Source organism: Tiliqua scincoides, chromosome 3 (genome assembly GCF_035046505.1).
Source record: "Tiliqua scincoides isolate rTilSci1 chromosome 3, rTilSci1.hap2, whole genome shotgun sequence".
NCBI lineage: Eukaryota > Metazoa > Chordata > Lepidosauria > Squamata > Scincidae > Tiliqua > Tiliqua scincoides.
Genome location: NC_089823.1, coordinates 139305870 through 139594227, shown reverse-complemented (window position 1 = coordinate 139594227; position 288358 = coordinate 139305870). Strand labels below are relative to the sequence as shown.

Sequence of the window (288358 nt, the reverse complement as noted above, 5' to 3'; positions counted from 1 at the left end):
CATCACAGACATGAAACAGCAAGCAGTGGAGGGAGCCCTCATCCCCCAGCTCACGTGAGTCACAGAGCTGAGAGCAGTTGCATCGGGCCAGTGCGGGCTCCAACAAATCTCCAGAGAGCCAGAGGCTCATTGGAGACTGGCGGCTCCCTGAGGGCCACATTGAGAGGCCTCGAGGGCCGCAAGTGGCCCCAGGGACGGGGTTTGGGCACCCCTGAGCTAGACAACTACAGGTGGAATCAGAAGATAAGTGTAACTGGCCCTACCCCTGTACCATTAGGTGCATGATGCATACACACTACTCCAGCAGTTCCAAACATTTTTTGACTTGTGTATCCCTTGGCAGCCCATAAATTGTACCCCTCGTATTAGCAAAATGTTTTGTAATTAATATATAATTGCTCTGATTTCAAATTTATATGTTTAACTACTGATCCATATCTGATAATACACGAATTGATGACCAGAAACTAGCAGTTAGTTGGGGCTTTCTCTTCCCCTTCACCTAACTGCATTTTTGCAACTGAAATGAACCACTACCACTCCATGATGATGTATAGGGAAATGGCACATCAAGACATATGTGCTCACAACCCCCTAACTGCACTGGGTGGAACCACTAGGATGCAACATGTGAACAGGCCCAATCTCTATTTTCTCACTGTACTCCAGTTGTTAAAGTGTAGCAAATATGTATTTAATACACAGGCATTTACATCCAGTTTAGACCTACTTGGCCATCACGATACTGTCTACAATATGGAAACAATCCAGTCAAAACGGAGCGCTTATATGGTCGCTTATTTCACTTGGAGAGATGAAAGTGTGTACTTAGTTCTCCCACTGAAATCAGTACGGTTTAAAAGTGCGAAGAACATAACAAATATTCAAATGCATGACACCTACACGTGAGCCTAATTCTTCTGAATAGTTTTGAAGAACATATTTTTCCCTTGGATAGAGTTTAGTCACGGGCTTGCTAACTGTTATACAAGTCCTGGAATTATTTTACTCTACCAACGATTAATATTTTTTTAAAGACAGCTTCTTAGCCACTTCTCTATAAAATACTCAGAGTAACATATGATGAAACAAAGAATTAAGCCAGCATGTCTACTAAAAACAATATAACATTAAAAAGCTGTAGCAGTTTAGAATCAGCAGCAATAAAATATCCATTTATAATTGCACTCAACTACTCAGCAATACCATTTTATGAAGGCTTCCTAAATAAAAATGCTTTAACTTGCCTGCAAAAAATGTACCAGTTCAAAGTCTGCTGTTCATGGGGGGGATCAGGTTCAGCAGGGTGAGCAACACCAATTGCAAAGCCTTCAGAGACCTAACTTTGATAGAGCAAGTCCCCAAAAGCTGATCTGAATGGGCCAGAGGCAAGGTCACCATCAGTGGTTGGCATAGTTAAGTATTTGCAAAAGGTCCGGAGCCCACTACTGATCCCTAAAGTGACTTTTGTGCTCATAGCCTTCAGCTACTGGTGCCAGAGAGAATCTCTCAGGGCCCCCTCATGTAGGAGGATGCTCATGGAGGTCGGTTTGCTCAGGGTATATTTGAGAAAAATATCCCTGTAATATATGCATGGCTAGACCATACAAGTCTTTAAAGGATGTGGCCTTTTCACACATTACTTTTTTAGATTTTAAGAACACTTTAGATTTTAAGCACAATTTTAAGTACACACTTGATGACCATGAAGAACATGCACTTTGGCAAATGGAGGTTTGAGAACCCCCTACATCACACAGATGCATCCATCATAGAACTGGGACTGACTTCAGCTCCCCGCTGAGTATGGGCTGAGTTTGTTGTTATGTTATCATGTGGAATGGCCTATGAAACTGGCTGACAAACAATATCTCTAGGGCCTCACTATAACACCCCCTTCCTCTCACTATGGTTATATGTGGATCTTTCAGTGACAAAAATAAGAATTGGGATCACAGCTCTTTAGTGGTTCTCTCTCTTAATAAGCACCTCTTGTGCTAATAATCTTGCCTCCCCATTGCCTTATTTATTTTAGTCATTTTTATAAATGCATGCCAACTATAAACAGCACATGCAGAAACTTCTTGCATCAAGAAGTTAAACTCTGCCTTAATCATTCGTTAGTCATCCATTCAAGTCCACAGGTGGAAAATGTAAACTACAAGAGCAAACTGCATTACTGGGGCGGAAGGGGACCCATCTCCTATAGTTTAGTTTTTTGTTTTAAAAGGAAGAAGAAGCCCTACAGGTGAGAAGGGGTAGGACTTGATCCAACAAATCCTGCATCCTCTGCTCCCTTTACATTTTAGGGAGATCACTTTACATTTGTTGACTTTGGTCTTCAGCATAGCACATGGATGGCATTATGTATAAGCAAATAAACTCATTCATGTCACTCTTAAATATAGCAAACATTTAATCACTCAGATAGATCAAATAAATCAAAAAGTATAAAACGTCAACACGCACAAGGGAAGTCTGAACTCAGATGCTGAGTAGAAAACATTGGAGAGAACTGGGGGGAAGTATGTTCAAATTTGCCCCCTTCCTCATGGAGCCACAACTTATCAAAAGCATTTAAGAAGAGTCTTCAGTAGGGATGGAGAACACCAGGCCTGAAAGTTCAAACCTAGCAGGATTTTAAAGGCAAACGTTCAGGCGTAAGGTGTGATGTACCTTTCAGTTTACATATTACAGACTGTGATCATGTAGAACTCTTGAGTTGTTCCTATCCATTTTGAAGGGGGGGAATCAAAAGAACTTTCTAATGTATTGTGCAATTTTACAATTATGACATCAGACCCCCCTCCCCCACTCATCCACCAATCCCCAGCACCTATATTTCAAGTGCAAGACTCGAGAATGTACATTCAATTCAAAAAAGTGTCTTTCACTTTTGACCTATGTTTACCTTTTTTACCCTGTCAGGGTTCTTCTAACATATGACTAGCAGGCAGGTGTTAAAACTAAAACAATGGCAGCTTTTCCCAGCACAGAAATAGAAATCTATTCCTGCTGCCTTTCCTACTTACAGGGTAGCTTTGAAAGGCACAGGAGCTCTGTCAAGCAAAAAACATTGTTGATCCCTAAAACACATTGGCAACATTCATAAGTGACAAAATCCAAACTAAGAACATGGAGTGTTTGCTGTAATGGTTTTCCATGTGTGAAAACCAAAGAATGGAGCACTATTATTATTTTATTAATTTGTACCCCGCCTTTTTGCCCAACGGGCACACAAGGCGGCTAACAAACAATTTAAAAATACAACATGAAAAACAGTTAAAAACAATTTACAATGATTAAAAAGCTAAAAACAAAAACTATGCAATTAACATCCAAACCCAATGCATGTTTACATAGCAGCGAGTCCTACAGAGTTTAATAATAATAATAATAATAATAATAATAATAATAATAATAATAATAATAATAATATAGGTGTTTATATACTGCCTTTCTTGGTCATCAGATTTCTCCTCAGACTTTAATTCAAAGTGGTTTACATAGGCAGGCTGTTCTAAACCCCCATAGGGATTTTTACAATTGAAGAAAGGTTCTATCTTTCAAGAACAACAACATTTCAGATGGATCCTTCTGATCTGGTATCACATTCTGGCCCAATAGGGCTTTCTCTCATTGAAACTGCATATGACTGCAGGCCAATAGAGTTTGATGGAGTCCTTATTCCTATTCCTATTCCTCATTCAGAAAGTAGGAAAATAAAAGGGAATTTACATTTGTGCACATGCACACATAAATGTACATTTTCAAATAAAATAGTAAATAAAATTAGTTTCCATGGGATAAATGTGTTTGCAGTTTTGGGATTACCGGTAATTTGTGCTTCTATCCAATTTGAATGAGGATGCTTTAAAAATTCCATTTAAATATGACAAATACCGCTCAGAATTTTAAAATATAGCATCATTTTCACAACTAAACATACCTGTGGTCCAAAATCACAACAGTGCTGGGGAAAAAAATTATAAAGAGTGCTGCCCTTGTTTCGGTCTTTACTCCCTTATTGCCTTTCCACTGTTAAAAGTTCAAGCTTTTCTGAGGGGGAACAGGTGGAAAGACAGAATGTGTACATAGTGTAGCTGTGTGTAGAGTCAGACTAAGAGAGGGGAAATCTAGCCTTAATTCCCCTCTCAGTCATGAACCTTGCTGGGATTGCAATCCCAGAAGTAAGCCCCACTGAACTCAATGGGACTTACTCCCAGGAAAGCATGCACAGGACTGCAACCTAGGTGACCTTGAGCCTGTCACCTTGTCTCACTCCAATACCTCACAGGGTTGTTGTGAGGATAAAACAGGACTGTCAGGAATAAGGTACACTACCCTGAGCCACTTTGAAGTGAGGTGGGATAAATATAAAATGAACAATAAGAAGCCATTCAAGCAGGCATGATCAGTTTCACACACTGTAAATATGAAGAAAAAAAAACCCAACCCTTTTTAAAGCTATTTCTGCCTAATGTTACATATATGCAGGGATCAAATGTGTACACCTTCGGCTGGGCAGAAGTGGGTTAATGTTCACACTTGATCTGTTTTATGCCCGATATTCATTAAAACTCCTGAAAATGCACAGTATTGCCCTTTCTAGTGAGCAGTGACCAAAGGTGCATCCATTTGCTGGAACTCTTAAAATGAGCAGTCCCATTTTTAACCCATTTTTGCCTGGCCCACAGGTGTACACATTTGGTCCCTGTTGTGTATATGCAATGCTGGGCAGAAATTAGGTAATGAGCAAGGAAGCTGGCAAAGAGGCTTGTCTAAGTCCATCAGCACCCTCAGAATGGACCCAAAAGCTGCTTTTTTGAACCATTGCCATTAACTGATTATTTAAAGTCACTGTGGACAGGTTTAAAATGATTAATAGTTGCCGCCCTCCCTCCAGCTAAGTGAAATCTTACAGGAGCCAAAGGCTCCCCCCTCTGGATCAGCCAGTAACATCTCTCCACAAAGGTACTTCTTTTGTTTTCTCTTGAGTTCTTTTTAATGATTTAAATGGGTTCCTCTCCCCAAGAGAGCAGGAACAAGTTTCCTCGCAAAAACACCAACTCTGATTTATTCACGTCAACATCAGAACGGCTTTGGCAAACAGGGCCAGATGGAGAGGAGGAAGATAATGGCTTTTTTCTGTTTGCCTTCGAAACCAAACAGCTGCGGGAAGCATCATCTGTGTGGCGAGCCAATAACTTTTCATCTTGTAGCCTTTTTTCCATTTATCAACCTGAAGCCAATTTAATTTGATGGTGGGGGAAGAGGGAAAGGATAGATAAAGGGGGGGGGGAATGGTATTTTTGCACCTTCCAAAAAAAAAAAAAAGGCCAAAAACATGTTACAATTTCCATTTTGCATCCAATGTGTTTGAAATGAGGGTTTGTACATCAGGTAGGATGTGAGATTAAGAAGGGGAAAAAAGTTAAGGTAGACCCAAAACAAAACAGGAAAAAATACAGAAGTTTTAAGGATTGGGAATGGTGGCCCTTAAGGAGAGAGCACACAATCCAAGCTGTTTGAAGTGATCCTAGGCACACTTACTCAGGGGTAAGTGGCACCAAACTCAGCCCTACCTACCTGCGCTCAATGGGTGAAAGCAGGGAATTCAAAAGGCTGGGAATTCAAAAACCTCCCAGGGGCTGAAGGTTCAGGCACAGGTGGTGGACTGGGCTGTATCACCTCCTGATCTCCACAGTATGAACACAGCAGGTGCTTAACTCATTTCTGCCCAGCCCACAGGTGTACACATTTGATTCCCTGTTGCGTATATGCAGCGTTGGGCAGAAATTTAACCTCCCCCACCCCCCAGCTATGGATGGGACGAGCAGCCCATGGCTACAATCCTATGCACACTTTCCTGGGAGTAAACTCCATTGGCTATAATGGGACTTACTTCTGAGTAGTCATGCATAGGATTGGACTGTTAGTTCCCTGTGCAGGGCTGAAATCTTATGCACACTTTCCTGGGAGTAAGCTCCACTGTCTATAACGGGACTTACTTCTGAGTAGACAGGCATAGGATTGGGCTCTATGCCGCTTCCCTTGGATGCTGCATTCCACCAGTGGGCCCCGGATTCCGCCTTCCACTCCCATCTCCGACTGGATCGGGCCCTCAACCCCACCCCAGGAAGAGCCACTTACCTTCCCAGAAGAAGACGAGGCTCAGAGCGCATCTGGCCAGCGGCATCTTCCCCCTTCTCAGTAATCCCACTGGGCTCCCCAACTTCTGCAGCGGCGCGTCTTAGACGAGGCGTTGACTTCAGACGTGCAACACGCGAGTTTGGTTCCGCGAACAGGGATCCTGCACGGCTTCGCTTCTGGGTGGGGATGCAGCGATTCCTCAGTCGGGGCGACCCATCCCTCGGAAGGGGGTCCTCGATCCGCCTCGAGGTCAATGTCAACAACCACTCACTCGGGGCCTTCCTCCCGCCTACCCCCGGGTCGTGGGAAGGGGTGCACGCGTGGAATCCTCGCAGTTCTGGCCTCCCCTCCACAGAGAGCGGGGAAGAGCCACGAAAGCGTCCGGGGCAGGCTGCGAGGGGGCAGAAGTGAAGCCCACCTGTCGAGGGCGATGAGCTATGGGGGGGGCCCCCGGGTCCCCAGCCCCCTCCTGCCAGCCGACCTCCCGGGATCGCCTCGCGTCCACCTGCGGCCAGCCCCCTGAGCCACAGCCCCCTGCGCTATGGGGCTTCTTGGGAAGAGCCGTCGGGGCTGAAAGCGAGCAGGGGGGGGGGCAAAGAGGGCAAGAGCCGCTGCAACTCGCAGTGCAGCCTCGAGGATGCGCTTCCCTGGGCGCACTTGTGGGGGGGGGGGAAGGATGCTGCTGCTCTCCCGGGACGAGGCTGCCCTCCAGCAAGGGGACGGGAGGCGCTGGCTGGTCCTCCCGAGCCAGCTCCGAGAGCCTCGGCTTTTATGCTGCTGCTGCTGCCTGGGGTGGTCCGCTTGGTCCAGCGGCGAACTTGCCTCGCTCCTTGTGGCGGAGCTGCCGTCCGCCTAATGAGGCTGCCGGCAGCAGCGGGCAGCGAGGAGTGCCCCTCGCGGTGGAGCTGCTGCTGGGCTCACGCCGTCCAGGCAGCGAATGGACGCGCCGCTCTGCTCAACTTAATGAATCAGCGGCAGCGGGGTGGGGAGGGGTGCGAAAGGGAGCAGAAGGGGAAGGGCGCCTTCTTGCAGACCCAGCAGCCTCCCAGGCACGAGCAGAGCTGCAAGGAAAGGGGGGGGGCTCTCTGAAGAAGACCAGGCTGGAAGGGAACAGTAGACTTGCCACAGGTGGTGGTGGTCCGGGGGGGCGGGGCGGGAATATATACTGCTATATACTTACAAGTATATAGACTTATAGACTGTAGCGCCCCCCCCCCATCTGACTGGGCAAAGAGGCACCTGTGTGCAGACATTCAGAAAATAAACAAACTTTTGTCAAGCAGTGCTCCTTCTGCAGGGTGAGCTGATGTCCTCTTTTTCCAGGACCTGTCCTCTTTTTTAGCCTGGTGTCCTGGAAAAGAACTTAAGTGTCCTCCTTTTCTCTGTGAGCGGGCAGCACAGAGTATTCTTGGAATGAATAAATTCTATGTAATCTAGTTTTACATTTTGTAATAAGTAATACAGTGTTTAAATTAACCACACATGAAATCCATATACAAATGTTTTTAGCTTTTATTTTATCATGTCCTACATTTTTCGGTGGCTTGTTCTCTTGCTCACCCTGGTTATGACATCTGCACCGTTTAGCAGAGAGAAAGCAATTGTCTCTCATCACCCCCTTGCCCTATCTTTTCAAGTTGTTGCTGGTGCTTCTTCTGCATCTTTTTAGCTGGGGGAAAGAGAGCCATTGGGCCTACAATCCTATCCGCACTTTCCCCGGGAGTAAACCCCATTGAACACAATGGAACTCACTACTGAAGGCCCAATCCTATCCAATTTTCCAGTGCCAGTGCTGCTGTGCCAATGGGGTGTACACTGCTTCCTGTGATGGGAAGGCAGTCCCAGAGGCCTCCTCAAGGTATGGGAACATTTGTTCCCTTACCTTGGGGCTGCACTGAGGTGGCACCGGTGCTGGAAAGTAGGATAGGATTGGGCCCTGAGGTGGCATGCACAGTATCAGTTGCTAGATTTTTCTCTGCAAACAGTTATGGACTTTTTTTGGTTGAAAAGTGATATAGAAATAGTCTCAAAGAATAACAACATTTTTATTCCTAATAACAATATTACTAATATACTACAGAGCAGCAGTGCAAGTGGCCAAAATCCAAACCACAACTAGTCTAAGATTAATCAGTTCATTTTAATTCTGCACCAGCCACTTAGTTCCATAGGATAAATATAGAATAAATGTATAGGATAAATATAGAATATATAGGATAAATATAGCAGACGCTTTTCAGCTACAAAAAGTTGAATGACGGGAGCGAACAGGAAAAGGACAACAATAGTATTGGCTGGTGTGTAAAGAAGTCATCAAAAAGTCTGGGGCAGCAGAGGGGGGAGGTAAAAGGTGGCGGCGGCAGCAGCAATCCACCCCCTCTAACTGCAGTGTAACTCAAATGTACTAATTTCAGAATAGTAACTTGCCCCACCCCGAATACATTAAACATGTTGAATAATTAATCACTGGGAAAGCAGAGTTTTTGCCTGGTGGTTCGAAGGATGCGTAAGGGTAGTCAATCTACCTGGCAGGCACCCAAAGTAGCCCAGAACATATGCATCCTGTTTATTAGTATAACATCACTTTTGAACCACAAATGAGAAGAGGGGAAAAAACTCTTAACAACCTATTAGCCTTCCCAGCAAGCCATCAATACCAGCTAAAAGCCCCAGCAAAAGCAAATGTTCCACAGAATAGAAGCTCTTTAGTCCCTCTGCCACTTCTCTTGTACAATTCAACAAGTTTACCAACACCACGTCATGCATTCACAGTCTCCCAGGTGTAATGTTTTTTGGGGGGAAAAATTGGATTAGCATTGTACACTGTGGAACCTGTCCTTAGCTTGAGGACTGCAACTCAGGGACATTCTATAGTAGAACACAATCCTATGCATATTTATTCAGGAGGTAGTCACATTGTGCTCAATTCTGCTTACTCTCAGGTAAGTGTGTACAGTCGTACCTCGGCATCTGCGGGGCTTCCTTTCCCAAAATAATCAAATCATAATCAAATCCAATTGGTCTTGGCACCCAGTCCTTGGAATGTGCCTAGAGGGTATTCTGAAGGCTGGGAGGTTGGGCATGGCTTCCCTGGCCCTAAGAATGCCTTCTGGGGGCCAAAAATTGTCCCTTCCAATTTTTGGAAGAAAACTAGAAGTGACCATGTTTGGCCCTCAGAAGGCATTCTGAGGGCCAGGGAGGCTATGTGCAGCCTCCCCAACCCTGAGAACACCTCCTGAATGCGACTAGAGCTCTGCTCCGGTCACATTTGGAGGGTTCAGGTTAGGCCAGGTCAGGGCTCAAAGTGGGTCAGGTGACCCATGCTGAGTCAGATCAGTGGATGAAAAATCTGTGGATGATCAGGCGCCACCTGTTTAGGATTGCAGCCTCAGGGCCCAATCCTATCCAGTTTTTCAGTGCTGGTGCATTTGTGCCAGTGGGGTGTGTGCTGCATCCTATTGTGGAGGGGCAGTCACTGGGGCCTTCTCAAGGTATGGGAACATTTCTATCCTTACCACAGGGCTGCAGTGTAGCTATGCTGGAGCTGGAAAGTTGGAGAGGATTGGGCCTTCAGTCTCACTGCCAAGCACACACTTAGCAGGCACAAACAACTGCTTTTGCCTCCCTGGTGAGTGCCAATTGATACACATACTAGCACACTTTTTTGTCACATTCACACTCAGTACATTTCTAAGTTAATATATGAAGCATCCCCCAAAAACATAATGGGTGAAGAGGCTCTGACTATTCAGGACAAGATTTATTTTTCAGTCTTCCTCACTAACATCATTGTAAAAGGCATGACATTTCAATTACAGTTATTCATAACATGAAGGCCATGAGGCATCAAAAGTTGAACCAGAGCACCCGGGCCACCCAAAGACATTGTTGTACCTGAGGTAGAACCGGTGACATCACGCGGGGGGGTGCGGGCCGCACCGGGTGACGCACACGGGGGGGTGACACGCACTGGTTGCAGTGGTTAGGAGTAATCCCATCATATTATATACCGTCAGATGTGGAATTTCAAGCGGAATGCAATGCAAAAAAACAGAGTGAAATATCTCCTTTCTATCAAAAGCTATAGCCAAAAAACCAGAGTACAAAAAATGCATGGATCCCTATGGAAAGTAAAACTGAACTGTATCACGCGTTTACTCGCGAGTAGATGAACTTGCCTTAGGCCGTCGGAAAGTGCAGGCTGAGAGGAATCCAATGACACCAGAACGGTCCTGATCCAATGAATGCAGCCCCCAAAAACACCTGAGAAGGAAGTCCCTCCCTCCAAGCAGATGAATGTATTGAGCCCTATGGAAAGCGAAACTAAGCCTCACGGTCGCATTTACTTGCGAGTAAGCAACCATGCCTTGGCTGGTGTGGAAGATCAGGTGAAGAAGAGTGCAAGGCTACCAGAATGGTCCTGATCCTATGCACCTGCAGCTAAACAAGTGCTTCAGAAGGCAGCCTCCCCCCACTAAAAAGGATCCAAACAGAGGCTTCAGCTGATAAGGTGAACCTTTTTGAGACTTGTAAAGTCAGGTGGATCCTGACAGTGATCTGGTTTAAACAGAAGTTCTTAAATTGAACTGGGCACTGAGTAGGGCTGAAAACCTTACTGATTTTGCAGGGAGGGTGTTATTGCAGGCAGGCTATAGAGGAAATTCACTTGGAGGACCAGGGCTGGCTTCTGCATATTAAATTATTTGTTTTACTTTAATTATTTCTACTTATTTATTTTAATTTGCCTGATAATGTCACTTCCACCATGACATCACTTCTGGTGGGTCTTGAACAGATTGTCATTCTAAAAAGTGGGTCCCAGTGCTAAAAGTTTGAGAATTGCTGCAGTAAGGTGTTAGTAAGTTGACACCCAGGGGGGTGTATGTGACACCACTAGTGACCAAAATCACTAAAATCAAAATTTGGAAGAATACCGTCATGTTATGTATCAATCAATGCATAATTTCATGCAGAATGTGTTCTATCTTTGTTCTATCAAAAGGTATGTCCAAAAAACCAGTGGGGGCGGAGTGATGGTACATCACCACGCCCACCACCTGGGGTGTTGCCCCACCCACTGCATGGGGGGTGATGTGCTGACATCCCGCACCAGGTGACGCGAACCCTAGTGACGCCACTGGGTAGAACCAGGTTTTGACTGTAAAAATACCAAGTCAGCAGGGCAGAACCAGAGGCAGATTTTAATCAGCTTGGTGGGCATGTTACAGGTAGGCCTGGTGGGTCCTGGGGGATCTGTGAAGAGTCTCGAAGAGCAGGCTAGAAAACATTTCAGTTTCATTTCTCTGTCTCCTGTACTATGTCACCATTTGGCTCAGTTTGTTGCAATGACATTTGCTTTGCTTTGGATAGTTCAGATTCAGTTCAGTGGGGTTTGGAGAGAAGTTCCCAGTTTGCTGTGCTTCAAGGGTCATATCTATTTCTTTCCCCCTCTGCCCTTTGTGTAACCTGTTCCAGTAAATTGATATATTGGGAAGTCAATCTCAATCCCATGTTGGTGGCTTACTTTCAAGGCAGTGTGCATGGGATTTGGAAAGCCCCAAAGGCCATTTCGCCTTGTAAGGAAATTTCTGCACAGCATTCAACAGGGAGAAGCAAGCAGAAGGTGGTTTCAGAATGTGTTTCTGCTTTTTAAATGTTTTAGCTAACACTAGACTGGTTGCTTGTCCACAAGGCATTATTAGTTGCTATTACACTGATGTCCTTGAGAAACTCTTAAGAGCAACCACCAAAACCACTCAGTGCGATGAAAGACTAAATGAAGGTCCACAACTCTTCTAATACTTGTATCTGCAACTCGATAGCCCAGAAATGCCCAAAACCTGCCAGGAGAAGTAAATTAAACAATTACAGACTCCAGGGAGCCAAAGCTGCCATCCACAGGAGGAGGGCTTTATCTCTGTATTAATTAACACCCTGAAATTTGCCTCCTTTCAAGGAGCTGGAAGGTGGATCATTCTGTCCACAGATAGCAGGGTTATCCACAGATCAGGGTTAAACCAGGTTGAACACTGGCAAAGGGCCCACACCTATTAGAGGGCCCACTGCTAAACTATCATTACCAGTGGCAGCATTAGTGGCCAAATGCACTATCAGGGGGCATGTGGGAGCACCATAGGGGACCGAGTGCAGGGCTTTGCCCTAGAGCCCCTGGCAGTCCAGCACTGGTAAAGACAAAGAGACAGAGTTAAAAATCAGGAAGACCCTGATTTGAATCATTCATCTGTTATGAACTCACAAAGACATTTTAGGCAAGCCACTCTTCCACAAACCCCCCTTCCCCGCAGTATGGGAACACTAATATGATACTAGGGTATTTGCATCCTGGATGACTACATCCTGGTCCACTGTGTCCCAGTCATTGGCATCCCCAGACATTCACATCCGGGCTTTTTCTGCAACCCAGTATTTTCATTTCACTGTAACTGGAAAGAAGTAAGCTCCATGTTATATTTCCTAAGCCTCTTATCCCAGCCATAACCCCAGTGGAGTCACTAGGGGCGTGCGGGCCACACCAGGTGACGTGCCCAGGGTGTGTTTTGCCAGATTCCAAGGCCACCCTCTGCCTGGAGAATTATGCCCATTTTCAGCTAATCAGCTCCCCTTCTTTCCCCAAGAATGACCCTAGTTCTGCCCTGCAGCACTGCTGGACCCCACCACCAGGGTAGCTCATCTATTCCACCTGCAAAGGTCCTCCTTCCTCCCCTCTCCTGCCAGCAGCTCCTCCCACCACTACAGAAGCACATTGGTCTTCTGCAGGTCTTGGGCATGGCAGGTTGAACATTGGCAAAGGGTCCACACCTATTAGAGGGCTCACTGCTGAACTATCAGTACCAGTGGCAGTATTAGTGGCCAATCTCAGTGTCTTCAGCAGCCTGTTCTAGCAGTCTCCAAAGTCCATTCACTAATCAGTCCAGCCACATTTCCAGTAGTCCATTAGCCATCAGTTCCTCAGTCCATGTCTCCAGTCTCCCTTTCCTCCTTCTGCTACCCACACCCAACTCTCCTTTCATCAAGTGCTTTTAGGCCTGAGGGCCCTATTGCCTTCAAGTGGCTGCAGCTGTGCAGCACACCCGCTGCCGAATGCCCAGGCCTTACCCTTAAAGTTGGTGTAAAGTTGGTGTAAAGTTACCGTTACACTGCTGACACCACATCCTACCTCTTCGCCAGATCTTCCACGATTCCAATACAGGATGGTGACATCACTAGTGACCAAAATCACTAAAATTGCAGTTTATAGGAATAATACCATCATGTTATATACCATTTGATGCATAATTTATAGCAGAATGCAGTAAAAAAAACCAGAGTAAAATATCTCCATTCTATCAAAAGTTATGGCCAAAAATCCAGAAAACAAAAATGCAACTATCTTATGTAACAAAAAAGTACATTTCCTTAATTCAAAATGGACCAATGAGACTGATTGTTAGAAGAGTCAGTGAGATGTTATTATGACACAGAATGGAACCAATAAAGTGTTCATAAGGTGACACCCTGGGGGGGGGGTGACACCACTAGTGACCAAAATCACTAAAATGACACTTTGTAGTAGGAATAATACTATCAATGCATAATTTACAGCAGAATGCAATGAAACAAACTGTGCTGAAATACCTGTGTTCTATCAAAAGGTATAGCCAAAAAACCAGCAGGTTGGGGCAATAGTACGTCACCATGCCCACCACCCAGGTGTTGCCCCACCCACTGCATGGGAGGAAGTCCGTCATTGAGGTGACACACTGGCTTCCCGCACCAGGTGATTAAACCCTAGTGACGCCACCGTATAACCCTAACCCTACCTTTGTGTTTCAAAACTACATGCATTGGGCTGCAAAAAGAAGGGACGCAGATGTCCAACACCAGGATGTATTTGACTAGGATACAATTGTCATCCCAGTCAATTGTGGGCCTGTGACTTACTAAGTATCCCAGTCAATTGTGGGCCTGTGACTTACTAAGTTTACAGGGCTGCTCAGGATTACAAGATGGTACATGATGGTACTGTACAAGAAAGTGCTGTTCAGATGCTAAGAATTTGTCTTAGTTCTTACTCATTCACACTGTAAAAGCCTTCCTTTTCAGGTCTAAGAATCAGGAGTGCCTCCAGGTTTAATTCAGGAAAAAAAAGAGTGCCTCAGCTGTCAGAAGCTTGAGAGACACATCTCTGGGAAGCCTACTGTTGCTGCAAAATCAGCCTGATGACGATGTTCACATTACTGTTACCATTTGTCAGCATCTTCCACTGCCCTTGAGTCACAAGCTCATCAAGTATGAGCCTTCCCCATCACGCTTTTCTTGGAAACCCTTGCAGGAGGCTGCACTGGAATGCACTGTACCCTTTGCCAAGATGAGCAAAAGATCAGGTGATGCTGCTGCCTGAGTCAGCGATGAGAAAACATAGAAAGGTCCGTCCTCATAACCAGGCAGCTCTCCCTTGTTCCAATAAAACCAAGCTCCCAGGGTTGTCCATTATCAACAACTAGAGAGTCACTATCTTCCATGCCTTGGTTCATCTCTATAGATTGCTGGCGTGCCTTTCTGGGTCTATGCCTCAAAGGGTTCATTTCTCAGTTTCAGTTTCATTTTTCCATCTCCTGTATTGTTTAGCTATCAGTTCACTTGTCTTGGGGCATTGCCTGCTTTGTGCTTGGAAGGAATATACAGATGGATATGTGGAAGGAGGCTGGATAAGCCTTCCTCCAGGGAAAGGAGGGTGGGGTTGCTGTGGTTGCTCCTAACCATGCGTTACCCTTGCAAAGACATATCTGAAGTCCTGTGTGAGGAAAAGGAGCTAGAAGGGAGGCAAACTGGAGTACATCCATGGACAGGGGAGGGGGAGTTAATTGCCTCTTCCCCACCTCTGATCAAAATTATCCCCTCCCAAAGCTGGTTGTTATTTTAGAATACAACCATAGTGGCTTTCTCATCCATGTGTGCATGTAGTATGTGGTTTGCCCCAACTAAAGTCCAACATTCTGTCCATTCTACCATGTTGCCTCTGTGAGTAAATTCTATGGCAAGAAGGAGAAACATCAGATGGAGCCCTGGTTGAGATCCCACACCCATAAGAAGGCCCACACAGCTGGGTTGACCTCAGCCCTCAGTGTTGGTGCCATGAAAGGCTCAGTGCAGGGCTTTGCTCTAGAAGAGCCTCTAGCAACCCAACACTCGGTGAAGGCAACTTTGTCTTTAAATATCTCAATACTAGTGCCACTGGCTTTCTCAGCTAAGTGGAGCATTCTTTGCTCAGGGTTTATGAGTCCTTATTGTACTTGAACACATTATGCTGCTGGGATTCACATTATGACACATTAAGGAGGCAAACAGGGAGTACGGCAAAATCTAATAATGAATTGAATATCCATGAATTCAGTTTTTACTTCTACAATGAATGTCACTGCTAACATCATTGGTCCCACCTGCCATTATTTAACAATGCAAAACCCTAGGGTTGCCAATATTCCAGGACCAGCCTTGAGTCTGCAGGAATCCACATTGATCTCTAGGTGACTACTGAAAGCAACAATACATCATGTGCGGGGGGGGGGGGGGGCTGGGACTATCCTAGCTACTTGAGGTTGAGCAGTTCTCCAGATCCAGCAGTTTCTGCAGTTGGTCAATTCTTAGCCAATTTTATGATGCAACAATTGCCTTCCTTCATCTAAGAAAAGGCCACCCTTCTCCAGTATTCTGTATCCAACACTGGCTTACTAGATGCTTCTGAAAATTCTCTGGACCAAAAGCCCCCAGTAAGGGAAAAACATCCTTCTCTCATTTTCATTAACTTGAAAAGTCTTTCGAAGGATGCTGCCAAAGTAGTAACATAGACTCTAAGCAGGCAATAATTTTGCAGCTCTTTGGCTGCAATCCAATCCACACTTTCCTAGGAGTAAGCCGCATTGAACACAATGGGACCTACTTCTGAGTAGGCACACCCAGGCTTGTGGTGTTAGAAACTGAACCAAGATAAAATGGGTGTGTTTACCTGTAGGTACAGAGCTACATCTAGAAGCAAACTTGGAAGTTCTCTGAGTTGAATTCTGCTTGTGAGTGAAGTTGCGAACATAGTAGTTGGCAACCTTCAGGCTCGAAAGACTATGGTATTGCGCTCTGAATGGTGGTTCTGGAGCAGCGTCTAGTGTGGCTGAAAAGGCCGATTTGGGAGTGACAATCCCTTCCACACTGGGAGCAAGTGCAGTCTGTCCCTGGTCTGTCTCCCTGGCTATGGGCCTTCCTTCGTTGCCTCTTAGCCTCAGACTGTTGGCCAAGTGTGTCTCCAAACTGGAAGAGGCCATGCTGCACAGCCTGCCTCCAAGCGGGCCGCTCAGAGGCCAGGGTTTCCCACCTGTTGAGGTCCACTCCTAAGGCCTTCAGATCCCTCTTGCAGATATCCTTGTGGAGCAGCTGTGGTCTACCTGTAGGGTGCTTTCCTTGCACAATTTCTCCATAGAGGAGATCCTTTGGGATCCGGCCATCATCCATTCTCACGACATGACCGAGCCAACGCAGGCGTCTCTGTTTCAGCAGTGCATACATGCTAGGGATTCCAGCTCGTTCCAGGACTGTGTTGTTGCCAACAATCCATTCTTTTAGTGGCCTGACCAGTAAAGTCGATCGGAAATGCTGGCCTGACACTTTTGGTCGTGGCCCCACCCCTGCACTCACCAGGGTCTGCTCAGCCCCACCTTCAGGGTCTGTTCATGACCACCTTTGCATATGACTAGAGCAGAGGTGGGCAAACCCTGTCCCAGGGGCCATTTGTGGCCCTCAGGTTCCCCCAATCCGGCCTGCAGGGAACCCCTAGTCTCAATTTTGAAATGTAAATTAATTCTTTTTTTTCCTGGCCCCCAACACAGTGTCAGAAAGATGATGTGGCCCTCCTGCCAAAATGTTTGCCCACCCCTGGACTAGAGGTAATTTAGCATCCACAAGGTTACTGCAGCCTCTCCCTCAGCCCATCAAGGAGACATCATTTTTACAGAATTTGACCATCCTGGAAAAAGTAACTTAAAGCACAAGCCTATGCCTGTCTACTCAAAAGTAAGTCCCGATGTGTGCAATGGGGTTACTCCCAGAAAAGCATGCATAGGATTGCAGCCTTAATATGGTGTAAATGCCTTTTTTTTTTTTTACTGTAGATGCAAGCCTTACATATAAATCTATATGACTTCATTTGCCTTGCAGCTAACCCTATGCAAAGAATGGACTTCTCATCTGCAACCCCATGCAGCCACTCAGTGTATCCCAAGATGCTTCTACATAGTTGAAATAAATCAAGTATTTTTCAACTTCCTTCTTTTTTTCTTTTTTTTAAAAACGAGGATAATTTCCATTAATAGAAAATATGAGTCCATCCTGCTTACCTAAACAGCAGAAGCATTAAACTTTGGAAGCATAAAATATAAATGATCTATATTGAGCAATGAGGTCACTGCTGAATCATACTGCTAATCAAACTGAGGTCATAGCACCAAAGTACAATAAGGCCTATTTGGTTCCTGGAGGTAGGGATCCAGTCCAAACCCTGCACTGTTCTCCATATATAAAAGATGTGTCCATTGGGTCAGTCCCACCCAAAACAGAACAGCTCACCAGTCTGGAGAAGACAGAAAACTGGTGGAGGATGAAGCACATGGGAAGGAAACTTAACCCATTTTTACCCAGCCCAGAGGTGTACACATTTGGTCCCTGTTGCATATATGCAATATTGGGCAGAAATGGCTTAAGGTACCAAGTTACCTGACCTGCCTGTTGTATTGGGGTGAATTGTAGAAACAGGGGATGCAGTGACAATGCAAACTGGAAAGTAAGATGCCATTTGTTCAAGGGCCCCCACTTCAGAAAAGAAAGTGTGACTGAACTGTAGCATGGAGTGGTGAATGTACACGCATGCCAAAATCATGCATACAGATTCCCCCAAGGAATGGCACCTCTTGTTTCCTTTTCAAAAAGCAGTCCCAACTACAGTATGTGTGAATTTGAGCTTAGATGAGGGAGCAAGTACAGTATATTCAAAATACCACTTTATAGCAATAATATCATAACATAACAACAATCATAGTAACAATAAGCATTACATAGTATTTTTGAATCTCCAAAGTGATGGGGAGCCATTCAGTTTTTTCATTTGGTTTGTAAACTGCTTTGTGAACTTTTTTAGTTGAAAGCAGTATATAAATACTCTTAACACAATAAAAACCACTACCACTACCCCGATGTATTCTGTGTTGGGTAATAAGGTCTAAGCAAGTGAGTATATAAATAGAGCCACACAAACACGCATTCACTGGAATTGGTGCTCAGCTGTACAACATGTGAGAACCATAGGTGTCACTGAGTGTGTGTCCCCAACCCTCACCACTAAATAACCCCAGACTTTCCAGTCAGACTGGAGCTTCCAGATAGCTTTCATTTCCTCCCTTGTCTAGTCCACCAACATATGTAGATTTTCTCCATCAGATTTCAAGGCCCAGGGGAAAAAAAATCCTTTCTGAAACAAAAACTTTCCTCCTTGTTTATATTAGGGGTACCAAAACCTTTAAAAAAAAAAGAAAAAGAAAAAAGACACAACAATGCATATACATCAGCATTTGATAAATGTAAACTGGTAAATCTGTGTATTTGTAACACTTATTCTCACACAAGCTCACCCCTCATTATTCATTGCTAAAATTTTCTCTCCACCTGCTGTATATTATATTCACTTATTCGGCAATAGGTTCTATACAGCAGTGTTTCTCAAACTGTGGGTCTGGACCCACTGGGTCATGAGCCAATTTCAGGTGGGTCCCCATTCATTTCACTATTTTATTTTTAATATATTAGACTTGATGCTGCCATGGTATGTGACTGCATTTGGGGAAACGTGACAGACTTGTACTTTGAACAGGCTACTACGTATATGCTTTTAACAATGATAGTAAATTGGACTTACTCTTGGTTAGTGTAGGTAGGATTGCAGCTTAAGATTGTTAAAAATTTCCCTGCTTGATGATGTCATTCCTGGTCATGACATCACTTCTGGTGGGTTCTGACAGATTCTCATTCTAAAAAGTTGGTCCTGGCACTAAACGTTTGTGAACCACTGCTATACAGTACTGGTTTCTGACAAAGGGATTGTTAGTAAATTGGCCATAGCAGTTTTCTTTTTTATTTAAAAAAAAAAAAGTAGAATATTGAATCCCACAATGGGCTTTAGGTATACCATTCCAAAGGAGTCTGAATGCTGAGTGCCTTGATCAGAGGTCCCCAAACTCGGCATTGTGACACCCTGGAGCACTGTGGTGTATTTCTGGGGTATTGTGGGACACACTGGCCAAGTTTGTCAGCAGTGCGAGTGTGACGTGACCTGAAAGACTACTACGTGGAGGTTCAGGGGGGTGGGCGAGGTTCTCTGCAGAGCTGGAGAAGGGCCCATCTGCCCTCCCTGGACCATTTTATATGATTTTTGAGGCCTTTTTTTGCCCAGCATGACCTAGAAGTAAGTGGTGCTGACATTATCACATCAGCTTCTTGTCATGTCATTGTCACTTACTTCCAGATCCAGATCTCGATGCGGGCATCCCAAGTTTGGGTGGTGCTGATCTTGATAAACCAAGGAAATTATTCACAACACAAAACACAGAGGTTTGGGCTGGATTGATACCTTGGTAAGCGAACTCAAGGTCTCCTAATAAATGCTGAAATGAATGGTGAAAAATGCTTTCTCTTCCATACAGATTCATTTATTTGCTTGTTTTTGCATGATGGGAATCTTACACATGGCCTGAAAGCTGGAAATTAACTGAGCAGGAAAGATATAAATTAATGAATCTCTATACGACGAATGCAGAAAAGACAACGCATAGGCAAAACAAGCCTCAAATCAATGTTTTGAGTAGAAACATTATACTTCCAATTGATCCTGGTCTTCAATCATTTGTGTTTTTTTTCAAATATGAGCCCATAAACAAATCAATATGGGTGTTATCTAAAACAAACAAACAAAAAATAACACTGCGCAAAGTGTTTAAAAAAAACTCAAAAAACCTTAAAAAGCCCTTTATCAATGTCAGCTTAGTTCAGGAGCGAGCATAACTTCCTGGAATAATTTTAGCATCTTCTAATTTTGCTTTTCACTTGATGTCAGAATCATGAACAGGAGCCAAAACTATTTATCTGAAAGTGCTCTACACCTCATTTCAGAGCTAGATGCCACAAGAGCCAGTGCCTTTTGACAAATCAACTGGACAAAGCTAAAGCCCAAATTTAGCAGAAAGAATCAGAGGGCACAGTTAGCAAACAGATAGTTCTGGTTTTACAGAAAACTGTAGCTGCTGTCAACCACACCCGCAACATCCATGAAGGTACAGCATATACATGGATGAAACTTTTTTTTTTCCCAAGTCATGGACACTGTACATGCAGGCTGACAACATCCTGAAATGCTTTGTTTCAAAATATGTTGATTATTAACTGTCATTCTGTGCAACTCTTTTCAGTCTTCCAACCTTTGTGAACATGCACATGTACATTAGGCCAGTAACACTGAAACACTGGTGGTGTTTCATGCAGAGCACAACAGTGAAAAGGGTTTTTAAAAACAAACAAACAAACAACCCCACTAAAAATCAATGTAGTGAAGAAATTAAATACAGGCACAAACTGGACTTTTACTATGCATGTGTGGGATCTACATGAATGAATACTTTGAGAAACTGGTTTGAAGCTTGGTGCAGCTGCCTGCCAGAGCTTGGCAAAGTGCAAGAAGTTGGTGGTCTGGGCGACAACTGCACTATGAAGGGAAACATCTGGAGAAATGGAGGTTCTATGAGATTTTTCTCAGGGAAGAATTCTTGTAAAAACTCCACTGGAAAATGGAGTTTATGTTCAGGCTGCCTATGTAAACCCCCTAGAGTCTATGAGAAAGGCGGTATATACTGTAAGGAAGCAGAGAGGAGAACAAATCTGGAAGGCATGAATCTGAGGGCACATAATATGGGAAGGAATAATGACGAGGAAATAGTCAACAAATCTAGAGAGAATCTAGGAAACAAATGAATCTTAATTTCACTATGCAAACTGCTTTGTGAACCACTTCTGTTGAAAACTGGTATATAAATATCCCTCATCATCATCATCATCATCATCAATATTTTCAGTACAAGCGGAGCAGAAGATTTGGTATATTGGTTGCATAAGAAACTCCCTGCTAAGACAAACTATGGACCAGGGTTATTTCCAATAACAGCCACCGCAGCCAGTCAGATTACACAGGCAAACACAAGTTTTGCTTCCTTGAACGTTACACCAATTCCTGGGTATATTTGGGGTGCTGATTCCAAAAATGGCATTTGTTTTGCCCTATCACGTCTAGTTTTGGAGACACGGCATAGCCTCTTTAGTGAATGGTTCAAGCAGCTTCCTCATGAGGAAGCCTACACCATGGGCTCCTCATGAGGAAGCTGCTTGAACCATTCACTAATGAGGCTATACTATATCTCCAAAACTAGACGTGATAGGGCAAAACGGATGCCATTTTTGGAATCGGCACCCCAAATTCATATCAAACCACCATAAAGTTTGAGAAAAACTTTTCTGACCCTCAATTTTGTAGGCCTGTTGAATTATTTGTCTGGAAGCTCATTGTATAGCATAAATGTGATAGCTTTCCCCCATTTCTTATCAGAATTAGCTGGGGTTCAGGGGTGTGCTTCCTCTGAAAGTGGAGCTGAAGCGTTACCTCCAGTTTGCCTGTGGGGATTAGTTCCTTGGAGCCACCTAAGCCCCTTGACTTTATCACTCTTGGGTATCAAGTAGGCATCACAGTCCAATGAGGGGACTCAAAGCCAAGTTCTTTGTTTAACAATCATTTGGAGACAAAGGAGAAGGTAAATAACATTCAACGTCAATGGAACAGACATGGCTGGTGCCTTGAAATGACTCAGCGGCCCTTCAGGATGTTAGGGTGCTATCCTAGCCAACTTTCCATCACCCAAGTAAGGGCAATGCAGCTTTTAGGTAAGGGAGCAAACATTCCTTAACCTTGAGGAGACCACCATGACTACCCTCCCACCTCAAGATGCAGCACACAGCCCATTGGCACAGCTGTGTCAGTGCAGGAAAGTTGGTTAGGATTTGGGCCTTAGGCCAATACAGGAGCCTCCCTTGGGAACAGGATGGTCAATTGCTGATGAAATCAGGGATTTTTCACCACACCAGCCTATTTCGGATTTTAAATTCTATTTAGCAACATGGCATAAGCTGCTAATATTTATTCCCCATCATAAACTCTTTACAGCAGGAAAAAAAAGAGCCATGCAAGTCTGGCAGTTCATCAAGAGGATGAATGCATAAAACTTGGAAAAGGCAAACAGACTGAGGAACTTTACTCTTGTGGGCAAGTATGGTAAAGAAAGAGTTGAATTCTTCACAAAATATTTGTTACCAGATAGCAAAAATTCCTTTAGTACACAAGAAGCATTGCCTCCCCCCCCCCAACATGGTTGAGAAACAAATTTTCCTGTCCCTTTGAATGTATATTATTTTGATTCAGCAGCATATCCACGTTTCACAGGAATGCAGGTGACCTTGAATATGGTGATGTATAATACTTTTTGCCACTAGTTCCACCCGCAGCCATACACTAACTCAGCAATTTTCAGCCTTTTTCATCTCATGGCACACTGACAATTCTAAAACTGTCAAGGCACACCATCAGGTTGATTTTTTAATTGACAAGGCACACTGCACTGCCGGTGTGGGGGGGGGAGCTCACATCCCTCAATGGCCCTACTAATAAATTACCCTCCCCCAAATTCCCACAGCACACCTGTGAACCATTTGCGACCCACCCCTGTGCCATGGCACAGTGGTTGAAAATTGCTGTCCCAATTCCTTCACCCATACCCGCAAGCATCAGCTCTTTCACCGCATGTATCCAGTCTGCCACGCAGCTTCCTGTGTGAGCACACCACAAATCACCCCAGCTTCACCCAGGCCTCATTCTCCTCCATCTGCTTCTTCCCTTTCCCCCACTCATTCCAGGGGATGTTAAATGCTTCTAGATCTGGCATTTACTTTAAAATGGCCACTCATGTCACTTACTTTTTATGGAGCATCTGCATTGTCATCAGCAAACCAGTGTTCTGTTGTATTTTCCCTGGGGCATCTTCCATTGCTTTCGGGAGTTCAGGAAATAAAACTTGTGCATACTTGTGAGCATGCATGCGTGTGCGGGCAGACAAAATGCTATTAAGGCTTTCTTCAGGGCTCCAGTGTCTTTAAAATGGAACACTTCCTCTTTGCAGATTCAGCTTCTCTATTCAGCAGGGCAGGGGGATCAATGCTGAGTAGCCTCTCATTTGTCCATTCAGTAGCCTCTGAATTGCTCTTAATGCCCTTTTTTTCCTCCTCCCTTAGCCCCAAAGCAGAGGCTTTAACTGCTTATTTCCTCTTTCCCCACTTCCTTTCAAGGTGGCTAACAGCAGATTAAAAGAATACAACAAAACACAACAAAAATAATTTATTTATTTAAGTTGATATAAAGAAAAGCTAAGCACTGAATAAATAACATCTAAATGGAACAGAAATGTTTTCCATCCCCATAGGAACAGTGGAAGTGACAGAGACAGCGCTGCAACCAGGGGCAAAGAGTTCCATAGTCTGGGTGCCACTGCAGAGGAGGCCATCTCAGTGACCTCTAATAATGGTCAGACATGCAAGAAGGTCCTCTTAGCCAATCTCAGGGAGTGAGCAGTTTCACATCAAGGGAGGCAGTTCTTTATAGTACTCTGGTCGCAAAGCGTTGAGGGCTTGGAAGTCAAAACCATTTCCTTGAATTGCACCCAGAATCAGACCAGCAACCAATAACTGACAAAGCAGAGGCATGATGTGTATCATGCTTTCTACTGGCCAACCATCATGCAGCAGCATTCTACACTAGCTGGAATTTCCAGATGTTTTTCAAGGTCAGCCCTGCATAGAGAGTGTTACAATAATTCAAACATCATACAACCAGTGCATGGTCAACCACAGGCAGGTGAGACTGCCTCATGAAGAGATGCAGCTGCTGCACTGACCTAAACTGGGCAAAAGCATTCTGAACTACAGCCAAGACCCAGGCATCAAAGTGTAAGACTGGGTCCAGAAGCACTCCCAAACCGTGAACCTTCAAGGGGAAAACAACCCCATCCAGACCATAATCTGGGCCACAGTTCTCCTAACAAATACTATTCTGCTATTTAAAAAGAGCAAAGAAATCATGAGAGAAAATAACTAGAAGATTCCTCAAAACCCCAATCAAAGGAAAACAAACTGACACTAGGGTAATTCAGAGACAAAATTCAAGGGGGAAATTAGAGGCTATTTTGCATTAACTCTCCATCAGTGATTAACAGGGAAGCTGAACCTGCAAAGATTATGGCTTTCAATTAGCACTAGAAAGGACCTTGCTGAATGAACTTACTTCTGAATAAACATTATGGAAGGATGTTCACTGTGGGGAAGAAAACTGCTGGACAATAAAGTGCTGTATTATGCACCTAGTGGAACCACTATTTTAATTCCACTTCTAGGTAATTATGGCAAAGCAGTGCCGTAGCAGCACTAGAGAACTCTACGGTGGAAGTGCTTCAATTCTCTCCTCCCAGGGCCCAACCTATCCAATTTTGCAGTGCCGGAGCAACTGTGCCAAAGGGGCTTGCACTGCATCCTGTGGTGGAAAGGCACTCACAGAAACCTCCTCAAGGTATTGGAACATTTGTTCCCTTTCCTTGGCTTGGGGCTGCATTGCGGCTGCACTGGCGCTAGAAAGGTGGATAGGATTGGACCCCCAGCCTCTTTGTGTATTTGACACATGGGCTGAAGTTACTCCCACCAACCAAGGCTTCTAAAAATCAGAATGGGGAATGCTTAACATCTGGGCCAATCTTCCCATTCCTCCCCTTGATTACGATGCCCAAATAAAACTGCCAGGATTTACAGCACATAATGGAAGTAAGACTATCCCTAGAAAAATGAATCCAAGCTGCTACATCAGCTCCCACTGTACCAACATCTCAGTGATAAAAGTAGATATTTGGAAACGTCAATGGCTACTTTTGATCATTCAAATATCAGAGAGTAACAACTTTTGTGACTGACACACATAACCCTTTCTGTTGTTAAATTTGGTCCAGCCATGAGGCAACCTGTTGCAGCTTGCATCAGCAGCAGATGGAGGGATGAGGGGCAATTGATGCAGGGTGCTCTTCACCCTGCGTCTGCTGTCACCTTCCTCCAGCCTGTGGTGGATGTGAGCCACATTGATCATCTTTAAACTCATGCGGAAAGCATATCATCCAACTCCTTAGGGTGCTCCTTGAATTGTTTTTGCAAATGTAGAAGTACATGTTTTATTGACAGGGTTTTATTTAGAAGGACCCAGGGTTTTATTTAGAAGTTCGGGATTTATTTACAGGGACCCACATGAATGGAGGCGCAGTCCCTCTAAATAAAACTGAAGTCCTACACTTCCGAGTTTGCAAAAACCACTTGTAGTGCACAGCAAGAGTTTTTGTTTTTTTTCCCCCCCAGCTTGCCGTAGCAGAGACAGTGTTGTTGATGGCACTGGGCAGCATTCCAGGACACACCACCCCTGCTCATCACATTTTTCTAGAGGACTTTGGGAGTTCTGTTTTAAAACAAATGGATCTGTCACATCACATCTAATCAGGCCACTCAGAATTCATGGCAGTCTGTGCTACTGAAAGATGTACTACTAATTTAGAAGGAGAAGAAGACAGAGGCTGTGGGTTGCAGGACTAGCCACTGGGGCCTCAGCGCCTTGACCCTAATAAAAACTTTAGTTCCTTCCTATGCATGTCTACTCAGAAGTAAGTCCCATTATGGAACCTATTCTCAGGTAAATAGATATTGGATTGCAACCTAAGTGAGATTGTAATGTTACTACTGAGTTTGATTCAATACTGTATTTTAAGCACGCCTACAATATTGTAGTGTTGCTGAACCTGAAGTTTTGCGTCTGGCCACCAGCTGAATGAGAGGTCACCTAGGAACCTTCTTTTTACCAACTTGTGGTCCATATGCTGATGAAAAGGCAAAATACAAATTAGGGTGCCCTAATCCCTTACTTTGCCTCTGTGAGTGACACCCAACTGCAGGATGCAGCACACGTCCCATTGGCACCGCTATGCTAGCGATGGAAAGCACTGACATAAAGGGTTAGGATTGCACCCTTAATTAACTAACCAACTTTTGAATGAAGCAAACTCAGTGAAATAGCTTTGGGAATCTAAATAGGAAAAGAGTTTTAGCATTATTATATTGAGGTATTTGTTGGTCACCCCCTCCCCAAAAGATCATTTCCTGTACTACACAAAGGGCTATGATATTGATTAGCAAACCTCACCACATTTTGACAAAACTGTGTTGTCACCCAGTAATTCATTTTGTGATAAATAATACTTTGCTGGCGAAAGGTTAGAGAACAGTAATAGAAAGGAGAGAGTTCAGCCTTTTGGAGGAAACTTGAAAAAATGAAAGGAAAAGTATTGTTACCAAAGGACAGTCATTCATGAGAGAACAATTTGTCTATTGTTCAAATACCTTTATTGGTTAGCACAGGGATGTCAAACTCACTTCATACAGCTGGCCAAACAGCATTCAAGGTGCCTCCTCAGGGCTGGAAGTGACATCATGAAGCAGACAGTGATATTTATTTATTTATACAGGTATTTATATACTGCCTTTCTTGGTCGTCAGATTTCTCCTCAGACTTTAATCCAAGGCGGTTTACATAGGCAGGCTGTAGGGATTTTTACCATTGAATAGTTCTAGTCTTTCATAGAACTCCTCGTTCCAGCTGGATTCCTTCCCGGTCTGGCCTCTCTCTGGCCCTTTGCCTCCCACGCTCCACTTGACGGCAACTCCTCTCTGCCACTGAGGGTCAGCTCATCAGTATATCAGCATGTCGTCAGTTCTCGGGTACTTCTGGCTGTTTCGAACTGGCAGCCTCAGATCTTCAGGCATACAGGGCGGCAGCTCTACCAACTGAGCCAGACCTCCTGCCTGATATCGTTAAGTAGATGATGGCCAGAAATAAACATTTTGTTCTCACAGAGAAACTCATTAGCTGAAAATGACAAAAGAGAAAATGTGCAAATGTTGTTCCTATTTTCAAGATACGAGAGAGCCCAATTATAACAGGGGCCAGATAAACTGCTTCCAGGGGCCGCATTCTGCCCATGGGCCTTATGTTTGACATAAGGGGAGGTGACTCTCAGGACCCCCCCCCCCAAAAAAGAAGCCAATCACAAGACTCAAGGTCTTTCCAGAGACTGCTAATCTTTAAATACACTTTGATCTGTGTTGTGCTCTTTGAATGCAAAATAAAAATGAACAGTTGAAGCGAGATCAGGAGTTGTTCTTCCAGGAGAGCAGATCATGCAAGTTACCTTTCAGAAAAAAACAGCCGAGAAGTCTGCTGTCTGTTTGTACATAGGGGAATGCATGGGGTTGGAAGGTAACATCAACTGTGTTTTACCACCAGATCCGCCTTGGTGGTATCAGCTGTTCAATGTGACCTCCTGAATATCCTTAACATTTAATATCCTTTACTGAAGGAGACTGACAAACCATAATAAAAATCAGCCATGTTAAATTGTCAGTGCCAGCTGTCCATTACTTTATCTGCAAGAACAAAATGGTACTGAACTACAGCACCAACACTGGTCTTCTAGAAGACAAAGTAGGGGGAAAATCTGGTCTTTCTCTGCAGATTTTCTGAACTGTGGTTTACAGTGGCATACAAAGGTCATTTGGCACTCAGGGTCCATAAGTTTTTAGCACCCTTCCCATGACAAAATTATTTTCAGTAATACTTATGATATGCAATGAATAGTAATAATAATGTACAGAGAAGAAGCGCAGACAGTGAACATTTTCTATTAACTTATATATAATAGGTTTCACATATGTAGTGAACATGAGAGATCATAACCAAAAACAAAACAGGGAAGGAATGCCCATCAAGATAATATAAGTGGGCTTGTGGTCTATCATACATACAAAAGCCGTTTTGTTGTAATATAGAAGAAAGCCAAAACATACGTACATTTATGAAGAATACATTTGGTTTTTTGGAATGCTTGCAACATGCTATTTATTCCCAGTGGTAATGTCAGTGCAATCCACTTTTTGTTACATAAGAGCCCAATCCTGTGGTCGGTGGCATGGCTCCGTGCCACCAACCACAGTCGCAAACGTGCCATAAGTCACGTTCGCAGGGCTCACCGCCAGGCTCCCACTGGTGCTAGACCAGCGCTGGCCAGTGCTGGGCTAGCACGGGGCGATCACCCAGGTTCCACAGCTCGGCGGTCTCCCAGACCGCCAAACTGCAGAATGGCAGGCGGGGGTGGGGATGGGGGCATGGAGGAAGCATTCAGGGCAGGGGGGAGACCGGCAGGGGCGGGAAGGAGGCATGCCGAGGAACAGGTGGGAGGCGTGCCGGGGGGCAGGTGGAAGCAGGATCCGCAGAGCTGAGCTCTGCAGGATCCAGGGCACTTGTGAAGGGCTGCGCGCCCTACACGAGCGCCTTTACTTTACTGCTGACTTTTTGGTCAGCGATAAAGTGAGTAACCCCATTGTGGGGCTGCTTACCTTACTTGGGCAAAGTGGACGAAAGTCCCCTTCTCCCGAGGAGCTTCTGCGGTAGCACAGGAGGCGCAGGATTCGGTGGCAGCCCTTTTCAGTGCCGCCAAGCCTGGGCGCTCTGAGCAGTTCAGGATTGGGCTGTATGGCAGTTGTGTTTTCCTTGTCTGGTTTTTTGGCTATAGCATTTGATAGCATAGAGATATTTCAACACAGTTTGTTTCGATGCATTTTGCATGAAATCACACATTGAATGATATATAAAATAATGGTATTATACAAAAATACCAAGATTTTAAAAATTTGGAGGCTGCCTCTGTCACCCCCCTGCAACTTGGCACGCGGGGCCCATGCTCCCCATCCCCCCATTTGTATGCCACTGGTGGTTTACCTATCATGTCTAATGTTTTCTTTTTGTTTTCTTTTTTAATGTTCTGTTATTATTTTCAATTAGCAGTGATACGTTGGGAATATTTCCAGAGACGTTTATTAAGAGCTAGACTGAAGGCGCAATCCTAACTATATGTTAGGCCAGTGCAAGTCCTTTGCGCATGCCCAGGAGGGCCACAAATGTGCCGCAAAGCATGTTTGCACCTCCTCGAGATTCAACTGGGCTGGTGCAGGGACACGTGCCGGCCCACGGAGGCTACACCCAACCTCTGCACTGAGAGGGTTGCGTCAGCCGACCTCGGCTGATGCAGGGGGCGGAGGGAGGTAGGAGGGTGGCATTCCAGGGCAGGTGGGCGGGGAGCAGGAGGCTGAGCTGGGATCTGGCAATTATGCTGGATCCCAACCCGTTCCCTGAGCAGCGGGAAGCTGCTCGAAGCTGCTCTGTTCTTCTCAGACTTGGTGGCACAAGTCCAAGGAGACCCATTGGGGTGGTGTTGGCTTACCCAGGGGTAAGCAGAAGAGTTTCCCCTTGCCTCCGGCTGAGCCACTTCTGACCCCATTCATCTGCTGGATACAGCATAAGCCTCCTGGCCTGCCTGATCTAGCACAAGATAGGACTGCGCTACACATTTGTGTTTTTAAGTAGCCTTTGAAGAAATATTATCTTTTATAGAGAGCTCCTTAAAAGCAGTCAGTACATGTTATTTTTTTAAAAATGTATTACTTATTCATGCTTTTACAATGAATTCTCATTTAATATTAAAAATTAGAAGGATCACAAAATGCATCTGCATTGCTTTAGGTTTATAGTTGAACATTGTAGACTGGCAGCCCAATCCTACCTAACTACCTGTTCAGCGATGCAGAGGCACCAGCACAGCTACCGCTGTATCCTGCGGGGGAGTTTTGGCCACTGAAGGCCTCCTCGGAGTAAGGGAACATTCGTTTCCTTCTACCAAGGGTAAGCTCCAGCAGCCACTACAGTTCAACCCGAATCTGTGCCAACTCAATTGCTGGTGCAAGTTCGATTTGATCTGTGCATATGGTTCAGGCCCGGTATGTCAGGATTTGAACCACATCCTGACACTGGATGTGCCGAACCCGAACCCGACCCCCTCTGGGTCTGATCCACCCTCCTCCCTGCTCCCGTCACTGCTCCATTCCGCCCACCCCTGTCCTGTTCAACCCCCTTCTTGCTTCCCACCAACCCCCTACATGGGCTTACCTGTTCTGAAGGGTGGCCAGCATTCCGTCACTGGACATGGGAAGTCTTTGGCCTTCTCATCAGTGCTCCAGCAGCATGTGCCACTGGAGTATGCTGTACAGCTGCTTCTCAGTAGTCAGCGCTGGCTAAATGCGCATTCCATCAGTGTGCGGAGCCCATAGGATTGGGCTGTGAATACTTAGGCCATCGTTTCATTGTCCTTTTGTTCATGATGCACAAAAGCAGACTGTGGTGCTGTCTTTTGAACCCTGAAGCTATTAACAGGCGTTTGCTCATTTTGATCCCAGACTTTGGCCTATGCTATACTAGCTGCAGTATACAGCATCAAGGAATTTCCTTACTTTGCTTTCATGAGACCAAATTTGTCTTAAATATATATCCAGGAGGCATTTCCAGAGGGAGCTCTTAGATTCTAATAATTTACATTCATGAACTTTTACTGTGGCTCCTTAAAATATCAGTCATACTGACTTGTTAATTGCAGTGTCTCTTGAATCTTTGGTGCAGAACCCATAAACAAAACAATTTTCCATTGTGCTGGTACAGCTGATGATTGGTTCAAAATGCCTATTCATCACCTGATTTTTCAGTACTTTATTCAACACTTAACGATGTACAGCTGCTGATTATGTAGAAAACATTGGATTGGAGAGGAAGCAAATGTTCTGTATTCTGTTTGATGGCTTGTTCACACATGCAAGAGTAGCAACCATCCAGCGATGAACCCGTATAGGTGGATCAGTGCTCAGAGGAAATCGGACTCCAAAAACTTTATACGGTCAGGTAGTTATAAAAAGAAATGATCATATTGTGGTTCCCAGAGCTTACAATCATGCAAAAATTTACAGCCCAATCCCATGCATGTCTACTCAGAAGCAAGTCCCATTATAGTCAATGGGGCTTACTCCCAGGAAAGTGTGCGTAGGATTGGGCTGTTAATCACTCTGATGCAGCAAAGGAGATCATCGCTGTTCACAAGAACTCAGTGGTCTGAAAGGAAGAGTTATTGCATGGGTGCATTGGTGAGTGGGTGAACACACCAACACATTTATGGATTAATATGGGGCTGCTGATGGATTTTTGTGAGCATCTAAGAATGTATATTTGTATGGTGTCATATAAAGAAAACTCTGAAAATCATTTGGGACCATATCTATGCATCATGAAGACGCATTTTCTAGATAAAAGTGTACACACACACACACCCCTTCTAAAAGCCATTTGAAAGTAATATTCGTTACTTCTCCAACACCCATCCTCAATGCACATGTGCATTTTTAAAGGGTTTCCATAGTACTCAGGACTCTCTGCTCTTTAATGTCTCTATCCCCCCCCCCCATCATCTGTGTTTGTAGAAAGAACAGAATAGCAGTGGTTGGTGACCACACATAGGGTAGCAAGCCTCACAACTGGACGACAATACCCTACACAAGCTCATTAGTCCCATATTACTCCTATAGTATTACAGTTCAGTCCTAGGCACTGTTTCGCTGCCGCCTCTCCTATTTTATTGCTCAAGTTCTATTCATACCCTTCCAATTCCAAGAGGCATTTTGCTGCATGAAAATGACACTGCCTCTCACCTCTCCTAGAGCTCCCAGGTGAGCAAATTTCTTTTCTGAACTTTGACACCTGAATTTTTCCATTACTTAAAATAAACCAATCTGAAGCCTGTTTTCTTCTGGGAATTTGGATAACCTGGTGCTGATTATTATTTTTCCAGTAGTCCTAGTACAACCGCTTGAAGAAATATATTGTTGTCACCAGATGATAAATTAAAGCCAGCTAACAAAATATGATTCTTTAGGGGATTTCTTTTCCCATGTCATGCTACAGCAGACAACATTCTACCCGACTCCTAGGTGTGGTTTGTCAGTTTTTTCTTCATTCCCACCCTGACTTCTTGGGGATGGGGAGGAGACTATAAGGTGCAAGTGCTGATGTACAAGGTTTCCGATTCACAGATGAAATTAAAACCGGGTTAAACAACAAGATTAAATGTTAACACAATCTGTTCCTGTGGTATCAGCCACATGCACCATGAAAGAGGAACAACGGCCTTTGCTGTTCAGAAGACTGTTCTATTTACTCTAGTCTTATGGCCAGAGAACATGCTACAGTCAGTACTGCAATGGAATAAAAAATGTTACCCCGTGGCAAGTGATCTCTATGCAGCCTGTACAGTCTGCAAATACTGTGATCCCCCACTTCAATTTGTAGATCATCCAGTTTCTGCTCAATATTCCCAGCCGAAACTAGAGCTGGAAATTCACAATGGTGAGGGTGAGTCATGTGGTGTCTACAAATACTATACACTGCACTGGGAGGTGGTTGTTTTGGATAGCGTTCTCATGACAAATATAGAACATGCTATATCTTTCAGACATAGAGCCAAATGTTGAAACTGCTGGATCAGGCCAAAGCCCCATCAAGACCAACATTCTGGTTCCCAACAGTGGCCACCCTCTGGGAACTGCACAAGGAGATGATGAAAGCATCTCTCTCTCTTCCCCCCCCCCCATTGCTCACCTGCAACAGGCATATAGAGGCACACCACCTCTGAACCTGGAGGCAGCACATAGCCATTGTGGCTAGTAGTCATTGATATGACCTCTGTGACTTCAGCCAATTTCCCGTGAAAGCTATCCAACCTAGTGACCTTCACTATCTCTAGTGGCACCAAATCCATACATTAGTTATGCACTGTGTAAAGAGGTACTTCTTTTGGACTGTCCTGAATCTCCTGACAATCTGTGTCACTGGATGACCTTGAGTTCTAGAGTTGTGAACTAGTGACTTCTTTTTCTTCACACTATGCATAATTTTATAGTTCTCAATCATGTCCCTCCTCAGTCATCTTTTTCCCCTAAACTCAGAAACCCCAAACACTGTAACCTTTCCTTGTGAGGAAAAGGATTCAGGCTCCTGATTATTTTGGTTGCTGTTTCCTATACCTTTTCCAGCCCCACAACATCTTCTCTAAAACACAGCAAGCAGAACTGTACCAAGTATTAAACATGTGGTTGCACCATAGATTTATAAACACAGTATTAGCAGTTAACAAGAATTGACTGTACATATGCTCCAACATCCATCTAGACCTCCAGAATGGAACAAGTATGTATGTGTGAAACTGCATTCTTTCCATACACATTTGGTGGAAACAGAAGTTCAGCTTTCAGTTGATTACTTTGTGAAATGTGATAGGCCAAAGCTTGCAAACTAATTATCATTAATATCCTCGATGTCCTAGAATAGGAAGTTCATAAAGGAAAGATAACATCCCATGGAATAAAAATTAATGTGGACACTATAGGAATTAGTATAAAAATATGAGGACTTACAAGGAAGACACCGGTAACAACCCACAGAGGGTTAAATCATCTCTTGAAGCTGATTTAATTCTGCACCACATTTTTCAAGATCTTAATCAATAAAAGATTAGGAAATATGAGCCTGACTTTCCTTAAAAGAATCTACAGTTATGCTAAAAGGCACCTTTTAAACATATGGTGCTCTGAGCATTAAAAACAAAGAGAGAGAGAGTGAGAGAGAGAGAATCCTGGTCTGTAACCAGGTCAGATTTCATTCTTGATACACTGATAGAAAAAGTTAGTCTGTATACAGTATATAACTGTGGGTTTCCACAAAAAGATCAAATATTTTTAAAGTATTTTTAACAGCGGCTCACCACAGCCATTTCTGCAGCCGTGACCACATCAGTAAGGTATACTGTAATTTCTGGCTATCTGTAAGTCACATCAAATAAGAACATATGAATTGTCTTGCTGAAACAGACCAAGTGATAATCTAGTCCAGTATCCAGTCTTCCACAGCAGCCAGTTAAATGCCTCTGGGAACTCATAAACAGAGCCTGAAAGATATGGAAAGCTTCCCCTGTTGCCTGTCCTCAGCATCGGATACCCAGAGGTTCAGTGCATCTATTACCTGGAGGTTTCTTTGAGCTATTATGGCCAATAGCTGTTGATGGACATCCTCTATAAATAGAAAGTCCAGAGGACAACCCTTCCCTCAAGACAAAAATGCAGGACCATGCAAAACCCCTTGAGTTTCTCCAGCAACATAATGTCATGATGTTATCAAGGTAATAACATTACTGTGCATGTTTTTCAACGTACCTTAGTTCAGCATCTTTTAGTCTTACTTGTTGTCCATAGTAGACAACAGGCATATACTGTAATCAATTTCTAGTTTTCAGATCATGAACTAAGTGTTAATATTTGTATTTCTATCTTAGTTTTGAAAACAGTTGCATCATAGATGAATATTTTGCCATAACACTTGGTGTAGCATAGTGGTTAGAAGAATGAACCGAGCTGGAAGTTCCTGGTTCAGATCTTACCCCAGCCACAGATTTGCTTGGCACCCTCAAATAAGCTGCTATATGGAAGTCAGAGGCAGGAACAGCAGGTGCAGTCTTGACCACCCCCTCCATGTACAGTATTCATTTCTGCACTCATTGACAATCTGCACAAGGATTTGCTCGACCCCCTCTCATGGCAGTTATGTCAGTTGCTCAGCCCCCTCTCATGTCAGTTAGGTGGGGGATTTTCCATTGCCTATTTCCCTTCCTCTGGAAGCTTTTATATGAAAACAAACCTTGTATTTTGATAACACAGTAGATGGAGGGAATGAAAAGTCCTCTCATCATAAAGCAAGCAGTAGCCAGGCCAAAAAATCAATTCGGCAGTGAGGATTTTTATTATTCAATCATGTAAGCAATTAAAACCATTGATTGATGGCAGGGCAACACTGCTAGAGGTCTCTTAGTCATATGCCCCAGCAGAATGGTCATCACCCAAGCCACCTCTGTATGGAACAGCAAAGATGACTTTTGGTTCAGTGGCACCATTTCCCTGACACAGACATTGCAGGTAACTGCAGCTCTCACCAAAACAAGGGACCAGATAACCTGAGAATCTCTTTTACTGGTTTCTTGTAGTATGAAAATATCACTTCTGAGGAAAAATAACTCATTCCATACAAAAGAAAAGTAAAATACAATTTTGGGTATGTTATCTGGATACCCTCCTCAGTTTAATGGATCTTGATTTACCAGACTTCAGAAATAACAGGTGCCTGCTTCTTTAAAAATTAACCATATATGTTTTGCACACGTACAGATGCATTGCCATAAATGCTACAGTTATCCCAATCAATATGTCAAATTGCATATACTATTGGTAAGTTATCTCTTTTTTTCCTTTTGATAAACTGTTCCCTGAAATGTTTAGTAATACAACCATGGAGTGCACAGGCATGTCTTTCCCCTCTTTTAACTAAAAGCAAAAGTGTGCATTGTGCAGGGAGTTTCATTATTTTTAGCATCTGTCTGTTTTATTCCACTGCACCAGTCAATATGGTAATACTGTAGATAGCCAATCAGAACTGGAGCTGAAACAAGGACATTCCAGTGAACGGGAGCTGGAGGACAATGACCACAGAGAATGAGTTTTTTAGACCTTTTTTAAACCTGAGTTTAAGCCAAGACATATAAATAATCATTGCAGCTTTCTTGTTCTACTTCTTCCTGGCAAAGCACTTAGACATGCCAAGTCTTAAAATGACGACATCTTCCTCTCCAGCGCCTTGACTTGAAGTAATTAAAGCCATAATAGGCCTCTCCTTGCACCGTTTGCTTTTCAGGCAAGAAAAGATTTTCAATGGAGATGGGGATAAGCATATGTGATGGGGGAGGGGCTAAGAGAAGAATCTTCAATGGACTTTAGTACATCACTGTTTTATTGTCTCTTTATTATAAAAGGAATGGCAGATTTCCATGCTTACAAAGTAGGGCTATATTTCCAAATACACTTCCCTAGGAGTAAGCCCCATTCAATTCTGTGGGACTTATTTTCCATAAGGTTTTGGAAAATCAAAGGACCTGGAATCAAACAAGGCAACTTGGGGTATTTTTTAAAAATATTGTATTATTATTTTATTGTATAAGTGGATATACTGTGCCTACCCAGGGAGCCCCCCCAGTATGCAGAAACCACTACTTTATTTTTTGTGTGATCCTGTTTCACCTCCAAACTGACCACATGAGGGCCCAGTCCTATCCAACTTTGCAACACTGGGGCAGCCACAGTGCAGTCCTGAGGTAAGGGAACAAATGTTCCCATACCTTGAGGAGTCCTCCAATACTTCCTCCCCAACACAGGAAACAGTGTATACCCTATAGGCACAGCAACACCAGCATTGGAAAATTGGATAGGATTGGGCCCTGAGTTGGCTACACCAGTGGTTTTCACACATTTAGCACCAGGACCCACTTTTTAGAATGAGAATTTGTCAGGACCCACCAGAAGTGATGTCATTAATAGAAGTGACATCATCAAGCAGGAAAATTTTTTTACTATCCTAGGCTGCAATCCTATCCACACTTACCCAGTAGTAAGTCCCATTTACTATCATTGGTAAAAATAATATACATAATAGCTTGTTAAAAGTACAGGTCTGCAACATTTCCCCAAATGCAGTCACATACCACAGTAGCATCAAGTCTAATATAGTAAAAATAAAACATTGAAATGAATGGGGACCCACCTGAAATTGGCTCACAACCCATCTAGTGGGTTCCAACCCACAGTTTGAAAAACACTGCTCTACACAATTCTTCTGTAACCTTGGGGTATATGCAGGTCACTAGGATTTCCATTCATAGATGAGGAGGGGCGGAGAGACACATGATATTAAAGAGACAGGGGAAATCAGGACATTGGAAATGAGCAGATAGAGGGAGGGTCTTCTGCTCAACACAGGTCTCTGGTGAATGAGAAGGTCCACCTGCAGGCCATCAAGGAGTGATAACAGGGAAGAAGCATGGAAAGCAGGGGAATGCAGAAAACAAGAAGAGTTTGGTAGCTGATGAAGGTGGAAGGTAACTATTTTGGCTCCGTGGGTACAAAAGAGAAAGAAGCAATGTTGGGAAAACCCAGCGTGGCTTGACTTGAGTCAAGTCACTGAGTCACCACCCCCCACGACTCAACTCAAACAAGAGTCATAATGGGGGCACATTCCAAGTTGCTGTGACACCCTTTAGCGACTCTAACAGACTTGAGTCCAGTCGCCCCCCCCCCTTTAAAAAGTGGAAGAAACAATGCTGCTGCTGGGGAGTGTGTATGTATGTGGGAGGTCTCTTTGAACACTCCCCTGCTGTCCCACTCCATCTGTAGAGGGCAGGAGGGGTAACAGGGACTGTGGAAGAGCCGGACAGAAGCAGAGAGAGGGAGGAAGGTCATGAGCAGCAGCTGCTAGGTTTACTAGGATGACCCAATCCTTGCAGCTCTACTCAGAAGTAGACCCTCCTCAGCTGCTCATTCAATGAGGGTCCCCCTCCCAAGTAATAACAGAGTCATGCCTGCAAAGTGTGATTGCTCCCCTGTCCTCTCTCCCTGGGCTGAGTCGCCCCTTTAAAAAGCCAGCCATGGGGAAAACGGGACTACTGCTGGGCTATGTGTCTGTCTGGGAGTTCTCTTTACTCACTCCCCTGCTGCCCCCTTCCATCTGTAACAGGGTGGGAGGGACTGAGTGAGAGCCGGGACAGCAGTGGCAAGAGGGAGGAGGGTCACAGGCAGCAGCTGGGAGGCTTACCAGGATCCTTGGCAACCCTACTCACAAGTAGTTCCACTGCAGCCGTTCATTCAAGAAGGGTTGCTCCTCCTCCTGCCCTCCCTCAGCCAATGGATTGCCCATCTTTTCTCCAATGATCATCATCAGAGACAGGAAAAGAGAGCCCAGTCCCACCTTCTCCCATTCACTGCAAGAGGAAAGCATTAACCCTTTCCTGCCTCCGGACTGGACCTCCTTGCTGCTTACCATCAGAATGCTGGCCCCACGAGGTTTTCCATGTGACAAAAACTGCGAGCAGGCACCCCCCACACACATAGGCAGACTCAAGTCAGCATGCATGGGGATGAGTTCTGAGTCACGGACCCTGACTCAAGTCTTTTTCAGAGTCTGCCATACGTGCGATTCATGAGTTGCCAAGTCAATAAAAATCATGCATTTTTGCAACTTGAGTCCGAGTCACTGACTTGAGTTCCCCACACTGGAAAGAAGGAATTGCCATACTTTTGATTGTGAATGAACCTCTGGTGAGAAGCCCCCCAAAAGGAAGTCTAGGAGACATCTAGCCTAGAAGAGCTGCTGTGATAAGAGGGAACTCCAGCTGAAGGAGATGAATAAACCAGTCAAGAAAAATGCCTCCTAGTGTACTGTTCTCAAGCAAAAATGCAGCCTGTTAGTTGGATCAGCAATTACTGCACTGTGATATGACTATATTGGATTTTCATCACATTTCCCCAGGACCCAGTGACCTCTGGTTACCTGAACAACTGCTGGCTAGGATTTCAAGCAGCCACCCCACCCTCCCTGTTACGAAGTGCACATGAATTAACCAGCTTGATTTTCCTTATTATGTTCTGTAAAAGCTTACAGCTTCGAGACTGAGCTTTGTGGCACCACTTTATCTGTAGAATGTGGCTATGCACTTTGTATTATTTCAACTATGTGTATGTTATTGAAATTAAAGTTTGTAGCTTCTGTGTTAAAAGGAGGATATTAAAACTCAGAAACGCTGCCTCTTCAACATTTAGTTTGTTCAGTTTTTCTGACATTTGTGTAACTTGGGGAAAAAAGAGAAAGAGAAAAGACAACCTGCAGAAGCAGCATGATGTTTGCACAGAATATTATATGGTCTGAAATCTACTCCACACCCCCATGGTGCCTTTAGTTAAGGGAACCTTAGTAGTGTCAGTATATCATATCACATAATACCACCTTTGTGGGATTTGATCCAGTGTGTCAACATGACATTATCTGTAAAAGTCAAGGGAACTTCTTGGCACAAATAAAATCTGTGCCCCTGCTGCAGCATTCTATCTGGTACAAACAGGATTCTAAGGTTCTTTAGGGCCAAACTACATCTTACATTAAGTCCATCATTAAGAGAGAACTTACCACAGGTGCACCTTTGTTGTAAAAGGAAAAAAAAAAAAAGTGTGGTGGAATCCAGGACTGTGTTGTGTAATCAGGGAGGGTGAACTAAGTGATTTGCAGCACATGGGGGTGGGAGGGATGGAATTTTCACTGCGAGAATGGTACAAGGGAGAGGGGTTAAGCCCTCCACCATGATCCACAGTCCTAATACAAATTCCTGCCTCCCTGACTGCTTTTTTTTTTTTTTTTTTACAACAAAGAGACACTTCCAGTTTTCCTTCTGAGTTAAGTATGTCTCAAAATTACAGGTTTCAATTTAAAATGCTGTTTGGTCCTTAGCCAAACACAAGATCATTTGAAAGATTAGCCATATCCCTAATCCAAATTGTAATTTCAGAAACAGTGGGAGGCGGTCAAAAATGTCAAACGTGCATGTTAAAACTTTAGATTTCTGCATTCTCACTATGAGTTTTATATTTTGATCATCTTTCACATACTATCCTTCAGGAAATGCACATTTTGCTCAGACGACTAAGGCACATTTCATCCACACGTTGACATCCACATAAAGCCTGAGTGACTTGTGCTACGTAAGAAAGAGAGAACTAGCTGGAGATACAAGAGGCACACACCAAGGGCCCCCACCCCAGTGTGTGTGAGGCTGACTGTGCCAGTCTCTCCATGTACAAGCAGTTGTGCCTTTGTGCAGGGATGGACTGTCTCCGTTCGCCTGGATATTGCCTGCAGATAACACTAGTAAAAGAAATGACTGCAAAAAAGTCATTTTCAAAATCTTTTTGATTTTTCAAAATAACTCAAAGGTTTCATGAAATGGCTAACATTTCCAGGCATTCCACAAAATTGTTGACATTATGGAGACACGGCATTTGTCAAGTGCCCTGTACATGGACCGTGTTATATAAATATATAAGTAATGTGCTATTCTACTGTATCAGCTGTTTCACCTGAGATGAAAGGAGCTTGTTCTAGAATCAAGCATCATCAGAACAATCACAGAATGCTCTTTGAAACAAGTAGGGGCAGTTGGTTTCAGTGAATCCATAAGAAGGTGGCTACAAAAGTGCCTCCTGTTCTTGGGTGAGAATGGAGGTGTATAAGGCCCAATCCGATCCAATTTTTCAGTGCTGTTGCTGCTGTGCTATGGGGTATGCACTGCTTCCTGTGTTGGGAAGACAGTCTTGGAGGCCTCCTCAAGGTATGGGAACATTTGTTCCCTTTCTTTGGGGCTGCCTTGAGGTTGCACCAGTGCTAGACAGTTGGATAGGACTGGGCCCTAAGCCTTTAATTTTTTAGAAGTTTTACTCTAAAGGCAATTTTTAAATTATTGTGACCATAGGAGTTTAGAGGACATGCTATAATGGTCTTCTGGAGCAGGATGAAACAGAAGACCCAGAATCCCTGTGTGAGTTGTGGTGTGACTTTCAGGTGTATGCTATTAGCCCATTGTGACCGTCATGTTGTGTAACGTTGCATTGTGAATTTTAGGCACTTTGTACAAATTCCTGAGGGGAATGTCTTATTATCTGTTGGACCAGCAATGAGTCTCAAGCCATGTTAAAAACCAACAGATTTATTGTGGCATAAGATTTCATGGCATAAGCCCACCTCTTCAGATTACAGAGACAAATGACCTTTAAATGCAAGAAATCTAGTAGATCTGTGACACTTTGCATTTGGAATGGATTAACAGAGTATCCAAAGAAAGGGAGGATCTTGTAAAGGCAAGAATTGTCAAAGTGTTAAGTTTTTTTCAAATGATATGTCTGATTTTAACAATAACCAGAACCAGACTTTTTCTTTGTGCATTGTCCTCTGAATTAATAGTCCTAAGTGCTATAATGTTTAGATTTGTATCTTCGGAGGTTTTGAAGATTCACATTGGATTTTATGAATTGCCTACAATTTTTGGACAAATAGAGCATGTGATGACTATGGTTGGGGCAATTCCCATGATTGTGCTTTCTTCAACTACTGGGATCATGGGAATTACAGTCAACTATATTCAGAATTGCTTAGTTTAGACTTTGCATTGGCTATGTGTTTGGGACTGGTGGTTGGTGGTTGGCAACCTTCAGTCTCTAAAGACTATGGTATAAGCCAGGGGTGCCCAAACCCTGGCCCTGGGGCCACATGCAGCATTTGAGGTTTCCCAATGCGGCCCTCAGGGAGCCTACAGTCTCTAATGAACCTCTGGCCCTCCGGAGATTTGTTGGAGCCCGCACTGGCCCGACGCAACTGCTCTCAGCGTGAGGGCAACTGTTTGACCTCTCGCGTGAGCTGTGTGATGAGAGCTCCCTCCCCTGCTTGCTGTTTCATGTCTGTGATGCAGCAGAGGCAGCAAAGGACAGGCCAGCCTTGCTTTGTGCAAGGCCTTTTATAGGCCTTGAGCTATTGCCAGACCTTCATTCATTCATATAAGTTCATCTTTAATATATTCATTTATGTAAACTTATGCAAATTTATTCAAATTTTAAATGTAAATTAATTCTTTTTTTCCCCGGCCCCCGACACAGTGTCAGGGAGATGATGTGGCCCTCCAGCCAAAAACTTTGGACACCCCTGGTATAAGCCTACAGCACCCAGTATTCCCAGGAGATCTCCCATCCAAGTACTAACCAGGCCTGACCCTGCTTAGCTTCCGAGATCAGATGAGATCGGGCATGTGCAGGGTAACAGTTGCTAACAGAAAACATTCATCCTTCTATGTGACCAGATCCTTATTTTTATAGTGCATATCATTAGGGCCCAACCCTATCCTTCCCCTCCCCTGCCAATGCAGTGATGCCAAAATGGTTACAGCTGCGTCCTGTAGCTGTGTGGGGGGGGGGCAGTTGCAGATATCTCCTCTGGGTAAGGGAACACTTATCCAGGTGTGTTGGCAACCTTCAGTCTCGAAAGACTATGGTATCGCACTCTGAATGGTGGTTCTGGAACAGCGTCTAGTGTGGCTGAAAAGGCTGATTCGGGAGTGACAATCCCTTCCACACCGGGAGCAAGTGCAGTCTGTCCCTGGTCTGTCTCCCTGGCTATGGGCCTTCCTTCTTTGCCTCTTTGCCTCAGTCTGTTGGCAAAGTGTCTCTTCAAACTGGGAAAGGCCATGCTGCACAGCCTGCCTCCAAGCGGGCCGCTCAGAGGCCAGGGTTTCCCACCTGTTGAGGTCCACTCCTAAGGCCTTCAGATCCCTCTTGCAGATGTCCTTGTATCGCAGCTGTGGTCTACCTGTAGGGCGCTTTCCTTGCACGAGTTCTCCATAGAGGAGATCCTTTGGGATCCGGCCATCATCCATTCTCACAACATGACCGAGCCAACGCACGCGTCTCTGTTTCAGCAGTGCATACATGCTGGGGATTCCAGCTCATTCCAGGACTGTGTTGTTTGGAACTTTGTCCTGCCAGGTGATGCCGAGGATGCATCGGAGGCAGCGCATGTGGAAAGCATTCAGTTTCCTCTCCTGTTGTGAGTGAAGAGTCCATGTGTAAGCCTTCATGATGTGAAGGTGTCTACTCAGACCTGTGCTAGTGAAATAGCTGGTGCAGGTCCACTTGGACACAGGCTACAGCATCGGCTCCAGGAAGAGGGCTAGGATTGCGTGTCCATCACTGCTGCCAAATCCGCCCCCCTTCTCCTAGCCAATCCACCCTGCATCACTCGGCATCACACAGCTGGAGAGATTTTTGTCTGAAACCCATTGCCAGTCAGTGTTTACAATACTGCGATAGATGGACAAATGGTCTCGATCAGTGTAAAGCAACTTCCTAACAGTTCCAAAATAGGAATAGTCCTGTTTAAAAAGCATGTCTTTACCTCTAGCCCCATAGGTAGAGGTGACCTTAAACATTTTTATTTTTTCCCCAGGGAGGATAAGTGCAAGGATAAGTCCAAGGAGGATAAACTGTAAAATGTTTTTATTTCAAGGGTGCATTTTTATAAATTATAATCACTTTAAAAGTGTACTAGGTTGGTGATATAGGTGGTATAACGTCAGCAGATGCAGCCACGATCATTCCCCACACACTTCCCCAGTCTAGCTCATTATTTATTATTTTGTAGATTTTCCAGTGTATTGTTTTGCAGATTTGGGGGTGGTTTTTTAATTTACAAAGATGAGAAGTGCGGAAAGCGGTGTTATATGCTTTTATTTTGTTACTACTGAAAAATCACACCTCTACTCATAGGTTATAAGTCAGTCAGGATCCCAGTAATTAATCAAAATGTTAGTTGATTAATGTCTCAGTTTTAATGAGATTCAAGCTAGGGCAAGTTGCCTCGATGCACACCCCTGTGGTTCTGACTTGCTTTAGACCCAAATCCTAACCCACTTTCCAGCACTGGCATAGCTGTACCAATGGAATGTGTGCTGCATCCTGCAGTTGGGGGGCCCTCATGGAGGCCTTCTCAAAGTAAGGGAATGTTTGTCCCCTTACTTTGGAGCTGCATTGCCCTTCTGTCAGTGTGGAAAGTGGGTTAGGATTGTGCCCTTAGTCTTTCAGTCTCCTGGCAGCTCGGATTGCCCTCTATCTGAATGAAGCAAAGCAGGTATAAAGCTATCAATTACACAAAGAGACAGCAGTTTATAGAGGACAAGATATATTCTGACAATACAAAAATGTTCCAAGAGTGATATTTTCACTGGGGGAAAAACCATAGCAGAAAGAATACGTTTTTCTTGAAGGGCCATCAGTTTAGTAGCATCCATTATCTTCCTACTGTGTAAAAACTGGTGAACTAAGACAGACTTAGATGATATAAGATAATAGATGTTAGAGAATGTATAGCAAGTTCATTCTTTGAAATTCCATTTGTGCATAATGTTTTTACATGGCTCTCAGCCCAAGTCCAGTGATTGTACCAGTTTGTCACTGGGGTTGATGGGTGTATACTAGAGCTTAACATTTCCCAAATGTAAATGGAAGTGCACTTATATGTGGCCCAAGTGGGGGCATTATTCCCAGAGCAGGGTGTAGCAGTGAGACCTAAGCTCATGCATCTCTCCCCACTGTACATCTAAAATATAATGGGTAGGAGGAACCCAGTCAATGGATGTCCAGTAAAGTCACCTAGAAAAAAAATACAGCTTTCTAAAGGTGGTACAAGAGGCTTATCAAAACCATGTATGGTGTGGAGAACGTGGATTTCTCCATCTCACCAAAGTGAAGAAGCCCGAGGTCATTCAATGAAGCAGATTGTCAAGAATTTCAGGGCAGACAAAATGAAATACTTTGTCGCAGAGTCACATGATTAATGTATGGAGTTGGTTGTCCCAGCAGTGGTGATGGCCACCAGCCTGGATGCCACTGAAAAGGAATGAGACAAGACGAATACTGGATGCTAGTTTTGATAAGCATGTGCCGTCTCCAGGTTTGGCAGCACTGTGCCACTTAGAGGCACCAGTAAGAGATGGCTGTTGGTCCTTATGTCTTGTTTGTAGATTTCCCAGAGGCCTATACTAGGCAGCTGGGGAAAACGGGAGGCTGGACTAGATGCTTTGGATCAGACTGAGGAGAGCTGTTCTCATGGTAGCCAGTGCACTTAAAGTAGCACTTGAGCAGTGTGATTAAACTCTGGACCACAGGTTGGATCTGGTGCACCATGATGATAATATCTCAGGCATGGTGCAGCGGTGATGAAGCCTTACTATTCCCTGCCAGAGCCTCTTTTTTCACGCCCAATCTTTGTGGCAACTTGTGCTGGGCAAATGTTTCTACTCCACATTGCCTGAGAAGACACTGTGCCCCGATTTCCAGGAGTTGATGTCTGATGTGAGTTGCTGAAGAGATTGGGCCTGAAACATGGAGCATGGAATAGTAAGGCTTCACCACCTCTGTGCTGTGCCCAAGATTATTAGCGTGGTGCTGGAGATTCCTGGATTAGAACATCACACCGGACTGGTTGCTGAGTTCTGAGCCAACTGCATTTCTACATGTTATTCAAACTTCCATGACATGCATTACAGTTAATCCACATAACAAAGGCATGAATGCTGTGAAGTACTGTAGACCAGAGTGACTGGGGGTTTACATGGGACTCCACAGATCTGCATGGCAGCAGAGTGGGACTCTCAGGCCATTCTGCAACACCTCCTTCAGGGGGCTATGAGACACTTAACATAGCCATTATTTGATTTAGTGCACCAAGAAGGGGCAGCGGTCGGGCAATTTAACCCCTGGTAGTGGGGCAGTGGTGGTTATAGTTAGCATGGGGTGAGCAAATGTTCACTCCAGCATAGCATCTTTTCTAAAGGCTGTTTGCTGGAATTTCTTTTTAGATTACATGCAAAAAAAAATTTAGATTGCAAGTCCTTTCGGAACAGGGAACCATTTAGTTATTTTGCTCTGTAAACCACTTTGTGAACCTTTTTTTTTTTTAAACTGAAAAGTGGTGTATACATATTCTTAATAATAATTAACTATTTTGCAACAAACTCAGGGCCCAATCCTAGTCTTTGCATGCCGACTCACCGCCAGTGTGCACTGTCACAAACATGCTGTAAGGCATGTTTGTAGGCCCTAGCACCAGTGCTCCACCGCTTGGTGGTCACACGGACCGCTGAGCAGCAGAGAGGTAGGTGGGGGCGTGGGGGGAGGTAGGGAGGAGGTGTTCCAGTGCAGGGGAAGAGGGTGGAGAGGAGGCAGAGGGAGAGGGTGGGGAGGAAGTTGCTGGGGGAGGGAGCGGGGCAGGAGGGATGTGGGACTGGTGGAGCTTTGCTCCACCAGTTCCAGACCCTCTGTGTCGGGCTGGCTGCCTGACACAGAAGCTCTGAATTCTACGCTGACCTTCGGGTTGGCATATAATCTAGTAGCCCCATTGCAGGGCTACTCAGTTAACCCGGGTGAAGGGGATGAAAGTCCCCTTCTCCCAAGGAGGAGGCTGCCTGGAGAGTGCAGGATGCAGCAGCGGCCATTTTCAGCTCAGGACTGGGCTGTCTGTTAGGCTAATCCATGTACTTACCATCTACAGTTGCTCAACAAGATCATACGGAGACATGGAGCAGTCGACATCCACGCTCGACCGTGTTCATTTTTCTCTGCAAGCTGCATCCGGTTTATACTGATCGGCCAAATGCAGTGACCTTTTTAAAATTCATGGTTAACATTTGGACTTTTGTGAATAAGAATAAGAGACATACTCACATGCTTCCCTTCCGAAAAGCACTTTTGGTTTAACACACAATCTATTCTGTTTCAACAAATATACACAATTTGATGAGAATCTGCTCTTGACTCATTCCTTCAGGATGCATCTTAGATTCTTTAAGAATTTCACAAGATAGCGCATATATTTTTATGCGCCACTAGTGGGATGGTTGGGGGTTTTTTGGACATTAATATAGACCAAAATACTCAACTCATGGCCCAATCCTATCCCACTTTCCATGCGCTTCATCCTGCATTGGGGGGGGTAGTCACAGAGGCCTCCTCAAGGTAAGAAAATGTCTGTTCCCTTACCACAGGGCTACGTTGTGGCTGCATCAGCACTGGAAAGTTGGATAGGATTGGCTCTCAATCCCTTCCCCTGAGGTAAGCCCTTGTGGGCCCTTTGGGTCAACTTGGGCCAGCCCTATTGCTGGTACAAGTCCCTGTTAAGCTGTGAAGGCAGATCAAGCCCAGGAAGGGGGTCAGGTAGTGACAAAGCACCAAACCTGCCCAATCCACCCTTTTCCCTGCCCCCATCACCACCCTGTTCTGCCCACCCCTGCCTCCCTCTGACCCCATATGAAGTGGTGTGTGTGTGTGGTCCATCTCCTTGTGAACCCAGCCACTCACTATTTCTGGTGGTGGCCAGGCGATGCTCTCCAGCTGCATAGTGTGGTTGGTCTGTGGAACTCCTTGCCACAGGATGTGGCATTGGCGTCTGGCCTGGACGCCTTTAAAAGGGGATTGGACAAGTTTCTGGAGGAAAAATCCATTACGGGTTACAAGCCATGATGTGCATGTGCAACCTCCTGATTTTAGAAATGGGCTATGTCAGAATGCCAGACGCAAGGGAGGGCACCACCATGCAGACCTCTTGTTATCTGGTGTGCTCCCTGGGGCATTTGGTGGGCCGCTGTGAGATACAGGAAGCTGGACTAGATGGGCCTATGGCCTGATCCAGTGGGGCTGTTCTTATGTTCTTATAGTGTGCCTTTAGGATTGGACCCGTAATGCACCCCAGAAAGCAAGGTCAAAAATTCCACACAAAAAGTCACATGTACAAGTTGTACATGCATCGGGCTGAATGCATGATGGTTGGGACATGGGACCTGATACCACGAAACCGATCTTCCCTCTCCATCTTCAGTGTAACCCAGTGGTTCCCCAACCTGGTCTACATGTACTCCCAAGGGTACTTCAGGTGCACTTGAAAAAGAACTGATAAATAGCAGAAAAGGGCAGGTCTGTATTAGAATGCTTTGCAGGGCTGGCATTAGAATACTTTGTGGGGCTAATATGAGGCGTACAATTTATGGAAACGGGCTGCCAAGGGGTACACAAGTGAAAAAAATGTTGGGAACCACTGGTGTAACCTATTCATTTTCTAAACAGGGCTATAGTCTCTGTATTTTGTTCCAGTGGCTTTTCACCCCATGGATATGTTACCATAGTTTTCTCAGGACTTGCTATTCCTTTTACATTATAAAGAAATGAAATGCTGATGGGAAGCAGTCTGTGATAACTATGGACAGACATTATGTGTACCCCGCTAGAGCGTGTGTGCATGCGTGTGTCGTTTCTTTTCCCCCCTTCCTTTCTGAGATATACAAATAAAGGAGATGACAGAACTTAAAGTATTTTGTGGTGGGTGTTGGTAGCTGGAATGGAAATAGTTTCAGATGCATCACATTTAGCATAGTGGCTTTCAACTTTCTGCCTTAAGGGAATCCTTCCCACATCAACTCATAAGTAGATTTGAGGAATGGGTTGATGCTCCACTTCCCCAGGGCCAATCTTGAGCTTCAAATTGCAGCTGCAATGGCTGCATTTCATAGAAAAGCTCTCCCCACACAAGGATTGATAGAACTACAGATCATATTTAACATTCCAACATTAGTAACTAATCTGAAGCTGTGAAATCTGGCTGATCATTTCATTCCTATCTCTATGATGTCTCCCTCTGAACAGTACTTATCTGGAATCAAATCTGTGAAAGGGGAACAGGACCTTCTCCTCTCTAAACTGTGAACTGTTTAAAAACAGTTCAGTTAAAAACCCTAATGTGCACACAGAATAAAATGATCAACCAGTCCACTTTGCAAATAGGGAAAACTGAAGCATAGCATTTTCTCTCAGGAAGTTCATGTTAATATATCGTCCAGGATAGATCTGATGCACTATTATATGGTTGTGTAACCAAATTCACAGCAAGTTGTCCAAGAGGATGGAAAATTTCAGCTGGCCTCCACAGCACATCTGGGGAGGAGCAAACTCCAACAGATGCGTCTGAAAGTTTATAGGGAACAGAGTTGTTTTCCAATTTATGGCACTACTCATAGTCAGATAAGAAACCTCCCTCTGATCTTTGAGTCAAGCAAACACACCGTTTAGACAAGCCTACATTAGTGTTTCTCAAGATTCTGAATACTTTTTTTAAAAAGTCATATTGTTGAAAAGCTCTGCTTTGGTGAATCTAATCCATTGCATTTAATGTATTTTAAACTTTATTTCAACAAAATTGTACAAGGAAAATGCCAATTTGTGGCAATCACTGGCTGGCGCATTGTTTAGGCATAGACATTTTTAAGGAAAAGAAATTTTTTTTTTGTATTGTATTGGCAACCTTCAGTCTCGAAAGACTATGGTATCGCGCTCTGAAAGGTGGTTCTGGCACAGCGTCTAGTGTGGCTGAAAAGGCCAATCCGGGAGTGACAATCCCTTCCACACCGGGAGCAAGTGCAGTCTGTCCCTGGTCTGTCTCCCTGGCTATGGGCCTTCCTTCTTTGCCTCTTAGCCTCAGACTGTTGGCAAAGTGTCTCTTCAAACTGGGAAAGGCCATGCTGCACAGCCTGCCTCCAAGCGGGCCGCTCAGAGGCCAGGGTTTCCCACTTGTTGAGGTCCATCCCTAAGGCCTTCAGATCCCTCTTGCAGATGTCCTTGTATCGCAGCTGTGGTCTACCTGTAGGGCGCTTTCCTTGCACGAGTTCTCCATAGAGGAGATCCTTTGGGATCCGGCCATCATCCATTCTCACGACATGACCAAGCCAACGCAGGCGTCTCTGTTTCAGCAGTGAATACATGCTAGGGATCGACACTCATTCTCTCGATGCCGAGCTAAACAGGCGCATCGGTAAAGCAGCTACCACGTTTTCCAGACTCACAAAGAGAGTCTGGTCCAACAAGAAGCTGACGGAACATACCAAGATCCAGGTCTACAGAGCTTGCGTCCTGAGTACACTTCTGTACTGCAGCGAGTCAAGGAAAAGAAATAGTAAATCAGAAAAAAAATGTTTCTGTTAATTGGAAGCAAGTTCATGTCTGATAGCTGACACAGATATAACAATAATAATTTTAAAAATTCTGCAGGAAGTGGAGATGCCATTTGAATTTTAATAACAGTTTTCATTCCTTGTTCCTTGATTGATTAGTCTGCCTCAAATTCAAAGCCACAAGGTCACTTTTGTCAATGAGTTGTCTGGCCAGCAAAGTGCAGAAGCCAAAGGACTCAATAGCCATTCATGCGCCAACAACTTCAAAAACCAGACCACTGCTAAAAGCTAATAGAAGAGCAGGCGGAATAAGTTATAAGTGCCAGGATTTGAAGGATTTTCAAGCAGCAAGGCTGTCAAGCAGCAATGCTGTTTGGCTTTTGATTGCCCCTTTCCTGCAATTACAGTAGAAAGCTGGAATTCAGATTCAAATGCTGAATCAATCTTGCATGCAAATACTCCCAGTGCAGGTCATAGAATCCAGTCACATAAGGTGAAGAACGTGTAACCTAGTCTTCAAGTAGTGGGTTGGAACCCACAAGTGGATCCCAGCTTAACTACGTGGGTCGCATGAGGGGCATCACAGCTAGAGAGAGAGAGAGAGAGAGAGAGAGAGAGAGAGAGAGAGAGAGAGAGAGAGAGAGAGAGAGAAACCAGGATGACAGAAAGAGAAAGACTGATAGCCCAATCCTACTGAAGGTCTGCGCTGCATTTAGAATGCAGCGGAGTCCCTCAAAATGCAGTGGAGACGTTCAAAATGCTGCCTGTGAATATCACAGAGAGCTTTAAAATGGCTGTGGGATGCTTCCAAATGCCAGAAGATAACTATCAACCATAACTATCTGCTGGGACTCTGACGCATCCCTTGGCAACACTAAAGCTCTCCACCTAATACATGGGCATCATTTTGAAGGTCTCTGCTGCATTCTGAGGGTCTCCGCTGCTGGCAGATAAGCTACCCCTGCCCCTAACCCAATGATACCACAGGATCAATGACTCCCTATTTGCAGATTCGGTATCTGCTGGGGTTTCCAGGAACCTAACCCCAGCAGATAATGAGAACTGACTGTTTAAGCAAATGCATGTCTTTCTCACAAAATGCCATTAACTTTTATTACTGATTGTCTGCCTCAATACAACATTAAAATAAGACAAAAGAGCATATAAAACAAGTTTGTAAACAAGTGTTCATATTAAAGGGATAGCTGTTGAGAGAAAGGTTAACTTGATGGTGCATATTTTGGTTTAACATGTAATAAAAGAGCATTGCCCAGTAGCCTTAGTTAGTTAGACTTTATTGTGAGCTCATGAGATTCATTACTTCCCCTAGCTCAGTTTAAATACGGATTGATGACAACATTAAAATTAAATTAATCCCACAGAGTGCCATAACCTTGACCTATGCAAGTCACTTGATAAGACCCTGTGGATTGTTGAAGCACTGACTGAAGGATAGTATGATTTGGTCTTACAGATGCTATGGGTGAATGCAGTGCTCTTGTTGCTAGCAATATTAACTGAGGAGCAGCGTATGAACGTGGCAAAAGGTGTATGGTAGGAAGAACTGTAGCAGGTTAACAGCTGAATCTTATCCTCTGCCAGTCCATAGCATGCAGCTGTGCCAATGAAGCACTGCATGCTATGGTGAGATGGCGGCAGCGATCAGATGACCAGTGAAAAAGATAAGTAAAAATCTATTTTACTTACCTCCCAGTAGGCCTGCTAATTGCCAATGAGTCTCCCTAAACTCGTGTTAGCTATTTGCTAGCATAAGTCCAAAGAGAAGGGTAGGTCTGGCTGGAAAAGGGGAATAACATCCAGTGTGCACAACTGCCACTGAAATCTTCCCTCTCCTGCTCTCAAACTGCCCCCTGGTTCTGCCCATTTGCTGCCCCAAACTGACCCCTCCACCACCTTACCTGCTGGACTGGTGGATCATCTGGGTCAGTGGTTCTCACACTTTTAGCACTGGGACCCACTTTTTAGAATGACAATCTGTCAGGACCCACCGGAAGTAATGTCATGACTGGAAGTGACATTATCAAGCAGGAAAACTTTTAACAAGCGTAGGCTGCAATCCTACCCACACTTACCCAGGAGTAAGTCCCATTTACTATCATTGTTAAAAGCATATACTGTTCAAAGTACAGATCTATAACATTTCCCCAAATGCAGTCTCATACCATGGCAGCATCAAGTCTAATATATTAAAAATAAAATATTGAAATGAATGGGGACCCACCTGAAATTGGCTTGTGACCCACCTAGTGGGTCCCGATCCACAGTTTGAGAAACACTAATCTGGGCAGTTTTGGCATGTGCATGTAGCCTCCAGTTGTGGTTCTGTTGCATGCAACAACAGCATGATTGCATCATCACTAGGTCACTTATGAAAACGGACCATGAGATCTGATGTCGGATCAGGCCATTAGTTATTGATCAATTGTTAGTGATGAAAAAAGTAGCTAATTTCCATGGGAAATAAATAGATATGAGCAGCAATGGTTATAGGAAACACATGGTCAAGAAAAATTTATTAACTTCTGTCCTAGCCAGAAAAATGGGCTGCTGCTATAGAACACAGAATAAAAATACCCACCTGGAATGCCAGATGCATTGGTTCCAGATCTTCTAGGGCCACTAACAGTGCAATCTTATGCATGTCTACATAAATAAATCCCACTGTGTTCAATGGGGCTTAATCCCAGGAAAGTATGATAGGATGGCAACTGTATTCTATTATAATTTCTACATACATGTGGGATACTACTAGGATGTATCAACATTTAGTATTCAAACCTAGTGTAACAACAGCATAGGGATAAAATCTTCACTGATGGGAAAAGGAGAGAGAGAGATGATGTTACGCAGGTCTTACGTTAATCTTAAGTAGGAAGGCGTAATCTTCAGTTTACATATAATTTGAGAACTGAAGAATGTGTAACTATATATCCTTTCTTCAAAGTGTATCCATAGGGGGAAGACATCTTGAATTAACCATTTAAATTTCATTTGCATTTATTTTGTGTTCTTGAACAAATACATTTGCCAAATGCTTGATTAAAGCAAAAATACAACATGAACTTTTGAGATCATCCAAGCTTTTTTGTTTGTTTGTAATATAAAAATTGCACATTATATTATCTCGCACACACAAAAAAGGACAATAAATCAAACTTCAGAATTAGATGGGTTTTATTCAGTGACAAAATCATTTTCTATGGGCATAGTCTGATTCCTGTCATTAACAAGAGTCCAGATTTGATAGACCTTGTTTGTCACATGGATCTTCCCTTCCCGAAGAGATTTCTAAGATACTACTTTATTATACTACTTTATTATTAACATTGTACTCCAAGTATGACACTTCCAGAAGAGACTACTGGTAGACTATCCTGCTTTTGCCAGTAATATCCTATTCACAGTCCAATATTTTGTGTTCATTCTTGACAGATCCTGTTAAATACCCCCAAGACACAATTTGAGGGTTCAAAAGTATATAACATTTAACAACTATTTTAAAACAAGTCAGGATTTCCTTTCATATTCCGTGACATATAAACACCCCCATATCTATCGCAGTATGATAGAACATATCAACAGCAACAGAACATATCAACAACAATATAATATCACAAGAAAAAGTCAGATACCTTACCTTACATCTGTATTACAATTTAAGGCCGAAAACCTATGCACACTTTATTGGGAATAAGCCCCATTGAAAACAATAGAATTTATGTCTGAGTATGCACATATAAGTTTATACCACAAGAAAATTTTCAATTGAGCTAGTATCCACAATACGTTTAATAGAAGCTGTACTGAGAGCTATCTGTTGTTTATTGTAATATTGATATTGAACTCTCCCATTTTTTCCTGACCCTAGGAGTCTAAGCCATCTATTTCCATTAATATTTTATAGAGCTTGGACAGAAGCTTTTATGGTTTTTAGAAATTAATATATTTTCAAAAGATGTCAAGGGCCTACAGACATCATACATCTTAGAAGCCTCCTGAATATAATGTCTAAGCTGACGGTATTGAAAGAATGGAAGCTGTTCAATAGGGAATTTTGAATCAACTGCACAACCGGCAAAACTGTTGTCTTGTATAAAGTTTATATACCTAGTACAACCATTCTTAAATGGCTAAAATGCATGGCTGGTTGTCTCAAAATCTAGACAGTATGAGGAAAACCAGGACAGGCCTGGAGCAAAATCTTGAGTGCCACCCACGAAAGAACACTGAAACCTCAAGAGGGTATCCTGAGAGAAAACTCCCCGAGGTGCAACTGCTGAAACTCCGTTCCCTGCTACACCAGCTAAGAGCAGGAAAGGAAGGGTAAAAGGAAAATGCTGCTGTGTTCAGTTTGGCAGGAGCCGAGTGAAGACCCTCCTTCTAGCCAGGTAGGGCTAGAGGTTGGAGGGGTGCTCATCTGCAAATGACACTGTATGGCTAGCAAGCGAAAGAACTTCCCGACAACAGAGACTGAACACAGGAGAAGCCCTTAAACCATGGGGTTAGGACAATTAAAGCGTAACACGATAATATTTTGTCATACAGGAAAGAGACATTCTCCCCCTGCTCCAGCTAACATGCTGCCATGAATTATTGCCTGAAACACCCAAGTTTTGATACAATGTTTTGACCATGATGCAAGTTGACATATCTTCTGAGATTCACAAAATATTCAAAACCAGTTCCAATGTTACATTTTATATCTATGGAATAACTCCTGAACCAATTCCAATGGGTGTGTTCAAGTGAAACTGTTTTGGCAGAACATTTCGTTCCCAAATTTGATATTTCATACCCCAAAAGCCGAGGCTGGATTTCTCAGCAGTTTAGGGCAAAACTAGATGTTATAAGAGAAAAGAATCTGCCCCCTCTTTTTTCCCTCTTTTCCTTATGATGTCTAAAACAAACACAATGTGATGGGATGTCACTGCAATTTGCACCTCCCTGCTCCCACACAACAGAATGGGGGACACACACATAGCACAATGACCACACGTTGTATAACAGGAAAAGGAGAAGAGAAAGGAGTGGCAGCTTCTCTATATCTCTTCGAACGTCTAGTGTGGTCCTCAAATTTAAGAACAACTCTTGTCAATAACCATGATCCTCATCCCAAGGCGGGGGGAGTCGTATCCAACCGCTGTCATATTTTAAGGAAGATCTTCTTCTTGTAGAGGAGATAAGCGATAAATACCCAGAGTGAGGTGCCAAACAGATCCTGAAAGAGGGGTTCAGTATGGGAGGTAAGAAACTTCATTTCCCAAGTGAAAGGAAAGTAACTCCCCAGGAGTGAGGCTCCAACATAGACGAAGATTGAATTCATCCCTGTATATTCATGATAAAATAAAAAAACCATTCAAATTGTATCCGCATGAAATGACATGTGTATCTTCATGTAACGTGCTCTGCATTGAAAATTATGGGGCTACCAATTTTAAGAATAGTTTGTGAGGATGCCACATGCTTCCATGGAAATTAATCCTCATACTGCTGGCCATACCATGCCAGTACAAACGCCATGCTAGTGCTTTTTCTTGTTGTCCTAGCTCAGATTTAAATTCCTTGTAGTTTATCAGTTTTCCATCTTCTCATCAGCCTTGAGCTCTTGTAGCATTCAAAATTCAAGCCATGTTTGCATGTTGTAGGAAAAATTGCCAAGAGTTCTGTGGCACCTTAATATCATTTTAATGTTAGTTTTTAAGATGCCACAGGACAATTTGGGTGATTGTAGTTTAAACATTTTTTAACAATGAGTCTGGTAGATTTAGCTTCTCCTGCTCAGGTGCTATAACTATAGGCTACCATTGTCAGCTCTCTTTCCTGGCATGCTGAAGCATGGAGCCTGATTCAGGACACTAGAACAAATGAGGGGGGCAGACAGTCACCTGGCAATCTAGTCTGGGATGCTGGCAGAGATAAAGCACCAAAGGGCACATTATGTCGGAAAGTTCAGGTAGGGAGCTTTGCTTGAGGCTTGTTTCAAAAGTCAAAGATAGCTGTATTTAAGGAAAATACATCTTTGTTAGAGAGGATGGAATTGGATGCTCCAACTCGTCTGTCTAGCTACATAGCTAGGAAGAAAGGAGAGAGAGTGTAGAAGGAAGCAAAGCCTGAGAACTGCACTCTGGGGAACCAACAAGTATGTATGACCTGAAGATAGAAAAGAAAGAGATTAAACACTTTGTCCTCTTACCACTACCTAGAGTTACTGCCCCCTGTGAGTATAGGTGCAATGGTACCGCACTGCTGCGTAATCGAACATCAGAGGAATAGCAATGACCTGATTCTTGCTGAGGTGATAAACCTGTGTCTGAATGGTGCTCCTGCCGGTGGGAGGTCACTGGATTGAATGCTGTGCCATTCAAAAAGACTTCCTGCACACAGAAAATTGGCAAGCCAGAAGGAAGAGTAGGCTAGTACTTGTCTCTCTTTATTTTAGTTTTCTATGTGAAGGGATTTTTTGAATGGAGGAGCTTTCTGACATATGAGGCCTAACCTGCTGTCTCAGTTGGGAAGGTGCTGATATAGGTTTGCCGCCTCAGTGAAAACGAGGCCACTGAGGCCTTCTGCCCATTTCTCATTCCTCGCCACAGGGGCCAACCGTGCGTTTGTGAAATGGGACTACCTTGGTCTCCTCCACCTCCAAGCAGGGGCAGCTTGAAATAAAATTTTATGTGTTTTAAAATTTCTAAGCTGCTTTCATGATCCAGTGGAGTCAAAAGTGTGGGGGAGGGGGCCTGAAGCCTAACGAATGACAATTCTAGCAACTTACACTAGCACTGTTCTGAAAATGCACCCCCAGCGTCTCTGCCAAAGATAAAACAGGGACAAAACAGATAGTGTTTTATGAGAGAGATTAAAAAATAAATGTTGGCCTTAATAATCAGAGGCAGTTGGAGCTGGTGCTTTTGTGGGGGCATGAATCAAAAGGAAAATGATTAAGAGACCCTGAATCTTACTTATAGTCAGTTTCATACTAGTCAATGTAGAGTTAAGCAGCATTATGGGGACTGATGAGAGCAAAAGTCTAGCCTCTCGAAGACCTGAATTATGACCTATTATAGACATAAGCCATTTGGTGCTGCAGCTTCATAAATTACAAGGCTGTATTCCTGAACAAACACATAATTAAGTAGAGATTGTCAAGTGGCTCCAGAGGAAGTCTTAAGATTGAGCAAAATACAGAATGATTTATGTCTAGCTTCTACCAGGTACAGTCACTCAAAGTAGCATCAACTGTTAATGTCAATAAGCACTTAAATGAATCACAAGGCAGTTTTTTCATGTGTTCTGACTGATGTTATGCAATTCTTAGACCAGGAATTGAAGGTCTATGTATCTGGTATCATGATTATTAGTTAATTTATTCATCACTTTTTTGCTCTTCTATGAAATCCATAGAAAGCAACTTGCAACAAGCTATAAAAATCAAATAACTAAAAAGAAACCCAAATAAGAACAACCTATAAAATAGTTTAACTCTCAAAAACCATTAAAATACATAACAGTGACAATCAAAATTATACACATACACACACAAGGGTAAAAAAAAAACACAGCAAAATCAGTAATCAGGAGAGGCTCCTGAAAATAGGAAAATATTTTCACCTGCAGGTGAAAGTAAGGAAGGTAGAAAAGAAGGAAGCTTGGGTAAACTCAAGTTAGGCAATTCCAAAGAGTGGGGAGTGGCACTATTACAGAAATGGCTGCTCCAGCTATTCTCAGTTTAGTAAAAGAAGGAATAGAAAGCCAGGTCCAATCCCTTAAGTCAGGGGCTCCAGCTGAAAGAGGATAAAAATCTAACAAGTAACTAAATAAACTACACAGACCTACAAAACTGAGGGTCAGAAAAGTTTTTCCCAAACTTTATGGTGGTTTGATATGAATTTGGGGTGCCGATTCCAAAAATGGCATCCGTTTTGCCCTATCACGTCTAGTTTTGGAGATATAGTATAGCCTCATTAGTGAATGGTTCAAGCAGCTTCCTCATGAGGAAACCATGGTGTAGGCCTCCTCATGAGGAAGCTGCCTGAACCATTCACTAAAGAGGCTATGCTGTGTCTCCAAAACGAGACATGATAGGGCAAAACGGATGCCATTTTTGGAATCGACACCCCAAATATACCCAGGAATTGGTGTAATGTTTAAGGAAGCAAAACGTGCGTTGGCCTGTGCTATTGAAGAAACTGTTATCAGAATCAATTGAATGCCTTTGGATTTTGTCTCTTTACAAATTCCAACTGAACTAAAACAGGATAACTTTTCCTTCGTGGTCGAGACCTGCAATTGTAGGTCCTGTAAGTGTTGTGAGGCGGTCATGATTGCCAACACTATTTTTGTTGGGTACAGATCACACATTGGGAACGCGTGTGCACATACCCCTACAAAGGCAACTAACAGCTCGATCCAATGCTTCCTAGTGCCCAAGGCTGCAGCAGTGCTGAAATGGCTACCATGGTGCAGGGAAGCAGCACCGGGGCTACTTGATGGGGTCTCCTTGAATCTGCGCCCACTATATCTATGCCCATGTCAGGTCACCCAGGCTGGGAGGGTGGTCAGCAGCAATGCCTGCTGCTATCTCTGTCCCCCTCCCACCCCTTTCTCTGTACCGAAAGATAGTTCTCTGTACTTGTACTTACCTCCTGCAGGCTGTTAAACTGTGCCCCCCCACTGCATGCAGTACAGCCTTCATTGGTGCAGCTGTATACTATAAAGTGATGAGGGATAGTACTGGGCAGTCTGTTGGATGCAGCAAGAGGTGGGGCTAGTAGAGACAAACCCATCCCTTGAATGTTCAGATTTACAAAGATGTTTTCATAAGGCTGCTATCAGAAACTTATTTTGCATTACTATTCCAATTAGGAAAACAATGAAATGCAGCTCTGTTACCTTACCTGGAAAAATGAAAGGCTGGCCTCCCCACCAGTTTTTCACATCAACAACATAAAACATGAGTCCCAGCAACAGGAACGAGAAGCAGCTCAGTGTGGTAACAAAGGACAAAGACCTAGCAATCACAGAAAAAAACCAAGGAGAGATGAGCCGGCTGTGTGGTGCTAGCTTGACATTTTAAAATCTGTTGGCCATAGTGGGCAACGAACTGTGGAAGAGACATGGGGGGAAAAAAGAAGATCACAGTTTCATTTTGGGGTTTTAATTGTTCTTTATTTGTAAGCTGACTGGTGGACTATTTTGATTGAAGGGCAACCTAGAAATTTATTCTTTTATCATCTCTGGTCAAACAGTTCTGCACATTTCCCAGCACTACAAAAACCACTTTGAACAGAGATTACAGTAGGACAGATAAATGCTACGGGCAATACTGGCTTTTTCATATCATTTTCAACTCTTTGATGGTGCAGCCACTCTACAAACTTATAGTTTAATGGTCACAGTTTCTCCAAAACAATCCTAGAAACAGCGGCTTGGTGAGGACACTGAGAATTCTCTGGTAGGGATCGTTGACCCCTCTCACCCCAGTCCCCCAAATTCCCTGAGGAAGGAGAATAATGGTGAGAACAAGTTTAAGTCTGTAGTATAGACATATGTATAAAGAAAAACTATGATTACCACCCAACGGAGACTTAAGGCGCAATTCTAAGGGGCCTTTGCACCACCAGAATGAGTGGTGCATACAACCGATACAACTGTTCCCTTGCCCCAAAGAGGCCTCAAAATGCTGAAACTCCCATGGGAGACAACAAAAGCCGCATCAGTGCCACTGCATTGCCATGCAGGGTCTTACATAGGATTGAGCTGCTCAGGCACCAGATGTCCAAAATCCTCCATATATTTCCAGCTCATGTCTGTTTCTGCACCCACTTCATTAGAAACATTTAGCGGTGCTTCATCCTCTGGCTGCAAACGTCTTCAAACACAACCAGTGACTGCAGCACGTTCACTTCAGAGCAGCCATTTGCTTGCTACAACAAGTTGCTGTTCTACTCAGCTCTGAAGTCCATTGTTCTATTTGGGGCTTTATGTGCCCTTCCTGAGATCCAGCTTGCAAAGCGGCCTATTTGCATACAGCCAAGGTTGTAAGTAGCTATTGATTTTTCACTTTCCCTTTAAAACTGTCAAGTGCTTCATCCACTCCAATAAGCACCATAAAAAGAGCTGGAGATAATGGGTAGACACATTTGAACCCCTGTAGGTGTTCAAAACTAGTTAACTCTCCATTAAGAGTTGTTGCATTTTCTCAGGCTTTCTGGAAAACATGTAAGAGCTTCTGTGTCTTCAATTCCCCTGTGCATATTTAAAAGGCAAAGAAAAACCCTAGGCACTCGTGAGCTCAGATATCAAGTCACACCAAGACATAGGTTTTAAGATAAAAATCATCATGCAGATTTTCATGAGAGGATAATAATTGTACCATAATTTTCAGTCTGACCTTCTGGAAGAGAGAATGCTTGACACTTCTGCGATTAAGGCTCACCATCTAGAGTGGAAGCAACAGTGTGTATGCCACCATCTTTTGTTCCTGGCAATGAATCAATGTCTGTCTACATCACTATTTCCCAAACTGTGGGTTAGGACCCACCAGTGGGTTCATGAGCCAATTTTTGGTCGGTCATGAAAAGTTTTTGAAATAATAAAAAAAAAACTTTGCAAGCGCCTTTGTCCAATTTGCAGAAGAAAACTGTTAGCTGGTATGAGGTAATCTTCATACCCCCAAATTAAAATGTCACATTTTCCAATTTTCTCTAGTAATTGGCTTAGATCACATGTGAACCCAGTTTCAGACTTTTGTCTGGCCTGGTAGTCCCTAATTGCACATCTTGCTCTCCAGTTCAGCCTACTGGAATGACTGACAGCCTGGAATGACTGTAAAGGTTTGGGGCAACAGTCCTTGAACTCCATTGCTAGGGAGAGTCAAGCAAATGTCTGCCTCACATACTATATGTAAGGTCTCTAGCAGCCTCAGGAGCACAGGGCCCAAATTATTATTAATTAATAAAAGTGTTTCTTTCTAGTTCTTTCTCTCTCTCTCTCTCTCTCTCTCTTTTTTTTTTTTTTGGTCAAGTGGGACATGTGAGTGTCATTTTTCAAAGTGGGTCCCAGTGCTAAAAAGTTTGGGAAGCACTAGTCTACATGGTTAGGATGGATTCTTTATATATCATACTAGTGATACCCCCCTCCAACAATAAGAACTAATGCTCCATCCTGCCCTGCAACCAAGTGGATATACATTACATACATTGCTAGGAATGGCATAAGAATGTCTACAGGGCAGAGCAAGCAGACTGCTGTCAGCCACATGTGAAAAAAATCAGTAGATGAGAGCAGAACTCTGTGTCAGTAAAACCCAATGACTGCTTTTCCCTTTGGGAAGGTATCTGCAGCAGAGAAATGGCTGGTGAGAAAAGGTTAGTATGCCTATATACCTATATAACCCTATATACCACTGTATCATCCCCAAATTCCCAAAACTGTGTTTCCCCTAAGAGCAATAGTTGTCAGGCTTTGTTACATGTGTTTGTGGGTCATGTGGGATTGATTAGGGTCACAGAGTAGGTCATATCGCACATGCTCATTGCATGCGGTGTGTAGCAGCATCAAATGATGATTTGCCTATTCCCACAGCTAGACCTCACACAAACACTGCCATTGGAGCCAGTTCTCACTTTCAGTGGTGAATAACCAAAAAGTGATGGGAGATCAAGGGATGCTCCAGATACATAAATCAGCTTCACATAACACTGGCAGATGCAAAGCTGGGGAGAGGAGAGGTACGCCCAACAGTACGTTGGCACCAGACTGCTAGAGCCTACCAGGGTGAACATGTGAACTGCGTAATGTCTGTGGCAGAATATAGCATCTTCTATCTTATTCTTGGTACAGTGCCAGTGCTATGCAGATTTCACTGTGACTTACATGAATCAAACTTATAAGGTGGATTTGAAAGCACTTACCAGAGATTTTTATTGATGGGAATGAAGCCTTCATTTTGTGTACATTTGGACAGGATGGCAGAGATAATCCCCTTAAAAAGAAGAAAAATCAGAGAACAGTTCAATAACAGGCGATAAGGAAGGACATATCTAACTGAGGAATCACAGAAAAGGGGGGAGAGGAAGGAGAAGGGGGAGGAACAGATCTTGTGCCAAGTTCTAAGTGTTTCCATTGATTAACTAATCAAAAAATTCATTGCAAAACAAGAAGAGGAACCCAGCAGTATAGGAGTGTTTGATTTGAAAATGTGCCTTTTTTCCTAAAAAAAAACAAAAAACTTTATGAGATTTACCAAAACAAAGTCTTTTTCTAGAAATTGTACTGGCTTGAGCCCATGTACCACAGTGATACAAGACAGGTTAAACTCATTAGCAGCATCATTTCATACAATTTAGCACAGGGGTGTCAAACTCATTTCATACAGAGGGCCAAACAGCATTCATGATGCCTGCTGAGGGCCGGAAGTGATGTCATCAGGCAGGAAGTGATGTCATTAAACAGATCATAACCAAAAATAAGAAACTTTTGTCACTTACGAAATCATTAGCTTCAAATGACAGAAGAGAAAATACACAAATCTTGATCATATTTCAAGAGCTAAGACAGCACAATTTTCATGTGGTCTGCCCTCTCAGCAGTAACATCTCAGCACTGATCAGCAGCTGAGAGCCTGAGGGCCGGATAAAAAGTGTCCTTGGGCCACATCTGGCCTCCGGGCCTGATGTTTGACACCCCTGATTTAACAGAAGAGATTGGTCAAGACTATTTACAACTGACAGGCCTGATGCAGTGCAACCCTACTACCACTCAGTGTAATTATGAGTGAGTTGGTTGTGCACCAATCGCATGACTGTGCTGGGTTCTTATTGTAAAACTAGGCTGTGGTGGTCAGCAGTTGCTGGCCTCTGGCCCAACTCTGATTTTAGATAAGATTTTTTTTTTGTTAGCTGCATCAAACATTTTATGGAAAGACAAAGATAAATGCAGTAAATAGTAATTCTTCCCCCTGCTCGGTTACACCCCCACCTGCATCACTACCAATGCCCAAATCAAATAAGGCTGGGTAATAGCTGTGACTATGGGACTTGGCAGCCAACAATGGTGGGGAACTGAAACACCTTCTGCCATCACTCCTTTCTCAAAGAGCGCTCAGGCAAAACTAGTTGCTAAGCACAGCTTCACTATTGCAGCTCAGGGTATATTATTTTTTATTATTATTATTTGTCTTCCTCTCAAATGTATTGCAGAGACATTATCCAAATTTTCAGAATGCTCCTGGGTTCTTTCCTATGTTACGGATTTCCCCTGTGATTCGGGAGGTTTGGAATTTTGCCCTGAAAAAGAGGTTCTAGGAATCCTCAGACAATCCCTTGCTGGAAGTGGTTCAAATGAGTTGCTAGCCAGATTTTCTTGCCCTGGGTTGAACCAGAGTATCAAAAACACTTTTTAAAATAGAGCCATGATTCATATCAAGCACTGTTGGGCCCCTTTTATGAGAAATGGAAAGATGGAGAGCTACAGCCCCAAGAGTCCCCAGAGCCCTTTATCCAGTGCAAGATGGGAAGGAAGGAAGGGAAGCTAAACACAAGGTCCCAACAGTAGCACCACTGCCTTGCTGCCTTTGTGGCCCGGTCACCATCTTTTCAACACCACTCTTGTCGGAGTGAGCGCTAGGACTGGCAAGGCCTGAACTTTCCTTTGGGTACTTCCAAATAAATCTTGGCTGAGGAATCAAATAAATCTGTGACTGAAGGAAACAGTTAATGCCGCACTTTGTCATGTACCTTCTGCAGTGTTAAAACGCTAAATTAATTAAATAAATCAGTTGATGAAATCACCCTATAAATGTGACAGCACATCGTAATTCAATGCAGATGTGTGAGCAGCGAGTCAAATAGGGGGGGGGAAACGTTATTTGCTGCTACAGCTCTATTTGCATTGAGATGAGAGGGCGTGCGTCTACCCCATAGTCTCTGGTTTGGTGGTTGCTCCTTGCCCCTCATACCAAGGGGAGCAATTGGAAAGAGAGGGAAATATAGGAACTTCCCGCTCCACTAGCCAAGTTTCCACTACTTGAAAAGCAAGTTTCCAGTTGAAACTGCAGTGAGAATACCAGAGCACACATTGTGGTACATGAAGCCATGTACTGTGGCCTGCCAGGTGCTGAGTAACTGCCCTGCTTTTCCTCAAATCATACATTTTAATGCATAAGTAAATGGCTATGGTCTTGGGAAACCTATTCAGGCTGAAGCATGATGATTTGCTCTGTTTCTGTTTAACTTTGGTCGTCAGTAAATGCTCCATCAAGCCGATGTTTTCTAATCATAGCCTATTAGTAGATCATCCCTATGCTCAGCGAACAGCCTAATGAAGACAGTGCCAAACATTTAATCAGAGGTTCATGGAAAATTCAGCACTTTTGAAAGCTGTATCAACAGACTTAAATTGACATAGATTTGTGGTTAAATCAGCTTTGAGAAAGCTTAACAAATGCTTCAGGTTTCACGTTCTATGGAAGAATGAAAGAGTTTTAAAAATCAAGCAGTGTATGTGTGTGTGCACATAAAAGAAGAGAAATGGCTCTAATTGCTTGCACACAACTGTTTTTTTACAACCTTTCAGCCAATATAGAGCAACTGAAAATGCCAGTTGGGAAAAGCTCTACTTTCATGATGGAACTTGTGCTCTATCAGCACAGGCCTGGGCCACTGGCACAGCAGTCATCGCAACAGTGTGTGCAAGGTCTGGGGCTGCCAGCACAATCACCTGACAGCCCCCAGAGTGTACCAGCAACCCCCAGAGCTCCTGCCAGAGCAGTAAATCAGTGGAGGGTGTGTTTGGGGGAGGGAGGATCAGGGTGGGTACTGGGACCAGCCAGAGATGTCAACGGTGGATATCGATGGCCATGCCAATTTCCTATGCCCCTGGTTCGGCTCAACATGCCCACTTAGACCCACTCAGATTTAGGTCCAGTTCTGAGTAGGCCCATTGTGGGCAAGGCAGCAGCAGAGTAGGCAAGTAAAAAATACAAATTAAACTATACCACAATGCAGTTAAAAACAGCAGCTATAGGATGCAAACACACGGTCACATTAAGGGATGCTGATCAGTACATAACACAGCCATTAGTAGCCATAACCCCCGGGGGCTGGGGGATAAGAATAGGCCCTCAGTTTGGCTGTACTTGTCGTAAGAGGCGACTAAACAGCCACAGGATAGATGGGACTCATTAGCCTGGGAAGGCAGCTCATGGGAGAGAAGGAAAACTCTGATCCCAAACCTCCACTGCCTTGTGGCTACATCCAGTTATGGAAAAGGCTTCAGGAGTCAACCTTGAGGCAAAATCCGGAGCTGGAGTCCCTCAGGCAGTTCATGGCTGAACACAGTCATGTTCTGGCCACTCCTGCAACGCCGCTGGAACCAACCGTATTGGCCTCTGCCTTTCCATTGGACCATTTCAGTTACGTAGAGAGGGGGGATTTGCTGCATGGGAAACAGTCTGTCCTCCATATCTACTTTACCCAGGCTTCGCGCACTGGTGAGGACATTCTGTTCCAGAACCACTTTTCAGAGCGTGATACCATAGTCTTCCAAGACTGAATAATAATAATAATAATAATAATAATAATAATAATAATAATAATAATAATAATAATAATAATAATAAACTTTATTTATATCCCGCCCTTCTCCCTAAAGGGTCCCAGGGACCCAGGGACTGAAGGATGCCAACAAGATAGTAGCCATGCAGCCATATGCTCATATAATGTCATAGGTTGGACAAAAGTGGCTTAATTTAGAGTGTGTGCAATTCTGTAACACATGCTGTTAGATGTAGAAGAGAAGAACATGTTACACAATGAAATATGTGAAGCTACTATCCCCTATTACCATGGAGACTGCAGCACAGGAAGCCCCACTTTAATGACTGAACTTTCACACACTCTGCCCAGCCTTTATGGACCACCTGAGTGACTGATAATCATAGCCTACTGTTGAAAGAAGAGTGAATAACAGGGTAAAGCTGAGGGAAGAACCTGTTGATGCACCTCAGCTTCATGTACGTCACCGATGAGATGTGTGGCATTACAAGCCATGTACATAACAACGATCAGCTGAAAGCTTTGACAGGTAAAAAAAACCCAACACATATTACAAAATACAACACAGATAAACACTTTCATCACATGGGGACGTTATGGATTTGTACCCATACAAACACAATTGAAACAACTTGCAGCATCTATGCACACAGCATCTATTTATCTATTCATCATCTAATTTAAAAAAAATCTAACTTAATTTCCTGACTGTAAACAGCAAGATAGCCAGGCAAGCCTCCTAGACAATATGAGTTCCTCAACAGAATGTCATTAGAAAACCTAATGTTTTTAGACAGTACAAATATTGGGACATCAGCTGTTTGTTTCACCTTTACTTCTCTCAAATGTCTTCTACTGATCTAATCTGTATTCCCCGAAACCAGGGAACTCTCCTCCAACCATTTGTTTGCTCAGAACCACAAACCCACATGCTACTGTATCTTTTCCCCTGTGGGGAGAAAAGTGAATTGGTGAGGGTGATTCTGAGCAGACAAACAGAAGAAAAGGATTAAACATCTCCGCTTCTTGTTGTTCCTCCAGTTCTGATCATAGTATCCATTGCTGCTTTTCTGTTTGAAAAAAAAAAACAGTGGAAACACATGTCTGATATGTACTGCCCAATTTGACCATCAGTTTCCAGTTATCATCTTTAATAAATGTTAACAGTAGCACTTTATCTAAACTTAGCGCTTATAGCTACCTTCCCAGCAACATTTTGACATAGGTCACTATTATTTGACAGACAGATGGAGACATTTTGCTCTGTGAGTTCATGTATGTGATGCAGTTGGCTCATGAAAACCCATGCCACAAATCTGTTAGTGTTTAAGGTGCAACACAACATTTTTTTCTTGTTTCTGCTGCAGCAAGCCAACACGGCCTACCATTCTGGAACTTTTCTTTTATAGTCCAATTCTGTTTGGGCGTTCTCTGTTGGCATCCTTCAGTCTCGGAAGACTATGGAATCGCACTCTGAATGGTGGTTCTGGAACAGTGTGTCCTCTCCAGTGCGCGAAGCCTGGGTAGAGTAGATATGGACTGTTTGGGCCTTATGCCATCAGAATGAGTATTCTGGTGGTTTAAGGTCCTTTACAGCTGCTGCAAAATGTGACACACCATTCAGCATGGCCTGACTGCTGCCACAAGTGGTAGCATGTCTGTGTGCCAGCAGCCTGAAGATGCTTGCTGGCTCTAGTCAGGGCAGGGGGCACAAGGGAGGCAGCAGGGCAGAATGGGTTGGGGAGGGGGAGGAACAGGGCAGAGATGGGGCAGGATGGATTGAGACTAGGAAAGGGGCAGTATTGGCAGCAGCAGTGCTGCTGATATCCTATCCCCCTTCCCGACCTCAATCCCCCCAACCTGGGTCCATGCAGACTTGTGCCAGCTTGTAACTGCTATACTGGTCTAGCATAAGGAAATGTCTCTTCCTGCCTTGGGCCTCAGGAATATGACAGGTAGCAAATAATGGTCTGAAGAGGAAAAAAAAGAGAGATCTATTTTCATGTACACTCAGTCGCTTGCAGTGGCAGGCAATGGTAACATTTCTTAACATTACATGCAGCTATCCATCACTGCAGTGGGGGGGGGAACCCATAGTAGGATCATATTTACAGCAAAAGTCACAGCTGTCCCTCACAAAATGAAATTAGGTTTGATTTTGTGTCATGACAATGTTCATTAGTGCCCTCTAGTCTGGAAAGGCAAGATCAGCTAGTTGATGACAGATCCATAATTCATTGCAAAAGCATCATCCGACTGACCACGTGAGGAACTGCAAGCTTTTCTCTGGTCTTGCAAATAATATAAAGTAGATCCACCACCTGTGAAATAGAATTTCACTTGTGCACAGTACAGGCTGAGAGCCCAGTCCTATCCAACTTTCCAGGGGCTCATGCAGCCATTCCAATAGGGCGTGTGCTACATCCTGCAGCGAGTGATTTAACCACCAACTCACAGTGCACACGTGCTGCAGTGCATGTGTGTGGTGTGCTGCTGCATCTATTTTTGTGCGATGCACTGTGCATTTGCACAATATAAAATATGGTTATGTTTCCATGTGAGAGTGAGTTTATGTATAACATGTGCCTCATATGTTGCAGCACATCTGCATGGTGTTGCAATTACGGGCACACTTGGCATTTATATTTTGGGAAGCTGGCTCTACAAGGGCAGCCTCAGTCTGCGAATAGATGCAAATTGGCATGCTTGTTAAATGAGTGGCAGCTTTGACATTTAATAATTTTCTTCATCAGATCAATGGCAAGACAGACTCTGGGTCTATGTGTGGGGCAGGAAAAGAAAAAAGCAGTAATTTTAAACGCAGCCAATGAAAAGAGGCTTGAGAGGCTGGGGCTAACAAACAAGAAGTAGTCTTGCGTATTACTGTAGCTTTTGGAACACACACTGTTTCACCACTAGTTCTGCTTGCCTGTATGCCTACTTGCTCTCTCCTACTCAGAACATACAGAGGACCCTTCTAATTTGCAGGCTTGGCACCTGTGGATTTGATTCAACATGGTTCTGAGCCCATGATGAAGGTTCTCAGAAGACCTCACAGATACAACCAGAAGTGCCTTTCAGAAGCATCTGGAAGGCCTTCTGAGGCATGTGAAGGTCACATGTGGCTTCCCTGTGTCCCAAAGGCCTCCCGGAGGCTACTAAAAGGCACTTCTGGTCAGAAAACCAAACCCCCACCCCCTCCCCACTGATTCCACTATCCATGGAATTTGGTTTCCATGGGGGGTTCTGGAACGGATCCCCCTGTGGATACTGAAGGCCCAATGTACATTTTTAGTTACGGAAAGACCTGAAGTCTCCTCTACACTATGCTCACAAGGAAACTAACCAACCATTCTAACCAACTTTCTTGTGTGGATGCAGCCCTGAACATTTGTCCCCTTATTCTGAGGAACAAATGTTCCCTTACCTTGAAGAGGCCTACATGACTTCCCACCCCCAACACAGGATGCAGCATGCGCCCCATTAGCACAGTTGCATTGGCACGGGAAAGTTAGTTAGAATTGGGCTGTAAAAGGCAGTCACTTGAATGACCTACTACTTGGGGAACAGTGAAACAATACATGTTGAGGAAGTGGTAAACCAAAGCTGCTTCCTAACCCTGAGGTTGCAGTCAAGCAAGGTCGAGGGATAGTTTAGCAGGAAGGCTGCTTTAAAAAGTGCATTGCTAACTGCCCCTGACAGGCTACAGTTGGGTTTCCTACATTGTATGTGGTGCGTGGATCAATGACTTGGAAATATTTTTGCTCACTACAGTCAATTGGGCCTTCAAGGCTTGTTGTATCATGGTCGAACAAACACATAATTTCCATCTTGTCACCTACAATGGTCTTTTCCTATGTCCAAACATTTTCTTTTGACAGGCTCACAGCGAGGGAGAGAGAGAGAGAGCATGAAGTGGTAGAATGTAATAACCACCTGTTCTACCAAGATCAAAATGTGATTTAAAAATTTTTTTTAAAGTTAACCCAGCATTTCTAGTGAATAGAACTTGGGGTTGCAAAGTTAGAATAGCTGCCTGAGACTGTCAAGACCCTCTTTTACCAAACGGACCAAAGGTTTGACTCATATTCATACATTTCCCTCCTACTGCCACAGCAAAATGAATAATGAAACAAATCCACTGCGGGCCCTGGTGGCATGTCATTATCTGCCATTGAAACACACATTAATGCTGATACCAAATTATGAGGCAAACACTGGCCACTTTCTTTGTGTGCACTGAAATCCCTTGTAAAATTAGCAGATTGCCTTCCAAGAACCTGAGGCCTGCACTGAGCGGAAAAGAGGCAAATGTTTTATTCAGAGTTGAGGCTGTTCGACAGAGGGGTCACTGTTTGTAGTGTGTTACAAACAATCTGCTTTTGCCTCTGATGCTTGGGAGGTTTTTGTATTGTTTCAAGCACAAACCACATATGATGGTGTATGTGTAGCTGCCATTGTCCTATCTCTCCTCCTGCATCTTTTCCCCAGTAACTTTCAGTCTATGAAGATCTGTCATGTGATACATTCCCCTGCTCCATGCATCTGACAGCCAATGAAGTGGAATCTGGGTTGGAAACAATTTGTACGTTATCACATCACTAATCTTTGAACTGTGGTTGTGAACTTTTTGTTGGAAAGTTGTATGTAACTATTCTTCTTCATCATCAACAACTTTAAACAGTCCTTGAGTGACGTTGATTAAAGGCAGTGATATATATGCACATTGTGCTGAAACGGGGGGGGGGGAGTAACAAATTTCAAATTTGCATGTTGAAACTTTTGATTTCTACATTTGCAGTATGAGTTTTATATTCTGAGCATCTTTCTCATACCATCTTCGAGGAAATGCGCATTTTGCTGAGATGACTAGGGCATATTTCATCCACACACTGACATCCACATAGAGCTCAATAACAGCCCAATCCTATGCATGTCTACTCAGAAGTAAGTCCCATTAGAATCAATGGGGCTTACTCCCAGGAAAGTGTGGATAGGATTGGGCTGTAAAGCCTGAGTGACTTGTGCTGGGTAAGAGAGAGAGGACTAGCTGGAGATACAAGAGGCACACACCAAGGGCCCCCATCCAAGTGTGTGTTTGATCAACAGTGCCAGTCTCTCCATGAACAAACAGTTGTGCCTTTGTGCAGGGATGGACTGTCTCCGCTTGCATGGATATTGCCTGCAGGTAACATTAGTAAAAGAAATGACTGCAAAAAAGTCATTTTTCAAAATCTTTTTGATTTTTCAAAATAACTAGAAGGTTTCATGAAATGGCTAACATTTCCAGCCATTCCACAAAATTGTTGACATTATGGAGACATGGTGTTTGTCAAGTGCCCTGTACTTGGACAGTGTTATATAAATATATAAGTAATGTGCTATTCTACTGTATCAGCTGTTTCACCTGAGATGAAAGGAGATTGTTCTAGAATCAAGTGTCATCAGGGCAACCACAAAATGCTCTTTGAAACAAATAGGGACGGTTGCTTCCAGTGAATCTATAAGAAGGTAGCTTCAGAAGTGCCTCCTGCTTTTGAGTAAGAATGGAAGTGTATAAGTCTTTAATTTTTTAAAAAATTTACTCCAAAAGCAAGTTTTAAATTATTCTGAGCATGGGAATTTTGAGAACGAGCTACAATGGTCTTCTGAAGGAGCGGGATGAAACAATGTTAACAGAAGGTGATCCAGAATCCCTGTGTGAGTTGAAGTGTGACTTTCAGGTGTATGTGATTAGCCATGTTGTGTAATGTTGTGTTGTGAGTTTCAGGCACTTTGGACAAATTCCAGAGGGGAAGGTTTTATTATCTATTGCAGCAAACCCAGCAATGAGTCTTGTGGGATGTTAAAAACCAATGCATTTATTATGGCATAAACTTTCATGGTCTTGACTTGAGCCCATTTCCTCAAATTACAGAGAAAAAATAACAAACAGCAAGACCTAAAAGGCAGGTGCTCATGCATGTGGGCCACAGGATCAGGGCTGGGAAGTGGGGCTAGGACTGGGAAGCTGCCACTGCCACCAAACCCAACCCCTCTCTGGAGCCAATCCACCTGTCCCATAGGAAAGGGGCAGTTGGCATTTGGACCACCCTTTCCGTAGGGAGGCCTCAGATTAGTCATAGGGAGGGAGTTCCAATTACCCTCCTCCACAGCTTGGGGAGGAGAATTGCCTCCCTGGGCCTGTCTGGCACTCAAGTGATTGCGAACCATGAATGGATGGTATGCATTGCACTGATACTCTTCCTCCAGGAGTCACTTACATCTGGCTCCCAGGTGACATCTCATTCAGACAGCTTACAGCACCAGACCTAATTAGCTTCAAAAGTCATGTCAGCCTTCAGACCATTCTTTGAGCCAACTCCTGGTAGCCCAGTAGTTAAACCCTAACTGCAATTCATGAAATATAGAGATCATTATTCCAAATAAACAGAAATTGTTTTGGTGAAGAATCAGACAGAATGAGCATCCAATAGAAAAATGAAAACGCAATATAGGAAGAAATCCCTCTACTTCTTGTTCAGCCTTTACCACATGTCTTATCGAGAACATTTCCCCCCTCTTGTTAGCTCATTTGCTGTCACTATTAATCAGCCATTGGCCTTTTATGTTGAGGCAAACAAGACTGCATTGAGAACAATGCAAACTGATTAATTTTTCTTTCTTTCTTTTTTTTGTAAATGAACATTCTATTGATTTTCTTAATTTGATGCATCAATCATTTAAGTCCTCATTCAAGTAAGTGACCAGGGAGATACTTCCCGCCTCCCATCACAGAGCCAGGATTTCAAGATTGGGGGATCTTTAAGATTGGCATAATCAGTCTTGACAGACTTGAATTGCAATCTCGTTCAGAAGAACAGCAGGGTCTGACATGGAAGCAAGGCAAAGATCTTGTTCTCTCTGCTTCAGCAACAAAGATGAATGTATCAGTGGGCAGGTATAACTGATAGATTATGGCTAAGTTTGTGTTTGGTACATGCTGAATATTGCGAATTACACTCATGGGCTCCAATGAAGATACTTAAGGGCAGATCACAGAATAGTGCAGAGCAGCCCAAAGAGAATCTAATGTGCATGTCATCGATGGCAATATGCAACTGAAAGATTTAATATAAATTTGTTGCATCAGACCAAAGATTCATGAACTAGTCCAGCACTTTTTTGAGCAACAGGCAACCAGAGGCCTACGTAAGGTAAGCTCATAAGGACAATATGAAGTGATGCCCTTTTCTACACTCAACAAAAAATGACTAGATGTCCATCAAGGACATGACAGTTCTACCAAGTATGGTGGCCCTGTTGAGCCATCCTAACAGCACAATTCACAGCAGCCACTTAGATAGCCCACACACGTAACCTATGAAGACGCCGGTTCATACAAATGGTGTATGATGCAGTGAGAGCACGTTATGGGTATGACTTTGGCAGCAACTCTGTGCCCCCAAGGTGCTCATGTATGGATCACCACCAAATGTGAGGTTCTGTGAATGGCAACTCTGCATTGAGTCTGAGGGCCCAATCTATCCAACTTTCCAGCACAGATGCAGCCGCAATGTAGCCCTAAGGTAAGGGAACACCCTTTCTCTTATCTTGAGGAGGCCTCTGTGACAGCTCCCCCCACCCCAGGATACAGCTTACGCCCTGTTGGCACAGCTCCACCAGCGCCGGAAAGTTGGATAGGACTGGGCCGTCAGCCTGTGCTAATTGAAGTGTTAACAACCGCTATAAGATTTGCCCTTGACTAACAAGCATTGACCATTCGGATTGGCTAATCATCGAAATGAAAGGCAAAGGACTAACAGACCTAAAACACTCTCCTTTTTTTGTTTTTAAATGGTTGCAAAAAGAGATCACTTGCTTATGGCAGGTGGCTGTCATAGGAACGTTTCCATGTTTCACGGTCAATGATGTTAAACATTTGGCATGACTACAGCTCCTGAGTGGGACACAGAGAAACTTGTCTATGTCTTGGCAAACCATCTTTTTGGATCTGAAGCAGACTAATAAAAATTATGTGCATAACTTATAAGGTGAATGGAGAGAAAGGGACGGGAAGAGGAGATTTTTAGCAGTCTAGCTAAGTGCTTTAATGAAATATGGTGAGAACTCATATAATTTTTGAAATAAAATGCGCAATGGGCCCCAAGCCAGGTGAAAACAAAAATAGAAAGGGAAGGAACAGTAGCAGCACAGTCTGTTCTCTACCCTTGTTGGGTCAGTGTCTCAAGTCTGGCCTTCAAACATGGGAAGAAAGAAGACTCTTGCTTTCTCAAAAAAAAAAATAAAAAAAATGTCTTAATACATTAGCACCTAGAAGAAAAAAAATGTTTATACAGAAAGGAAAGATATTCTTTAAAAGAACCACAGCATGATGGTCCCGATTTAGCTCTGCACATACAGAATCATTCTAGCTGGTCTCCTGCTATGGTTGAGTAGTTAGAAAGCAGCTTTGTGGACTAGTCAGTGTGGGCTCTAGATCTCCACTTCTTCTTTTGTCTGCCACATGCTGATGGTTATGGCAAGCCCCTTTGCTGGGCTCAAACCCAGAGCCTGGTTCCCAGCCTGCATTGCTGTGCAGTGAGCTACCAGCCTTGCCTGAGTGCTGTTGAGCTTCCTTTGTGACTCGAGCCAATCCCTCCTCTGGTCAAAAGAGTTCTTTCCAGCTGCTGAACTCTCCTACAAGGGTTCAAACCCATGCCCTAGAGAGACTGGTATGTTTACTTCCCATGGCTCCCATCTTCCAAGAGAGCTAACTTCCATCCCTTGCTCTGCTGTAGCGTTTGTGTGAGCCGCATCAGGGACTTGAACTCTGGGTTCTGGAATTTCTAGCAGTTCTCTGCTTTTGCCTTCTTGCTGTCTTTATCACCGTAGCTTCTGTTAGGGTGGGGGCGTTGTGGCATCCTTGTTTTCTGTGTGTGTGTTGGGAGGGCATGCTATTGGAGCATCTTCCCATGCTTGGCAATAGTGACTATTGCTGTGTTACTCATGCAGGCCTTTTAATAAGAACCTGGTTTCCATCCCCTATTCTTGATCATGCCACGTCATATCAATATTTCTTTCCCCACTTTCTTCTTTCTTCAATTTTAGGTATTTCTTCTCTGTCTCTGTTCATGCTGCCCCTGGAAACTGCAGGTATTCCCTTGAACAGACTGATTTCACATTTTGAAAGCCATGCAGACCTTGGCAGTACTGTGTAGTTCTGTTTTTCAGACTGCATTTGATATACAGTAATTAATATTGATTCAGCTGAAGTCAGCAAGTGGAATGATAATAAACAGGCTAATAAGAAAAATTCGATTTTTGATTAATGGAGCAAGATAGGAAAACAATGGTAACTGTATTTTGAACCTTGCTTTTCTGTCAGAGGCTAATTTTTGACTTTTTACAAAAAGTGAAGACTAGGTGATTGATCGGGTGGTGGTGATTTTTCCCCCCCACTTAAGGGAACATTAAACAGTGAGATTTCCCACCTGCAGTCTGAAGTAATACAATCCATTCTACCAGATCAGACGTTTACCACCTTATTAGACCAGGCCTCACTGGAACACTTCATCTAGTAGTCCCTCTCCTTTCCTATTGTGGTTTGAGGTTGATTCCCCACCACAAAGGGGGAACAAGGAGTCAGGCAGGGTCTGTGTGCACTCGACTATTTCTGATAGATATTTTATAACAAAAGCAGGTGCTTTGAACTGCTAGGGATAGTGTGCAGCACACACTCCTAGCCCCTGAACATTTCCCCCTCAAATTATCCACAGTTTGCAAGCAACTAGTGCAATTAAAAATAATGAGGGCTTGGCAGCACTGCTAATTCTATTATCTTCAAAGCATCAGGCTTCAACAACTTACCAGCAAAATAGCCCAAATGAGAAATCTCTTCAAAATGCTCAGTGGATGCTGGCGATATATTAGGATAATCTTCCCCGCCTGAAAATTATAAAAACAGAAAGAAAATACAATCAGGAAGCCTGTGATTATTCCCTGTAAGCGAATATGATTTCCTTGTACTCAGAGCAGCAGACTAACTAAGTGTTGTGGTGGCAAAGGACTGGTTGATCACACACTGTCCTTTGACACAAGCAAAAATGGAAAAAGCCATTAGGGACAAGGAGCCATATTTGCATTTGCTGTTTTAACCACTTTAACTTCTTTTTGTTGAAAAATGCAATACATTAAATACATAAATAATAGCAATTGTAATAACACTGAATTACCAGGGACGGTGCAAAGCCCACCTCAGGTAAAAAAAAAAGGGGGGGAACAGAGATATCTAACAATATGCAAGCAACCTGTGCTTGTTAGGCAGCTGAAATTTTTGGATTGGCCTTCTGCCCTTGCGTGGTCCACACAGCAGTACTTCTGCCTTGCAGGCTTTTCAGCCCTCAGTTCCAGCAACTGATCTCACGGATCCTCTCAAGAATTGCAAAATCTCTCACCGCAACATATCTAATGGATCTAGTCTAGCTTTCTTTTTCAAAAGCAGCCATCCACATTGCTCTGGAAGCTCACAAAACACTTGCATCCAACATTTGGAAACTGCTAGAATATGGGTTAAACATGGCCTGCAGGACTCTACAGGGCAGTATACAGTATTGTTCACTTGCCTGAGACCCCTTAGCTATCCTCTGCGGTACTTGTAAGAAGTGTGTCCCTTGTGCAACTTCCTTCCTCTCTTCTCTCACATGTTCCTTCTCTCTCTTTCTGACCATCGAAGGAACAACATCCAGACTCCTGAACTCTGTTCTTGAATGAAAGGCAGCCATTGCTGAAGGCAACCAACCCCTTTATTTCTGTCAGGTCTATGTTCTGGATAAGGCAGAAACACAGCCAACAAGGTGGTTCAGGAACAGGTGCAGATTGCTGGAGTCAGCAGGATCAGCAAACACCTGTGACTGCGGCTTAGCCTACACTGATTGGCCACTCCAACTACTTAATGTTTGGTCTGTTGAGCTTCCAGTGCAGCAGTAGGAGTGTAGTAGGAGACTACTGAACTGCTGCCAGTAACTTGGGAGGCTGGATGTGAGTATATACATGTTGTTACTGACCATGGAATGAACTTTGACTGTGTATCTTGGAAAACTGATTTGGATTTGTTGCTTATGGACTGACTGCTCATCGTGCTGACAAGGACTGTTTACTGATTACTCTACCTGTGATAACCCTTGCTCTGAAATATAACCACTGCATTCAAAGAACTCTGCTGGTGTATGCTGTTTTGTGTGCCTGCTCATCCAAGGTTCCATACAACTCTTTACCAGACAAAGGGTTGCAGCTCTATCAATTTCCACACAAAGAGAACAGTTATAGGATGCTCAATATGTTACAGAAACCTGTGAAAGTACTAGGGCAGTGTTTCAGAAACTGTGGGTTATGATCCACTGATGAGTCATGACCTAATTTCTGGTGGGTCCTGAAGCATTGAGCAGAGCCTTCAATGTAAACAGAGGTGATGGCAAGATTAGTTAACTAATTGCGTTTAGGCAAAATGAGGAGGCTGGCAGGCTTTCCCCATATCCAATGCCGGGTTGGGGCTGCCTGGGGCTCAGTCCAGGGCAAGGGGAAAGCAGTCCCCTTACCACTGGTAATGTCGTAGCAGCACAAGTGCCAGATCCTGGCCCCACCTCCATTCATTCACGGCCTGCCCACTGCCCACCCTCCCCCACCCTGGAATGCCTGCCCTCCCCAAGTCCCTTTGACTTTCTCCTTTGACTTTCTCCTTGCGCCAGCCTACTCCAGTTTCAGGATTGTGCCCTCAGGCCCTGAAGCTATTCAAACATCAGATAGCTGCTAATTACCTGGCAAACAGCTCAGCTCCTGTAGTTTGCAAGATAGCTTCTAACTGCCCTGCAAAAGTACTGAACAGGTATTTTGCAAACTGCAGGAGCTAAGGTCTTGAAGAGCAACTAGCAGCTATCTTGCAAACAGCAGATAGCAGTTTATTTGCATTTTAAAAATTAAAAAGTGCACCTAATATAAATACACAAATATGGAGATGTAAAAAGAAGGGACACAAATATTCAATACCAGAACACGTTTGACTGGGAATCAGTTGTCCAGGAGGCAATGGTCCTATCACTACCTCTGATACCTCAGAAGATGCATGCATAGGTGAAACTGTAAGAAAAGGATTTATTTTTGGAAACCTTCCCTTCCTCTGATCCTGTGTGTGTTTATTAACAGCAAACTGTCTGGGTGGTTGAACTTACCAGAGGAACTGAGTTCTTCTTCTGCTTGCTAGAACCTTGGAACCCCCTTTTTCAACAAGTGCTTTACTGCTTCTGAACATGGAGGTTCCATCTGTCAATTGTGACAAATAGATCGGTTCTCTACGACAATGAGTCCAGATGACAGCCACTAGCTGGCCAGATCCTTCTTCCCCCACATTCAGTTAATCAGGCTCTCATTCAGAAGCTAGTGGAGGGATCAGTTTCTTAGCGTAACTGATTGTACAACACGACTTATGTTGGGGTTTTGGTTACCTACCAACTCAAGTAGTAGGGATACATCCCATGCAGAGGGCTGCAATGCAGACCAAGAATGAGAAAAATTATATAGCCTTCCCCTTGTCAGAAAGGAAACAGTTCAGATACTTATTAACTCCTGAATGAAAGTGGAAGGGGAAATATTCTCTCGAATATCCTCTTAGCATAATCTCTTCCCAAGATCCAATCCCCCAACCAAGCAGGGTCTCCATATACATTTCAAAATTGCTCTATCATCACGTAAGATTATGAGAGATTTTGTTAGCTGAACTGAGACCCGACACTGTGATAACAGCATAGATAGTGAGAACTCTGTGAAGGACAATATTTTCAATGAAATCATATTCTCTGGCAGAAAGTGTCTATGGCAACTTTCCACTATGCTCCTTGAGTAGGAAGCCATTCAGAAAGATAAGCAGAACTCTTTGCCAGATATCCTGAAAGGATTCCAAGTAAGACCATTAAAGCAAACAGAATATCTTAAGCAACAAAGACATCAATATCCATTCTTCTCTAAAGGCAAATTTGCTTCATCCTAGTACTGTAATTAATAGTATAAAAGACTAGATCCTGCACAGGTATTGATGAAGACAGCCTTTGTCTTCAGATTAATTTCTACTAAGGCCAGAGATACAGGAGGCAAGCCCTATATATCTTCAAAAGCCAGGCTAACCAGTTCCAAATAATGCACATGAAGTATCAAAAATGAATGAAGGGATTGGAGAACCCGTTTGATTTTGATCTTGTTTCTCATATGTTCAACTGAACTATGTCATTAATGCAGTTAGGGCTGGTTCACTCATGCATGTTCAACCCTTTGATGCATCAAGTGGGAATTAGCATGTGTGAATTAGCCATCACAGATGGTTGAAAATGGCTGCTTTAGTACCAGGAATCACTTTTTAGAATCTGTCAGGACCCACCAGAAGTGATGTCATGACTGGAAGTCATCACATCATCAAGCAGGAAAATTTTTAACAATCCTAGACTGCAATCCTTTCCACACTTATCCAGAAATAAGTCCCATTTACTATCATTGTTAAAAGCATATAGAGTAGCCTGTTCAAAGTACAGATCTGTAACATTTCCCCAATACAGTCACATGCCATTGTAGCATCAAGTCTAATATAAAAATAAAATATTGAAATTAATGGGGACCCACCTGAAATTGGCTCGCCACCCACCTAGTGAGTCCGGACCCACAGTCTGAGAAACACTGCTCTAGCACATGACCCTTCTGATGTTACATGTGTTTTTAGCCAGTTTCCAGATAATTCCATACATGTGTTTTAAAACTTAAGTAGGGAAAAATAACATTAAAAGTGATCCTGATATGGTTTCTCAAGATGGGCTTTGGGCTTCAACAAAAGAAGGTTGGGGCTAAAGTATTAAGATAATGGAAAAGTTGAAGGAAATCTGGATTGGTTACATGCATAATCTTTGTCACCTGAACTGCCATTTTGGCTTAAAAGTCAAGCTCTTTTCCTCTTGAACTTACATTTCAGGAGTTTTATTTGTCAGCATTTTAAACATATTCCAACTATCTAATCTGGTATGGTATTTTTAAAATGTATAAAGGGTTAAATTAGCAAATGCAATTTTAAGCACGAGCAGTACAGATTCATGGAAATTATGTGGACATACTAACAAGAAAGTACTATACAGCAGTTTACCTTTATGCAAGGATTAAATTGCCCAGCAACAGCAGTACAGTTCTATTTTATAATATATAAGTAAAATTGTTCTAGGTAAAATAAGTGTTCTAGGACTGGAGAGGTTTGAATTTAAATTCAGACAGCCATGAACCTCACCAGGTGACTCGGGGTCAGTCACACTCCTTCAGCCTAGCCTACCTCACAGGGTGGTTGTGAAGACAAAAGGGGGGGGAGGAACATGTATACTGCCTGCAACTGTGTGAAGGAAGGGAAGGATAAAATGTTATAGATAACTGCCATTGTACACACCTATAAAAGTGTATTTTTGAACCACTTTACTTCCCACCAAGTCCCATGAAAACTAATGGTTCTCCAGAATCAGGGCTAAATATTTCATCTATAGTTTTTATTTAACGTGTTAATATACCATTACTAGCACCTGACACTTTTTCATGCTCTTCATAGCTCTGGAAAAAGAAGCTTGCAAGAGTCCTTAATGAGAAAAAGAATGGTATTGACTGTCTCAAACCCATCAATACAACATTATAGGAAATAAGAAAAAGAATTCTGGTCTTTTTTTGGCACACGCTAATATCTTGTCTTTGTATTTGGGCTGGAAGTAGTCTTCAGTCTAAAAAAATGTGAGTAATGTGACTGTCACAGTGATTAATAACTGAATTTGTGTTGCAAAACCCTTGTTCTCCCTTCATTTTTTTATTACCCTTTCTCAAACAATGAGGAGGACTCTGTGGAGAACAAACGCAAAATGTCAGGGCTTTTAAATATGGTTGGAAAAAATTTAAATAATAAAAAATCACTGCTACAGCAAACTCAGTGTATTATTCAAAAAGGAAAGGTTGCGTTAGAAAAAGGAGAGGGGTTTCTACAAAGCCCTGGTCCATCTGCCCTCTGAGCATCCACAGTTTAACAGTCACGTCACCTAGGAATTCATTAGGTGGCAAACCACTGTCTCACCACCTCAGCCTGTCCCCTCCATTTAAAAAAATATGAAAATAACAATATGCCTTCATTTGTTATTTAATAAATGCTAAAATAATGCACAGGAAACACTTTGTGCAATAAGAAAAAATGCAGTAGCATTAGCAGCAGCAACCGTTGAACACTTGTACCAAAACACAACAGCAGGACTGAATCCAGCAAAAGATTATGAGCCTCAGACAGAAATATATAATACAGCACTGTCTCTCAAACTGTGGGTTGGGACCCACTAGGTGGGTCCCCGTTCATTTCAATACTTTATTTTTAATATATTAGACTTAATGCTACCAAGGCATGTGACTGCATTTGTCACAGATCTGTACTGCTATGAAGATGCTTTTAACAATGATAGTAAATGGGACTTACTCCTGGGTAAGTGGGGGTAGAATTGCAACCTAGGATTGTTAAAAATTTTCCTGCTTGATGATGTCACTTCTGGTCATGATATCACTTCCGATGGGTCCTGACACATTCTCATTCTAAAAAGTGGGTCCCGGTGCTGAAGGAGTGAGAAACACTATAATACAGTATTGTTTCATTCCTGCTCAACATTTGATGGCACTTCATCCCTCTCAGTTTGTTCTTTCCCCGAATGGCACAGGTGCCATCCCAAGCAGAAGAGAGCGAATGCAGAAGACTAAAAACAGGAAAGAGGCTGAAAGTTTGACAAGTTTTTCTGCAAAGAAAAAAAAAAGGACAAAACATCAAAATAAGATGCTTTCTTGTTGACCTCAGCATTGTCATCTCAACATGCAGGACAAAGTGAAGTCACTGCTTGAAAGAAGGCAAGTTGATACTCTGCCTCCTGACTGAATCTGTGCACAAAGAAACATAAGTCTGAGAGGGGACAAAGAAGAGCTTGCATCTTCCTTAGCAATGGTTTGCATTCGTGCAGGAAACTGTAGATTGTTAGGAATGAGTCACATGTGTACAAATGGGACATCTCTTTAAAATCTGAATGTACAAAATGTGTGTGTGTGTGTGTGTGTGTGTGTGTGTTCCAATGGGTGAACTTTTGTCATGTTAGACCAGCGCTGCTCAAACCCAGGCCCGGGGGCCACTTCCGGCCCCCAGGGGGGCCCCCATCTCCAATGGGCACGCAGCCCACTGAAGACTCATCGGGGCCTGCGCTGACTCAATCCACGAGATCCGGGTCTGGCTTTTCCTCACTGCCTTGAGCTTCGCATCTGCAAAGCTCAGTCGACAGCGAAGGAAAGACCAGCCCAGTGCATGCGCAAGGCGTTGCCATGTGGGGAGAGGGAGAGTGCACCGGAGAGATCACCCACGCGAACGAGAGCCCATGCACTCCACCGCTGCCGCCAACACCACCACCCAGCGGCAGGTGATTGAGCGTTCCGGCACCGCCACAACCAAAACCTCAGAACAGTAGCACCTTGAAGATGCCTCCCTCTCTCTCTCTCTGTGTTAAAGTGCTTATGATCTGATTTGAATTCATTCATTCATGTTCCATCTCTAATATATTCATTTGCATCTTTTTAGATTGTGAGCCCTTTTGGGACAGGGAGCCATTTAGTTATTTGATTTTTCTCTGTAAACCGCTTTGTGAACTTTTAGTTGAAAAGCGGTATATAAATACTGTTAATAATAATAATAATAATAATAATAATAATAATAATAATAATAATAATAATAATAATAATAATAATAATAATAATAATTTTTTTTTTTCTGACCCTCAACATAGTGTCAGAGAGATGATGTGGCCCTCCTGCCGAAAAGTTTGTGCACCCTCATGCTTTGTTCCCCCCTGCTTCCCCCTACTATACCTGTGCAGGCAGCACAGGTGATAGTGTTGGCTCCTGTTGGACTTGTGCTCACCAATCCTTGCAAAGGTCAACCTTTAAAAAAAAAAAGAAGTCTTTGCTATTTGGGGAGGCCCTGTGGACTGCTAATAAAGCATCAACCGGAAAGTAAAGCAGCCGTGAGTCATTCCTAACAGGCTTGTTAATATGGTGGTGCTGATGGACAATTTTCAGCCACTTGTCCTTCTAAGAAATGTCAGGCTACACCTGGTAGGTGATGCCCCTGACATTCAGAGGACTTCAAAGTGATATGAGTAATTGTCTCCAGTGGGAATGAACACTTATCTGCCACATAAGACTGAAGCACACAGCAAGTAAACAAGGTCCCGAACGCTTGCAACAAAAAAAGGCAATCTAACGGGCAGGTCAAACCCTATGACAACAGCCAGCTCATGCTTTCCACTATACTATACCCACCCACAGAAAAAGAATAATGGTATGATGCAGAACTATACACATAAACCAATGACTTCACAGGAACCATTTGTGCAATATCACCCACCACTTTTTTAGAAGAAGAAGTTAGGAAGTTAAGAAGAATAGGAAGGCACTATTGTGGTGGGTTGTACGCAAGCACATGTGAAAGCATGCTAGCATGGAAAAGCCTAAGACTTGCTCCCACGCCTCACTTTACATTGATACATGCCTCATTGTACACGCCTCATAAGACATTGATACCAGGACTACATGTGAGGTAGCTGTAATTTTTATCATAATGTGGATCACTTATTTTCTGCATTTCATACATTGCCATCTGAGAGTTGATAACACAATATTGTACATTAGCAGAGCAAGGGAACAAGAGCAGACCACCAGTGGCATGGAAAAGGAAGTTGTGGGGTGTTTCAGCAAGCACACAGCAAGAACTCAAGATTGTAGAGGGACATTAAGGCTTCAATTTCTGTTCTTAACATGTTATATTCCAAATAAATACAGTACTGCGAAAGTTTATGTCTGTTGGCTTTTCATAACATACATATGTAGAAATGAATTGATCTCTACACACTTTTCTGTACTATTCACCACTATGCATGAAAGATGTAAAATCCATCTGTTGACCCAAACATGCCTACAGAAGATCATACTGGTTTCAGTGAAACTTGCATTTCTGTAAGGGCCCAATCCTAAACTTGCCAGTGCCAGCAATACACATGTACTGCTGGCTCTGGGTGTCACAAACAAGCCATAAAGCACGTTTGCAGCACCTGGTGAGGAGGGAGCATCAGCATTGGGTCTCAGCACGAGACCATGGAGGAACTGCCGACAGTATCACTACCGGGCAATGATGAGGCTTCTCAGGGTGGGGGAGAGGGCGGAACTGGAAGGGGGAGATCAGTTTTGGGAGGAGGGGCAGAGATGGTGGCAGTGTCTACCCTATCCCCCCTTTCTGGATGGGCAGCCTGACAGGCCTCATCGAGTCTGGGCCTGCTCAATAGCGGACACAGATCCAAGGAAACTGGGGCTGCAGCCATTTTGGTGCTACTGTAGCCTACAGCAGCTGTTTTCAAACTCGCCAGGAGTTTGGAAACTGCTGTAAGTCCTTGTGGGGGCAGGGGGGAGGCAGTGGGGGAAGGCAGCGGCGCGATCCCCAGGATTGCACTACCCAGGGGGCTGCAGGGGCTTGGGTGCACTTGCCAGAGCCTCCTGCAACCTCCTGGGGGTGTGGGGAGCCCTGCGTAACCGTCCGCAGGGCTCCCCAATGCTTCAAAAGTTAAAGTGAAGCTATCGCGCTCCACTTCTGGTTTAGCGGAAGTGGAGCACGATCGCTCCACTTTCACTTCTAAAAGCATCGGGGAGCCCTGTGGACACTTGCGCAGGGCTCCCCTCACCCCCGGGGAGGCTGCAGGAGGCTCTGGTAAGTACAGCTAAGCCACTGCAGCCCCATGAGTGGCGTGATCCTGGGGACTGCGACGCTGCCTCCTCCCTGCCTCCTTGTTATCCCCCTCCCTTAAGAGAGCAGAGGCCAGGGCCCACATGCTGGGGTGTTGCGATGCCCCAGTTTGAAAAGCCCTAGTTTATAGTGTCGGGGCAGATTGTATGGGGCTGCCCATGTACTTAGGATTATAGTCTTGAGATTCTCAGGACCATTTCACACATATGTGTTCATCACTCATTTACTGTAGTATCAAGTACTGACTTCTTGCATCTCTCAATGAGCCTTTGCAAATAAATTAGTCCAGTTAGAATGTTCATAACAGCTGATGTCAACAACATTTTTATGAGGAGACAGTTCACACATTCAGCTGAAAGGCCATCCAGTGATGATGCACTGAACATCAAGCACCAAACATGCATATGTGAGTCGGCCCTGTGAAGTACCACTGACTGTTCACAAGTCCCTCCTAGGCTGCATGCAGCTCAAGGGCTACATGTCAATCATCTCTGATCTCAAGGTTTTACTTTCCAAACAGTGCCAGCCCAGTATGTTTTTGTGCTTGAAAACAAAAAAACAAACAAACCCAAATGTTATTTTCAAATACACTAATGGACATTCATTGGAATGTTCTTGTGCAGTACCCTGATTGATATGAAATGGGTGGTACCAGTAAACATCCTAGGTCTGCAGCTCATGGGCACAACAGTTTGTTTCCACTCGCTGCTCTCAATAGTGCCTAAAAATCTTTCCGCTAAGGCAGCTGGCACACACTGCCCCTTGGCAGGGTCATAACCATTATTAATTTGTTGCTTAAGCTCAATATAGTCAAGAAATGACTGTGTGAATGCGTAATTAAAATGCTCGTCATCGATCAGTTAAATTTTAAACCATGAACACCTGTTGGCGATCCAGTCTAAGAGCCTGTTAATGACTGCTTTCACAACTTCTTCTGTGCAAACCAACATATGTCCAAAGTTTTAAGTCACATCTACCAGTACGGGTGAAAATGGGAGCCTCTACGCATTCTTCTTGCCTGGATCAAACAGAAAGGTGACCGAAGCCATGTGGGAATGTGCCGTAAAATGTGGTTGAGTCCTGAATTAAGTTTGCAAAGTCCTAGACATATGCACTTCTTTGTCACCCTTTTCCCAGAAAGAGCCAGCAAGCACAAGTTTCAAATCAGTTATGGGAAAAGCACCCCTGGAGAGTTAAAGTCTGCGTTCCATTTCTAATAACTGGTCCCAAGTGTGGCTTTGTCAAAATTCATGGATCTGTCAGAACTGAACTCAAAGTCATGAAAACAGGTGGCTTTGTAAGAGCTCTAGTATTTTTGTTTTCTGTCTGAGCCACCAATGTGACATTTTCACCCAAATCCTAATCCACTTTCCAGCACTGGCATAGCTGTGCCAATGGAATGTGTGCTGCATCCTGCAGTTCAGTGGCAATCATGGAGGCCTTCTCAAAGTAAGGAAATGTTTGTTTTCTTACCTAGGAGCTGCACTGCCTTTACATTGGTGCCGGAAAGTGAATTAGGATTGTGCCCTTAGTCACTTTTGAACTCCAATCAGATAAATGAAGGTAGGTACATAAAAGGAAAAAATCCTCACTGCAAGCAGCACTGCCAGAGATGGCCTTCAATGGATGGGAACCTGGATGGTTGGGACCCAGTCTGGATGAGAGGATACAACCCCACTGTGACTCAACCACTTCTCTGCATTTGACTAGTTTTGGAGAGAAGGAAAGAACCATGTGGTGGCTTATCTGCAGAAGCTGCGCTAGTGAAGGGTTTGAATAGTAACTGGTTCCTTGGTGTCAAGGGCAAGCTACAAGGTTGGCCTTGCCATGAAGCAATCTGTAATAGTTGCATGGAGCAGCACCCTTTGAGGGGTGGACAACAGATGAGCCCTCAGACCATCTGTCTGCAGCCCTCTTCAAGCTACCACTCCAGTGGGCACACTGATCCTCTCCCAACTGTCGTCCTCTTCCAGCAATTTGGAAGGGGACTGCAGCAGTGGTAGCCTCTTTCTCCTTTCAGCACTGCTGGAAGGAGAAGGGGGGAAGCTGCTGTGGTTCCAGATCACCCCTCTCTACCTATTTGGTACTTGTAAAGCAATTAGACTGGGACAGGCAACTGAGAGTTCACCTGCCCCTTCCTTTTCCTTATGAATACTGCAACAAGCAAGCTCCCTGCTGCATGCTACTTTGGTTCCCAGCATCCACTGCTCCTGTTCATCTCAAAGAGAGGCTGCACACGGTTCCTATTGTAAATAAAAGAAAAGGGGAACAGGGGGAACTGCCCTGTTCCCTCATCCATGGGATGTGTGCATGTGCACATAGAGGCAGCATCTGGAGGGATTCAGGCAGCAAGGGAGTATGCACCACTCCTGAAAATTTCACAATGCCTTATTTGCCCAACAAGCAGGTTGTTGCCGCACCACAGGTGCTGTACAAATAGTACAAAGAAAGATTAGCATTAAACACATCCCTTTAGACTGTGATGTAATTCTCACTGAGATAGCAAACTTGTATCTTGGTTGTATCACGTCAGACTGTATGCGGCAATTCACATGATTGAATGCTCCTCCATTAAAAAAAAATCCCTCCATAGGAAAAAAACTAGCATGTTGGGGTATAAGTTCTCCTCCCCAGCTCTATTCATCCAGATCAATCTAGTTAATTCAGGTGTTCCACATCATGGGTAGAGGGTCTCTTTGGCTCCAGAATTTATTAGTGCAAATAAACACTGCACATGTGGGTTAGAGGCAGGTTTAGAGACCATGGTGGCTTGGGGATGGGGCTTACTGGCACATTATCCCCCCACCTGACTGTTCATGATATTAATGTCTGACATACTTTTTTTCTACATTCTGGACTTTTTTTAAAAAAAAAATGTGCATTCAGTCATGTGAACCTCTACCTTTTAGTCTGAAGTAGCTAAGAACTTCCAATGCTGGGAGCTCAACACATACAGTACTCAACAATCTTCTTTGTTCCATGCAGATTCTACCCCATCTGGAAAGCATTCTGGTTGCTTTCCCATACACCAAGTATTGCCTACACACTTGGAGTGCTTTGAGTCTCTCTCTTTGTAATGATCCCAGAATCTTCTCCAGGGGTTCCCTGAAATACTGGTGGTCCTTAAGAAGTCCCAGTCCCATTTGCATCATGCATTGTTATTAACTAAATAGCTTCTGCTACATTTTATCCTAAGAGGCACAGTATACATAATAAATCTTGGCGGAAGAAAGTTAGCAAGTTGAAAATCCAGATTGCACATATTCATCAGAGATAGGTGAATTCAAGAGGTAAAAAATTCAAGAGGTAAAAAAAGAGCAGAAAACACAATTTCTGATGAAATACTGAAAAGCAAAATGCTAAGGACATAAAAATAGAATAGCATACAGTATTTATCATAAAAACATATCAACAAATAATGGGAGTTTCTTCTTTCCTAATTAACATGTCACCTTCCTAACATTTTCAAAGCATTAATTAATTGTTCAGATAGATATTGATTGACAATTGAAAGTTAGTCAAAGCTACCTGGGGGTGAAAAGTGGTGGAGGCATGAACATTTTGCTGCCCAAGTGCCACTCTCAAACAGATCCAAAGTAGTGAGTGACTCTCTTGGCCATCAGAACCAAAAATAAGAAAAATAGTAGGGGATGAAGGTGTGTGTATGTGTGGGGTGTGTGTATGAGCATGGTGTGCAAAAGACAACAAAAGAAAAACAGGAGAGCAGCAACACCTGGGTATGATCCCAGGAGGATTGGGATCAGATCTGGAAATAGGCCAGGAAACTGGTGTTAGCTGTGAGTGCTAGTGGACTGTTAAGCGATTGGTACCATTTAGGCATGCTCAAATGCTCTATCAGAAAGTGATGTTCTATTAGAAAGTGTTTTTGTTTTTTAAAACTTATCCTTGGCAGTGCCAGCCCTCCAGAGCATCCAGGGAGCTTGTAGACCCCTCTGCAGGACTCCCACCCCTCAAAACTCCTGTAAGTAGTGAAAAATGGCCATTTATGCTTTTGCAACTAAAACTGGGAGCAGCTGTTTTTCACTATTTAAAGCAGTTTGGAGGTGCAGGGAGCACCCCGGCGTTGCCACTGGTAAGTTAAAAAAAAAAACCTTTTGTCCCCAGCAGCAGTGCGATCATGTTGCTGCCTTCACCATTGCCCTGCCCCTTAAGGGGGCAGATACAGGGCTTCCCTGGCTTGGACATCACAACGCCCCATTTTGGGACCTTCTGATATAAGGGTAAAGGAACACTCTGCCTCTTATAGAGGCTTAGTTCTTAGTTCTTGCAATCTGCTACATACTGCACTGCTTCCTCCTTCTAGATCCTTGCTACCGACTCATGCTGTTGCTCAACATCTTTTCATCCCAGGTTGGCCCCACTTAGTATCTTGCTTGGAATAGCTCGTGGCCCATGCTCCCCCAGGACAGCACAATAAAATCTACCTTATTTGCCCTAGAGTAATTTGAACAACAGTAAAATACTTTTAATAATTACAATTATCAAAGCAAGGCGTATTGAAGCAATTTCCAAGCAATGCCATTGGCATTACTTGGAAATAGGCTGCTGACTAACATTAATGTTCTTTTCTCACTGGAAACCATGTTCTTTAGGACATATCTGAGAAGATCTGATCTTCTGAATACAACCATGTGAACATTTAGTCTCACAGCTGTCTAAATGTCCTTTCACAAAATTATACGCCTATCTTTAAGACAGAATGCAGAAAGGCATTTGAAAGAGGGGTACAGTTACTTTCAAAGGTGCCTGCCAGATTTTTCCCTTCTCCTTCATCAGATATACTTCTTTTGCAAAAGGACAGTTAACAGCTGATGTAATTTCCTGCCAGTGAGAATTCAGAATGAATACAATTAAAGTCACTGCAAGTAACATAGCTTATCATCCCCACTTCCCAATCCAGCACGGCTTTATCTCAATTTAGGAAATGTAGTTTTTTTCATTGTGCAAAAGGATAAAACGACTGATGTTGTTAGCCACTAACTTCCAACAAATACAAAATAAAAAAGATAGCATTGATTTGCTGCACATTAGTTTTAAAATGATTTCAGTATATGAAATCAAGATAAACTAAGACAAAAGACACACTGAAAACCTACTGCCTCACAATTATTTCAGTCTGCACCTAGTAAATTCTCCCATTATACACCCACGGCAGGGCCTTTGGCTGCTAATGTTTCTTCATACATTATTTCAGAAATATACACAAAGGTTATATTGCTTAGATCACAATCCTATACACGTTTACTATACAAGTAGTAAGCACAATTACCATACATGAAGTAAGTCCAACTATGTTCAATAGTCTCAGGTAAGTGTTGCTCCCAACATTTAACTGAAGGGCTACAAACAAAGTGGATTCAAAGGCTATTTATAAATAAATAAATACTGTTAATAATTATAATATTTCCTTACCATAAATATTGTGCCGAAGTTTTATTTTCAATTACTGGGGGGGAGGGACACCCTGCAAACAATTCCAGTGCTCCAATTTCCCAAAAAAGTTATCTTTGCCCTCTTGGGGCATAAAATGCAGTGACCCTAACACTGAAAACATTTCAGAAAAGAAGTTTCAGCTCTCTACTTTTCATAGGAAAAAAAAAATCAGAAAAATTGGTTGGAGTATTTTCAGCACCCCCCCCTTCTTACCAGAGTTGAGTTTATGTGACTCAGCTTCAATATTTAGCTTAATCACTGCTCGCCATTTTGTTTTTTTAATTCACTTCACTCTGCCAGAGATGTGAGTCACCACTGAAATTTATAATTAAAATGATCTAATGAACAAATTGATACCATTCCTATGGGGCTGGCCCATCAATGAGGTGAGCTGAAAACATCACTTCAGGCAGCGTGCTAGCAGAGGGTTCCCCATTCCCTATGCCCACCCATACCCTCCTGCACCCTACTATCTATATGGAATCTGGCTCTCTCTGCTTCTTCCATACAAACACATGAGAGGATGATGAAGACAGCTTATTTCCCTCCTTCCTCCACCACTTCCTCTACTGGCTGATGGAAGGAATGTTGGAAATTCAGCATTCCTTCCACAGCTACTATAGGAAACAGTGATGGCAGCAGACATGGCAGTGCTAGATTCGGAGAAGGGAGGTAAGTGAAATGAATGGGTGAGGTAGCATGCCTTCCTCCTCAGAATCCTCACAATGATCTATCCTGCTGCCACTTCCTCTAGTGACTGGCAAAGAAAATGGTGGGAGTAGTGCAACAATCTGAGGAAGGAGGTAAACTCTCCTAAGCTCCTCTTTGAGCTTGCAAAGATCTGGCCACTAGACAGGTAGGTGAGGAGACCTGCCTAGCATGTGCCATCAATTGTGCAAGCTTGGGGATGTATGCACTTATGCACACTGGGAGTACAGAGTGGCAGAATTGAGAAGGAGGAGGCAGAATTGGGGAGAATTTGAGTGGCAGCTCAACACAAGCCACCCCTGCACTCCCATGTTGGTTTCTTTAATGGACCTACAAATTTACATTTACAGAATGTGTATAGTAAGTGCATTTGCACCTGGCCTCTTGCTGTAATACTGAAATTCTGTACATTGAAGAGCAGGCTTTTAGGACAAAACTTCAATCTGACTGCAGCTAATGGGCATTTTGCTTTAATGTTACCAGGAAAAAAATTATTCCAGTCCTAGCAATTGGCAAGGCTGAAGTGGCGATGAGGCTGGATTCTGTTAATCAGCAGTTTTCACTCAACAGCTAGTAGCAAGTGTGAGAAAAAGGCTCCCTTCCCAAACTGTTTTCCATATACATAAATAACAATCCCAATTTTATGCTTAGGGAGTGTGAGTGAGAGTTTTTGCCTGCTGGGCTACAGAAAAACTATAGACCATCTAACTAATATTGGCAGCTCAAATGCCACTTGATTGCAGCTGATGGTGGTATGTTTTCAAGCAGAACTCCCTATAGGAACAGAGTTATGAACAAAATTAATCTGAACTGCAAGCTTCAGTTCAGTTATTCAGAATCTCAGCATGGATTTTCTGGAAAAACAAGTTTAAGGATTTCAGATTTAGGAACAAATTTGGGATTTTAAAGATCTTAAGAGCAGACTTTTTTTTAAAGCAGATTTATCAAGCTAATACAGTGTATTGGCATTTATTTGCTAACTTCGAATGGCCTTACATACACATGGTGTAACAATGCAATAAATCTATTTGGCTTCCTTGTCAGTCAGTAAAATACATTCATTTTTAAATCATAATGTTACTTCTGAGGTTTGCTAATCTAATATCCAGCAGAATGCAGGTCACAGGTAGACTATCTGGGCTAGAACTATGAGCAGGGCGATCCATCCATTAGGGCGAAGTGATGCAGGTTTTATTCGCATTAGGTTACAGTTGGTCAAGAGGGTGGCAGATTTGGGTTGCCCTTGACCCCATCTTACCACAACCTCCCTCCAGTCCACCACAGATACAACCCATATTGACCCACTTTTTGCCCGCTAAAAGCAAGCAGAGAGGATCACCTGCTTCCTCACCTTATAGTTTCTTCAAACATGGACATGCAGGACTTCCAGTTTGATTTACAGGGATCACACGAACAAAGGAGCATTCATGTGGTCCCTTTAAATCAAACATGGAAGTCTTGCATTTCGGTAACTGAAGAAACCACACAAGGAATGCAGAAATGGTTGCTTTTTAAAAAATTGTGCAGAGGTGTTAGATCCAAGGCATTATCAGGGGTGTGTTCTGAGTTGTGCCATCACTGACCATTAGTTTGGACTGAGTACCAGTAGTTTGGATTCGTAATTTGTGTCAAGTTCTGGACAAGGTCCAAAAACAGCGAGAGAAGTGAAACACAGTCAATATTGTCTCCGAAACATGCAAAGCCCACCAGTCATGTGCAGATACTGCCATCACAACAAGGGATGTTAAGAGAGCCCCAGTGTTACAACTGCAACCTCTCACAAAGATAGCTTGTTGCTGGAATAGTTACTAAGCAAATCTGCGCCGACAAGATCGAATAGTATCAGGAAACGGTCTTGGTCCTAAGTTTGCTGTCATAATAGGGCAGCAGGGCAGGATCACCAACAATGCAGAAGAAGAGAATTTAAGAAATTAAACTGAAGTTAATTTTTATTGTACTAGTTTCTGCAAGGGGATATCATTTCAATTTTTTAAAAAGGCTATTCTCAATCGAGGCGAAGGAAATTTGGTAAAGGAGAGCAAAACAATATCCTAAATTGGAATACTTATTATGCCCCTTTTCACAATTACATTTATAATATTAACACTGCCATTAGAATGCCCCTAGCAAATATCAAATATGTAAGCATTACTAACTATACTCCAGTTAATTGCCATGGCTGCATAAGTAAAATGTCATAGGAAGCCAAGCCCGTCAGCATCAGCTGAGTGCCATCCATCACTGAGTTTTCAACAAATCCACCATCTTTCACAGGCGCAGAAACTGCTGTACTACTGGGATTTCAGACATCAAGAAGAATGCATTCTTAACGGTTCAGATATGAGAGCCAGCAATCTAAGTGCATACCAAACAAACACGGTCTAATTTTTTCCAGGAAAAAAAAAAATAAGAAAACAGCATTATCCTAAAATGGTACACTTCATCATCCCTAAACAGTATAATTGCACCCCAAAAGTACAAAATAAGCAAAGCCCTTACATTAGTAACACAAAGTCAATTTGGTCACAACTACCCAGATACAGTGAGAAGGCATATGCATGCAGAAGCAGGTTTCTGTGCACACAGCCTTCCTAGCTAGATGAAGGGAAACAGGTGCTATGCTCAAGGTTTCTCCACTGATATAGCCCAGCAGTATCCATCCCACTTGGATACATATCCAAAGCTATTATACAAAAGGGCACAACTCTTTCTCAGCCATTCTATGAGGGAGAAGCTGGATTTCAAATTCACAGGATTTCTTAGAAGAATCTGACAGTATAACTTGTTTACAGAATCAGTTCTAGTAGGAGAGCAACCCCGGAACCTACTTTAGCTACTGACTGATTTGCAAATTCAAGGGGCAAATCACAGGTTTATGAAAGCTGAGAGTTTTTCCACCCTAGCAGTGAACAAATAATGCCAAGTTTGTGATCGCCAGTGCATAAAGTTGACTGCTTCATTTTCTAAAAATGCCATGATCTAAAGAATGACCCACGGGTATATAGCAGGAATATCCTGGAATTCTTTGTCATCTCAGGAGAACAATCAGCCTGATATGAAAAGAATGCATAAAAGTTGTCTAGTTTCCCTGAATGGATATATGTGCACAGGTAAAAAAAAAAAACCTGTGCACATATATACATTCAGGGAAACTTTGCAGAAGAAATTCTGTGTTTTGGAAATATTAATTAGAACACTGCAGTAATATGGGGAATATATGCAGTTAGCTGCATAAACATTTCTGGAAAAGGTTAGGCGTTTCCAGACCTTTCTACCCTTCCTCCTTTTCAAAGTGCTGTATTTAACTATATGTTATCCAATTCCCATTGTTATGGGATTAGGTTTAACAACAAACATTTAGCGAACATTCAGCCCAATCTAGTGCCTTTGTTGCTTAAACAGACATTCCCTGCCAGACACTAGCTGGCTGCACAGGCTACTGGAGATAGACTGCCTCTTCTTTGCATTAAGGGCCTCTTTGTTGCATAAACAGACACTGCTGCAGGTTATGGGAGTCCTGACTGCCTCATTAAGAGCCTCTTTGTTGTGCTTTAACCACCTTCATATATGCGGTCTGTTGTTAAGTGGAAGGTTGTTAAGCAGCGGGCGCCTGTATTTACAACAAGGAGCTTCCACGGGGAGGGTGTTTTGGACCCAACCACATGGAATCCATGCACACACCACATGGATCATAACTGTTATCCACACAAAAGATGGAGAATCTCGTCCTTTGTACAGCCAGTGCAATCCACACCAATGAATCTACACTGCCAGAGCGGACACTCCTATATATCACATTTATAAAGATTTTGAGTGTATTTTCCCCTTCCTGAACTTATGGAGGCTTGTTGTGACAATCATTAAAAAGCTTCTCTCTAAAAGCAATAATTGGTTAAGACCAAAGTCTCAAGACCCTGCTGGATTAAAAAAAAAAACATTCTCGGCAAATTATACAGCAAACATCTGCAGGGAATTCAAGCCTGTACCATGATGTCAGGCAGCAGCTGTCCTGAAGGAGGACTCTGCTGAAAGGGCCCTGACAGCAAATGAGAAACATTGGAGGGGAAACAAGTCTCTCAGACTTGTTGTATAATCCTCTCCCTGTCTCTCCCAGCTGACAGACCCAACACCTCATACAAGTCCAAGAATTCACTGTGGTTGTAAAATTAGTGAGCAAGAGTCCCATAAAGTTGTAATGAGCTGAGCATTTCCAAATTCGACTGGTAACGTGCCTCTAACCGAGGGAGCCATAAAAGATTCCTTAAAAAGCAACATCTCCTTATATTAACAAAACACCCCATTTCCTTAAATATTTTGGGCAAAACAGGTTGTACTTTTTACTGGGGTTCTCCACGTTCTCATGACGTGCGGCATCTGCTAAATAAATTAATGTTTTCAGAAATGCTGGAAAGTAGACAAGAAAATATGCAGGATTCCTTTCTCTGCCATGAAAAAAATAACCCTTCTATTGACACATTTTGGGTTTGTTATACACAAAATGGCTGGACTGCCTTATTCTCACAAATTCAATATTAATAGTAATTAAGCAATATTAAGAAGGAGAAAGGCATGTCACTGTGGATATTGCTATCAAAGCTAAAAATTCCACACAGGCTATTTTGGATGCAACTTTTTTCTGCTACAGAAATTGAATATGTTACCACGAGTGCAAAAATGTACAGGGGTTCTGCAGGAAAGTTTCATAAGTGTGATACTAAATCCCTATAAGCTTCTACTTGCAGATCTATCCTTCAAAGTCTTCCTTACTGAGTCTAAAGAATAGTTGGGAGACACCTTAAAATATTTGGATACTAAATAGGTCTGGATTTGGCTAGTACAAGAATAGGAGGCTGCTGAGAAACTCCATGAAAGCTTAGAAGAAAGACGATCTGAATAATCAGTTTCTTAAAAATCCATTTTGCAAACTTCAGAAGTGTACTTCTTCTGGGGTGGAAAACTTACATCACGGTTGGCCCCCAAATAAATTTTATCACTGTGCCTGATAATATGATCTTCTAGAACTGTGAAGTTATTGTTCCCTTTCCAGACTGAGAGCCCAATCCTATTCCTCACTATGTTCTGCCATGCAGCCACACTGATGGAACGCACACTGCAATTGGAGAAGGCACACAACCAGACAGCCTGGAAGAGGAACGTAAATAGAGGGCTATTTGGAAAGTAACCTCCATTTGGCTTTTAAGAAAACAAGAATGAGGGAAAAGAATTTAAGACTGCTCAAAAGTTACATACCATGCCAGCACTTCACTTCCACATTATCTTCACCTAAATTGAGGCCACTATTGTATCCTGGGACAAGCTTTTGACTCCCCTCCTCAAGAAAGTTGCTGCTGCCTGAACAAGTCATACGTTATCATGGAGAAGAATCATGCCTTTTGTTTACAAAATGCAAGCTGGCTCTTGATGAGGGGAGACAAAAGTTTGTCCCAGGATACAAAAATTGCCTCAATTCAGGTAGAGATTACATAGAAGTGAAGTGCTGGCATGGTATGTAACTTTTGAGCAGCATTTAATTGTTTTCCTTCATTCTTGTTTTTTAAAAGCCAAGAGGAGGTTACTTTCCAAATGGCCCTCGTATTTTGGACTTACTCATAGGCCTCCTATCCATTAATGGGTCTCCCCAGACCTATGCCACCTATTTTACTGGCTTAAATTGAGGAGAGGCAGGTGCATGCCAGGCTGAAAAAAAACAGGAATAGCATCCTGGTGAACACTATTGCCTCTGGGGTCAAACCTCCTCCAGCCCCCAAACTGCTTCTGCTGTCACCTTACCTGCTGTGGAGCAGGCTGGGTCAGTGCGTGACAGGCGCACAGAGTTTTTGGCCATTTCCAGTGGTGGCTCCAATGTGCACAGCAGTGTCACAACAGTTGAGATGCGATTAGAGAACTTACAGAAGTGAATCTGATTCACTGCCAAAAGTCCTCTATAGGATTGGGCTGTAAACCAACCCAACTTTTTACATCTGACTAATACAGAAGTCTCTTTAGCCTCTGTGGTACGGTTCAAATGTAGTATTGACATGGGTTACATACCCAGGGAATGAAGTTGTGGAAACAGAGTGAAACATTTCCTCCGGGTCAAAGAACACATAACAGGCTCTCTCTCTTCCCCCCCCCCTCTCTCACACACACACTTTCCCCAAGGGGTTGCAAGGTTTTGTGTGTCCTTTTTATTTTTTAATCCAAATCAGCTTCTGGAAGCAGCAATCAGAATCAGAATTAACGCATGGAGAGGGGGGACTTATTTCTTTCCCTGCAGGTTATTTTTCTTATCAAAACATAATCTGAGCTTTATTGCCCTTTGGGAGAAAAGAAAAAGTACATGCATCTTATCCCCTGCAGAGCAAAAAGGGGTTCAGATAATTTTGATAAGATGAATAGCTGATTGGGAATGAAACAACACCCTCTACTAGCTTAAACTTCCAATCCAGATTGCAGCTTCCTGCATCTGCTTTTGGTGGTTAAAAAAAAAAAAAAACACATCCAAGAGAAAGCATTAAGATGATTGAACATCATGTGCAGTTTGATCCTGACATGCAACGTTGCCCCCCCCAGCAACTGCCCATCTTCCACAATTCCAGAACTAGCTCAAGTCCAGTGAGAGCACTACCCCTTCTCACCTATTACTTCTTTCTCACCTATGCATAGACGGATACAGAGGAAACCTTCCAAGTGTCAGAGACTCAGGGTCTGAACCAGGAATATCCTGGCCTGAGCATTTCTGTGAGTTACTTAAGCCCTGATCTGTTTCCCATGCAGATGCTGGACTGGTTAGGTCATTTGGGCTTGCAGGACCTCTAAATGAGCAACGTGGCCCACAAGGGCCAAAAGAGGAATAAGATCTTAATATCTCCAGGTTCAGACTAAGCCACCCCCATGCTTAATTTGTGCAGGCTCAGGGGAGCATGAGGTTGCAGGTGTTGGTGAAGCTAGTTCCCTGAAAGGTTCTGGCTTTGCGTGTGCTAACTCTGGGGTCTCCTGATCTGGGGGACTTTGTCTCTGGCTTGGACATATGCCGGCTAGTGGACTCAGGCCCAGACTCCAGGGTGAGTCTGAGGCCTGGGACAGGGATGAGTCTTCTGACCCAACAGATAGATACTTTATTTACGGTCATCCGACCAGCTCGTCACACAGCTCGTCTGTGTTGTTTGTGACCCAATAGCTTCCTCCTCCCAAGGCTCAGAACCTAGGACAATTATTAAGGTTATAAAGCCTTTTCAGGCACAGATAAGGAAGAGGAGTGTGCAAATTTGGCTCTTGTGACTGGCAGGTACTGTGACGCCTCTGGATTGGTCAGGCCCAGTCTGGTCCTCTTCCCTTGCCTGGTCAACAAATGCCTTCTTCCTGCTGCACTTTGAAGATCAATTTCTGCCAGCTCCATTAACAACTGATTTCAGGCACTCTGGGTTGGAAACGCACCCTCCAATTCCACAAACAGTCCTGATCCACGGAGCCACAGCTAGGATGAAGAATGGCAGCTTGCCTCTCCTATCTGCTAACTCAAGGGCATCAAACTTGTTTCATATAGTGGGCCAAATAGCATTCATGATGCCTGCTGAGAGCAGGAAGTGATGTCATTAACCAGGTCATGACCAAAAATAAGCACTTTTCCCAGCTTAGGCACTCATTAGCAGCAAATGACAGAAGAGAAAATACGTAAATCTTGATCAAGATATGGAGAGCCCAATTATCACATGGGCTGCCCTTTCAGCAGTGACACCTCAGCACAGCTCAGCAGCTGTGAACTGCTGGGAGAGTCTGAATAGAGCTTCTGTGGGCCGGATGCGGCCTGCGGGCCTTATGTTTGACATTCCTGTGCTAACTAGTCTGCAAGACAACTCCTGTTGGTACAAGAATAAACACTTGTTATCTACCTCTCTTGTAGCATCAAGCTAGCTATTTTGGCAGATCTAGAGAATTCTGGAAACTCCAGGTGGTCCAAACACTTACTCACTAACTCAGCCAAGGGAGGCACTCATCCTATGCTCTGTTCCATCTGACAACCCAATTCTTCCATAGCTGCCATCTTCCATGGCTGCCATTGTGTATGAGGAAGAAAATATGGCCTTCCAAATCCAACAGAACCTCTGCAGACAGTATATGAACCACAAAACAATTAACACAAGTATGTAGCAGGAGGTCACAACTGGCATTTTGTGTGCATGTTGCCATTACCTGAAGTCCAAAGAAAGACATCACAATGGAGTTGAGTGTACCCAAGACACCTTCAGGGTCAAAAGGCTGAGTGGTTTTGTACAGCTCCTGGCAATAAAGAACACAATACTTAAATAATTTTAAAAAATTATCAAGGCATGGCACACATTCAAGTTGCCTCAGGGCGCAATCCTAACTTGCACTGGAAACAGACAGGCCAGTGGGCCTGTGCTGTATACAGTGCAAGTTTGGGGCCAAAAACAGCACAGCCCAAGGCAAGGGGAAACCTTTCCCCTTACCCCATGTAGCGCTGCAGTAGCATCATGGGTCTACTCAGATCTGTGCCACCTGATGAGATGTCGAAGATCTGAGCAGCCTGGAGCTGCACTGTGCTGCCCAGGAATGGAGTCAAGATCTGACATAACTGTTGGATTCTGGCCCCGCATCCGGCTCCCCACCAGCCCACCCCGGAAACACCCACCCTCCCACCCCAAAACACCTCCCTCCTGTCAGCTTCCCTTACCCTTTAATCTTTTAAAAACCTTGGAAGAAGAAGGTAGTGCATGGATTTGAAAGCTACAATGATCTCTCCTTTTTTTGTTTTTTCAAACTGAACAGGGAGTAATTATGCTTTTTTCCCCAACTTCAGGCATTGCAATCCATCCTGCCTCTCCCCCACCACCATCACCACTGATATTTACCTTCCTGGAAGGTGAAAAAAATTACATCACCATCACTACTTTCCTCAAGTTTTCAAGATTAGATAAATTACAAACAAGCACTACTCTATTTAAAAAAAATTCATATGCCAATTGTATAAATGTGTTACACATCTGTGAGTTTTGAACCTGTAAACTTGTATGCTTTACAGCATCTGTTTGTCCAAAACAGCTTCAACCAAACAGTCACAAGGATGATGGGTGATAAAGATGGGGATTGGTTGAACTGTGGTCACTGTCACAGTGGGCATTGCTCAGAGCCTCAACTGGGGCAGACTGCTTATAGTTATAAGACCTAAGCTGGATACAAAGTACCTTTTGCCACAAGGTGGCTGCTCAAAAACACTTGGCAGAATGACAGCAGCCATATGGGAAGCTTATTACCTGTAACATCTAGCCACATGGTAAGGGGAATATTAGCACACACAGCACTATTCAGTCTTCATGATAAATTGTCTCTCCCCACTGCTGAAAACTAAAAATGATCAGCTCCTAGGGATGCTGTGAATATTTATAATTCATAGATTTCAGCACCAATATTGCATATCTATTTTTTGCAGAAGGTTTGATTTGGCTCAAGGACAGCCAGTTGCTGACTTTTACCATTGAGGAAATGGTAGGCTTACAGCCCAATCCTGAACTGCCCGGTGCACTGGTCTGCCACGGTGCCAAAATGGCTGCCATGGCATCCTCAGTGCACTGGGCAGCGACCGCCGGCTCCTCAGGGGAAGAGGACATTCATCCCCTTCTCTTGCATAAGCAAAATAGGTCCGCAATGGGACTACTTGACTTTACAGTGGTTATTTTGCTGGTGCAGAGTAACAGAGTCCTGTATTGGGCCAAGAGGCGCGACGCAGGGCTCCAGATCCAGTGGAACTGAGTTCCACCAGCCCTGCTCCCTCCCTCCCCCTGCCCTGGAATGCCTTCCCCTGCCTTCCCCCATGTACCTCTCCGCTGCCCGGTACTCCCACTCTGGGTGGCAGTCACCTGTCCTCTGTCTGGTGCTGGCTAAGCATGGGCTTGTATTGAGCCAGTGCCCATGTTGGCTGAGTGGTACATTTCACGGGCATGCCTTATGGTACGTTTGTGACACTGCATGTGATGCTGAGCCAGCGTGCACAGGTCAGGATTGGCCCTTAGTTGCTTACTGATGTATATAGTTTTTCTTAGTTGGTCTACAGAGAGAAATGTGACTATAAAGACTTTGTTACAAGGTAATGAAGCACCAACAAAATGTCAGATACGTAAAGGTCACAGAGCTATGGGAAGCTCTTGCAGACATTGTGTTGGTCTTGGATGTCTAAAGTGTCAGGTTAGGCAAGAATCCCTGCCTAGCACTGAATTCTCTTTGTACTCAGTAGGACTAGTGACCATCTCAGCTGGCATCCTCCTCAGTCTTGCCTGCTTGTTCTGGCAAAACAGGCAGAAGGAGAGCATGACCTTTGACTCATCCTGGTCATGGTTTTTAGTCTAGAATCAAGATAAAGGACAATGGAAAAATCAGGCACCAACAACTCATTCAAAGTCAAGTTGTAATTGCTGAAGATGTTTCTGGTGAGGGAGAAATGCTGATGAAAGGCCCAATCCTATTTGCTGTGCTGGCATCCATCATATACTAAGCCCAGCCAGCAAACTCAGGAATGGAGAGGAGTCCAAGCCATGTCCCATTGGCATAGTCAGCCCAGAACAATGCTGATGTCACATGCCGTTGCCAATCGCAGTGTTGGTGCCACCACAGCCCAGCAAAGCCATGCAGACACTGCCATGGCTGAACAGTGTATGCTTGGCCATTGCCCTAGAGACTGAGAAATATCTGCCAGGGCGCGAGTCCCTTGGGACACAATGCAGCATGACACTGAGCATGCCACAGAGGACCAAATTTACACCAGAATACATGGCTGAGGAGACCAGGGAAACTGCATTGCCATCAAGGCCCATGGCCACCATGTCCATAGCTGGGTAGCTAGAGCAGTGCCCACAGATGCCTCTGCCCACTAGACACCACCCACAAGATACATCATCTGCATGCTGCAGCTCAGCCTGCCAATGATTCCAGGATAGTCACACGCAGCATTAACACCTTAGCACATGCTATGCCACAAGCTAGTACCCTGCCAAATCACCTGTAACAAGCGTTGCCACCACCATGCCATGGTGAGGCTGCACATGGGATTTATGGAAGGGGGAATCCCACCCTACTCAAAGATAACCAAGACACTGCAGCTCAGTGATCAAGCACATCCTTGGCATGTACTGGACCAGTATCACAGCAGTAGTTAACTATCAGCACAACCCAATCCAGCACAATCCAGCAAGTGACTTGTGCCGACCCAAGGCATAGTCAGGATTGCGCCCTATGTCTGCTAGGATGTTGAAAGAGGCTAGGATGTTGAAAGAGGCGCCTCAGGGGGGACATGACTGAGACATACAAAATTATGCAGGGGATGGACAGAGTGGATAGAGAGATGCTCTTTACACTCTCACATAACACCAGAACCAGGGGACATCCACTAAAATTGAGTGTTGGGAGAGTCAGGACAGAGAAAAGAAAATATTTCTTTACTCAGCATGTGGTTGGTCTGTGGAACTCCTTGCCACAGGATGTGGTGATGGCGTCTGGCCTGGACGCCTTTAAAAGGGGATTGGACAAGTTTCTGGAGGAAAAATCCATTACAGGTTACAAGCCATGATGTGCATGTACAACCTCCTGATTTTAGAAATGGGTTATGTCAGAATGCCAGATGCAAGGGAGGGCACCAGGATGAGGTCTCTTGTTATCTGGTGTGGTCCCTGGGGCATTTGGTGGGCCGCTGTGAGATACAGGAAGCTGGACTAGATGGGCCTATGGCCTGATCCAGTTGGGCTGTTCTTATGTTCTTATGAAAGAGCTGCTCTCAGTCAGGAACAGCAGCACCTAACCTGACTCAGGTTGCAATCCTAACCACACTTTCCTGAGAGTAAGCCCCATTGAACAAAATAGGACTTACTTCTGAGTAGACCTGGTTAGGCTTGTGCCCTCAGTGGATCACTGATCTGATTCAGTAGTGTGTAAAGCCATCCAGAGTGAAATTTAGCCCCTCTCACTTGCAAATACAAGGTAGAGAAAGAGCAGCAACTGTAGCTGTGGGATTTTCTCAGTACACCATTTGTCTTAGGAGTGGTCTCTTGGTTCTTGGCTGACTCCACCATAACCAGGGCCGGAGAAAATCACCAGACTCAACGTCCTTTTGCTAGCTACTCTTCTTTCTCAACTGTCCCTTCTCTCCAATGTTCTGCTCTTGACAATGGCACCCTTGCAACAAGGCCTTATAAGTTCTAGAAGCCAACTGTCATACAGAATGCCTTCTCTTTGGCAGATGGCATGGCAGACTCACCACAGCCACTTTGAGGGAGACTTTTGAAGTGCCCTCTGAGAAAAGAAGCTGCTGATCAGGATCTACAGTGGGAGAAGACATTTTGCTGTCAGATTTTATTTTTGGTTTGTAGTCAAGGCATCCCATGATCAGAATCTACAAGCCACCTTGTCAGAAATGTTTATTTTGCTATCTAAGTCGATGCTGATCCACTGGTAGCCTGCCCACACCTACTTCCCACAGCAATTTTAGCTGGCACCAAATTTTTATCATGTCACAGGAAAACGTTTTCCCATAGTTTCACTTTTCATGAAATAGAACTTTTCAGATGTATGAGATGCATGCCACAATATAAAGTTACATAAAATCATCGTTTTTGGCTTTTGCGTGTCCCAAAGAAACGCGTATAATTTTATGCTTGAGCACATGTGTTCTGTAACTGCAAAGCCCTGACTGCAAAATGATGCCAACTTGATCATAGAACCCAGCCACTTGTGAATAGCTAATTTTTGCAGAAAAATACACTTCCAGGCCACCGACCAGAGACAAGAGGGGTCTCCAAGTTGACCATCCCTCATTCTAGACATTCAAGAACTTGAAAATTATCTTTAAAAGGAGGATAGTTTCCAGAGACTAGGAATGAATGTTCTGTCACAGTACCTCAAGATGTGAGGTGTTAAAAGGTCCTGAAGCATCTGGATCCAGCCAACGTCAGAGGCAAAAAGAGGGACCACCTGCCCATTCCATTTGCTTGCTTTTAATACACTGTCTTAAAAGGTAAGTCCCAACGAGTGGTGAATTGCTTTTGAACTTAACTCTGAAAATCCTGGTTTTTGACTTTAACTCATGCTGAATTTCTTCCATCCTCCAGGAAATAAATGTTAATAGGATGGTGATGCCACAATAAATATTCCCTTCGTTTGGCTGCACCTGGCTAATGTCTGAGGAAGGAGGGGAATCACTGTGCTGGGCTGCTAGACAAGTGGTGCTATCATATAAAAGCCAAAGGCAAAACAAGCCCACCACTTACAAAGATTTCACTGAGCCAGTCCCTGAGATAATTGATTACCTTACATGTAGGGTAGTGGTAGATGTGGTCTTCTCCAAACAGCCACTTATCAATGTATCCTGCTGCACCGCCTGTGCAGTTAGGGTATTTTCCATCATCTCCTATCCCCCCAGGGCCCAGGTAACCTCTGTGGAGAAAACGCACAATATTAATTGCAGCTGTCAGATTTCCAAGCACTGGAACTGATTTCTTTTTTTTCTTTTCTTTTTTGTCACAAGACCAGACTGATATTGAATGATTTGGAAAATGAATTAGTGAGTTTATTTGCAACTCCTGAATAGCATTTGCTAGATATGCACCATTAAGTGCAATGATCTCTCCAATCCCTGAAGGCCCCCAAAGCTCTACTAATTCCAGCCACCACCATTTTGGTTGTCTCACTAATCTCCTTCCAGAATGAAATACAATTTTAAACATGCATTAGAATAAGAGAAACTGAAAACACGCTTCTCTAATTGAGAAGTACCATCTGTCACAAAATATCTACAAAATGCATCTTGGCTAATTCAAATGTTTGATGTGCCTCTGCTTTTTCTGTCTCTGACAAACACTGAAAGATAGTATCATGTTCAGAATATAAAATCAGATCTATGGTGTCAATATTTACTGCACAGACGCATCTCCAATAAAACTTTTTTCCATAAGCCAAATTCATAGCCTTTTCTCATTAAAAGGATATGCTCAAAATGAATCCTTCAAATTAACACACCTCTTTTAATCAAACACCTTTTTTAAACAACTATTAACTGGTTGGCAGGGCTACAGTTGTATTACACAGTTGTTGTAGGTAGGAACAGGAGTTTAACAACTTTATTAGCAACAACTGAAAATCATAAAGTAATGAATAAGCTTTTTAAATTCATAAAATGTTAAACACAAAAAAAAGGACAAAGAGAAGACCATATGGCTGGGCATTATATCAGCCTCACTCTACAGCCTGCAGTGGTCATTAAGACTGAAGAACAGAGGCATTTTCAAGGTTTAGTTGGGTTAGACCAACTAAAGTGATTTTCAACCTGTGTGCCATGGCACATTGGTTTGCTGTGAATGGTCCGCAGGTGTGCTGTGGGAATTTGGGGGAATGTTATTTAATAGTAGGGCTACTGGGGGATGTTAGCCCCCCCGCCAGCAGTATGGTGTTCCTTGTCAATTGTAAAAAAACTTATGGTGTGCCTTGACCATTTTAGCAGCTTCTCGGTGTGTCCTGAGATGAAAAAATGTTGAAAATCACTGGGTTAGATGGTGTCAGATGTAAAAGGTGTCAGGTTTGCACTCTGGGACAAAGAAGCAATTGGTAATCTTCTTTGAACAGATTAACAGCAGCAGTTATTTGAATCTGCGTCTGATGCTAATTGGAACGCACACTTCTTTTAGAGACAGAGGGTAGAAGATTTTTAAAAAGGCCATGATAGTTCATATATTAGCAAAATCTGCATTTTTTGTTCAAAAGGCACAAAATGTGCAGTCATCAAGAGAACTGACTATTTCTCAAGCCTTGCCACAGTAAACAACCAACATGGCTTCCCAGACATTTCACAAATCCATTTATAGTTGACAGTTTAATTCCTGTGACATATAAGTATGCTTGGATTGTTACAGAAGGCTTAATTCTCATCTGACATAGCTCATCTTAGATATGTTGAATGACATCAGTTCACTTTCATCCGTTTTACTTTTGCCTCCACCATCTAACTCACTTCTATTGCCAAAATTAGATAAAAAGTTCCTTGGGAAAGAGACCCTGTCTTTTTCTTGTGTAACACTGCTAAGTGCCATGTGTGCTAATGGCAGTATGTAAATTTAATAATGTGAAAATTCCTGAAGACAGCAAGGTACTGGTGTACTGTACTCCTGGAGGCACATCTGATCAAGAGGCAAGGTGCCATGTTCTCCACTAGCTGCAACCCCTGCACAACTCATGAGGGAAGCCTCACATAGAAAGCATCCTATTAAGATAGCCTCAAGAACACAAAGCTTATAAAACAGATCTCACTATTTTACAGTGAGATGAGCCCTCTGATACAACTGCAAGTGTGTGAATGAGATCGGTGTCAGGTTTTAGATGTTCAGAGGAAATAAAAGATTCTGGGGGCTACAAGCTCACTCTGATAGTTTTGTCCTAATTTATTTATTACAATTTGAAAAGGTGGCAGGACGACTCTCTCAGCAAATATTCTAAACAGAAAATGGACCAAGCCAGCTTGGTCAGGTTGAACCAAGCTTCAGCATCTGTCCCTGAAAGTGCACAGCTTTTTCTTAACAGTTCAGAGTCTTACCCCAATACCTGTTGGAAAAAGTATATTTTATTCCCTGGAAAGTTGATGGGTGTGATTTATGGCCTCATATTAGCTCCCTCACAGAGACATATTAAACAATTTCACTCTGTCATTGGCAATCTGAAAAGAAGGAACAAGCTGTATCCATCTTTTTATACTATCAAAGACACATCTTTCCATCTATTGTATTTCTCTGGCATATCATTTCCTCCTGATCAAGTGAAATCAAGGACTGTAATGACTTAGCTTAGGTGTTACAAGTTTATTTTATGTGCTTCAGATACATCAGAAGATCTTGAACATTAACATTAGTTTTCAAGTAATTTTGTCAAAAATTCTTTACCAATAATACTTAAGCAGTGTCCACTGGCTCTGCCTCAGTTCTACCAGCAAAGATGGGTGTATAGTACTTGCAACAAAATTTAAAATTAACTAATAGTTAGGTGTTCATGGATGTCATACTGGAAATCTTTGCAAACATAAGGAAAACAGTATGAGAGAGTAAAAGTCAGTGAATAAATATGAACAACAGGAGGACTTTCTAGAAGAGAAATTGTTGCCTTCAAATGTGAAAGACAACACAATCTCTTGGGGTGGGAATGTTATATATGCCCTAAGGAAATGAAAGTTGAAACATGGTGAAACTGGGTTTACTTCCTTGATTTATTTTTGATCCTTCAGCATTTTTGAGTGATATGATGGTGGCGGGCAGGGAGGTAAGGGCTGGATAATTCTGGGGAAGGGATGTGTGAGTGTGTGTCTATGTGTGTGAAATGACTATCTAGAAGGGTAAAACTGGGAAGGTAAGCGCTTTTCTGTGTTTATTTTAAAATAATAGTGTCTATACTGCTTTATCCAGTCATGGGAGAAGAGGTTAGTTTCTTTTTCATTTTTTTAAATTAACATATCAAAATTTATCTGGGGGAGGGGGACAAGCTGTTTCACATAAGGTCAGAACATAAGAAAGAATGGGAAGGAGATTCCTGTTTGCTAGAGGCAGCAGCACAATTGTGCTTTACTTACAAAGATATGTAAATGTTTCCATATTAAAAACCAATCATAGTTTATACAGCTCTGCCTTGCATATACCTCAAGCTGTGTCTGCTGTTGACTAGATCATTATTTTAAATGATAGAACAGCAGGACATGTCGAATATGAAAATTCTGCCTTGCAAGTGTCTTTTTGAAGGATGCATGTCCTGAGGTATATGAAAGAGCTTGAAAAATACAGCTTAATACGCCAGCAGTGTATATTAGTAAGTATGTAACAGCAACAAAAAAACGCAACCAAGATAACTTAAAACTCTCCCTTTATGTGCAGGCAGGAGCTTGTATCATCTAAGTTTGATGATATCTTGGGGTTACCTGATTGGATGAAGGGATGCCATGTGGCCATGTCATCTCACCCCTTTACCATTCTAGACAGACCCCAAAGCGTGAGGGTTGTAATAGGAGAGATACACCCATTCCAGAATGTAACTTCTGCTCCCACCCCCTTTGATTCTATGCCCAAGGAAAATATAGTTGTCCAACACATGAGAGGAGCCACCATTCGTGGGAGAGGTTCCTCATCTGAATTGGGACAAGGTATTTCTCTAATAATTTATCTTGTTTTTGTAACTGATGAAGTCCCTGAACATGTATGCTTGAAAAAAAAAAAATGTGTTGGTCTTTGAGGTACTAGAAAACTCTGCCCTCATATGTCGTATTGTTTCAAAACAAAATAAAAAAAAAACTAGATGTGGGAAAGGGGATCAAGCAGAAGTATTATTAAATACAATTAATATCTTAGTCGTTAAAAAGAATCATAAAGTATGTCTTTTTTTGAAACAGAGCAAGCACAGGAAGACTTGTTCCCATTAGGCTGCAGCTACCATAATATGGCTTGACAAGAATTTTCCTCAGCCTAGCTAGCCTGGTGAGCTTGTACGTTTCAATTGAACCTGACAGTCTGAAGTCAAGCAGGCACTGACCATGCCAGGGTGTCAAACATAAGGCCCGTGGGCTGAATGCAGTCCCTGGAAGCAATTTATCCAGTCCCCATTATAATTGGATTTTGCCAGCTTGAGAATTGGGCTCTCTCATATATTGAAAATATGAACAAGATTTGCATATTTTTCTCTTCTGTCATTTGCAACTAATGAGTTTCTATGTGAGAACAAAGTGGTTATTTCTGGCCATCATCTACTTAGTGATGTCACTTTCTGCTTCATGATGTCACTTCCAGCCCTCAGCAGGCACCATAAATGTTAACTGGTCCTCTGTATGAAACAAGTTTGACATCCCCGGACCATGCAGTTGAGCTAAGAAGTGAATAGGCTCCCTTACAGGGATGTAGTAGGTGGTTAGTCTAAAGCAGCTAACCTGAAAGTAGCTCATTCTGTAGCTGAACAATGAACTATTCAGGGTGAGAAGTTCAGCCAATCAGAAACTTTATAGGACCAGGAGAAGTCATATTGACCGCTTATGTCACCTCTTCATCACTGCTGAGGTGATGGCTGCAATACTGCTTTATGGCCATTGCAGTGCTGTTACTGGAGCATAGGATAAGGAAAGGGCCATAGCTCAGTTGCATGACAACAATCCATAAATGCCAAAGAATAAGGTCATGGTGTTTTCTCACCATGGAGTAACTATCAGGGAGTCATCTTGCAACATATTCTGACCATCAAAACCATGTACAGTCCTTTCCAGATGCATCCTACACTTGGCTATCCTCAGTTACCCTAAGGTGGAGTAGGCAACCTACAGCCCACGAACCACTTCTGGTCCACCATCTGAAATCATCAGGCTTGTAGCCCCCCAAAATATATCCACCTGGCCTGCAGTGGTCCTTAAAAAGAATCCAAGTTTGTAGTTCTAGCTCTGTAAGGCTCACAATGTAAATAGAGCATGGACAGAAGCTTCCTGTGAGCATCTTTTTCTGTCTCCACCCAAATGTAGCAGCCTCACCCCCAGCCAGAGCATCAGGGCACAGGTGCACGCCCAAATCTGATCATGAGCAAGCATGCATCCTGTCTGGGAGCACTGCAGGTCTCAAAGAACTGGTCAAACAAGAGAGATAGCAAAATAGAAAAGCACCCCCCAGTTCAAAAATGAGTACAATGAATGAAATGCAAAATACATATTTTCTTACAGAGCTGGAATCAAAGTTATGATAGCGATTATAATATCTAGGAGGGCATTATGGTTCTCTGTACAAACTCCATACCCCAATGTATTCTTTAGGCCATAAAGTTGACCCACCCTGGGATGTGTCAAGAGATATTCTGCCTGTGTGTTGTTGAATGGCACCAATCCTTTTCTGTGACAAAAAGAAAGCAGTTGCAATTTGAACTGGGGCAGAGATCGTGAACATGTCGTGAAACAGCTTCTTAGAAATCCACTTTTTCAATGCTTGATTTTTGCGCTGCAAAACGTCTACAGGACCATGTGCAACATTCTCTCATTCACTCCCACTTACATGGGGCATCCAGGCACAGGTAGCAGGAACGTCAGACAGAGCCACACAATCTCCAGGATAGTCATGATTATCCATTCTGGCCAATAGAGAATGATATCTCTGACAGGAGCCCACCAGTTGCCAAACTTCAAAGGGAAGGAAATTCACATTGTCAGAAAGATAAAGTCAGGAAAATATATCTGGCTGCTTCATGACCTGCATGTGTTAGAACCACTATTTAACCCCAGCATAGTACTACCCTTCCCTCTTTCATGTGAATCAATAGGAAGTAGCTCTCTTAACTAGAGTGATAGAAGCAATTACGATGTTAGTCACTTCCTATTGCTTTCACTTGAGTGGTTTCCACAAATTTCCTCACCACTAAAGGCAGCTCATCATTTTTTATTTTTTTGGGGGGGGGGGATGTTATTATGCTTATAAAGAAAGCAAAAGCAGTTCTTCAATATTACCTCATCATTTGCCCTCACATTTAGCAATGAGGATGGGTGAGCATTCTATATGATCACATGAGAACAAGATTTATATCTTGCACCCACCATCCATTAGCAAATGTCCACTCAGCCACTGTCCAGGGCGCTAGTTTCATGTTCTATACATACAGAAGTGTCACTGCAACATCCCTTGAAAAACCAAGACACTTATCCGTCACACCACACACCAATCCTGAGAATGTCTGCTGTGCAGAATAAACAACGTGCACCAGTGCCATTGCTTTCACTAGCAGCCATGCGGATGGTGGGAGTCCAGTGTGGGCTGCATCTACTGAAATACACATAGCCTTGAGTGAAAAGTCTCACAGGAAATGCATCTGCTTAGTTCCCTGTTATGCCATCCTCAGTGATGCAAGAGAAATGTCAATATGCATGCTAATTTCAATGTTTGATCTACAGGGGGTCAGAGCTTTTGGGCCAGCCCCCCTTAGGCACTGGTTTTCAAAACATTCCTGCCCCCCACAAAAATAAGTGGGGTAAAGATTTAGCCACATGCATACATACACTGAGGAGTTCTGCTGCTATAAGACAACAGAAGATGTGAAAGTGGGCTTACAGATCTTTTGTTCCCTGAAAGCTGTGAGGAAGCTGGTGTATGGGACTGAAAGGCTGCTTTTTAAAACCTGAAACATGAGCATGGGAAGGCAGTTTTTAAATCTGTACGTATGGTACCAGATTCTCTAAGAACACCCTGAAGGTTAAAGAGAGCATGCACATGTCTGATCAAAGAAACATGGAAGAAGGTAGGAAAAGATAAAATCAAAATGAATGTATATGTCATTTTGAAACAGTATTTGGACCACAGTGCCTGCTGCAGTCTCTAATGCAAACATATATTTAAGTGGTTATTAAAAGACAGTTAACCAGCAGCCTGCAAAAGGCTCTATAAAATTACTGTGGTCTGTTGTGTAATTACGTGCTTAGTTCATCAGTGAAGTATTTATCATTATTAGCAGATCATTATCACTATGAGAAGATATTAGATTTTGGTCTATAAATATGCATTTAAACTAAATTTAAAACAGAATCATACAAGTCAGAGATAAGAGGAAATGGATGGGGGAAGAAGGGACTGAGGCCACCCAGTGCACTTGCCTACTAATGCAGAAATAATCTTTGTAGTCCCCTCACCCCCAGTGACTTGCTCTTTTCAGAGCAGAAACCAAAGGAAACTCATCCTCTTTTCATAGGGCATGGACAACATTTTAACAGTAGTCTACAGATCAATCCCAGTTTTGAAACTTGCTTAGACTTTCTCCTCCCCTCAGGCAAAGTGTTCATTTTTATAAAAGATATATATTCCATTTTTAGAATATGTTTTGGACGTGTATCAGTTTATCTTTCACCAAATCAAAAAAGAATTTACAAAAACTAGTTCAAAACTGCTTTGGGAATTGTGGGGGCAAGGTTGAGATGTCTTGGAGATATAATGGATGCTAGCCAATAGGTTCTTTGCTGTGTTTTTTTTTGTGGTTTTTTTTTGCAGCTCAAAATGAATGGTGCTGAAACTTGCAGAACCTTTTCCCCCTCCAGAGCACACCCTGAAACAAAAAACTACATTTGTACTGAGTAGGTGTGGGAACTTTCAAACCAGCCTTGCTGTATCATACATCTTTAGTCTGGAAACCTAACTTAGAAACTGCATGTAAACACATAATATAAAGGTTACGTTGATTGTAAACACATGTAATGAAAGCCTGATGCTTGCCTTTCCTAAGAAAAGAAGCTTCAACCCACGCCAAACCATAATGGTGCCCTTAAAGCAACAACATCAGCATCTCAAAACAGCTCATTCCACATAACACCATATGAAAAGGTGAGGTATTCAAAGCACAAGAGTTTTTGAGGGCTGACCATACATCCAGCATGAAAAGGGGCAGCCCATTCATGAGGCAAGGTGGAGCAGGTTGCGTCAGCAGCAGGTTGCTGTAGGGTGGGTAGACTGCCAGATTTGGGGACCCTTTACTTCAAGTCTGCTACTGCCTGCCTCCAGTTCATTGATTTGGATGCATTGATCTGCTTTCTGTTTGCTATGTCTCCTTACTATGCTCCTTGTGTGGTTTCTACAAATACAGAGTGTGGGGATGCAGTTTGATTTACCCAGGGACCATGCAAACAAAGGAGCTCCTTCATTTGTGTGGTTCCTTTAAATCCCTTATCCATGAGACCCTGAAAAGTGGTCCGCAAGGTCTCAGGGGAAAAAAAAAAGTTTGTCTTCTCTCACTTGCAGTGGCCTGTTCACTGTGAGTGGCCTGTTCTCTGTACTCTCTGGTAGTTCGTGTGGGGAGTGCTCATTTGGGAGACACTTCCCCATGGACTACCAGAGAGGGCGGAGAATGGACTGCCCACAGCGATAGTCAACAACAAACGCAGCCACCCTCAAATCTTCTCTATAAAGAATAGATCTAATAAATCTACTCTAATTATTACAAATTTAATTGTATTTTTAGTGTGCAGGGGGTGGAATGGAGGGTTGAATGTGATCCATGACGATTCCAATTTTTGCCTCAGTGGTCAGTGGACTCCAAAAGGTTGGGAACCACTGCTTAGATAAAACTGGAAATCTCACACTTCCACTACTTAAGAAACCACACAAAGAGCATGGCAAAGCGCTTTTTGTGTTAGTGCAGAGGTGGCAGTGGTGGACCCAAAGCAGCATTGGGCAGCACTGCAGGTTGTGCCACCCCTGAACATAAGCATGCATTTCTAAGTTTGTTTCATGATTGCACCTCACCTGATATTTGTCCAGGTCCTTTATGCCAAAGCAGGTCTCCATCAAAGCCAAAATAAAGTAAGTAAATCCAAGACGCTGCAGAACACCTGGAATCCTTGCCCAGCGCCATGATACTGCAGAAAGAAAATTGAATGTGACATACAGGGCCTAATTTCAGCCAAAAGTATTTGTTTGTTTCAAATATTTATACCCAACCTTTCCCCATCCAAATAAAGGGGTTTAAGGTAGCTTGCAATTGCCACCTTAATGGTAATTAAAACAAGTCAAAATAAAACGAGCTCGCCAATTAATACAAAAAAGAAAACCATGGACCAGCACAAAATAAAAGCAAGTCAACCCAAATCATAAAAGGCAGAAAGAAAAAGAAATATGTGTAGACACTTGCTACATCTCAGAAGTTGTAGATAGGCTGCAGGTGTCCAGGTATGTTTGCCAATATTATTTATTAAGTGTGCATATCATTCCACAGCCGGGCCTGGTATAAATCCTGGCTGTCTGACCGTCTGCACCTCTCTGGATGATAGAGTACTTGCTCCAGGCTGCACTTCAGATCCAGCCCAGTTTCACCTCCAGCAACAGACCATGAAATCTTGGTCTTGGAAGCCCCACCCAGATCTGGATTTGATTATGGCTGCCCAAGACCCTTTCCCCATCCTGATACAATGTACAGAGAATTACATCCATTTAGGACAAGTTCCTGTCTGGAACTTTCATGGCCCCCAATTCTGACAAAGCTCTTCTCCTCCCTCTCTGTCCACCAGTCTCGGGAGATGAAAGTTGGTTTGACTTCTTTTGACAGTCACCTGGACATTTGCCAAGTTTCGGCAAGTTCACATATGTCTCAGATTGTTCCTGATGTAGTTGTCTATTCTTTAAAAAAAAAAATACTGTCCTTTCCACAGAGCCACCCAGCATTTTAAAGCGCTTGCATTTGCAATAGTGAATCTGAGGATTAATCAGCAGGTTTCATACTTTTAAAGCTCTGGGCTCCATCCAGCCTGTGCTGTCCACTTAAAGGGGAAGTATTCCCATCAGTCCATTACTGCCATTTATTCTTAATGTACTGATCTTTTGTTGTGCAAGCACAAAAGGGGACAAAGACAGAAGAGGAGGTTTTTGAAGAGTACACAGCTTTCTCATGGAAATGCAGAGTCAAACGACAATAAATTAGACTTCACAGGAATGTCAGTTACCCAAAGCAATCATACCATGGGGTCAAAACGGACATCTAGAGCAGCATTGCTCAACATTTATCCCCTGCCGTACCACTTCACATGGTCCACGTCTTGGGAGTACCACCAGACGGAAATGCCAATAACGTCATTGCCAGCTAGTTACTTTTGGGTTGGGAGACCAGACACAACACAAGAGGCTCAGGGCAGATGGGGGGGGGGGAATTTTCAAATGTGTAAAAATTGCACGCTGGAGCTCTGCCCACCAAGACAAGCTTCCTACTGCTGCTTGCCATGTTGCATTGCTGGTCTTGCTGCCAGGTGGCAGGGAGTCTAGGGCTCCACCAGACACCACCTCAAGTACCACTGTGGTATGTGGTATGTGTACCACTGGTTGAGAAACACTGACCTAGAGTGCTTAGCAGTTGTATGTCTTAATTTTTCTTTTGTAAAACAGCTACTGCATCAGGGCCTGATGTGAACTGAGTGGCTTAAATTATCCCCCTCCCCCATGGTCCTGATCCAGAACAAACCCTGATCCAGCTGTTTGCCTCTGTTTTAGAGAAGTGGTAGTGGAGGAACTCAATCCAGGTCCGCTTTTCCATCCGCACGTGACTGACACAGGAAACTGCACACAACAATCAGTTCTTCAGCAGGTAGGCACATACAAGAGTGCATATAAAGACTTCTGCATGCACCATCTATCATGGCATACACCAATCTCTAGATCAGGGCTGTCTTAATGTCTAGTTCCAATCTCAAAGTCTTGCAAATACAGACCTCCTTAAAGTCTCCAAATTCATGAGGATCTTGTATTGAACACTGAGACTTGTGGTTAGGGAGAAATTTGCAAAAACACAAGTGCTTTGAACTACACAATCAAAAGGGCAAGGGTAAACAATAAAATGCATTTTTTAAAAAAATCTCAGAATTTGAAAGCTAATATCAGAACAGCTTCATGAGTTCTCAGCATTTGGAGTTGGCTACTCTGCAATTCCTGGAGCACAGAGATTTGCAAAAAAAATCACAAACATATCCAATTTAAGTGCCAAGTTCTTAGTTCCTTCTCATTTCTCTTCCTTCCCTTGGGCTCCATAAAAAAGAGCTGTCTGGTTTCTGCTGGAAAATGGATGCTGTATGTAGCAGCCAGGAGAGAGAAGAAAGCATTTCAATAAATAAATAGTCCACACATACACAGAGTTTTATGCTACCATGACGGCTGTTGGCTTTCCCAAATATCTCCAGTGCTTACAGGATTTGCCACGGGGGGCAGCAGAAATGAGACACCTCCGGTCTGATAATTGTTGTTTTTAAAAGTCTCCAGATCCGATTATTGTCACTAAAAGTACCTCTCTGTTTTGCCAAACTAAATTAGCAAGCCATTCTTGCTGGAAGCAGAAAAGTGCTAACAGCCTGATGTTACAATGCACCCAGCAGCAGCTGGTGGGGCTTTAATAAGTAATAACTAGCTGTTTTGCTGGTAAATGCAAAGTTGCAATTTGCTGTTGTAGAATGTTGGGCTTTCAGCAAAACAAACAAAATGTTTGCCTGTTATTCCCAATGTAATTAATACTGCTGAGAATTCCATTTTAAAAAAACCACATATCAGAGAGATCCCATTTAGAGAGCATAGAGCAGTGTTTCTCAAACTGTGGGTTGGGACCCACTAGGTGGGTCACGAGCCAATTTCAGGTGGGTCTCCATTCATTTCAATGTTTTATTTTGAATATATTAGACTTGATGCTACCATGGTATGTGACATCTGGGGAAATTACAGATCTGTACTTTGGACAGGCTACTATGTATATTCTTTTAACAATTATAATCAATAGGACTTGTTGCAAGGTTGAGGGATGCAACAGCAGAAGAACAACTTGGTACTCAGGAGTGAAGGCTTACAAGCTTTTATTGAATTGCATGTAATTGATCCACGGGACTCACGTGACAAAGCATGGAGCCCCGTCTGAATGCTGGTCCTTAACCCTTATACCTCTCACAGCTTTTGTCCTCAATCTAGACTTCTCATTCGCTGAAGATTTGACATCATAGATGGGGCTAACTCTTAATAGGCTAAAGATAACCTTAGAGACACCTAATAGGTGAGTTTCAAGTTACAGGTTTCCAAAAAAGGTGAAATTAAACAATTAAACATATTGTTTAATATGGACCCGGGAAACTATAGGCCGGTCAGCCTAACATCCATACCGGGTAAGATGGTGGAATGCCTCATCAAAGATAGGATCTCAAAACACATAGACGAACAGGCCTTGCTGAGGGAGAGTCAGCATGGCTTCTGTAAGGGTAAGTCTTGCCTCACGAACCTTATAAAATTCTTTGAAAAGGTCAACAGGCATGTGGATGCGGGAGAACCCGTGGACATTATATATTTGGACTTTCAGAAGGCGTTTGACACGGTCCCTCACCAAAGGCTACTGAAAAAACTCCACAGTCAGGGAATTAGAGGACAGGTCCTCTCATGGATTGAGAACTGGTTGGAGGCCAGGAAGCAGAGAGTGGGTGTCAATGGGCAATTTTCACAATGGAGAGAGGTGAAAAGCGGTGTGCCTCAAGGATCTGTCCTGGGACCGGTGCTTTTCAACCTCTTCATAAATGACCTGGAGACAGGGTTGAGCAGTGAAGTGGCTAAGTTTGCAGACGACACCAAACTTTTCCGAGTGGTAAAGACCAGAAGTGATTGTGAGGAGCTCCAGAAGGATCTCTCCAGACTGGCAGAATGGGCAGCAAAATGGCAGATGCGCTTCAATGTCAGTAAGTGTAAAGTCATGCACATTGGGGCAAAAAATCAAAACTTTAGATATAGGCTGATGGGTTCTGAGCTGTCTGTGACAGATCAGGAGAGAGATCTTGGGGTGGTGGTGGACAGGTCGATGAAAGTGTCGACCCAATGTGCGGCGGCAGTGAAGAAGGCCAATTCTATGCTTGGGATCATTAGGAAGGGTATTGAGAACAAAACGGCTAGTATTATAATGCCGTTGTACAAATCGATGGTAAGGCCACACCTGGAGTATTGTGTCCAGTTCTGGTCGCCGCATCTCAAAAAAGACATAGTGGAAATGGAAAAGGTGCAAAAGAGAGCGACTAAGATGATTACAGGGCTGGGGCACCTTCCTTATGAGGAAAGGCTACGGCGTTTGGGCCTCTTCAGCCTAGAAAAGAGACGCTTGAGGGGGGACATGATTGAGACATACAAAATTATGCAGGGAATGGACAGAGTGGATAGGGAGATGCTCTTTACACTCTCACATAATACCAGAACCAGGGGACATCCACTAAAATTGAGTGTTGGGAGGGTTAGGAGACACAAAAGTAAATATTTCTTTACTCAGCGTGTGGTCGGACTGTGGAACTCCTTGCCACAGGATGTGGTGCTGGCGTCTAGCCTAGACGCCTTTAAAAGGGGATTGGACAAGTTTCTGGAGGAAAAATCCATTATGGGGTACAAGCCATGATGTGTATGCGCAACCTCCTGATTTTAGAAATGGGTTATGTCAGAATGCCAGATGCAAGGGAGGGCACCAGGATGAGGTCTCTTGTTATCTGGTGTGCTCCCTGGGGCATTTGGTGGGCCGCTGTGAGATACAGGAAGCTGGACTAGATGGGCCTATGGCCTGATCCAGTGGGGCTGTTCTTATGTTCTTATGAATTAAAAAGTTTTCAAAAGCCAGCAGGGGGTGCTATAATATCATTTTATCCAGTATTGACCCAGTGCTGATCCTTATGCACATCCATCAATCCAATTAGGACTTCCTTGACAGGTCTCCATACCATCCTCATTAAAAGAGATGACAAAATGTACTTTGACTGGTACCGTTATCTTTCTCTGCATACCTTTCTTTTATGCTAATGTCAACATAGAACACCTGTGAAGCCTTCCTGCAATGTTAAAGCTTTTGTCTGTTATTTTTCTAAAATCAAGCAACCTTTTGGTTCCTTTATTTAGACTTACTTCTAATGACTACTATGTCCCCATATATGTAGGTTATACTTTAGGGCAAAGACTAATTTGCCTATATGTGTCTTTTCCTTTGAATGCATGGAAGAATAACAATTTTAAAACTATAAGTGAACACAGGCAGACTGTCCTCGCTAAGACGGGTATACTTCTGCCAAAATGGGGCCTATCTGCTCGTTGCCTAGCATCTTTATCTATTTGAATTCCAAGGTGTTTACGCCTAAGCAACTCTGTGAGAAAAACAATTTTGCTTTAAATGAAGTCAAACAGCTTTTTACTATTCTGTGTGTTTCTATGCTTTAGCAGTGTGGCCTTTAAGCTTTTACCCAAATGCTATGTCACCCTGGTTATCCTGCGTGTCACCTTCCATCAGGCTTATTCCTGGGTAAGTGTGGATAGGATTGCAGCCTAGGATTGCCAAAAAATTTCTTGCAAGATGATGTCACTTCTGGTCATGACATCTGCTGGTCCTGACAGATTCTCATTCTAAAAAGTGGGTCCTGCTGCTAAATGTGTGAGAACAACTGGCATAGAGGCTCCCTTAATCATACACCCACTTTTGTGTTTCAAACCACAAGGGATCATTCCTGAAGTGGACCTGAATCTCCAGTTATTATGAGGTTAAAGAAAACCCACAACAAATGCTCTTTTAATACAGTGTACAGTACTGATTTTTTTCTCCTTTTTGGTAATTTAAGATTGAATATATCAAGAGTAGGCTGTTGAACCTTACTGTGAATCTTCCACCCTCTGCCACAAAAGCCAATTGCCATCCTTTGTTCACTCAGTTTTACATAGAATCCAAGCAATGTTGTGGTCAGATGTTTTCATTTCAGCCCATAGTTTTCTGGACTGTTTTCCCACTTGCTTAAAGGCATAATATGTGGTGATCTTTTTCCCCCTTCAGTAAAGTAGTTCGAGCCTATCCAGAGAAAGCTTTACAGAGACTTTTCAAGCTCTTTTACCTTTAATTGAAACTTTCCTGTTGCCCATGTTATTGCTTCTTATTGATCATGGCAGGGTGATTAGTAATGAATCAGTTGCCTCAGTGTCAGTCTCAGGTTCAAGGTGGGGGTATTAATCACCAATTTTCATGCATTTTTTATTTTTTGTTTATAGCAAACAACACTACAAAGGAACAACAGAACAGAAAAAAACTGTACTTACATGGACCATCTGCTGGACCATAGTTAAGGAAGCAGAACCCTATGAGTAGTAAGACCACAGTCCTCCAGCTCAGCTTACGTAACAGCTGGACTCGACTCACACCTCGTTTCCTCATTGCATGGAATGCCAGAGCCACTGATGTGCCAATGATGAAAACAAACCTAATCATTAAAGAAACATGTCAAAATCTGGCTCTGATAGTACCCTCATTAAATGTTCCTTTTAAAAGCTTTGGATTCAAATCCACACGCAATAAAAACTTTATTTGAGCACTCCAGGCACTTTGCTCACGAAGAAACCATTTACCGTATTTTTCGCTCCATAAGACGCACCTGACCATAAGACGCACCTAGTTTTTAGAGGAGGAAAACAGGAAAAAAATATTCTGAACCAAATAGTGTAATAAAATATTTAATAAACTATAACAGAACAACATTTGAACCATGTAAAGTGAACAGCAGTCAACAGTGGCATTAAGAACCATTACCACTGTCATTAACAAATGGAGAGACTTAAAGGTTTGAGTACTCTAGTTTTCTGGAACCCCCAAGAACTCATCATCGCTAGAGTCAGAATTTATGAAGCTCACAAAAGCAGGTACACTCAAATAGGGGATCACTTTATCTTTCTGCTACAATGATGTTCTGCCAAATCCCAATCCACTGGGCCTTGTGCCCGCTTAAGGCTGATCAGTCCCCCTTGTGCAACTCACCAGTGCAGCAAGCAAAAGTGAGTCCAGTTCCAGTCCACAGATACCAAGTAAATCAGTCCCATCAATCAGAGTTGCCAAATCAGAGTCCAGAACTAATAAGCCAAATTACAGTCCAAGGTCAGTCAAATCCATCAGGGTATCCAAGTCCAGTCACAATCCAGTCAGATTCCAAATTCAGTAAACCCAGCCAGTCTCCCCTCCAACCTGCACTCCTTCAAAACCCACAAACCCTTCCGGCCTCAGGTGCTCCTTATATCCCTGAGGGCCCTATTGCCTTCCAGTGGGTGCAGCTGTGCAGCACACTCTGCTGAATGCCCAGGCCTTACCCTTAAAGGGGCCACTGCTGACACCACATCTACCTCCTCGCCAGTTCTTCTGTGATTCCAATACAAATGAACAAGTGGAAAGTCCAACCACAACTTGAATTCTCAAGACACAACAAACCTCTGGATTTATGGTGAGAACCAAGCCTTACCTGGGGCTTGTGCAATAAGCAAACACTGGCATTCTGACCAAGGAGACAGTTTTTTCTTTGTGATGGGGGGGGGCTTACATTCAGATGCTGGATGAGGTGAGTGAAAGCACCCCTCCCCTGCTGTGTGAGTGTGGGGGGGGCAGAACATCTGTGTGTGTAAGAGAAGGGGGCAGCCTGTGTGTGTGAGAGAGGGGGGAAAGTGTTTGTGTTGCAGAGAAGTTGTGATGCTCCAGGCTTGGGGTGGGGGGAAAGAGAAGCTGTGATGCTCCAGGCTTTGGGGGGGGGGGAGAGAGAGAGGCTGTGATGCTCCAGGTTTGGGGGGGGCGGAAGAGAGAAGCTGTGATGCTCCAGGCTTGGGGGGGGGGGAAAGAGAGGCTGTGATGCTCCAGGCTTGGGGGGGGAGAGAGAGGCTTTCCTGGGAGTAAGCCCCCCTGACTCTAATGGGACTTACTTCAGAGTAGGCATGCACAGGATTGGGCAGCAAGACTGCCACCCCACCCACGCTTTCCTGGGAGTTAGCACCAGTGACTCTGTGACTTACTTCTGAGTAGACAAGTGGGCTTGGGCAGACTGCCACCCACGCTTTCCTGGGAGTGAGCCCCAGTGACTCTGAGACTTACTTCTGAGTAGCCTCTGACTGCCCGGGGAAGCAGAGCAGAGCCAGCGGGCAGGGGGCGGGGCCAGGGCTGGGGCGGAGTTTTTGTTTGTTTGTTTGTTTTTGCAGTATTCGCTCCATAAGACGCACACACTTTTCCCTCCACTTCTTTGGGGGGAAAAAGTGCGTCTTATGGAGCGAAAAATACGGTACTTCAATAAATTAAATAAAATTCTGCTTGGCAAAAGATACGGATGAATGGAAGCTATTTAGGAAGTCTGCAATTTTTTTCCTCATGTGCCTAAAATGACATTGCCTAAAATAAATATAATAATACACTTTTAGGGATGCGATTTTTACTGGATCAGCTCCCACTGCTTGTGAGACCATCCACAGTGGCTCAGGTTGAAAAGCCGCCTCCCTTCTTGACTATAGTAGAGAAAACTACCCAAAAATCTATGGCTTGTCTTGAGGCAGGGATCCCTGAACTGTCAGCTGCCAGCTGCCAGGGCCACATCATTTAGTCTTGCTCTTATGGTGGGCCAGATCGGATCAATTACAGAAAATAATATGTGCATTCTGTACATAACTCTAAGAATTTTCACAACAGGAAGAAAATATTTGCAAGTGTGGGGCTATTTGTGCTCTCTCTCTCTCTCCTGGATTCTCAGCTAGAGAACCTCAGCCTACCATTGCTTGATCCAGCAGGAGGAAGAAGGTGTACAGTGCTGAGTGGGGAATGGGGGAGAAGAGGAAGGAGGGGGGGGGTTGCATGTAATTAATGCCATTGAGCTCAGGGGCACGTCAAAATGTGTTGGTGGGCCAAATGTGGCCTGTAGGCCACAGTTTGGGAACCCTTGCCCTAGTGGAAATTGCTAGATTGTGCCTGGGAGCTTTGAGTGGTAGAAAATGTAGAGCAACTTTCTGCTGTTTCTGCAAGGGAAAGGTCAGGATTTGAGCAAAGTAGCAAAGCAAAATGACTTTCCCTACTTCAACCGGTAACCTTACATTCACCAGATGAGAATGAAATATTCTATTTTTTGTATCATGAATATCTAAAGGGCAAAACTAGACATGGTGACAGCAGTTTGTCTCAGCTTGGATCTACCCCAAATCAAAAATCAGTGGTAGGAGGGGAATCTGTCTTCTTCACAAAAGAGGCAAATGGTTGAGTGGAGGTGAATTCTCCTTGTATGCACCACAAACCTCCCCAAAGCCTTCCCTTGCCCAAGTTGTTTTATCTCAATAAAACTCCCTTTGAGTATCAAAAGCTTAGCTGAAGCAGAAAGCCTATAAAGCAACCAAGCTGTGGGGAGAGAATTTGGCTTCTGGGTATCAGTTTGCTCCCTCCTGCTCTAAAAAACTTTGTACAAGCCTGGGACAGATCCAGACTAACTGAAAATGGGACGCGACTGCCTTTTTAAACTTGGTCTTTAATTAAAGAGCAAAAGCTGATTGTAAGGAATGATTACAAATTTCAACCAGTGCTTCTGTGAGTTAAAGGGACACTGGCTTATTTCTCTGTTCTATTGGTTCTGTTCTGGTGATTCCTCAATAAATGGACTGCTTTGGGTTAGAGCCAGTGATGATAGCATTGTCGTAAAATTGTCAATAAAAGCTGCATTAAAAAAATATCAAAGCTGCATTTTAGTTCTAGCAATAAGGGGTAGCTTTGATTTATTAAATAGTCTCTCATACTTCCTCCAATATGTATATTTTTTTAAAGCCTCTATACTGAGATTCTTGAAAATCATATATTCATTTAAAACTAAGAAATTATTCATTGATTCATATTGCAAACCTATACACACTTTCCTGGGAACAAGCCCCACTGGACATAATGAGACTTTCTTCTGAGTAAGCATGCATAGAATTGCACTGTAAGGGCCCAATTCTATCCAACTTTCCAGCACCAATGCAGCCATGCCAATGTTATACACACTGCATCTTGTGGCGGGGAGGCCACTTCAAGATAAGGGAATGTTTGTTACCTCACCTCCAGGCTGCATTGTGGCTGCATCAGTGTTGAAAAGTTGGATAGGATTGGGCCCTTAGTTACAAGCTGAATTTATCAATTAAAATTCTTTTAATTGGTTGACAGTCCAAAAGTTAAGATGACTATATCCAAAAGTTAAGATGAATATATCCCTAATAATTAACGTTTCACTTTCACCACTCATTAGATGCAATTATGACAACTGGCTTAGATAGCTTTAAATAACTAATACGCCAGGTAGCCCCGCACCCAGTACTGAATACATCCAGAATGACTTAGTTTTAAAAAGTTTGCTATAACATGTGTCTTCAGACGTCTGCCAATGATAGTTAAGAGAGTCTTCAAGATCAGAAGCAGTATACTTTAAATACTAGTTGCGGGACAAATGATAGGAAAGGTTGTTGGGCTCCTTCATCTGATTCATCAGGACTTTTCTTGTGTTTTTACCTGTTTTTAAAAGGTAAATTTTTGTGCTTCTGGATTACCTCACCAGAGGAACTGTATCAGCAACCCATTATAACATTGTTCAAGAAGCTTATTATGATTACTGATGTTCTTTCTGCACTTCAGTAACTCTGCATTTCACGGAGGACACAGATTGGTTTGCTGCCTTTCATTGAATGGGTGAACACATCAAATCCGGACACATAAAATACATGGAGTTGGCTCATCAAATGAATTTAGGGCGCAATCCTAACCCCTTATGTCAGTGCTTTCCAGCACTGACTTAAGGGCAGTGCAGCTCTGAGGTAAGGGAACAAACATTCCCTTACTTTGAGGAGGCCTCTGTGAGTGCCATCCAACTGCAGGATGCAGAACATGCCCCACTGTCACCGCTATGCCAGTGCTGGAAAGCACTGACATAAGGGGTTAGAATTGCGCCCTTTGACTCTTATTCTTGTGATTATGGAATGGGCTTCCTTCAATGGTAAGCTGATGAATAGGCAGTGACAATTAAATATACTTCCAAATGAAAATGTAATTAACGAATTAATGAAATGATCGGTGAATATTTTAAGTATAACAAAGAGAATGGGTTTGGATATAATTTGGGATGCAGAGAAGACATCTCTGCATCCAGTCTTAAGGGAACATTGTCTTAATAAACATAGTAGCATATATGAAAAATGACATAATCAAGAAGCAGTTCAACTGAATGCTTGAATGCAAAGCCAGATGATGAACATACGCTGGATCAAAGGAAATGTATATTTATAAATCTGATCTGCAACTTTATTTTATAACAGTAAGTGTCCTGAATAATCAACCAGTGTCCAGCAAGATATCATTAAAACCTGAGACGGATGTAAAGATGCTAATTCAGGATGTGGACAGGAAAACAGTCTGTAGGGAAAAGACCATTTTTTTAAAAAATGCCAAATGTGCAAATCTGTCATTCTTTGCCTTAATGGGCACTTATAAATGTGCAACTTGCCAAAGATCTTCTTCCACAATACGATTGTGGTTATAAAACGAACAGCGTGGTCAATAACATGATCTAATCTGATTGAAGGGGCCAGTACGAAAATTATTACCCACTTTACAACCCATTAACATCAAACCTACATTACAGGAATGCACACGATAGATTAAAAACTTGCTTACTTAAAGCAAGGGGTCTAAATAAACTCCATTACATATGGTCTTTTTTTAATGCTGAAGCAAAAATGAATACCCCCCTGGTGACTGGGCCAAGATAGGGAAGGGGATATGATGCTGATAGGATGCTGAGTTAGGGGATTTTTTGACAGTCTTAGATAGATGCTAGAGTGAATGTAAGAGAGAATGCGCTTCTACCTTTGGTTTGACAAGCTGATAGTGATGGAAGAATATAGAGATTGTTCAACTATGAGTGATAATACTGGAATTTAGAAGGTAGAGAACTTGCTTAGAAACAGAGTGTAATGTTTGGGACAATATTTGCCAAGATAAAGAAAAACTAGATACTCATACAATTTAGGGCAAAAACTAACATCAGATAGGATTATTAATCTTTTTTGTAATCAGAAAATGCAGAGGATGAGTAACGAGGTAATCATACGTATATCACAAAAAGGCACTGGAAGTTGAATATTTTAATGCAATGTGCACTGACCCAACTTAACAATAACTCATTTGAGTCAGCAGTAAGGTGCTAATTTCAACAGGAGACTGAGGTCTGGAAAAAGGAAGTTTCCTGTTGGATACAGGCAACTGGGCTGAGTAGACCATTGATCTTCTAGACCCCAAAATCGCTCATATAAGGACGCTAAAGAGTTATGTTCCCTTATTAGTCACATTTTTTAAAGTCCAAGGGAAATGATCAGGTGGACAAGGTCCTAAAGTGCGAGGCAAAGGCAAACGACAAGCTGAAACCTCCCAGAGTTCTACATTATCTAGAAGTTGGTCATGTCATGTCATGTGACCTCTGGCCATTTAGCAAGTCCTTCTTAAGCCATGGATTGAAGGTGGCACTTCAGCTGCATCTTTTGCCTGATATCCGTCAGGCCACCAGTTCACCACGTTTTGTGTGAACCCACCATGTTTTGTGTTCTAATATTACATTTGTGAAAAGTTTAATGGGCATGGCTAAGCTTTTTCTGGCCTCCGTACAAAACACAAGGTGATCAACTCTGTCATTTACCTGCAGTGTAATTCTTTGGGCAACTACATCTTGAAAGACTGATACCAGAATACAAATAAAATGAGAATAGAACTTAGCCCAAATATTACTATTATATAGGCTGCAATTCTGTACACACTTACCTGCAAGTGAGCCCTAACAAACATAGTGGAACTTACTTCTGAATAAACATGTAATTGATTGGACTATTATTTTATACTCTTCCATTAACCGTGGCAAAACGTTACAATTCCCATATAGAAGACAACCTTGCAGTTTGCATTTACATGTTTCTCATGTGATAAGTGCAACTTCGTGTGATGACTTGCATGCATGGCAGGGCCAGTTCTTTCCTATCACCTCATATCACCCCAAACAGAATACTTTTTAGTAGTATCAACTCACATGTACAACTACAAATCATCAAGAACACAAGTGAACCTATCCTCAGAACTCAGTAGAGCATTAGGCTATCACAGAAGCTGAAAGACAAAATTTGGTTGAGTTTTTGATAGCTTACCATGGCATGACTAAATCTGCAACCGTCAGACCTGCAATCAAAATACATAGCAAACATTTTAAATTTTGCAGAATATAAAAGACAGTTCATAATTTAATGTCACGACTATGAGCATGACTATGAGCATGGAGCAGGCTAGAAAGTCTCACCTTAGCCAAAAATTCCATGTTGTATACGCCTTTCCTAGATTTGAATTTGACTTGGTGATTCACATGTAAGCTAGATCTAACATGTAACATGTCAGATTGATGTAACATGTGAACAGCCACGCAAATATTACATTCCTGACACACAGGATGGAAAGTGAAAAAAAAGAAAAAAAATCCATTTTAGCACTTACTCTTTTCCCTGTCCACTAACTATGCCTCACAAAAGCCATGAGGATATATCTAACTTCTTTTCATAGATTCAGTGGACCAGCGCCAATTGGCAAAGACAAAGGAATATTTCAAGAAACATTTGTTGAGCGTTGACAAGTTGTAAGAGGAGATCCACCAAACCAATACTCTCGTGACCAAAGCCGAACTGGAAAATACATGTGGTTTTCCCAGATTAAACTGTGCATGTAATTAAAGCCTGTGTTATGAAGATGGCAGTTCAGAAGTACCGCCAATTGATTTCTGAGCTAAAATACAGAGGGAGGCAATTATTGTACTTGGCATCATACTAATCCATTTAACTGAGAGCCCAATAACAGGAAACCATTGTTACACAATATGTAACTCGGATCTGGGCGACTGTAACATGATCTTAAAAGCTTCTCTAGCTCTCAGAAGTCAATATACTCCTTGCGAAAAGGAAGGGTCAGCAAAACGGAGCTGTTACAGACCTTGCTTAAACCTAAAGAAAATGGCCTCATAGACAATGCACTGAGACAATAAAATTAAAGGATGAACTCTGGCTAAATAAAGTAATGGTCCTCCAGTGGAAAGGCAAAATACAATTAGTATTCACATGCTTATTTTAAGATCAATATTTTTTTTCTGCTGATTTGCTGAAAAGGCTTTTATGAAGTTTAAGCAGAGTTCATTGTTAAATACTCTTTACCTACAGAGGATATGGTAGGCCATATTAATTCCTCTTTCTTTTGGAGATCAATAATGAGATTGCTGATTTGCGTAAAGTGCTTGGGGATGAAGCAAAGCAAAGGAGGTTGTACCATACCGTTCCACGGAGCATGCTCAAAGAACCAGTAATTCCCGCCTCCGTAGTTTACAAAGATCATGATGGTAAGCGAAAATCTGAAGGGGGGGAAAGGGGGGACAAGATCAGGAAATATCTACCTACAATTGTTTGTTTTCTGCAATGCCAGTAGTGTATCACAAGATTAAAACATTTGGTATCTGGTTATGAATCCAACTGCCTACACACCTAACAAATCCAGTTTACATTAAAAGGAAAGAGCAAGAGGTTCTTTGCATCCATTTTAGCAGGGTAGGGTGATGATTAGTGGCTTTGTGGTAAGTGGTGAATTTGAACCTTCTCCCTGACATATTAGTAATGCTCAAAATGCAGGAAGATTGATTCCTTTTTGCAAGACATGTAGATTAACTGTTTAAAAAATAAATGCCATGCTATCCCTATGGAGATGGGAAACCCCACAATTATCCTGCAATTCCAGAGTTGCCATTAGTTGTGAGGTTCCTAATTAGTGGGGTTCCTAATTTGGGGTAAACAAAGCCCAAAAACCACATCCTAGTTCATTGTTTTATGTTGTTATTAAACCGACTACATTTATACATTGCCCTTCTGCCAACAGACTCAAGGCAGTGTACCATTTTAAATCATAGTTTACAATCTAAGAGACATGATACAAAACAAAGGGGAACAGAAGCCAGGTTATGCATCAACTTTTATGTAACACTTTGTAATAAAGGTTATACATTGACCAGATGTAAAAACCACTGCAGAAGACAGTTCTGTGATGGTGCACCTAGTGGCATTTCGTCCCAGCTGAGCAGAAAGGTCACATCTCTCTCAGAAGCAACCAAGTGGAATGGCCAGTGATGAAGACACTGCTGGGAGAGAAGGAGCTAAAAAGCCATTGATCTCCAGCTCAGCCCAATTGGTGGACAGGATAGCTGCTGTTCCAGCAATGTTTACTGTGCTCAACATGTCAAATGTGAGGAGGAGCTATGCACTTTAATCACTTTGGGACATCAGTGAGGGAGTCACAACCTGGCCATAGTACACTTACGAATGTCCCCTGTATATTAAGGAAACCGAGATTTGCCCCTTTGTGCTTTCAGTATTTACCATGGGAAACACAGAGCACAGTTGGACCAAACCAATGCAAAATGTTGGGTTACTAAAGGTAAGCTTTAAGCAACCTTAGGGTTTTACCATGGCTGGCAGTTTGGATGCATCCTGGCAGTCCAGGTGATGTGTAGACAAGCAGAGAAGTACTAGGCCAGTTCAATACAGTCTCAGTAAAATCAACAAGGAGAACGATAAGTGATGCTGGAGGGGAGGAGGTGAAGCGAGAAGAGAATGCAGCGGAACACATGCCTGCATGTGGTGCACAGCTGGGAGGTCTGCTTCGGCTCTGGAAGAGGCGTGCGCATGTGTGACATTGCTGGTATTACATATTTGCATTTGATAAAATTTTAAAAGCCCATTAATCATGCTTGTCTCACAGCCACAGTTTAGAATAAAGCAGAGAATGGCAAAAAGCAACCTCACTGCACCACAAAACATCTTAGGCTAGCACTGTTGACATATGCGAAATGGGCAGACTTGGGAACAACTCACGCTGTGCTGACACCACAGGTCATTCAGATGAGACAGGCCAAAGGCAGAAGCTTTATAGGGCCAGCTAGAACCTGATGTCACCTGTGCCACATGACCATCAACTGAGCTGGTAGTTGCAATATCACCCTGCAGCCATCTGTGGTGAAGGTGCTCTCAAGTGTACCAGAAAGCAAGCCAGAAGCTCCCTACTCATGTGGTGTAGCTAGTAAAATGCCACAGGGCCCAATCCAAAAAAGGAGATGTGCCTTTTGTCATCCCAGAAGCACATTTGTACCACCGAGTGAAGAGGGAGGCCAGCCCAAGCCCCATGGGGCTGTTGCAAAAAGTAAGCCCACACAGGCCAAGACAGGCCAACGCGGCAGTTTGAGGGGGTGGGGGAGGGCAAGAAGGCAGTGGGTTCTAGGGCAGGGGGGAGGGCAGGCAGTGGGTGGGCCTGTGGACAAGCCACAGTTGAGCAAGGGGTGGGGTCAGGATCCGATATTTGTGCCGGATCCTAACCCCAGTCCCTGGTAGCAGCGCTGGGCTGCTCAGATCTACATCACCTCTTTAGGTGGCACAGATCTGAGTAGCCCCATTGGAGCTGCTGCGGCGTTACCTGGGGTGTAAGGGGAATGAATTCCCCTTGCCCCAGGCTGAGCTGTGAGCAATCCCAGCTCTGCTCTGGATGCAGCGCAGGCCAGCCAGCTTGCCTGCTCCAGGGCAGGTTAGGATTGGGCTGTCAGTATCACTGCCAGACTTTCTGGTTCAAGACCTTTGTTGCCTTAAGGGAGCACACCTAGCTGATGAAAATGCACAACTGTTAGTTCTGTCTCTCAAAGAATGGTGTTGTTGTGTTCAAACAGGTTACTCTGCCAGTTTTAGGTTCCTGAACCTTCAAAAGGCTGAAAGCACCTAACATCAAGAGCTCTTGCCTGAATGTATTTGTATAAACAGACCATTCAGGTCATAAAGAGCAGCAGCTTTCTGAGACCCCTCGATAAGGACAGTTGCGGAAATTGATAATTCTGTTCATTTTGTTTAGCAGGGAGACATCACCAGTTTCTGTTTTAATCCGCCTTAGAGTGCAAAAATATATTGCTTTTGGCATCAGATAATTTTTAAAAAGGAGACAGAAGAGATTCATTAGTTTTAGTTTAATGAATACCTTTCATGGCTGCCCCTGGGAGAGTAATGCACTTAGGTGCTAATAGGAAGAGCATTTGAACATGAAACACGGGGGCGGGGGGGTCAACGGTCTCCTTGGTGTTGGATTTGGACAATGGGAAGAAAAGTCTTGAAGCAGCTGGATATTAACTCTGTTTGAAATGCTAAGAAACAGGGGAGCCCATTTCATCTATTCATGTTCTCACTGCATACAGAAGCTTTTGCTGCGAGCTCACAGTAGAGCACAGGTGTTACGATGGTTCAGGAGTACAATCATTATGCCTTTTATTTTACTTAACAGCTTATGCAGGAAATTGAGGGTTATATTACAGATCAATGAATGGGAAAAGGGAATATGACAACCTGAGGTCAGAACCAGAAGGATGGATGGCATTAATTCATTCTTGCGATTGTTAGAAAGGGAGAGCCACTCTTTACAACTATGGGGGATGCAGAAATTGCTCCCCCCACACACACTGCTTTTTACAGACTTTAGGATTACAGAAGGCTATGGGGCAATTCCTGCAGTCCTAAATTCTGCATAATATACAAAATGAAGAACATAGGTGTTCCTTATAATAGCTTCTTAATCAATTTAAGATATGTAGCACTAGGTTTTACAGAAATCTCCAGCAGGTCATTTTAGTATTAGCAGAATTAGGAGGTTTATTCTTATTTGTGCCCATCAAGAGAAGACAGTGTATTAAGATCAGTGTCCTGAGTCTGTACATGGCATTTTAATGTGTTCATATATGCTTAATTGAAAAGGCAGAAATATAGCTGAATCAACTCATGCCTGCGCACATGTTCTGCAGGGGTATACCCATCCATCTACATCACTGCTGCCCAACCTGTGGTCTGGGGACCACAGGTGGTCCACAAGACTCTGAGAAGTGGTCCGCGAGGTCTCAGAAAAAAACAAAAACCCACCTTTGATCACTTCAAGTGTCTTGCAGTGCAAGCAATCTCCCACGGACCACCAAAGAGGGCAGAGAATGGATTGCCCACAGCCACAACATTTGAAGTGTCATCTATGGCTGTGGGGAGGCCATTCTCCATCCCCTCTGACATTCCATGGGGGAGCACTTGTTAGATGGACCACCAGAAAGGGTGGGGAACAGACTCTCCACAGCCACAAGTGGTCCATGACAGTTCCAATTTTTGTCTCAGTGGTCCGCAGACTTCTAAAAGTTGGGAACCACTGATCTACACACACACACACACACACACAGAGAGAGAGAGACAGAGACAGAGACAGACAGACTGACTGACTGACTGACTGACTGACTATTTAGGATTAATACATTCATACCTATAGTTATAAAACATTTGTCACAAACCATTTAACATCTCATGTGAGAACATGCTTCATGGGATGAAGATCTGCCAATTTGTTTACATTTTCAGGCACTTATTGAGAGTAAAATAAAGACATGTGGTAGATGATGATTATTCAGAGCATTTTGGATTTTCTAAAAAGGAAGGATTTGGATCTTTTCCAAGAAGAAATTGAAATTCTCATGAACCGTAATTCTGTGGGTGATGTTGAAGTTGTATTTTATGTTTTATACAAGAGAAATTCTGAAGATGTATTATTGAAACTTAAAATTGCTGGATACCCAAAAAATTCTCCTGCAGTATTATTTCAGAAAACAGTTGTTTTGGACTTATTGGACTTTGGTACAGCAGCAAATGCAGTTGACATTGAAGGTAAATTTACAAATGAAACCAGAAGCTTTTTTGTTGGGAATACTGGATGATTCAATTCAGAAAGACTATGAAACTATGTTTTTATATATGACAACTGTTGCAAGAATATTGTATGCCAAATACTGGAAAGTTCCAGAGATACCGGTATTGGAAGAGTGGTAGTTAAAGGTATTAGATTTGGCAGAAACGGACAAACTTACAATTCTTCTTAAAGACAAGTCAGTAAAATCTTTTATGGACAATTGGAAACCATTCATGGACTTCCTGTGCGTTGAGGGGAAAGTGGGCCAAGTGATCTATGGATTTGATGAATAGATAGGAGTTAACTTTTATGCTTTTTTATTTGTGTGGAAAATGTATTTTAGACAGTGTAGACTGTTTATGATTTGATAATTAATTTTTTGTATGATTTTGTAGTAGAACAAAGAAACGTAGTTTGTTTCTTGCTGGTAGTTCAAGATCTCCACACTTGCCATACAACTTGTAATGTTTTTTTAAAAAAATGTGTGTGTGTGTGTGTGTATGTGTGTGTGTGTGTGTGTGTGTGTGTGTGTGTTTGCTTTTAATAAAACTAAAATGTAAAAACATGGGGCATTCCATGTACAAATGCTTTTATGCAAATACCCAAAGTCTCCAAGCAAAGATGGGAGAACTGGAATGTCTGGTGACTAGGAAAAACATTGACACAGTGAGTGTAACAGAAACCTGGTGGAATGCTGAAAATCAGTGGGATACCGCAATCCCAGGCTATAAACTGTAAAGGAGGGACAGGGAGGGGCGTGTTTAAGGTGGGGTGGCCGTTTATGTTAAGGAAGGGATAGAATCCAGCAAAGTAGAGATTGAAGGTGGGTCCGACTCCACCGTAGAATCTCTGTGGGTTAAATTACCTGGCCTGAGGAGTGATGCAATACTGGGGGCATACTATTGTCCTCCAGACCAGAAACCAGAAGGGGACCTTGAAATGAGGAAACAGATCGGGGAGGTGACAAGGAGGGACAGGGTTGTAATCATGGGGGACTTCAATTATCCTCATATAGACTGGGTCAATTTGTGTTCTCACGAAAGAGAGACCAGATTTCTTGACATGCTAAATGACTGTGCCTTAGAGCAGCTAGTCATGGAGCCCACCAGAGGACAGGTGACTCTGGATTTAATATTGTGTGGTACTCAGGACCTGGTTAGAGATGTCAATGTTACTGAGCCGTTGGGGAACAGTGATCATGCTGTGATCCGTTTCAACATGCACATCGGGGGAAGAATACCGGGCAAATCTCTCACAAAAACCCTTGACTTCCGACGAGTGGACTTCCCTCAGATGAGGAGGCTGGTTAGAAGGAGGTTGAAAGGGAAGGTAAAAAGAGTCCAATCTCTCCAGAGTGCATGGAGGCTGCTTAAAACAACAGTAATAGAGGCCCAGCAGAAGTGTATACCGCAAAGGAAGAAGGGCTCCACTAAGTCCAGCTAACGAGCCAAGTTAGAGAGGCCATAAAGGGCAAGGAAGCTTCCTTCCGTAAATGGAAATCTTGCCCTAATGAGGAGAATAAAAAGGAACATAAACTGTGGCAAAAGAAATGTAAGAAGGTGATACGGGAGGCCAAGAGAGACTATGAGGAACACATGGCCAGCAACATTAAGGAGAATAATAAAAGCTTCTTCAAATATGTTAGAAGCAGGAAACCCGCCAGAGAAGCGGTTAGCCCTCTGGAGGGTGAGGGAGGGAAAGGGGAGATAAAAGGCGACTTAGAGATGACAGAGAAATTAAATGAGTTCTTTGCATCTGTCTTCACGGCAGAAGACCTTGGGCAGATACCGCTGCCCAAACGGCCCCTCCTGACCAAGGAATTAAGTCAGATAGAGGTTAAAAGAGAAGATGTTTCAGACCTCATTGATAAATTAAAGATCAATAAGTCACTGGGCCCTGATAGCCTCCACCCAAGAGTCATTAAGGAATTGAAGAATGAAGTTGCTGATCTCTTGACTAAGATATGCAACTTGTCCCTCAAAACGGCCACAGTACCAGAGGATTGGAGGATAGCAAATGTCACACCGATCTTTAAAAAGGGAAAAGGGGAACCTGGGAAACTATAGGCTGGTCAGCCTAACATCTATACTGGGTAGGATGTTGGAATGCCTCATCAAAGACAGAATCTCAAAACACATAGACGACCAAGCCTGGCTGAGAGAGAATCAGCATGGCTTCTGTAAGGGTACGTCTTGCCTCGCGAACCTTTTAGAATTCTTTGAAAAGGTCAACAGGCAGGTGGATGTGGGAGAACCCATGGACATTATATATCTGGACTTTCAGAAGGCGTTCGACACGGTCCCTAACCAAAGACTACTGAAAAAACTCCACAGTCAGAAAATTAAAGGGCAGGTCCTCTCATGGACTGAGACCTGGTTGAAGACTTGAGACCCTGGGTGTCAATAGGCAATTTTCACAATGGAGAGAGGTGAAAAGCAATGTGCCCCAAGGATCTGTCCTGGGACCAGTGCTTTTCAACCTCTTCAAAAAAGATCTGGAGACAGGATTGAGCAGTGAGGTGGCTAAGTTTGCAGATGACACCAAACTTTTCTGAGTGGTGAAGACCAGAAGTGATTGTGAGGAGCTCCAGAAGGATTTCTTCAAACTGGCAGAATGGGAGCAAAATGGCAGATGCGTTTCAATGTAAGTGTGTAAAGTCATGCACATTGGGGCAAAAAATCAAAACTTCACATATAGGCTGATAGGTTCTGAGCTGTCTGTGACAGATCAGGAGAGAGATCTTGGGGTGGTGGTGGACGGGTTGATGAAAGTGTCTACACAATGTGTGGCGGCAGTAAAGAAGGCCAATTCTATGCTTGGGATCATTAGAAAAGGTATTGAGAACAAAACGGCTAATATTATAATTACAAATCCATTGTACAAATCGATGGCAAGACCACACCTGGAGTACTGTGTCCAGTTCTGGTCACCACATCTCAAAAAGGACATAGTGGAGATGGAAAAGGTGCAAAAGAGAGCGACTAAGATGATTACTGGGCTGGGTCACCTTCCTTACGAGGAAAGGCTACAGTGTTTGGGCTTCTTCAGCCTAGAAAAGAGGTGCCTGAGGGGGGACATGATTGAGACATACAAAATTATGCATGGGAAGGACAGAGTGGATAGAGAGAAGCTCTAACATTGACTAAACATTGACTAAACTTCGACTAAAATTGAGTGTTGGGAGGGTTAGGACAGACAAAAGAAAATATTTCTTTACTCAGAGTCTGTAGAACTCCTTGCCACAGGATGTGGTGCCGGCATCTGGCCTGGATGCCTTTAAAAGGGGACTGGTCAAGTTTCTGGAGGAAAAATCCATTACGGGTTACAAGCCATGATGTGTATGTGCAACCTCCTGATTTTAGAAATGGGCTATGTCGGATGCAAGGGAGGGCACCAGGATGCAGGTCTCTTGTTATCTGGTGTGGTCCCTGGGGCATTTGGTGGGCCGCTGTGAGATACAGGAAGCTGGACTCAATGGGCCTATGGCCTGATCCAGTGGGGCTGTTCTTATGTTCTTAAAAAAAAGAAAAAAGCAAACAGCTGTTTATATATTACACCAAGCCATTTGTGGCTATGTATTTTTGGAATATATTTTTTATTATTGATATATAGAGGTATTTTTATATCCAGTTCATTTCAGCAGTGGTATATTATTAACATCTGTCCTTATTGTTCAGTTTACATACATCATATAGACCTCATACGCACATTTGTTACTAGGTGCCTTTTGGGGTCTTTTTCTTTGTCTTGGATAATAGGCAGACCCTGAAGTGAAGTAGCCACCCAAATGATCATTAAGAGCTGTCTTCCTAACACGCTGGTCTTATTTAACCTTCCTGAATCTTTCAAACAGCATCAAACAGCAAATTCTTAGGCAGGGATATTTAAAATTATGCCAATGACACCACTTGGTCTTTCTGCAATCATTCATTATCAGGTTATCTCTGAAACCTGTAACATGATGCTTGTTTTTTGAGTCTCAGCTACTGCATAGTAGGTGTCCCCTCTGGATATTTTGTCACTAGCGTTGAGGGTCTCTGAGCTATTTTTGCTACAGCTTGGTCAGGGACAGCCCATTCATGAGGCCAATCAAAACAGTCACCTCAGGCAGCAGATTGCCTAAGGTAACCATGTGGTGCATCTATTACCTACTGGCCTCAGTGCTCCTCCTTCCATTTCCTGAATTGGAAAAGGAAGATGAAATGTGTGTGTGGAGGGGGGGTGCTGATCCACAACATTGGAGAGTGGGAAGAGCAGTGGCTGGCATATCATCAGGTGAATGGGGACAACATTTGCCTCAGCCATCAGGGGGTCTTGGGCTGGCCTTGCTCTTGATATAGGATGACTTGTATTTGTGGCAGTGACATTTGACTGGCATTTGTCCCACTAAGAGAAGCAGCAGGTTCACCTTAACTCACATAATTTGACAATGGCTGTCAGCTTGTCATTATGTGCACAGCTTCAGCTCCTCTGACTTTAAGGCCATAGGTCTAAAGCTCTTTGGAGCTCCCACATCGAAATTCTGTGGGAAATTCCCATAAGACTGGGTGGAAAGACACACCATCAGAATTTAGAGCACCTGTTTTGACACCTGAAAATGCCAGGCTACCAGCAAGAAGAAAATGAATGCAATCATTCATTCTCAGGTTATCACTGAAACTTTTGAAATTTCACATATTTTTATTTTTTATATTGCACCATCAATGTGTATGGTTCTTTATGAAGGAATAGAAACAAAGGTCATTCATTTGCCTAAAAACCAGGCTACTGCTCATCCGTATATGGCGACTGCCTGGAGCCCATCAGCACTGCTGCAGCTCAATTGCTCCAAGGCCCAAGGGCAGAGCACCTGGTGGCAGTTCTTACAACACAGAGGACATCGTTCAAACCACAACTTTGTAATGATTGTGTAAGACATTGCATACATTGCCTCCAAATGGTAAACATATAAAACCATTCATTTCCTGTTTCATTCATTTGTGTAGTAGACTATGTCTGTGGGTAGCATGATACCCAGTGCTGTCTTACTATCCTCATATTCAAATTATTCACATTACTTCCTCTCTCTCTTATTCATTTTGCTACACCTTATGCTGCAAACAGATCAGTATTTCTGTCCCATTTTTCTAAGCCATTACATGCTTTTAAAAAAAGAAATTGAAAAGGCCTTTTTATGCCAGTCTGCTATCTCATATGATCCAACAATATCAACTGTATTTCTAGGGAACTCACCTGAAAAACATAATATTTGAACCACTTATCTTTCCACACTGATGCTCTAATACACGGGGTGATTTATTAACCATTGTGGTCCTGATACAGATACTGTATTTCTGAGGCTGGGCTTTAGAAAGAAGACAAACTGATTTCTGTTTGTTTGTTCTGAGTACTTAACTCTTGAAAGAAGCAGAAAAATACAGCAGGGAAAAAATATGAAAACCCACAAAGCCACTATATAACATCTGACAATGTAACTAAACAGTACAATAAACATAACTCTGCCACCAAAAATGGCTGACCCAGTAGGGTAGTGACTTCCTACACTACACAGGAAGTGTGGCCCAGAACAACATGAGAAAGTCGCCCACGGTTTGCTTAATAGCCCAATATGTCCAAATTTAAGCTATAAATGTTTCATATTATCGTATCACAGGGATGGGTCGTGACTTGAATCATGTGTGTCAAAAACGCAGACATTAATTCAGGACTCGAGTGTTTCACTCTAAAAATGAAAAGACTCAAATAGACTTGAGTCACAAATTGCTTTTGTGTGTGCTTCCTTGCTTGCTGCTTCTGCGATTTGACTCTTTCCTCAAAAAGACTGTGACTCAAGTCAAAATGGCTATGAACAAGTTGCAACGACCACCCATTATGACTCTTGGGTGACTCTAGTCAAACGGGCAGAGACTCAGGACTTGATTCGGGGCTCAGGGAAGTGACTCCGGCACATCCCTGTTGTATCATGTAGCAAAAACATTACTATTTTATGTTGGAGAGAAAATGTAAGAATTGTTTTTTAAAAAATTAAATATTATGTAAAAGGACTCAATCAGTGAGTCAATGTTTCTGATTCAGACATGACTAGTATTGGGTCTTCAGATCTCTAAGCAGTTCTGCACCCTTCTTCAAGAAACCTTACATCTCTTTTAACCTCATCTCTTTCCAAGAAATCCTACACAGCTCCATTGATTTCAGGTCAGATAAATATCTTGAAACATAATTAACTGAGTCAAAGATAGCATGCTTTTCATGGACTTTGTCTAAAAATTCAATAGAATTATATGGAATGATCTAATTCTTAACTCTTTCGTGGGTCAATGTGAAAATCCATGTGAAAGCTCCATTAGATACATTATTTTTAATCCCAGGAGAATAAATTGTAATTTTCAGATTATGTCACAGGTTATTATTACATTGGCACATTAAATGAATACAGTACATGTTTTCCTGGCTTTGCTGAAAGCTCTTGATATGGTATCAACTATTTGGGGGGGCGGCTTAAAACATGAGACTTTGGGAGGTACAATTTATTCATTTAGCATTCCAGTCTCCTAATTTCATCATTATTCCATAACCTTTCAAAAATTCTTCAGGTCCTCTCCTTATTCTCACCCAGTGCCTTTTAAACATAGATTTTTCCAATTATGTCCATTAGTTGCCCTAGCAACAGAGGCAGAGGTTAAGTCATTTTCTAGGTGAGACCCATTCCAAATTATGGAATTATACCAACTTATTGCCAATCTTCACAATCTAAACTAAACACTTTCCATTCTGCTATTAGGAAACACAGTAAACAGAACTGATCACATTTCCAATATTTAAATTGATCCTGCCTTTACTGAAACCAGCTGCAGCTTCATTACAGATGAAAGCAGAGAGCATTTTTTTAAAAAAAACGTATCATTCAACACACAACAGATTAGGAGTTTTCAAAGAATGATAGAAAACAACTGTCTAATTTTACAGTAAGGTCAGTAAGCAATTCAGTCCCCTTATTATCAACTTTATTCAAACATCAAGGGGTCAATTGCTACATTACTAAGGTAACATCTGTTAAAAAGGATTTTAATTACGACAGTAATTTTAAACTGGAATTTCAATTTAAAATTGTTTCAAAACCACTGGTGTAATCAGCAAAAGCATGCAGCATTTTCTTCTTCCAAACATAGATTTTTATCAGTAAACAGTTGGAGTTAATTAACGCACAATAGAATGAGCATACAATAGCTTAAAGGGGGAGTGAGTAGATGTGTGTCTGCTCTCTTTGCTTCCGCCTCTGATATTCATTCACCATAACTCTGATGGCAACTATACATGTGCAAAGTGTACACATATAATTGAATTTTCCCACTATCTGTGTTTCTGCAGACAGAGTCTACACACATTCTGTCTGCACACTGAATACGTTTTTTCAAAAGTTATGCTGAATGGTTGTTGAAGCAGGAGAAAGGGTAGCAGGTACAATTCTGGTACACCCCCTCTAGATGCTCTCACGAATCATAGATGTAAAGAGAGTATAATGAAGTTCTGTTGTTTTCATTGCAAGGAACTAAATGGCTTGCAACTAATGCTAGCTCTGTTTGCACAGAGAATACCCAGTAGTATACATGTCTATATAATGAGTGGCTTATAGTCTAAAGGAAGACACTGCAGACCAAGAATGCAGACCAAGTTAAACAAACTTGATAGACTCACCTACCTCCCATGGGAATCCTTTATTCTGAAACACAATTACGACCCCCTGTGGTAAATGAAGAAGGGGGAGCGTCTGGTGGCTTAGGCCCAAATCTTAATCTCTCTTAGCACCAGTGCTGAGCTCCAGCACCAGTGCTGGATGCCGCAAACATGCCGTAAGGCATGTCCGCTGTACCTGGGGAGGAAAGGCTGGTGGTGCTGGGCCAGCACCAGTCAGTGCTGGGCCTCAGCACCCTGCAGACAGCTGGCCAGTGCTCCTCCAGCACTGGCCAGCAGTAAGTCTTCTAGGGGCAGGGGGAAATGGGTAGAACAGGTGGAGAGAGAGCAGAGGGAGGGGAGGATCGGGGGGTAGATGGTGGCAGGCTCTACTGCCATATCCTAACCTCCCTCCCAGCCCAGGCAGCCCGACCCAGGCCTCCTTGTGTCTGTGCCCGTTCAGAAGTGGGTGCAGATCCAAGGAGATCCATTGGCCCCATGGCTGCATTATCTCAGGTAAAGAAGCAAATGCTCCTTTATCCTGAGGAGACTCCTGCTCCTCACCTGGCATCCATTGGATCCAGCAATAGTTATTTTGGCGCCATTGGAGCCCTGGTCGCCGCCAGGCTTAGGACTGGGCTACCCATTGGCACAGCACCTAGTAATTAGCCATGGCCCTTCCTCCCTTGCAATCTCAAATCCACTGTTTTTACTAGTCAGATTGAGATACACTGAGATTGGACTGGCAGTCTCTTTGTGTCACCAGCTAAACTTAGGAAGCCCAGGAAGAAAGAGGCTGCTTGGAGAAGTATCTTTCCCAGAGAAATAAAAAGCCTCCAAATCCAATTGGTTCCTTTAGAAAACAAATAGTAGTGGAACATGATGGTCTGAGGGGTATGGCAATGAATGAACTTGGTAAAACAGTAAAAAAAAAAATGGGGGCAAGGAGAGAAAGAACTCTTATTCCACTAAATGATAGGAGTTTCTTCTCCCTCCTCTTCTCCATGAAGGTCACACTTAAGGAGGCAAGCAACAGAACTTGGGCAGGAGCAGTTCAGGATCTTTGAGTGCCTGCAGTGGGGCAGCAAACGCCACCACCCCCTTACCCATGAGAACAAAGCAACAATCTGATACAGATCTGATACACCTATCCAAAAGGCACAAAGTAATGTTCCTTTCTCTCATTTCACACTAGATTTGAAAAGGGACAGTGCAGAAGTAGTAGAGGAGAGGACAGTGGTGAGCTTGAACATCTCTCCATCACACCCCTCTACTCTCTTCTCCACTTCCTCTTCTGCTCCATCTCCCTCCTCCTTTTCAGTAAAGGAAAAAGAGAAGCAACTCTGTGCCTGCTAGCTGGATGCTTCAGATTGCTACTGTGTGCTATGGAGTAAGGCGATGGGGATTAGAAACTTTAGCCCACCACTTGAGGTGGGGAGGCAGGTGTTCCCATACATCCCCTGATAATCTACCACCTGAGATTATCATTTCAATCTGGCTCTAGACTCAGGTACTTTAGTCTCTGCACCAGTATATGGTAGTATGTCACAGGAGGAAGTTGCTACCCAGCTCTCAACTGCACTTTAGCGCCACCCTGCAGGTGGCCAGAAACAGTTATTGCAGCTGCCAGCACAACTAGTGTCACAAGTGTGACACCGTCAAGTGGAACAAGGGACCAATAACATTCTAACTGGTTTTACAAAGCTACCAACACTGGATTATTTCCACAATCTGAGCAACTTCTTACTTAAATATGAGCATCTCTTGGGCTGCCTCTCCCCAAAACCACACAAATACTTCCTGGGTTTGTCCATTAGTTTGCATCCAAATTCAAAGTCCTACCAAGAAGCAGGCAGGAACAAGAACAGGGATAGAGGTCCTGTGATGTCACATTCCCAAAGGAGCTCAGCTCAACTCCCCGATGCCCTTCACAAGATATCAGAAAATGACACTTTCTACATCAGGCACAGAAATACCTAACAATGACTCTGCATACATGGTTATTACCTTGTTGATATTTATCACATTGCAAATGTTTCAGAAAGAAGGCAATCCAGAAGAACAGGGTTAGGTTAGAATATGAAGAAAACATCCATTAAGAAAAAGCTATTAGCCCTCAGCTAACTGCAAAGGATAATCATTAGAATATTTAATCATATTGAAAACATCAAAGTATGTCCATTTCATAAGGTACAAATTACAAGGAAAGAAAAAAAATTTAAGAGGAACTGCAAAGCTTTTTCAAAAAACTTCTCTTAGAGTGCACATTGACAGTATTTGCAAGCCATTTGAATATTGGAAATTTGAAGAGGGATATAATTAGGGAAGAAACCACAGGATCTGTTCTCAAAAGCAGTATGTTTAGCTATTAAGTATCATGCTCCTTTTGATCCCAATTACTTGCTTGACTGAATCACCTAACATTTTAGATCCCGTAGGCATTCAACTCATATATAGAACTCCTTTATTTTATAATGCCAAGAAACTTGATCAGACCTGTTCTCATCTTTCAAAACATAGGAAAGAGCTTCCTTTGAGATTTAACATTAATTTGTTGTCGTTGTTGTTGTGGTAGGGGGAGCTTACCCCAACTATTTCCTGCTCTCCATAGCCTATAAACATTTTTATCTCAGCAGAACTTATTTGCAGTATCGGAACTCAACTGATGAGAAAAGTACCTGGGAGATCAGATTGTGGTGAGGTAAGCCATGTGATGGGGAAGGGTTTAGCATCTTCACCTGCCGTGTCCCCTACCTTCTTTTACTTTAAAAAGCAGAGTTGCACACCCTGCTATGTACATGATTTGGGAAAACCAGAACTGAAATAAATGGGTACACCACTGATGGAGTGGCATGTATGCAGCGACTATATGACCTGAAACTTTGCCGGATGCTGCCTCAGGTCTGCCACCTCTGCCCAATTACTCAAGTAAAGCAGCTGTTTGCCGTGCTTCTTGAGCAGTTTGCATAAGAACATAAGAAGAGCCCTGCTGGATCAGGACAAAGGCCCATCTAGTCCAGCTTCCTGTATCTCACAGTGGCCCACCAAATGCCCCAGGGAGCACACAAGACAACAGGCACAACCTGCATCCTGGTGCCCTCCCCTGCATCTGGCAATCAGAGGCAGCTTGCCTCTAAAACCAAGAGCTTGCACATACCTACTATGACTTGTAACTTGTAATGAACTTTTCCTCCAGAAATTTGTCCAATCCCCTCTTAAAGGCATCCAGGTCAGATGCTATCACTAATTCCTGTGGCAAAGAGTTCCACAAACTAATTACATGCTGGGTAAAGAAATATTTTCTTCTGTTTGTCCTAACTCTCCCAACACTCAACTTTCGTGGATGTCCCCTGGTTCTGGTGTTATGTGAGAGGGTAAAGAGCGTCTGTCTATCTACTCTGTCCATCCTCTGCACGATTTTGTATGTCTCAATCATGTCCCCCCTCAGGCACCTCTTTTCTAGACTGAAGAGGCCCAAACGCCGTAGCCTTTCCTCATAAGGAAGGTGCCCCAGTAATCATTTTGGTTGCTCTCTTTTGCACCTTTTCCATCTCCACTATATCCTTTTTGAGATTTGGCAATCAGAACTGGATGCAATACTCCAGGTGTGGACTTACCATAGATTTGTACAATGGTATTACAATATTAGCTGTTTTGTTCTCAATGCTTTTCCTAATGATCCCAAGCATGGAATTAGCCCTCTTCTCTGCCGCCCCACATTGGGTCGACACTTTCATCGAGCTGTCCACAAGGACCCCAAGATCTCTCTCCTGATCTGTCACAGACAGCTCAGAACCCATTAGCCTATATGTAAAGTTTTGATTCTTTGCCCCAATGTGCATGACTTTACACTTACTTACATTGAAATGCATCTGCCATTTTGCTGTCCGGTCTCCCAGTTTGGAGAGATGCTTCTGGAGCTCTACACAGTCTCTTCTGGTCTTCACCACTCGGAAAAGTTTGGTGTCATCTGCAAACTTGGCCATGTCGCTGCTTAGCCCTGCCTCCAGGTCATTTATGAAGAGATTGAAAAGTACAGGTCCCAGGACAGATCCTTGGGGCACTCCACTTTCCACCTCTCTCCACGGTGAAAACTGCCCATTGACATCCACTCTCTGCTTCCTGGACCTCAAACAGTTCCTAATCCAGGAGAGGACCTGCCCTCTAATTCCCTGGCTGTGGAGTTTTCTTAGCAACCTTTGGTGAGGAACCGTATCAAACGCCTTCTGAAAGTCCAGATATATAATGTCCACAGGTTCTCCCGCATCCACATGCCTGTTGACCTTTTCAAAGAATTCTAAAAGGTTCGTGAGGCAAGACTCACCCTTACAGAAGCCATGCTGGTTCTCCCTCAGCAAGGCTTGTTCGTCTATGTGTTTTAAGTTTTTATCTTTGATGAGGCATTCCACCATCTTACCTGGAACAGACATTAGGCTGACTGGCCTATAGTTTCCTGGGTCCCCTTTCCTTCCCTTTTTAAAGATTACTGTGACATTTGCTATCCTCCAATCTTCTGGCACTGTGGCCATTTTGAGGGACAAGTTGCATATTTTAGTCAAGAGATCAGCAACTTCATTCTTCAGTTCCTTAATAACTCTTGGGTGGATGCCATTCAGGGCCTAGTGACTTATTGATTTTTAATTTGTCAATTAGGTCTGAAACATCTTCTTTCTTAACCTCTATCTGACTTAATTCCTTGGTGGGGGGGGGGGGCTGTTCAGGCAGTGGTATCTGCCCAAGGTCTTCTGCCATGAAGTCAGATGCAAAGAACTACAATAAAGTTTCTTGTAGAAGTGTGGGACGTTGGGTTTGATTTAAATGGACTACACAAATGGTCCCTATAAATGGTGCCTGCATGGTCCCTATAAATCAAACCAGAGGTTCTGCACTTCTGCAACTGGAGAAAAGCCATACTTGGAACAGCATGAGGTGGGTGATCCACTTTCCTCTCACTTTTAGCTGACTGAAAATGGATCAGTGCGGGTTGCATCCACAGCAGCCTGTGAGAGGGGTGATGGCAACAAAATAGCACACATCAATCAAAACCGCAGAAGGTCAGCAGAGTAAAAATTACCTCATCCATTCAAAACTCAGGAAAATCAGGAAAGAATAAGGGCAGGAGCTGTGGTCTGGAGGTTGAGCTGCCTGAAGCCTGCCTGAAGCCAAGCAGAAGCAACTCGTTTGTGCCTAGAAAAGAGACTGGAAGTCACTGACAAGCTGTCATGACCACTGGTGAGAGAGAGGAGTCACTGCCATGCTGTGGTGAGAGGGCAGAATGGAATGTTGAGAATGTCAGTCAGCAAGAGCACTAACAACTTGACATCCTGCCTGGAATGACTGTTGCTGTCTGCAGAGGCTCGAGGGCATGTGCTGTGCAACCAGAGAGATGACTACACTGTAGAATGGGAAACATCTACAGTCTGAAAGGTTCTATCAATGAATAGAACAATAGCATAAAGGCCTTAATCAGGTCTAGGACTACCTGCCTATGTAAAAAAAACCCTTAGTAATATCTGATGAGAAATCTGAGTAACATATAAATACAGAAATAAATAAATAAATATTATCGTTTTGTTGCTGCTATATTAGGGATGGTTGTTGTAATTTTAACTTACTGTTTTAATGGGCTGTTACATTCTTAATTTTGTGCATCCCCTAAAACAGGGGTCTCCAAACCCCAGCCCGGGGGCCAGATGCGGCCCGCAGCAAACCTCTTTCCGGCCCACAGTCAACTTTTTGTCCCCTGAAAGCCTCTGACCTACTCAACTGAACATGACCAGAACTGTGCTCTGATTGTATCTGGAGGGTGTTCTGAGGGCCAGAGAGGTTGAATGAATGAGCCAATTCATTCATTTAATATAATAATAATATAATATAATATACAGTATTTATATACCGCCTTTCTTGGTCTTTATTCAAGACTTTATTCAAGGCGGTTTACACAGGCAGGCTTATTAAATCCACGCAGGGATTTTTACAAATTGAAAGAAGGTTCTCTCTTTCAAGAACCACCACATTCAAGGTGTTACACTCCGATCTGGTTTAACATTCTGGCCTCCATCCTCCCACGCTCCGAGCAGATGGAACAGCTCAGCTGCAGCTTGCCAGCTGCTTCAAGGTCGCACGGTGCCGGTGGATGTTAACCTTCAGGCAAATGGAGGCTCTACCCTCTAGACCAGACCTCCTGCCCTATTTATTCACTCATCAAAGTTCTAATTTATTTATTTACATTTTATATTTAAATTTTTTTTCCGGCCCTCTACATCAGGCCAGATATTTGATGCAGCCCTCTGGTCAAAAGGTTTGGAGACCCCTGCCCTAAAAAGGTGGGAGATAAATAATTGAAATAAAGTGCTGACATCTGTTTTTCTTCTAGAAGCAGCATCCACAAAGGCAGCAGTATATATGAAGAGAATTGCCATACCTAGCAATATTTCTCTCTGTGAACTATGCACAGAGAGAAATTCCTGCCATGGTGCCTCTTTGACTATGCACAGCATGATATTATAAAGAGAAATGGAAAACCCCCTTTTCTTGTGAACTTCTCTACATGGCGGAAAATGCTAGGGGTTTGTGTTATTTTGGGACAAATGAACTGAATGGAGCCTATTTCAGTTTATTTTTCATTTGTCCAAAACAAATGATCAAAGCTGTAAGGGCGCAATCCTGACTTATCTTCTGCTGTAACAAAGATCCCTTGCATCAGCCAGGAGTGTCACGAATGTGACATAAAGTATGTTTGTGACTACTCCAGAAGAGACTGGGCTGGTGCAAGGATGCATGCCAGCCACCTGGTGCTGGATTCAGGCCCTGGGCCAGTGAGTAAGCACTGGCTGAGCCAGGCTGGTGCAAGGGGTTGTAAGGGATGGCAGGAGGGCCAGTGTTTTTGGGTGGAGATGGTGGATGGACCAGGTCCAAGAGGGGGGTTGGACTGGCCTCGGTAACTTGGACCAGATACTAGCCCCTTTCCCAACCAGCCCAGCATTACATCAGGTTGCTCAATTTGCATCAGCAATTTCACTGGTGCAGATCTGAGTAGCCCCATAGGTGTGGCTGGCATGTGACATGGGGTAATAGAATGAATATTCTGTTGCACCACAGCCACCTCCTAACCTGTGCTGAATATGGCGCAGGCCAGTTGGCCTGCCTGTTCCAGTACAGGTTGGGATTGTACTATAAATGAATAATAAAATGGTTACATGTTTGCGTTGCGACAATTTCTAGGTGATGATCCCTGAAAAATTGCTGCAGGAAAGGGGCAAAAGCTCCACTAGAGTCGATGAGGATTGTGTTATGGTTTACTGAGATGATTTCCAGGTTTGAAATAATTTGATTCCTTAGGAAATAATGCCATATACACAGAGAGATAGGATAATTTTTATGCTTGAAATGTCTAAAAGGTTTTGTGCATTCTGTCTTCCATTTTGAACCTGCAGTTATGCCAGGTTGCCTGTACTGTGCTGAGTGTTTAAACTCCCCAATTCTTTTAACCCAATAAAAACAGAATTGAAAGAGATGAAGTCATACAGGGTTCTGATAAGGAGAGGCTCAAATTCAATTACACCTTGATACAAGTGTTTTTGCATTGCTTGGAGTCTGTGTTTTTAGTGGTGCTGAACCACAAGGCCACAAGTGCTTTGATCAAAGAGCTGGCTTTTAAGCGACTTGTAATTTATCAGAGAGTTTGATTTCAAAAGAAACGCAAATGCAAAAGCCAATAACACTGGCTACAATGAAATTCCTAACAACAAAAAAGAGGTGAGTTTCCACAAGACAAGATATGACCAACTATCAGTCCCAGAAAAGCAGGAAGGCAATGCCCTATGCATCAACATTTATTAACATTTTAGTAGCAAATGGATTAAAAGCTCCCTGGGGAGTATTATATCATCCAGGGTTCAAAGTACGCAACAAAAGCCAACGTGGGGTGAATGCTTAATTAATTCTTTGAAACAGTAATGCTTCTAAGGAGCAGTAGACATTAATGGCCCAATCCTATCCACCATTTATGGTGGTGGAACTTGTATTTTATTGTTATAAACAGTGTAGTGCCACAGTAAATAGTGCACTGCTACCGAGCACAAAGGCGCCAAAAAAAGTCAGCAGCTTCCTGCATGCTAACAGCCCACCCAGGCTGCACTGGAGCAGACAATGTGGAAGTGGTTCGGTGTGAGGCGTGGGCTGAACTGGGGGGTGATTTGAGGCTGGGAAGAGGATCTCAGTGGCAGTTGTGCATGCTGGATCCTATTCCCCTTGCCTAGCCTGGTCCCACCCCCTTCCTCCAGATTTAGATCAGTAAAATAGCTGGCATGGGTCTGAGGAGACGCATAAGCAACCAGCAGTCCTACTGAGAGGTTAGTAAAAATAATTACAGGCTGCCCTCAGTAACTGCATGTTCGGTACCTGTGGGTTTGACTACCCACAGGGTCTGAACCCATGGGGTGGAACACCTGTAGCCCTCCCAGACCTGATCAGACTTGTGCTCCGGTTGGGTCCAGAAGGCCTTCAGGGGGCCGACCTCCCCAGACCTCAGAAATAAGGCCTCCAGAAGCCTGAAAAGCACAACTTCTGGTTTCAGTTGAAAACCAGCAGTCATGCTTTTCAGCCTTACAAGTACTTCAGAAGGCCAAACCGGAGGCACAGCTCCATTCGGGTTCAGAGGGTGTTGGGACTTCAAAATCTGTGAATTTGAATATCTGCAGATTTTGGTATCTGCAGGGGTTCCAGGAATGGAACCCCTGTGGATACTGAGGGCCACCCTGCACTTACATCTCATTGGCCTTCTGGTCGCCGTCGCCCCCCATCTCTCAACATGCAGCATGCATTCTATTGGAGTGGCTGCATACTGTGGAGTGGCAGGGGATAGGATTGGGCTGTCAGACTCAGTCCAATGACACAACCAGAGGTGCTGTGATTCAAACAGATCACCATGAGCCAATACTATCACACCAGCCAGATCCACTGTATTCCAATCCGGCATAGTGATGATACACAGGTTTGTGCGACAGCACAGAAATGGGCAGAGGTAGGTCTTCAAAGAAGAAAACATGGGACATACTCCAACAAACATTATGCATTTTTAACGTCCAATTAGGGAATTGAATAGAAGCATAAAGAGCTATAGACACGCATACAGCTTCTTTAGTTGTTGAACTCATTTTTTCTAACTTCCAACAAATAAAATTACATTTTTCCTCTCACCATTTCAGATGATTTCTCATAAGGTAGCAAATGCACCATGTGATTAAACATAAGCCTAGCTCCAGTTAGAGAATATGAGAAACTTAGGCAACACTGGATGCATTTGATTATCTTCTTCCCCACACAAAGCAGAATCCTTGTTCACTTAAAGGGAGTCAAAAGCAAGAGCCAACCATCCTTCCAATTCCACTGAGCAGCTCCTGCTTGTTTCACCCAACTGCTCCTTTGGGAGGACAGGCCTGTTAATTGAAACGGCCCCCCATGCCATAATCAGCAGCTGGGTTTGATTGCTGTGTTCCAATAAATAACACCGTGATATTAGTTCAGACAGAACAATTAACACAAGACCAGACATTTTGACTGTACACTAAAAATTCCATGTGAAATATGAATTGCCACTGAAGATGACATAAATTCAACTAGGGCATGATCCCTTCAAACTGATAACCCATCCTTATTTCATATTGTCCTTTAACTCATTCATATAGGAATCTTTTGTTGCAAACTGTCTTCAACGCAATCTAAGTTACAGACCATGTTGTAATTAAGGAATAATAAATTATATAATAAATAATCTCCCCTTCTTCAGTCATCAGCGACTGACTTGATGAACAGGGCATGAGATTTTTCTTTATAGTTAAATTAAATTTATTATATTAAATAAATTATATTAAATGAAAATTGTATTTAATATTAAAGAGACCTGTGGGCCTCACTGTTGCCCTACTTGGATTGACCTAGAGTAGTGTTTCTCAACGTTTGTTCCCCACTTTGCATTGTCCACCTATTGGAAGTAACTGGTGATGATGTTATCATGAGTTACATCCAGATTGGAGTCTAGATGCAACGCAACAAACATCAGTAAGAAGCACAGGGCGAACAGGTGGGCTTTTTTGAGCTTGTGAAAAGCACACACTGGAGCTCTGCCCACTGAGCCAAGCCTCCTACTGCTGCTTGTTGTGTTGCATTGCTGGTCTTCGTGACAGGTGGTCCTGTGAGTACCACCAAGCACCACCTCAAGTACTGCCAGTGGTACCACTGGTTGAGAAACACTGACCTAGACCACATCCAATGCTATCCTGCAATTGCACGATATTGGGGGGTGGGGAGTGCATATTCTATTACAAGTCCTTAAAGAGGGGCAAAATATCCTAAACAGAAAACTGTCAGCTATTTGCTTGAATTGGAAAACAAAACTGATGAAGCTATAATGGGGTATATGGTGTTTAATCTATAATCTTAAGTATCATGGCCCATCAAAACTGTGCATACATTGTTTGTCATTAGCATGCAGACAGAATCTGTGACCACAGAAGCTCCATCTTTGCTGCTCCAGTTTCACATCCATTCAGATAATGTGTTGACTGTGACAGACCACAGAAAAGACTGCCCTTCCTCCAAAGAGCTCAGGGCGGTGTACACAGGTGAAGCTAAGAGAAAGTGACTGGCCCAAGGTCACCCAGGAAGCTTTGTGGCTGAGGGGGGATTTGAACCTGGATCTTCTAGGTCTAAGTTCACCTCCCAAACCGCTCCACCACCCTGGCTCTCAGACACACACCTCAATGCACTGTAGGCAAAGATGTGCCATTTTCAGGGAGAGAGAAAGCAAAGCTGTGGCTAGAAAGGTGATAAATGTGTACATTAGCATTTATGAAAAAAGCAAAACATGGGAAGATGAGGAAGGGTGAAATGATCTATATTATAATACACTTAATGACGAGAGGATTTCGTAGTGGTGACCCTTTGATCATAACGCTTTGATGGTTTGATTGGCTGAGTTGCCCTAAGGGGCAGGACATGCAGAAGGACTAGGGAAGAAGGGAAGCAGCCCTGACTAGGGGCAGGACATGCAGAAGGACTAGGGAAGAAGGGAAGCACAACAGGAAGCAAGAAAGTTCAGGAAAGATGGTTTGGGGGAGGCTATTGTGCAGGTGAATGGGAGAAAGGAGAGGATGCCAGAGGTAGGACTCAAACCTGCATGTTACATTAAGTGTATTTTAAAGTAAAACAGAACTGGCTGGTTCTCATTTTAACTAAAAGCAGTGGTTGGGGGATCCAATCCACAGTGGGACCACAAGAGGGGCTGTTTAACCCTTTTCTTTTGGTCATTTGCCCACTGAAATTTCCTCTTGCTGCTGCCTGTCCCGGCATGTTTGGGGGATGATTCTAAATAGGAAAACGGCACAAAGGGAAATGGGTCTCAACCCAGACCATTCCTCCCCCAGCAGATGCATTTTGTTAAAAAGAGAATCAGTCCATCCTCAGCATGTTACTCTAAAACACACTGACTGCATGTGTCATTTGGCCTTGGCTGGGAGAGGAAACTGGAAGAGAAAATGGGTGAAGTGAAGGGGTGCACAGTCAGGAGCTCCTATGATGAGAAAGGTTAAAGTTCACATATTGATTTGAAATAACCAGCTGCAACTTTATCTTCAAATTAGTTCATGACTAATGAAAGGCACGATAATCACCAGCCTATGCCCATCTCTGCTGCAGCACAATTACCTTCAAGTCAAAATATTCTGCTTCTCAAGCTCTTCCTTGATTGGTCCTTGCTCTATTCTTGCAGAATTATTAACCTTCCAATTGACACAGGGAGTTTCTAGAGCCCAATTACACATGAACAGTGATTGCTGAAAGAATACAACACAAAGATCATCAGTGTTCTGGCAGGGCCTGAAGACCCCAATATTCTGTTCCACTCTTTCTTTTACATTGTAAATTCCCTCTGCCTAGTTTTTATTGTAACCTGTGATTATTACTGTTTTCTTATTTTATTGTTGATATTGTATTTTAATATTGTTAGCCACCTTGGGCACTGCTTGGAGGGGAAAAGTGAGGTACTAATGATTTAAACTTAACAAAAAAAAAAAAAAAGTAGGGGAACATCTCAAGGATCCTAGATGTCTGCAAACTCATACTCCCCTACAGCACAGCACTTGTGCTTGCTGTTTACTGCTTTAAAAATCCTCTTCCCCTTGAACACAAATTTTTACGACATTGACTGATTGTTTCTTTGGACACACAATTCTGGCTTCACAAAAAATATGGACAATCTTATCAATAATTTTCTACATATTATGGACAGTGCTCCCCAAACATGAACAAACTATGACTAGGTAGTAAACCTAGACCCCAATCCTATGGGTTCTGAGTGCCAGTGCTGAGCTAAAGTGCTGGTACCAGGTATCGTAAACTTGCTGCAAAGCATGAAGAAACTGGGGCGGGTGGTGGGTGGGACTGGCGGAGCCCCATACGCTATCCTCTGCGTTGGGCTGAAAAGTCCGATACAGAGGTTCTCAAGTCTGAGCCAGCAAAAGAGTCGACACAGACTTGAGAAACCTCATTGAAGGACCTGGGGCTTCTCCCAAGGAGACTTCCAGCAGCCTCGGCGGTGCTGCTGGGTATAGCAGTAGCCATTTTGGTGCCATTGCACATGGCGGGACAGCTGGGGATAGGATTGGGCTGTGCATTCTGTTATTAAAGCCATGAAAGAGAAATGGGAAGAGATATTAATGGTTTTAATTTTTTCAGGGATCCAGATATAAAATTGTACATTTTCCTGTTGCAAGCAGTGTGCATCTTTCATGTCATTAAACAATACAACCCTAGAGCCTAACAAAAGGCCCAATTGTTCAAGATGGAAAAATCACTTCTTTAGTTCTTTAACTACATTTACAGTCCTGCTTATCTCTGACTATATGTCACTAATTGCATGATAACCTATTTCCTGATTGTTATAGAGACTACGCTAAGCACACCATGGGGGCATCATTAAATTAATAGGCCTAGTTATGCCACTTCAAATGCTTAACTGCTCTTGATAACTGAAGTTTAACCACAATGAGGTGTCAGTTATAATGGCAAACCATTTACATTCATGTTTTGAGCAACTGCTCTTGATAATGAAACTGTGCTAAGACAATATGTAAGGGGTTATTATGGAGCTCCTTTATCCAATCAAGATTAACAGCCATTCTACACATGATGCAAAATGAAGCAGTAGAATTCTGAACTGTAATACTCTGGATTGCAGAGATTTTTGCTCCCACACATGAAGAGTTCCCTGCATGCAGTGAACTGGCATGTCAGGTCAAAAGCTACATTAAACCTCTCTATGTGGTGTGCTAGTTTTCTAAATTCACAGACTTTTTTTAATTTTTTTTTTAAATGGAGGAGCATTCAGAAGTCATTTACTATGGAATGAATAGCCAGAATCCTGCTGATGTTGACACGTTCAGGTATCTTGGGATGAGAAAGAGATGAGTCAAGCACACCTGCTTTTGTCAGTGATGTATGAGTTCCTGTTTCAGACACTGAATTGGAAGCACAGCAAAACTTTCTGCTTAAGAAGCTTCCTAACTAATCTGATACATGAGCAACTCACAAAATCTCTAAAATGATTGCTCCTTCCATGCAAATTTTTGTACACTCTTTTGCAAGGCTTTAAGAAGGAAGAAAGAAATTGTCTAGGCAGAGCACTGTCCTGAGTTGATCCTGGGAGACTGAAGAGAAGGAGTGGAACAGCCACCTTCATATGCTTTACTTTCTATAAAAAGTATGCAACAATGAAGTTCAATGGAGCATACCATCAGAATAAGAACATTAGACAAATATGGGTCTAGAGCTGCAGAGGAAACAGAGCTGGAGAAATAACATTGGGGGTCCAACCAAAATTAACCAACACATGCCAAATTGATTCAGAGCTCTGTAGAGGCTAAATACATGGACTGGGAATGTTGGGGGGTGGTATTGATTGAATATGAGTGTTAGTTATTATCCTAATGCAGTGGTTCCCAAACTGTGGGTCCAGGATCCACCAGTGGGTTGTGACCCAATTTTTGGTGGTTCATGAAACTGACAGGGCAGATTAGGCAATGTGCATCAAGGGTTAAACAAGCTGCTACTTGGGGGAGGGGGAGAGCACTGCTGCCCAATCACCATTAAAGCCACACCCCTTTGCATTTATAAATCAGGCAGCAGCCTCTAGAGCTCTAAAATGTTTGAAAACCACTGTCCTAATATAATTTATTATGATGGTCTGCCAGATGTGCAATAAACCTTCTGTTTTACCGCTCTTAAGTGGCAAAAACAAAACGTTCATTCAGTTTCTGGTGAAGCAGCAGATATGGTTGATGGACTGCAATCTGTTTGGGGGGGCACAAATTGTATGTGCCTGCCATATCCACCATGCCAGCAGGCAGAATGGGCAGGGACAAGGCTTCCAGAGACACAGGTATTCAGTCTCTGATTTAGAGAGAAGTGTCCATGTTTATTTGAAACCTTCACTGGACCCCATGATCAAACGTGCAACAAAATATTTTGCAACTTGTACCATCACACATTGTAGGATTAGTATGGAGAAAGCACATCCTTAAAAGGATGCTTGAAAGGTGAAATAAGTGGAAACCAAAAACTGCAGTTTGATATGTAATCTGTTTTGACAAGCAGTAGGCTGAATTTGCTGGCCTATTAACCCAGCCCACAGGCACAGTGTGCCTCTTTGCCACAGTTAATTTTTCCAGTACTTCCTTGTCACAGTAGAAGACCATCTCCAAACAGCTGAAAAGGTCAGAGAACATTCCCTCCACCTTGAATATAGTCAATTCATATCCTGGTATGAAATGTACAGTAATTTGATATAGGAATCTTGTACTCTCCTCTTCTACTGCCTTTCCTGGCTTCTTTCTTAGTTCTCTATGTGTAAAATACTGACGATGATGTTGGCATTGGTTGATTTATAGCTGCATTTGTGCAGTCCAAGAGTTTAACTCCTATACAAAATCATATATATATTCAATTTGAAACAGGACAGAGGGAACATCTGGGGAAAGGTTCTTTAACAGAGCATGTACAGTATTAGGTTCCCAGAATGCTTCCACACTCTAGCCTTTCTCTCCAGAATTGCTATCCTTCATTCACTCATGTTTAAAGCAGCAGTGTTGCTCACTCATTTTTTTTGTTTGTTTTCTGAGTAATCCTCCTAGGGCCATCCCATCCATGAGGGTAACTGAAGTGGTTGCCTCTGGAAGCAGACTTTCAGGGGAAGGGCACCCATTTCTGTCCACTCATTCTCCTCCACTTCTCCCCTGAATTGGACAAAGAAGTGGCCAGAGTGGAAGAACAACTGTGGAGAAGGGAGGGATTATTCCTCTTCCCATGCCCCAGAAGGTCCAGTCATATGGATATGATGGGGCATTGCAATTTGGGGGGGGGGGTTTAATATAGGTGGTGCTCTGTGGCAAAGGGGATACTGACTTGGCACTGCAATATTTGCTAATTGCAGGCTGCAGTCCTACATGCACTTTTTAGGAAGTAAGTCCTGTTGAAAACAACACTCCTTTCCTCCGAGCATATATGAGATTTTGACCATGGGGACCCCAACACTGCTGTATTTTTTACAGGAGATATATCAGAAATGCCTTGTGGAACTGCCATTTAATTCTACTTCCAGCTTATTGTGGAAAAGCAGTGGTTCAATAGTGCTAAAGAGCTTGGCATGGAAGCACTTCCAGTTTCATTCCTCAATGCCTCCAGTAAAAGAACCTTGGGTAGCAAGGCTGGGAACGATTATGCTTGAGATTGTGAGAGTTTCTGCCCATCGAAGAATGCAAAAGAGGGCTAGGTGCATGGTCTGACACCGTATAAGACAGTTTCAGTTTAGTTTTGATACCTGGCAAAGAAAAAAAAAAACATTTATATTTGAATGATGGGCTGGAGGGGAGAAATTAAGAAACTAATTCAGTGCTATACTCAGAGGGAGAGAAAATCATAATTCAGAGCAAGTTTTAGACACAGGACTGTAACAGGCTAAGTAGGAAACTACTCCCGGTGCACTCAGTGACACGATTTTGAGACTAAGACCAAGTGTGCCCATAAAAGTGAAAATCAAAAACCAAATCAGCCGCACTCAGAAATAAATGGAGTTTTAGCTCTGACTTTAGCCATTGCTTTTAGATTGGTATACAACAGCTTGGAACTAACTGGATTAATTAATTCATTTGTAATAATGAAGCACAGAAGGCTAAGGGGCAGAAATATTATTTTGTATTTCTAGTATACAGAACAGTCCATTTACATAACGCTTTACAGACTAAAGAAAAAGACAGTTTGTTGCCCCAAGGACATATAATACAGAGTGTGACACTGGGGAGAAACAAGTATAATAAGGGACTAATGTAAGTAAATAGATTTCCACAGATTTCTTTCAGGCTGCATCTTTTGCAGAGGAAAACTCACTTCCTTTTCAATAGCATGTCTCAAGGGTTTTAGATATAAATGTGACAATTATTCCAAAACAAGAGATGCTTCAGATGAGATAGTGCAGCATTCCAGAAGCTCCTTGAAAATCAGCAGATACAGCAGCTCTTCTCAACAATCCTTTGTGGTGCACCCAAACTTTCTCAATGACCCCATTTCAACGAAAGAAGAATTCTCATCCACTTGGAAACTTTGCACAATCACACCAACATGCAATAGATGGCACCATTTCATCACACTGCTTCTCATATTCTCTAGGCAGTGTTTCGCAAACTGTGGGTCGGGACCCACTAGGTGGGTTGCGAGCCAATTTCAGGTGGGCCCCCATTCATTTCAGTATTTTATTTTTAATATATTAGACTTGATGCTCCTATGGTATGTGACTGCATTTGGGGAAATGTTACAGACCTATACTTTTAACATGCTACTATGTATATTCTTTTAACAATGATAGTGGGTAGGATTGCAGCCTAGGATTGTGAAAAATGTTCCAGCTTGATGATGTCACTTCCAGTCATGACATCACTTCCAGTGGGTCCCCACAGATTCTCATTCTAAAAAGTGGGTCCTGGAGCTAAATGTGTGAAACCAACTGCTCTAGGGTCATAAGGCATAAAAAACAGGAAGCTACCTTCTACCATGTTCAACCTTTGGTCCATCTAGCTCAGCATTTTCTACTCAGAATGACATAGGCTTTCTGAAGTTTCAGAAAGGTGTATTCCTCAGAAGTACCTGGAGATTCCAAAAATTGAACATGGAAACTTCTTCATGCAAAGCAAGTGCTTTCCCACTGAGCTATGGCCCCATGTCCCAACATGACCAACAACTTTCAGATAAACTACTACATCCACCACAAATATCTCAGAAAACAACAAGCAGGCAGGACCAACCCAAGCTATTTTGCTGACTCATAAACTGCAACATGCAATCCAAGCATCTGTCCCAGAGTTCCTTGCAGCATCATAAAGGATGCTGGACTATTAGTCTCGGATAGGGCAGGCCTGCATATGTCTAGGAATTCCACCCCAGCAATCTCTGTGATACCAAAAAGACTAATGAGCACACTACTTGGACAGCATGCTGTTTCACTGGCACCTAACAAAGAGTTAGGCTTCATGTCCTTGATTAGTGGGGCCTAGCACAGCCTACTGTATCCCTCCACTAAATTATGGCATCAGATCCTGGAAATTAAAGCAGCTAAACTGGAAACTTACTGGCTCTTGGCTCCCCGTTGTCTTCTGGACTCAATTCAGGTCTCTAAAACTAACCTGTAAGAGTCCTAAATGGCTTGAGCTCATACCTAAGAGACCCTCCTTGTATCCCTACATCCCATCATGGCCTATAAAATTGATGAGGATAGATGAACTGTCTGCAAGGGCATGCAAGGAGATGTCCTTGTTGGCTTTCCTTCAGTTCAAGAATTATGTGCCCCTGGAGACTCAAAGTCAAAGTCTGGGTCCCTTCCTTTGACTTTCTAGGTGAAAGAAAAACTGTTTATTCAAAATTGGCTTTTGGTAGCTAAGGATTGAGCAACATGAGGTTTAACCAATGAAAACTGGAAGCTTTCCCATTGTTACTTAGTAATAGAAGGGGTGAGACTTCTATTAAAACTTCTGATAAAAACTTCTGATCTGCAGACCTCAAACCAGCACCTGCGTGAGGTGCTGCTATCCTTCTTTCTCATTTCAGAACTGGCACTGGAGGATAACTTCGCAAAGAGTTAATGCACTCCATCCTCTTGCACTCTGCCAGCAAGTGCCTCTCTGTTTGGTTCTGTAAATGAAATTTATTAAAACCATTACACGCCTGACGATGACACAAATACTCAGACCAAAGTGACTGTATCTAAAAAGGGATTTTATTTAATCAGGCGATAGCTTACAGATATAATGAGTAGAGACGGCTTTCCATTCGTTCCCTGCTAATGCCTATGCCCTTGAGTATATAGATAGTACATTTCTATCAACCTGTTACCTTAATTTGTTAAAAATAACAATCATTGAAGAATAGTCCATCTAATGCACCCAAACCTTTGCTTCTCACATGCCTGAGAAGAATCACATTTTTCCTATCTCTCTGCATTCCACCTCAGCCATTTGAAAACAATGTGTAGTTCTATCTCCACATTCATCTTGTCTACACACACCATACAATGGTGATTCTGTAGCTGAATTACAGAAAGCTTATCCCCCGCAATGGGACTGCACTAATCCCAAGATTCATTTCCTAGACAGGAATTCTCCCACTCTCTTTTACAAAGATCACAGGCATCAGGCTGGGTAACAGTAAGAGATCTGTCAAGCACGCTTTCATCAGCAACTCTCTCTCCCAAAAGAGAAAAAAAAACCCAGAAATCTCAGAGAAGACTAAACACTCTAAAGGATGGGTGAAAACATTTAAGCACGTTGGTGTTTTGATCTTAACAGATGTTGCAACATGTATCATAATTATCAAGACACCTGGGGATTCTTTCATCCAAGGAAGATTAAAAATTCCCATAAGGCAGGCACTGGTGTGATCCAACTGACTGGAGAAGAATTGTATATTATTCCACAAAGATCTTAACCAAAATGGAATGTGGACATTCTAAGAAACAATCTGTAGACAAGACTTATTATTTTATTCATTTTAGCTTGGCTCTTTATTGTACAATCTACAATATTCTTGTTCAATTTTATGGACGGAAGGAATCCACATGTGCATGGAGACTGTCACAATTGTGTGTACTGAACACAAAATTCCATGGGTCATAAAATAAAATGGGGAGGTCCACTGAATATGTGGGGCTCAGTGGGTGCACTGGAGCTTCTGCCTGCATGTCAAAGCCATGAGATTGGGCTTTGTATTTTGGTCTGTCTATCAAACATGTTCTCATCTATTCTGATCCTCTCCCAGCTAGGTTGGAATACAAATTCAAATAAAATGAAAAAGAATGTATATTCTACAGAGACACTGAACATGGTGGAAACTTGCGTAGAGGTACAGTAGGCATCTTCTGCTCTGAGGTAAGGTTCACCACATTCTAAGCACCATTTGTATAACCCCACTGCCTCCTCTCCCCCATCTCCATATCAGGCACCTGAAGACATTACATAAATGGTGTGATTGCTGATTCCCCATGGCTTCATCTCTTGCCACTGCAGTAACATATGAGTAGCAAAATCATGTGAGACACTGCCCTCTGGTACCACAAGCCCTGGAAGGCAGGTTCAGCTCTATGGCAACATCCCACATGATTTTACTAGTTTGTACTGTATATTACCGGAACATACAATCAAAAGGGTACAATTTAGCAACAGGTAGGCCTAGTGATTGTGCATTTCACCCTCCAGCAGCTGTAAGAGCAGTGTACAAGAACACTGCATGCCTTAGTCAGAAGGGTTCATGTGAGCACACTGAAAGCACACAGTAAGAAGACCTCACATTTCAATTATTCATTGCAACTGGACAATTGCATTTCAGTTCTACATACCCTTAGGAACATTCCTGGGGTGTGCCCAATATATTTGGGCTTGCAGGCTCCATTTTTCAAGCTACCACCAGGCATGTTGAAACTATAGCTCTACGGGTGGGAATAGTACGCTTAGGCTCAGACTACACACGATGCTACATATCTTCCCATCAGAACAGCAACTGCGCACCTATTCCATCAGGATAGGGCCAGCAGCACATAGGGATGAGGCATTTAATCCCCTTCCTCTGTTCAGTGGTTGCAACAAAAATCACAGGTTCCTCTTCTGGTTTGGTTTGTTTTTTCACTGTGGCTATAAATGGTGATTGGGCAGCAGTGCTCCCCCCCCCCCCCAAGTAGCAGCTTGTTTAACCCTTGGTGCACATGGCCTGATCAACCCTGTCAATTTCATGAACCAACAAAAACAGAGTGGTGACCCACAGTTTGAGACATAGACCAGGGCCATGCAAACTCATGCTCAAGGGATGGATCCAGCGTTCATGAGGATCCGTCCACCCAGTGAGCGAACCTTTCAGTTCCACTCGGGTGCCATGCAACGTCGTCCTCTTTCGGAGAACAGGGATGCTCTTGGGCAGCCGTGTCTGCCCAGATGTCCTGTCGTGTGGCCTTCTGGGATGCCGGGCAGATGACATGACAGCCCAGAGCATCCTTGTCCTCCGAAAGAAGAAGATGTTGCGCGGTGTCCAAGCAGAATGCTTGGATGCGGTCCAGACGGTGACTGCATTCTGGGTGCGCAGCGGGCGCAAGTTTGAGCGCTGCTGACATAGATGATCTGAGAGGAAGTTCCAGGAGTGAAGGCAAATGCCATAGAGAACCGCACTACCATTCACTGAATAATGTTCTTAAAAGTAATACAAATAAGTAGCGACTCCATTCCTGTTGACTTTCACTCTCACGAACTGGCTGATGGTATTTTGGTTGCTGCTCTTTAGATTTCATATTGTACTATTTGCTTTCCTCTTGTAGAGGCCGAGGCCCACAGGGAAGAACAAGCATTAATAACAAGGAACATTAAATGCAAAAGAAATAACCTTACGACATACTTCAAAGCCTCACAGTGAGGATGACAGCCTGATTTTTGTGGCTCCTCTGAGACACATTCATTTTCTTCCAGGACCGCAACACTATAAAATGCCTATTTTTTTTTTTTATTTCTTTCACTCTTAGAGAAGCATTATTGGTACTTTAAACTTGGAAAGATGGCTGCAGACATATGTTTTTGCTGGGGACCACAAGCTTTCTATTCAGTGACTTCACGAGCTAGAAGGTTGCTGGAATTCATTTCAAAGACATACATGGAACATGTCTGGCAGACAATCCCTCTTAATGCATATGGTGCTTTTTTTGTGTGCAAACACAGTTAACCCTTAATTTAACAGACTTAGGAAACAGACGTTTTCTGCTTCATTAAAAAAGCTAGTCATATACTTTTTGCACATGTGTTTCTCCACTGACTTCAATGCATTTGGATTTAACAGACTTTTAGCATTAAAGGACACCCCTTCCCCCCATTAGTCTGTTAAATCAAGGGTTCAACTGTACAGGAAGTCAAAGCCTTTCACTCAGCACACCATAATTTCTGCAGAGCAGCAAACAGGCAATAAATTAGAACAGAGGTGAAATGACCCCAATATCTCTTAACGTTCAGTGTCTTCACATCTGGATGGGGGTCACTGATGGCATGCAAAAGTTGAGCTTTCATATTAACTGTCCAAGATGCCTCCATGAAACAGCTAATAAGGGAGGTCCCTCACTGTATTATTCCTCAGAGCTGGGCCACAGACAGCCAAGTATACAGAGTGCAAAAAATGGGATTTCTAGTAGAACCGAGATCAGAACTTGTGCCGCTCCGAGGTCGGAACAATGCATGGGCAGTCAAATCACACAGAGGGCACGAGGACAGGAAGCACACAAACATAGCATAGGTGCGTGCGTGTGTGAGGGGGGGGATCTAGAGGCAAAAATCAATGCCAGGTTGGGTCTGAGCCAAGGCATCGTCCTGGAACAGGGACTCAAGGGCGAAGCGAACACAAAGGCAGACAGATGAACAAAAAGAAAAAGAAGGTTGGGAACGAAGCAGAAGAAAAGAAAAGGAGAGGCACAATCTAAAACTAGTAGTCTTGATTAAATTCATATACAATTCTTCTGAGGCATTTTAAGTGAACAATGTCTTGAGATGCATTCTTCACTTGCTGTACAGTTTAATTTGCTCTGGATGTGAGGGCTCCGGAGACTTAGGACATCATTGTAAAAAAAATTTTCTTTTAAGTATACAAGCAGAGCCTCTTGGAAGCAAGTAATTCCCATAATCAGGCTGCAGCTTCGCAGAGGGCAACTTGGGCATCCCACCCTCTCCCTCACCCTAAGGCAGCATGACCCGTTTCAGTTAACTCCAGCCAAACACACTCTGCTCTCTCTGTCATTTCCAAGTCCAAACTGCATAAAACACACTTCCATACCCAGACAGCAGTCAACTCAGACACCACCCTTACTAATTAACTGTCCATGAATTGACTATCAACAGGCATACAAGGATGTATATGATTCGATGGTACTGCCTTATACTGAGCAACATTACTGTGCATTATACTTGGTGCATCTAATTTGTACTGCCTTCACAGACTGGCGGTGGTTTCCCCCTTAGTTTCAGGCTTGAGTCATTCTCAACCCTATCTGGAGATGGCAAGCAGGACTGGCCGATGAAAAGCCTTGCATTGAGCAGTGAGTTGGAGAGCAACAACAAACTGACAAGAGGTGCCCTGCATCCCACACCTGCCCACTGCCTCCCTCCAGCTTCCTGCCCACTGATCTCTGTTCCAGTTCCTGTTACTGAAAGTGAGTGGGAAGAAGATTGGGGAAGCAGTAGCCCACCTCTTCCTCAGCACAAATACTGTGCTTCTGGCTGCAATACAAGGCCATCTGCAAGAGGGATCTGAAGGCCTTAGGAGTGGACCGCAACAGGTGGGAAACCCTGGCCTCTGAGCAGCCCGCTTGGAGGCAGGCTGTGCAGCATGGCCTTTCCCAGTTTCAAGAGACACTTGGCCAATGGTCTGTGGCAAAGAGGCAAAGAAGGAAGGCCCATAGCCAGGGAGACAGACCAGGGACAGACTGAACTTGCTCCCAGTGTGGAAGGGATTGTCACTCCCAAATTGGCCTTTTCAGCCACACTAGACGCTGTTCCAGAACCACCTTTCAGAGCGCGATACCATAGTCTTTCGAGACTGAAGGTTGCCAACAATGTATGGCACTCTGGGTGCATGTGGAATCCACCCCCTTGCTGAAACTCTGTGCAGCAAGTACACTGATGCCAAGACTTCCTGTGAAGTGGTGACATAATTGCCAGGCATCATAGGGATTAAAGGAGCCAGACTAGGCTAGACAACAGAGATGTGAGTGGAATTAAAAGGGGAAGAAGAAGCAGGAGGAATGGAGAGCATACTAGGGCAAGGAGAACAAGTGGAAGAAGCACAGAGTGGGGAGGATAAAGCATGGAGTGTGGAAAGGGGAGAGATAAGGGGGGAAATGAAGGAAGGAGAAGGGGACTATAAGGAAAAGAAGCCCAGGCCAGGGCTAAGGCAACCAGACCAAAGGGAGAAAGGGAAGGAGTGGAGGCAAGGTGGCAGAAGGTTGAGAATATCACAGGAAGCACAGGGAGTGGGCCTGCCCAGCTCTGAGTACCCCCTTGGAGACTCTACTACTGAGCCACAGGGGTCAGAGTTTGTTGCCCTGCTGCCTCAGAAACCCATGGAGAGAGTGGGCTTTGTCCGGTATGGCCCTACAGGGGTTCCCCACTGGGCAGCCTCTCATTACTGAGCAGGAGAAGCTTCTGGTGAACTGCTTCTGAAAGGCCCCCAGTGAAGAGAATGAGGGGAGCCTGATAAAGGACTGAGGACTAAACAAATGTAAAAAGACTATTTTGTGTGGCAACAATAAAGCCCTCATCCCTGCAAGGAACACAAGTTTGTCCCTGCACCCTGGAAAGCTTCCATGTCATACCCCTCACCCCTTGATTCTGATCTACCCACATGGAAAGAGGTGGAGACCACTACAGTGTGCAAGGCAGCAGCAGATACATAAGAAACAGCTGCAAAATTTGGTGTTGCCTTGGATTGCCTTGCCAAAGCTTTGGCTGGCCTTCATGCATAGAACTGAAGCTGGGACCTTCTTCATGCTGGGCAAGGACTCAAGCACTGAACACAAGCACAGTCCTCCACACACAGATATTCTTTGATCAAGTCCCTGACCACTCATTCACAGTGATCAAGTTAGCCAAATGCACAGTGTATAAATATTTTAAAAATGAATGAAAAATGCTTATGAAAATCAATAAACGTCTACATCCATGTGATGGATATATGGTATGTAATATTACATGACAACTCAGAAGATAGAGTAATAACCAATCAAGCATCACCATGTATCTTCCAACATCCATGCATCAAAAAGACTTAGCAGTAATAAAAATATATAATGATCAGTTTTAGCTAGACACTTCATTTTAATTGTGTCAGTCCTGCAGCTTCACTCTTACTTGGAATTATTTTAGATTTTAAAAAATATATGTGACTCTCATAATGGGGGGGGGCAGAGAGGGAGAATGAAACGGGAATAAAAATGCTCAGAAACAGGATCCTAGCTAGCTTAATATTAAACGTTAAATAAAAGACACAATCTGGCTGGTTCAGATGCAACTCCAAACCATAATGACATACCCGGTTCTGGTTTGTATAAGCACAACTGTAGTTTGTCAATTAGGACAAACAACAAACTATAAACAGATGAAATCGCTCACTTGATTCTTATACTCTTTTAGTGTGAGAGTGTGTTTTTGAGATTGTTCTCAAAATAAACGGAATGATGAAATCTGCTCAATGCAATCCTCATATAATCATCCTGTAATTTTTAAGGTGATGACTCTGGCACATTCAGTGCTTGGTTTTGTGCCAAAAATTTTCATAGAAGGGAAGACTAGTGATGACCTGGTGTTAGAGATTTGTGAACGTTTAAATATGGCATCTAATCTGTACAAACAACACTTAGAGGATAAATACCCTTTTATTATCATATAGCCATATTATGCAATCATGGAAATATGTTTGATCTGGGATTTTTGTGTGTGTGTAGGTGTGTAATGAATAATAAATCATCAATTACCGTCATTTTAGTTTTCACCCATGTCTGACCTAGAAGCATTTCTAGCCAGGCCTGCTCATTAACTAGGGCTTGCTGGAGGGAGAGGGAGAACATGAATTGTAAAAAAATCTCAGTTAAACGTGTCCTCTATGAAACTCACATCCAGGAAGGCCCAGGAATCCTGTTCACTAATTTTTGAAAGTCTGGCGGTGAAATCTTTTTTTAATATTAAATTTAAAAACTGTTTGAGCTACAGGAAGACATTTGAGTCTGAGGTTTCTGTTTAACATTTGAAGTAGTAATAATTTTTATATTATTGTATTGTGTTTTGATGTTTTGAACATTTTGGTAGCTTTAAGAGCCTGAGGAGTATGAATGAAGGATATAAGATTTAGAAATACAATAAATACATGCTACCTTAGTCTGAAACTGGAAATGTTTTAAGACACATTTCCATTTAATCAAGCGACGGGGGCTGGTTTGCACCTGGTGGCCACCCATGCACAGATGTCTCAGGAGTGCACGAGGTCACCACCAGGTTCACAGTCAATCACAGCCTGCATGTGCAGGCACCAGCTGCCACCACCACGTGGGGATTGCATAGGTGGCATCTTCAATTTGCACAATCGCATATACGGATGCCATGTGGATATGCTGGTTCACTTTCCCATACCTGGAAAACACAGACCTGCACATAAGCATATTCCTAAATTGCATCAAGTCTGAATTACTGCAACGCATTCTACACAGAGCAGCTTCTAAAAAGAGATCAGAAACACCAGCGAATTCATACCATTATATAGAGTTTTAATTAGAGCTAGATCCCTTCTTTCACTCCTGTGAAGATCAATACCAACCCCTTCTACAACCCACTGGCAATGCTGGGATCCTCATGCAATCACAACTATCTTTATGCCCCTATTCTCTTGTAACCAGCGTTACATATTGTAACAACTATTCTAACAGTGTCTTTGCCTCCTATTCACTGCTGCTTATCCATAAGGCCAACTGAAACTAGTGGGGGAGGCTCACTTCCACCTGCCTACTTGCCTCCACAGCTCCCCTCCTCCCACTCCTTGGATTGGAAATGGATTGGAAAAGGGTGGAGTGGAAAGATGTGGAAGAGATACCAGTTGGAGATCTTAGCTCACAACTCTCCTGTACACTTCCTCTTCCACTCCATTCCCCTACCTTTTTCAGTCCAGGATGTGGGCAGAGCAGAAGTTGTGACATTTTCAGATAAGCAGGGAGCAGGCAGGCCACCTCAGACCCCAGAGATCTTAGGATGGCCCAGCCTCATTGGAGTACCTGCCAGCATTCCACCTGTCACGCAGATGACCTTGCTTTATACAACTGCAGTTCTGGTAGGCCCAGCCAGTGTTTGGCTGGTGCCTGAGGTAGTCCAGACTTGCCACCCTACCACTCCCATACATGCATATTAGCATGTGCACACTTGCCCCCAGCGCATGAGAAGGAGTTGAGCCTGCCCAAGCTTACCTTCAGCCTTTGGCGCAGCCTCCTTTCACCAGCCCTAGTTCAAATGAGTAGGAAGCGTGGAGCATGCTCAGAGTGCATGGAGCATGCTCTGCTCTTCCTGTTCATTTGAAACAGGACTGGTGCAGGAGGTTGCAACAAGAGCAGTGCAAGGCAAGGCAGGATAAGGGGGAGGGGCCGGCTCCCAGTTTCAGATCACCACGCTTTGCCTCTCCCTGCTCACTTGGCTGCTTTCCTAAGCAGCTAGGAGGACGAAGCGAGCGAGGAGGCTGTGGCACGGTTGCAGCAACAATTGCACTGAGGGCTGAAGGGGGCTGCCACTGCCCCAATCCTTTCCTGTTTGCTCTCCATTACCAGAAAGAAGATCAGGCTGCTTGTTGAAGCAGCTCCGTTGGTTTAGAGGAGGGCGACTGTCCATTCACTGCCTTTCACTTGACAAGAGCCCTTCAGTTAATTTCATGTGAAGGCCAGTCCTAAGTGATGGTGACACTGCTCTCCTCCTCCACTGTGCTCCTCACTACTTTGGTACCTCCTTTGGTACCATCAGCAAACTACCACATGAGCCTTCTCTGTAAGAGAAGTTTAGCCCGGTCACAAAACTATCATTCCAAGGGTTTCATGGTTCCATGGTTCATCATTCCAAGGGAAACAAATGGCTGTTAAACTTGATCAAATGTAATTTTGATGCAACTGAATAAGGTTCCCATTTTGACCATGTTCACTCCGTTGCTGGCAAAATTCTAAGCACTAAAATATGTTGGTTGGTCCATAGCAAGAAGTAACGGCCTCAGTTTGAAAATTACTCATGGATATTTTGGTGAATACTTTGGTGCCTAAACTGAATGCAACTGTCAGCTAGTAGAGTGCTTAAATACTGGCCCCTAAAATCACTTGCTTGTAGTAAGGTTGAGAATGCAGGCCTTTGATCCAAGCACATACTTAACTCTCCACATCTGAGAAATCCCACTGGAGTTAAAAGTTTAAACACACATGTGGCTAATTGCTTTAAAAGGTCAGGACCTTATTGTCTCACAGCAGGAGTACGTCTCAGCTAACGTACAGGCGTATTTCACGCAGTGACACAAACACAATACTCAACTTGCACGCTAGTCATAAAAATTGATTTTTGAAGCCTCTCCCAACTCCTCAGCCCAGTTAAACAAGTCTAATACATCACCCAAGCCAACTCTCATTGATGCCCACTATCCAGTCCTACTGGAAGTAAAGCAGCTGCCTTCTAAACAAAGGCTAGGTGATAACTGACTGTATCCATGAGGTTCTCTCATAGTTAATTCACTGTTGTTAAATAGAAAAAAAGGCACAATATATTACTGAGATGGCTGACTTTTGTCTTCCTAATTATAACAGCTCCCACTTGGAAAGGAAGTTAAAGACTGAATGGCTGTTGGCTTCCAATTTTAGCAACAGAACATTCTCCTATCTCACGGTTTTCAAAATGAATTTCCAGGAAAGTAGCAAAAAAAGGTTGCCCAGCCACAGAAGCAACAGAGCAAGCTTCCATTCTTCTGCCTGAGCTTGGCCCCCAGTGGGAATAAAATAGATTGACTCTAATAGGTTTTAATGTACAATGATTAGCTCATTTATAAAAGATTTCTACCAAAGCTTCAATTATTTAGATGCAGATCAAGATCAAAAGAGATCAAAGCACGTCCCGCACCTGTAGGAGAACCAAGATGTTAATTAAATGAGAGGAAGATCAATGGACTCTAACCTCATCTAGAAGATGCAGAAAGGGGAACGAATTAAAATTCAGAACAGTTGGGACTTTGAACATACAGGATAATGCCACATTGGCCACTCGCACAAGCTGTGTTGCTTTTTGCTGTATGAAGAAGCATTAGATCCAGTCATGGACCTCGATTCATGATTCATGACCTGCCACAAAGAGATGACATCTGACCCACAAAGAAAGATTAATCTAAGTAGTTAAGCCACATGTTTGTAAGTGCATCCTATGCTGAAAATGTGAAAGCATTAATGAATGATGGCATACGAAGTCACATGACATGTCAACAACACAAGATTCATACACTAGGAAGCTTAAATAACATCAGTACAATACAGTCCTTGGGGTTGTTCAAGCCCAGCAGTGGAAGTCAATTCCTTACTACCTGCCTCTTTCTAGCAATGCCATTAGCCGTGATTTGAGCACACATGGTAGGTACTCCATGGATTTTTCTGAGATATCTCTGGGTTTATACTGACGAAGCCCCTTCCAAGAAGAAGTTGATGTCAAGCCAAAGTGGGATTCAGGCAATTGCCCAGGTTACTATTTGTAATCTTCATTTGTTACATAAATGGTTCAGTATTGTCCAGTCACCATCCAGGCTGCTGGCTACAAATCCTTTAAATTAGAAAAACTAGGATGTCATCGTTGGTGAGATGTATGCAGAGGGAAGATTTGTATACTGTGAGGTCCCTGGGGTATATGTGTATGTCCATTCAGTATTTCTCTTTATATTCTGTGCACTGACACTTGAACTCAAACGTCCCCCATAGAAGCCTTTGACAGCAGAGACCACAGAGTGTGGGAGTAGAAGGCACATTATGCTCTCATTGTAACAGGGTCCTCAGAGCCAGCATTTAGTTTTCCCCATAGAAATGAAATACAAGCCTTCTCTTACATGGGAGAAAATAAAAGGATACACTCAAGAACACCACTGGCATGAGGGCTAAATCTGCTTCATATCCCTGCTGACCCCACTCTTTAAAAAGCAAGCCTGCTCCTAACTGTGCAGCTCCATTTCTTCATCTGCACACTCTCAACCTGAGATCTGTCTCCTGGCCACACTAGAGTTACACAGAATGAAGCAAACTGGCGTGCAAGTACAGGGCCAACTCAAGGCTTCCCAGCACCTGAAGTGGTTGGCAACCTTCAGTCTCGAAAGACTATGGTATAAGCCTACATCACCTGGTATTCCCATGAGGTCTCCCATCCAAGTACTAACCAGGCCTGACCCTGCTTAGCTTCCAAGATCAGACAAGATCAGGCATGTGCAGGGTAACCCCCCCCCCCTTTACCTGATAATGTGCCAGCCTCTTCCACTTTCTGGATTGGAAAGGGGGGTGGAATAGAAGAGGGAGGCTAAAGCAAGGCAACCACTTCAGCTGACCTCACAAATGGGCTGGTCAGGTGTGTGATTGTGCAGCCACAAACTCAAGCCATCCTTAAGCACTGCCCTCTCCCTGCCATATGAGTCTTCCTGGACTTTAAGGTCTGCCACAGAGGCCTTGCTTCCTTTCTGGCCCACCACTGACAGGAACTCAGTTGGTTGCCACCACAGTCAGAGCTTTCTCAGTGCATCTGAGATGAGGTTGAGTTTTTCTGCAGTGAGAGCCTCCACTTAGCATTCCCTCTCAGAGACGTCTCAAAGCTTGGCTACTGTTTGTTTCAGAGGCAAATCTTTGTCAGGTTGAGAGACTACATTTCCACGACACATAGCTTACAGCTCAATAGGGAAGCCCACGGAAGGACATGTTTGCAAAGCATTGCACAAATACTGGGACCGTTAAAAATGGCAACAGATAAAGGGAGGGGAGATTATCTGTTGAGAAGGAGAGCAATAATCAGAAGGCCTACGGGAGAAAATGAAAGGTCTAATTATTTGGTGAAGCAAAGAATATTAACACATCACTCATGTTTAGCATTAGCAATCAAGAAGGTTTCACATCATTGCACTGTCTGCGGCACAAAGTCAGAACCTGTTGAGAGTGATAGATATATTCAGGCCTGGACAATGACAATGTAGAAAACAGATTTTCATCTTTCTTATCAACATAATTCACAGAGTGGAGTGACAGACTCTAGTTCAGTGATTTTCAACCATTTTCATCTCATGGCACACTGACAAGGCACTAAAATTGTCAAGGTACACCTTCAGGTTTTTGACTACTTTCAGATCACACCACGCTGCTGGTGGGGGGCTCACATTCCCCCGCTGACCATACTAATAAATGACCGTCCCCCAAATTCCTGTGGCACACCTGTGGACCACTCGTAGTACACCAATGTGTCACAGCACAGTGGTTGAAAATGGCTGCTCTAGTTGATCAATATACCCCATTGTGCTGTGTGCCCCAAACAGATATTTAGGGGTCATATTTAAAGAATGTTTAAAAGATACTGTTAAATATTCTACAACAGGAACCAGACTGGCATAATCAATAGTCTTCTGTGATTTATAAGGCTATGTACCAATTAAAGATGCTAGTTGATTAATCATGCCTTTTAACCAAAAAATAGATTAATCGATTCACACTGAGACACTCTGAAAATAAGGAATCCCAGTATATTTGAATTCAGCTACAATTAGTACCAAATTTTCACCTGCAAAAAGACTGTGTAGCCCCAAATGCATTGGGATTTTGGTTATCCTGGAACAATATGCTTTCTGCACACCTATTATACTTGTCTCTACATGAGATTTTGGTGCTACATATTATCTTTCTTTGGGGTTTGTTAAATAGTCAGCAGACTGCTAGGGACCAGAAGAAGTCTGCCATCTGTGGAAGCACCAGGCTTGCATTCCAAGTGGGAATGAGGGACAGCACCCTTAAGAACTGAGAGCCAGGGTGGTGTAGTGGTTTGGGAGGTGGACTTAGACCTGGAAGATCCAGGTTCGAATCCCCCCTCTGCCATGAAGCTTCTTGGGTGACCTTGGGCCAGTCACTTTCTCCCAGCCTCACCTACCTTGCAGGGTTGTTGTGAGGACAAAAGGAGGGGATCAGCTGTGTACACCACACTGAGCTCTTTAGAGGAAGGGTGGTATAAAAATGTGGAAAAAAATAAATAAATAACTGGATGCTTCCCCTCAGCCAAATGGATACATTGGACACCATATTATCAGTCATATTCCATGTTAACAGAGCATTTTTTCAACCAGTTTAAATAAGGGCCATTCCAAAATGTTTTGGTGTCAGAAGTGCAAAATCCAAACAGATCCCCATACATTGATCCAAATAGATTCACCTGGAAGGTCTGCATAAAGCTCACTGCGATGCAACTTCCATGCTCCAGTTCGTTACAAAAAGGCTTGAGCAGGGCCAGTGCCACACCAGGGCTCTTTAAAATTCCTAAGCAGGACTCTCCCCACTATTGGGTGGAAGTGCAGATAGAACTGTGGATCCCCATAGCACTTAATTAGCATTTTATTGCAATTAACATCTTGCAGGTCCTACCCCCCCCCCCCCAGCAAAGGTGGGTAATATTATTGAGCATGGACTGCAGCCTGTCACAAGGATATTGGCAGAAGTGATCTTCCCTTTTCTACCCAAAGTCTCCTTCCGCTGGGGAAGTATCGGCAGCCCAACTTCTTTCTCCCCCTCCCAGCATCAGGTACATTTATCCACTGCTGCACCTCAACATTTCCATCCACCAAGGAAATGGCAGCCTGATCTGTTCGCCTTCCCCAGAACCCCTCTCAGCTCCAGACACACTTCTGTTTGCCTTGAATCTCTTCCTTCTGGTCTCCTGCCTATTTCTCCTCCCCGGGATTAATTTCAGGGTGCCAGTGCTGGGGCTTCACAGACCATTTCCCCACCAGGCAAATCAATTAAACTTTGCCAGTCTACACCAGCCAGCTTAGTGCTTCAATTTCTAGTTAAAGAAAGAAACATCACCACAAATCAGGTCTGAAAGACAGGAACACAGTTTGGAAAACACCATCACCTTAATAAATTGACAGCAGCAGCAGCATCTAGTCACTCTGTGAAGAGTAACAGCCCAATGTTATTGGGCTGCCCTAGTGGCAGAACAAGCATTCCACCAGTACTAACTGCTTTATGACCGTTGTAAAACACACACTGACAGCATGTGGAGGTGTGTATTGCTGGAGTGCTGGTGGAAAGGTTGGAGCCTTCCTGCATGCACAGGCAGGTTCTCCTGGAGCTGCTAAGACAGGTACATTGGTGGGGGAGTGAGGACAAAGTGGAGGAGATGCAAAATGAGGAGACAACAGGGTCCGGGGATGGGTGGATAAGGTCAGGAAGGGGGCAGGTTCAATAACAGTGGCAGCTGCTGAATCCTAGCCCCTTTGCTGGACCCGATCGAGGATGCATGCTAACCTGTACCAGAGAACTCACTAGCGCAAGTCTGGGTAGACCCCTCCATTCTGTGGAGGCTTACTCCCAGGTAAGGGAATTAAAGTTCCCTTACCCAAAGAAGACCTCTGCAATTGCCCCCGCAGGATGCAATGGTAGCCACTGCATTGTCAGGGGGAGGAAGAAGAGGATTGGGCTATAAGTGAATGAAGGATAGCAATTCTGAGCCACAAAGTCAGTTAGTGTGAAACAGTCTCAGGAGAATTTCCCAGTGGATTGTGCCACATTAGTCAGATCAGTTTATCTGCTCATCTGAACAACACTGCAAAGAGGCCACTTGAGGCAGTTGCCTCACTTTGCTTCAAGGCTGGGCCAGTTTTGTTTTAACTATACTAATACATGTTCACATTTCTTTTTGTGCTCATGTAAAACCATTTCCTACAGCCTTGCTTCCCGCTTCAGTAAATGCTTGGTTAAATATTGTTTTCCAAGTGAGATGCCATTATCTCTCACTTCAATTATCATATGTGGTGGTGACAACATAGACTTTGCACCATCTCTTCCCTGGAAGGGCACGCGGCATCAGATGGCATGAAATGCAATTAAGTGCCACTCAGGCAGTCAGACTGGACTAAATCAGCTTTGCTTTTTCCTCAGATTTTCCAACAAGTGGCTCATTGTTACTGTCCAAAGCAGGCCAGTATCTTCATTGACCCGACGGCATGCAGGGAGGGCACTAAATTGACTCGTAGCCTATTCATGACCTCTGTGCTGTTTCACATATAGTTCATTGTTTTTGGAAGCTGCGTAGTTGACAACCACACACCAAGGAAAAAATGCATTTGCTTGCTCACATACAGGCAAAGCAGAACTAACATGTCACATTCATAGCACTGCTAGCACTGAGGTAGCATAGCATGGTAGCTGAGAGACTGAACTGTGGGACGGAAGTCCTTGAGTCAAAGTTTACCTGATGAATTCATCCGCTGACCTTAGGCATCCCCATCTCTCAGCCATCATTCCTCCCCTCAACAGTTTGCCCCAGAACAGCTCTTTGCAGTAAATATACAAGATGTGCCACTAGTCAAGAAGTTAATGTACTCACAGCTTCCTCTGCCAGCTTCTAGAAGGAGTTAACTCAGTACTTCTTAAGTGGTAGCACAGAACAGGCTGCTACTCTCATGCAAAAACTATTTTTAAAACTATGTCTTTATTCAATCTACACTTCCAAATTTTAAGCAACATCAATACTAAATATCAACAAAACAACACCTGGGCACATGACTCACTGATGGGCAATGCAGCAATTTATGAAATAAATACAAATGCTTGTGTTTTGACTCTGGGTTTCACACTATTTCTAACTGTTATAAACATTAATATGACTCAAAGTAACATAAAATAACTGGACCAGGAAGCAGTGGGGTAGGAAAAACTCAGTAACAGTAACAAGGTCAACCTTTTGTCCCCAATGGGACTGTAAGTGCCTAATAAGAAAATCGAGTTACAGATACATGTGGAAAAATCTGGTGAAGTTCTTATCATTGATGACTTTATGAATACAGGCTACCTAACAGTTCTCTCAAAATGATATTAACATTTCTGTGACCGTACTATTTATACTACAGTAGCATCTAGGGCATTGTTCCGAAAGACTGCTTTCCTCATCTAGTTACATGAACACAAAATCAAAACAACTCTCTGTATGAAAAACCTCTCAAATTTTAACCAAAGTATATACCACAATTCCATGCAAGAGCAGGAGTGCAATGTTTTCAACTGGGCACAGGATTCAAAATCTCTGCTTCCTTTTTTTTTCCCCTCAGAAACAAGACCTTGAAGGATGTACACTTGTCAGACAGCATGACTTAAATGCTCTCTTGAATAACTCCTTGTCCTCCCCGCAGTGAGAAGAAGAAGAAGATACTGTACAGGGTAGTTTTGATTTTACAGACTTTGCAAACAGTGGACATTTTCTCCTCCATTAACGGCCAGTCATGTACGTTTTGTGCATCTGCTTCTCCATTGACTTCAATGCATTTAAATTTAACAGATGTCAAACATTAGTGCACATCTCTTCCCCCATTAGTCCATTAAATCAAGCAGTCACTGTACTGTATATTGCAAATTATATTGCAAGAAGCATTCGTTTTTTTTAAATGATACAACTATAACAAATCATGGTACACTACCCTCTGAACGTGTCTAGGGAAAGAAGTCTTCGATGCTTGGTCTTCTCTACACTTGTTGTTGAGCTCTCAGAAGAGGCAGGATCCTATAAGGAAGAAGAAAGGGAAAAAATGATGCGATTGGGAAATAATATTTTACTGGTAAAGTCACACAAGCACCCCAAAAATTTCAGAGCATTCTAAAGGCTTGAAAACATGTTGGAAGTTGGCATTGGTGCAAAACTGCTACTATTTACTTAATGATTCATCAGAAATGTCAGCAGTGAATCAAAGACCTGACATGGAAAGACCAGTGATAAAGGCAGCTAATACAACAGTTTCTTCTGCCACCTAAAATACCTCAAGCTACAGTATCAACTTTAATCTCTTGAACTTTAATCTCCTGACTTTTGGAAAAGTTTTCAAACAGGGCTGTTTGTGTTCATTTGTGTGTATCTTGCCTCCACCAAGATCTTTTCCAAGACTGTTCTTTTTAAGAATGGCTCTGAATTCCATTCACAGCACAATCCTAGAGCAGATCTGAGACTTTTTCCATAGTGGAAGTTGATTGGAATCTTGATTCATCAGAAGCAGATGAATTCCAAGTGGTAGTGGCACCTCTGGCGGTTTCACTAGTATAATAGACCACATGAGGGATGTACAAAATCCTCCACACAGCAACAGCTTTCTATCATGCAAAGTCTTCTGCACATGCTTGCTTCATCAGGGGACCATCCAGAAGCAATTTTGTTTGATGACATATGATGAATTCACCAGCAGAATTTGGCTCATGTTCAGATAACGATCTACCACAACAAAGGACCGTGCCATTGACAAAAATCAGCTTCACCACCTGCAGTACAGTTCACTTGAATAGGTAAGGTGACAGTACTTAGGGAGAAATAATTACACCAGTGGTTCTCCAGTTGGTGGGTCATGACCTACCAAGGGAACTAGAAGCAGGGCATTCCCCCATAAGGAATGGCAGTGACAGTCCCCCCATGGTAGTGACAGTGCTGCAGAGACTGCAGTGCTAGCACTACCAAGGGGCTTTTTTATGTATCTAGGGAGCAGTGCTGAACTCTTGCAGGGTCCTGGAGGCTTGCAGCCTCCTCTGATCTCTTCTGAAGCTTGTTTACAAAGACCTTATCTCTGATCTAAAGCTACTTCCAGTTTTCAGGGAAAACAGGAAGTGGTTTTAGGTTGGAGATAAGGGCTACTTCTGATTTTTAGGAGAAACCAGAAGTAGCTTTAGATCTGAGATAAGGGCTTTGTAAACAAGCTGTGGAGGAAATCAGAGGGGGCTTCAAGCCACTAGGACCCTGCAGGAGGACAGTGTTGCCCCCAGATAACTAAAAAAAAAAACCCTTGGCAGTGCTGAGATCTTTGCAGCAGTGTCGCTGCCCCCCCCTCCCCACCCATGCAAACATTTACCTGGTTCCCAACTCCCCTGTAGAAGTTTCGGAACCACTGAGTTACACATTACTTAATTACCTTCTGCCCTCAAAAGATAAATATTTTTTTCTGCTTAATAAAGACAGCTGTGAAACACATATGAAGACTGAAACTAAAATGACTTCTAAAAGGTGTGGGTTCATGGAAGAGGTCAACTCAACATTTTAAGATGCAGAAAGGTCAACTTAACATTTTAAGATGCAGAAAGATTGTATTCATTAAGCTTAAAAAGCAAAAAAAAAAAAAGCAAATATCAAAACTCTGTGCCAAAGTAACCCCAAACTACATGTAAAGGAAAGTGTAATTAAGCATCTTGAACAAGTATGTATATTTGGGTCATTTGCTTAAGTACAATCCTATAAACAGTAAGTACAATCCTATAACAGTACAATCCTATAAAAGTCCACCTAGAGGTTAGACCCATTGAGTTTAATGGAACTTGCAGCTATACACACTTTCCTGAGAGTAAAATCAATTGAGCACAACGGGACTTACTTCTGAGTAGTCATACCTAGGATTGTGCTGCAAGTCTACCTTTCCTAGCTATAGAGAGGGGAAAGAAGCTAGAGGAAGCTAGAAAGGATCCCTTTGGCATCTGAGAACTTACAAGGTATTTTCCACGCATTTGCAACTTTAGCTTTACCAGAGACATGTGTTTTCGGAACAGAAAGAAAGCTGAGTTCGGCACACAGTACTGCATTTCCAGAACGCACAAAGTCTGGGTTTGATGCTGGAAGGCACTACAGTGATATATTGCTTTCAAAGAGGGGAATAAATAAACCATGGTTGTTAAAAACCAGCTTTGGAACCTCGCCCTACTTTTTTTCCTCTATGCCAAAGAAGAAGGTGATGATGTTGAAAAATATTCATACAAGCATCCCCTGGCATCCAATGGATACTGGAAACCATGGATAAAAGGGAACCCAAACTTACTGTTTTGCCAAGCACTTTGGTCTCCTCTTGGGAGTTTCCGAAGGCCTCTTCCTGGTCACAACAGATTGGCAACCCACTCCAATGGCCTCTGTGGGCCTCAGAATGGCCCCACAGAAGCAACCAGAAGTTACTTTCAGTCAAATCAGAAGTTGCATTCACAAAACAGAAGTAGTTTCTGGACACTTCTGCAGGCCATTCTGAGGCCTGCAGAGGCCAGTAGAATGGGTCACTGGCCTGGAGTGACCTGGAAGAGGCCTCCGGAGGCTCCCAAGAAATGACTGGAGTGCTCGGCAAAACAGTTAAGAAATGATAATGGGCACATGGGGACAGAGAGAACTTTGGAGAATCTGATCCACATATACCAGATTCATGGATACAGGGGTACATCTCTATTCAGCTTTTCAACAACAAGAGTAGTTGACAAAAATAAATACATGGTTCCTCTCTCAGAATGACTCACAATCTAACAGAAGATGCAGAAGAGACACTAGCAACAGCCACTGGAAAAGGCTTGATACTGGGGATAATAGGGACAGTTGCTCTCCGTTTACTAAATAAATGACCACCACTTTAAATAGTGCCTCTTCGCCCACTTAGCAGGGGCCATATTTATATGTGCCATTCACTTTTGCATATATCAAGACATAGTGCCAGTATGGCACTACACACACACAATATGCATAATCATTCATTACATAATAATCATTCAAAACAGAATTGTGTAAACATAGATCCCAAAACGTAATTAAAATAATCAGAAATCAACAATAACTGAGAATTGAAAGTGTCTGGTGCCCAATGAACTGTGGCATAATAGGAGCACATTCAAGCCCAAATACCTTGATAAATTTTGCTTGACATGTACAGTATGCCCCCCACATTTAAAAACAGAGGACGTTTACATGCTAATACTTGTGGGATGGGAAAGGCGAGCTGTGCTTCATTAGATTTGAAGGACCGATTCTCTCCTGGTCAGGCCTCTGGCTTGACCCATATTGAATTACAACGTTAAACAGAACAGGAAGGATCTGCCTGCCTAATTCTGTTTGATAGATCGCTTTGTCATTTTCAGATGCCAGATTGGAGATAGCCGCCTCTTCCTTGGCAAAGAATGGCGCTTTAGAGCTCTAGGCTATTGGAGAGAACGCACTAATGCTAACCAAGTGTATGCACAGAGACTGTCGCTCATTGTAAGATCTTTACAGTAGTTTCTCCAGAAAGTTACAACTACCCATTTATCACCCAGAACTGATGAAACTAGACATGCTAGAAGAGTAGCAGCTGCACTGAGGGCTCATGTGATATATAAGTGCTGATACACAACCCTCTATGGCTGGCAACAGGTATAGATCTTTAAGAGAGTTGAAGGTAATGTGACAGAGCCATCATTGCCCATGGCACAGACCCCAATTTCTTATCCCACTAATGTCTCTGATCAAATAGGCCTTGCAGGTTTTGAAAGCATTCCAAAATCCTGCAAAATCTGTTTCACCAGAGAGACTGTAGTGGAACAAATATAAGTTTGCACCATAGATAATGATGACTATCATATCGCTTTCAAATTTCTCAAGAACAATCCATCCATCTCTAGTCCTGCAAAGAGGGGAAAGGGCAAATAGGCAGAAGGGTAAGAGAGGCTTAACTAAGCTGGACGGGAGGAATGGGGTGGGGAGCATTGGGGAGCAAAACATTTAAAGAAACTGGCTTGCTTTAGTCCAGCAGAAGACTCTCCACCAGCCGCCATTACACAACTGACAGCAGCACAACAGACAGAAAACTGTGTGCCACTGTTAACAGAGTGCAGACTGGTTGCTGGTGCACCCTTGCCAATGGAGAGGCTGCAACTGGGAGGAGATCGGGGCAAGATGAAGGTGGGACAAAGCAGAGTAGATCAATGATGGATCCCAAACCCCCTTCCTGAAATGGACATGCCCCCAACAGCTGCAAAGTGCTACACCAGCAAGCACAGACCAGAGGAGTCATGCAGGGAGTGTTACAGCAGCCAGAGCAAGCATGTATATATTACACCTTTCACACCACCTTGACCAGTATCTCCACCATGACAGTGCATAGGAACTGACAGACATCGCAGAGGCACATCTGTGCTGTCAGTGTGGTGGTTGCATAGGATTGGGCTGTAAGAGGCATTTAAAGGCTTGAAAAGGAAATAAAGAATTGCTGACAATTCTAATTAAATGTTCAGTTTTGAAACTGAGGAGCCCCTTACCTCTTTGGAATTAGAAAGAGCCTGCCCGATGGGGCTACTTGGATCTGCATCGGCTATTTAGCTCGCAGAAATCTAAGCAACTCATGTAAAGCTGTCTGGGCCAAAGCTGGGGGTGGGGGCTAAGATATGGCACATGCTGCCACTGCCAATACCATCCCTTTCCTTGGTCTAGTACTGTACCCTGTTCTGCCATCTCCCTGCCCCAAAACAACCCCTCCCCACACCTGGAACACCCTCCTACCACTCTCCCCCCACCCCGCCACCTGGCACAAACGTACTTCCTCCAGCCAGCACAGGGGCTGGATGTGGCCCTGGCAAGCTGGCATGGGCCCCCATGCCAGCCCAACTCCATAAACAAACATGGTTTATGGCATGTTTGTGACACTCAGGAAGCAGAGCAGGGGGCCTGCGCCAGCTCAAGTGCTAGTTTGGATCAGAACCCCACCTGACTAAATGCGCTAAAAGACTGTTGGATTTATATCCGTAACTCAAGAAACCACATATTTTATCACATTTGCATACCTTTCTTTCTCCAAGGGCTTTAGAACAGCATACATGAAGCTGTTCCATTTAATCCTTATGGATGTCAGAAAGAATGCCCTGCACAAGGTCACTCAGCGCACTTCATGGCTAAGCGAGGATTTGAACTTGTGTCTCCCTTGTCCACATCCAATACTCTAGCTACTGTCTGACATTGCATCTCAAGGTCTCATTCAAAATTGTAAGACCTTGCCTGAAGACAGTAGGTCAGTTTTCAGTTACAAGGGTGATTACTGACTGGCAGTCAAAGTGAGAAATCTGCTGCAAAGTACAAGGATTCAGGCCTTTTTCCAATCAGAAATAAATTAGCATGGATTGGAATCAGGGACTGGGAAAACACATCTGGAAGATACATTTGAGTGTGGCAGGATATATTTTTGGAAGGAAGGAAGGAACAGATTGGCTACAGAAGAAACCAATGATGTTTAAATACTTTAATTGTCCATTTAAACACTGCACAAAAATAATGCTGAACCTGGGGAGATTATAAATAAAGAATATTTCACGGTTATAAGAGCTTACAACACTAGTCTGAGCTGCCGCATTCCAGACCAATCGTAATTACAACATGAGGCCTTGGTGGAGCAGGGGAGAGAGAGTGAATGGGGTCTTTAGAGACAATATGGATAATTCACAGCTAAGAACACATATTGATTAAGGTTGTAATCCTATTACACACTTTCCTGGGAACAAGTCTCACTGAACACAATAGGGCTTACTTTTGAGTAGACACGCATAGGCTTGTGCTGTAAATCTGGTTAAATATTAAGGATTCTCTTTCTTGCAAATGCCTCTTCATTCTGATCATCCAGAGTTGTTTGCTTTTAAACTTGTCTCTTCTAGATGCAGGAACTTGTCTGAACCTGCACCTTCTTTGAAAAACATCCTGCCAATGGGGAACTGCCAGGCTCAGTCCATCACAATATTTAGCAAAATAATTTTAATAATTCCTTTTCCACCAGGTTTTTAGAGACTTCCTGAGTTGCAGACTACCGTACTCTTTTTCTGGGCTGATATTGGGTGCTGCTCTTTTTGTTTTAGAGCTATATACATTATTGATTTTATCTGGGCATACATATCACTGTGGCAAAATAGATAAACCAGTTCATGTAGGGTAAATGTAATTTTTAAAGAAACTCTAAGATTCCCTGGAAATATTATGTGGATAACTAATTTCAAATGTATCCTTCCCAAATGCATGCAGATATAACTTCAGTCACCCTGTAATGCCAGATGATCTTTGATGACTGGCCCCAAGTCCCTCAAATTCATTTTTCACCTTTGGACATAGGAAATTAGCTGGTCTAATGTGGTGAGCCATAATGAGGCTGTCACAATTGGAGATATTAATGGAGGTTTGACCTTTCCAGTGTCTTTATGCTAAGGTCATTTCAAAACGGCTTTAGGTCTTTAGTCTGGGAGAAGTGGATTTAAGAGAGTCACTTCATTCTTGCCCCATCTATTTTTAGGTCATCTGACTCTTCTGGCAGCCCAGCAAGGTCAACAAATCATCACCAGAAGACCACAGCCCTATGACAGAGTGATATACAAGTTGCCAGGTCATTAATTCTCCTGGAAGAAACACTCTGCACTGTATGCTCACATACATTGGTTAATATCTGTAGTTAAAGAGGTAGCAGAGAAGGCAATTTGAAAGCTGCGTACATGCTGTTTAATTTTTCTTATTGAAAGTAAGGAAGGTTTTCAGTCAAAAACCAGAAGTGCCTTTCTAGGACCTCAGGAGGACATTTTGAAGGCCCACAAAGGCCACACACGGCCTCTACAGGCCTCTGAAGAGCCTCCGTAGGCTTCTGGTGGGCTCCGAAAACTGAAATTTCATTATCTGCGGTTTTCAGTGTCTGCAGGGGGACCAAGAACGGAACCCCTGCAGATAAAGAAGCTCTACCTATACTGATCAGTGGGAAGCGGTTAGCAGCATCACTGCTTCAATCCATATTGATAATGGTGATAGTTAAAAATCTAATCTTTTTTAATTGCTCAGAGATCAAGTCCCATTTCCCCATCAATCAATTTCCTGTAAATAAGTATGGATACCCTTGGCTAAGAATCCCTGATCTGATGCAACTCCTTATATTCCATCCCACCCAGCAACACCTTCAGAGGCTATGCTATTCTTTTCCTATAGGAAAAACGACTTTGGATTACAAGGATCCCACAGGACTCTTCATATGTTCTTGTCTTTTCCTTGATCAGGCATGAACACCGACTGATATACAAACCCCTCACTCTGGGTTTGCACTTTAGAGTAATATATACAAAACAAAAACCCAGATCCCTGCCCTGAAGGGTTTTATACGGCATTTGACAAATTACATTAATAACATGATTGGCCCTGACATGCTTGATTTTTGTTCCTTAAATAACAGCTATGGGAGCAAATCCAGATTGGAACTGCAACATAAAAGGAAGGGCTTTAATTATTTATTTGTGCATGTCCCAATCCAGATCAGCCCCACCTACCTGAAATTTGCTGCAGAACAGAGGCTGCCATTAGCACAGGGGTCCCTGATCCAGATTGAGACCATGGCGGGGCAAATATTTACCACTGCCCTCCCACCCTGCTGCAGTCCTAGTTCAGATCAGCCTCTCCCTGGCCACTATTTAGGGAACAGAAATCAAGCCTGCCACAATCAATCAAGTTATTAATATAATTTGTTGTTTACCTTGCAGGTGAGGACTGTCTGCTGTTCCTAGGATAAAAGCCAGAAACTGATAATCCCACAGATTGAGAACACTGGAAATAATTGGTTTCTGAATTTTCTGGAAAAGTATTAGCAAATAAAACAATGCTGAAATCGCTAGAACATTGTCCTTGAGTTCATGCATATTTGTTTGTTTGCTTGTTTTTGCATGATTATAAAGACAGAGGTCCATGGATTGTTAGGGAAGTTATTCATTATGCTGACTACTTTGTACCACAGTTGAGAGGTCAAGGAAGGAGACCATCATTTATCACAGAAAATCTTAAGCGGAAGGCAGCATGAATGCTAATTTCCACTGTGCCTTGATGATTTGGAGTTAGAAAAAACAAATGGGCAAGGGGGGAGAATAATTTGCATTTCAAGACTGAGCAGGTTTAAGGTTTACTGTGTCTGTTTTCAGCGCAGTAAATTTTGTTTCTTACAAAAGAATATACAAATGGAAGAACTGAAAATTCAAAGTTTAACATCACTGACAGCTCTTTAACAAATTTATCTGTGGCAAGTTTAGCACTGAGCCATTCATGCATCTTGTTTTTTGGATCTTGTCCTCCAGTGAGTTTATCTCCTCCTAGCTAAATAAAGCTCTGCTTACAAATTTGATACTGGGTTACCTCAAGATAACCATAACTTCCCTCTCCAACCATCACTTCCTTCTCCAGTCACAAGGGGGGGGGGGGTAAATCAAAGGGTACTAGATGGCTGAAAGCAGCAAAGGAGTCTCTTGAATAGAGATTCTCGACTTGCCTGTCTTCCACAGTAAGACAATTAATCAGTTGGAGGCCAGTCTAAATGCAGTGCGGGAGTTCAACAACTGGAATCCCTGATACCTCATTCTTGTTCAAAACACAGCTCCAAGTGGAGGGCGGATTAGTATTGGTACCACAGAATGGGGAAGGAGAAAGTTTAATTTGCTGCCCTGGGCTGATTCCTTGATTTAAGTGGTTCCTCCACCAAAGGCCACTACTAGCCTTCCTACTAGGAGGAAGTGTATAAAGACAAATGGTGCCTGTAAATTTTATCCCCCTATCGCTAACAACAGATTCGGGGGGGGGGGGAGATTTGGACTGAGGTCATGGTGCAGCAGAAATGGGTAAGCCCAACCTCCTTCTATGCAACAGCCCCAGTCAAAATGGGGAGCAGGAGAACTTGCTTTTTGACAATGAAAAAATGCCAAGAGTTCAACACACTGAACCCTCTTGCCATGTCTAGCCTGTCCCTTTAAAAATGACAAGTTTTGAATGCTCTGAAAATATGAATGCAGCAAAAAAAAAATGGCTATATAAACAAAGTTCTTAGTTAGGAATTATAAAAGTAGTAGTAAAAGAATAAATGTACTGTAGATTTCAATAAACAATATAACGTTGGAGCAGAATGCATAGTGGATGTCAGTCATACAACTCCATTCTGTGTTAATCACATGTGCAAATGAGTAAACTATTCATCCATTCATTGATGTTTTTAAACTGTGCAATCAGGGCCAGCCCATCCATGAGGCCAGCTGATGTGGGTTGCACATTGCGTGAGGTCTGGGGGGTTGTAGATTTGGATGCCTTTCACCCCAAATCTGCTGCCGCTGCCTCCCTTCAACCAGATGCTAATGCAAGCTTCAAGCTTGAGTGAGAAGTTTATCATCCCCCAGCTTACTGTGCTTATGTGCTGTTGACAAACCGGGAAGTGCAGGATTTCCTGTTTTATTTACAGGGACAGCATGAATGACACCACACTGTCCCTGTAAATAAAACTGGAAGTCTCACACTCGCAGGTTTGGCAATAGCGCACAGGGAGCACAAAAAGAATTTGGGTTTGTTTCTTTTTTTGTAGCATAGAGATGGTAGACCTGAGATGGCATGAGTCTACTCAGAAGTAAATTCCATTGCGTTCAATGGGTTTAATCCCAGGTAATAGCCTTAATAAGATTATAGCCTTAAGGTACTACCTCCTGGCCAGTGAAGTGCAACCAGACTGGAAGTTTTCCCAGTTGCTGGTATAGTTCCAGTAATGTTCTAGTACTGTCTCCGTTCAAACAGGAGTTGAAGGTTTTTGCCATACATTAAAATATTGCAAAACCTGTTGGACCAGAGACAACAGTGGGATAAAAGAAATGTGTGTATACACAGCAGACATGGCCTTCAATTCTCTGAAAAACCTTCCCCTATCTTCTGCCCTAGACACCCTCTTAGTTCTTTTCTGAAATTCTCGTACCAGACGTTGGCTTAATTGAATCCCATTTCAAAGTTCTCACTCTTTTCAAAGAATCTGTATAAGACCTATCTGAGGTTGTATGGGTGCGTTTTATGATAAAAAAAAAAGCACCCAGAGCCTGCTGTTTCAGGAGGGGGAGAAGATATGGGAGAAATGCAAAGATTGGTTCTGGGACAGTGAAAAGCAAAACTGAAATGAAGTCAGGCATAAATGTCAGTGTGAACACACCTTAATAGTCACTGATTTGGGGACTATATTGGAGAAGTTTTGAACCTGCCTCAATTTTTAAATGGTTCCAAGCCAAAGATGTCATGCAAGTTATATGGGGAAAGAACCTGCTCTGCAGCCAAACAGCAATTACATTTGAGAGATTCCTAGACTCCAAAGCAGCAACAGCTAAACACTTTTCATACCCAAACAGAACAAGCCAAAATTACTGCTTCTATCCAAAAGATTAAGTAGAATGGAGCCGGGCCAGGTATGGCCTCATCAGTAAAGTTCCCATCTGGATAGATGTGAAAAGAAAATGCAATGCAGTCACGGAACACTGAAAAGCACATTGAACTGGGTTTTCAAAAGGCATGGAGTATTTTGCTAGGTTGGTGGTTTGCTCCCAAGAACTTAAAATCTCTCCCACAACTTAATAAAGACAGGATTGACGGATTGATTGAGTCATCATAATTTGCAACACCCCTTCCTCTAAGGCAGTGGTTTTCAAGCGTTTTCATCTCATGGCACCCTGACAAGGCACTAATATTGTCAAGGCACATCTGTTTTTGGACAATTGACAAGGCACATTGTACTGCTGGCAGGGGGGTTCACATCCCCCAATTGGCCCTAGTAATAAATGACTCTCCCCAAAACTCCCACAGCACACCTGCAGACTGTTCACAGCACACTGGGTGAAAATCACTGTTCTAAGGAGTTCAAAGCAGTGTACGTGGTGGTTGTTCCACACTGTGCTTATCTCAACTACTCTGGAGGCTTGGCCAACCCAAGCACTTCGGATACCAGAGGCAATCTGTCAAATATGCCCCCTCCCCTGATGATGTGCTCCTCTTGGCTTCTCCCACTCTCCAGTGTTCTAGCTCAACACTATCTCCATATTTCCTCTTTCTTTCTATCCCCATCTTCCTGTTCCAAACCAGGGAGGGGAAGGAGAGGGCAGGGATGGGAACTCACATCTGAGACACTGAGTCAAGCTGTGAAAAAACTGGTTTTTTGTGCCAACGACACAGGGGTGACTCGTGACTCATGGCAGTGACTTGAAAAAGACTCATGACTTGAATAGACATGAGCCAAGAGCTTGTTATTCTGTTTTATGTGTGCGCTTGTTTTTCTTCCGCTCTGGATGAGTTGCCTCCCATAATGACTCATATGTGACTAGAGTCAAGGGGTGCGGAGACTTGACTCAAGACTTGGTGCTGTGACTCCAGCACATCCCTGGGAGAGGGAGAAGCAGTGAAGGCAAGTAAATAGGCAGAGATGGGCACCCCCCCCCACCAATCTGCTGCCTGAGGAGACTGCTTCAGTTGGCTCATGGATGGGCCAGCCCTGCCTGTGAGGTTGATTAGGCTGAGCTAGTGATGTGCTTGTGACCTTTCAACAAGTCTCATGGCTAAGTAGGAATTTCAAATCCAAATCTTCCAATCAAAGTCCAATGCTATAACCATTAAAATGCACTAGCTTTGCAAGGATTGGATACTACTCAGGGCAAATCTGTGACAAAGAGCAAATCCATTTCCTTCTGGTTTTATTTCATGCTCAGAGTCCAACCACTCTCGCATTTGGCCCTGGGAAGGAATGCTCCCCAAGACCAGACTTCGCCTTCCACTGTAACAGGTAGCATACTCAATGGGGCCCAGTATCTCCATAAACAAGACTCTCATTCTAGATTTCATGCAAGCAGTTTACTTGGCATTTTTATGCCGCCATTATTACCCAACTTGAACCTTTTAAACTGGTCCAGTTGAAACACTAAACAAGCAGGAAGCAAGGGTGCAAGAGGTGGCCTTAAGATAGGCAGCCAGCACTACAGTGGAAAAGTACAGATCCTTATTAGACATTTTGACTGATGGGCTTGTGCCCCAAAACTTGGCATTCCTGCCTTTCTCATCTAATAAAAAGAGATGATTCACTGATAATGGAAATGGTTCCTTAAGTAAATTGCTGCCTCATCTGGGCTTTGGCATTTGTAAGCAGTAACTGGAAGCTACTGTACATTTTTTTCCCTGCTGTCTGGAAAGTGTTTTGATGTCAGCTGTTGGACACATAGCTGCAGTTGGTTGTACTGAAACAACAGATCATTTGGTCAAAATTGTTCCTGAAATGATTCACTTTGGACTTCATATCAGGAAATGTCCTGATTAAATACTCCCACATCCCTATATGTATAAAGCTAGTGTGTCCAGAGGAAGGGAGGCTAGAATCCTTCCAACAGCTTGTTTACTAAGTGCAGAGAGCTTTTCATATGTTCAGTTAACCCTATCATTTCCCTGCCTCTAGCCCGGTTGGCAACCTTCAGTCTCGAAAGACTATGGTATAAGCCTACAGCACCCAGGATTCCCAGGTGGTCTCCCATCCAAGTACTAACCAGGCCTGAGCCTGCTTAGCTTCTAAGATCAGATGAGATCTGGCATGCGCAGGGTAACAGCTGCACCAGGCACAGCTTTACCATGTAATCTGGTATTTCTGTGTGCCAGGCTTCCACCGCTGACACAAAGGGAACAGACTCCATCCTAGGAGAAGGAGAACTTCAGTACCTTCTCAAGTGCACATCCTGGGGCTAGTTATTCACATGGTTCTTTTTTAACAGTGCTACAGGCTTGAGGAAAGGGGGGCAGAGGAGCAAAATCCCCTGTGCCTGGGCTCTCAAGGGGCCCAGACCATGCCAATCAAAACTACATAGTACAAAACAAATTTATTACAAAATTTATTACTCAATGTCAGCCTATCCAGAGCTGCATTTCCACTACAACTCTAATCCACTTTCAGTGTATTTCTATTTAGAAAAGGGGGCCCAAGCAGGCATCTTGCCCCAAGCCCAGTGACAGCTCTCAGCAGCTCTGGTTGCATGGCAGTCTCTCCAACAAGTTGACCAGTCCAATCCGTGTTCTGAAGTCTTTTCCAAGGCAAGGTTTTAGAGCAGATGACTCTAAGAGCTCAGAGGCGTCAGAGAGCGAGGCAGCTTTGCCTCCTGATCCTGCAGCTCCACCAGTCCCCCCGCCCTCCCTGTGAAAGCAAAGACGGTTTCAGAAAGAATGTGTGGAAGGAGCACTGGAGTTTCATCCTGCGTCTTCTTCTGTTGTGGCCTTCCAGTTCTTTTAAGAGGTAGACAGCATCTTTTCTCCAGGAGGCTAAGGGTGTGACTACGCATTCAATGGGAACAACTGGTAAGGCTTTTCATGGTGTTCAGGCCGCAAGGCAGGTTACATACAGTATTTGAATGCTCCCACGTTCATACAGAGATCACCCTCTGCACACAGAACAGTAGCATACCAAGACTAGAAAGCTCACCCCTTCTTCCTCATGTGTTAGTTTTCTATGGCTTTGACCCAGTTCTCAGCTGGGCAACCCGGGTGGAATCTGGGACTTCTTACTTCTGAGTGACAGATTCCCATGCCGTATCACAAACTGCTTTTCAAGCAATGATTTTTTTTGAAACGGCATTAGTGATCTGGCATAGGAATCCGTCACTCAGAAGAAGTCAAATATTTCATATGGCATGCCCAAGCACATTATTGGGTACAAGTAATTTTTTTCTTTCAAATGGGTGTATATTCAAAGGTACATCCCTGCCCCACCTGCAACCTGAAGTGACATAGTCCAGAAAAGGCTCTGTCATTGGATTCTATTGAATGTATAAACTGCCCTTTATACAGGCAAAGGAGGGGGATTGATTTCACATATCTCGTGAACAGAGACAGCATCAGAAATTGGCCAAGTTGGGCACTTGTTGATGACCTGTGGCATGGCTTGTGGGTTGTGATACCAGAGGGTTGTGATACCACTAGTAGTAGAACTTAACTGCAGCATCAGGTGGCAGGCAGAGGCACCATGGAGGCACAGTTCAGGCCTTTGTCCAAGGGTCCTCCACAATTCAGCATCGGCCCTGCTCATTAAGAGGGTAAAAACGTGAATTAGTCCTCAAGACTGACCAATGACTATGTTTGGGGCTGGTTCAGATGATACCATCTGAGCTGCCCACTCCTAGGTCATTGAAAGAAGGATCACACACATCCCTCTCCCCATGTGTGATTGCCTTTCCACTGGTGATGGGGAGGGGTCATCTGAACTGCCTCTCAAGGATGATCCAAATATAGTAGTTGTCCGCGTATCACCAGATCCCATATCCACGGTTTCACTTATCCCGGGTGCTCAAACTTGCTCCCGCGGCACGCTCATGGCTCACCTTTCTTCATTTGCAAATGCTTTGAAAAAGGCAACTTTTTCTTCCTTTTGCTTCAGAAAAGGAAGCAAACAGTGAGAACTTAGACTTGTATCTGCTAGACCAGAGGAACACTGGAGGAGGTGACAGTAAGAATGCTAACAGGAAGTGGCATCTAGTGTTCTCGCTGTTTGCTTCCTTGGCTCTCTGCTTCCTGCAAAGGGGCAGGCCAGCTCAGACAGTATCATCCAAATCTGCCCTGTCTCTGCAATAAATTGAACTAGATAGCGAACAGCTGAGGTATGCCCTCAGTGAATGTTCTCTAGCTACAGAAAACCTTTCACCCAGTGGAATGTGAGGCTGAAAGCTAACATGATATAGCGTTTGAGCACTGGCTTTAATTTGATTGCCACTTCATGTTTTTAATTTTTTTTTTTAACATATGCCAAGCCCTTGGAGTAAGACACATCATCCATTCAAAAGAAACCAGCAAGCTGTCCTAGCAAAGTGCAGCACTGAAGCCACAGATATGGAATTTTAGAATCTGGACTTCCATGCTTCAGTCAGTGTGAAGTCTTGATTTTTTTTTCCTTTTAAAAAATTAGTTCCCTAAAACCTGCTGAGAACTATTATTGGCAATCACATCATGTTAAAAAAATGTCTTTCAAGATTAAAAGCCTGAGCCAGAAGCCAGATTGCCTCCTTCCAAACTCAATTCTTCCTTTCGTGATGTATGGCATCACCTGCTTTATTTCTACTTTATATCCACCTAGTCAGCTGAGGCCTATTTCGAGCCAACTCATAATTGTGATCCATTTTTCTTATGGAAGGACAAGAAGTATTTTATGAACTAAACACACTGTTCCACAAAACAAGACAGTCAGATCTCTGTCATTCTCATTACCCATTTTCCTCTATTTCCTTTAGAGCAGGAAATATTGTTTTTCTGACAATACGTGATTTATCACAAGTTGCTCTAAGGCATGCACAGTTTGCCTGTAGCATCATAAATTTCCTCATATAATATCGAGGCAAAACAAGCTCATTGTGAACATTGTGAAGCTCATTGTAAGTCATGATGAGACTTAACAGTCAGTAACCAAGCTAGAAGTCCCATTTTGCTGGTGAAACACTTCTCAAATTGAAAGGGGGGCTTGTGTGAGGTTGAGGGGATGAGCCTTGGGATGGGGGTTACTATAGGAGGAATGCCCTACATAGCAGTAGGTCCCCCTGTCTTGAGGAACTTGCAGTTCAATACATTGGAGCATTACAAGAATACCTCTGTGATTAATAAAGCAAATACAAACATTAACTGCAGGGGCACAATATTTTCTCAATAACCCTGTTCCCCATGACCACAATCCACTACCCAGCCGCTAGCACTGCCATCAAAAGTAAAAATAGCTGACCGTCAAACATGTGGACAGTCAAACATGGTCACGGTCAAAACATGTGGACAGTCATATGCAGGGTTGAGGCTTCATGGGCAGTGCAAAATACCAGATTCAGTCCCTGGCATCTCAAGGTGAAAGGATTAAAGGTAGCCAGTCGAATGAGGCCTGTACTTGAGACTCTGGAAAGCTGAGCTGCTACCATTCAGAGGAAACAGTACTGAGTCAAAGACCTGACCCAGCTTAAGGCTGTTTTGAATGTTCACCTTCCCTCACTTTCCTCTGTGTGTTTGCCTGACCCATCTGTCTGCACGTTGAAGTTCACATTTTTGTAGAGATTTGTACATAGAGATCCCATTCATGAAATCTGGGTTTCACAGCTGGTCAATATGATTGCAGTCCTCTACCACAGACTAAGGTGATTAAAATCTAAGTGAGTTAACCTTCCACAGAAAGCTGTGGTGAAATAGAATTGACCCACAGAGACTCAGCTGTGGCAACAACCATACTACCACAGGAAGGCAGTACCGAGTCCTTACTGGCTTCTAGATTCAGAATATTCTGCAATGGGGATTTTTCCTGGTACCTCTATTCATGCTGTCCAAGGTTTTCAACAGGGTAGAGAACAACCCAAACAATCATTGTCCCCGGTAAGTGTTGTGTCGTATCCAAAAATAAGGTATGATCATCTTGATCACATCAGGTTCGGTCATCTGGCAGCCTGCACACGCATAAGACAGCTGGTTTGTCATTTCCTGGAGTCACTTCCCAGGGTCATAGGCAAAGAAAACCTTCTCTTACATTGACACTTGGGGTTCCAAGCCTGCACTGGGAACTCCACTGTCTAATCAGCAACCTAAGACTGTATGGGCTCCAGCTGTGAAGCCCTCTCCAGGCACAGAAGAGACAACCCCAGGCTCTTCTGTTAGCCTGCCGCATATCTGAAAAAAGCAATCATCTTCTCTACTACCCTTGACACAGCAAAGCCTGCCCCAGCATTCCCTCATTACTGTCAAGTCAGCTGCCACATAATCCAACATCTTGTTTGACAGCAAACACTATTGAGCAAGACAGAAACACCAACAAGAGCTCCAAGAAGACAGAAACCGACAAGAGCTCCACAACATTTCAGTTACTGAAAATGATTGCTATCAATTAGTAGAATAGATAGAGTTGAAAGAAAGACATTTATCACACGTTCTCCAAGGAGCTCAGGACAGTATACTGGCTCCTTCTCCTACTTTAATCCTCACAACAACCCTGTGGGATAAGTTAGACTGAGAGATAGTGACTGACCCTACATCACCCAGGAAGCTTCATGGCTGAGTGGGGATTTGAAGCCATGTCTTCCTGGTCCAAATCCAACTAACTACTAACTACTCTAACCATGACTGGCTCTAACTAGAGCTTGTTTAGAGGGGTGTGGCAGTTTCCCCCACATTTGACCCATCTTAACATTAGGAGAGGAGGCCTTGCAACCACCACCATCTCTATGTTTGAAAAAATGCCAAACTGTGTTACAAGTTACAGATAAAAAGGTGCTTTGGCCTTACTACTCATAGAAGCATCAGAACTGTTATGGTCCTTCTACAATGAAATTGAAATGGGGTATACACATAGGCCAAGGTACCATGTGTTAAAAGAAATATGATTCCAGCAGAGAATAAACCAAGCTGAGCATGTCATGGAATGGGTGTGTGTGCATGTGTTTCACAATCACATGTTAGCAAACATGTACTTACCTGGGAGATGGATTTGTGCTGAAAGCAATGGCAGTATTTCTGTGTACACTGAAGACTGCAAAAGTTAAAAAGACAACACCTGTATCAATCTAGGATTCAACCGTTTTCAGCTTGAATGCTTAAAAGTATGAGTTAGAAAACCAAAAATAAAAGTAAATTTTGTTTCAATGTAACTTTGTTTTACTTTAAAATTTTGTAAACTTAACAAAAGTATAGGAGATGCTTCAAAACATCTTAAAAAATTTAAGGAACCCAAATTGCTACAGTCTTTCAAAAGAAGATATGTTTTCTTGAATTTTAACATAATGTTCCTTTTAATTTTGTAGCCAATTGCAGCATTTTTTCTTATTAAATAGCACAGAAGGTGGGATAAGAAGCAAAACTACACTGGTAGCAAAGTCCACTCCACCCCAGCCTCCTCCCATCGTTCCTCTGTTTTGCTTCCTCCCCAATTTACTATTTTAAAAAAACCAAAACAGGGTCACGGTACATGTTTAGCATGACATGTAGCTTTGCTGTTAAAGGACATGAAGTCCAATGCTGTGGTCTAACAAAGTCCTATGTACACCTGTGAGTCAGAGCCACATGTGTGGACAGAGGTTGCTTTGAAGTTTCATTGTGACCACTTACTCTGCTGAAAAGTTAGGCAACTCACATTTTAAACTGAAAAGAGGCTCGTACCTGCAGCCACATCGATACCTACAGTGAAAATTTCAAAATTTGGTTGTGCACTCATACTTCCCTGTGCCTGCATGTTTAATTGGATCAAAAATATTAAAATTGTCCCACAAAAAAGAACAAGTCCATTTTATGTTTTAAAATTTTTAAAATGCAAAACTATAGAGATGTGGGGCAAGATGCATATAGAGTCACACTGTCTTTACAGTTATCGTTCCAAGAACTAAATGCCACTTTTCAATAAGCCACAGTCTATCTCCACATGGGTGGATATAATTATTTCTAGAATACCATTTATACTGATTCATAGAAATCTCCTTTTTTCAGTAGCCAGTAATGCCTACTTTGGCAGAGTTAAGCACACATGAATCCTCTTTTTCCCCAGATCCTCTTTTTTTCCACAGTTCCATTAAAGTAACCTAATAATACTAATGTGGTAGAGTTCTTGAAAGGGGGGAGGAGGTTCCTCCAATTGTTTGTCCTTGTTTCTGCGATTACTGGTAAGCACTACAATCCCATCTCTCATCTCCCATCTCTCATCTCCCATCTCTCATTAATAACATGGGAGCCACACAAAACATAAAACATACTTACTGGAAGACATAGGATCCTAGAAAATACAGAAGGGTTACAGCAACAAGGACAGCAACAGCAATCAACAAAGCTTAGGAGAGAGAGAGAAAAAAGAAACACTCGTTTATTTGTAGTTAAAGATTCTGTTCCTTCTCTATCATGTCCATTACCTGAGCAGTATAACCCTAGGCATATCTACTCAGAAGTGAGTCCCACTGAATTTAATGAGGCTTAGTTCTAAGTATGTATACACAGGACTGCAACCACAGCGAGCATCTCTGAATGTGATAATCTGCTGAAAAAAAATTGCAATTTATTCTATGCAGAAGCATCTTCAGCAAAAGAACTACCTCTCATTGCAGGAAAGGTAGAGACAATGCAACAGAGTGATCTCAGTGTTCCTTAATAAAATATATTAACATTTAAAAGGCCTATCATATATTATACCTGTTTGTGATACTGAAATACAATGGAAATAACACAAAGGGAGAAACTATGAGGTGGGATCTGACAAATCCATACGCATTGTATACACCTAGTTTGCTGAGCCCTGCCTTCACACATTCATACTGTATCATTTTATTCCTCTGAAAAATCATTTCCAAATGTCAGAAATCACTTAGAGTGGTATCCAGTGTATTGCAAGTAAGAGAAAATCAGAAGAGGAAATTGTGAAAACTCTAGTACTTGCCTGCAAGCATTCAGACGTGTGTAAAGAAATCTCTGGCCAAATTTACATTTGATTTATTTTAAAATATATCTCAATTTGGATTCCATTTTTTCACTGATAAGTCCTCACCCAGCAAAAAGGAGTGTTCTAATAGTTTTCACAAAGTGAGGAGCATTCACAGTCACACACTTTTGTACATAAGTACACCCCTCACAGTTCTAGGACTGAAGGGCATGCAGGCATTTCACAAATTCTTAGAATTGACAGAGGCCCCTTTCAGTAATATTTTGTGGGTTGCTTTGGAAGACCTGCAAAAAAGTTTGATTTATGATCCCTGATTGGTTTCTTTTTTGGCTAGCTCACAACATCCTTGTGACCTGGATAAGACATATTACCCTCACTCTAAAATGAGTTTCATTTGCACTAGCTGTGTGAGCCTGTTGCTAAATCCGATTGGCTGCAGAGCATCACATCATCGTTAAGTACAGTGAGTAATCTCTTAGGATAACTTGAGGAGGAATCAACAGAAAAGAGTGGCCAAAGCAGTAACAAAGGATTCAAATGGCCACAAATAGTGGCCATTTAGTGAACAGCCAACTAGAAAAAATAATATTAATAAGTCTGGGGTGCTAGGAAGATTTTGGTCCTTCCAAAATCACTGCTATTGACTTGAAAAAGCAAACCCTGAGCTCAGTTCTACAGTTCCATGTTTCAGCAACTACCACACTACAAATGCAATGGCTGAAGTAGCCCTCAGCCCTAGCGCAGGCTAGCAACAGATGGAAAAACTACTTCTACTATTTCAGATTGCATGTGGGAGAATCACAATTTAAATGAAACAAAATCCTTAAATATGGAGAACTGTCATGACTGAGAAAAGCATAGGCTAAAAACCCCTATTGTCTGCTTTTGTACCGGCAGAGGAGTTTTGGGGGGGTTTTTTCAAATAGAAGAGAGTGTTCTTGTTGTTTCATTCCCCTTTCCCTACAGTGTGATGTTGTACAGTCTAGGAACAATTTTACCACATGATAAACTCAGCCTCAGCTTGGGGATGCCACAGGGATGACAAATCTGACTGAATTTATACTCCTGCCAGCAAGCGCTATCAATATCTATTCCACAAATACAATGGAAGATACAAACCCAATCAAATATAATGCTACTGGATGATTTCCAGCAGAGTTAATAATACAAATCGAATGCTTTATTAGGCCATGTGTCTAAGGCTCATTCCAAAATTACTTACCAAAGATTTAGATTCTTAAATATTTCTCTGTCCAACAGCTAGAATGAATTTCCATACAGAGTAATGAAAATTCCCCAATCACACGATTATAATGCTGGAATACCTTTATCAAGTTGCACTTTGCATCCTAATGTCAACTAACTAGACTAGTAAAAGCAGAATATTTAAGGCATCTCACGTCTGATATTGCATTACAGTGTATTTTGGCCTGATTTCTTTCCTTCCCACCCATTAAAATCAGATGCGGGAGTTGAACTGGTGCTTAGTCTTCAAACAGAAATGTAGGTCTTATAAGTATATACCAAGTTTCATTGTGCTCTTTCGGTACTTAAGTAGTAGTAGTAGTAGTAGTAGTAGTAGTAGTAGTAGTAGTAGTAGTAAATTTATTGTCATTGTGCTACAGCACAACAAAATTTATGCACCTTTGAGATACAAGCATAAATATATACTACAATTCCAACAATCACACTCTACACACTCACCCACACATTCTATACAACATGCATCATAATATAAAAACAGTAATAACAGACCATAATGCCCAGGAGCATGGTAACAACTATATCGCCTTATTCAATGTAATTATGGCTGTGGGATAAAAACTGTTCAGGAATTGTGTGGTGCTGCTCTAATAGTTCTGTATCGTCTACCCGAAGGCAACAGTTCAAAGAACTTATGAGCCAAATGGAAGGGGTCTTTCGGAATACTATGTGCCTTCTGCAGACAGCAAGATGTATAGATGTCCTCCAAAGTTGGTAGATGAAGGTTGATGATGTGCTGCGCAATCTTAATAATTCTCTGCAGAGCTTTTTTGTCCCCTGCAGAGCAATTTCCGTACCACACCAAGATATCTTAGGTTAGGACACGCTCAATGGTGCAACGATAGTAAGGCAGAAGCAGCTGCTGTGACAAATTTAACCTCCCAAGCTTTCTCAGAAAATATAACCGCTTTTGTGCCTTTTTTATCAACATGCTGGTGTTAATAGTCCATGAGAGGTCCTCTGTGATGTAAATACCTAGGAATTTGAAACTAGCAACCCGCTCCACCTCCTCACCATTTATGTATAATGGTGTGCGTACATCCCTCTTTTTCCAGAAGTCAATTATAAGTTCTTTAAACCATGTTTTGATGTTTTGATGTTCTTTAACATCAAAAAAACTAAAGTGAGAGATTATTTTCTTTGCACCACAATAACAACTCCTGTACCTCCTTCCTATAAGCAGGCTCATCATTCCTACTAACAAGCCCCACCACTGTAGTATCGTCTGCAAATTTTATAATTTCATTGGTGCTATGTGATGGGGTACAATCATGTGTATACAGGGAATAGAGGAAGGGGCTCAGCACACAGCCTTGGGGAGCTCCTGTATTTAATATCAGAGTGGAAGAATGATAAGAGCCCATCCTAACGGACTGTGGCCTATTTGTCAAAAGGTCCTTTATCCACAGACAAATGTCTTGCTGTATGCTCAAACTAGTCATTTAAAAAAACAACCTGCTAGGTAGAATGGTGTTAAAAGCAGAACTATAATCCACAAATAACAGCCGTATATATGTACCCTGTCGTTCCAAATGACGCAGGACTGTATGTAAAACAATAGAGATGGCATCATCAGTCGACCTATTACTCCTGTATGCAAACTGACAAGGATCCAAGGTGGGTGGAAGACCAGTCTTAATATGTTTCAACACCAGCCTCTCAAAACACTTCATAATTACCGAAGTTAGAGCCACAGGTCAATAATCATTGAGAGAAGCAACTACTGTCTGCTTAGGAACTGGCACTATAATAGATGTCTTCAAGCAAGTAGGGACAGAGCACTGTGACAGAGGTAAATTGAAAATATTTGTAAAAACTTCAGTCAGCTCTGCAGCGCAGTCTTTAAGGACTCGTCCCGGAATTCCATCTGGGCCAGCTGCTTTCTGGACATTAATATTCTGTAAAACCCGTCTCACACCATCAGGCTGCAGGACAAGTGACTGACCATCAGTGGCTGCAGCTGGAATGTTGGAGGCTGCTATCTCCTCCTCAAACCGGCCACAAAACTGATTAAGCTGCTCTGCCGTGGAATCACTACTGCTGGGCAGACTAATTTTATAATTCTGCCCAGTAAGTTGTCGCAGGCCCTGCCATACCCGGCGGGTATCCGAACTTTCAAAATGCTGCTCAATCCTCCGCCTGTACATGGCCTTTGCATCCCTGATGCCTTTTTTTAAGTTCGCTCTGGCCTCACTGTACAGTAGTGTATTTGCAGAAAGGAAAGCAGCATTCCAGGCTCTTATCAAAAGGTGCACATCTCTGGTGACCCAGGGCTTATTAATAGGAAACACCCGTTTTTGTCTGGTGATAGTGACAGTGTCCATGCAGCTTTTGATATAGAACAGTACAGTCGAGGTATAGATGTCAATATTGTCCTCCGCAAATAATGTCCAATCAGTACGCATGAAGCAATCCCAAAGTTGCTCCAATGCATCTTCTGACCACTGTGGTATTTCTCTGACAACAGGTCTAATCTATTGACAAGAGGTCTGTATGATGGTATCAAAAACAGAGATATATGGTCAGATTGTCCCAGATGGGGCAAAGGTATAGTCCTATACCCATTCACAATATTACTATACTCATGATCTAAGGTATTTTGCCCTCTAGTGGGACATTGTACATGTTGATTGAACTTAGGGAGGACTGGGTGGGCCTGTTATTGTTTACTAATAGCAGCTAGCAGTTAATTCATAGCTAGAACAGTATTTTTTATACTGTATAAAAATACAGTATATTTGCCTTTCAGTATATTTTATATTTTTTCCTAGTGTTCTAGAAAATGGGAGTGGAAATGGGGAGTCAGACTGGCATTAGAACTTGAAACACACTACTGTACTAAACATGCACTAAATACACTTTCTTTTCTTCTTTTCATCATTTTAGCAAAATTCAAAAGTGTAAATCAATAGACAGGGCAGGAAGTGTGGTCTGAAGATTGAGCCGGGGGGTGACAGTATCCACAGAAGCGACAGAACAAACTGCAGCAAAGAAGACGGGAGTGGTGGTGTAGCTAGCTAAGGGGGTGCAGGGGGTAGCAGTTGCACTGGGCAACAAGCTTTCAAGGAGCAACAAGCTGAGCTTGACATTAGTGACCAAAATTGTGAAAAATGGTATGTACGAATAATACCATCATGTTATATATCATTGGAAAGGTATTTTAATGAGGAATGCAATGCAAGAAACCCTATTGGAATATCTGTATTCTGTCAAACATTATGGCCAATTAACCAGAAAATGAAACACAATTACCTTATGGAACAAAAAGTGGATTTCTTTAACTCAAAACTGACCTATGAGACTGATTGTTCTTAGAGCCAATGAGATGTTATTATGGTACAGCATGAAACCAATAAGGTGTTCATATGAGTCAGCTCTCATTTCCATGTATCATAATACAGTTAATACTGCTGACCGAGTAAAGAGACACTTTTTCAAGTGAGGCTCCTCTTATATTTAGCAGGCAGAAAATAACTATCCCCTTTCACCCCAGCACAGTGTCTCTAACCAATAAGGGGCACACTTTGTATTTGCTTAATTGATTAAATTTGATTTTGTTGTGGAGGGGGAGCTACAAAATTTTCTTTGAGCCCAGGTAGCAGATAGATGCCTAAGCTGTGCCACTGGTTGGGGGGGAGGCAGCAGAGCAAGTGAGTGGCAAGCTTCTGGCAGGAGGAGGCATGTTTTACCTCGATTTTCACTTTTTAAAAACCCATACGTGACATCATTCCGGTTGTGACATCACTCCCAGGGCATCATTTTGAGCTTGGTATCAGGTTACATGATCATTAGCTATGCCACTGGATGGAGGACCCTACAGCAAGTAGAAGGGATCAATGGAGGGAACAAGGCAGAGTCCGTAGGGCCAACAGGAAAGCCTTCCTTGCTGTAGTCTCCCTGACAGGGCCCTGGCCAGCAGGATCGCCAGGGCTTCTACCCATGCCTCAGAGGGTGTTGTGGGGAAGGGATTGGTTCACCCAAGTCCTCCTGCACTGGCTTGTATGTCTCCCTCATTGGGGAGTGCAAGAGCCAGCCTTCCATGGTAGGAAATGCCAGGCTGCTTTTCCCCTCAGGAACCATTTTCTCTTGCTTTCATCACAGGCCTGGTTCGAACAATATAGGAACCCTTGGGTTCCACCTCTTCCTGGGCCCTTCTTCTCCCCCTCTCCTGGGTGGGCTACAAATATCTTCCTCCCCCCCCCCCCACACACACAGCCTGTACTGAGTTCCTCCTGTGTTTCAGGATGGCTGAGCTATAGTTCCCTCTCCCAGCTATAGAGCTTGCTTCATCCTCCCTCCTGTCTTCTCTTACTCTTTTGCTGGGCTGGCATGAGCCTCCAAGCTGCGGCTTGGGCAGCAGTCTCAAGAAAGCAAGAGGAGCTCCTACATTCCTCTGCTGGAAGACAAATATTCTTGGTATGACCAGGCAGGGCATTGCTGGATTCTAGCCGGGGTCAGAGCTTGCATGGCCAGCAGGGTGACTCCAGAGTCCAACCACTGACTAGGTATTCATGGTGTAGTCATTGGCTTGAGTCCTGGTTCAAGCTACTGCAGATCAACCAGACTTGCAGAATGCAGCCAGGCTTCACCACCTGTCTCTGTTACTCTCTTGTCCTAACTGACTCTCCTGACCAGTGTTCTGTTGCTTCTGTGGATCGTGTCACCCCAGCAACAAGGCCTTCCAGAAGCCAAGCGCCTCATAAGAATGCCTTCTGTCCAGCAGTTGGAATGACTGACCCTGAAGAAATGTCTTCATTGGTTGGCAGCCTTCAGTCTCGAAAGACTATGGTATAAGCCAGGGGTGCCCAAACCCTGGCCCCACTTGCGGCCCTTGAGGTCTCTCAATGCGGCCCTCAGGGAGCCCCCAGTCTCCAATGAGCCTCTGGCCCTCCAGAGATTTGTTGGAGCCCACACTGGCCTGATGCAACTGCTCTCAGCGTGAGGGCGACTTTTTTACCTCTTGCGTGAGCTGTGGGATGAGGGCTCCCTCCACTGCTTGTTTCACGTCTGTGATGCAGTAGCGGCAGCAAAGGAAAGGCCAGCCTTGCTTTGTGCAAGGCCTTTTATAGGCCTTGAGCTATTGCAAGGCCTTCATTCATTCATATAAGTTCATATTTAATATATTCATTTGTAAACTTATGTAAATTTATTCAAATTTTAAATGTAAAGTAATTCTTTTTTCTCCCGGCCCCCGACACAGTGTCAGAGAGACGATGTGGCCCTCCTGCCAAAAACTTTGGGCACCCCTGGTATAAGCCTACAGCACCCAGTATTCCCAGGCGGTTTCCTGACGCTGCTTAGTTTCCGAGATCAGATGAGATCAGGCATGTGCAGGGTAACAGTGCATTAGAAAATGTTTTGCATTTATAAACATTCAAGTTCACTGAATTCATCATATTTTAAATTGATATGATTCAGTTTTCTTCTGATTCAAAGAGAGATTTCCAAATGCCACCAAGGAAATGTGGAGGATTTATTCATTTTCTCATTTTTTCCATTTCATTTTTTTTTCTGGTTGCAGGGAGAATTGCAGGTGTTTTTTAAGGTAAGACATTGAGAGGTACAAGAAGGAAAACCTTAGACATTAGCTAATACCTATAAATACAGTTATTCTCACTTTCTCACTTAATTTCATCTCAAATAGCTGAGACTGCAGAACATACAAGTGAATCCCTAGTAATCAAATATGAAACAGGAATGTAGATCAAAAGCCTCTAAAATCAGAACATTGATTAAGGAGTCGGAATGATATTCAAAGAGATGCGAAAATGTCTAGCAAGAAAGGAGGAACATAATTCACCAGCTAATTCCAAAAAGTCACACTGAGAAACACTCTTTTTCAGTATTTTTGACACCGCAATTAGTAACCCACAAGCAAGTTAGTTGTACAGCACAGTCCTATGGTTGCTTATTGGGAAGGAGGTCCCACCAATTTCAGTGGGGCTCCTTACTTAGTACATACATGTGCATTTAGCAGCAGCCTTGATACTTTAAGTGAGATTCTGAATTTCACCATTTAAAAGAGAAGAGAAACAAGGAGAAAAATAGGAGGAAGGTATGAGAATAAGTCCTAATGAACTTAGTTTAGTTATGAGTGGACATGCCTAAGATTGAACTGTAATTTAGCTCCTGGTTTTGCTAGAAACACACACCTCAATTTGTTTCGTTTCACTGTATATATTTGTGAAGTAGCACCTCCACGTGGTGAAAACACATCACTGTCTGTGGGGAGACAGTAGAAAAGAACTCTCTCTACCTGGCAACTGCAACAGGGATAAGGAGGGGTTGGATGTCATGGTCCAGCCAACCAGATTCCTTTAGTTTCTCCTTTAGTGCCAAGAACTTTTTAAAAAGGGGGAATAGAGAGAGGGTTTACCTCCTAGATAATACCTCAGAGCTCCACTCCACCAATGGCCAATATTGTTAAATGACAGTGTCGAAACCTCACATTTCTCCTCACATTCTCCTCACATTCTCACAAGAATCTAATGGCCTCTATTCATAACAGACTCCAAAATTTCATAGTTTCGGAAGTTTAATTTGTAAAAGCTTGACTTGAGTTAAATAATGTGCATCCAATCTTTCAGTAATGCCAGACAAAACAAAGTCTTTGAGATGTACGACTTCAGAACATTTCTTTTTCATTGGAGGAACACCATTTTGGAGGGACATTATTCCCAGTTTTAAATGACCCAGGAAAGGGGAAGGGCTCCACAAAAGCAATATGCTTTTGTTGCAACCATTTCCACTGCTAATACAGTTATCTTCATTAAAAGAATAATGAAACGCAAAACCATCTTCAGAGCCTCTTTTAGGTCATACCAATACAGTAGAGGCCTATAATTTTTTTTTTTTTTGACATGTCAAATGAATGGTTGATGGTGAACAGTGATAAAGAAAAGCTATCTTAAAGAGCAGAGCTTCCCAGTTGGAGGGTCCTCCAGAAGCAGGGCAGAAGCAGTTTTGCACTGGCATTAAGTGCAGCGCCTGGAAAAAGGTTGGTGGTGATGTGACATCACCGCCAACCTACTTCCAGGTGCTGCACTTAATGCCAGTCATCTTCAGTGCCATGCCCACTGCTTGTCCTTGTGAATAGGGGGGGGGGGCTGTGCATCAAGGGGGTGATGCCTGCCCTGCCAGAGCTCCATTAAAAAAGAATGTTTTGAATTGGGCCCCACAGTTCCCAAGGCTGTCCCTGCTAGGAAACTCAATTGCTCCATCAATTCATGTGGCACAAGTTAATTTTTAAAAATGGATGGAAAGTAAGTGTATCCCACACTTACATTAGTCATGCTTTGCTTATTAGTGGGGGCATTAATAAAATTTCCACAGATGAATGTCTTAAAAGGACTTTGCCTGATAACAAAGTTCCCAACTTGATACTGACCTTCAAATTTGGCTTAGCTTAAGCTGGAACCCAGAGCTCAATAGTAATCCCCTTGAAACTTACCAGTTTCCAAATTACATTTGGAATACACAGCTTTTGGAAAACAGCCTGTTAGAATAGCCAATTCCTCAGCACATGAGACCAATTGTTCAGTATTCCTGGAAAGGCCATAGCCTCACTTCGTTATGGCTCATGTAAGAAGCTAGAATTCATGGCCCATCTGAAATGGTTAACCATGTCTTGCTGCTCAGACAATAATGAGGTGAACAAGTCATTGGCCAGAATGAGGATGAAGTCAGTGTAGCACAGACTATTGCGTATCAGTGTTGATGGAGCTCCCAGACTCATGCAAAAGCAATTTCACAACAGGAAACCATGGTAACACTAGGGAATTCTGCCACAGGTAAGAAAATTAGTAACAGATTGGCCCACCGTGAAAGCTCTTGAATCTTGATGCTATGGCATGTTGAATCAGGAAAACTAAATGGCAATTTGGCAAGGCTGCATGGCTAGATTCATTGGGAAAAGAAGGATATTTTCTGGTTTTCCGATATAGCTCATCCTACTGTCCCTGGCAGCTGAAGTTTGAAAAGCATGGATATACCTTAATGTAATGGGAATGTGAACTCCCACTATCACAGCCTGGAAGAATACATATGCTCCAGAATTTCACTGACAGTTCCTTTCTTGGCAACTGGAAGCCCATCTCCTGCATCAGAGCCGAACATATTTTAGGAACGGCAGAAAATCATGGTTAAAAAAATATGTTTTCCTCATTTGCCACTTGTTTTTCTGAGGGGGTGGAGGCACCATCACAATGATCTGTGAAGAGCAATAAGAAAGGAATACCAGGACCAATCCTTTTTTAAAAAAAAAAATAAATGCATCTATGAACAGAAGTGAACTAGTTAGCATGAGAAATGAAATTTTGCCCCCAAAATTCTCCTCAAAATTACCTGAATGCTTAAATACTATATAATGAATATTTTACATCAACATTTGAATTGTGAGGAGAATTTTGGAAGGGGAAAATTACCATAGATACCCTAGTACAGGTATGCACCCCTTAAAGACCTTTTGGTCAGCGACAGGTTGCATATGCGACGGCTACCGATGGTCACATGGTCAGACCTGGGCCCAAAGGTGAGGGAAAAACTGCTCCCCTAGAGGCAGCATGTGTCCGCATTCCTGTTAAGCGGTGCATGACTGTATCTCACAGATAAGTTGAGGGCAGGTTTTGAGTCCAAAATCATGGAATGCTCTATGACATGGAATGTTCATAGTTGGGGGTTAAACTTAGGGGGGGTGTCTGGCTATAGTTTTGCCTGATATTACCTGAGGCCAGAGCCTGAAAAATAACCTACCAGTAATTATTACCTAAGAACTACACAGTTTCTAATGTATTAAAATCATAGTACCCTGGGGGCTGGGGGATAAGAATAGGCCCTCAGTTTGGCTGTACTTGTCAAAAGAGGCAACTAAACAGCCACCTGTTAGATGGTACTCATCAGCCTGGGAAGGCAGCTCATCTGAGAGAAGGAAAACTCTGATCCCAAACCTCCACTGCCTTGTGGCTACATGGAAAAGGCTTCAGGAGTCAACCTCGAGGCAAAATCCGGTGCTGGAGTCCCTGAGGCAGTGCATAGCTGAACACAGTCACGTTCTGGCAACTCCTGCGACACTGCTGGAACCAACCGTATTGGCTTCTGCCTTTCCATTGGACCATTTCAGCGACGTGGAGAGGGGGGATTTGCTGCATGGGTAACAGCCTATCCTCCATACCTACTTTACCCAGGCTTCGTGCACTGGAGAGGACACTCTGTTCCAGAACCACTATTCAGAGTGTGATACCATAGTCTTCCGAGACTGAAGGATGCCAACAAGGAAAAATCATAGTAAAAGATTATAAGATACATTTTTATACATTAACTTTTTTAATCCTGGCCTTCACAATGTTTTTGTAAACACTATCAAAGTAAGTGCACTGTAAACAACCTACTAGTAGAACCATTAATCAAATCCTTCTTTAAGGTGCCTGGTGAGTTTAGCCAGAGGCTCTACATATAACATACAACATATAACACATAGCTGGGAGTGTGCAATTCAATTCACAGTGGAGAGACAAGCAACAAGGAATGAGCATGAGCAAGTGCAGCTACACATAGTTGCAACCCTATTTACTCAGAAGTAGACCCAGTGCTTTCCGTGGGTGTTATTCTTAAGTAATTGTGCACTGAATTGTAGCCTGGGACTTTGTTTCAAATGGAAACGAGGATTACATCCTGGTATTTTAAAAACCAAACCTCTGCCTAACATCTGCAAAATGGAAGCAGGGTGCAGAAGGATCTGCTGAAGAGAACAAGGCTTGCTTGACTTAAATGGAAGCCTTGAGCCCTGGTTTTTTTCCTCAGGAGGAGTGAAAAGGTTGACTTTGTCTCCAAGGCAATAAGGCTAGAAGCTGCAGCCAAATAGCCCTCTATCTCTGCATTGCCCTCTTGCTTTTCCTAGTGCCTGAACTGCCCTGAGTGACTTTGCAGATGAGGTGAAGAGATGATCTAAGCTGGATTTACTTGCAGAAATTTCTCGCCTTTTAAGTGAGTATCTATGGTAATTTCATTTCCCATGCTAACTAACTCACTTCTGTTCATAGGCCAGTTGTGTTTTTTTTTTATAAAGGAAGCTCCTCCTCCCCATGGCTGCATACCCGAGGTCTGTCAGTCCTCTGGAGGAGAGCCTTGTAAGCTAAAAGCTAGTTTAGTGGGTGGTTTGTCATGGGCGGTTTGTTGGGTGCAGGCACGGGCTGGCTCTGTCACCCAAGGGGCGCCAGAATCAAGGAGGAGAGGGGGTTACACCTCTTGTTCTCCTCCTCCAGGGTCATCCTCCTTGGGGATTCCCACCATCACTAGCCCACGATGCTTTTTGAGCCTAGCACCTTCCCATTGGCTCTGCTCCTTCTAGTCCCTCTTCTTTCTTTTATCCATCCTTGGTGTGCTCTTATCCTTCCTCCCTCATTCTCCACCCCTCCCCTGGATCTGTGGGACTCACAATGCTACCCGCTTTCAGTGGGGGCATGGGGCCAAATGCAACTACTACCTTGCAGACTGCACTTTACTCAATGTCTCCCAGTGCCTGAGGTTGCTTCACCCTGCCCCATGCCTTCCTCACTGTTTCCTTTTTTCTGGCTCCTTCATGATGTCAGGTGGGGGTGCTGGGTGCAGATCAGGCAAAGGCCATTCTCCTGTAATACCTTCCCCAATGGAGTCAACCCTGGTCAGCCTCTTCACCTCACTCACTCAACCTTTGCTTTCAGTGATGTGGTGGAGCCCGTCATCCCTGCCAGGTGAGTCCAGAACCGGACACTGGTATTTTACATCTTGTGACTGGTTTTCAGTGCTTCCATAATTGGTAGCCAACATGTAATGGTACATGTAATATACCAACATTACATGTAATGGCCAACATGTAATGGTACATACAAGGCTGGCCCAAGACTTCCTGACCCTGAAGAGGCATGCCAAATGCTACTCCCTGTTATCTAATTACCAATGCTCTAGCTCAGCACTCTCCACATTTCCTCTTCCTTCCTGTCCCCCTCTTTCTCTTCCAATTCAGCAAGTGGAAGGAGAAGGAGCAGCAGAGGAGGAAAGTATGCAGGCAGATATGGGCACCCTGCATCAATCTACTGATTGAGGCAACCAGTTGGCCTCATAGATGGGCCAGCTCTGCATACATAGTAATACTATTTGAAAGCTGACAGCAACTGTTACCCTGCACATACCTGATCTCGTCTGATCTTGGAAGCTAAGCAGGGTCAGGCCTGGTTAGTACTTGGATGGGAGACCCCCTGGGAATACCGGGTACTGTAGGCTTATACCATAGTCTTTCGAGACTGAAGGTTGCCAACCAAGAGGACATTTTATATTTTAAACATACATGAATGCACACACCTGTCCCCACAAAAAGCCACCAAGAGGACAACAATTTTAAAGCACTTGTATTGCAAATCCTACAGTAAAATGTCACTTTAAAATGTCAAACTTGAAACATTTCATTTGCAATATGAATTTTGAAGTTTGGCAAATGGTGTTTCAGTTCTATCAGTACCAAAGTCAATTCAACGCTTCTTGAAAACATAAAAACTGTCTTGCTGGATCAGGCTAAGGGCCCATTTAGTCCAGTAGTCAGCTGCCAACAGCTACCAGTCAGCTACCTCTGGGCAGCTCACATTTAGCCCTCCTCTGTTGCTTGTTCCCAGTACTCAGAGGTACCTTGTTTCTGAAAATGTAGGCTATACATAACCATCACGGTTCAGCATAGAGAAGATAAGGTCAAAAACAATGAGAGTGATAGAATGCATCAGAGTGATTATGTCCTCGCTTCGCTTTGCTTTGATCTCTCTCTCTCTCTCTCTCTTTCTCTCTCTCTCTCTCTCTCTCTCTCTCTCTCACACACACACACACACACACACACACACAAACACTCTCTCTCTCTCTCTCTCTCTCTCTCTCTCTCTCTCTCTCTCTCTCCCCCCCCCTCCCATTCATAGCATGCCAAGATCACCCTCTCATCTTTAAGATGCTCCAAGAACTGCTAAAAATGCAACTTGAGACCAATTACCATTTGCATTATAATTTCAGGGTGTGATTTACAATCTAGGCCACATCTTGTGCTCTCTTTTGAAGAGTCCAAGTCCAGACCTTTTATCCCTCTGTCAAGTCACATTCGTCTCCTTAGAAAGTTACTGGAAAAAAGATGACTCAATGCTAATTTCAATTAGAGTCGGATGAAAGCCCATTCATAAATATTGCCTTGGACAGACCCACTTTTGCCTCTCATTGCTGCCGACCTTGGATAACTACAGCACGCACACACTGTTCATGAAGAAACAGTATTAGGCTTTGCAGGCTCTCTTTCATATTGAATGGATAGTCACCATAGTCCCTACACTAAAGGGCTTTGCTTATGCTTTAAAAATTGCTGAGCCAATAGAAAGACTGCAAAATCAGGTTTCATTCTATTAAAGCCATTTACTTCAAACAAGTTAATCTCCTCTGCATTCTTGTGGGTAAGCATTTTCAAAGGAGAGCATTGGACTTTGAAGGACAAATGTCACTACTGCTTATGATTCCTTTTGTTGGTTACAGCTGAAGAGTTTTCCCCTGCTTGTTATCATAAAAGCAAGCAAAATCATCTTCTCCACCAGGTCTTGGCAAAGGTCTTTCAGCATCCCACACAAAAGGAACATCATTGCCAGCAATGATATCCACATCATAATTGATATTCAAAATCAACAGATGAATGACAGACTTTCATTCTGTCTAGGACTTGATTATGCAATCCAATTTCCAATTATTTGTTTTAAGGTAACCCTCAATCAATAGGAACAAGGTGTTGCAAAGAACTTCACGCAAAGAAGCTATGCAAACATTCAGCATACTGTACACACCAAACAGTAGACAAAGCAATAGGATGGGATCTTCTCAGTTACTGCACCCAAGCTCTGGAACTCTCTCTTTGAAAGGGCTGCACTGACTCCTCTCCCCAGATTTTCCAGCACCTAGTGAAGACTGCAGGGCATTTGGGAATGGCTTGAGGCTGTTGATGTCACATTTAGGTAGTCTGATATGTAGTCTGATCTTTTTTTTTTCCTGTGAACTTGCTTTCTAAGGGGAATTTTTGTCCTTTCTATTGGTTTGGTTTTACGCTGTACGCAGCTGTGGGACTTTTTAGTTAAAAAAACATAATGCATACATAAAATGAACATTTTTAAAAGCCCCTTTTTGTCTTTTTGAGATACAAACCCTGAAAAATCTGGGAATGCTCTACTAAAGGCAGCCTATGCCAAAAGCACAGAGAAATTGTCCAAATGCGTTTTAGTCACTAGCAACACAACATTGCAGCAGGATGAAGAGGCAGGTTTGCTAGTTGTGAAACAAAGCATGCTCAACCATGTCTTCGGCTGTCTGCATTGACCTTTACCTACTATAGATCAGCTTGTGGCTGCTGGGAAAGAGACTGCCTGCACTCTACAACTTCTCTCGCCCACAGGCAAGTTGCCAAGCTTCAGCTATAATGTGTAAACGCACAACTGCTAAGAGCACTGCTATACTGCTGGCACAAGGGGAAATCAAGTTGAAATAACCTTTTATATATATAGCGATTTTCCATCTTAATGACCGCTTGGATCCAAAGTATAGCACAGGATATTCCATGCCTTTAATAAGGCTTTCCAGATCCCTCTCCTGTTGCTGTCCTTTATGCTCCTCCACACACACACACCTGAGAGTCAGGAGATGCTGCAGAACACAGGAATGTGTGTTCTGTTTTAAACACAGGAGGCAGGAGGGAGGCATTCCAGGGCGGGGAGAGGGCAGTCCTGGGGTGGGAGGCAGGGCCGGGCCCCAGCAGTTATGCCAGATCCCAACCTCCATTCCCAAGCACCCCACTCTTGAGGTGGTGCAAGTCCAAGGAGACCCATAGGGGCTACAGTGGCTTACCTGGGGGTAAGGGGAAGAGTTTCCCCTTACCTTTGGCTGAGCCATTTTGGAGTCCTATCTTGTGCCGGATACAGTGCAGGCCTCCTGGCCTGCCTGTTCCAGCCAAGGCAGGATTGCGCAGTAATACGTTCTACACTACAGGACTAATCCTTATTTTAGTCTAGACTGAACTACGTTCCACATAACTCAATGCTTCTCAACAAGAATTACTGGGATGAAGTCAGTGAAGCCCTTTGGCCATTTGAAAGATGCTCTGTGTATACTATGTATTATTTTAAACAACTCCTACCAACAGCAGCACTTCCTATACCTGCAACCTGGCTGAAATATTTCATGTCAACGAGTATGAAAATTCGACTACAACGTTCTCAGGAACAAAGTGAACTTTGTTAGCAATCACAGCTTTGTTGTTGTGAACTCAGCGATCCATTCTAAACATATCAACAGAATAGCCCTGGCGGGGTGGGGAGTTGAGGAGCAGGATTGTGGTTGGGCTATTTCCGGTAATGAAATGGATGGTTCTGCTTCACTGCACTTCCAGAAGAGCTGCAGAGGAAACTTTTGGAATGCAGTTGTTTAGTCAACACCAGTTTCCATCAGGCACAAGAAGCAGATTTTAGCTAGTCTGCAAAGTTAACAATATGTACTGTTATCCCAGGATTTTGTCTGGGTCAGGGAATGGAGGGAGGAACACTCAACATCTTACCAAGGAGACATTTCACAGATGTTACACAATTGATTAACTACGAAGCTGCAATGTAATAGCCCCTGCACACGAGTTTGGGGAATTGTAACTTTCAGCTCTTTGGCTGTCAGACACCTTTCATTGATTAGAAAAACAGATTGCGGCCCTTTATATTGTAACACAATATTTTAATTACTGCCTTGTACAGCATCTGACTTTCAGTCATCATCAACGTGATTTTAATCCGTGCATACGGAGCCAAAAATTCAGGCGTTCCCAAAGTACATAGCCAGGCTACAGCCAGCTAATCTTTGTATGCCCCAGCCTCCCAACAAGCGGGGGACGTATACAAATGGGAAGCAATTGCAAGTTCTCCTATCACCCACATTTAAGATCGTTTACCACTATGTTATATTTTAAGCATGTATACACTGCATGCACACTTAGCCACAGCATTGGTGGGAAGAAAGTGCCCAGGACACAAACAGCTGGAAGTTTTTAAACATTTTTGCTCTCTACTCACCCAGTAGAAAAGACAAGCCAGTTTTAAATGATTGGCTGGTAGACAACTATAAACTTTCAAAGCTATCCCAGCTCCATGTGTATGCACACCATGCTTCTGCCTAATCTCTGGGTATCTAGAATTAATTGCAGCCCCACACCATAATATGCAAGGGAGATAAATGCATGTTTGGAGAGCCATGAACTATGCCAGGGCACCAAGGTTCCTCTATGCATGCACACATCTTTCAAAAACACACACTTGTTTCACAATCACATAGGTTTGTAAAAATGTTACAAAGAGATCAGGGTATATTAAGCATCTGCCCCACCCCCCTATTTTAATCATAACAGCTCTGTATTATCAGGTTAAGAGACATCACAAGCAAAGGTACCTGGGTAAGCTTTGTGACTGAGTAGGGATTTGAACCTGGATCTTTCAAGACCAAGTCTGGCACTTACTGTTAATACCAACAGTGGTGTTACTCATGGAATTGGCACAGATTCTTACCTGCAGATACCTAGAGTGATTTAGGCAGAGGACCAGCACACAGAGGTCCTCAAGCAATGGCGCTCATCAGCAGGCTGACTCTCACTACCTGAATGAAAAGTGCATGTTGTCGTTCATGAAGGTGATCTCATGGCACAGCACATAAGATGACCTTGATGCTATTCTGATTTACATAGCTTTGTACACTTCTAGTTCAGTGCTAAAGTGCAGAACCAGTGGAGAAGCTGCCAAAATATGTCTACATTAATTTTTTTTTTAGCAAAGTCAACAATGCAGGAGCACCCAAACTGCAGCAAGGAAAAAGGAGGCACTCTTCAAACAGGTGCAGAAGAAAGAGAAATGTTTGTGTGACTTCTTCTTTCCCACAAAAGTGGATCTTCATCATAAATGAAGTTTAGTTACCTCTTTTTTTCTGTCCTTCTGGTATATTAACTTTGGAGACTTCTTGACTATACAAAGTGACAACCTAAATGAACCAAAGAATCCACCTGCCCAACCTTCCTACCTTTTGTTTCTGCACCTGCATTGAAACAAGCAACGCTCTCAGGGTCCCCCAATGAAATTGGCTTGTGGTAGTTTGGGCAGGACACAAGCTTCATTCGCAACATGGGCCCCCTTGTAACATGGGCTTCCTCCTATGCACATGCCACAGTCTCATCCCTTCTGCATTTGAGAAGTCAGAAAATGAAACCCACCAACATCCTTTAGCAGGAGCTTTGCCAGCATCTGCATTTCTGCAAAACACTACTCCCGCTTGCTTATTGTAAACCTTTGAAATGCGATACAATAATGCTAAGGGTAATATTGCCTGTCTTTTGAATGCATTAGACTGGAGTTGTATGATGGATCTGGCAGTTTTTCTTCACCATCAGTTGCCACAGACAGTCTCTACAATGAAATCATTTTCATCTTGTTTTTGCTCATCTGCTTCCCTAGTTCTTATGTTTTCTATGCCAGGCTGCAGAAAGGCCTAGTCTGTTCGGAAAAACTGGATGCTTGACACATAAATAATAGTGGAAGGGATCTATAAGGTCATCTAGTACAACCCCCTGCCTGTAGCAGGAACTTCTTCTAAAGCATCTCCAGCAGGTGCCAGTTGAACCTCTGATTGAAGATCTTCAGTAAGCGAGAATTCATTACCTCCCTTGGCAATCTGTTCCTCTGCCAAACTGCCCTGACCATCAAGAATTTCTTCCTGATATTCAGCCAGTAGCCTGTGCAGCCAGCTAGCTTCTGGCAGGGAGTGTCTGTTTACACAACAAAGGCAATAGATTGGACTGAATGACCTAATCACATAACAACGGGGATAAGAGAAAGTACAGGTGGTGCACAGCTGTATTGGATCAGTGTTATCCTTCACCTTCTTGTTGGCAACCTTCAGTCTCGAAAGTCTATGGTATCACGCTCTGAATGGTGGTTCTGGAACAGCGTCTAGTGTGGCTGAAAAGGCCAATTCGGGAGTGATAATCCCTTCCACACTGGGAGCAAGTGCAGTCTGTCCCTGGTCTGTCTCCCTGGCTATGGGCCTTCCTTCTTTGCCTCTTTGCCTCAGTCTGTTGGCCAAGTGTCTCTTCAAACTGGGAAAGGCCATGCTGCACAGCCTGCCTCCAAGCGGGCCGCTCAGAGGCCAGGGTTTCCCACTTGTTGAGGACCACTCCTAAGGCCTTCAGATCCCTCTTGCAGATGTCCTTGTATCGCAGCTGTGGTCTACCTGTAGGGCGCTTTCCTTGCACGAGTTCTCCATAGAGGAGATCCTTTGGGATCCGGCCATCATCCATTCTCACGACATGACCGAGCCAACGCAGGCATCCTTCACCTTACATAAGTGGATATGCACGTACACATGAGGCACATAAATGAGACAGAGAATATGGTATTCATTGGTTGCACTGGATCTTGGCGACTCTTGGATTCCTGTTAGCTTAATTACCTTGAACCGCTGTAAACAAGTGATTGAATTTTACATACCATGCATTATTTAATCTTGATTAGCTCTCTTCAAAAGAAATCAAATTTGACTACATTCCAAGTGCTTTTTGGCCCTGGTATTTTACAAACTAGAACCATGTGAAACATTGGAAGGGAAAGGAAGGCAATAAAAAATTATGATAAAGGAAGGGTAACTGGGACCTCCTCCTCCTCCGGATTAGGTCATGCATACACTTGCACTACTTGAGGACTGCAGCATTGCATGGTAACTCACCCATAAGAATTAACCTCCCGTCACTCACTTTCATACCACCTCAGACCCAATTTTATTTTATTTTTTATTTTTGCAAAGTCCAACATTTGAATAATCCATTATATCAGGGGTGCCCAAACCCTGGCCCTGGGGCCACTTGAGGCCCTCGAGGCCTCTCAATGCGGCCCTCAGTGAGCCCCCAGTCTCCAATGAGCCTCTGGCCCTCCAGAGATTCATTGGAGCCCACACTGGCACGACACAACTGCTCTCAGCATGAAGCCAATTGTTTGACCTCTTGCGTGAGCTGTGGGATGAGGGCTCCCTCCAATGCTTGTTGTGTCATGTCTGTGATGTAGTAGCAGCAGCAAAGGAAAGGCCAGCCTTGCTTTGTACAAGGCCTTTTATAGGCCTTGAGCTATTGCAAGACCTTCATTCATTCATCTAAGTTCATCTTTAATATATTCATTTATGTAAACTTACGTGAATTTATTCAAATTTAAAATGTAAATTCTTTTTTCCCCAGACCCCGACACAGTGTCAGAGAGATGATGTGGCCCTCCTGCCAAAAACTTTGGACACCCCTGCACTATACGGTTCACCAGCTCAGGATTCTTCAGGTCTGTGAGTTGGGCTGGCTGGAAGCTAGAACCTGGAGTGCAGCAACCAGAAAGCACCCCTGTCTGGCCAGGCTCCTGTTATTTGCAAGTAAAAGGCAACCAATGGCTAGAGTACACAGGACACTAAATGATCGTGTAGTTATAGAAATAAGTGTATTTGTGAGCAATAGACGTACTGTACAGTTGAGAGATAGGGCATATTTAATCCTTTACCTATATGCTGTCTTCCCTCTCTGGAGCAGCTGTTGAACCACAAAAATGCTGAAGAGTCTGTCTAAAAGAGGCTGGAAAAAGGATGGAGGGGAACAGAAAGGCAGGTAAGCACAGAAGTTGGTAGGGAAACACTTGACCATACAGGCAAGTAGACCATCTAGAAGGAAATAACTACACAAGCAAGGCCAGCATGTGGCTATTGCCCAGCCTCAGGTCTGACCTGGAAGTACTGCATTTATCTTCAAACCAGATCAGGAGCTGGGGCTGTGGGGGTAGAGCCATGCGGAATCCTAGGAGAGCAATACTGTATCTTTTTCCTCCATTCTGCAGCCTCAAGTGGCTTTCCCAGAGTCATTAACCAGTTGCTGGGGGGGCCCTGAGGCAAGGCCCTCATCCCTACGTACACCTGAGGGTACACTGGGAATGACCACTGCCACCAGCACTGAGGACTCAGGGGTCAGCCTGGTGAGGTAGCCCCTCAGTCAGTACCCAACTTGGCCAGATCCCAAGTTTACCAAAATCAGTGCCAGTGTGCACTGGGACCAGCGTGCACTGGATAGGACCAGACCTATCCAAGACTTAGCTGATGCTGTCAAAATAATTTAAACCATCAAACTACCCCACTGTGCAAAGTTAATTAACATCCACTATCTGAAAGCCATAATTACCATCACTAAGCAGCTAATCCTTCACAATACAACAAGAATAGAGAGCTCTCTGGTCAGGAAATAACACATTACAGTTCTGTAATCCAGCACTCCAAATTAACACTGTTCCTGTGAAATGGATTCTGCTAGCCATTTCCAGGAAGGAATTTATTTAATACCATGTGCATTGTGTGTCATCTAAGAGGAGCATTGCACAAAATAATAATAATTTTTTAGTCAGCCATGGCCAATATTTGCTACTAGTTTACTAGTTACCCATGCTACTAGTATGGGAAGTATTTATGCAAACACATTTATGAAGTTCAGAGTTTCTAAAAACTGAAAAACACAAGTCATTGAAGGTAATAAGGGTACAATGGGATCATTGCCAGATGAGCCTATGAGACACCATGCACATGAAGTTATATAACCAATGACCAATTGGTTATATAATCAATAACCAATGAACCCTTTTCTTCTCCTTTACCCAATAGTTTTTCCATCTTCAAAATGCAACATCTCTTTCCTTCTCACAAACCAGGGCCTCTCTTTCGCTCACACACACACCCCATTGCTGTCATGGCTGCATGAAAATGTTAGATGGACTGGGCCTACATAAAAGCACAATGCAGGTTTCCTTAAATTCAGATGTCTGTAAGTTGATGTCCTTAAGTAGGGGACTACCTGTATTAAACCAGATTAAATCAGTACAGTCAATACCCTCTCATTCTCTTTCTTGGTCCAAGCAATGAAGCAAGAAGTTAATTAGGTATCCAAAAAGTTTAATACACATATTGAACTGAAGCTTTTTTCATCCAGGGATGTTAAAATCAATTTGTGTGTATTCTTAAACAAAATGGATACAGCACACAAGCTCAAGATGCTTCAGGATTCAGTACCTTAGCTTAAGCTGTATGGAGCTTCTGTAGTCATGTATTATGTGGGTCTACTTACATGATTTATCTTGTACTGCTCTGGGAGATTTGATTAAACCAATTTTGTGGCTTTCTCCCCTCAAGAAACAATGACCTAACATTACTGACAAACTAACATTGTTGAGACCTCTATAGGAAACATTTGGTGTTAACCAGCTGTTTTCATAATTCCATGCCATCCTAGTATGTAGACATTCTAAAACAAAAACCATTTAATCTAATGACTATTGGCTTGCTCATATCGGTTGGAAAAGGAGGATGACTTAATATTGACAGTATTCTTTTAAAAAAAATTTTTTTAAAGAACCTCTTCCTCTAGTCCATAAACTTAAACGTTCTTCTATTTTTCACAGCAGACCCCCTCCAGATGATAGCACAAAGATGATAGCGTTCAATTACATGGAGAATTAATGTAGCCTGAAAGCACTGCCAGCCTCAGAAGGAAGATGGCATGAAATTGAACGGAAGGGCGGCTTGGTGTTTTATCATCATCTTTTATGACACATCATATCTTGTGCTTCCCTAGGCAATCGTTTTCCTGGCCAAGAGGCAAATACAATGGTGGGGGGGGGGAGAAGAGGTGCATTGCCTGTTGTGTTTTATATAGGTAACTGTCGTGGAGCACAAAGAAATGGGATTATATCCTCGCATTTTGATGAATGTATTGCTGTGAGCTGGTGTGGCATTGTGATTTACAGTGCAATTTTATATATGGTTTGCTTGAAAGCAAGTCCAAATGTGCTTATTGCAGCTTACTCTCAGGTAGGTGCATACAGAAATATGAGCTGTGAATGGAGAAGTGTTTGGGTCAAAGCTCACCTCACCAGGTGAAGTTAGGCAAGCCACGATCTGCACATCAACCTAACTGAAATTTGAAGACATCATTAACCAACTGCACAGTGTTACTGTTAGTGTTGCCTACAATACATGCTCCCAGACAAAGGCAACTGTTACCCTGCACATGCCCAATCTCGTCTGATCTTGGAAGCTAAGCAGGGTCAGGCCTGGTTAGTACTTGGATGGGAGACTGCCTGGGAATACCGGGTGATGTAGGCTTATACCATAGTCTTTCGAGACTGAAGGTTGCCAACCAGACAAAGGCCTTAACTCCATCCCCTCTTCTTCTAGCAGGAATTACATCATTCTGCTTAAGACGTGCCTTCAGGAAGCTGGGAGCTTGTGTTAGGATTACAACACAATACAAAGGTATACAGGTGTATTGCACTGCAGTGTTCATCAGCTGTGATGTGACAAGCACTATCCTATAGATTCCTGCACACAGTCTCACTCAAGAGATCACTCCATGTCACAATGGTGGGCCTAGATGGGAAAGAATCCTATTTCCCCAGCAACAGCACAATGCAGTCTGAGTGGATCAGTGGAAGATACGTATATTGATCCCATGCAACAATACTTGTATTTATGATATGAAGCTTGGGTTTTAGCTCATGTCCTTGGCACCGAAAGATGAATTTTTAAAATAGCCTCAAACTGTTCAAGAGATTGATATAGTTTGTTCTTGGCTATGGACAAGCAATGAATTTAGGATAGATTTTTGGAACTAAGTCTGTCATTAGAATGAAAAGTATGTACCTAAATAGCCTCTTATGTGCTGGAGAGTGCCAACTTGCATATGAAGTCACTGAGGAAGTCACTGTTCGTGTGGCTCCCTCTAGAGTTGAAGTTGGGCAGAGCGGACCTCACTGCTATTTCAATCGGAGGGTATTTGGCATGAACTGAGCAGACCTGAGCCTCAGCACACTCTCCATAAACACTGGCAATCATATGAAACCAAAATGCTCAGCCTTCATCCAAAAGCACCAAACCTCTCAGAAACCAAAGAGATGAAAGCCTGAAATTGGTGTCTGAAAGATAATGTATTTGTTCAAAAAATCAAAGGCAGAATATCTTGGCTCAGGTAGATATTTCAAAAGAGACAGAATTCTAGTTCATGAGAGCTTCCTCTTGGAATTTAGTCACACATTCCTGTAAGGGTTGTGCCACACACAGAGAGAGAATTTTTGTTTTGCACAATGCCCCAGCATTCACCCCTAAAATAATTACATCCTCTATATACATTCCCTATGGGATGTCAGTGGTGAATAACCCTACCTAGAATTGACATAGACACAACTCAGTGGAGAAGAGAGCATTAAAAAAAAGGAAGATAATTTGACACAGCTCATTTACAACACTGTGTGATCGCACACATTCAAAAAGAAAACAGGAATACACCAAGGATTCACATAAATTAAAAGGCATTTTTCTAGGAGTGAGGGGGCACTTCTAACTTTTTCACATTTTTTATCTTTTAAATCTGCCTAAGTTAGCACTTGTGTTAGAGTAACGCAACAAGAAATCACAGGGCCTTTCATGTACTGGGCCATAATCCATACCTTTCAGTGGGCCTATGTGCAAACTCTATCCTAGATTGCAACATTATTAACTCAACATAGGTACAGACATTGTACCTTGGCCCTAGTGATCTCAAAGGCATATATGCTCTTGTAGCAATAGCGTGACTGGACAATTTGCCTATACTATGTTGCTGTAACAGTGTTATGCCCAGCTGCCAAGATTTTCCACATTCATATAGGACTAGTACAGAGTTCTCAAATTGGGGCTTCATGACGCCCCAGCCTGAGGAGCTCTGCCTTTGCTGCTTTAAGGGCATGCAGGGGAGAATGTAGTGATGCAATCCTCAGGATCACGCTGCTGCTAGGGTTGACAGGGACTTCATTTTACTCAGCAGCAGCAGCAGCAGCCTCCCAGGAGTGCGGGGAGCCCAGGGAAGCCTCCAAAGGGCTCCACAAGCCTTGGAAAATCTAAAAATAAAGATTGTGACCCACTTCCGGTTTCACGATCAAAAATCAGAAGTGCGTCATGGTCTTTATTTTTAGATTTTCCAAGGCTTGGGGAGCCCTGCAGAGGCTTCCGTGGGCTCTCCACAGCCCCGGAGGCTGCGACTGCTGAATAAAATGAAGCCCCTCTCACCCCTGGCAACAGCACAATCCTGGGGATTGCATTGCTACATTCCCCCTCCCCTGCAAAGACTTACTGCAGCTCCCAAACTGCTGCACACATGTGTGTGTCTGTGTGTGTATGCATATGAAAGACTATTTTGCTTATTTCAGTGTGAATACGTACTGCAGTATAAGAACATTTTATTCAACTCTGCCAAGAGCTAAATTAAAAGCTCCAAGCAGCACTTTCTATTAAAACAAAGTCATTTATTTTCACTGCATCATAGAGCATGCAGATTTACTCTGCTCTTAAGGATAGGACTGTTGCTTTACAAATGCCTTTCAAAAAGGTCACAGGAAGATTGCGGTGTATTTTACATCAGACAGAGGAAGTTGTCCTTCAAAATACACAAAGTGCCCCTGCAAAAGTAAACAGACATGCACGTAATGAGAAAGAAAATTAATAACAGAATGGAGAGAACACACTGAACTTGCATGATATGGTCCTTCAGTCTACGAAAATGTCTTTAATAACCTCCTGTAAATCTTGCCACAAAATGATCAAAATTCCATGGACTTAAGCACAGGAAATTGTCTACTTTCAGATTCCTCATTGAAATTACAAGATGACAAAAGAAGGTTATATACAACGTTCAAATTACGGGGGGGGGGGGGAATGGACACGCAAACACACGCACACACCTCTAGAGAAACTGGTATTAGCCCCAGGAGGGCAGCTTCTATTGGCACAGATGGATCTAACAGTACAATCCTATGCATGTCTGCTCAGAATGAAGTATAAGATTGCTGCCTTAGGTTGATTTAATATTAATTTTTGCGCTCTCTCTGGAATTCTGGGAACTGTAATGCTGTGAAGAGGCAGAACTTCTCAACACCTTCATCATACAATGACTTCATAAACGCTTTTGTAAAGGAGGAGCTGCAGCCATGAAACAGGTTTAAAACCAATATAAGTTTGTAGTAAAGCTCTGATCACACGAGTGGATAGCTCAAAACTACTATGGCTTTTGCAACTGGGAAAAGAAGGTTAAAAAAAAACCCAGCTGATTGCCTTCAGTTCATTTCTATCACCGCAGTCATTCCCAAAATGAATACAAGCTTGTAACAGGACCGTCTTAACAAGTTGGAACAGACAGATACTCTCCTAGTACTGTGCCTTGAGCCCTTTAAAAAAACATTCAGAATGCACCCACACACACCTAAAAATCTTTCAAAAACTGGTCACTGCCAATGTACTTTTTTCCATTAATGTGTTCTAGAATTTTCCCTTCCAGTCATAACTTGATACTAAACCATCAATATGCCATCCTCATAATATTGCCACATGGAGAGTTTCCATTGTGTATATGGGTGTGTGTGGAAATCTTTTTTCATCACTAATCCAGTTATGAATCCTCCCTAAAAATTTGAGAAACACTGCTATGGAGATTTGGTTACATACTGATATCACATTGAATTTTACTTAGAAGACAGCATGACATGCATTACATTGTTGGTAACAGGTGGTTACCAGATACTTCTGATGGCAGGAGGACCTTCTGTTGGCTTGCCTTTCAAATAAACCAGCTGAACAAATATTCACCACAGACGCGTGGGGTTTTAAACCACTCATCTTTTGGCAGCCCGGTTGGTTTCTTCCCACCTCTGCTTGCAAGGTCCACATTTGTAAGCAGACTTGTCAGCGAGCTTTGCCTGCTGTGCTAAATTAGATATTGACCGGATGTGCCAGCTTAATTGTATAAAAACTTGTTCTGAGAACAAAATGAACTCCTCTGCAAAGCAAGGCCATGAACTTGTCTTCCCCCAGTTGCATCACATGGGTCAAGAATAATTAAATAAGTGAACAATTTTCCCTGCAGAAATCAACACAGATAAGGACTGACATACTGTGATGCAAAATTCACCATGGTTGGTCCAGTGATGATCAAGCTGTAGCTGAACACAGGGAACTTTTTGAGATGTCTTAGCCACTGTTTGAGTTTCAAACATCAATGCTCACCTTTTATCTCTCTCTCTCTCACACACACACACACACATACACAAGTAAGTAAAATTTGTTCTGTTACTTTGCTAATTTGCAGGGATGGGGACTCATGACTTGCAGACTCAGGTTGATTTGTATAGACTCAAATCATGAAGACTTGTCATTTTTGGCCGAAGACTTGGCAAGTCTGCTTTATGCATGTATGTGCGTGCTTGCTTACTATTTTCTTCACTGCTTCTGCTTTACCCCAAAAGGCCTTGTGGGTGATCTGGAAGCTGACATCCAAACCAGTGCAATAAGCAGACTTGGTGGGAAGAGGGTAGGGAGCAGGAGCTGGGACATGGACGGGAGGAGGGAGGCTGCATGAGACTGGGGGGAGGACCTAGAAGAAGGTGGAGACAGCCAGGACACGGGGAAGCAGGCTCTCTTGTCCATCTTGTAAGGAACAGGGCAGATCGGCCCCACCTTCTCGCCTCTAGACTGTCACTGTGCCTCTGTCCATGCCACTTCTTCACCCCGGCCTGTGCCCATGTACACCATAGGTTGCAATGAACGAATGTGCAGTTCTACTATCCTCCTCCGTTACCTAGGAAGAAGCCCCATTGTCCTCAATGGGACTTCTGAGTAGAGCGGCTCTAAAGGATTGGGTTGTAAGCCTCCTGCTAACAGGATACGTGTTGTGCCTTGCAGTTGGCGGGGGCAGTGACGGAAGCATCCTCAGAGTAGAATTGGACCCTAAATTAAAAGATGCTTCAAATACTTGGATAGTTTTGATGCCACCCTGTGTGCTCGTAGTCATGGTTGCCTTACAACACTGAGAATTGCTTTTTTTTCCCCCTGACAAGACCCATTTCACTTGCCTTTAAAATTCACCCGTCTTATCAGAGCCATCAGTGAGGACTTTGTATATCAGGGAGATATTCCCATCCTCAACATGAGCTATCTTGCAGCCTCCAGAGCCAACAAACTGTCAAATTAGGGCCAGCTCATGACAGCTTTATGACATGTAATCTTGTTCACAAGGAAAATGGCCAGAGACCCCTGCCTGTTACAGCTGTCAAGTGAAAATGTTTTCATGTCTCTCTGATAAGTTTACATCTCGACAAAGAGATAAGCATATTGCCAAACACAAAAACAGAACAAAACCTTTATGTTGCATATATAGATCAGCTTTCTCCCTGATTTTACTTTTGGGTTGTCCATTTTAAATAGTTGCAGATCTAGTTAAAAAAAAAATCAAGGGACCAAGCCATGTTCAATCTAGCTTCTCCTCAGTATTGCATCAAACTCTAATGCGGCGATGTTCAACCACTGTGCCACTGCACATTGATGTGCCACAAACGATCCAGAGGTGTGCCATGGGAGTTTGGGAAGGGTCATTTATTAATAGGGCCATTGGGGGTGTGAATACCCATGCCAGCAGTACAGTGTGCCTTGTGAATTGTCAAAAAACTGATTGTGTGCCTTGATCATTTTAGCACCTTGTGCTGTGAGATGAGAAAGGTTGAAAATTGTTGCTCTGACTGATATTCAGCTTACTGTGAAGCTCTCAAACCCAATGACCAGAAAATGGCTTGCAGCACTTATAACAGCTGAAGAAGTGCTGTTGCAATTGTGGAAGCTGGTACTTCAGCCAGGAACCATGTATAGCTACTTGGCATGCGTGCAGCATTTTAGATTGTTGAAAGCACTTCACACACATTATCTCAGTATCCTCACAACAAAGCTGCTCAACAGATCAGGATTGTCCCTAAACAGGTTTCCATAGATCCAGGCCTGGCCAATGGTCACACGCTGCCTAAGCCAGTCATCAAATGCTGCTGCTCTTTTCTCACCCCCAAATAAAAATAAATAAATCTTAGGTGCACATTAACATGTGCCCACCCACCATTGGCTGGGGTGGGGAGGGAAGGAGCCAAGCTGAGAAGCCATAGAGCCCCCAGCCTCTCTTCCTTACTTCACCTCCAGTTTTGGCTTCCCTGCGTGTAGCTTCCTCACTCCACCTGGGACCTATCTGAAATGACTTAGAACAGCAGAGTATCCCAGCATGTTCTGCTCTTCCATAAATTTTTAAGTAGGACCCAGGCAGAGTGAAGAGGCTGTGCCCCAGAGAGCCAAAGCTAGAGGCATGGGTAAGGGTAAGAGATGGGGGTATGAGGGGCTCTCCGTCTTTGTATCCCAGCTGATTTGGCTGCTTTCTTCAGTATCCAGGGGAGAAAGGAGATAGAGACATGGAGGCAGCCACAGCAGGGTTTCCTGCCCATCTTCCAAGAGGAGGAGGGTGGCTTCCACTGCCTGGATCCACTTTCCACTTACTCTGAGGAGTGAGTAGGAAGGGGATCAGAGTATGGACTGGAATGCCTCCATTGGTAAAAACTGGAAGATGCACATTCCTTTCTCTGTTCCATCTTCCCCCTAATTGCCCAATTAAAAGATAAGGCAGAAATATTTTGATTCTAGAACTCATCTTTATAAATAACACAAATTAATTGCTGTCCATTGAATGGCAGCGTTTCTCCACTGGGCTCTCAACAGCCTAAATTGCTTTTTCTTTCTAAAAACTGAGAGCTCTACTCCAAAAGCCTCTGACAGAACAGACTCATGCAATTTGCAAGTGAACTTGTGGGATAAGGATCATCTGTGTTTCAAACAAACCACTAGGGGGAGCCCCCAACCCTCTCTTGTTTTAACAGTACAGTACAGGTCCAGCCTTTTCATACACTGATTTTTTTATACATGGATTTGACTCAACAAGAGTGGCCACTGCATAGGAGAAGGAATGTGCTGATCCCTGGAGAAGGGGAAAATGCAGCCCTTTAAAATGCTTTTCTTACCGTTGAAGAGATTTTTATCTCAACGTGATGAGAAGGACCCTTTAAATTAATGGAAAACAGTCCTTTACAATAGTTAGAGAGATGGCAGCCTGCTGACAATCCATCCATCATTCTCTCTCCAAGAGACCTCCTCCCTTCTCCCTGAACACATGAAAGAAAGATAATCCTTTCTAAGGGCCTGGAGAGAGACTGATAGTTGGATTGTCTGCCTAATGACTCTATCTTAGAGTCACATCACAAAGGTCAGCAAGGCTATTTTTAAATCACCTGAGCAAACGGACTTTGTTTTTTAAATTGATTTGCTATAGTGAGATTTTTGCCATCCACCTGAGTTCTGGGAATGGAACCCACAAGAATAATGAGACTCAACCTGTATTCTATTCTTTACAGTGGTTTATATGCACTGCCACCAATCCTGCTCTGTAAAGAGAGGATTTGAACTGGTAAGGAAAATGAAGACTGCAAGAAATGATTGTATTTGATATCTCTATGTGGGAAGAGACCTCTCACCTCCCAAAGTTGGTGTGTGACCTTGGGTCAGACCTTTCAGCCTACCCTACCTTACAGGATGGTGGGGAAGATACACAGGGATGCTCCTGCCCAAACCATAGGACGTCATAGAATGCAGAGCAGAAAGGTAGGATAAAAATGTAATTTGGGGGAAGCCAAACCAGTTAGAAATTATTTCCTGAAGAGCCAGCAGAAATACTAGGAGTGTTCCCAAAAGTCTGCCAGTTCCAGGTACTCTATACACTTGTATTGAATGAAAGTAAGAGGGAGCAAGTGTGGCACTCCTTCAACACTGAACTCTCTAGGTGACACATTCTTTCTGCTTCAGCCCTCCACTGGAGATAATACAGACTCCTTTCAGAACTACGGTAAGGATTGCTGAGACAATTGAGAGCCCAATCCTATGCATGTCTACTTCGAAGTAAGTCCTATTAAAGTCAGCATGGCTTACTCCCATGTAAGTGTGGACAGGATTGCAGCCTAGGTGCTGTATAAAATGCATTCATTCCGTTAGCCTCAAATTATTCACCCAAATTGGGTCCATATACTGGGAAGCCTGCCCTTCCGACCGCCTCAGTTCAGCGAAGAACAGCAAGCGACAGGTGACTTGTCTAGCACTAGAGGTTGCAATGTGCCTGCTACTATTTTCTGAGGAGTGTGGTGGCCCCTGCTGGAAGGCATGTGTCATACAATGCTGCTTTTAAAGAACAGGGGGAAAAGTCACCTCCTTGTGACTTCCTCCACTGTGACTGTAATTAAATCTAATTTTAAACTCAAGGGAGAGCTCCAGGTTAGAGTACCAATTTTCAGAATATGGCACACCCTTCTACATGTTACAGATGAAAATTAAGGACACTCATCCTGTGTGCTTGCACAACCAAGTATTTCCTTCTACCACTATTACACATTACTCAAGCCTCTTGTCCACCCTCTCTCCCAGTTCCAAAACAACTTCTTTAACAACACTTTCCTGTAGAAGGGCCCAGAGTTCTCACAGCTGTCAATATGGCCTGCAGACCACACAGTCAGGTGAGAGGATTTCCTTAGTCTGAGCATAATACAAGGGAATCCTTCTTTGCATATGTTACAGAGAATGGAAATTTAGCCATAGTTTATATAATTGCTAATCTTCCCACACGCTTTCTACCAAAGGATGATTTGTTTTTCTATGTAGATGCATTCGTGGGATTTATTTGGTTTGTTTTTCACTGCCAAGCCACCTGCAAATTTTTCACTTCACGTTGGGAGTTTTGAGCTGCTCTGTGCTTGAACTTAATTAACCTTGGTTTGCTTATAACCTAGGGAATTTGAGAACCACTGGTAAGCGCTTGCAGGGGTGAGGACCGGGGGGGGGGGGGAATGTGCCCCAGTGGCACTGCAGCAATTGTGGCGCTGCGGGTACCCAGAGACTTGTCTCGCTACCTGTAGGGCATCAGCAGGCCTTGGAGAGGATCTGGGAGGCCCGCAGCCCCCTCTGTGGGTTTTCCCCAAGCAATTTATCACTCCAATCTGCAGGTAATGGCCCAATTTTAGTTTCTGTGGTGGGTTACAACCCACCACTTTGAGTACCAGTGGCTTATATAATCAAATTACCTGACTGGAGGAGCAAAACCCACCTGACCACTGCATCCCAGCTTTTTATTGACACAGAAAGTTCTGGCTGCCCAATCAGTAGGGGCATGCCCATCTTAGTAGGAGGTTGGCTATTCCAAACAAGGAGAAGATACTGAATCCACAAAAGCATGCGGCTTGCTGGCAATGGTGTTTCAAACCATGAACAATGGCTGCTGCAAGAGCATGTCTCAGTCACTTTTAGAGCCCAAACTTATTGAGCCATAGTGCTGGTGCTGAGCTCCAGAGCCAGCACTGGGTGTAGTAAATGTGCTGTAAAGCATGTTTACGGAACCCTTGGAGTAGAGATTGCCAGTGACAGGCCAGCACCGGTTGACTCTGGGCCCAGTGCCAGACGGACACCACCTGGAGGAAGGTAAGAACTCTGGGCAGTGGCGCGGGCTTTCAGGGCAGGTGAGAGGCATTCTGGTGTGGGGAGAAGGCAGGGGAGGGTGAGGAACCAGCCTGGAAGGGGAATGGCACCAGCTGAGCCCTCCTCCACCAGATCCTATCCTCTGACACAGAGGTTCTCTCATCTGTACTGGCAAAACAGCCAGCGCAGATGTGAGAAGCCCCATTGCAGGGCTTGGGGCTTTCCTCAGGGGAAGTGGACGATAGTTCCCTTCCCCTGATGAGACCTCTGGTGGCTTCCTGGCAGCCATGGGATAGAGCAGTCACCATTTTGGCACCGCTGTTCCTCTGGGCACCAGGAAGCTTAGGATTGGGCTGCTAGGCTGCTGAACCTGCACAGGAGCCTCTGGGAAGTTAGACGTGTTCGAAAACAAGGAATAAAGAAAATGGGCATTCATTACAGTCCTGCAGCAGCAAAATGTCACCAGCTAATGGAGAGCCAATTGCCTGGTAACAGTTGCATGTATCTTGCCTTGCATTACAAAAATTATCTGACAATGAAATAATCAAACCAAGAAGAAACAATGGGTTGCAAAATTAGGGCAACATCCAGGATCTACTCAAGAAGAACAATGTAGATATTGTCTTTGATGGACTAGAGATGTCAACAAGACCAACAGCAGCAAAGGTGACAGTGCTGTTCCCCTCTGAGTCACATCTGGCTGACAATCAGCAAAGTCTGAGAGATGCTGACCTTTCAGAGAGGCCAACTTTCCATACCCCAGGCTCTGTTCCTTGATTTCACATCCTCAAAAGCTATCTTAGGCTACAGGTTATCAACCTGCAAGGCAAAGGGCTTGGGCAAACAGATCTGCTGTTGAGCATGGGGGGGAAAAAACATGACCAAAATTGCAGCAATAGACAAAGTCAACATGCCAAGATAATGAGATATCATGCCAAGATAATGAGATATCATGCCAAGATAATGATAATCCCCTTTCAATCAGGAAGGAAGGAGGGGGGAGGAGCCAGCCAGGAGTATAAAGCTAGGCGGGCCATCGCGTGAGGCTCTCTGCAGACGCGTGTGGCCTCTGGGAACCAAGTGCCTCTGGGAACTAAGTGCCAGGTAAGGCACAAGAGTTTAGCATCTGGGCGAGTTCAGCAGCAGGGCGAGGAGGCCAGGGCCCCATACACTGCCCTTCCTCTTCCCTTGAGAAGAGGGCTGCTATCCAGTGTACGGTTTTTAAAAGGACCCATAAATAAAACAACAACAACAACAACAAAAAAGCTATGCAGTCAGACAGCCAGCAGCAGGGTGGGGGCTATCCAGTGTTCTGCATCGAGTGCCACATGTATGATTATATGCCTCTTGGGCATAAGTCATGGGTGTGTCCTCGGTGCAAGGAGCTCCAGGCTCTCGGGGAACGCGTCCGCTCCCTTGAAGCCTTGGTGGCCGACCTGGAGAAGCGCAGGCAGCCAGAGGAGGACCGTGGGGAGACTTCCGGGGATGATCAGGCTTCGTCCCAACCTCAGGCGTGCAGCTCCTCGGCTGCCCGGGTGGGAAGTCTCGGGACTGGAGGACGTCATCCTGGAGAGGAGGGAAACAATCCCCTAGGGGGGATCCCTTCTCCAGGGGATGGGCCCGTATCCGAGCGCACTCGGGATACTCCTCGGTGGGAGGGGGGTCGGGGGCTTCTTGTAGTGGGGGATTCGATTATTAGAAACATAGAGAGGGGGGTTTGCGACGGATGTGAGGACCGCATGGTGACTTGCCTGCCTGGTGCGAAGGTTGCGGACATCTCTTCTCGTCTAGACAGGCTAGTAGACAGTGCTGGGGGAGAGGTAGCGGCTGTGGTGCATGTCGGCACCAACGACGTGGGCAAGTGTAGCTGGGAGGTCCTGGAGGCCAAATTTAGGCTTTTAGGCAGGAAGCTGAAAGCCAGGACCTCAAAGGTAGCGTTCTCTGAAGTGCTACCTGTTCCACGCGCAGGGCCAGCTAGGCAGGCGGAGATCAGGGGTCTCAATGCGTGGATGAGACGGTGGTGTAGGGAGGAGGGGTTTAGATTCGTTAGGCACTGGGGAACGTTTTGGGACAAGCGGGGCCTGTACAAGAGGGACGGGCTCCATTTGAACCAGAATGGAACCAGACTGCTGGCGCATAACATTAAAAAGGTGGCAGAGCAGCTTTTAAACTGATCCCTGGGGGAAGGCCGACAGGAGCCGAGGGGCATCCGGTTCGGGACTCCTCATCCCTATGGGATGAGGATGGGGAGGTTAGAGAACAACAAGACAAAGGCAGGGTAGGAGAAGAAATTGGGAAAGGTAGGGTGATGGGATGTGATAGACGGTTTGGCACAATGAGAGGATGCGGGGACAAAGGAGCGAATAAGCAGCCCATCCTGGGGCATTCCGTGTATAAATGCTTTTATGCGAATGCCCGAAGTCTACGAGCAAAGGTGGGAGAACTGGAATGTCTGGTGACAAGGGAAAATATTGACATAGTGGGCATAACGGAAACCTGGTGGAATGCGGAGAATCAGTGGGATACCGCAATCCCGGGCTATAAACTCTACAGGAGGGACAGGCAGGGGCGTGTTGGAGGTGGGGTGGCCCTTTATGTTAAGGAAGGGATAGAATCCAGCAAAGTAGAGATTGAAGGTGGGTCCGACTCCACCGTAGAATCTCTGTGGGTTAAATTACCAGGCTTGTGCAGCGATGTAATACTGGGGGTGTGCTATCGTCCTCCAGACCAGAAATCTGATGGGGACCTTGAAATGAGGAAACAGATCAGGGAGGTGACAAGGAAGGACAGGGTTGTAATCATGGGGGACTTCAATTATCCTCATATTGACTGGGTCAATTTGTGTTCTGGTCACGATAAGGAAACCGGATTTCTTGACGTGCTAAATGACTGTGGCTTAGATCAGCTAGTCAAGGAGCCCACCAGAGGACAGGTGACTCTGGATTTAATTTTGTGCGGTACGCAGGACCTGGTTAGAGATGTAAACGTTATTGAGCCATTGGGGAACAGTGATCATGCTGCGATCCGTTTTGACGTGCACGTTGGGGGAAGAATACCAGGCAAATCTCTAACAAAAACCCTTGACTTCCGACGGGCGGACTTCCCTCAAATGAGGAGGCTGGTTAGAAGGAGGTTGAAAGGGAGGGTAAAAAGAGTCCAGTCTCTCCAGAGTGCATGGAGGCTGCTTAAAACAACAGTAATAGAGGCCCAGCAGAGGTGTATACCGCAAAGAAAGAAGGGTTCCACTAAATCCAGGAGAGTGCCCGCATGGCTAACCAGCCAAGTTAGAGAGGCTGTGAAGGGCAAGGAAGCTTCCTTCCGTAAATGGAAGTCTTGCCCTAATGAAGAGAATAAAAAGGAACATAAACTGTGGCAAAAGAAATGTAAGAAGGTGATAGGGGAGGCCAAGCGAGACTATGAGGAACGCATGGCCAGCAACATTAAGGGGAATAATAAAAGCTTCTTCAAATATGTTAGAAGCAGGAAACCCGCCAGAGAAGCGGTTGGCCCTCTGGATGGTGAGGGAGGGAAAGGGGAGATAAAAGGAGACTTAGAGATGGCAGAGAAATTAAATGAGTTCTTTGCATCTGTCTTCACGGCAGAAGACCTCGGGCAGATACCGCTGCCCGAACGGCCCCTCCTAACCGAGGAGTTAAGTCAGATAGAGGTTAAAAGAGAAGATGTTTCAGACCTCATTGATAAATTAAAGATCAATAAGTCACCGGGCCCTGATGGCATACACCCAAGGGTTATTAAGGAATTGAAGAATGAAGTTGCAGATCTCTTGACTAAGGTATGCAACTTGTCCCTCAAAACAGCCACGGTACCAGAAGATTGGAGGATAGCAAATGTCACGCCTATTTTTAAAAAGGGAAAGAGGGGGGACCCGGGAAACTATAGGCCGGTCAGCCTAACATCCATACCGGGTAAGATGATGGAATGCCTCATCAAAGATAGGATCTCAAAACACATAGACGAACAGGCCTTGCTGAGGGAGAGTCAGCATGGCTTCTGTAAGGGTAAGTCTTGCCTCACAAACCTTATAGAATTCTTTGAAAAGGTCAACAGGCATGTGGATGCGGGAGAACCCGTGGACATTATATATCTGGACTTTCAGAAGGCATTTGACACGGTCCCTCACCAAAGGCTACTGAAAAAACTCCACAGTCAGGGAATTAGAGGACAGGTCCTCTCATGGATTGAGAACTGGTTGGAGGCCAGGAAGCAGAGAGTGGGTGTCAATGGGCAATTTTCACAATGGAGAGAGGTGAAAAGCGGTGTGCCCCAAGGATCTGTCCTGGGACCGGTGCTTTTCAACCTCTTCATAAATGACCTGGAGACAGGGTTGAGCAGTGAAGTGGCTAAGTTTGCAGACGACACCAAACTTTTCCGAGTGGTAAAGACCAGAAGTGATTGTGAGGAGCTCCAGAAGGATCTCTCCAGACTGGCAGAATGGGCAGCAAAATGGCAGATGCGCTTCAATGTCAGTAAGTGTAAAGTCATGCACATTGGGGCAAAAAATCAAAACTTTAGATATAGGCTGATGGGTTCTGAGCTGTCTGTGACAGATCAGGAGAGAGATCTTGGGGTGGTGGTGGACAGGTCGATGAAAGTGTCGACCCAATGTGCGGCAGCAGTGAAGAAGGCCAATTCTATGCTTGGGATCATTAGGAAGGGTATTGAGAACAAAACGGCTAATATTATAATGCCGTTGTACAAATCGATGGTAAGGCCACACCTGGAGTATTGTGTCCAGTTCTGGTCACCGCATCTCAAAAAAGACATAGTGGAAATGGAAAAGGTGCAAAAGAGAGCGACTAAGATGATTATGGGGCTGGGGCACCTTCCTTATGAGGAAAGGCTACGGCGTTTGGGCCTCTTCAGCCTAGAAAAGAGACGCTTGAGGGGGGACATGATTGAGACATACAAAATTATGCAGGGGATGGACAGAGTGGATAGGGAGATGCTCTTTACACTCTCACATAATACCAGAACCAGGGGACATCCACTAAAATTGAGTGTTGGGCGGGTTAGGACAGACAAAAGAAAATATTTCTTTACTCAGCGCGTGGTCAGTCTGTGGAACTCCTTGCCACAGGATGTGGTGCTGGCGTCTAGCCTAGACGCCTTTAAAAGGGGATTGGACGAGTTTCTGGAGGAAAAATCCATTATGGGGTACAAGCCATGATGTGTATGCGCAACCTCCTGATTTTAGGAATGGGTTAAGTCAGAATGCCAGATGTAGGGGAGAGCACCAGGACGAGGTCTCTTGTTATCTGGTGTGCTCCCTGGGGCATTTGGTGGGCCGCTGTGAGATACAGGAAGCTGGACTAGATGGGCCTATGGCCTGATCCAGTGGGGCTGTTCTTATGTTCTTATGTTCTTATGTAATGAGGAGAAATAACATCCAAACACAACACACTTCTCATCACATTAACAAACGCTTAGAAGTGCAAGATATCCAGTGGAGCTTTTAATCAAAGTCTACATCAGTGACACACACCTCTCCTTCCTTCCTCTTGCCTCCTCCTCCTCCTCTTCCCCTTCCCCTTTTATGACTGAATTGTATGGCAAGTACTTACAGATGTAACTATTCACAGGGGCTTGGTCCACTCTCAGTGTACAAGTTGCATTCTTCCCAGGAATTCTGTCAGGCTTGACCGATATCAGATACCGACCTTGGTCTCCATATAACGTTTTCAATCTAAGTAAAAATGTATAGAAACAAATCAGGGATATTTACTTGCTAAACGTACACTCCACAATGCCTCCAAGGAGCTCAGGGAGCTCGTTACAAGAACCCTGTGCGGTAGTTTAGGCTAGTGACAGGCCCAATTTCACCCACTGACCACTATAGATAAACAGGGGGTTGAAGCCAGATTTTCCAAGTCCTAATCTGATACTGGCTGTTGGCATGAAGATGGGCACGGCACAAAATACTCTATAAATATTACTACTGGACATAATTATGCCATTACAAAAACCAACATAATGAACTGCAAATGTTCCCCCTTCTTTCCTCTCACATTTTATGGCAGGAATTCTCAAGTACTTATTGAACTTTAGAGATCTAGACCCCATGCCAAGCCCTTCCTTTTGTCACTGGAAATTGAGTGTTCTATCTGCCCTCCCAATTATCATGTTACCTCTTCCTTGATATCACTCACTTTGGGTCTGATCACAGCTCCATGGAATGCTTAGCCAGGGGTGACATGCTGACCCCTAAAGAGTCAAGTACTGGTGGCGGTGATAGCACCTAATGCACTATCATGGGGTGGACATTGGGAGGGGGGTCCGGTTCAAGGCTTTGCCCCAGGGTCCGAGCAACATGGCGCTAGCAGTCTGCCCAGCAAAATCATTGCCTGCCCCAGAACAGAAGAAGACAGTCCTTACTTGACCAAGAGACAGGAGTAACTCTTTTCTTTGTTGACATCTGTCTTGACAGTGACCTCACAATGCATCTCCCTGACTAGCAACAGGCATGCTCCTATGTCCAGGGCAAGGCTAAACATTCTGCAATACCCAGAGATGACAGCACAGGCATCAATGCACATGGTGGCTCCTCCCACTTTAGAGAGGCCCTAGAATCACTAAGTGACCCGTGAAGAGGCACTGAAGATGGGAAAAAGCCAGCAAGGCCAAGATCCATCTGTCATCTCCACATGCTGGGTTTTTTTTTTTCCAAGCTGGACTTGCCCCCCCCCCTTCCTTCACAGAGGCTAGAGAACCACCAGTTGTCTTGTGAAGAGCAGTCATAGAAGAAGCCAGTGAGGCAAATCCCCTAACCCAGTGGTTCTTAAGCTTTTTAGCACTGGGACTCACTTTTTAGAATGATCATCTGTTGGTACCCACTGGAAGTGATATCATTAACCTAGAAGTGTTGTCATGGAAGTGATGTTTAATAATCCAAGGCTGCAATCCTATCCACACTTACCCAAGCGTAAGCCCCATTGAGTATCATTGTTTAAAGAATATACATAGTAGATTGTTCAAAGTACAGGTCTGTAACATTTCCCCCAACACAGTCACATACCATGGTAGCATCAAGTCTAATATATTAAAAATGAAATATTGAAATGAATGGGGACCCACCTGAAATTGGCTTGCAACCCAACTAGTGGGTCCCGACCCACAGTTTGGGAAACACTGATCTATTCTATTGGCTTAAATAAATGTCATCTATCCACTAGACCAGGGGTGTCCAAACTTTTTGGCAGCAGGGCCACATCGTCTCTCTGACACTGTGTCGGGGGCTAGGGCAAAAAAAAGAATTTGTATTTAAAATTTGAATAAATTTACATAAGTTTACATAAATGAATATATTAAAGATGAACTTATATGAATGAATGAAGGTCTTGCAATAGCTCAAGGCCTATAAAAGGCCTTGCACAAAGCAAGGCTGGCCTTTCCTTTGCTGCTGCTACTGCATCACAGACATGAAACAAGCAGTTGAGGGAGCCCTCATCCCACAGCTCAAGCGAGAGGTCAAACTGTTTACCCTCACGCTGAGAGCAGTTGCATCAGGCCAATGTGGGCTCCAAAAAATCTCTGGAGGGCCAGAGGCTCATTGGAGACTGGGGGCTCACTGAGGGCCGCATTGAGAGGCCTTGAGGGCTGCGAGTGGCCCCAGGGCTGGGGTTTGGGCACCCCTGGCTTATACCATAAACTTTCAAGACTGAAGGTTGCCAACCAATGAAGACATTTCTTCAGGGCCAGTCATTCCAACTGCTGGACAGAAGGCATTCTGACGAGGCGCTTGGAAGGCTTTGTTGCTGGGGTGACACGATCCACAGAAGCAACAGAACACTGGACAGGAGAGTCAGTTAGGAGAAGAGAGTAACAGAGACAGGTGGTGAAGCCTGGCTGCATTCTGCAAGTCTGGCTGGTCTGCAGTAGCTTGAACCAGGACTCAAGCCAATGACTACACCATGAAAACCTAAACTGGGGGCTACCTGAGGGCCGCGTTGAGAGGCCTTGAGGGCCACAAGTGGCCCCAGGGCTGGAGTTTGGGCACCCCTGCACTAGACTCTTATAGAAATTACTGAACAGTGCATGTCAAACACATGGAATATTGCAGAAAATAGCACTATATAATCCATGACAGACACAGAACTTTGCACTATTGCTGAATCACAATTCATTGCCCATATTCAAGGTTCATGAATTAAGGATTAAGAGATGATACTCTCTCTAATCATAAGAATGTAAGAACATAAGAACAGCCCCACTGGATCAGGCCATAGGCCCATCTAGTCCAGCTTCCTGTATCTTACAGCGGCCCACCAAATGCCCCAGGGAGCACACCAGATAACAAGAGACCTCATCCTGGTGCCCTCCCTTGCATCTGGCATTTTGACATAACCCACTTCTAAAATCAGGAGGTTGCGCATACAAATCTTTCTCCTACAAGTATACAGGGGATGGAGATCATGCCTTCCCAGGTGCATCTGTTCTGCTGGATGGCCATGGTCAGACATTGAATTGGGTGCACACATGCAGTACTGAATTGATATCCCAGATAAAAATCTGGAACTTCGTCACGTATTCTGGTCACATACACCTTGTTCACATGCTACACCCAGACTAGGGCCAGGATATATAAAAATAGCTTGTTTTGAAATAAATACAGTTTTATTATTGGAACTGCTGGTCTCTATTACTTCTCATAGCATTCTTCTGAAATGTTTGGGACATATTACCGGGAAAATTGGATAATTCTTTTTGTATTCTTACCCCAAAATATTTTCACGTACTTCAAGCACGGCTTCAAGTACAGAAATATAGCTTCATCCAATTTTTCCCAAGTAAACTTTTGTTGGATTTAAAAAAACATTTAAAATGCATGTAGTAAGAAAGCCAGCTTCAAACCTACATTGCAAATCAGGGGTGCCCAAACCCTGGCCCGGGGGCCACTTGTGGCCCTCAGGGGCTCCCAATCTGGCCCGCGGGGAGCCCCTAGTCTCCAATGAGCCTCTGGCCCTCTGGATATTTGCTGCAGCCCACGCTGGCCTGATGCAGCTGCTGTTAGCGTGAGGGTGACTTCAACCTCTTGTGTGAGCTGCAGGGCGAGGGCTTCCTCCCCTGCTTGCTGTTTCATGTGAGTGATGCAGCAGCAGCAGTGAAGAAAAGGCTGGCCTTGCTTTGTGCAAGGCCTTTTATAGGCCCTGAGCTATTGCAAGACCTTCATTCATTCATATAAGTTCCATCTCTAATATATTCATTTATGTAAATTTATTCAAATTTGAAATGTAAATGAATTCTTTGTTTTCCTGGCCCCTGACACAGTGTCAGAGAGATGATGTGGCCCTCCTGCCAAAAAGTTTGGACACCCCTGTTGCAAATCAATGCAAGTTCAGACTTAGATATGCTGAGGAATGAAAGTACATAAAACTTGAAAAGGAAAAAAAAAAGAGATAAAATGAGCCAAAAGCAAATGGATCAAAATTCAGATCATTCAACTAAAGAATGACAAAAGCTAAAAGCACAGGAAATCCATAATCTTGTTTCACAGCAAAGAAGTTAAGCATATGAGATGACAAACTTGGCTGAACATGAGAAATAGACAGGAAGGCAAATTCAGAGCTGATGTCAAGCAACTTATTTTAAATTGGGAACCATCTGCTGAACACTCAGGTGCATTATCTCTGCACAACTACAAGCAAGCAAGCAAGAGACCCACCACATGTTGCATCAGCAGCAGATTGAATGGAGGTGGTTAAATCAGAAATTAAATGAGTTCTTTGCATCTGTCTTCATGGCAGAAGACCTCGGGCAGATACCGCTGCCCGAACGGCCCCTCCTGACCGAGGAGTTAAGTCAGATAGAGGTTAAAAGAGAAGATGTTTCAGACCTCATTGATAAATTAAAGATCAATAAGTCACCGGGCCCTGATGGCATCCACCCAAGGGTTATTAAGGAATTGAAGAATGAAGTTGCAGACCTCTTGACTAAGGTATGCAACTTGTCCCTCAAAACGGCCACGGTGCCAGAAGATTGGAGGATAGCAAATGTCACGCCTATTTTTAAAAAGGGAAAGAGGGGGGACCCGGGAAACTATAGGCCGGTCAGCCTAACATCCATACCGGGTAAGATGGTGGAATGCCTCATCAAAGATAGGATCTCAAAACACATAGACGAACAGGCCTTGCTGAGGGAGAGTCAGCATGACTTCTGTAAGGGTACGTCTTTCCTCACGAACCTTATAGAATTCTTTGAAAAGGTCAACAGGCATGTGGATGCAGGAGAACCCGTGGACATTATATATCTGGACTTTCAGAAGGCGTTTGACACGGTCCCTCACCAAAGACTACTGAAAAAACTCCACAGTCAGGGAATTAGAGGACAGGTCCTCTCGTGGATTGAGAACTGGTTGGAGGCCAGGAAGCAGAGAGTGGGTGTCAATGGGCAATTTTCACAATGGAGAGAGGTGAAAAGCGGTGTGCCCCAAGGATCTGTCCTGGGACCGGTGCTTTTCAACCTCTTCATAAATGACCTGGAGACAGGGTTGAGCAGTGAAGTGGCTAAGTTTGCAGACGACACCAAACTTTTCCGAGTGGTGAAGACCAGAAGTGATTGTGAGGAGCTCCAGAAGGATCTCTCCAGACTGGCAGAATGGGCAGCAAAATGGCAGATGCGCTTCAATGTCAGTAAGTGTAAAGTCATGCACATTGGGGCAAAAAATCAAAACTTTAGATATAGGCTGATGGGTTCTGAGCTGTCTGTGACAGATCAGGAGAGAGATCTTGGGGTGGTGGTGGACAGGTCGATGAAAGTGTCGACCCAATGTGCGGCGGCAGTGAAGAAGGCCAATTCTATGCTTGGGATCATTAGGAAGGGTATTGAGAACAAAACGGCTAGTATTATAATGCCGTTGTACAAATCTATGGTAAGGCCACACCTGGAGTATTGTGTCCAGTTCTGGTCACCGCATCTCAAAAAAGACATAGTGGAAATGGAAAAGGTGCAAAAGAGAGCGACTAAGATGATTACGGGGCTGGGGCACCTTCCTTATGAGAAAAGGCTGCGGTGTTTGGGCCTCTTCAGCCTAGAAAAGAGACGCCTGAGGGGGGACATGATTGAGACATACAAAATTATGCAGGGGATGGACAGAGTGGATAGGGAGATGCTCTTTACACTCTCACATAATACCAGAACCAGGGGACATCCACTAAAATTGAGTGTTGGGCGGGTTAGGACAGACAAAAGAAAATATTTCTTTACTCAGTGTGTGGTCGGACTGTGGAACTCCTTGCCACAGGATGTGGTGATGGCGTCTAGTCTAGACGCCTTTAAAAGGGGATTGGACAAGTTTCTGGAGGAAAAATCCATTATGGGGTACAAGCCATGATGTGTATGCACAACCTCCTGATTTTAGAAATGGGTCATGTCAGAATGCCAGATGCAAGGGAGGGCACCAGGATGAGGTCTCTTGTTATCTGGTGTGCTCCCTGGGGCATTTGGTGGGCCGCTGTGAGATACAGGAAGCTGGACTAGATGGGCCTATGGCCTGATCCAGTGGGGCTGTTCTTATGTTCTTATGTGGTGACAGAGGCAGACCTGGGCACCCCTTATCTGCCACCTACTCCCCCACTCCACTGTCTGCCACTGATACAATCTGCACCACCTTGCTGAATGAATGGGCTAGTCCTGCATAAATGAGGTTCCCCAGCACAAATATCTTGAGAGATCATTTCAAGATTTTCCTATTGAATGAGGTTTTGAATTGTGAAGCTCCAATTCGCTCTCTAGGCCCACACTGCAGATGTAGAGACAGATTCTGGACACCAACAACCTTCTGTAGGACTTGGCAATGAGCCTCGTCCACATATGACCAGCCTTTTTATGCCACCTTCTCCCACATTGTTTTAAAGAAAATGATAATATAAGCATTGTTTTCTGTCTATTAATGAACTATGAGAGGTATAGGAACAAGGAATTTATTTAGGTACAGAAAGCCACACTATGTACCTAGCACAAACCAAATTCTGTTGGCACACAGCACCTTGATTCATCAAAATAAAGCAATCTGGCTATAGTTAACTTGTGGAACTCACTACTACAAGATGCGGATTGACTTTAGATGGATTTTTCAAAAAGATCAGACACATTGTGGAAGGATGAGCCTATATACCATGATCATCCAAGAGTTCTAAATGGAGTCTCCAAGCTAGTATACAGATTACCAGATGTTTGGGGGGGGGGGTTAAACAATGGGGGAGTGCTGTTGCCTTCATTCTCAGCCAGTAGGCTTTTTGGATTTATCTGCATGTGTGCTGCTGAGAGAATACTGGTCTTGGTCTGATCCAACAAAGTTCTTATGTTCTGCTGGTCCTGGACATGGCACAGTTGCTGAGGTGGGCCCAAAGGACCGAATTGCTAGTGTTACAAGGTTTCAGCACCTTGGGGGTGATGTGGACAATTTTGAAATTTAAAGGTCAACAATGATAAGATTCATCTTCTGAATCTTAATGAGCTTTTTAAACACACTGCTTTTGTGCTTCCAAGCTTGTCTCAGGGACCAATAGGATTCAAAAGCTCAAGCATTTCTCACAGGGCAGCACCTGGAATTGGGCGATGCAGAATGCTGGTCTGCAGCCCAGATCTGTAGTCAACTATCAAGGTCCACCCAATGCCCTCAGCACAGCAGCAGCATGACTCACTCAGCCAGGGCGGACTTAAACAATCAACCGATTATTAAATTGATTTCAGAAACTTCAGTGGTTCAATAAAAACTTCAGTGGTTACAATATGTGTTGGATTTCCTACCATGTTCTACCCTACCTTAACAGCATTTGCACAAATAATGCAAGAGAAGTTCAAAGGTGCGGTGTCATAGCTTGTGTAAACACCACCTCTTTTAAAGTCAAAGCTGATAACAGATCACTGAGTCATGGATTGAGATTATATTTCTAAGTCACACATCGGTTTCCAGGTCAGTGCCCAGGAAACAGGCAATTACATTTTCCATTGAGTCAGAATCCCTCTTTGAACCCCAGGGCCGCAAAATCCTGAATCAATCCTTCTTACACTCCACTCCACTGCATTTCCTCACGTTTTGTTAATCCTTGGGTGCAGTTTCAATGCATTTGATAAAAACTAAACAAACAGCCACCTTCTCTCTGTTTTTTTTTTTTTTTAACAGGTATTTATATACTGCCTTTCTTGGTCTTTATTCAAGACTTTATTCAAGGCGGTTTACATAGGCAGGCTTTTATCTAAATCCCTATTTAGGGATTTTTACAATTTCAAAGAAGGTTCTTTCTTTCAAGAACGACTACATTCAAGGTGTTTCATTCCGATCTGGCTTCACATTCTGGCCTCCATCCTCCCACGCTCAGAGCAGATGGAATTGCTCGGCTTCAGCTTGTCAGCTGCTCCAAGGTCGCACGGTGCCGGTGGCCTCGAACCGGTGACCTTGTGGATGTTATCTTCAGGCAGACGGAGGCTCTACCCTCTAGACCAGACCTCCTGCTCTGTTAGCTATTAGCTGCTGTTGCCTGGCAATAACTAGTCCTTAGGACAAATATCTAGAATTTGGGCAAGTTCTAGACATCTCCTGGCACTTTGCCCCTGGAAAATGTCAATGTTTAGATATTTCTTTCTCAGAAACCTTCACACAAATCCTACAAAATAGGCCAGTGTATCATGGAATAAAAGGGGGGGAGGGGATCGGAGGTTGAGAGAATTGTAGCTTGCCTCAGTGGTATCACTAGGGGGTACAGTGGGTGCAGCTGTCACCCTCGGGGGTGACACCACACTACTCAAGTCTCCATTCACTGATCTTCAGCTCACCTCATACTCTCACTAACTATCATGTTTTTGCCACTTCCTCAAAGCTACTAGGCCAGGAGCAGGCAAGATAGCTGACTAGAGGCAGTCTGGAGGCAGTTTTTTCACATTAAAAGCAATGTGATAGCTCAGAGTGTCAGGGGTGATGTGCTTGTCATTACATCACCCCAACCTTCCAGAATGCAAAGTTCCTCTAGGTGAGTAATGCATCAGGTAGCACCTCCCCCCCCCCGCCCAAGGAAGCCTCTGGCTTGCCTGAGGCTGCAATCCTATCCACACTTTCCTGGAAATAAGCTCCATGGACTATAATGGGACTTACTTCTGAGTAGACAGGCATAGGATTGGGCTCTGAGTCCACATAGCAAGTTCATGGCTGAGGTGCCAGATTTGTACACTCCTTAAGACACAATGCAAACCTTGAGAGCTATTATAGTATAAGAGCTCAACATCCTCTCTTCCTTACATTGACATATGTTTGAAAGCTTCCCATGGCAAAAAAAACTCCTTGCAAGCAGAAAATTAAGATGTCAAGAAGGGTTCAGCCTAGCTTCAGTCTGACACGCTATTTTTCAATGCGCTGATAATTTTTGGTATAGAGAATTATTCCAACACAGAAAGTCACAGCTGAAGCTCCAATACAAATATTGGAGGGTCTGTTAAATGGAAGATGGAGCAGACTTGATCTCAGTTGCTCTGGAGCATAGGACCAGGATCAGGAGAGCCAGGGAGGTATAGTGGTTCAGAAATTAGCTTTCGACCCGGAAGATTCTGGTTCAAACCCTTGATCGGCCATGGCATTTCTTAGGCGACTTTTGTCCGGCAGTCACTGTCTCTCAACCTAGCCTACCTCACAGCATTCTTGTGAGGACAAAAGGGGGGGAGGGAAGAAACTACCTACACCACCCTGAGCTCCTTGGAGGAAGGGCAAATAAATAAATAAATAAATAAATGGGTTTTTAAATTGCAACATGAGATTTTGATTAAACATGAGGAAAAATTTCTTGATGTGGCAATTGCTCGTCAGTGTTACCTTTCTGTTACCAGACTGTTTCAGACTGTCCATCATTGGAGGTCTTTAAACAATTTCTGCCCAACGTTGCATATACGCAAGGGAGATCAAAAGTCGCATATATGCAACATTTGGGCACCTGTGGGCTGGGCAGAAATGGGTTAAGCAGAAGCTGGATAGGTATCTATCAGGGATGCTGCAGTTGTAGACAGCATGTATTGGCAAAGAGTTATACTCATGGATCTTCAAGGTTCCATTCCAGCTTTATGATTCTATGTTCCAAGAAAAGTGTTGTCAACTGATTCTATTGAAAGTACAAAATGGCTGTCATTTGGCTCCATTTAACCCATCAGAAACATGACAATGACATTAATTTCTAACATTTTCAAACAATTTTTACCTGCAAACAGAAGTGGTACCATTTCCTTCTACAAATATTTCAACCTCAAGAACATAGCAGGAACTAACCACCACACTTGTGTTGGAAGGCTCTCCCCATGAAGCAGGTGAAACCATGAAGAGAAGTTGTGGCAGACACTGGAAAAAAGGGGGGAGGGATAAATTTTCTATTATCATTAAACTTGTTTTTTTCTTCCCTGTATTGCTTTCTCCATAAGCAGTTTTTGTTACTGGGTGGTTGCAGTAGTTCAGTAACAGAAGGTTGACTAAAAAGAAGTAGATTTGAAAGACTATTTTACAAACAAAAATGTTAAGGACACACAGGAGATGACTGAAAGATTCATTCTTTATGGTTCATTTCTATATGATTGGTTTGCAGTACTTACTGCTATTTTGGTAGCAGAATTTGAATTGGGTTTTTGTTACACCAGCAATAGGACTCCTCTGTTCTTTGACTATTATTATTTTTGAAAAATCTGCCAGAACGTGGTTTGCCTTGTTGTATACGACTTCCAAACCCAATCCTCAGAAAATGCCAATAGGGCAAAGCCTTTGTAAAAGAGGTCTCTGGCCCAGTAAACAACTACAGGACACAATCCTAACCAACTTTCCAGCTTCAAGGTAAGGGAACATAAGTTCCCATACCTTGAGGAGGCCTCCATGACTGCCAACCAACTGCAGGACGAGCACCTGCCGCACTGACACAGCTGTGTCAGTGCTGGAAAGTTGGCTAGGATTTGGGCCACAGTCACACAAAGAGCAATTCCCAAGGATGGGCCTTCCTCTTCCTCTTGCTTTCCCAAGGTAAGTGCTGGTTGTAAACTACTTTGAAGGAGTGGGACGGTGGAAGGGCACACACCCCTGCCTATATATGGAGGCTGCTTTGGCCCTTTCCCCCGTGACAACCAATTAGTGCATGCGTGCATTTAACATTTACTTGATGGACTTTAAAGGAATAGGTGTGAACTGCCAGGGATTGTGCCAATACAGATGCTGTACATATCTTGGAGGCTGAAAAGTAATGTCTCCAGCCAGTAAACCATTCAGTGTGAAGAATTTACAACCAATTCAGCTCAAGACCTTGGTAGATCCTTCTGTGAGTCACTACAAAGCAGTGCAAGTAGCAACTGCTAAACTTTCTAGGTGACCTTGGACCAGTCACTATCTTTCAGCCTCACCTACTTCACAGGGTTGTTGTGAGGACAAAAGGAAGGAAGGACCTATGTACATTGCCGAGCCCCTTGGAGAAAGGGAGGTATAAAAATGTGGAAAATAAATACTGAGGTCGTGGACACAAAAATAGGAAGAGCTCAGTTTTAACTGGAACTACTTGATGGAACTGCGTTTGACTCTAAGAGCATTTGTGTTTCATCAACCATCCCTATTCCTTTAAGACAGGCATCCACCACTCCACCCAGTATCACCTCTATGACTCACCTGCTCCACCCTGTTTTGACTGTCATCTAATTCCTCCGTTTATTGACCAATGGGACATTGATCAAGTTCATCCAATGCAGTGAAGCATTTATTGCTTCTAAAAAAGTGTGACTGGCTGTTAGCAGAGGCGTCACCAGGGTTTGCATCACCCCCATGATGAAACTGCTCCCATACCAGACCATACAGAATTAATTACAATATCTCACGAACAGCCTAAATGCAGTAGTATCACTAGGAGTTGGTGTAACCTCAATTAACTTTATTTTAATGTAACAGTATAGGTCAGCCAACAAATCAGTAACCAACAAAAAAACCAGTGGCTAACTTGATGAGACTCACACCAGAAGAGTTCTAGTATTAGCTCTGATACATGGAAATGAGAGATGACTCATACTAACACCTTACTGGTTCTCTGCTGTGTCATAACACCTCCTCATTGGCTCTTGCAACTATCAGTCTCATTGGTCTGTTCTGAGTTAAGAAAATTTACTTTTTGTTACATAAGGCAGTTGTGTTTTCATTTTCTGCTAAATTAGCCATAACATTTGATAAAATACAGCTAATTCAACATGGTTTGATTCATTACACTCTGCATTAAATTATGCATCAAATGATATATAATATGATGGTATTCCTCAAATATAAATTTTCCAAAATGTTTCCAGTTTTGGGCCACTGGTGGTGTCACCTCCCCCTGAGGGTGTCACCCGGTGCTGTCCGCACCGCCTTCTCACACCCCCATAGTGCCACCTCTGGCTGTTAGGATAAGCAAGATGAACTTAAAGAACTAAGCTCATTGACTCAAACCAGAGCAACTCTGGTTTCACATTGGAAAACTGCCAGATAAATTGAACCATTGCAAGGATAAGAACCTCCTGTATTTACCCATGGCATTAATCCATAAAGCACTTCATACTGTAGGGTATTAATTAAACATGGTTGATATCCTCTCCAAATGAAAGACAGGATTATATGCATACAGAGTTTAACCAACTATAGCACAGAAATTGTGGTGGTGTGAGTAGAACAACCTATCTTCCAGAACAATTGAGAGGCATTTTTCTATGTCTGTTGAACACCAATAACCTTGTGTACAGTGAGTGAATTAAGGGGCAGAGGTTGGCACATGCAATGCAGAGGTTCAGAAAGAGAGGCTTGGGTTAAAGCAAGCCACCCCATTAATCTCAGACCCTTCCATAGTTAAAATTTTCCGTGTCTGACAAACCACACTTCATACTGTCAGAATCCAAAAGTAATACCCACTCCTTCCAGGCCAACTGTGATGCCAAGAACACTTAAAGCTAATTCCCTCTTACTTCACCTTTGCTATTGCCCTCATTTAGCAAGATGAAAGGAGAGAAAACAATTAACGCACCCAGCAATTCTATTAGGTGGAAGGGATGTGAACATGAACACTCGATCAATACTCAAAGGGTTATAATCCCAACTGGTAAAAGAGGATTCGTCTTCTTGGATGATGGATGCCCAATAATCCCAGAAGCCTTTGCAAAAGGAGGAAGCTATTGAGCCAAACTTGTGCTGCTTAAGTAGTAACATATTCCATTTAATCTTGCCAAGGAATGGGTTTTAAAATCTATTTAATCATAACAGTAGTGAGATCGTGTACCAAATTTCTGGGGAGCCTGGTGCAAACCCTTGCACTAGACTCCTCATGGCACCCTGCTTGCTTACATCATCACTGCCACCAGTACTGATGGCTCAGTCAGCCTGGCTAGCTGGCACCTTTGATGGGCATGGGCCATCAGCCAGTTCCCAATCAATGCCACCCCCGAAGGTAACCTGTTTGAAACAACCGGAAGTACCGGAGAACTGACAACATGCTGATATACTGATGAGCTGACCCTCAGTGGCAGAGAGGAGTTACCCTCAAGTGGAGCATGGGAGGCGAAGGACCAGAGAGAGGCCAGACAGGGAAGGAATCCAGTTGGAAGGAGTTCTATGAAAGACTAGAACTATTCAATTGTAAAAATCCCTATGGGGGTTTAGAACAGCCTGCCTATGTAAACCGCCTCGGATTAAAGTCTGAGGAGAAATCTGACGACCAAAGGAAGGCAGTATATAAATACCTGTATATATAAATAATACATGTTTGGAACATAAGCATTTAGTTCTACCATTCAACAGAAGATTATGTACATTATTCCTGGTTTCTTTCCAGAAGACTAAGTGGATGAGCTTTATGCTCAGGATTTAACCCATTTTAGCCCAGCCCACAGGTGTACACATTTGGTCCCTGTTGTGTATATGCAGAAATGGCTTAATTGCCATGCTTAGTTTTCTAAAATAATTTCCCCCTTAGCTCAGATTGGATGAAGGCCACTGGGGATAAGGAAAACCGGCCTCTTCTGTATTGCAGCACACACTCCACTGAACACATTATATTGTCTATGTCCCAGTAGCACAAAACTACAATAGACTAAGCAATTTATTGTCTTCTCTCAGTAACCTCTTTCTACTTACTTTGTAACAGGCATCAGAGACGTAGAAAGCACTGATTGGGTCCAGAAGATAATTGTTCACAGTGATCAGGGCCTGGTCAAACTTCAGGTTGTTATCTAGTGACACATAAGAACATTTTCTGACTAAAACACGCTAGAAAGCGGCCAGAAACCTCTGCTTTTGTCACTATGTCATTGTTATTAACTTGCTGTCTTTATTTCAAGGCATAAGCAGAACAAGGTGTTACACTTTACAATGCAGTATGAGTATTCCAGTGCATTCCGGAGCAGATCTGGAGTAGTCAACTAAAAATACACATAGTCGTCTTCCCAGCTTACTTACAGAACAGGGATGTTCATACAGCGGGCTGAATAGCAGTCATGGAGCCTACTGAGGGCTGGTGATAATGTTGTGATGAGCAAGTGATGAGAAGTAAGCCCCTTCCTCCCCCCCCCCCCCCGGAAGTCATTGGTTGCAAATGGCTGAACAGAAAATATGCAAATCTTGGTATTTCCAAAATATGGGAGAGGCCAATTATTAAGTGGGCTGCCTTTTCAGTGGCTAAGCAGCACCTTAGCAGAAACAGTGCTGCTGAAAAGTCAGCCCATGTGATAATTGGATTCTCTCAGCACCTTCTCCCTTCTCTTGGTCTGCCTCTCCCTCAATACTCTTCCTTGCCTTCTGTAACCTCTTTCCATCTCTCTCCCAGAACCTCAACAGAACTGGCACTGCTGAAAGGATGGTGCTGGAAAAACTCAATTATTATACAAGATGGATAAAGGGCTTCTCTGGGATAAAGGCTCTTGGGCAGGATCTTACGCTTGACATCCCTGTTCTAGTAGGTTGTACAAAATTTGAGCTGGTATTTAGGGATTAACAGAGCAAACCTAACTTGCACTGGCAGGCCAGCGGGCCTGCTCTATATCCAGAGCAAGGTTCGGATGCTTAGTGGCTCAGCCCGGGCAAGAGGAATCGCTTCCCCTTAATCTGGGGGAAAGCCACTGCAGCCCCAATGGGGCTACTCGGATCTGCTCCACCTCCGGAGGTAGCGCAAATCCGAGTAGTTTGGGGCTGGCCCAGGCTGCCTGGGAATGGAGTTAGGATCCTGCATAACTGCTAGCTCCGCCTCCTGCTCCCCGCCTGCCCCTGGGAATGCCCACTGCCTACCCTTCGCCCACCGCAGAGCACCAGCCTCCTGCCTCCTCCTCGCCCTCCTCAGTCTCCTGAACCGGCCAAGTTCGGCCAGCACAAACTCACCTTCCCCAGTGCCCGCGATGGCACAGGGAGGCCAGCGCAAGGGTACCGGTCTAACTGCCTCCAACATGGTGCAAAAGTGCTAATATCATGTTAGGATTGCACCCTAACATTTTGTTTTGTGTCAGTACTCACCACCACCTATGATTTAAAGAGCTAAACAGTGTGTTAAGTTAGGTGTATACATCATAAACTTTATCAATATTCTGGCATCTAGGAATTTGCAGTTTGGCACAAGGACAAAGCATCCTTAAACATGGTAGAGTGTCTCTTTTGTGAAGGAAATGACTTCTCATCTGCCCAGGGACTGTCTGGGAATCTTGTAGAATTATACTTTTGTAATCACCCAGCTATAAACCATGTTAGGAGAAGCAGTATTTTGCAATCCAGATCACTGTAGCATTTTTAGCTAAAAGCTTCGAGATTCTCTTTTATACAAAATGCAGGGCATATGAAAAAGCAACTATCCTATTCAATATTCCATGTAAGGCAATTTCTGCATTAAGCTCTGTGCATGTGGCATTTGAGGCAAGTGATTCACAGATGGAACTGGTGCTGCTGTGCAATCACTGAAGATACGGAGCCAGTGTGTATGCTAATAAACTCTTGAAAATGATGTGGGACCATGCAGAACACTGCATATTAGTGCTATTTGTACACCCTTTGTTTCAAATTAGGCCCAACTTGATAACTAGGGGGAGGGGGAAACAGGACAGAAATAATAAATGCATTGTAACATAGCCAAGTTGGCCATCATCTTACAGTGTGATTAACACTAGACCCCTTAATGATCAAACCAAAGAAATAAATGTAACCTTATTGTTACTGAAACTGTCTCATGAATTTTCTGACTTAACTGGGGCTTATTTCTTTAAAGTGGTAAAATGCTCAGGTAAGTCAAACTGTCTCTTGAAATTTAGCTAATTTTTTTTTTAACTATAAGAACACAAAGGTACAGGTGTTTAATGTGTTGAAGTATCCTCCCTAGCAGACAGAACAGAAGAACAGATGAACTAGCTGAAAATTGTGTTACTGAACAATTGGTCTGCATATTTAAAAGTATGTCCTTTACATCTCTTGAAACACAGTCATAAATCCCTGAAATTAATTGATTTTGTTCCTTGCTTGTAAATAGAACATATTAAAAGCAAGCAGCTAAAAGCATAAACCATACATCAAACAGTGGACTTTCAAAGCATTTCACATGCTCCCTTACCTTACCTGCAAAGCTGTTTTTCACAAAACTCATTACAAAGACAAACAAGATGAATCCCTTTGCTTTTGATGCCATTTTCTTCAACAGGCTGTTATCATCGAACCTTTGCACACTTTAGTGCATGATGATCAGAGGTCATAAGTACTTAATTGCACCATTCTTTCAATATATGATAAGTAACAAACTGTTGCATTTGCATTTACATTTACTGAAAAGCAATGTTGTTCTTTCTATGACAAGCAAAAATGCAAACCTAGAGTTTAGATCTCACTTTTCCAAGTGATCTTGAATCACAGAAGTGACCACTCTCCAAAGTGTTAGGGCAGATGTATTTCTCTTCTGCTTCTGCCACTAGCAGGGTAACAGAAGGGAAACTGAGGTAGCTACAGTACAGATTTCAGAGGGGGGAGGAAGAGACTCAACAAAGGACTGCTGGTTTTGGTGGCAACCCTTTGTTTTTTATACTACCCCTTTATACCTAATCCATTCCTAATCCATTTATACCTAATCCCCTTTATACCTAATCCATTCCTGAAAACAGCCTTTATAGTGGACATCCAGATGTCCAAGTACATTTTTTTATATTCATTTCAAATGGCAATTGGGTTGAATAGGCTTTGTTCGAAAGCCATTCCCACCCAAAAAATCACTCTAAATGCCTAAAGTCTTAAGGAATCACTGTAGTTTTCAATACACCTAAAGCAAGAGACATGTCTTTTTGTTTTTCACCACATTTACTGCCCTCTAATACCTTAAGCTTTAGTTCCAAACTTAACTCTCTCAACTCATACATTTCACTGGTTTTCCCATTTTTCCCACTCTCTTTCTCACTCTTCCTTTGGACTCATACTGCACACTAAATTGTAGAAACAGCACAGGGGAGGGGGTGGTGACAGAAGAAGGCAAAAAGAGAGAAACTGACAGAATGCTGAGAAGGAAAATGCTCTGGAGCACTGGGAATATAGCCACAATAGCACTCTGCCCACTCAGGGGAGAAATTAGAGGGAACTCTGCCGTTCACTCAATCATTCAGCAATTAGATGTCTTGTACTGCTATGTCTCTTACTTTCCAGCAGGTGGTGCTAGTGCTACACCCAACACTTTTTCAGAGAGGGGAGGAAGACCTTATGGTGAAAATCTCCATAATAGGAAGCACTATCTTAACATGTGCAGTCCATATAAGTGAAAATCCGTGTAAGGAATGTATGGGTGGTGTAGGAATGGTGTATATTAGAGGTTCCCAAATTGACTTCAGGACCCAAATTTGGTGAGGGAGAGGCACGGCTGACCAAGTGCCATTACAGCCATGCCTCTTGGCATTTATAAATCAGGCAGCAGCCTCTAGGGCCTCTAAGATTGGGAACCACCGGTGTATACTGTCCTGCTCTCAGAAATTAGATCTATGTAGGATTTGCCCAGCGAGTCAAGTTATGCTTCATCATGTGTCATTTATTCTACAAGGCCTGTACCACAGGTGTATCCCATAACAATATACATAGTATATAATAATGGAGTACTCTACTCTCCCTAAATGAGATGCTACTTCAAGCTAGAGTATTTTTGCTGGCTTAAAGTTCAGCTACTTGGCAGAAAGGTTTATCTTTGCATTTTAAAAAGTTGCTGCCATTCCTAGCTACATTGCCTATATTTCAGGTGTACAAGAAATCATTTATGGACAATTTCAACTTGATACGTGGTCTGTTCCTCAAACTTTCAGCAGACTGTGTCATTTGAACATCAATATTAAAAGCCATTTCTGCCCAATGTTGCATATATGCAACAGGGATCAGATGTATACATCTGTGGGCTGGGCAGAAACAGGTTTAGTTCACAATGTACCATCCATTACTCATTCAGTGATAGTAAGTAAAACTACTCCATGATTAAACACAAACCCATAGATGACTCCCATTCAACAATAAAAAGTGGAAATACTTTAATGAACACTCAGATACTGTGCAGTATGAAACGCCTGCACTTCAGTTCCACGAACATATTGTGATAAACATCACAAACCATAATTTACACCTGATGTCTATGTCTTCAAGTGACAATATTTGTCATTTCCCACTCTGTGTTGTTTCTTCCCAGGCAAGTTCAATGAAGTCCAGACTGTTATGGTAGCATCTGGGGTTTTGCTGTCCATTAGGCACTGCAGAGTAAAATGCCTTCTTTCTCTCTGCAGAGAACTGTTAAAAACTCACTTTTCTCTTTCAGCAGACCCTTTCAGGCTGGACTTTTGCCTCTTCTTCTCCCTTTGCCCAATAATGCGGAAGAGCTTTTTCTTTGCTTCCTTTTGCCTCTTCAGCTTCTCTTCCTCCTCTTTCTGCTTCACTTTAAGGCGTTCTTTAAGCTGCTGGCAGTGTTTCACTTTGGTTTTCTTCAGCTTGTAGCTGTGTACTGTACTCAGAGCAGTAAGAAGCGCTGCAATCTTTACAAAAACAAAGAATGGTGTGTATAGCACATACGCAATTAACAAGGCTGACAGCCACAAACGCAAGCAAACATGGGCATAAATTAAAAAGATTTAAGGCAGTGGTTACCAAACTGTGAGCCATGGTTCCCCAGGGAGCTGTGGGAACCAGCTAAGGGAGCCACAGAACCTTTGTGAAACACCCACCACCCTATACAATGTTTAGGTTTGCAGACCTAATGGAGAGCCATGGCCAGTGGCTCAGTAGCTCAAGGGAGCTGCCAGTCAAAAAAGTTTGGGAACCACTGATTTAAGGGCTACAAGCAAGAAAGGGAAGTGTGACACTTGGATAGTACATGCCAGGTCAGCCTATACACAATGCTGGAGTGGCACATGAACCTAGATTAGATGCCTCTGACCCACTTTGCCCAGGAACGTCTTTTATAGCAACCAACGTCTTGCAAACAACTGCACTGGTGTCCTATTAGCCAAAAGTGGGTTACCCATTTATGACTGACCTAACTATTAAACTTGATGTTTATCAAAGGTGATAAACTTCGATCCAGATCCTTGGATCAAACACATTATATAAACAAACCTACAAGAGACTTTGGGCACAATCCTAACCAACTTCCCAGCACTGGCCTAGCTGCAATACACTTCCAAGGTAAGGTAGCATACCCTTACCTTGAGGAGCCCCCTTTGATTGCCTCCCCACTGGAGAATGCAGTGCACATCACATTGCCACAGCTATGTCAGTGCCTGGAAAGTTGGTTAGGATAGTGACCAGCTATTACTGACCAGCTATTATTAGCTGGTTATAGTGCAGCGGTTCCCAAAGTCCAAGTAGGACTTTGGGACAGCAGTAAGTACCGCAGACACTCGCCTATAAGTCAATCTCACAGATAACTTGAGAGCAGGTTTTGAGCCAAAAATCATGGCATTTTCTATGACCCTCGGATAAGTCGGGGGTTAAACTTAGGGGGGTGTCTGACTATAGTTTTGTCTGATTTTAACCGAGGCCAGTTCCTGAAAAATAACCTACCACTAATTGTTACCGAAGAATTGTAGTCTCTAATTTATTAAAAACATAGTAAAAGATCATATATTTTTCTTTTTTTTAAATTTTGGTCTTCTCCACCTTTTTGTAAACACTCTCCGTGCACTGTAAACATACCAGTAGAACAGTGGTTCCCAACCTGGGATTCATGTACTCCCAGGGACACTCAACAGGACCTTTAGGGGTACTTGAAAAAGAATGGAATAATGGCAGAAAAAGGCAGGTCATGCTCCAGAATGCTTTGCAGGGCCAGCAAGGCAGGAAGGAAGGTAGCTAGTAGGCTGTTGAAAGCCCCACCAATAGCTAGTTTTTGGTCATCAATTCATCTATGAACCAGTGATTGACAACCAGCGCAGTAAAAAAGCTGAAACATAATTTGGAAAGTGATCAATCACCCAGAATTTCTCAGCACAATTCTGGTGCAAAACAGTGCAACGGCAGAGTCTTGTGTTCTTCAAACAGATAAAAAGAGAAAACACTGTGATAAATACATGAAGTCTGGGCTTTCATATAGAGGAGATGAGGGCTTGTATTATTAAGGACAAACATTTTGCTAATATGAAAGGTACAATTTATGGAAATGGGCTGCCAAGGGATATGCAAGTGAAAAAGGTTGGCAACTACTGCAGGAGAACCATGAATCAAATCCACTTTTAAGGTGTCTGGTGTGTTAAACCCAAAGCTCTACATACAACCCATAACACATAACTAAGAGTGTGCAATTCAATTCACAACAGAGAGATGCAGCTGCATGTATTTGCAACCCTTTTTACTCAGAAGCAGACCCACTGCTTTGCATGGGTGCTATGCTTAAGTAATGGTACACTGAATTGTAGCCTGGGACTTTGCTTCAAATGGAAAGGAGGATCCCATCCTGGTGTTGAAAAAAACAGATCTCTGCTAAATGCAAAACAGAACCAGGTTGCAATAGCATTTGCAAAATGGAACAAAGGAGAATAAAAGGGTAACTTTGGCTGGAATTTCCCAAGAAAGTTACTATAGAAACTAATGACCTGCTTCAGCAAGCTTTTGACAGTTGAAAAGCTCTGCCCTCTGATTGCCCTGGAGATAAGGCAAAGTGATAATTGGAGCTTGATTACTTGGCAAAAATTTTATGTAGGTATTTGTGGGGGTAAAGCTCCAATGCTATCACACCACCACCAAGGCCAAGGGGTTTTTACATGTACCTGAGGGTTTGTACTGGCCTCCAGGAGAGTCCAGGACCCTCCCGGAGGCCACCAATAGGACCACTCATGTATGGTGAGACTGCTGCAGCACCATGGGGGGCACCCATTTCTGGGCCACTCCCCTTAAGGGGGAATGGTCCTCCTGCAGTTCCCCTGGTGAGTCACAACCCACCAGTCTGGGAACCACTGCTACAGTGTGTTTGTTTGTCTGTCATCTGAAAGTTACAAACCACTTAATCATATTATCAGGGTGATGTACATGGTTCCTTGCCCTCACAACAACCCTGTGAGGTAGGCAAGGCTGAGAGATAGTGACTGGTCCAAGGTCACCCTGGAAGAACCATGGCTGATTGGGAATTTGAACCCAAATCTTCCAGGTGTAAGTCCAACACCAGAACCACTACATGGGGAAGTAACATTGATGTGCAATAGAAAGGTGTACATAAACTGAGTGCAGGGGCAGCATTCAATCTTCCTAAAGGACTGAAAAATGAAGAGGGTTGCAGAGGCTGCAAACTGGCAAGAGGAAATTTCCAATGTGCTATTATGAAGTAGCTCTTAGACCAAGAACAGATTGTGATCAAAAGAAACACACACATACTTACCTTCTTTTCATGAGGTTCCCTGATAACAGCTGGTCTCCACCTGTCCTTGGGGACTTTTCCTTTGCCTTCTTGGATCTTAGGCTTGTTCTTAAATGGCAGCGCTTTCTGAAGCGCTTTTGGAATATGCAGTTTATTGAAATGTTTCTTCTCCCGAACTATAAGCTACAAAGAGCAAAGGTAACACTGAGCAGCAATGTTCTTATTACAAAAATCAAGACTATCTTTCACTCATTATAATATGGCACAATATAAGTGGAAGATATTTTATGGACACCTCTTGACCATGTTATCATAACCACCTCATGTTATCTTCACAGTTCCTTCCCACAAAAGGTCAGAATTTCTAGGCCACCTGGTGGGAGGAGTAGGTGGGAATAGCAGATGCCAGCTCTGCCTCAGTTTCTAGGAGTAATGGGGACATGGGGAAAAGCCATAGGATGAGCTCATTCTACATAGTTTGAGGCTTCACATGCTACCTGAGTAGTGTAAGAAAAAGCTGCATGGCAGTGGCTCCTACAATGCAATGACTTGAGACACAGTATTAACAGACTCCCTTTATCATTGGATAGATAATCTTAAAACAAATTGTCAGAACTGAAATGCAGACAGAATCCTATTCTGAATACTGCTAAAAAGAACCAGAGATTGAGCAAACTGGACACAGTCAAGTGAATGAGCTTAACATGGGCCTGTGGTACACATACCTCTGCTAACTGGGCTAAGATGCACCTCTTAAATGGTAGTTTCTCTGACATTTTAGCAAAAGGAGAGGAATTGTCTCTATTCATCCCAGCATAGCATCTTTTCCAGTGCATGTTTACTGGTATCTCTTTTGCTACATAAACTGCTTTGGGAACTTTTTTTCCCCCTTAAATTGAAAAGCAATATATAGATAGGACTACAGTCAGGTCACATCTTACACAGGGTTCAGGTTTAGGAATCAGTGTGTAAGGAGAAAATCACGCAGTCAAAACTACCTTAACTCTGAAAAATGTGTATTTAAGAAGTTAAATCACACTACGAGAGGCACCCAAACACTGAGACAATGAAGGGAACAGCAGATTCATTCTCCCATCTCACACCCACTCCAGGGCACATACTTGGTGAGTATAATGGAAGGACACTATTTGAATTGTTGTTCAAGTGGCCAAGTGCATGCAAGTATAACATGTGAACAATGCAACCTTACTAAAGTAATACTTCCCAATAAAGCTGCCTCTTTTAGTGCTTCACTACAACTCTTTAACCTCACTGATTGACAACCAACATAGTAAATGGAAGCAGCTCAGTCCTTACCCCTTTCATTGATACTAAGTACCGATGAGAACAAAGTCAGAGTTACACATATTTAATGTTGAATTACAGCATAAACCACCATACCTTATACAGAGAGTCTTTATTTTGTTTTAATCTGATGCCCTTCTCATGCCTTAATTGACCTGTTGTCTTCATTCCTACCCAGGAGTCTTTTTCACCAACAGGCTTTAGCAAGGAAGTTACTGGATTATAAAAGGCTGGGATGGACACAGGATACCAAGTCCTCATGAAAACAATATCTAAAAAAGGAAGCAAGTAGTCCAGCTTTTAATTACAGCGGTTTTAAGCAGAGGAGCTGTGTAGAGCTGTTAACTGGATCAATGGGTGAATCCCAATGTAGACGCCTACACAAACACACAGAGCATATGTTTTGCACTTCAAAGGCTCTCCTCGACCTGGCCAACACATGCAGCAGAATGAGAAGGAAGAATCCTGATAGAAAGGATAGAAAGGATGATAGAAAGGACTGAATCCCTTCAAACTACATATGTGGAGGAATGCCACTGTTGAATGTTCTCTTATGTGAAGAGCTCCCTGCAACTAAAACACCATAAAAAAACTAGCACATTGGGGAGAAAAGTTTGAGTACAGGGCTAGAATCTGGGTGAGTTCTCCCACATAAGAGTTCACTCAAAAATGTGATTCCCCCCTAGTATGAAGTGGTATAGCTGGGCAGGAGGTCTGGTCTAGAGGGTAGAGCCTCCATTTGCCTGAAGATAACATTCGCAGGTCGCCAGTTTAAGGCCACCAGCACCGTGAATGGTGAGACCTTGAAGCAGCTGACAAGCTGAGTTATTCCACCTGCTCTTTGGTGTGAGCGAAGAAAGAGCTTGGCTGCCCTCCATGTAAGAGATGAAGGAGCTGCTTGTCCGCTTGAGTGGGAGGAAACCGGAGGCCAGAATGTGATACCAGATCAGAAAGATCCATCTGAAATGTTGTGGTTCTTGAAAGATAGAACCTTTCTTCAATTGTAAAAATTCCTACGGGGATTTAGAATAGCCTGCCTATGTAAACCACCTTGAATAAAGTCTGAGGAGATATCCAATGACCAAGAAAGGTGGTATATAAATACCTGTATTATTATTATTTAAAAACTTTTTCTGGCCCTCAACACCATGCCAGAAATTTGATGCAGCCCTCTGGCCAAAAAGTTTGGAGACCCCTGCATTAGAGCATTTGGCTTCTACTACAGATCTAAGAAGCAGAAATGTCTAGTTAGGACAGCTGCCATTCAAGAAATTTAGCATCCCTAAATCTGAGCCCTTTGCTGCCAAAAGAAAAAAAAAGTGCTAAGACCATGATGTTCCCTTACTATGTGTTAGTATGAAAGCTAGCCTTTATTCCTTCTGGAAGTGTATCAATTTTCAGACAAGCCACTGACTCCATGTGAAACTAAGGCTGCAATCCTAACCTCACTTTCCTGGGAGTAAGATCCATGGAACACAATAGGACTTACTTCTGTGTAGACCTGGTTAGGATTGTGCCCTAGGTTGGTCAAATCACCACTTCAGGAATACCTGAAAACAATTCAATTAAAGAAGTTCAACAGCCCAATCCCATGAATATCTACTCAGAAGTAAGTCCTATTGAGTTCAACAGGACCTACTCCCAGATAAGCGTGTACAAAATTGCAGCCTAAACTCACCTGGAAGATGCAACTTACCACTCATTAACAACTTGTCTTCAAACGTTGCTCTGAAAGCCCCTTCTGGAGTTCGAAGGGCCTTTTTGATCTGCCCTCGGATACCACTCACGGTACGAATGGCTGCACCTTCAAACTTAGCCACTTCCAGTACAGAGTTAAACATCCCCTATGTGGCACAAAACAAAGATAAAAATCAATTAATGAAAGGTTATGCCTTTATTTCCAGGTGAGAGCAATTTCATCCAAAACAGGTTGAATGCTTTGTCACATGGAACATAGGCAGTGGAACAAATTGCATGCCAAGTACTTTCCTTGGGAGGGACTGAAGTTACAGAACTGGAAATTGCTCAACATAGGGAGGTGGTCAACATACGGAAAAAAGGCATTTAAATATCATATTTAGCTCCCAGGACAACAAATGCAAGGCCAAATTATTATTTAGATTGGATTTTTAAAAAGTTTTATTGCAAATATCAGTGAGAACTGATCCTCTTGTGATGCTTACTATTTATATCATCTATATCTATATCAAGAGACAGAGAATAAACAGCCCACAGTGTTTTAAAAAAAAACCCTAAAAATTCATAAGCTTAAAAAACTTGTAAGTTAAAAAAAATACTTGGTTTCATAGCAGACAGGCACACCAATGCTATCCCTTGCCATCCCATAGCATGTAGCATGTTACATAGCTCCAACAGCTACTTAAAAAACACACTTTTTTTACTTAGGCTGCCTGTCTTTCACTGGGTCTCCTCAGATTCACTAAATGCCAGAAGATGTTTGATACAGTCCCTCACTAAAAGCTGTTGAGAAAACTCCACAGTCAGGGAATAAGAGGACAGGTCCTCTCATGGACTGGGAACTGGTTGAGGACCAGGAAACAGAGAGTGGGTGTCAATGGGCAATTGACAAAAAAAGTGGAGAGGGGTGGAAAGTGGAGTGCCTCAAGGATCTGTTCTGGGACTGGCGCTTTTCAACATCTTCATAAATGACCTGGAAACAGGGATAAGCAGGGAGGTGGACAAGTTTGTGGATGACACTAAACTTTTCTGAGTGGTGAAGACCAGAAGGGATTGTGAAGTGCTCCAGAAGGATCTCTCCAAACCGGGAGAACAGGCAGCAAAATAGCAGTTGTGATTCAATATAAGTATAAAGTAATACACTGGTGATGGGAACCAAAGTGAAAGGACAGTTGCTTCACTATGCACAAGCAACCTCATGTCCCTCAAAACATAATACATGTCCAGGTACAATCGGCAGTTGGCACAGATCTGTCGCCTATGTGCAGTGTGCCCACCTACAAAACCCTTTTGCACATGCACTAGCAGGCGTAGGGGAAGGATTGTCGCGTGGCTTCTTGCTTTTCCAGGATGGGACAAACCAGACAAAACACAGGCCCACAGTATCGCATTCAGTGGGCAACTTACAGAGGGTAAATTAATACTCTGGGCAGTGGTCAAGATACAACTTATGGAGGTGGTCAATATAGAGAGGTTAGTCTCCCAAAGTGTATATGCAGTGTCTGTCCATACTGTGAAAATTAGGTCAACTGAAGGAGGTGGACAATTACTGTGTCATAATACTGTGGTTCACATACTGTGAAAATTAGGTCCAACTTAAGGAGGTGGATAATATAGAGAGGTGGTCAACTTTGGAAGTTCTACTGTATCTGTTTTCAAATCTTGCGCAACTGGAGGGCTCATCTTGACAGGTACATCAGAAAATCCATAATCCTACAACAAAGGCTTCTGAACTTAAAAACAGCGAAGAGTTATTTCTAAATACAGCAGAATTTCTTCTTTCAACTATTACTCCTTTCTCCTATGCTTATACAGGAGAGTCCCATATTTGTGGATCCCGTATCTGTGGATTCAGTTATCTGTGGATCAGGTCAGGGCCCACAAGGATATACTGAAGCAAAATGTGTTCCGTCCCTTGAATGGCAGAAGTTTTCCATATCCTTTTAGGTTAATGCATTAATGCATAAGGGTTAGAAATGCACTTTACAAAAATGCAATTCTCATGTGGGTTACCAGATCCCATATGTCTACCAAGACCACAACTACAGCTCCAACACATACCTTTACAAATGCCGTATTCTTGTAAATTTTGAATGGGAACCCAGTCAACTTTAATTTCTTCACGATTTTTATGGATTTATCCAAGTCAAGAACAACTCCAGTAGCAGCTATGCGAAAATCAAGCTAAAATACAACCAAGTACATTAATAAACATAACCAGGTAGAAACATACCAAGTCGAGAACTCAAGATACAGAAATGCCAGATTTAAGAGTGTGTTATTTCAACTTATGGTTTTTGAGGCCAGGGGTTCATAAATGGTTTTGCTTACCAAGCCACATTATAGCATCACCACTGACCCATCCTTTCCTCCAAGTGTACTGGAGAACCGGGGGGGCTCTCATATCATGTTGGGCTTTTAGAAATACAGCAGCAAACCATGAAAAACCACTTCTCCTCTCCACCAACAAGGGAGAAGCCTTTCATGTAGTGTTAATATGGCCTTTGTCAGAGGGCCAGGACACTTGCCTTGCAAGCAGATTTGTAGAAACCTGATTATACTCATATAATCACACACCATCTCTTTAAACGTCTCATTTAATTACTCATGAATGCTTCATAAATGAAATCTATCATTATCACAGGTAACTGGAAACATAGTAAGTGTTAAAATACTTACAGTTGCACCGCTCACTGATTGGATTGCTAAACATCCTGTCCCTTGTGGTGTGATAGGACCTGAAAAATAAGGTTGACCAAAGTCTTTAGTGTACGGCTAAGCAACACACATGCTCTGCTAAAAGTAGCAAAAGAAGTTAAACTTTAAGCAAAACAGGGCACTAAAACAATGTAAACAATATCTTCCTTCAAAAATGAGGTCAACTGGTTTTCTTAAAAATGACTTAAAATGCATACTCCATTTTTCTTTTCCAAGTGGGTAATATAAACAAAACCAGTCAATCTTAGAACCATAGAAACAAGGTAATAAAAACACCAACAGCACTGTGAGAAGAAAGGAAAGCCAGCAAACAACTATCATGACTACCATCACCCCCGAAGCCTCTAAGCTTGGACTTTTTCCCTCCCCCCACCACAGTGTCCACAGAACCATCAACTGCCCTGTGAGGGGACAGGAAGCAGCAAGATATATTTGCATCTGTTTATTTCACCCCCTTTTATGTTGTAATCGTTTTCCACTGTTTGGTTTTATGTAAATTGCTCTGGGAGCCTTGATGGCTGAAGGGTGGAGCATGAATGCTGCAAATAAGTAAATAATAACACACTTAAAATAGCAACCAATAGAGCAAAAACAGGAGAGAGATTTAAAGGTATATAAAAGCAGCATTAATGTAATGATATTATAAACCATTCCTACAACACAAATACAATCACAAGCATAGCTAGTCAAAATACTGACAGCAAAACAACAAAATACTGACAGCAAAACAACTACCTCACTTGTTTGGAAGAAACACACATAACGTCACCCACCCCCAAGAAAAAAGTTCTGCTCCCAATCTAATCAGAAAGAAAAGGCCAAAAGATATAATTTCTCTAGGGAAAGGTTCCACCAACCCTCTGTGGGTCTTATCTTGACTTTGGCAAAAGATATGAAGGAAAGGTTGGCCCTCACCCTTGATTGTTCTCCCACCAATAGTCTGGAGACAAAAGATAAGTGATTAAAGGGCCCTCAAAGCCTGGCCAATCCAATCCAATACAAAACAGGGCCCATGCCCCTCTACTTTGGCGTCGCCCCTTTTGGAGGTGACCCCCCCCCCCCAAGCAGTGAGCTTCCTGGAAACTATCTCCCAACCCAGAAGTGGCTGAATGCAGAAACCAGAAAAACCTTCCTTCCTGGTTGGATCTTCCTCACTTGAGGCAGCTATTTCTCTCTCTCTAAGCATGATCCCCAATTCTCACCAATAGGCGCAAGGAGGAAGGAAGCCAAGCAGCTTTCCCCCAGCCTTCAACTGTCTTGATCGCTGCTGTTGCTCATGATATTTCTCATATGTAGGCTTACATAATTCCATTGTCATCAAGTATTTGCAAGATATGAAGACAAATGCAATCATCTCTTGCATCAGGCAACAAAACCTCTGTAGGCCCTTAAAGTAACCTGTAGTCCCTTAAAGTAACGCTGTCAGAATTTAAATAATAATAATACTAGAATTTAAATAATTCTAGTATCTTGTTTAAATTGTTGAGTGTTATGCAAATTGTCATGTCAATTGTAAAGTACAATTGTTAATCGTTTGATATGCCAATAAAGGTTTCAGAAACAACAACCTCTGTAGGCCTCTCAAAACTCAAGCAGAATCTTCAACATACTAACAAATTATATTAGAGGAGATGAGTCTTGTTTGCACACTCAGGATCTACTAGACTGCACTACAGCAAGTCAAGAAAGGATCTCTCCCGAAAAAAACCTAGCACAGGTCTTTTGCCTCCCACATGACGGTGGGGCAGGGGAAAGGACAGAGACTTTGCACAGTTATCCGGCATCTCTCTCTACATGTAAATCTTCAGCACTGGACAAGTTGTCATATTCTGGGATATTGTGCCAGCAAAATGCCTGTGATCTGCCCACCCTTTTATTTATAACCAATCTAAATGTATTCCATCTCCTGCATAGAACACTTGTTGCATTCTGATTTACACTTTCATAAGGGACAGTATAAAAGACAAGTGTATAAACTAATTTGTTAATGAACACTTGATCATGGAAATCCCTACCTCCACAAAGCAGAGGACTAGCTACTTTGCAGTCCCTTCCCTATAGTTCTATGAATTAAGTAGAAATGAACTCTTTTCACCTCTTTACTCATTAATTCAGGCACTACTACTATAAAAGCTTCAAGCAATTTTGCAATATTTATTTTCAATCACATAATCTTAAGCTCCTGGTGCTTCCATCCCTTCCAGCTGGAAAGTTATAGAGTTTACTCTTACCCCAAAAAGTTGCCCCACAATGCATATGTTGAGGTGTGTACTTGAGTAGCCTATGACGGCCATTATGGTCTTCAATGTAGTACATGGGAATGGTCTGAAATCGTCTCCAGCCCAAAGAGAAAATTAAAGGATCACGTGTTTTAAGTATTTTCTTATACCAACGATGTTTTTTCAGGCGCATCTGAATAAACCAAAGGAACCATTTCATTAAAAACAAAGCAAGCCTCAGTACTATCATCAACAATTTTAGCAGCTCTTATCCTCCCTTGATACTGATGTCACCTTGACTGCACAGCATGTTATCAAAGGTGTGTTAAAGTAGTGAAGGTTTTCTATTTGCTAATGATAAAAATGGATCAATCATATCTAATGCCTAAATGGGAGCTTTGGAAATAAAAGTGTCTCAGGAATCAATGCAATACAACAAATAGAATACGTTTTATCTCCCGATGGTCAGTCAAAAGACGGGATTCAAGAACAGAGCCCTTCCACTATTCCACGAATTATTGCATAAACATTAACACATGTATTTGCCTGTAGCTATATTAGCTCTTTCACAATTCTCCCATTTCTGCCCATACAAGAAGTTACACATACTCTTGCACAAGCAGAACTGCAGATCAGATTGAGGGCACATTCCTAACCAGGCCTACTCAGAAGCAAGTCCTATTTTGTTCAACAGGGCTTAATCTCAGGAATGTGTGGTTAGGGTTGCAGCGTCAGTTTCATTTTTCTCATTAAACTCTCTAGCACCAGGTGTAAAACTGCCCTATTAAGAACAGATAACACCTTCTACACGAGGGAGGGTTCTGCTGGATCTATCCCAGAATGGCATTCAAACTACTGAGAGGAAAGCATAAGCTTCCTAGGAACAGGGGAAGGCACAGACATAAGGGCGATGCAGCTCCAAGGTAGGGGAACAAGCATTCCCTTACTTTGAGGAGGCCTCCATGAGTGCCACCCAACTGCAGGATGCAGCACACGTCCCGTTGGCACCGCTATGCCAGTGCTGGAAAGTTGGTTAGGATTTGGGCCCAAGTTCTAGAACTCACTTGTCAGCCTAAACTAAGGATGAGAGGAAAAAAAAAAATAGACCTAAGCAAGGAATATGGAAGCAAGCCAAGAGCAATAACAGATGTAAAAAAAAATGGAAGGATTTACATCTAGCAGCACACTAGAATAACATCCTTGTAAAGAAGTTTTAATCCCAAAGTGTTTTGTAAAACACTAGCATTACTCAGGACACATCAGCACAGAGCTTCTCCTATAATTTATGGCTTTAGCACCGAACCAGAAATAGGGAGGGGGGAAAACATGTTTGTGCATTCAAAAAAGTTATGCACATTGGCACATGAGAGTCTTGTTCCATAACATACAATATTGAGATTGCATACCTGCACATAACCAACATTTCCTTCAGTGTTTCCAAGGCCACCCAGGATCATTGGATAGTGGGGGTCAAAATTCAGCACCAGTTCACAAGGGACATTCTCCAGTTCTATCCGGACATACATTCCAGGGCGGAAGCCCTCATACTGAACTCTAGCCTCATCATCTTGATCTTCAAATTCAGCTCGGTTAAGCTAGGTGTGAGAAACAGGAAGCAAAGAACTATCAATTTAAAAAATCTAATAAAAAGGTCAGCACAACAGAGAAGAGTCCCCAATAAGAACAGACAAAGCTTCTACAGGAGGGAGGGTTCTGCTGGAACCCAATAAGATCTGAACAGCACAGCTACATCTCATATTTTGGATTCAACAATTCTGTTAATAAGATATAGCAATTTAAAAAAGCAAATCTAAGATTGTATCATCACATTGGTGGTACATGTTTACTTTGTTATTCATTATCTATCTAGATTTTCCTAAAGCTGAGCCCTACTACCACCTATACCACAATTCAGTTTTTTCAAGTTTATAATAATTAAGAACATTTATATGATATTCTAGCATGTATTAATGAACTATTATTATTATTATTATTATTAACAATATTTATATGCCGCTTTTCAACAAAAAGTTCACAAAGCGGTTTACGGAGAAAAAACAAATAACTAATGGCTCCCTGTCCCAAAAGGGCTCACAACATAAAAAGATGCAAAAGAACACCAGCTGACAGCCACTAGAAAAGACACTGCTGGGGTGAGGAGGGCCAGTTACTCTTCCCCTGCTAAAAGTAAGAGGAGCACCCACTTGAAAAAGTGCCTCTTACTCAGTTAGCAGAAGTTAGCAGTTAGTTAACTAGAAGCAGAAGTATATTCTTCTCAAATTATAATACATTGGAGTGAATCCTGGTTAGCTTTAGTGTGAACACAACAGCACTTCTGCTCACGCAAGGAGGAGACAGCAAGATTTCCACCAATTTCTCCCACACTATACCCCACACTATTCTTGGGAGTCCCCCAACCTTCAGGATCGGCTTCTGAGGGAGTACTCTGGAGGCTGCACAAAAACAGAGGAGGGGACACGAAAGTCCCATTCTGCAAGCACAGCACTTTTTAGAGTGTTCACTGCATACACAATCTTAGTAACAAATGGGGACAGAGGTAGAGAAAGTGGCTACCCTAAAGTCACCTGGTAAGATCCAAGCCAGAGCCTTCTTGATTATGTGAAACATGTCACATGGCCTGGTGTGTTCTGTTTCCCCCCCCCCCCCCCAAAAAAAAGATACACTGAGGGAAGAAGCAAACATGGGACAAGACTATGGTCAGGGACTGGGGGGAAGCTTTAACACCTAGCCCTCACCTTGATTTCTACCCTAAGTGTGAAAACCCTAAGTTTCCATGGGTTTTCAATGGAAGCTTTTTTCTAATTAAGATAGCATGTGGAAGAGGGAGTGTAATTGAGATCAGAATCATGGAGAGGTAAAGTACTAAAGCACCCTCCCCCACTAGAGTACATTTGCCCCCACTGTAGACTCTATGAAGAAGAAAAAGGCACTCTTTTTCTTGGCCGCTGTGCTGCAGAACAACTCTGAGAAATATGAAGTTCATACCTGAGCCTGCTTCTGCATCTCCCCTTTCAGATCATCAAAGTATGTGGCATCCCCTTCATCATATTCAGCATTAAACATTTCCTTCAATTTTCGTTTCTTGTCCATGCGCTTCTTTTTTTCTTCTTCCTCATCATCTTTGTAATCTTGACCCCCATGATTCTCTTCCTCCTCTTCACTTGTTGCCTAGTAGTAAAAAGAAACACACTTAATTCAGGGCTTTCAGAAAGATGACAGCACCTGCAGTGACCAAGGTAAAGAAGTTATCCTGCCAAGAGCTAATTTTATAACTAAAATAACAGGGCAAGTATGTATTGGCTCCTGCCAGTTGTCTTTTTTCTTGTTTCAAACATACCACACTGATTCAGGCCATAGTGAACTGGAAATGATTAACCTAGGCCTGTTGGCAACCCTTCCCCAAGATACTGAAATGGGATGATTGAAAAGCACCTGGATATTTGGCACTTTCCGATACAGGAAATGGAGACAATGCTAAAATACCTGCCATATTTGCACAATGCTAAGAGACCATCAAGAATCATGAATAAGGGTCCTCATGCTATAGGACAATGATGAAAAAAATGTGGACAAAGATCAAATCACTACTATTCATTTATACAACTGAGCAGTGCAAGCAAATCTTCACAACCTGAATCATTTATGCACAGTGCAGAACATGGGTTCCCCTTCGCAAGACACTTTGCACTTTCTTACAATATTCTGCTATGTTTAGACCAATATTCAACCAGCAAATCTTTGGTAAACAAAAGTTATTGCTCCTCAAACCTCATCTCCTGGAATAGTTGGTTTGCCTTTATGTACAGTTCCTGTTTCAAGGTCTTCAAAATCACCATATAGCTCTTCTGTTAAAAAAAATTGAATATATTCAAGTCTTAGTTTTTCTTGTATAGGAATCTCTCAACTTATATTTTACTAATACTTCTACTCTTTACAACACATGCATCCCAAAGTGTTCTTTTTCATTCCTCCCCACAAAAGCCTTCCTCACAATTCATTTAATGGACCACAATGAAGAACTTACTACTATCCCCCCTTCCCATCTCATTTATCCCTAAACTCATAGATTATTAGCCCCTGCCACATCAAAGCTGGTACCACAGTAACCTCCCCCGTAAGCTCTCTGTCAAAATTCTACAAAATAATAGCTTTTCCTGGAGCTCTTCAGAGAAAAACTAGCAAAGGAGCAACAGTCAACTCACCATCTTCCTTCAGGAGTCTAGCTGCATCTTTATCAGCTTCCCACTTTCCTGTCACAAAACAGTCTCTAATAGTGTCCATAGCCTGCCAAAAGATTCAAGTAACATTCTTGCCATCTGTTGAAACTAAAGATTCATACTACAGATCCATGTTAGCTGTACAGGTCCAACTTATTTATCCACAGATTTTTTATCTGCTGATTTGTCTCAAAAGGGTGAGGGGAACTGAAAGTCACAGACACCTTTGCCTCCTTTGCCCTTTGATGGCTTCTTGCTCAGTTTCCAGGCAGCCCAAAACACTGCAAAAAAGGCTCCGCCTGGCACAGGCAGGGAAATAGCCCTGGAGCCCTGGAAGAGGTTCCCCTTGCAAAGGAACAGTAACACTCTTGGAGCCCCTGAGCCAGCAAAGAGGCTGAAGAGGGGAAGGGGGGCTGAAAACCTCTGTAGCCAGAGCACGTGCAGCAAAATGGAGCACGCGTGCTCTCTCTCTCTCTCTCTCTCTCTCACGCGCACACACACACACACACACACACACACACACACACACACACACACACAGAGAGAGGCAGGTGTGGTAGCAACAGAGGGATTGCTTTAAAAAACCCAGGGAGTGTTTGCCAAATTCCCCCCCCTCTCACTGAGATAGTGCAGGCTCCGTGTCCTGCTGAGTCATGGAATGGAACTAACGTGGATAAATAGGCTCCACCTGTAATCATTTAGGTTACTCACAATGATCTCAGTCCACCATAGCATTATTTTAAAATGCTGTCAGGTGCCTCCTGGTTGATACACAGTCGGCCCACAACTTTCTGAAGGAAGCCACTAAAGTTCATTTTTGGCCAACACAGTTTTCAAAAGATCAAAAGCCAGTCAAGCACAACAAAGTTGGCTCAGGTCAGCCCAGCATTTAAGTGATGGAGAAACTACTCTACATTAATTTTACTGCATCACAAAGTAGCTTTTTTGAATACCCCCCCCCCAAGATTGCCAGTTCTAAAAAACGGTCTTCTGCACAATTGGAGGCGTCAAATGTAAACTATATCAATATATGTAAGCACAATTCCAATATTGCTGCTCCTTCTCCAATTCCTACTCACTCCCAAACAATCTTCCACCACCAGTTATCTTCCCTCCTGAACTATCCCTGTCCTGCTCAAACAACCATCCCAATGGCTATTGCTTCCCCTCTTCCAAACCCCAGTCACAACCCCCTTCTTCCTACCAGTCTGATTCACAATTTCCCCAAGACTCTTAATTTCAAGGGTTGCTAAATTCTGCTATAATCAGCACCTCCTCCTTCCAGGCTTCAACATGTGGCTGGAAGAGGACAAGTTAGTATTATATTTCCAGCAAATTTGCTGTAATTCTCCCTCTATTCATTTTCTTAACCTGTTCAGGGACTCTGTGATGCTTGCAAATTACAAGTTGGAGATCCCCAAAACATACAATTCTAAGTACACAATAAGCCATCAATCTCAAGGGGAAGCACCTCTTCTAGGTCCCAGTCTTGTGGGGCTTCCACAACATATTTGGAGCAGTCCAGGGCATCTGCTTTTCGTTTTGATTCTTTGTCAGGACGGCTGACATGGAATAATCCTCCAAGATCTTCATTTGCTTCACCTTCATCCTCCTCATCTTCAGCCACTGAATAAAACAAAAACAAAAACTGTAGCTATTCAATGCTTCATATTGTTATCCTGCATCACAATCCTGTTACAACATTCTGTTTAAGCACAACTTATTTATTGAAAAATATCATTTAGAGTGAGAGACAAACGTAAAAAAATCAAGAGCAAGCACCCACAAATTTACTCGCTAATTTGCCAAAAATTAGTGTCCTAGTCTTTTTGGCAAGAAAGATGCTCAGCTGCACACATTCCCTCCCCAACTTCTCATCTGCAATACAGACCTCAGCACAAATGTCAGCACAAGTGAGAAGATGCTCTGCTTCTCTCAAAAGACTGTTGACTTTGTCAGAAGGTTGAGGAAGCCAAGAATTTTTCTCATTTGCAGTGCAGTTTGGAGAGTCTACCCAGCCGACACCAAGATCTAAAACTGAAATTCTAATCCTCCAAGGGTAATCTTAATATTTTTATTGCCATCACTATCCACATTTATCTCCTGAGGTCTGTTCTCGTCTTGGTTATTAAGTTCATTCATCTCATTGGCGTTATCATGATCTTGCCTTAGTCAACTGTAACTTGCAAACTAACTTCTTATGTGTTATCACTATAAGAAAATCTACATCATCATTGTGATCAGCAGGGTACACAAGATTGAAATTTAACTTTATTCTGGTGGTCTGATGAGTTTCTACTTTGGCTTTCCTAGAGGTGCCTGTGCTGTTAAACAATTTGGAAATTAACTGTATTTAGGACTTAAAACCTAAAAGTGAGGAGCCTATCAGGGACAAACATGTAGCCCTTTGGCTGTTTCTGGCAAGCAAGAATGCAGATGACCAAGCTTTCATAAAATGGGAAAGAGCTGGGTCTTTTCTTCTTGCAGTCTGTTAGTGTGCCACAAATAATTAACTTAGATACCTGTGGGACAGCAAGCTTACAAAAAGATTTTTATGGAATTATAATGTTGCCTGTTTGTGTTCCCCTACCTGCTCTGCCTTAGATTTGCATTTGAGAACAAGGTATATTTTTACCTGTCCCATAAACAAGTTTACGGAGATTGGGAGCTGACTGCTGTTGTCTCAGAAAAGCTTCAGCTGCTTTTTGAGTAAGGCCTTCTTTCCATTTAAGCGCACCTGAAAAAAAGACAGAATGCTGTTTTCTTGTCTGATTGGGTTAATCTAAATAGCCATAGATTCTTGCATCCATACATTTGACCCTTACTTTCCATTTAGTTTCTTATGTCTTAATCTTATGTGACAAGTATGCTTATCCCTGTTAACTTAAACATGCGCGCACACTCACACACAACTGAATGCCAATGAACAGTAATGGAACTACAGGTCCAGCCTTGTTATACACGGATTTTTCATACACAGATTTGACTCAACACAAATGGCCCCTGCCAATGAGAAGGAATGTGCTGATCCCTAGAGGGGAAAAATGCACCCCTTTAAAATCACAGTTTAAAAAACTGCTTTTTACTGTTGCAGAGAGACAGTCATACAAGTGATTACAGGTATAACCTAAGTATCCACAGATTTTTCTATCTCAAAGCTGATGAGAAGGGCCCTTTAAATTAAAGAAAAACAGTCTTATTTAATAATGCCAGACAGGTGAAGGGAGGGATTGCTGCCTCCTAGTGAAGCCTAAGCGCCTGGAGAAAGACTGATTGCCTCTGTGTGTATTACAAAAGGTCAGCAAGGTTGTTTTTCAATCACTGGAGCAAAGAGACTTTGTTTTTAAAATTGATTTGCTACAGTGCTGTTTTTTGCCATCCACATGAGTTCTTGGAACGAACCCTCGCGAGTAATGAGACTCAACCTGTATTTTACATTTCAGGCACATCACATTCACAGAGATGGTTGCTGACACCACACCACAAGACAGTCCTGATTCAACAGCAAGCAGTTCTACACAGCTCCTTCTTCAAGCAACTGGAAAACATCACTATCAAGAGGAAATGGACAAACACAATGAAAGCATGAGTCAAATATACTAAGGAAGAAATGTATACATACCAGCCGTATCTACAGATAAGTCAGATACTTCTTTATACGCCTCTTCCTCTTTCAACAGATCTTCAACATCATTGTTTTCTACAGGTTTTGATTCACTTATCTTAACTTCAAGACTCTTTGCTTGAGAATCTTCCCCATCAGATACCTCAGGATCAGAACTTTCCATTGATTCTCCTTCCTCCTCCAAAGAGAAATATTCTTCCAAGTCAGATGCAAATGCTTCTTCAGCTGAGCAGTTTCCAGAATCTGTAGTCAGAGTCACTTTTCTACCCAGGCTCCTACTATTTCTCAACCCTTTGCCTTCCTCATGGTGCTTAGGTCTATTAAGTAACTCTGTATTACCCGTTGTAGTTTCAGAATCCATAACACTCTCCTCTTCACTTTCTTGTCCATCCCCACCTGTCTCTTCTGTGGTACCATCAAGGCCAACTTCTTCTGCTTCCTCATCTGAACTCATCTCAAGATTGTCATCACTGTCGGCAAACACTGGCAGTTCCGCTATAGTTGGTTGAGTGTCTTTTTTAAGCCTCTTAGAAAGTTGCTCCTGGCCAAGAAAGCTTTTACTACTTTGCTCCCCCTTCTCCTCCTCCTCAACATCAGTCCCATCCCCATCTTCATCCATGAGCATTTCTTCGTCTTCATCTTTTTCCTCCTCGCTTTCTCCATCTTCACTTTCTGCATCTTCAAACACTGCCTTCCGTCGTACTCTTCCTGTGGAAGGATCTATTTCCTTCTCTTCTTTAGGCATTGCGAAAATGCTTCTAAGAGAAGTCAAAAATCAAGCATGAAGACAGATTTCATGAGTCATTTAAAAAATGCTGAAAATACACCTGTCGTGCAACAATAGTGACTTTTTAGTCTAAGAGTCTAGGGATTTAAAATGATAGCCCCATTCTACCATTAGAATAAAGGAGATGGCATGTTCCTACTGATTTCCTCTCTTGAACCAATACCACTACAAAATATTCTCTACAACTATGGTAGCCAAGCACATGCTTTAAAAAGGATTTTGAAAATTCCAACAGAGGTGAACTTCCCACACATTTGCCCAAGTTACATAGGAATTACAATTCCATGAGCCACAGGTCACATGCTCGGCATCAAGAAGGCAATCCGGTGGAAAGACTCCTGCAGCATGCCCTACCCATATGGTTGTGTCATTCATACACAGCCCCCAGCAATGAAAAATTGCTCCCAGATGGCTACATGTGAAGAGCACCATTGGACTCCAAAGGATCTGTGTTGCTAGTATGTTCAAAGTTGCAAAGAGTTGATAAATGCATTGGTTTTTTTAAAAACGTACATTTTAGCCACTTTTACACTGCTTATCTGCTATCTGTGCTCTGTGATTATTTCAGTTGTTTTACGTTTGTTTAATGTTGTTGCATTGGATACTTGTGCAAGTGGATACTGTAGAGTTGTGCCTCGGCAATAGTGAGGATTCTGTTCCTGGAACCCCCATGAATGCTGAAACCCATGGATAATCAAATCTGCGGGTCTTGGCACCCAACACTCCCAATGCAACCAGAGCTATGTTCTGATTGTGGCCAGAGGGTGCTCAGAGGGGTGGGGTGGCCTCCTCAGCCCTCAGAATGATATCTGAGGGCCAAAATGGTCACTTCTAGTTTTTGGTTTTAAACTGGAAGTGATTATTTTCAACCTTTAGAAGGGATTCTGAGAGCAAGAGAGGCCTCCCTGGCCATCAGAACACTCTCCAGACGTGAACCAGAACGCAACTCCGATCGTGTTCAAAGCGTTCAGGTCAGGCTTGGTCGGAGCTCCCCCAGATCCCCCAACCCGCAGTGAGTCATATCCAAGGATGAATATTCTGTGGATGATCAGGCAGCACATGTATGAAGTTTTCTCACAAATAAAATAGCAACTGTAATTGATCCTCCTTGCTTTCAGGAAATGTTACCTCTGACCAAAAACCTACCCTTGGTTTTCAATGTCCTCAGCCCCTAGCGGTCTGGAATCCATGAAGAGAGACACTTTGCTTGAAGCCATCTTAGCATCAATAGTGGACTGTGTGGAGATGAGGCTCTGGACTAGTTCATGATTTGGTCTTACTTCTTCCTGACAAATCAAAATTGTTTCAGCAACTTCACTTGCTTTTCACACAAGATACCAGAGTGCACGACTCTCACTATTAACGTTTCTCAATCATCAAGGGTTCTACTGAATATTTTAAAAAGCTAAAGAGAGGAGCAAGCTAAAGAAGGGAACTTTTATAGTGCAATTCTATGCACATCTATACCAAAGTAATTTCCCAGCAAGTTCATTTGACCTTACTTCCAGGTCAGCAACTTCATTTTCCCTCCAGACAACTTCAGACATAAATAATAACATGCAGTCAAATTTTAAAGAAAAATTATAGCAGTTTCCAGACAATAATACAGTGGGCTCCACTGATACATACCCATGGCAAAAACTGACAATTTCAGTTATCAGGCAAAAGTCAAAAAACAAATCCTGAATACACACCATCACTGGCTCAGCACACATGCAACATTCTCAGGCAGCAATCTGAACCACACTTACTAATAAGCCCCACTGAACATGGTAGGACTTTCTTTTGAATGAACATAGTTAGAAAGGCAGTGCTGCACTCTTAACCACCATTAACAAATAGCATTACACTTTCATTGGTCCACTTACAAGACAAGAAAGTGAGAAATCTTCCATACTGTTCCAGGGACTATTAAACCAAGGGCCCAATCCTATCCAACTTTCCAGATCTGATGCAGCCACACTGTAGTCCCAAAGTAAGGGAACAAGCATTCTCTTACCTTGAGGAGGGCTCTGTGACTACTCCCTCACCACAGGATGCAGTGCACACCTGGTCAGCATGGCTTTATCAGCACTAGACAGCTGGATTGGATTTGGCCCTAAAGCAACAGTTCCCAAACTGGATGCTGGGGAACTAGTGTGCTGCAAGGGGTGGGGTGGCTACGTGTTGAAAGAAATTAAACTAGCCCAAATAACTAACTGAAAGCTTCTGTGAGCCCAAAGCACCCATTCACAGGAAAGGATCTCCTCTGAGAGCAAACAACTCTGCAACAGGTGTGACAAGGTCAAATTACCTGACTAGAGGAGACTGTCTCTAAATGAGTCACTATTCTAGGTTCGCCTCCTTCCATTCAGGAGGTGCACACAGAACAAATTATGTAAAAGATACAAGGACTGAGGCTCCTCTGAGGGAGGGCATTTCTTACACACTCTAAAAATAAACTATTTTGGCAGTAAGAATGAAGTGTCTCCCCACTTTCGATTCAGAAAAACATGCACCCATCCCATTAAAAGTGTGGGAAACACTTCTAGTATGAAGCCAGAATGGGGGTTGGGGGGAACCAAACACAGAGAGCTAAAATCCTTATAGGAAAAACAAACCCATCACCACATTGTCTTTTAAATCACTCTTTTCAATTCTGTACCTGCCAAAGCTATCTTTGTTGCTTCAGTTAGCCACAGTCAAGGGCCATTTCATATGCTGAAATATTAACTAATTTTTCCAATGCCAGCCTGAGGTGTATTCACAATGGAAAGGTCAGTCAAGCCACACTTATAACTAGAGATGTTTCTTAGAGGTGAGCAAGACAGGATTACAGTCTAAGGCAGGGGTCTCCAAACTTTTTGGCCAGAGGGCTGCATTAAATATCTGGCGTGGTGTTGAGGGTCAGAAAAAAATTTAAATACAGAATATAAAAAATAAATTAGAGATGGAACTTAGATGAGTGAATAAATGAATGAATGGGCTCATTCATTCAATCTCTCTGGCTCTCAGAACACCCCCCAGACACAATCAGAGCACAGTTCTGGTCATGTTCAGTTGAGTGGGCCGGAGGCTTTCAGGGGACAAGAGGTTGGCCGCAGGCCGGAAAGAGGCTTGTTGCGGGCCACATCTGGCCCCTGGGTTTGGGGACCCCTGGTCTAAGGGCACAATCCTAACTGTGTCCCAGGAGGCTTGTGCCTCTTCGGGAATCGGCTGGGCCAGCACAGGGACATGCGCTGGCCCACGGAGGCTGTATCCAGCCTCCACGCTGACTTGGGGAGGGAGGGCTGTTTCAGCAGATCTTGGCCGATTTAGGGGTCTGCGGGGGCAGGGACAAGGTGGGAGGGAGCGGAGAGCAGTCCCGGGGGCAGGCAGGTGGGCAGCGGGAGGCGCGGTTGGGACCCAGTTGTTATGCTAGATCCAAACCCTGTTCCCAAGCAGTGCAGAGCAGCTTGAAGCCACTCCATTCTCCTTGGACTTGTGCCACCTCCTGAGGTGGCGCAAGTTCGAAGAGACCCACTGGGGCCATGGTGGCTTACCTGGGGATAGGGGGAAGAGTTTCCCCTTGCCTCTGGCTAAGCCACTTCTGGCTCCAATCTTGTGGTGGATACAGCGCAGGCCACCTGGCATGCAATATCAAAAATTATGCCAAATGCCTTAACTCTTACCTCTGCACGTCGACTTGCATGACTTCCCCCAAGGTCAATATAAACAGCATCTTTGTCATACACTAAACCACCAACACCTGATAGTGGGGCATAAATCAGTTTTTCTTTCTCATTTAAGGATCGCTTCTTCTGCTGCTCAGGAAGAGCACATGGGTCTGGCAGAAAGCTGACATCACTTACAGTGAAATCCCCAACACCTGATGGAAAAAGTATGGAAGTTAAAAAGGTGTATGAAAAAAGGCATACCCCTCCCCTCCTCAGACATGAAGCTTCCTGGCTGGCCATGGGAGTGTCACTATTTCTCACCCTCACCTACCTAACAGGGCTGTTGTGAGGATAAATAGAGGGGAGGAACTATGTATACTACCCTGAGCTCCTTGGAGGAAGGGAGATTTTAAAAGGTGAAAAATAAAGTTACCTCAATACATTATGTAGTGATTTTACATCTGTCAAGTCTTATATGGACTAGACCAGTGGTTCCCAAACTGTGGGTCAGGACCTGATTTTTGGTAGGTCTTCAAAGAGTGATGGAAAGATCAGATAACTATTTGCCTCAAGCCCTGAGGTTATTCAAAAATCAGATACTGTAGCTGCTAATTACCCTGCAAAGAGCTCAGCTCCTGCAGTTTGCAAGCATGTGTAAATATAGGGAGATAAATGTTTTGAGGGTATTTTTCTGGTTATTACTACTTATAAATTATTATTTCTTTCTAGGTCTCCTTTTTTAAAGTCTGATAATCCCAGGTAGGTCTCAATAGAGTTCTGGAGGAGGTCTGGCTGAGTGGGCAGGAAGTCTGGCTGAGTGGTAGAGCTGCCGCTTATGAAGAACAGCTAGGAATGTAGTTCAAAATAGCCAGAAGTGTCCCTGCAGAAAGTGCTGATGAGATGAGTCCTCCCAGCTGGTGAGAGAAGCAAAGGATGGCCCCTTCCCCCCTCCCCTTCCAGTGGGAGTAGAGTGTCAGCTACGCAGAGGAGGCAAAAGCAGCCAGAAGGAGACCAGGCTGTGAAGGACATCACCAGGAAAGAAGGTGTTCTTGAAAGATATCACTTGTTATTGTAAAAATCCCTATGGGGATTTAATAAGTCTGCCTTTGTAAACTGCCTTGAATACAGTTGGAGGGGAAATCCAAAGATGAGAAAGGCAGTACTGATATTATTTTTTTTAAAGCAGGTCCTGGTGCTAACATTTTTGGGAACCACTGGACTAGACTTTATCCAATGCTTTACATTTATCCTGAATGCACAGGTAAACTATTCAATGATCTCATCTTCCCTCCACAATTTGTGCTTCGTGCCTTACAATACTTCTAATTTCTAGAATACTTTCCCAAACCCGGATTGCTGGCATACCATTGCCTATACGACTGAATCCCATCTCCCCTGATGAAATTCAATATTTATTTCTCATATTTTATTTCATTTTTCCATATGAATGAGAACCTTAAAACAGGATATAATTTTAAAAATTATAGTATAGTCCCATAACATAGAATGCACACATAATCAACAAGTTACAATGAACAGTTAAGCTAATTTAGCCCTAAATTCCAAAGGAAAAGGATGTTAATTAAACCATAACTGGCCAAAAGATGCCTTTGTTCTCACTTTTCTGATAATTCTGTGCTTTAAGGACACAACTCACCAAGGCCAAAACCAATAGGCTGTTATCTAGCACTTTTTAATGATTACACATATATTGAGTTAGTGACAATGTAAAGTGCAATAATTCAGGAAAGACTGCCATGATGCCAAACTCCAAAATGGAATTTCAAATTCCCCTTTAAGAAAAAAAAAAAAGACTTGAGATTTGATGTGAGAAACTACTTCCTGATGCATATGCACTATTTTTATTTGCTTTAACCAAGATAACGTAGTGGCTAAGAGCACTCATAGAAATCTGACTTCAGCCTCAAAAAAACACTGGGAGACTTTAGGGCAAGACATTCTCTCAAGCCTTCATTATTTGCAACACAGAAATAAGAATTCTCATCTGCCTCACAGAGTGGGGTGAAAGGCTCATTGGTGTTTAAACAGCTTTAAACACCTTAAAATGCTATCTCCTCACTTGAGCTGGCACACCCTGCACTAAGAAACAAGATTTCACAGGAAGAGCATTACCAAGGTGGCGAGCCATGAGCACAACAAAGTGCAAATCTAGTCATTGGGACTGGGTGCACAGAATCCAAATTTTTAAAACCCATTTCTGCCCAATGGTGCATATACACAACAGGGATCAAATGTGTATACCTGTGGGCCAGGCAGTAAAGTCAACATAAAGCACCTGGGCCAGCGGAGAAGTTGCCCCCCACCCAACAGCAGATCACTGGCATTAAAAAAAAAATCCCATTGGATTGTGACAGATGTAAACAGAATTCCTCTTAATAAGCCTTAAAAGTACAAGAGAGTTTGTCGGCAACAGGAGAACACAGCACTGTAAGAAACAAAAAAATCTTTAACAAGTGAGTATATCCAACCTGGCATGTGTACTTGACTTTTGTTTTTTAAGTAAGCTCCTCTTAAGTAACCATAAATTGAAACCTTCCTATCACACTTTGAATTAACTCTGACATCTTCGGGATTCGTCAAATCTTCCATCCTACAGAATAAGAAAAGTTTCAGAATAAGAAGAATTCCAAATTATTAAACTATCAGAAAGAAAGAAAGATTTAATTTATACATGCAGTTCTAACCCGGTGCTGCAGGATCTCTCTCTTAAGCATCTCTAACCTTAACCTAACATTTTAATGTAAACTTTCTCATTCTTGCCATTTCTCTGAATTTTATCATGTTCTCTTCCTTCCCTTACATTGGCAGGTGCCAGCACCCCATGGCTGCTAGAGTGACTACGGTTTGGAGGACCATCAGAACAGAATTCTATTCTAACTACCACCAGATACCTCAAGTTCCACCACCTAAAATATACTTCAAATTCTTAGGTGTCAAGTTTTTAGACTCAAGGACAACTGTCATGGGTAAAGTTAGATAACAAATCCAGCTATGAATTTCTCTCCAAAATACTCGTTTGAATAAAAATCAGGAAGAGAAGTTTGGTTTTAATTTTCCCTACCAAATGGTTAACTGAAAGGGTTATGCATGCAGCAGCCTCCAATATAAGGACCAGCTTCTAGCCATTCTGTGGGGAAGCTGAGAATCAGAAGAGCTGTTTCACTGCTCAATTGCATTATTGAACTAAATGAGAAGAATATCACTACCAAAGTTGTGGTAACCTTTACTGAAGAAAATAAATCTATTTTCATTTGAAGAGCCACACTGATTCTGCTTTCATTCATTCCTTAAGTCCTGGCAGAGCAGCAGGTTAGTGGAAGGCGAGTGGAAGGTTGAGAATTAGGAAAGAATGTATCTCTCATGGCCTCATAGAAAGCAGAGTTCTGAGGAACTAGGGCTGCAATCCTATACACACTTTCCTGGGAATAAGTCCCATTGAACACAATGGGATTTACATCCGAGTCAACATGCATAGGTCTGTGCTCTAGGTAAACTAGAGAAAGGAGCAGAAAATGATCAGATGGGTCAGTGTCAGCATCTGTGACCTGGGCCAAGAAGCACAAGAGCATTATGGCTACCAAGAAATTACATCATCATTTCAACATAGTATTTAAAGCGCTTGGTGGAACAGGAAATGAATGCTGAGAAAGGGTTTTCACATCAAATAATCTGAGGCAATCTCCCAACTTTAATACTACAGTACCCAAAATCCACAAAGCCTCAGCCTAACACACCCTTGAGAATACAATCCACTCTCAAACCTTCAGAAACTTGCCCCAAAATAACATGTGGAATAATCCACAGATCTGAAGTTGTTGAGCTGGCTACTTCATTACCATAATCCATTTTTTTATATTTAATGGTTTATAAACTTTAAACTTTGCCTCAGTTCACAACAAACATCAAAAACATTCACACAGTATTCTCGCTCAATACAAAATCTAGCAATATTGGAGGGAAACAGGCCAAAAAAACCCTACCTGTCTGCTAGAATATATGGATGAGATGTCTGCCATGTAAGGGGACGGAATTTCATAACTGAGATAAAACGCCCCAGGTTGTGGATTTCTTGCTTTTGATATTCTCCATGTACCATCCCAGAGAGATAGAACAGTTTGGCACCCTAAAGAATTCATAAAAATAAAAAAAAGTTTTAATTCACAAAACACACCTACCAATGAAGCGAGGCAGTAGTACATTTAATCATTGTTTTCAATAAGATTGAAATTTCCTCCTAACATAAATGCAGTGTTGTGCAACAACAAAAAAAGTATATAATGCCATTTTCAGGGGGAATTATGCATTACAATCTGCAGGACAACTGTCAAAAACAGTATCCCTGAGCCAAGTCCCCCTTTCTAGCCCCAGTAATATCAGGATGATGTTGCTAAACCTTAGCACATTGTGAATTTCCCCATCTATGCTCCACATCACAAGTTCCCACAAGCTGAAAAAACACACACTATCACAATGGAGCTACATGTCATACCGGGGAAAAGAGAAGGGGAATTTGAACCAGAAATGCAGTTTTCAACAATAGGCCCCATAACAAGCAATTTCATTCTAAACTATTTCTAAGCCATATAGCTGTAAATGACATGCTCAGAAGTGTGTGGGCAGCCAAAGTCTCAGGTCGAGGAATTGCTGAATAAGACTTTCAGTGGTAATAAGGAGGATTTTCATATGGGCAGCCCCACCCTAAGCTTCCGGGCACCCACTGGAACAACGGCGCCAGAGTGGCTACAACTGTATCCAGCTGGCGCCAAAGTGGCTACAGCTGTATTCAGCCGGCACTGGGAAGCCACTGGGAGTCTCTTTGGGAGAAGGGGACTTTCATCCCCTTCTCCTGGGGAAAGCCCCAAAACCCACAATGGGGCTTCTCAAGTCTGCGCTGGCTATTTTGCCAGCACAGACTTGAGAGACTCCCTGTCAGGCCTTCCAGCCTGACACAGAGTTCTCAATTCAGCAGGGCAGAGCTCCACCAGTCCCACCCCCCTCTCACCTGGTTCCTCCCTCCAACCCACCTTCCCCTGCCCTCGTTCCACCCCCCAGAGGCTGCACCGCCGCCCAGAAGTGGCGCATCCTCCTCTTGCCAGCGCTGGGCCCAGAATTGGACTGGCACAGACCCAGCACCATCACTCCCTGTTCAATGGGTGCCATAAACATGCTTCATGACACATTTACGGCATCCAATGCTGCTGCTGGGTGAACTTAGATTGGGCCCTAAATCTTCATTAGACTAATTTTTAGGAGAAAATCAAAATGAGTTGTACAGGAAACCAACTAAGGTGCAATTTCATCAACTAGCATACCTACCGACAATTCTAAATGCAAGTACAAAACCACTCCAATCTTTGTGGTTTCCTCTATTTGACATACATTACACAATATAATTCATTTAAGACAAAATTACCGCAATACCATACCTGATACACTTCAGTCCAAAACCTATGTTTTAATCTCTTCTTAGTCTTCTTCAGTTGTTTGTTATTCTTGAAGGTATCTAAATGAGTAAGGACGCCCATGATTTTGGGAAACCCATGCACCTGGCAAATGTTCAGGAATTCAAATGTTTCCATTTCAAACCCAAAACTGGCATCGATAAGCATCAAAACCTGAGAGAGAAATGGAAAGAAAGGACACAATTGAAAACGTGTACTTTAAAATATGTGCTAAAATGTGTACTTTAAAACTGTGCTACTTTAAGTTCAATTGAAATTTTGAAATATTTAATGTTTTATTGTTGTTAATATGTCCTTTTAATGAGATATGTTTGAATTTATTATAAGCTGCCTTGGAAGCTCCTTTATGGGAAGGGGGAGGCAGCATAGAAGTCCATTAAATAATAATTATACCAAACCAATTCATTGACCACAACATATATCCCATATACATGCATATTCCAATGCATTAAAATGTGACGAACTCTTTTTATGTAAATATCAATTTTTAATCCTGTTTGTCTAAATTGTTAACTTAGATTTTTACTAGTATAAGGAAAACACAGCTCTGTTCCTACTGGAGAAGAATCTTGCCTCTGAAATAATGGTCTGATCGGCAATCTGCTATGTCATTTTCCGCATAGGAAAAGACTTTTACTAACTTCTCACCAATCCTAACCAACTTCTCAGCTCTAATGCAGTCACAATGCAATCCGGAGGTAAGGGAACAAACATTCTCAACTTGAGGCGGCCTCTGTGACTGCCTCTCTACCACAGGATATAGCACGTGCCCAACGGACATGGCTGCATTGGTGATGGAAAGCATTGCCTATGCTACTAAGCATAGGATCAGGCTGTTAGTTTCCCTACACCAGCCTATAACCTCATTGTGTAAATGAAGACACAACCTGCATTCAAAAAAACTATGCTTAAAATCAATAGGAAGAAGCCCAGAAAGATATAAATATGGGCACAAACATGATATAAACTGAATTCATTAAACAACGAAAGAGAAGAGAATGAACAAACCTAAGGTTTAATACAGTACAGGCATGCCCCGGTATCTGCAGAGGTTCTTTTCTGGAACCCCCCCCCCCAAGGTTCACTGAAACTGCAGATACCAGGGAATGCCCCCTACCCTCCAAGGGCAAGGAGAGCTCTCTTGCCCTTGCCTCTGGAGGATCCTCTGAGCCCAGCAGATGTCTGTCAAACTGAGCCCGACAGTAAAAAAATTTCTGGTTTCTCTGTGAAACTGGAAATGATGTTTTTAAAGCCTTATAAGGCATTAGGAGGCCCAGGGAAGCTCCCCTTGCCTCTGAAGGGTGTGCATGTGGTAGGGCCCTGCAGACCTGATCCATGGATAAGTGAATCCGCAGATACAGGGGAGACCCCTGTATATTAAGTTTTTTAACTACACACAATCATGTCTTACAAAAGACAAACATCTGGGCTGATTGGTTTTTCCCAGCTGATTTGGAAACTATTTATAAAGCTTGACACTAGTGCAGTAACATGTGTTTACATATTATATGTTGAATAATATGTGTATCATTTTTTCCACTGCAGGTTTTGTAGCAAGAAAACTAGCCTCTTCTATGGTACAACTTACCAGGTCAGCAACTTTAGCCAGATCAATCATTGTATTAATATCACATCCACATTCAATTATGGTCAGCCTACGCTTTTTACCTATAAGCAAAGAGCCACAAAACATTTAATATCTTTAAAAGTGTAAAGATATTTTTCAGTTTTAATATAACAATCCAGGTATTATACAGTATTTAGGTCAGGAACTGTTTTATTTCTAAACACCAACAAGTCATGCCTCTGCTGAGCTCACCTTCAGGAGGCTGGGGAAGCACAGGGAGGGCATGTGAACCTGATCTGCGGATAAGTGAATTAGCAGATACAGGATCTACGGATACGGGGAGGCCCAGTATAGTAAAACAACTAATGTTTTATTCTGTTCCCTGCCAAAATCATAAGAACATAAGAACAGCCCCACTGGATCAGGCCATAGGCCCATCTAGTCCAGCTTCCTGTATCTCACAGCGGCCCACCAAATGCCCCAGGGAGCACACCAGATAACAAGAGACCTCATCCTGGTGCCCTCCCCTAAAATCAAATATCATTACATGAAAAGAAAATTGAAATGAAAATATTGAATATTGAAAAGTGTTGAATATTGAAAAATATTGAAATGAAAATATTACTGATTTACTCCCCTGTACTAAAACTGTATTATAGTACATTTATGCATACCACATTGAACTCAATGTTCTATACAACAGGAACACACAATTATAAAGAGAAAGAGAGAGATCACTTAAAAATGCTTTATTTGTATAGCATATTAAACTGTATCAACATTTCTACATACTAATGAGGTTGATTATCATGAATGTGTTTTACTGCTTGCTTATTGTTAGTTTCCTATAATCTTTGACTTTGACAGTAATACAGCCTGCAAAACAATGGTGAAAAGGATTATTCAAATTTAAGTCCCAATCATCTAAATGAATAACATTTTTAAGAAGTATCCATTTTTTTCTGAAACTGTTTAGAAATATGTGTAAAGATCCAGCCAAAGTCACATGCTTTTAAATTCTACTGATGTCAATCAGTGAAATTCACTAATGTCAGTCAGTGAAAATCAGTGTGGCCTTCATACTGAAAAATCTGGAGATCCCTGCTTTGAACTAGTGTGATGCACATTTGGAAGCTCAAATAATAGACTGGGTTCTAAGCTATAGTAAACACAAATCATGATTTGACCTGGTTTCTCAACTGAGGATAGTTACACAACACACACACACACACACACACACACACAAAGGCCTTGTGTTTGGTTTTCCTACCTGACACAATTGTTACAGGGCCCCGGATTTCAACCAACTTCTGCCTTGTGAAATTCTTAATAAGGCATTTTATCAAGGTGCTTTTCCCAACTTTTGGAGGGCCAACTACAACCACCACCACCGGTGGAGGCTCTAAAGGAGTGCGATCAACCACAGGAATGTGATGCTTTTTGGTCTTCAGATCTTGAGTCCTGTTTTGAGAATAAGGGTTGATTCTATTTTAATTGAAGTAACCATTAATTGAAGCTGTGAACAACCCCTCTCACTGCTATACTTTATCTCTTGAGGTACTATGAGAACAGACTACTATGCTGTATGCAGCCACCAAAATGTCCTAGATAACTTAGCTGGAGGCATGGCCTATTAGGGACAAACCCTTGGGAAGCCCTACCTATCACCCCATATGGTAATAATACAATACATTAAAAATAACCAACAATACCTTGATATTCTAAATACTCTAAAGCAGGGGTTGGTGATCTTTCTGGGCAAAGGAGCTAGATGATCATTGCCAAACTTCCAGGTTGCCAAGTTCCCAGAAGCGGCTGCATAGTCCTTGGATTGGGAGGCAAAGCCTCACACCCAATTTGCCATGCGCCAGACAGGGAATGGCAGAGCCAACTGCCCAGGTTCGCAAAGTCCCTGTGCTGCGCTGAGGAGGGAGGCCTTGCCTCCCAAGCCCAGCTCTGCACAGGCTAGATGACTTTGGGTGTCGGGCCAGATCCAGGCTGTAGGCTGCCAACCCCTGCTCTAAAGTGCAAACCAATTCCAATTTATTTCAGTAAAGAACAAAAACACTTTGCCTTGGCCAGTGGAAACTTATGGAACAAAAGAAGAATCCACCTCCAAGAACTGTCATTTTAACTGTTTTGACATCTATGAACAATCTTAAAGGCTTTCAAAGAAGTCATCACCTCCTGTGGTATGTTTAGAGCTTCATATTTTATGTGAAAATTTACATCATTTTCTCCTGTGGGAGAGGAGATCTTTCTTTGGGATTTTTCAGTGGTGACCCCTTAAGTGGGGAAACAGATAGGTCAGATTCACATTGTGGATTGTTTAAGAACCCTTCTAAAACATTTCTTATCAAGCTAAGCTGTGCCCTCAGCTGCTGGGATGACAGCCAGATGTATTTTACTAGATTCTTTCAATATTTATTGGAGTGGATATGTTCATCTTAATATTTAGTAGGCCACTTTGAGACTTTGACTGAAAGATACAATTCAATCTCATTTTTCAAAAATAGATCAGCGTTCCCAAAGTGGTGGATTGTGACCCACTGTAGGAACTGGAAGTGGGCCATTCCCCCTTAAGGAATGGGTGACCTGATGGCACTGCAGCAATTGCAGTGCTGTAGAGACCCTGGGGCATGGTAACATACCTGGGGAGTTATGAAGCCTCCCAGAGGGTCCTGGAGGTTTGCAGCCCCCACTGCAAGCCTTTAGGACCCTCCAGGAGGCTTCACATCCCCCTCCAGCTATGTCCAGCAAGCCTATGGGTCCCCGCAGTGCCACAATTGCTATGGTGCCATTGAGGCACACCCCTTGCTCCCCACCCCCACCTTTGCAGCCACTTACAGAGTTCCCAACTCCTTCAGTTTGGGAACCCATGACATAGGTACGTAATTATCATTACCACATTCTAAACTCCAGTTGCAGTCCCACACCATAAGCTGTGATTTGTCTCATGTGAAATCTAACTATAAGGCAACTATTTTAGGAAGATGGGACAAGTGTCTTTCCACTCAGGGATGCAGTTATAACTTCCAGCCTAGTAATTCACCTATTGCCAAATTTCACTGTTTACCATACCAGCACAGATTGCCTCTTACATTTCAGGATTTTATCAAGGCCTCACAAAATTACACTTTTTTTTTTAACATGAGAAAGACTTGGAAGTCCTGTAGACCATCATAAGAACTGGAGCAATGGAGTAGCTACACTGCTAGGCTGGAACATGGGAAGCCCGGGATAAAATTCCTGCTCAGCAAGACTTTCTGGATGGCCTTCACACAACGACTCTCAGCATAGCCCCTCTCAAAGCTGCAATCCTATGCACATTTTCCTGGAAGTAAACCTCACTGAACAGAATGGACTTACATCTTAGTAATCATGCATAAAATTTCACTGTAAAGCATTGCTCCAACCTCCCCAAAGAGCCAAGTGTAAAAGCATCTTGCTGGAGAAGAGGCTGGGGAACTTTACTGTACCTGTGGAATGTCCTGGCCATCCGGACTGCAGACTGAACTGCAAAGGCCTTAGGATTTCTCTTTCGGGCATCCTCCTCATCATCAAGCCCTAGGTCTTTCAAATGCCGTCTCTTCTTCTTGTCAGCCTTTGGCCCACTGTGTTTCTTGCGATGCTGTTTCTTGTCTTTTTCGTCCATCCTTATTCCCAGCAATCAACTAGCCAAAATACCTGTTGTTTTTTCTTTACCAATATAACTGAGATAAACAAAGCATACATTAAAGAAGCTCCCCTAAATAAAACATTCAACTTAAGAACTTTCAAGATACAAACATGCCTGGCTATATGTCCAAACAGGCCAATTTCCAGTGTTCCTCATCTTATTCCAACCAGACCCAGCAAGTCCTGCTAGTCTACTTTTCAAGGTAAGAGCACACAATATACTGTATCGTAGGTGTATCATAAATACATTTTTTAAATATTTCACAAAATTGTCAATACTGATAGTGATGTTGGATTTAAGAACAAAACAGCTTTAAAACTTCTGTACATGGATGAAAGCCAAATTAATTCAACAACACTAATGTCCAAGGGGGAAAAAATGCTCCTCTTACCACACAACACCAACCTTCACTACTGTACAGACCATGCTGTTTTGTTCTCTCTCCAAAAATTTACTATGGTGGTCTAAAAGTGAAAAAGAAAATTTTGCTCAGCTTAGTAAATATTTGATAATCCCTGGGGCATTTGGTGGGCCGCTGTGAGATACAGGAAGCTGAACTAGATGGGCCTATGGCCTGATCCAGTGGGGCTGTTCTTATGATAACACAATGAATGGAATTTTCTGTACAGAACTGGTCAATTCTTCCTAATTTTAGAATCAGACTTGAAATTATCTCTCCTGCACAACAATTAAGGATAATAGGTCTTCCTTTGAAGCTGACCACCTTGATGATCTGGGGAAGGAACAAAACCCTAATAAGGGCAATTCATACAGCTCCATGCAAACAAGTGTTTTTTAACAGCATGTTCCCCAAAGACCAAAAAAGTGACAGTCTTTAGCAAGGGAAAGGCCTAGAAAGATCAGTCCTAGAAAGAACAGATACTGGAAAATTTTGCTTGCTTTGCAATTACAGCTGCAAAAAAATGTTCTGGTAAGGCTGGCATGCTCTCAAAGACATTCATGTTTCATATGGTGTGTCACATTCTTGTGCCTGGTTTTATACTCTCTCAGAAAATGGGCTATTATGTCCTAGAGCAGGGGTGCTCAATAGGTGGATCACGATCTACCGGTAGATCGCGAGGCAAAATGAGTAGATCCTGGAGCCCTGTCTCTCCAAACTGTTAATATGTCAGTTTCGTCTAGTGACTAGACAAAACTGACATATTTAGCTGACACTAAACTGACACTGAAACTGACACTTTAGCTGCTCTTCAGGCATGCAGCAACAAAACTGACGAAACTGACTAGACTCCAGCAGGGGCTCCATACATTACATACATGTGAACTTTTAGTTGAAAAGCGGTATATAAATACTGTTAATAATAATAATAATAATAATTAAAGGGGGTGACTGTCAGACGCTTCCTTCCCCCCTGGTAGATCTCCGGGCCTTGCTGGGTTTCAAAGTAGCTCTCGAGCCAAAAAAGTGTGAGCACCCCTGTCCTAGAGTCTGGACAAAAACATTCTATGCCAATAGTTCTTACACATTTAGCACCAGGACCCACTTTTTGGAATGAGAATCTGTCAGGACCCACAGGACATGATGACATGACTGGAACTGACATAATCAAGCAGGGTATTTTAATAATCCTAGGCTACATTCCGACCCACATTTACCCAGCAGTAAGCCCCTACTGTCATTGTTAAAAGAATATACATAGTAGCGTGTTCAAAGTTCAGATCTGTAACATTTCCCCAAATGCAGTCGCATACCATGGTATCATCAAGTCTAATCTATTAAAAATAAAATACTGAAATGAAAGGTGACCCACATGAAACTGGCTCGCGACACACCTGGTGGATCCCAAGCCACAGTTTGAGAAACACTGCTCTATACCAGTGAGTTCGCAAATTGTAGATCGGGACCGACTGGTGGGTTGCAACCTGATTTTTGGTGGGTGATGGAAAGATCAGATAACTAACTGCCTCAAGCCCTCAGGCTATGCAGAAATTAGATACTGTAGCTGCTAATTACCCTGCAAAGAGCTCAGCTCCTGCAGTTTGAAAGATAGTTGCTAACTGCCCTGCGAGGAGCTGAGCTCCTGATGTTTGCAAGAATGCATGAATACAGGGAGACAAATATCTGAGGATCTTTTTCTGGTTGTTACTTATACATAAAATATTGCTTCCCTCTAGATCTCCTTTAAAAAATCCAGGCTCTAGGCTGTAATCATAAAACCCCCTAAGACACTGGGGCAGCCTTTGCAACTCCATGCACACTTCCCAGGGAGTAAGCCTCAGTGGGGACAAGGGGGCTTCCTTCTGAGTAGACCCGCCCGGGACTGGGCTCTGGACAGCCTCTGCAGGAGAGTCCGGGGGGGGGGCAGCCTGTCCTGTCCCTCCCCGTCTCCCCCTCCCTCCGCGCCGCCTGCAGCCCGGGCACGTGCGCCTCCCTCCCCACCAGCTGCGCTGCACTCACCGTCCGGGCTTCGCGTGTTCTGCCACCCAGGAGCGTTCTCGCTCGGGTCCCCCGGAGGCAGCAGCCCGCGAGCTCCGTTCCGGGGGAAGACCGAGACTGCAGCACCGAAGGCCGCGGACTGGGCGCTCTCGCGCAGGCGCAGTGCCTGTCCTGGGCTGTCCTCCCACTGGCAGAACAGAGCAGCACCTGCAGTCCTGTTCGCTGAGCAGCCAGCCCTTCTCAGGCTGCAGCCCTGTGCAGGCTTACCTGGGAGTAAGCCCCATGGACTGTCGTAGGACTTGCTTCTGAGTAGACCTGCAGAGGGGGCTCTCAGGCTGCAGCCCTCCCCACACTTTCCTGGGAGCAGCCCCGTTGACTCTAGTGGGACTTGCTTCTGTGCAGACATGCCTAGGATTGGGCTCTCAGCCTGTTGCACTGAGAGGGGCAACGTTCCTAGGCCGGTATTTCCTGGCTCTTGTGAGGGGAGATTTTAGCAAATCTCCAAAGCAGCCTCAGCTCCAGGCCCGCTCTGCTGGAAGGAAGCCCAGTTGACTCTGGTGGGACTTGCTTCTGAGTAGACAGGCACAGGACTGGGCTCTCCACCTCTCACCATCAGCAAGATTGTGTCATCATCCTTGTAATCACAGTGACCAGGTATAAGGGGGACAGAATGCCTCTACCACTGGTTCCCACCCTGTGGCCTATGGATCACAGGTGGTCTGCCAGGAAACCCTGAAAATGTTGGAGGAATCTTTAAAAAATTGATTTTAAATCAATCAAGTCAATCAATCAAATCAAATCAAGAGGATAGCAAATGTCACGCCTATTTTTAAAAAGGGAAAGAGGGGGGACCCGGGAAACTATAGGCCGGTCAGCCTAACATCCATACCGGGTAAGATGGTGGAATGCCTCATCAAAGATAGGATCTCAAAACACATAGATGAACAGGCCTTGCTGAGGGAGAGTCATCATGGCTTCTGTAAGGGTAAGTCTTGCCTCACAAACCTTATAGAATTCTTTGAAAAGGTCAACAGGCATGTGGATTTGGGAGAACCTGTGGACATTATATATCTGGACTTTCAGAAGGCGTTTGACACGGTCCCTCACCAAAGGCTACTGAAAAAACTCCACAGTCAGGGAATTAGAGGACAGGCCCTCTCCTGGATTGAGAACTGGTTGGAGGCCAGGAAGCAGAGAGTGGGTGTCAATGGGCAATTTTCACAATGGAGAGAGGTGAAAAGCGGTGTGCCCCAAGGATCTGTCCTGGGACCAGTGCTTTTCAACCTCTTCATAAATGACCTGGAGACAGGGTTGAGCAGTGAAGTGGCTAAGTTTGCAGATGATACCAAACTTTTCCGAGTGGTAAAGACCAGAAGTGATTGTGAGGAGCTCCAGAAGGATCTCTCCAGACTGGCAGAATGGGCAGCAAAATGGCAGATGCGCTTCAATGTCAGTAAGTGTAAAGTCATGCACATTGGGGCAAAAAATCAAAACTTTAGATATAGGCTGATGGGTTCTGAGCTGTCTGTGACAGATCAGGAGAGAGATCTTGGGGTGGTGGTGGACAGGTCGATGAAAGTGTCGACCCAATGTGTGGCAGCAGTGAAGAACGCCAATTCTATGCTTGGGATCATTAGGAAGGGTATTGAGAACAAAACGGCTAGTATTATAATGCCGTACAAATCGATGGTAAGGCCACACCTGGAGTATTGTGTCCAGTTCTGGTCGCCGCATCTCAAAAAAGACATAGTGGAAATGGAAAAGGTGCAAAAGAGAGTGACTAAGATGATTACGGGACTGGGGCACCTTCCTTATGAGGAAAGGCTATGGCGTTTGGGCCTCTTCAGCCTAGAAAAGAGATGCCTGAGGGGGGACATGATTGAGACATACAAAATTATGCAGGGGATGGACAGAGTGGATAGGGAGATGCTCTTTACACTCTCACATAATACCAGAACCAGGGGACATCCACTAAAATTGAGTGTTAGGCGGGTTAGGACAGACAAAAGAAAATATTTCTTTACTCAGCGTGTGGTCGGTCTGTGGAACTCCTTGCCACAGGATGTGGTGCTGGCGTCTACCCTAGATGCCTTTAAAAGGGGATTGGACAAGTTTCTGGAGGAAAAATCCATTACAGGGTACAAGCCATGATGTGTATGCACAACCTCCTGATTTTAGAAATGGGTTATGTCAGAATGCCAGATGCAAGGGAGGGCACCAGGATGAGGTCTCTTGTTATCTGGTGTACTCCCTGGGGCATTTGGTGGGCCGCTGTGAGATACAGGAAGCTGGACTAGATGGGCCTATGGCCTGATCCAGTGGGGCTGTTCTTACGTTCTTATGATCACAGGTGGTCTGCCAGGAGTCCCTGAAAATGTTGGAGGAATCTTTAAAAAATTGATTTCCTCTTTAGGGAGGAAGCAGAGTAGCTTCAGCAGCAGATACCCCCTTTGCTGGGAATCAACCCCAGGGAGCCTCCCACACCCGACTGACTGCTAATCAAGAAAGACAAACTACAATGGCTGGTTGAAGTTGCAAAAGAAAGTCATTTACTCACAGTTCCTTAGAAGCATATGTTACAGCATCTGATTATGATCAGAGGTTACACTAAACTTAAGATAACAAGGCCCTGGAGCTGCCTCGTCCTGCATGCCATGTGGTCAAGATGGCATCACCAGCAGAGCCCTGCTGTGACCCATCTTGTCAGGTCAGTGTTCAGTGAGGAAGAAGAGGGTGTGCACGGAGCAGAAGGGAAGGATATAGTGTCTGGGCCACACCCCCACATAGGTCATCCAAAGGAGACAGGTAAAGTGTAGGGTCACTGGGCTATGGCTTAACCCTTTCAGGACAGTATCCTGCCACCCCTGGACAGCAGATGAAGTTGCACCAACTCCAACAGAGAAGGGGTCTGCAAAGTCTCAGAAAAAACCATAGCCTTCTGTGGCTTCCAGCAT

At 43.3% G+C, this 288358-nt stretch overlaps 2 protein-coding genes and 3 pseudogenes across 3 annotated transcripts; 2 read left to right on the top strand and 3 right to left on the bottom strand.

Annotated features, from left to right (window-relative positions):
* Window positions 1-41970: 41970 nt before the first annotated feature.
* Window positions 41971-42087, bottom strand: LOC136646999 (5S ribosomal RNA; annotated as a pseudogene).
* A 12882-nt stretch (window positions 42088-54969) lies between these two features.
* LOC136645137 (heparan-alpha-glucosaminide N-acetyltransferase-like) lies at window positions 54970-196921 on the bottom strand. The gene is made up of 15 exons (XM_066621382.1): window positions 196720-196921; window positions 192248-192265; window positions 191567-191621; window positions 159620-159883; window positions 127046-127122; window positions 125882-125912; window positions 118982-119142; window positions 112670-112782; window positions 109445-109569; window positions 103706-103832; window positions 98586-98672; window positions 75230-75307; window positions 61739-61809; window positions 58721-58833; window positions 54970-55151 (listed from the first exon to the last, which is right to left on the bottom strand). The coding sequence occupies exons 1-15, from the start codon at window positions 196919-196921 to the stop codon at window positions 54970-54972; spliced, it is 1704 nt and encodes a 567-aa protein (XP_066477479.1).
* Window positions 196922-205910: 8989 nt separating this feature from the next.
* Window positions 205911-206030, top strand: LOC136646833 (5S ribosomal RNA; annotated as a pseudogene).
* Window positions 206031-215891: 9861 nt separating this feature from the next.
* Window positions 215892-216005, top strand: LOC136646578 (5S ribosomal RNA; annotated as a pseudogene).
* A 32714-nt stretch (window positions 216006-248719) lies between these two features.
* On the bottom strand, window positions 248720-285502 carry BMS1 (BMS1 ribosome biogenesis factor). 2 transcript variants are annotated; one of them, XM_066619845.1, is made up of 23 exons: window positions 285426-285502; window positions 282807-283040; window positions 280598-280788; window positions 279349-279428; window positions 277725-277913; window positions 276279-276421; window positions 274767-274888; window positions 272293-272489; window positions 269789-269928; window positions 267853-268613; window positions 266866-266967; window positions 265702-265856; window positions 264216-264297; window positions 263782-263858; window positions 262999-263181; window positions 261399-261587; window positions 260005-260185; window positions 257735-257793; window positions 257117-257239; window positions 255054-255201; window positions 253454-253629; window positions 252074-252235; window positions 248720-249239 (listed from the first exon to the last, which is right to left on the bottom strand). In XM_066619845.1, exons 2-23 carry the CDS (start codon window positions 282980-282982, stop codon window positions 249009-249011), a joined length of 3867 nt encoding a protein of 1288 aa, XP_066475942.1. In that variant the 5' UTR covers window positions 282983-283040; window positions 285426-285502; the 3' UTR covers window positions 248720-249008. The 2 variants fall into 2 exon arrangements, with proteins under 2 accessions (XP_066475942.1, XP_066475943.1); XM_066619846.1 differs by lacking the exon at window positions 285426-285502 and adding an exon at window positions 283398-283429.
* Window positions 285503-288358: the final 2856 nt, after the last annotated feature.

Bases quoted from the DNA above. Each gene is read 5' to 3' on its own strand.
- LOC136645137 (XM_066621382.1), bottom strand. From the start codon at position 196,921: ATGTACAGGCGGAGGATTGAGCAGCATTTTGAAAGTTCGGATACCCGC. The intron at 98,673-103,705 runs GTAATCAATTAT...CTTTATTGCCAG, and splicing joins ACCACTACCCTACATGTAAG to GAGCTGTACAAAACCACTCA. The intron at 75,308-98,585 runs GTAATGGCAACA...TATAATTTTCAG, and splicing joins TGTCTTTCTTTGGACTTCAG to GCGGGGAAGATTATCCTAAT.
- BMS1 (XM_066619845.1), bottom strand. From the start codon at position 282,982: ATGGACGAAAAAGACAAGAAACAGCATCGCAAGAAACACAGTGGGCCA. The intron at 277,914-279,348 runs GTAAGTTGTACC...TTTCTCTCTCAG, and splicing joins TGGCTAAAGTTGCTGACCTG to GTTTTGATGCTTATCGATGC. The intron at 261,588-262,998 runs GTATGAACTTCA...TCTCACACCTAG, and splicing joins AGATGCAGAAGCAGGCTCAG to CTTAACCGAGCTGAATTTGA.